The 243,793-nt window shown below is 50.7% G+C and overlaps 11 protein-coding genes and 4 long non-coding RNA genes across 29 annotated transcripts; 8 read left to right on the top strand and 7 right to left on the bottom strand.

The window, feature by feature from the left end:
* The first annotated feature begins 1,714 nt into the window (after nt 1–1,714).
* Nucleotides 1,715–15,532, top strand: CD34 (CD34 molecule). 3 transcript variants are annotated; one of them, XM_054181567.1, is made up of 8 exons: nt 1,715–2,219; nt 7,123–7,251; nt 7,964–8,247; nt 8,344–8,421; nt 10,924–11,071; nt 11,390–11,430; nt 12,175–12,339; nt 12,621–13,955. In XM_054181567.1, exons 1-8 carry the CDS (start codon nt 2,141–2,143, stop codon nt 12,624–12,626), a joined length of 930 nt encoding a protein of 309 aa, XP_054037542.1. In that variant the 5' UTR covers nt 1,715–2,140; the 3' UTR covers nt 12,627–13,955. The 3 variants fall into 3 exon arrangements, with proteins under 3 accessions (XP_054037542.1, XP_054037543.1, XP_054037540.1); XM_054181568.1 differs by having other exon boundaries at nt 1,717–2,219; nt 12,624–13,955; XM_054181565.1 differs by lacking the exon at nt 12,621–13,955 and adding an exon at nt 13,964–15,532 and having other exon boundaries at nt 1,767–2,219.
* An 8,249-nt stretch (nt 15,533–23,781) lies between these two features.
* On the top strand, nt 23,782–26,036 carry LOC128900182 (uncharacterized). The gene is made up of 3 exons (XR_008463224.1): nt 23,782–23,888; nt 23,997–24,128; nt 24,504–26,036. It is a non-coding gene; the product is annotated as an uncharacterized LOC128900182 (long non-coding RNA).
* A 1,714-nt stretch (nt 26,037–27,750) lies between these two features.
* Nucleotides 27,751–30,603, top strand: LOC128900184 (uncharacterized). Its single transcript, XR_008463225.1, has 3 exons — nt 27,751–27,891; nt 28,439–28,597; nt 30,304–30,603. It is a non-coding gene; the product is annotated as an uncharacterized LOC128900184 (long non-coding RNA).
* Nucleotides 27,875–63,231, bottom strand: LOC128900178 (membrane cofactor protein-like). Of its 4 annotated transcripts, none has more exons than XR_008463220.1 (18): nt 62,907–63,231; nt 61,669–61,860; nt 61,364–61,460; nt 60,579–60,664; nt 59,976–60,182; nt 58,982–59,164; nt 57,806–57,997; nt 57,032–57,223; nt 56,672–56,698; nt 55,895–55,961; nt 40,525–40,691; nt 39,886–39,974; nt 39,446–39,581; nt 39,022–39,145; nt 35,248–35,403; nt 31,541–34,572; nt 29,673–29,976; nt 27,875–29,237 (listed from the first exon to the last, which is right to left on the bottom strand). XR_008463220.1 is itself a non-coding variant. In XM_054180979.1 (11 exons), the coding sequence occupies exons 1-11, from the start codon at nt 63,124–63,126 to the stop codon at nt 51,975–51,977; spliced, it is 1,515 nt and encodes a 504-aa protein (XP_054036954.1). In that variant the 5' UTR covers nt 63,127–63,224; the 3' UTR covers nt 51,390–51,974. The 4 variants fall into 4 exon arrangements, 1 of the variants encoding a protein (XP_054036954.1); XR_008463222.1 differs by having other exon boundaries at nt 40,525–40,675; nt 62,907–63,227; XR_008463221.1 differs by lacking the exons at nt 27,875–29,237; nt 29,673–29,976; nt 31,541–34,572; ... (3 more) ...; nt 39,886–39,974; nt 40,525–40,691 and adding exons at nt 51,390–52,026; nt 53,962–54,109 and having other exon boundaries at nt 62,907–63,230.
* Nucleotides 63,232–63,639: 408 nt separating this feature from the next.
* On the bottom strand, nt 63,640–143,684 carry CR1 (complement C3b/C4b receptor 1 (Knops blood group)). The gene is made up of 93 exons (XM_054181602.1): nt 143,618–143,684; nt 138,499–138,661; nt 137,191–137,349; nt 136,516–136,707; nt 135,879–135,978; nt 135,245–135,330; nt 134,631–134,843; nt 133,893–134,075; nt 132,532–132,720; nt 131,851–132,045; nt 130,797–130,979; nt 130,240–130,428; nt 129,713–129,892; nt 122,176–122,375; nt 121,762–121,922; nt 120,789–120,891; nt 119,186–119,915; nt 118,508–118,699; nt 117,743–117,842; nt 116,651–116,733; nt 115,963–116,157; nt 115,688–115,747; nt 115,441–115,569; nt 115,135–115,329; nt 114,719–114,808; nt 108,849–109,040; nt 107,666–107,762; nt 107,398–107,483; nt 106,787–106,981; nt 103,993–104,053; nt 103,702–103,812; nt 103,241–103,432; nt 102,281–102,376; nt 101,463–101,579; nt 100,379–100,590; nt 99,471–99,533; nt 99,173–99,231; nt 98,257–98,413; nt 97,863–98,048; nt 97,047–97,143; nt 96,220–96,302; nt 95,248–95,439; nt 94,638–94,820; nt 93,887–94,078; nt 93,657–93,750; nt 93,239–93,324; nt 92,449–92,655; nt 92,031–92,054; nt 91,748–91,788; nt 88,468–88,795; nt 86,431–86,613; nt 85,539–85,721; nt 85,243–85,422; nt 84,866–85,048; nt 84,050–84,232; nt 83,754–83,933; nt 83,377–83,559; nt 82,869–83,093; nt 82,400–82,591; nt 82,049–82,148; nt 81,626–81,711; nt 80,583–80,777; nt 80,054–80,233; nt 79,758–79,949; nt 79,493–79,592; nt 79,241–79,326; nt 78,500–78,694; nt 78,029–78,211; nt 77,517–77,696; nt 76,805–76,987; nt 76,471–76,653; nt 76,114–76,296; nt 75,314–75,505; nt 75,039–75,138; nt 74,807–74,898; nt 74,380–74,574; nt 73,404–73,586; nt 72,940–73,122; nt 72,606–72,788; nt 72,249–72,431; nt 71,803–71,985; nt 71,380–71,571; nt 71,032–71,128; nt 70,396–70,757; nt 69,479–69,658; nt 69,010–69,057; nt 67,612–67,794; nt 67,134–67,316; nt 65,626–65,805; nt 65,359–65,388; nt 65,129–65,204; nt 64,774–64,858; nt 63,640–64,104 (listed from the first exon to the last, which is right to left on the bottom strand). Exons 3-92 carry the CDS (start codon nt 137,276–137,278, stop codon nt 64,777–64,779), a joined length of 14,232 nt encoding a protein of 4,743 aa, XP_054037577.1. The 5' UTR covers nt 137,279–137,349; nt 138,499–138,661; nt 143,618–143,684; the 3' UTR covers nt 63,640–64,104; nt 64,774–64,776.
* Nucleotides 108,907–111,449, bottom strand: LOC128900181 (uncharacterized). Its single transcript, XR_008463223.1, has 3 exons — nt 110,824–111,449; nt 110,124–110,272; nt 108,907–109,040 (listed from the first exon to the last, which is right to left on the bottom strand). It is a non-coding gene; the product is annotated as an uncharacterized LOC128900181 (long non-coding RNA).
* On the bottom strand, nt 122,851–128,135 carry LOC128900179 (complement decay-accelerating factor-like). Its single transcript, XM_054180980.1, has 5 exons — nt 127,709–128,135; nt 125,819–125,995; nt 124,803–124,982; nt 124,131–124,313; nt 122,851–123,560 (listed from the first exon to the last, which is right to left on the bottom strand). The coding sequence occupies exons 1-5, from the start codon at nt 127,806–127,808 to the stop codon at nt 122,983–122,985; spliced, it is 1,218 nt and encodes a 405-aa protein (XP_054036955.1). The 5' UTR covers nt 127,809–128,135; the 3' UTR covers nt 122,851–122,982.
* Nucleotides 140,880–157,590, bottom strand: PFKFB2 (6-phosphofructo-2-kinase/fructose-2,6-biphosphatase 2). 10 transcript variants are annotated; one of them, XR_008463218.1, is made up of 16 exons: nt 157,421–157,587; nt 156,591–156,716; nt 156,381–156,477; nt 155,918–155,984; nt 155,690–155,764; nt 155,497–155,553; nt 154,908–155,032; nt 154,328–154,535; nt 153,995–154,141; nt 153,347–153,451; nt 152,565–152,694; nt 151,883–151,945; nt 151,272–151,345; nt 148,373–148,564; nt 146,896–147,744; nt 144,068–146,260 (listed from the first exon to the last, which is right to left on the bottom strand). XR_008463218.1 is itself a non-coding variant. In XM_054180973.1 (16 exons), exons 1-16 carry the CDS (start codon nt 157,494–157,496, stop codon nt 146,203–146,205), a joined length of 1,623 nt encoding a protein of 540 aa, XP_054036948.1. In that variant the 5' UTR covers nt 157,497–157,587; the 3' UTR covers nt 144,068–146,202. The 10 variants fall into 10 exon arrangements, 8 of the variants coding, with proteins under 8 accessions (XP_054036951.1, XP_054036952.1, XP_054036948.1 ...); XR_008463219.1 differs by having other exon boundaries at nt 146,941–147,744; XM_054180973.1 differs by having other exon boundaries at nt 146,941–146,963.
* Nucleotides 157,591–157,709: 119 nt separating this feature from the next.
* YOD1 (YOD1 deubiquitinase) lies at nt 157,710–162,645 on the top strand. The gene is made up of 2 exons (XM_054180981.1): nt 157,710–157,981; nt 158,450–162,645. Exons 1-2 carry the CDS (start codon nt 157,774–157,776, stop codon nt 159,154–159,156), a joined length of 915 nt encoding a protein of 304 aa, XP_054036956.1. The 5' UTR covers nt 157,710–157,773; the 3' UTR covers nt 159,157–162,645.
* Nucleotides 162,646–166,411: 3,766 nt separating this feature from the next.
* Nucleotides 166,412–174,631, top strand: C21H1orf116 (chromosome 21 C1orf116 homolog). Its single transcript, XM_054181579.1, has 5 exons — nt 166,412–166,745; nt 166,867–166,943; nt 169,894–170,025; nt 171,382–171,559; nt 172,051–174,631. The coding sequence occupies exons 3-5, from the start codon at nt 169,939–169,941 to the stop codon at nt 173,250–173,252; spliced, it is 1,467 nt and encodes a 488-aa protein (XP_054037554.1). The 5' UTR covers nt 166,412–166,745; nt 166,867–166,943; nt 169,894–169,938; the 3' UTR covers nt 173,253–174,631.
* A 10,857-nt stretch (nt 174,632–185,488) lies between these two features.
* LOC128900352 (polymeric immunoglobulin receptor-like) lies at nt 185,489–196,249 on the top strand. The gene is made up of 9 exons (XM_054181393.1): nt 185,489–185,726; nt 189,195–189,302; nt 189,973–190,314; nt 190,582–190,911; nt 190,995–191,324; nt 191,986–192,193; nt 193,499–193,611; nt 194,322–194,459; nt 196,008–196,249. Exons 2-9 carry the CDS (start codon nt 189,266–189,268, stop codon nt 196,040–196,042), a joined length of 1,533 nt encoding a protein of 510 aa, XP_054037368.1. The 5' UTR covers nt 185,489–185,726; nt 189,195–189,265; the 3' UTR covers nt 196,043–196,249.
* Nucleotides 196,250–198,625: 2,376 nt separating this feature from the next.
* Nucleotides 198,626–213,342, top strand: LOC128900442 (polymeric immunoglobulin receptor-like). The gene is made up of 11 exons (XM_054181580.1): nt 198,626–198,776; nt 205,094–205,189; nt 205,432–205,764; nt 206,466–206,795; nt 207,475–207,792; nt 208,249–208,563; nt 209,519–209,720; nt 210,271–210,389; nt 210,674–210,799; nt 210,952–211,010; nt 212,216–213,342. The coding sequence occupies exons 2-11, from the start codon at nt 205,108–205,110 to the stop codon at nt 212,345–212,347; spliced, it is 2,016 nt and encodes a 671-aa protein (XP_054037555.1). The 5' UTR covers nt 198,626–198,776; nt 205,094–205,107; the 3' UTR covers nt 212,348–213,342.
* Nucleotides 213,343–217,399: 4,057 nt separating this feature from the next.
* On the bottom strand, nt 217,400–219,561 carry LOC128900440 (interleukin-20-like). Its single transcript, XM_054181578.1, has 5 exons — nt 219,394–219,561; nt 219,218–219,283; nt 218,099–218,251; nt 217,645–217,719; nt 217,400–217,537 (listed from the first exon to the last, which is right to left on the bottom strand). The coding sequence occupies exons 1-5, from the start codon at nt 219,550–219,552 to the stop codon at nt 217,460–217,462; spliced, it is 531 nt and encodes a 176-aa protein (XP_054037553.1). The 5' UTR covers nt 219,553–219,561; the 3' UTR covers nt 217,400–217,459.
* Nucleotides 219,562–229,857: 10,296 nt separating this feature from the next.
* Nucleotides 229,858–232,579, bottom strand: LOC128900464 (uncharacterized). Its single transcript, XR_008463289.1, has 3 exons — nt 232,361–232,579; nt 231,505–231,620; nt 229,858–230,252 (listed from the first exon to the last, which is right to left on the bottom strand). It is a non-coding gene; the product is annotated as an uncharacterized LOC128900464 (long non-coding RNA).
* Nucleotides 232,580–235,964: 3,385 nt separating this feature from the next.
* On the top strand, nt 235,965–240,632 carry IL10 (interleukin 10). Its single transcript, XM_054181605.1, has 5 exons — nt 235,965–236,472; nt 237,840–237,902; nt 238,211–238,363; nt 239,034–239,099; nt 239,400–240,632. Exons 1-5 carry the CDS (start codon nt 236,308–236,310, stop codon nt 239,490–239,492), a joined length of 540 nt encoding a protein of 179 aa, XP_054037580.1. The 5' UTR covers nt 235,965–236,307; the 3' UTR covers nt 239,493–240,632.
* Nucleotides 240,633–243,793: the final 3,161 nt, after the last annotated feature.

Below are 243,793 nucleotides of genomic sequence, written 5' to 3'. Positions count from 1 at the left end.
GATGCTTTCCAGCGTGATGGGATGTTGGGCATCACCAGAGGGTCTTCTGTCTTCCTGGGGGCGGATGCTTTGGAATTTCAACTTTTTATTTTTAGTTGTGTTAGTCAACCCAAATTCTCACTTTAATAGAAAAAAAAACCCCTACAACTGTTATTTAAATAGGACCTTTCTCTCACGCTGCTTTTCTCATTTCATCTTTTGAACAGATTTTTTCAACTGATACGCCTGCAAACCTGTGTCCTGTACTGAGGCAGGCGTTTCCCTGTGCGCGTGTGTGTGTTTGAGGGAGGAAAAAAGGGAAAATGCTCGGTGGGAGCTGCTGGAGGCAGCCGGGCTGTGTCCACACTCAGGTTTTATACCGTGTTACAGACCATATTTTACTGGTCTTTTGGTCTTTAGTGGAGCTGTGTAGCTCTGTCATTCCCTCATAGGTTACTGAAATAATAGAAATCTTTATATAGCTGTTGGAGCACATTTCTTAGCTACAGATGTTTCCTTCCAAGAGATATTTTCCTGTCATACAATCACAGACTGGTTTGAGTTGGAAGGGACTGTTAAACATCATCTCGTCCAACCCCTGTCCTATGCTGAAAACAAAAGCTACTGGAATTTTGTTATACCAATGCATGTGTATACTGGAAATGCCGCTTGGGGATTTCTTTGTAATACTACCTTATCTTTTTTTCTGCCTTTCAGTCCTTTCGCTGCCTGTAGCCGTATGACCGTAGAAGTGTAATGGGGGCACCCACGTACAGATACCACATTGAGCAACCGCTTCGTTGTCTTTCCTTCCACAGCTATTTTCCTGCCCACCTCATTTTTGAGTTCCTGTTAGCAGTGACTCCTTTAGCGACTGCAGCATTTAGTGGTAAAAGAAAAGGAAGAATTTGGACTTAACTAGAGTTTAGTTTCCCAAATGATCATCTCTCTTTTTTTTTTTTTTTTTTTTTTTCAATCCGCAAAGGCCAAAATGATCGCTGAGGCATTTCTGCTGTCTTTGGTGTCCCCCCCAAAAAAAATCAAGAAATGGAAACATCAACATTAAATTAAAAAAAAAATACATTTTTTAAAGTGATTTTTTTTAAAAAAAGCAATGATTTTGGAGATACTCATCTCTTTTAAGGCCCCATTGGGCCGTATTCACTCAGCTGTGTTCGCTGCCCGCTGCGGAGCATCCCTGGTCCTGCCGGATCCAGAGCTGGTCCTGCGCGCCCGCGGTGCCACCACGGGAGAACCGGGAGCCCCGGCCAACCGTTTCCACTTGGGCAGGTTCAGCCTGGTAATAAAACTGAAGTCAGTATTTCTATACTGGTTTTAATGTTTCTGTAATGCGTTATTAATGGAAATGAGCTCCAGGAAGTTATTTATTAGTCTCGCGTCCCTCTTCTGCTCCAGGTTTTATGCAGAAGTTTGTGCCTGTGGGTTTTGGTCTCCCCCAGACCTTCGCTGAACCGTTTCAGTCGTGCTCGCTGTTTGACCCAAGTCAATTTAGTGAAGCTAATGGAGCTACTTCTCTTCAGGTCAGTGATGATTTCGCATCCTTGAGTTCCTTGCTTAATTTGCTAGAGAAAATTTCCACTTCTGAAGTCAGTTTTCTGAGTTTCCCCCCGATCCACAGCGCTGGGACCGTCACGGGGCTGGATGCCAGTGGCTGGACCTGGGGTTTCTCCACTTCTCTGTTCCCATCAGATTGTGTTTACTTTGCTTTGAGGGAAGTTTAGCAGCAGGCTCCACTGTAATCCCTCCTTCCAGCTGGAGCACGTTGTATCCCTGCCTTCGCTTTACCGGGGAAGCAAGCAGCTCTCAGGAAAGAGTTAAGCCCGGCGAGGCTTTGGGCTCCTTTGCTGGGGAGAGGGTTGCTCTTTTGTTTGTTTTGAAGCACTGGCAGGAAAGCGGGGAGGAGAAAATTACCTAAGTGATAGTGAGGTTGCCACGAACTATATAAAACTGTGGAATCAAATCGGAGAAACTCCACCTCGCAGTCTTGAACCATAAGCACAACCCCTGAAGAGAAGCCCACCCCACAACCGAGTCATCTCAAAGGCTTGAACTGAACCCAAGCTGCTCAGAGCTGCCGCGGGACGGGGAACCCACGAGCTGTCCCAGCCACATCCAGTTTCAGTGGGAGCTGCGAGCAGGAATGCTGTTCTTGGGAAGTTTAAAAATAATGAAGTGGAGGCAGCTTTTCTGGATCGCGTTCTGCGTTGCGGAGTTGTCTGGTGAGTATGGACTGCAGCGAATCCCAGGGCTGAGCAGCAGAGCAAGGAGAGGCGAGTGCATGGGGCAGCTTCTTTAGAACTCCTGAAACTGCAGCCCGGGGGGATGCGTTCGACTGAGTGTGGAGTGGAAACTGCCATTTCCCAGTGCAGGGACGTTGTACAGACCAGCACCGGGTCGGGCATCCCGGCCAACACAGGCACAGCGATGCGCTGCCAGCAGAAAATGCTGCTGGGTTGAAACGGAGGGGAATCGAGGTCTAAGAGCTCCCAGGAATATTACAGATAACACGAGGGGATGCAAATGCAGCACGCAAAGCTGTGGAGTGCAGCCACAGTTCAAGTCGTTTCTCAGTCTGCATTGGTGTAAATTAGCCTTACTTTTGTTTTGTGGTAGGAACTAAACATTTTCTGGAAATCAAATGAATCTCCATAAATATTAAAATCTCCTATTCCAGCTCTTCAAATATTCATCATATGAAAAAGTGAATGAGAATGCAGAGATTTTCTCTAGGTAATACTTTTGAAAGGGTTGTATAGGAGGGAAATATTATCAGTTTTGTCCCAAACCCAACAACCATGAAGTAATAAAAAGGGACTAAAAAAAGTGCGGCAGCGCTCTGTGCGCTGCCTAGTGTGCTGGGACAGGAGCCAAGAACCTGCGGTGTTGCCTCAAATGTAATTTTTCCTTACTCACACGAACGTGAGCGACTAGATCCAGGGAAGGAATTTGCTGTATTTTGTTCTTCTGTTTCACGGTGCTCCTTTCATGTTCCCTTTGCTGCCAAGGTGTATTGCCCAGCCCAGCCGTTGTGCCCGACCCCCCCAGTCTACGCTGATTTTACAGGAAGGAAAAAACCCAAAAGCTCCTCAATTAAAATTCAAGTCTCTCTGGTCGGGCTGAAGTGAGCAGCGCGGGAGGGTGTAAGACAAAAGTGTTTACCTGAAACGCGCAACTTGAGTTCCTTGTAGTACAAAGCAAGAGTGATACAAAAGTGATAAAAAGCTTTGCCTTTGTAAAGACAAAGCTACCGGGCGACGGGGGGTTTAATGCTGAAAAATGTCTTTTTTTTTTTTTCTGCGGGCACAGCCAATGCTCCGCGTTTCTGCGGGATATTATGGGTCTTTGCTGGAAGTAGAGATTTATTTCTGTTCAGAGCAGAGAAAAGCTTGTGAGCTCATCCCTGGGGCTCCGCGTGTTCTTCACCTCTTTGGGGAGTCGAGTGGATTAAGCGAAGGTTTCAGCTGTGCAATTCCCGATGGAAATCCCAGTTCAGGGAGTCTGTGCTCAGGTTGGCTCCTGGAGGCGCTGCCGAGGGTGGGACGACCGGCCTCCGCGCCCCCAGGGCAGCTTCAGCTAAAACTACGCGTTTTACAGGGGAAAACCCCGGTCCCACGCGGGGCCAGGTGCCACTTTGCAAGTGCCACGTGTGGCCGCGGCGTGGGGGGGACAGTGGCCGGGTACCGAATAGCTGCGGTCGGACCCCAGAGCAACGGGCGGCTCTGTCCGGCCTCGCGGGGGGCGGACGGCACGTGAAACGCTCCGTTCTGGGCTTTGCCGCATCCTTTGGGGAACCGCTGAGTTCCCATGAGCGAGGGAGAGGTTTGCGCCCGTCCCTGGTCCGCGGAGCGGGTGATGCTGTGGGGCCGCTCGGGAACCCTCTGCAAACGGCCCGCGGTGCCAAAATCGGGTATTGATAAACCACGTGGAGAGCCGGCCCGTGCTTGTCTCAAAGCTTACATGGAAAAGAGAGTATATATTCTATTTGTACCTAATGTAAGCACTTTCCTTTTTTTAATCTTTTATCTTTTTTTTTATTATTTTTTTTATTAATCTCTGCCGAACTTGATTTTTCTTTTTTAAAAAAATCTTTTCTGGTCATTTTAAAGCACTCTCTCTTTCCATCGTTCCTTTTGCAAGATGTAGAAAAGCTCTAAAAATCGGGGAAGGAAAAAGGAGCTTTTCGAACTCTCAGCCGCTTGATTTTAACGCCCTTTCGAGGGCTGCACGTCGCAACAGCGCAGGGCAGGAGCGACCTCAGTGCCGGGGGGTGCGGGGCTCCCAGCAGCCCCCAGCCCAGGCCGCCCCTTGGTGCCGGGGCTGGACGCAGGGGGGTCCCCGCAGCCCCCGGCCCTGGGCGCCCTGCGTGACCGCGGCCCCACACCCATATCCTGCCTGGGAGGAGGAAAAGGGGGAGGGAAGGGATTTTTTTTTTTTTATCAGATATTTCCAGAGGGAAGAGGGCTCCACCCGCTTGAATTCCTGCCACATGGCTGAGCGTAGGGAAGCTGGGAAGGCTGAGTAATGCCGGCTGGAGCCCTCGCAGCAGCTCCGGCTCCGTGTCCCGCGGCTCCTCGCCTTCCTCTCCTGCGGCCGCTGGAACCCGCGGTACCGCTCACCGGTGGCGCTTTGCTGGAGTTCGGCCCGGCAGCTTCTAGAGCATGAGCTGAACTTGGAAAAAATTTATGTTAAACACAGAAAAGTTCGCAAAACTCTCCTGGCACAGGGTTCCTGGGTGAGAGCATTGAGGTGGGCACCCAGTTAGCAAAAGGTTCTCCAAGGTTGGGTTACTGTCTGCACCTTCCACCCTGCAGGGACGGAGGCGCAGGGCAGAAACCCCCGTGTTTAATGCGCCGCGGGTGCGGGGTAGGGCACAAATTACGGAAAGTTTTCTCCTGTTTGCTGAGCCTTTGCCACTGCAGAGTTTTGCCATCTGTGGTCCTGGTCTGGGGCTCGGGGGTGAGTGTTAGACCAAGTCAAGGACTTCAACATTTGCATTGTTGCTTGTTTTAATTTCATTTGAACTGAGATGCTTCCTAAGCCCCATTAGGAAAATATCTTCAAAAATCACAGGCATTTACTTTGTAAAAGCTAGAGAGGTGAATACAACAGGTACCGCGAAGTACAGTTTTCTTTCACATATCTACATGCTTTTCCTCCTACATGTGCTTAGCGCTACCAGGTGAAGATTTCTCCGAGGTTAATAAATGGCTTGGTTTAAACTCTCAAACCTTTAATACTAACAAATTGACAAAGTTCAGCAAAGCTAGTAAAAATGTATGGTGCAATAAATGACTCACTTTAGCTGAGCACCATGTGGATTATCCAGCTCACATCTGGATCATTATTTATCTCATGAGTCCTAAGCTTTCAAAAAACTTAGCCATGTTTTCAATAAAAGTGCCTGCACACGCTACAATAAAGGGAAGAAAAAGTGAAATACTATGTGACAAGTCTTCTTGTGAATTACACTGAGCAATAATCCAGGCTTCAATTTATGACATTCAGTGGTGAAAAGACTTTGATTAGAAATACCTCTGGTGCTTTACAAACATCTGGAATAGTTCAGAGGTGCTTGGGTGGCTGTGGCACTTGGGGAGGTCAAGTCCAGGCGCTGCATTGTTCTAGCGATGTAAAGTTTCCTGCTCGTGTCCATGCAAACACAAAGCCGTACGCAAAGCCTGGATTTAACTTTGTGCTACTCATTTTTCTGGGCACGCAGTCCTGCCTCCTGCTTCTGATTTGTTAAAATTCATCAGAAAAAAACTTGGTGATTTAACCGGCTGGAACTGAATTGTCTTGGAGAGAAGAAACTTCTCCCTTCAATAAAAGCGGTGCCAGAACCTAAATCCCAGCTCCAGACACCTGCACTGAGCCCTTGCAGGGCCCCCGCCTCCCCCACTGCTCCCGCACCCAGAGCAGCTGCGGGATGGATGGGATGGGATGGATGGGATAGGGATAGATGGGATGGATGGGATGGGTTGGGATGGGATGGGTTGGGATGGGATGGAGATGGATGGGGTGGGTTGGATGGGGTGGATAGGATGGGTTGGGATGGGATGGGTTGGATGGGATGGATAGGATGGGTTGGGATGGGATGGATAGGATGGGTTGGGATGGGATGGGATGGGTTGGATGGGATGGATAGGATGGGTTGGGATGGGATGGATAGGATGGGTTGGGATGGGATGGGATGGGTTGGGATGGGACGGATGGGATGGGTTGGGCCGCTGCCCTGACACCAGCGCCGGGCGGCTGATCAGGACCTGTCGGTGCTGCTCCATCTCAAAGGGTTGTTTAGAAAGATGAAGTAACTCTTCTTGGAGCTCAGGTTCCCCTGGGCAGAAATACAAATGAAACAACGTATTTTGAATGATTTTGTCTTTAGTGTCTGGATAAGAATCTTAAACAGCAACAGCCCTGGAGTAGAGACTGAAGCTGTTTGTTAAAAGTGGAAATAGATCTTAAGAATAGGAAAAAAATGGGAAAAAATGCATTTTCACTGACTCATGTAGTTCATTTCAGAAGGAAAAGCTGGAAGTGTCATCTTCGTAACGTATCAGGAAGCAATATATAAACTTTAAGTTAGAACAGCAAACCGTTCTCCAAACATTCTGTTTTACCTCCAAAGATGTTTTTGCTCATGAGTCAGAGCTGATCCCAGGCCAATGGGAATGTTTCTATTTACTTTGAGATTGTGCCTGCAACTGCAAATCCAACTTATTTTTCCTGAGGCGCACGAGTGATCTCTTCCAAGGCCTCAGTCTTTCCTCCCAGGATTATAAACCCAAACTACGATGAAACGCAGCTTTGTGCAGAGCGTTGCGCGTCCCTGGCTGAGCCCGAGGATAGGGCGGGAGGAGGGCAGGCACCAGCCCCCTCCTCCCGCAGGAGCCCCGGAGCCTCCGCAAGGGCTGCACCAAAGCCTGGGACCTGCCCAGCCGAAATGTTCGGGCTCTGAGCTTCTCCCACGCGAGCTCCGAGGCAGCCTGCCATTGTGGGGCAAGAAGAAAGTAAATTTGTGAAAGCAGCTAAACTCCTCCCTGCCCTGCCCGCAGGGACCCTCGGGGACAGGCAGGGCTGGGGTGGGGGGACAGCAGCCCTTGACACCTCCTCTGCCCCCAGGCAACGCGTCTGGGAGCCCAACGGACACCCCCGTGGTCACGGCCATGGCCACGGAGGGCGGCAGAAGCGCAGCAGCCACCGGAGCCACCGCAGCCGCCAGCAGTGCCAAGCCAACGCCAGAGATAACCGGTAATCGCCCCCCTCGCCCCCCCTGTGATTCCCAGTAGTATTGGCATTAATCATCAGATTTATTATGTGCACAGGCTTGCACAGTTGGTGCATGGGTTGTGCTCTCAAAGAAGACCCTGAGTATGGTCAAAAGCTTTAATTCTGCCCAGAAAATCCCACCTGGGGCAGCTTAACACTGCCGGCTTCAGGACAGGCCCCTGAGACCCATCCTTTTCCAAACACCCAAGAGATGATGGGACAAAATGCTCGCTGATCTTTTATCTCAACATATACCCATTCCTCGCTCAGCACACGGCACCCGTAAGAGGTCTGCCAGCCTTTCTGAGCTCTGAAGGGCTGTGAAGCAGGGAGCCTCGCACAGATGTACGCTGCCCTTCTTTTCTGCTGTTTGAGATCGGTACAGCGCTTTGGAGGCTCTGGGTCCAGGGGGAGACGAGGGCGATGCGGGGGAGGTCGGGCAATGGCATCCTTGCTGTGGTGCCGCGTATGCCCAGGAAATTAGCCCATTGTAAACAGATTATGAAGCGCATGTAACAATTAGGCAAGTGAAGCAAGTCTAATGCGCGTTTCTTATACAGCCAGTAACACGTTCTGGTACTGCTGGCTATGACAAATCAATATTGTACTTCAGTCAGCGCAATGCCACGCATTGATTTTAGAGGACTTAAGCTTTCTCACGTATCCTTTTCACTACATTTCTTCCAAACCGAAGCTGCGACCGGGTCCCTGGCAGCCAGCGCCAGCTCCCCGGGGCTGGGCCGTGAGCAGCCGAGCCCCCAGCCCAGCCGAGCCCCCACGCAGCCGCTGGGCACCTCCTCGGAGCCAAACCACACCAGCTGGGGGGTCCCCGCAACCGGGAGCCCCGCGACGCGACCCAGCACGGTGGCAGAAACCCCAGGGCCCACGTCGGCTCTGATGAGCTCCTCTGCCACCTCGGAGCATCCTGGCATCTCGGCTGCCACCACGCCGCCGCACACAGGCAGGGACAGCCCGAAGGTGAGGATGCGGCTGGGCACCACGGGCTGTGGGACCGCCAGGAGGCTGGACTTGTCTCATGGATTTTTTTTCATGCATTTTTTTTTTCCCTTCCAGCTCATCACGTGCCACAATGTCAAAGAAGTGAGCGACACTGGAGCCATCTGCTTGCAGCTCAACGAGTCCAACACTTGCGTGAGTTGTTGCCTGGGGTGGCCGCGCATCTTCTGATGGGGGGGGACATGCAGGAGGAGGGGGCTGCAAGCAAACAGCCGAGGGCAGGTTCCTGCAGCACCCTCAGGCTCGCAGCGATGGGGACACCCACCGTACCTGGGGGGTCAGTTTGGGGTGAGAGTGCACACCGTTATCCCTGGGGCAGAGCATCTGAGCTGTGCCAAACTGACGGAGGTGGGGATGATCACGGCAGTCCCAGGAGGATCCCGAAGGGATGATCACGGCAGTCCCAGGAGGATCCCAAAGGGATGATCACAGCAGCCCCAGGGGAAATGCATCCTCCTGGTTGCATAAAACCTGCCTTTTCATGATTAAGCTCTGGGGTCAGATTAGCTTCTAAAGGATCTCCCACCACGTTTAACAGGAAATTGCCTTTGTTCTTCTTCTTCCTCTTCCCTGTTGGGAAGGCGAGCGCCTTTTTTAGTCTTGCCAACTGCCCTAGCAAAGAAATCACTGCATGTGAGTGAGCACGGGCCGATCAGTGTCCCCATCTGCACCAACTCCTGCGGGAATCCCAGGCTCGCCCTTGGCCTTGTGCACCAACAATGCAGCAGTAATTAAAAGCAGGAGAGGTTGCAGCTGAGACACTATTGTGGGTGGGAGGAAAGAAACCTTTCACTCGGGAGCTACAACCTGCAACAGAGGCCAGAGGTGTTGGACCTGGTGGGAGAGCTGGTCTGGCAATGCTCTGGATATAAGGGCATATATACATACATACATATATATATATGTATGAGACAATGATTAATTTTACTTCTGCTGGTCAGCCATACTGCCACCACTTAGGATGAGTGAATTCTTACTTGGCTTCTCTTTGCAAATTGGCGATTCAATGGCGTTTAGACTCGCTCCTGTTTACAGGGACCGCGCTTGAGCAAGAATTCACATGGGAACTCCTCCGGGAGCGGGTGATCCCGATCACAGATGCCATCTAGTGGGCATCGGCCCCTCCTGGCCACAGGGCTTATGCGCACCGTGCTCACATTGCGTACCCGCACACAGACGAACGGGTGCATATATAACATACAGAGCATCCTACGGAGCCGTATCGAATTGCAGAGACTCTTAACCCTCCCTCCATGTGAAACCAGCCAAACGGCCCCGCTTCCAGCCGTGTTTTTCTGGGAGCTCTGGCCCCGCAGCAGACCTCCTCCCTGCCTCCACCTCAACTAATCATCCAGTGGGAAAAACCAGCTCTGGCTCCGCAGCCGCTGGACCTGGGAACCAGATAAGAGTGTCTGCGAGGAGAGCAGATAGGAGGGACCGTGCCGTGTCTCGCTTTCCTGCTGGCCTTTCCCAAAGCAAGTGAGCAATACGCTGGCGCCGCGCGGTGCTAATTGCAAAGGGAAATTCTGACACTCCGATGAGTTCTTTCCACAGCAGAGAAAGGAAAATACACACTTGGGTCTCTTGTTCCATCTTGGCCTTTCTCGCCCCAAGCCAAGCTCTATAGAAACAGCTGAAAATGATTTGTTTGTTGTTCTCCCATGGATAAGTTTCTGCATTTTTGGATGCTAAGAGGATGTGGCGATCCGAGCACAATAGTGAGGCAATTTTATGGCAAGGAGAGGACGGCACTGAGCTGCCTGGCTCCGCACAAGGCTGCGAGACCAGAGGGCTTTCTCCTCTTTGGTGGATGCCTCCAGGGCGCGAGCGGAGGGCAGGGGCAGGAGACGGGACTGGGCTGGAGCCCGTCTCTGTCCCCAGGGGGTGGGCACAGCTCGGATGATGTCCCCAGCTGGGAGGATGTTCGGGAAGCTGATAACGTCTTTCAGCAACTGTGGGCTCTGTCTCCAAGCCTGACCGTGGCTGAAAATAGACCCAAGGAGAAAGCCTATCCTGTCCGACAGAGAAACTGGCCCGCAGAAGGGAAAGGCAGCAGCTCCTCACTCCTCTTCCTCTTCCACCCAAGAGTCGCTTCAGCTCTAAAATGTGAGAAATTTGTGGTTTTTTGCCTAGCCTTTGATCAGCAACCTAGCAAAAACATTGAAGACATTTCCTAAACAGGAAGGCTCAATGCTTCTTTGTTATTTCCCTCCTTTCCCAGTCCCTGCCTGGGACTCTGAAACAATAGGGCTGTTCAGGCGCCTGTTTCAGTCCAAAAATCGGAGAGACTTGCCATACAATCCAGATCCTAAATTTAGCTTCGTTTAAATGCCATTTGCGAGAGTTGCTAAGGATATCTTCATTTAATTTAATCTCATTAAGTTAAGACACAAGAAAGAAGCATCTCCATTTTCTAGGTGTTGGCACTGGGGCCCAAAGCAGTGGTGACGTGGGAGACGAAGGGCTGACACCCAGCCCAGCGCCGATCCTCACTTGTTGCTTCTGCTCAGCTTTGCACAGCGGAGACAAGCCACCAAAACACAAGGGGCGAACGTGCAACACTACGAGCAGTATCGCCAGTCGCAGAGCTAAGTCGGTTTGGTTGGCTCAGGGGCTGTTTCTTTGACAATTTTGCAGAAACATTTTTTAGAGATGAAGGGGTCGGACTTATGGAGCGCGATCTGCGAAGGGAGCGCCCACCGCCTTCCCTCCCCCTGCCAGATCAAGCTGGCTAAATCCGAGGTGGACCGCGACTGCATGCTCCTCATCCTCGTCGGCGAGAGAGGTCAGTTCAGCCAATTCCTTGGGCTGTCGTTGATCCCGCTGGAGAAGGACCTCCATGTGGGCAATGGGAGAGGGAGCTGCTTGTGGGGAGAGGCTGGGGGACACAAATCCTCAGTTACAGCCTGGGAGGAGACCTCCCTGCAACCACTGCTCCTTCTTCTGGGGTCTTGCTAGATCTGCGGAGCCGTGGTGTTGCCTCCAGAGCAGTGAAGGGCCTCACGGCTCCTCTGTGTCCAGCAATGGCCAGGTCCTTCAGAGCCGGCATGAGCCGCAGCGTGACCCTCTATGTAACGTGCCTCTCCTCTTTTAAACCCTACAGATCCTGCCACAGACATGCTCCAGGAGTCTCACTGGGAAAAGGTAATTCCTTAAGCAAATTCAGCTGCAAAAAAAATGGGTGGCCTGAGTGGCTGGAGAAAGGGGATTTTTAGATGGTCAGCTGAGGCTGGGGCAGGCGGCTGAGACCTGAACCGGCCTCCACCTCGGAGATGTTTTTTGAGCGTTGGCACATGGGATGGTTGGAGCCAACCACCAGACGTGCGGCGGTGCACCCTCAGAGAACTAATACAACCACCGAAGGCAGAAACGCTTGAAATAATAGTTGTGTTAAAATTCGGTAGTATTATCTTTAGGAGGCCTAGATCCCAACAATAACTCCTAGGATGTAACTGGCACTCTGCCGCTTTGAAGCCACGCTGGCATTAATTAATTCCTCCTCCCAGCGCTCCAGTCAGGCTGCCATGGCCTTGCGGAGCTGAGCGCCGAGTGCCCGTATAAATGGCAGCGGCAGCACACGGAGATGTTTCAGCCCTGCAGATGCAAACTCTAAATCTCAGGCCCTGGGCGCTTCTCTCTGGTCCGAGAGAGAAAATATCCTCGTGCCCCAGAAGACGTGCGGAGGGAGATGAGGCGGTGAGGATGGGAGAGCTCACGGAGCAAGCGCAAAGCTCTGGGGTTGGGTAGCAAAGCCCGGCTTTGTTTACGCGGAGTTTAACGCGGAGGTGAAGAGCAGCATTGTTTTAAGCCCGGTGCCTGTTCAGCAGATGCACATGTTTCCTGTTTGTCAGACTCCCGGCTCTCTTTGGTGTTTTTTTTTTTTCCCAGTTTGGAATAAAATCCCTTAAACGGGGGAGCGTGAGGAACCATCAGGACTTTTCTCAGAAGACCCTGATCGCCTTGGTCACATCTGGCCTGCTGCTGGCGTTCCTGGGCTTGGCTGGCTATTTCCTGATGAAGCGGCGGAGCTGGAGCCCCGCGGGAGAGAGACTGGTCAGTGCTTATCAATGGCAGAGCCCCCGGGGGGGCCCGGGAGGGAGAGGAGGGGGCTGCTCCGCCGTACCCTCGGCCGCTCCGTGTGTCCCCAGCCCCACGGGACGTTGTGACGCGGGGCTGGGCCAGCCTGGGCAAGGCGAAGGGCAGGAGCGGGGAGGCCGGACCCTACAGGGTGCAGGGAAACCTCCCTCGGCTTCTAAAATTAACTGATGGCTCCTGCGGGAAAAAACACCCCTTTCTTGCTCCTACTTCTGGGTCTAACACTTATTTTTGCTCAGCAGTAAGAACTCATCCAGCAAGACCCCTCCAGAGACACCGAAACCTTATGAATTTGTCATTAAAAGTGTCACACTTTAACTCCCCATTTGATGCGTTTTGAGTTATATTTCTGTCTTGTACCGACGCTGTAATAAAGGCTCTATCTCCCCTCACTTAACAAGCGATGGTAATAAAATACCTCAAGAAAGAAAGAGAAAGAAATTTCCTATTTCCGTTTTCCCCTTTCCAGGCAGGAGACCGCTGAGGACTCTTCCCTACCAGTGAGTTTCGGGGACGTGAGCCCTCTGTAAAGTGAGGACGGGCCGTGCTTTTTGTGCTCGTGGGCAGGTGAACGGTTGTGTCCTGGGAAGCCATGAGGTTACTTCATTGCCGGAAGGGATGCTCTCCAAACATGCAGATGGGAAGTCGGAGGCAGGGACTGCCCCCGGGTACCATCCCCGGGCTGCTGGCGAGGGACAGGCAATGTCACTGCGTGGCGAGGAGCTGCCCGTGTAAATGATGGCTGTGTCAATCCAGTGTCCAGGGGCGATGTGTCCAGCACACCCACCTCACTGCCACAGACGAGGGTGTCACGACGGGGCGGGCGGGAAGCCCAGCAGCCTGCCGTGGGTGCTGGATGCCGCTGAGCAAACAGAGCGCGGCTATCTGCTACCAGCTGGCAGTGGCCACCCGCAGCCCAGGACCACCAGCGCCCATTGCATTGCTGTCAGACCTGCCACGGTCCGACTCCTGGGGAGTCATCGTGGTGGGGACAGAGGTGGCTCTGGATCCTCCATAGGCATCTGCTCCTTACAGCAATATCCCCACAACGTGTCTTTGCATTTACAGCCCCACACACCTCTCCGGGCTGATGTTGCTGGAGCGCAGGCCTGCGCCTCTGCTAGCACCTTGATGCGAGCTGGGTATCTATTTATAGGCCAAAAGAAAGAAGGCCGGGGAAAGAAAGAGGGAATTTCCATAGCTTTCATTCTTTTGGTGAATGGGTGTTTTTTTTACTTGGCCAAAGTGGAAAGCGGAGGTGGTCTGCCACGGCGTAGCTTTGCAAACCCGAGGCAGGGTCAGCTCCAAAACCTGGTCATGAGAAAACAACAAAACCTGATGGCTTCTCTTTTCAGGTCCAGGAGAAAAAAAACCAAACCTGCGGTTCCTGGCTGGTTTTCTTGCTTCGTCTTGCCACGGCGTGGTTCAGGCCCTCTGTTCCCCTTCCCATGCCTGCGGTTGTTTGTAGCTCCTGTCCAGGAAGCGCCGGCCGCCGGCCAAGCCGCTGCCTGCCATCAAAGCCCATTGCCGTCAGCCCTTTCCTTTCCCTAACTCTGCCTTTGTTATTTATGTACCTGTTTAGGCTGAAGACCCGTATTACGCGGAAAACGGTAGCCAGGCAAACACGATGTTGATGATGCCCCCCCAAGAGCAACCTGAGCTGCAGGAGAAGCCAAACCTCAACGGTGGGACTCAGGAGAACGGGACTGGCCAAGCCTCCTCCAAAAACGGCCACTCGGGCAGGCAGCACAGCCCCGCCGACACCCAGATGTGAAGCGGCCGGAGAAACGCAGCCTTAGCGCGAACTGAGAGGGGACAAGGGAGGGCGAGAGTTTTCCGTGGACAGTAAGGGAATTACCTTTTTTTTTTTTTTTCTAGTATAATTTCTGTGAAGGACTTCAAAATCAGCCGAAAGCACATCAAGCTGCCAAAGACCTGCTTCTCTGCCTCCTCCTGTTGACCACACAAGAAACCTTTCCGCAGCTGTTCTCTGCTTTTGTTGTTAGAAGAACATAATGAGAAACACAAGTGCCCTTAGCCCCGAACAGCTTTTCAGCAGAGGCAGAGTGAAGCTGCAGACGCCTCGAGCCAGACCCCACGAAGTTTTGGTGGCGGCGTGTTAGGCTGATTAAAATAGTTAAATTGGGATTTCAGTGACAAAAAACCTCTCAGGTTTCAGATAATTTTGGATAGAGTTGGGTTTTTTTATCTCATCTTTGTGTTTAAGTGCAGGATTTCTTCCTCTTTTAAGAACACCAGGCATGTAATCCCCCTTCTTGCGCTTTACGTCTTCTTTAGTATTTCCTACTCCAGCAGAATTTGCTGAAGCTCTGTGTAAAAACTTTCCACGTGGAATTGAAGGCTGAAATGTGAATAGACCTCGAGCTTTTTTTCTTTGTTAACCCCACCAGTACGCAGGTAGTTGTTTTAGGGTAAAAATCTTCCCCAGTCTCATGCCAGGGACTGGAGGGGGGTGTTTGACAGGGCAGAGCCAGTAATCGATCCCTCCAGCGATGGAGAACCTTCGCTACGGCTGTAGGCGGCTCCGCAGTCCATCGCCCTCCCTCCGACATGGGGGGCAGTGCCCCGGGTAGGACCTTGGGAATAACAGCTGCCAAAGGGCTCCCGGTGGGGCAAGACAGAAACCTGGCTCCGTGATGGGTGGTTCTCCTCTGCATCAGCAGTGGCTACAGGAACAAAAAGAAGTATTTTTCGCATCGGTAAGTGAAGGCCAATGCCAAAATCCCAACAGCCGGAGAAGGTCCCCCCAGCCCTGATCCTGCTCCCGAGGCAGGCGGTGCTGCCGCGTTGCTGGGGCCGAGCCACCTGCAGCTCGGTGGGTCCAAAATAAGGACAAAAATGGCCCTTGAAGCTGATCTACCCTCTCAGTAGTGAGTTTATGGCAACCTTTTCTCAGTGCTGAACACCTGAGGGGAAGGCTTTTTTTTGGTACAGTGCTTAAAGGAACGACAGCGACATCCATCATTATCTGGATGTCGTGGTGTTTGCGTGGGTGCGAGAGTCATTTAAACACGGTTTAAAATATTTCCGGTTTTGTTTCTTTTCTTTCGGTGTGAATTGCTTCTCCCAGATCGCATTGTAAATAATCCCGGTTGAACCAAAAAAAAAGAAAAAAAAGGATTATTAAAAATCAACTTCTCCGTTGTGTCCTTGGAACAGCAGCGTGTTTATCCCGGCGGGACGCGTGGCTCTGGCCGCGGTGAGAGGCCAACGCCTCGCGGAGAGGTTGTTTCCCAGCAGAAACGCGGTGACTAAGGGCTGGGGCTGGTTCCGCGCGTGTTTTCCATGTCTTTCAACAGGCGCATTTGCAGGACGAGTGACGCACAGCTCACTGCTAAACCTCCTCTCTTTGATTTGCTGGTGCTTTAAGATGCCCAGCTAATTCCTGGGTAAATAAATGAGACTCTCATGGAGTGATCTGCAGGGCTGGGGGCTGACCTGACGTCAGGGATGGGGGGGGGTGTGTATGTATGCATGAAGATGAAGATGATGAAGATGAAGGGTTCCTCACTGTGTGCGCTGTGCACTAACCAGCAACGGGCAGGGCGATGAATTTGCAGGGCGATGCACGGGAGTCCTTTAATTCTTGGGGAGATGCTGGAGCTCCACGGGAAGCAGGAGGTTTGGGGCTGGGTATTTTTACCCACCCGGCCCCCTCCCCTCTGGGCTGCCCGACCCGTCCTTGTGCATGGGCTCACGGACAGAGACGCACCGGGTACGTCTTGGGGGGTACCGAATATGGCTAGAGGCCAGTTTTCTTGTAGTGCGGGGTAATTTGACCTCCACCGCCTGGCTGCAAGGGGAACGGATGCAGGAAAATTAAATTACTTTCTCTCCCGAGAGCCCCGGCTGCCGTGGGGCGTGGGGGACGCTCTCCCGGAGGCTGGATGTGCACTGTGGGGTGGGACAGGGGGCTGGGGTTGCCTTTTTTTTTTTTTTAATTATTATTATTATTTGGCAATTGTTTATCTAATCAGCAATACTCGCTCTATCAAAAGTAGGCGATCTAATCAAACGTCAGGTGCATTTTTCACAGCTCAGGATACGTCCTACAGCCAAGCCGAGACAATAAAGTTACAGTCAATTGCTTTGGCAAAACAAAAGCTTTCTCTAAAACACCCCGATGGAGGGAAAGGCGGGGAGCAGCGGGGGCCAAGAGGAAGAGGCTGCGCTTCCAGCTCAGGAAGTTTTTTCCCTGTGTGTAAACACCGGCAGGCTCAGCTCTGGCCTTGCCGAAAAGGTTGTTGTTGTTATTCCTTCCTTATCAAACCCCTTGCATTCCTTCCTCGCCGGCCCCACCGTCTGCCTCCTCCTCTCGCCAGCCCCCGCTGCCGCTCGCAGCTGCTTTTGGGCCACTTCGGGGGGCTTTCGGGGAGCTAAATCCATCCCAGCTTCCACCAGCCACCTGCTTCCCATAAACGCGGCTCAAGGCTGAAGCAAGTGCTCTTGGCTGGCCCGTGCTCCCACCTCCGGCTCCTGCACACAGCGCGTATACGGTGTGTTTGGCTTCTGCCGGCGCAAAATGCCCTGATGAAAATAACTGGCATGAACGCATCCTCTGGGGAAGAATGGTGGCAAATAAATATACAAGGTATATAAATATATTTAAATAGAAATAAATATAAATATAAATATAAATATAAATATAAATATAAATATAAATATAAATATAAATATAAATATATAAATATAAATATAAATGTGACCCAGCCATTACATGACACGTCCATGTCCCAGCCTGGAACAGAAGCAGGAGCTCCGACACCCGTCCAGGCAGCCCTGGATCCTTCTGCAAGTTGAAATCAAGGACTTTCTCGGAAATGAAGGAACGCTTTTCCTATCTGAACTGCCAGAAAATGCTACTGTCAGTTGAGGGTGGCTTGCTCTGTGCGTTGCTGAAACCAGTCAGATTTAGCTGAGCAAACAAGTTTTAATTAAGCCTCATTAACTATGTCCCTTCCCTTCCCTTTCATAACAAAACCAGCAGAACCCTCCCAGGTGAGAAAACTCCTGCCCTGCGCTATCACAGCAAAGCAACGCGTCCCAGGTCAGAGAAAAAATAGCTCCTTTCTCTGTTCACCGGTTGTTAATGTCTTTTTCATCGATTTAGCGCTGGGAAGAGCTGCCCCAATTCCCGAAGGTCCCTCAGCAGCAGGACCAGTCCTGCACTAGCAGCAAGACGCCCAACTCCTACTTGTGGCCCTTCCAAGATACCGGCGTTTTGCCTTGGAGGCCCCCAGAGACAGACGAGCTTTGCTGCTGCTCTCCGCGCTCCAGATCTGCCGGGGCAGAGTTGCTTGAGAATTGCGCTAAAATTTCGGTTTAAGGGTAGGCGCCTGGCGTGGCTTGTCGTGCTGTGACGTGCTCACACACACACCCCCCCCCAATGAAATTTTGCTCACTGCAGTTTAGCTTAGAGGCTACAGAAATTCTGCTTCTCTCTAATGACAAGAGATAGGTGTTGGCCCCGCAGCCCAGCAGAGCTCGGTGCCGGACCCACCGCCCCGCTGGAGGGGGGTCATGGCCTCGGACTTCAGTGCGCCAAGGTTTCTGCATGACTTCTTTGAAACCGCAGCAGAAGTAGCCCAGGGTATATTATATATACAGCAATGCTGCTATCTGCTGGCTGTGCTCTGCTAAAACATGGACTGCTTCGCTCCAGGGGGAAGCTGGGTGGTGGTGCCCAGGCAGAAGCTGCACCTGAAGAAGACCCTGCTCCATCACCGTCCCCCGCTGCACCCCGGGGCGCTGGCAACGCAGCCACGGGGCCAACAAATTAACAATAGGAGATTACAAAAGAAGTGATACATACAGTGGGCTTTGAAGCTCATGTGCAAGGAATGGGGGACATCGAAAATGGAATTTCCAAACTGAGTATTTCCCATCTGCTTGTTCCATGCCTGATCCCGCAAACCTCGTGTGGGAGGTCTGCGATGTCTGCGGCACCATCTGCTGCCAGGCCAGCCGGGCTTTTCCATCCATCCCAGCGCAGGGACCGCGGAAACTCGGGCAGGATTTGCGAATGCGCCGCGTTACACTTCAGGTGTTGCTGGAGAAGCGGCGCTGGCGGAGCCAGGGCACACCCAGTGCCCTTGCACCGGTTGGGGACCAGCGCAGCACCAGTTCTGGGCCAGCCAAAAGCTCAGTCATCATTGTGTGGCCGTAAAGACGTCTCCCAGCATTGCTAAAGGATGATATTCAAGCTTTTTTTCTTTTTCTCTCCTTTTCTAACCATAGAAAAGAGACTGGCGTCACGTAACGCCCGTGTGTCTCGGCTGTCTGCACCGACGCGATGTTTCTGCCTTTGCTTTCAAGGTAAAGGGAACAGCATCTGTGTGGGGCTCTTCCATCCCTCAGAAAAAAAATTATATTTACAACTGTTTGCATTACAGGCACTTTGCAGGTGTTTTAATTCTAAGTCTTTAATCTTAGCCTTCAGATCCATTTAATTTGCCGGTGTTTTGATTTGTAGTAACAGGCGTAAATGAGATTATCTATCCCCTGAGATAAACTGTCAAAGGCAAACGCTGAAGAACTGGGCTCTAAAAACATTTTAATACGCTGGTGTTGCAAACCCAGAGATGGAGCCATAGATGAAGGTAGTTTCCTGCGAGCCAGGACGCTGGTCAAACGCAACACCCTGAGCGAGAAGGCCCTTTGGGTGCTGCACGGAGCCGCGCGCAGGCTCCCTCCTCTCGCCATTGCTTAAGGTCCCATGAGGACCTTCAAGTTTTCATTTTTTTAACCTTAAAAAAACCCAGGTGGGCCAAGACCGGGTAAGGCTGGGACACTGTTTCTGGGGCAGAGGGTTGGTTTGGAGGCGATGGCATCCAGTCAGATGGAGTCAGACGTGGGAATTGCGCTGCGTTATGATTTTCCTATTGAAAACTGTTCATGTTTTTCTTCTGGAGAAAAAAAAAACAAAACAAAACACAAAACACAACAATTTTGAACAGTTTTTCTGTTAGTTTTCTAATGGAAAGTTATTTGTTTGGGGGGGAAAAGGAGTCTAGTTCCAGTTTCTCACTCTAACTGTATAAATAAAGGCCTGAAACCAGTTGTGTCTCTTTTTGTCTCGCGTAAGGCACAGAAGATGCCCCAAGGGCCTCTACCAGAAAGTTCATTTTCGGGTATGTATTTTTTTTTTTATTCCTGTAAATTAAACAATACATTATGCTACCAACTCTTGGCTATTTATTTGCTATTTCTGGTACTTTTACTTGAGATTTTTTTTTTTCTTCATTTTTTTTTAATCTTTGTGTTTGCATCTTCCTTCTTTCCTTATCTTCTGCCTGCCCCAGAGGCTTACTGCTGCTTTGGCAACATGCTAACGTGTTTAGGAACGATAAGACGTCTAATTAATAGTTTAATTAGCAGTACAAGGTCTTAATAGCTTATTAAAGGAAATACATTCAGAAAATTCTTTTCCTTTTCTTGCGTTGGTACAATATAATTTACCAGCAGTTTTGAATGGCGTTCAGACTTTTAGTAAGGAAAGTGGCGCTGGATTCGTGATTTCACGGGGGATTTTGCACCACTAATACTATTATTTTTGTTGTTGTTGTTGTTTAAAAACAATTTAATTACCAAAAGCAATTGCGAAGGAACAATGTGACGGGGGTGTGGAGGCAAGAGGCTGAAAGCGGAGTGAAGTCCAACCACCGTCTCTCCTTCTGCACAGAAACAAGCCCTGGGGAAGGGAAACTTGCTCTTTACAGGGCTGAAATGTCAGGTTGTGCCAGAGCCGCCGTCAGGCTGCGATCCCCCACGCTCCTTTTCCGCTCATGTTTGTTAAAACTGATTATTTTTATATGAAGGCATCCTTGACAGAGTGACGACCACCTCTAAACCCTCTGGATCCCTCCTGCTCGGCGTTAAATCCCGGCAGCGAGCGGAGCCGCCGGAGGGAAACCAAAGCGCGGGGCTGCAGCTCGGATTCCCCAGGCCGCCGTGTTTTTCCTCTGACCCACACAAAGATTTCTTTCTAAATTTATCGCAGCAGTTCATCGGCAGTCCCACTTAGTGGCAGATTACCAGGCCGGGCAGGCAGGGCCCATTTAAATGAGGGCAGGGGAGCCTGGAAAAGCCAAGCTGGGGCTACCGCAGGCGGCGAGGGGGCAAGCGGGGCTCCCAGCAGCCTCCCTGCTCCGGAGGAGCCTTCCCCCGAGCTGGCTGCGGTGGGAATGCCGCACCGAGATGGCAGCCTCCCAGCTCCTGGCTGGGTCCAGGGAGGTTTTTGCCGGTCCCTGGAGGCCCCCCCTCCCCCGCCCCCCCGCTCCCCGGTGCTGGCACCGCTGGGGAATTTCCACTGGGCTGCGGAAGGAGCCTCTGCGCCGGTGGCAGGGGCGAAGCAGCGCTTGGCTGCAGCGGGGCATGGCGGAGCGGGGGGCCATGCAGCATCCCCCCCCCTGCAGCTGGGCATCCCGAGACCCTCCGTATCCCCCCCCCCCCCCCCAACTCATACCTGCACATCCTGGACTCCTGCCCACCCGGGTCCGGATGCTTTTGCCCGCCCCCCCCCCCCCCGCAAGCTGTAGAAGCAGAGAGATGCTCTGTGCCCTGCGGACCCCCCGAGGCCGAGCGCACAGACGGGGGTCACCCCTCCTGCCGTGGGTGCGGGGTGGTGCCAGCTGCGCGCTCGGCACAGACGAAGCCCCAGAGCAGGGAGGATGCGCCGCGTTCGGAACCGCAGAGGGAAATCCCGCAGCTCCGAGGATGGCACGATTGAGAGACTGCTCGGGCAGCGCCATCGCCTTACGCGGCTGTCAGCAAATCACTTCATCTGCGCTGTGCCGAGTTCCCCACGCGTTACACGGGGAACGATTATCCCCCTGCTCCCTAAGAGGGAGCGAGAGTAACACCCCCTGACGACCGGGGGGTACTGGAAGGTGGCCACGGAGATGCGCAGTGACACACGGAGCGGCTGCAGACCTGGAAGGAACACGCAGCATTTTAAAACCAACCTTTAGAGATTAATTTCTCCTCCTGCTGCCTTTTTTTTTTTGTTTTTTGTTTTTTTTTTTTTTTTAAACTGTAGAAAATCCCGAAATAGGTTTCTCTCTCCCGTGCAGGATTTTAAAAGATTTCTTTGCCGTCCTCTGCGGCCGGGACAGAAGAGGAAAATGCCGCCATGGGTCGGGGAAAGCACCTGGGGGGGAGCCCGGACTCCCCCCTTACCCAGGTCCCCCCCCCTCGGGGACACACGCCGCCTCCTGGGAGTTGTAGTCGGCGCGGGGTGACCTTGGCTCGGCCGGGGGGGGCCCCGCCGCATCACCGCCCCCGCTCCGCCCCGGGCCATGGCCGCCCCCCCGGGGATGCTGCGCGCCAGGCAGGTACCGCGGCGGGGGGGGGGCGGGGGGAGCGGAGCCCCGGGGCCGCGGGGACGGGCTCATCCCGTGGGCATCGCAGGAGCATCCCGGCCACATCCCAGCCGCATCCCGCGCACATCCCGGTCACATCCCTGCCGCTGCCCCCCCCCGGCCCTCCCCGCGGGGGGCGACGCGGGTGGCCACCCCCCGGGCGCTCCTCGCCCCCGGGTCCGGGCACGCAGCCGTGGGGAGAAGCGAGCCGGGGTCCAGCGGGCACCCGGGGCTGGGGGGGCACACGCTGAGGGGGGGGCTGAGAGCTTTGAATGGTCCCCCCGGGGCTGGTCTGCTTCCCCAGAGTGATGACGGTGCTTTAAAATAACAAAAATAATAACAATAATAACAATAACAATAATAATAATAATAATAATAATAATAGCAGCAACAGGCCCCCTCTCCCCAGACTGGCCTGCTTCCCCAGAGTGAAGATGCTTTATAATAACAGTAGTAGTAGTAGTAATAATAATAATAATAATAATAAATAATAATAATAATAATAATAGCAGCAGCCCCCTTCTCCCTGGACTGGCCTGCTTCCCCAGAATGAGGAGGATGTTTTAAAAAAAAAAAAAATCACCAATAAAAATAATATAATACTATAACAACAATAATAAAAATAATGAGAAGCAGCAGCTAATTCTGTTACACTTCAACAAAAAGGGTTCACACGGATAAAATCTTGGGCAACCGTGCCCAGGCTCACTCCTTCCTGGCGGCTAAGTGGGAATGTCTGTCCTAGGCCAAATGGGAAGAACGGGGGGAATTTAAGGGCTCCCTGGCTTATTTCTATTTTAACACAAGGCCGCGGGGGTTGAAAGTGGCCGCTTCACAGCTTCATGTTTTCTCTCTTTTTATATTTCGGGATGATTGCTCCATATAGCATTGTAACTTCCATGCGATAGCTTGTTATGTTCTTGCTCCTTCTTTTTTTTATTTCTCCTCTCATGGAATATATGATGCAGTTTCTGTTTGTGGACTGTTTTAATAGCGAGGTGGCTGAGACAAAGTTTACTCAATAAACTTGCCTTTCCCCTCGAGCAGCTTTAGCTTAGATAAACGGGCTTTAAAGTCCCGGTTTAGTGTGGGACTAGGACTGTTTACCATTCATCATTGTTAGTTAATTGCTATTTGGTTAAATATTTAGCTTGGATTGAGTTCTTTTGTGCGCTTTTCGTAAAAAATAATAAATAAAGGTGTGTTTAGTAATGCGGTAAAAGGCTTTCTAGAAGGCTTTTTAAAGACGTTCTGCAGTAGGGAAGCTCCATAGAGTTATTTCCTATATTCCCTGTGTAAATGTTCTTAGTCGTAGTTTGCTGAGGTGGTATTTGTAATTAGCCAGCCTAAAGCAGCGGGGACGCCTGTGTTCTGCAGCAGTGACCCACGCGTTATATAAACAAGGCTTTAATTTTGGAACCTTAATATCTAAGAGGCTAAAGTTTCTTTCGCTCAGGCATGTTTTCGTACGCTGCCCCTTTGACACAAAATACTTCTTCCCTACATTATGGGTTGCTACCGAAGTCTCCTGCGGCTGCGTTCATGGTCCATTTGCCGAGTGTTTGTACTTGGGATAATTCCCTTTGGTAGCATCGCTCCGGCCAACCGCAGCAGGGTTTTAAGAGCTGGCATCGCCCTGGCTGGCCCTTCTGAGCCCCACACTGGCCAGCTTGGAGATGAATGGGGAAGCCAAAAGGCATGAAAGGATGGATGGATGGATGGATGGATGGATGCCCAGAGAAGCAAAGGGAGAGGCCGGAGCAGTGCTGATCCTCTCCTGCTCTCTTCTGCAGAGAATTTCCCTTTGGCTTTTTCCTGCGGTCAGTGATCATTCCGCACATACTCAGTTTAGTGACACTAACACAGGGATCTCCTTGGAGGGGACAGAAGCTCAGCTCGTCACTTGCTGTCAGAGACAGACATAGAATCACAGAATGGTTCGGGTTGGAAGGGACCTTAAAGATCAGCTAGTTCCAAAGAGAGACATGGTTTCTCATCTGTTGTCCTGCTGTAGGTGTGTTACCAGCCTCGACTGCTCTCTTCTGAAGCCATTAAAGAAGTTAGAGCAACAGGAAGCAAACTGCATGAAAAGTGCTTTGGAGGAAGGCGTTACCGTGGACATGGAAGGTCGGGTGGCTTTTTTCCCCCATTAGAAGGCAGCAAGTCCTTCTCAAACAAACTGGTGCGGTCTTGATAACATGACTTCTGTCTCTCTTTCTTTGCGATGGTCCGAAGCTGTAGGGCATCTGCGTGTTGGGTTTAGTGGTTTCCATCACTGCCGCTCTCTCCGGTCACTAAACCTCCAGCATTGAAGCTCCCAGATACACCAGCCCTGGGCCACCCAGAGCAGCTCCCTTCCGATGCTAGGTACCTAAGCGTGACAGGCTTCCCCATCTTGTCCTCTCTGTGAAACAGATTTACAGAAGGCAGCTTTTGTTCTTCGTGCTGTAGGAATTACAGTAGTATTCTGGAAAAAAAATACCTGCCTTTAAAGTATGATACGGCATTTCCGTTAGAGCCCTATACTTGCTTACCTGGGTCCACTTCCATGTGGTGGCCCTTCCACAGCACACCAGTCAGCTGCCCGTTTTTGTAAAGCACTGAGAGAAGGGATGGTGTAGGCTTTGCAGCCTCTAAAAACGTTTTAATGGTGCGGTTTTCAGTGCTGGCTACACTGGGCTGCGAAATGAGTAGGAGCCGTGGTTAGATACAGGATAAAACCTCTCCCCTGGCACCCTACAGTTTCACAGCGACTGTGGGCCGTCCCGCTGCCTGCCCGGTACGGTCTGTCACTTCAACGGACCGATGCAAACGGAAGAATCGCCCTGCCCTGCCGGGACTGCGCCGCCGCCTCCTGCCAGGGACCTGCCTGCAGGGAGCACCCAGGGACGGAGCGTGTGGGCTCGGCAGGGCCCTGCGTCCTTCCCATGGCCTGCACCCAGCTCCCGGGAACTCCTCACCAACACCACAGCCATCACTGGATCACTGGAGTATGTTCAGTTACCGTTTTGTTTGGGATTTTTTTTTGTTTTTTTTTTTTTTTTTTTTTAGACCCATCACTTTGAACCTACAAACTCTGAATTTAATCAGAGTTAATTTTTTCCCCCGCCATTGCACATCACGAGATCCTTCCTCCACTCCTCACTCTTCTGCCATGGATGCGCCTCGCTGATTCTGTATCACCTCCAAACGTCGCCAGCTCACTACGTACCCGTTTCCCAGAGCATCTGCAAACACTCCTTTCATGGTACCAGCCTCTTCCCTCTCCAGATGAGAAAATCCCCCACAGGCAGAGGGTCACTATAGGCAACTTTCTTCCTCTTGACCACAATTAAACTAAATGCCATTGTATGAAAAATATTTTATAAAAATGGGCAGCACAGGACCTCCTGCTGCTGTGTAACGCGCTCAGTGGGAGGCTGTTTCCAGCTGTTATTTTATTCTCTCTTTTCAAGTGCTCCACGGCAGAATGAGACGAGCCCTGTCAGTGGTGATGCTGCCGGAGCTGGGGCTGGACCCGGCGTTTGTGTCCCATCCGCCCTGAGACACCTTCCTCCCGTTGCCAAGGAGCCGTGCCTGGACCGCTCCGGCATCCCCGCTCTTCCTCTGCCTCCTCCCCACCTCCCACTCGGCCTCCGCCACAGCGGCGTTAGAAACGCTGATCCTGCCACCACCTCGCTTTTGGGCGGGTTTTTTGGCAGTTTCAGGCAACTGGGCTGTGCACATGGACAATGCCGGTGGCGGGACTGTAGGTTGGGCTGTGACAAGCTGGGTGTTACTACCACGGGGTGACAGGCACCTCTGCAAGATGCCTCAGGTTGCCATGGTTACAGATGGAAAATAGGGCTACGGGTTAACTCAGGCCAGTGTCGCATGAAGCACAACATCCCACGTCATTTTGCACACACCTGGGACGGTGAGAGCCGGGGGGGACGGCCACCACGAAGCCCCGCGTCCCCACCCAGCCCCGAGCGGGTAGGTTAAACTTCCTGAAACTTCCCGAAACGTAATCAACTTGTGCAACAGCCTCAGGGATGGAACTGGGGTTGGGGGGAATCAGCCTCCGGCCAAACCCCAGCAGAGGAGCCCGGCTCAGCCTCGTCACCGGCTGTTTATTACTTATTGGTGCACCCCAAATTGTAAGGCCTTAGGGAAGCGCTGATTTTTTTTGAGTTTTCACGCTCTGAATATTTAAGGGGAATTCTCAGCCAGGCACGTGCCTCACCTCTAGGCTGCGGTTGCATCTCGGAGGCAAAGCGGGTGCCTTTGGCCGGACCGGAGGGCAGGAGCCAGCGACGCAGCCGCTGATGGAGCAGCCAGCGATGCAGCCATGCCACCGTCCCGGCAGTCCTGAGTGTCCCCAGGACGTCATCATCTTCAGGGCTTGGGGAAAAACCTCCCAAATGAAGCCTGGAGTGAAAAAAAAAAAGAAAAAAAGTTCCCAGGTATCAGTGAAGAGGAGGTAAAGGGCTTGCTGGAAACAGCACTCTTGTCTTTGGAAATGCCGCATCCCTCATTTTGATGGTCCAGCCCTAAGGAATGACAAGCGACAGCGTGGGAACGGCTCGAAAGAGCAGGGGCTTGTGCCCAGTGCAGTCAATGGGCAGTTAAATAGTGTTTACACTAGTCATCTCTTAATAATGTAGCTGATCTTCAGTGTGCTGTTCAAAATATATAGTTAAAGAAGTCCTAAAAGTTTGTACCTTCCTCACAATATATTCTTATTGCCTTGGCTTTTTTGGGAGGAACAGTATCAGAAGCTGGTTTAGAGGTTTAACACCATCCTTGCCTTTTCTGAGGTGCTGGCCCTTCCCGCAGCTGATCCTCAGGCTCCTGCCCCCGCAAGGCGTAAAGCCACACAGTCACGGCCCTGAGGAGGAGCTGGTTTGTGTGTTGTTTTTTTAAAAAAAAAAGGAGAATAGCTGGCAGGAACATGAGCAAAACTGAAAGTATTTTCATCTGTTTTGTTTTGTAATGTTTAACGTTTTGGTTTCTACTTTACGAATTCTACAAAGGAATCACTCAAAACAAAGGTCTCCCATTCTGGAAAGAGGGAAAAAAAAAATCTACAGTGCGACTAATGTGACTAATCAGAATTGGCTAGGTAAGAAAAAACCCCACAATATCTTGAAAAATGACAATATCTATTTTTTCTTAGGAAAAAAAAAATAGAAAAGCTCAACCTCTAATTGAGATTTATTTGCAAAATAATTCCACGCTGGGAAAAGTAATCAACTCATGCACAAAAATATTTTTTGAGATTCATTTTTGTTATTCGCTTGGATTTTAGAACTTAGTTGTGGTTTTCAAATGATTCTTGCTATGTAAATGCAAAACACCTGTCCTAAGTTTTAATCTGTTGTGTACCCTTGTTTTATGAAAGGCTGCAGAACAGAGCTGGCCAAAAAGACACAGTTTAAAAGAAATAATCTTGGCAGTTTGAGGAGAAAACAGCCGGGAAAGGAGTCTCTCTTTGCTCCCTCTTTTTCCCAAGTATTTTAAAAAGATAATAGTTTATAATGACTTATTTTTAGAACCGTCTAGAAGGCTCAGCTGAGGCCCGGAGGCTGGTGTGGCTCAGCGCTGTACGAGCAAAGACAGTTTATCCCCAGCCTAAATAACTGACAACCCCCGTTTCAGGGCTGAGACTGGGGGCAGAGCTAAACCTCTGCCGGCACTGAACCCGGCACCGAACCCGGCACCGAACCCAGCGCCGAACCCAGCACCGAACCCGGCACCAAACACGGCGCCAGACCTGGCACCAAACGCGGCACCAAACCCAGCACCGAACGTGACACCAAACGCGGCACCGAACCCGGCACCAAAACCGGCACTGAACCCAGCACCAAACCCAGCACCAAACCCATCACCAAAACCCGGCACCAAACCCATCACCAAAACCCATCACCAAACCCCAGCACCAAACCCCAGCACCAAACCCATCACCAAACCCCATCACCGAACCCTGCACTGAACCCTGCACTGAACCCAGCACCAAACCCGTCACCGAAACCCGCACCAAACGCATCACCAAACCCAGCACCGATCCTGGCACTGAACCCAGCACCAGCAGCAAAACGCCTCGGGTGGTGACGGGCTGGGTTTATCCCGCTGAGCTGCTGAAGCCACGGTGAGTATGATAATGGTCGGTAATAAAAATAAAAAGCATTTCAGGAATTTTTCCGATAAGCACAAATAATTCATAGCATCGAGTTTTAAATACCCGGGGAGCGTCCCGGCAGCCCACGCTGGATGCTGCGGCGGGCGCGGAGCTCGCCCTGTGTCTGGCAGCCCCCGGGCGCCCGTGGGTGCTGCTGGGGCGGCAGTGGGGACCGAGCCAGTCGGATGAATCACTGCACATTTCCCACCCTCTCCCCAGGGTTATAAAAGCAGGCACGGCCAGAGACGGGCATTTTGAGATGTGCCCGGTATCCAGAGGTGTCTCCAAGCCCGGCTGCAGCCCCTTGCTGTAGGTGCCCCCCCGCAAAACTGTGGGCAAAGCGGGGGTCTGCTCCCCCCGTGGGCTGCTGGAGGCACAGCCGTGCTAAGAAAGCTGCTTAGGAACAGCTAATCAATTCCCACCCCCCCCGTTAATTCATTTCCCAGTTGGAAAATATTGCTTTGTCATATTCAGGTTGGTGAAACTTTTAATGGGGGATTTTTTTTCCTGTCCCCAGGGTGTGACGGCGGGAGCTGGGAGGTGACGGCGGGACTGAGAGCTGGGATGGTGGGACAGGCAGAACCTCTGCTGCGCCGTCCGCCGGGACCCAGGAGCTGCGGGACTGGATAATGCGGGGTCCCAGCAGGGACGTGCAGGCGAATCTCTGGCCGCCCAGGTGAGCGCCCGTCAGCCCCCCGGTACCCGCTGCTCTGCAGCGCGTCTTTCTCATGTAATTAAAAATACAAAAAGCCCCAAATCCTGCCTTTCGCCTGGGAATCTCAAAGCACATAAAAGGAAATCTCTTCTGCTCAGCTGCAAGTGAAAATACTGTTTACTGAAGCGACAGCCCTGCTCAAAACCACCAAGGTGTTTTCCAGACAGACACCCTCCTCCTACCACTGCTCCCCTCCCCGAGGCGCCCACCGGGCCCTCAGTGTCCGTGTCCCGGGGGGGGGGGGACGACAGCCGACCCCCACCCTGCCCCCACCTCGCGCTGCAGCCCCGGGTGTGACGCTGCCCGATGGCTGTGTCCCGACATTCATTGTGACTGGTTTTATTTTTTTCTAAAACACACAAACAGGCTCAGTCAGAGACGTGAAACCAAATTCCTGCTGTTCCCCCTGTACTTGCGGGAGAGCTGCTCCTCTGCCGGGTAAATCGAAGATACTGAAAGAGTCCTCGATTAATTTTTCCTTTGTTTTACCGGCCAGAAGCTCTTTCGGTCGCTGGCTGTTTCTCACCGCAGCAGCAACGTGTGTGGACCGAGCTCCATCTCGAGCTGGGGGGGGCCCTGGTGCTTCACCTACCGACTACTGCTGCAGAAACGAGAAGAAAAACCATATAATTAACCCCTCATTTCTGATAGAACGAAGTTGTTATAGCTGAAGTGACACATTTTCTGGCTAAATATTTAAATTGGTAATTAATATACATCCTTTAGGGCGGGAAAACAGTTGTTTCCCATAGTTTCATAGGCTTTATGGGAGAAATAAACTACCGTAGTTTGGAAAGTGGAGGCTTAAATATGTTTATTTCATACTAAACATTGTGTAATTCTGCTTATGAGATACTAAGTCAGCTCCCTGTGTGGATGTTGTCCGGGAGGAAGTAAAACCAACAGGGATTTATGGCAGCTCCTAGGGGAGGCACCGCTCCAGGGTTTAACCGGCAGCTCTGGCGCAGGACGGCAGCTCAGGGAGGGCAGGAGGGTGGAGATGTTTTAAATCTTTCCCCAGCGAAGCAGGCGTTACCTGAAGCCCCGTTTTCCAGCGGTTTGGTCTGGTTTTGCTAACGGGGGAGAGCGGATTCCCAGGGCCAGGCGCTGCGTTGAGCCTGTGCCGATGCCCGGAGCCGGGCAGGCAGAGGCTGGCGAGGCAGGACGCTGCCATCGCTCCCGTCGCTCCATCATCGTCCCGTCGCTGCCGCTGGAGGACGGCGTGTCCCCGGGGTGACACACTAACGGGGGACAGGCCACCCCCGGCCCCTCCGCCGCCGCGACAGCACCGCTCCCCCACTCCGTTCCCAGCCGCTGCGTCCCCACGTGAAACGGGAAACCTTGAAAAAGCAGAAGTGTGGCTGTAATTAGGATTAATCTATTTTTAGCAAGCTGTCTGGTGCCCTGTCCGTGCTCCAGCTGAGATGTTTAATTCTATCTAGCTTGACTCTTTCTGCGGTTGCACCCAGGAATGGTAGAAAAATTTTGCTTTAAACCTTGAATTTGTTGCTTTTTTTGTTTTTGTTTTGGTTGGGTTATGGCAGAGTTTTCATTTTTTCCCCCCATGTAAAATAGCTGGAAGATCCAGCATTAAAGTAATCCAAAGGTTGCTGTATAAAAAAAGTTGTACAACTTTTACTATCATTATTATTCATTTTACTTGGCAGTTTGGAAACCCGGTCAGGGATGAGGAATGTGCCGTACCCGGAGCTGCACAAACAGCCCGGAAGGAAAAGTGCCTCTTCCCAGCTATAGTGAGTAAAACCGTGTCGTGAGACCAATATGATTTTTGCTAAATAGCCTCAGGACAAGGTGCTAAAGCCCCCTCTGCCCAGCCGGCTGAGCGCCTCGGCACCTGCTGAGCCCGCGTTTAAATAGCTGCCGTTCCTATCTTTAACCTTTTGTAATGTGTTTATAAAGGGAACTTCAAGTAAGATTAGCAGTTAGGAAAACACCGTGAAACGCAGTCGGATGGAGATCAGTACATCCCTCCCTCCCACTGCCCCCCCCCTGCTTTCCCCCGGGAATGTTTGGCTTTTCCCAACACTGGTGCCCCCGTGAGCGTGGCTGGAGCTGGGGGAAGGATGGTCCCGGTGCCCCCCCAGCGCCGTGTCCCTCCCTGGGCAGGGGCTCGGGACCTTCAGGCAGCATAGGGGCATTAAGGCTCTTCGATGTTTTTCAGGTCTATTTGAAGTTTTTCAGGCCTATTTGATGTTCTGCTCGCGACAGCCACACTCTCCGAGGGGCGGGAAGCAGGAGGGTGGTCCCTGGTGCCTGGGACGATGCTCTCCTCAGGGACAAATGGGCTCCTCAGCATCATCCCCTTCTCTCCCAGAAAATCCCGCAGTGAGCCCAGGGGCCCCTTCTGCCTCACACCTAGGGGCAGGCTCTGTTTTTCTCTACACTCCGCCTGTCCCCATTGTACCCCCTCCCCGTGTATTTCGGTGACTCATGAAGCTTCGAAATGCTGAGGGTGGAGAAGGGCTATTTCTGTGCTCCTGCTGCCATCCCCACTTCCCTCCGGCTGCGCTGGCGGGGCACCCCAGAACGCACAGCACCCCCACCATGCACCGCATCCCAGAACACAGAGCATCCCAGAACGCACAGCACCCCCGCCACGCACCGCATCCCAGAACACACAGCATCCCAGAACGCACAGCACCCCCGCCACGCACCGCATCCCTGCCGCCTCTATTCTTAGCAGCTAATAGCTGAAGTAATGACTTTTGTCTCAGCGCTGTTGGCTCCTTAGGTTCAGAAGGGAGGAAACCTGCAGCTGGGGGAGCTCGGCTGTCCCCGGTCCCTCTCCCACAGTGGGGGGGTCCCGTCCCTGTGCCGCCCGGGGATGCCGTGGGACGGCCAGCAGAGCCCACAGAGCCAGCAGAAGCTGAGGACGCAAAATACCTTGGATCCGGCCGCAGCTCAGGGCAGCAGCTCCGCTTTGAAGCAGCTCAGATGCTAATGCGGTGCCAGCTCTTTGGAAAGGATCTCGGCGCTTCCAGCTGAGATTTTTCTTAGACTTCACAGGGTAAATTCCAGGTTTTCAAAGCAGGGGGGGCAGGTTTTCACCCGCAGGTTTCCATTTCCGTGCCTGCTTTATTGTGCGGGCTGGGTTTGCAGGAAGAATGTAAGTGTTTTATGCAGATGTGACTGCCCAGCACCGACACATCCCCAAGAGGTCTCAGGAAGGAACCCCCACCTCGGCCCTCCCAGTCCTTCCATCTCAACACCAGCTACTCCAGCCAGTTCCCTTGAGCCACCCCCCAAAGAAGACTGAGTAAAACCCAGCCCGATCTTTGTGCAGTCAGTTGTGCACACCCACTGTGCACAGAATCAACCTTAAAGCTGTTTCAGAAGGGTTTTTATTGTTATTTATATGCCTGCCTGTCCTTCCTCCTGTTGGTTGGGACCCCAGTGAGAATAACAGCGTGTGGACGCGCTGGGCTGGCAAAGAACTGGGAGTGCTGGCCATTCCTCTGGCGTTCACTAATGAAACTTGGCTGGAAAACAATAAACCTTTCGGAAAAAACCCTAAACCTAACTGTTTGTTGTGACTCTGTAACTTTTCCATTGTTGTCACAGCGGAACAAAACCTGATGCGCAGTACACCGTGTAGAATATCCCTTCATGGTCTTTGGGAACCGTTGTAGCAAATATTCCCATTTTGGAGCTGCAAGTCTCCAGTTTCCTGGAAATTGGCATGTCCCGGTGACAGGCAGGATGGCACTCTGAGACCGTGACTTGTCTGTTGTTGTCCATGTACGTGTGAAAATATAAGGAAGACTTCGAAGTCTTATTTCTGCTTTTCTTTGAAAAATGAAAGAAAGTATCTCCTTTAAATAATTTCCTATCGGTTTCCTCTAAAAGCCACACTGTTCTGGCAGCTTCTGGTTCAGACCACAGTTCAGTCCCACTAATTGCCTGGGGGCTTTCTGTGCAATAAGGACTATAATTAAGCAAGAGGCACAACTTGAGTAAAATCTGGGAGCAAGGAACTCCCGAATTTCCCTGTCAGCTTTGACCCTGATTCTGCATGCAATGTGGGTCAAATTATTTAATGTCTATTTAATTCAGCCTTCCCATATGCAGAATTATATTAATTTTAAATAAGCAAACATTAAAAACTTGCCAGTTTCCGTAAGTAACAACTAACTTTACTTCTTTATTTGCGGTCAATGTAGACAATTATTTTACCGTAACATAGAGTTAAGTAAGTTTTTTTTTTAAAGGATGATTTTGTATTACAGCATTCAGATTAAAAGAAAATTTTAAGAATTAACCACCCTCTGACTGGTGAGGGGAAACAGCCCTGGCAGATGGGCTACCGTGTTACTGTCCCTGCTGGAATCCCTTGAGCGGAGCTGGCTGGGAATTCTGTGCCGAAATAAGATTTTTGTTGGAAAACCTCACTTTGCTGAGGTTGTGAGTGTTTTGAAGAGTCAGCATTTGAAAAACGTGTACTATTTGGCTTTTTAAAGCAACTTCCAGGGCTTTGGCTGGTAAGCTGAAGCAGGCTGTGCTAAGCGTGATTACTGTTTGACACTCCCCTGCCCACCTCTGCCTGACTCCTTGCTCCTTCCGTGCCTCCCCAGGGTGACGCGCCGAGACGTCACTTACGTGGCTATTGAGGCCGAGGGGTTATAGATTTACAGCTGCTACGTCTCGGGCAGGAATTTGTTTGGCATAGTCCAGGCCTTCGGATTATTTTGATCTCAGCCTTTTAGTTAAACAGGAACATGCCCCGATTTTAACAATCGCTGTTTCCTGCAGCGGGAGGAAGGTGTGGCCCGTGGCAGTTGCACCGAAAGGCGAGCCAAGGCTTCCCCAGCAGGGAGCTGGAAGCGCGGGCAGCACCACCGGGGTTTCGTTCCTCACTAAAAAGACCAAGGGCCTTCCTCAGTGGATGGCTGAGGTTATTTTCTCCCCCACAATCCCAATAATGACGTGCAGGAGGGTTAGATTTGTGTAGCATCAGACCTCGTATGTTATTGCTGTTAAGGTCATTGTAGCACGAGAGCAGGAGACGGAGGTGCCAGAGAGCCGAGGATGCACCTTTCCATAGTTTGGCATGGAAGCAGTGGCAAGCCCACACTTCCTCTGCTCGCTGAGGAATTGCTCCCTCATCCTTCCATGATGCCGAGGGAAACTGCCAACTGACGGCAGAGTTGGCAGCGGCGGCTGGGGGCTCAATCCCGCACACCCTCCTGAAGAAATTTCTGTTTTTTCCCCCCTAACAACCAGCCTGAACCGTTCCACATCCAAGTCCCGATATCTTCTTACATTGCCTAGCACTATCAAAACTATTTTTCTTTTTAATCAACACATAAGCACCCATGGCACAGTGGTCGTCAGCCATTAGGTCCCCCCTCCCTCGGGAAGGGACACTTTGCTGCCATTTGCACGGTGAGACTGAGCTCCCTCCCTCCCACCGCGGCCGTGGATTATTTCCATTTACCAAGCTTTCTACTGAGGGACTTTGCTCCTTGTAGCCAGTTCTTATAAAACCAAAGTGCTGCCTCCTGCTTTCAGACACAGTTTGGAGGTAAAAAAAAAAGGAAAAAAAAGAGCCAGTAATAAAACATGTACATGGGCTCCAACTGAAACAGAAAAGCAGTCTAGATTTCTCTCATGGAATCACGGCCTCTATTTCCTTACTTCAGCTCACAGAAAATGCCAAAGTCTGCCCAACATTTAACTGACTCAACTGTGTAATAGGACGGGCCTCATTATTCAGTTCCGAGTACCGGAGCTTTCCAGTGTGCCGTGTTCCCTCACCTGCACACCTGAGTGTTTCCCAGTGCAGTGCGGCTTTCAGCCTTCCTGGGAGCCCAAGTGCCACCACAAAGTAAATACTTACAGTCAGGGGAAGGTAGAAATGTTCCACGGCTGGTCATTTTCAAATGAAAGTAAACCATAAAATAAATGCCGCCTTTCCTCTGAAAGCAAGCAAAAAGATATAATTTGAAATAAATCAAAGCTCCATTTTACTTTCTTAATATACCACAAGGCTGGCAAAATCACTGTGAGCTAAAAGCACCAGTCAACTCTCCCATTTTGGAGCCTCCGAGTCTTTTATCTTGCTACAGCGCTGTACGCAATTGTGTTCCGGGCTCTGCGGGGTCCCGCGGGTCCAGCGAGATGCCTCTGCCTCGTCCGGGGTGTTGTAAATCAGCTGCACGCTGACGGGAAAACGGGGAATGCGGAAAATCCGCCCTGACCCCGCGTGCTGGTGATAACTCAGGGTAACCGAAACCAGCCCAGGCGGCTTAACATCGCACCCGCCACTGGCCTACTTGGGCGAGCATCGCTGCTGGGTGACTCATTTAAGTAGCCGTAGCGCTCTTACAATTTTACCCTGGTTAACTGAAGCAGTTAATGCTTGCAGCTCTGGCCACAAAGCCTACGCGTAAGGCTCGAAGTCCCATGGGTTTGATTGCATAAGAAACCAAGTCTTGTGGCATTCAGTTGATCAAGCACTACTTCTTTTGGTCACACGGAGGTTTGATTTCCCCTTGCATCAGCTACAACAGACCTTTTACTTTTTTTCTACTGGTGTTCAATTCGCAAGGCTCATCCCCTCCACCCCGCTGTGCTGCTCCCCCAGGCCCTACCTCATAGGAACTTTTTTCTTTTTTTTTTTTTTTGGTGGTAGAATCATATCTGAGAAACCGGGAGCTTGCAATTCTTCTCATTTGTGTCTGTGCGTAACAGGTGTCATTTTCAGTGTAGTACAGACAAATCCCAAAATAGCTCAGGCTCTTCAGACGCTGCGAAGAGAGAAAAATAGTGGTTACTTCAGCTTTGGTTGTAGTGAAAAACCCAAAGCTCGCAGCCAGCTCTGAAGTCTGGAATTAAAATGGCAGATGTAGCTGTGTAGTAGTTGATCTCTCCCTTGATTTGGGGTTTTTCAAATGGACTGCTGGCGCTCTCGCTTGCTCTTTTGTATATGCAGACTGACGCACGGACTCCCTCACACAGTGCTGCCTCTCCATTAGCTTCTCTTTGATTCCCAGACGCTGTATCTACCACTCATCCTCCTCCACATTTTCTGGTTTTGAGGCTAGAAGATGGAGAGCGCTGCTGCCGGGTGCTGAAGCTGCCGAAGGCACCAGAGTCAGTGCGAGGGGTAGTTGTGGGGGCAGGGGCAGGGAGAGCGCGTCCGTCTGCAAAGTTTTTCTTGCCTGGTGATTCCTGCCGTGCTGAAATACATCGCTGTTTGTGGACTTTCTTTGACGGAGATTAGTGGATTCTGGTGACTCCAGGAATGCTGTTATTAGTTCCCCTGCCCACGCTGAGCATTGTGAATCTGTGTGTGTGATAACACTTATTAATCCTGTTCCGATTAAGAAGAGCCTATAGCTTTCTAGCTCTTTCAGTACCTTATTTTACACCATGCCTCTGCCCGGTGGATGAACCACATTCAGATCAATGTATTGCGTCTAGCACAGCAGGGTCCGTGGGTCCAGCAGCAGCCTCGTGCTTTTATGCCCAGAAGACCTGCGTTGGCTCACAGGAGCAGTTCCTTTTAAGTTGTTTTGTGCTTTAGGGTAACTGCCTGCTGAGCATTTGCAAGACGTGGGCCTAAAATATTTTATTTTAGGAAGTCAAGCAGTGGTTCCTGTCACCGAAACAGTTAATCAAAAAGCACTAACTCTCTACTGGAACGTGTCTGTGTGTGCGTGTGTGTGTTTTTGTTTTTTAGAGCCAAGAAGATTTGCTTTGGTTTTTTTAAAGCAGAAACCACCACAAAGTTGGCTGTGGTTTCAGCTGTGCTTGTTCGAGATTTGTATTGCTGACTACCAATCCTAAAAGAGTTAACCTAGTAAGTATGACTCAGAAGCAGAGAAGGAGATGCGAGGCTGAGAGCCTCGGAGGAAGCACAGAAAGAGAGGTGAGGAACATAATAATTACCAAAAAAAGGTGCAGAGTCCAGGAGCGACGTTCCCCTCGGTTTGCCTGGCCCTGGCACCGCTGGCACGGGCTCCCTGGAAAGCTGCAGTTCCGCTCTTATAACACAGGGAGCAGGCTGGAGAATTTAGAGCTGCGTCACAGAGCTCAGCGAGAGAGTGAGAGAGCAAGCTCCGTCGATAGGTCTACCAGCAACAGCCCTGCTGCAGCAAGAGGGGAGAGAGGCAGCAAGAGAGGCAGAGAGGGCTCCAGAGAGAGAAGTGACACCAACACCAGGGACTGGGCTCCTGCTACCATCCAGTCTCATTTAAAGATCGTATTCGGGCTCGGTTGGCGTAGGAGGCTTCGCCCATTGACGATGCTGGAGACCCGGCGCGCTTAATCCCGCGGGGAGGGAGAGTGGGCAGACACCGAAAGGGTTAACGGAAAGGAAATTTCTGGAACCTTCTATTCTGCGGCGCTACACAGTGAGCGGAGGGCTGAGGACTGCGCAGATGGTGCACGGGCAGAGCTCTTCGGTCCGGTTCGTCTTTCCCACGTACGTACCCTTTGATCAGGATGGGGCTTGAGCTGCATCTACGTATTTTAATTATTTGCAGGGCGCCCCTTTCCCCCGGCGTCCCTAAGTTCGGATCCCGAAGTGCCTGTATTATTATTTTGGCTGGGTATGATTGCTCTGTTCTGCGTCAGAGCTGTTTTCTCAATGGAACGACGGCACAGGTTGTACTAATGTCACTCTTGTCGGCATTGCTGTACTGCAGAGGAGGGTAGTAGTCGTGGGGGAGAGATGACAACTTTGCAAAGACTGCTGTTTTCGTGTTTTGTTTGGGCTTTTTATTCCCCTCTGTCTCTCTAGAGGCTGGCGTGTTGGCGAGGGTTTGGTGGAGGGGTTAACAGGCGCTCTGCGTTTCAGAGCTTGGAGGTTTGTCACTGCGTAGTTCGGAAAGTGGTAAACGGTGACGCAGTGATCATTGCAGGGCATGTCGGCCAGTTTTTAAAAGCACTGGGGACAGGTAGACGGCGCCTTCCAGACGCTTCCACACCAGCTGAAAGGGGTTAAGGATGAGTCGAGACGGGAAGCTAGCATTTAGGGATTAAATGTCATCATTTTGGCGTTGGAAAGTTGTTTACCTTGCTCTCTCCGTGTCTCCATGCTGGCAGCCGTCCAGCTCACATGTGATAGTCTTCCCTGTACTGCTGCATCATTAACTAAGTGGCGGAGCCGGCTCCCCATTGGCCGGGGAGGGCTCAGGGCCCAGAGGCGCCCTCCCATTGGCGGAGGAGGTGATGGCAGGTGAAAAGCCCTCCCGGATTGGCCGAGGGCTGGGTGTCAAATCTCGACGTTGATTTCACTTGCTTCAAAGTGCCGGCAGCTCCCTGCCCGCTCCCTGCCCATTCCCTTCCTGCTCCCTGCCCGCTCCCTGCCCATTCCCTTCCTGCTCCCTGCCTTCTCCGTGCCCGCTGCCTGCTCTCTGCTGGTTCCCTACCTTCTCCCTGCCTGCTCCTTGCCCACCGCCTTCTCCCTGCCTGTTCCCTGCCTTCTCCTTGCCTGCTGCGTGCCCTCTCCCTGCCCGCTGCCTGTTCCCTGCCCATTCTCTGCCTTCTCCCTGCCCGCTCTCTGCCCGCTCCCTACCTTCTCCCTGCCTGTTCCCTACCTTCTCCCTGCCTGTTCCCTGCCCACCCAGCTCCCAGCAGCAGGCAGGACAACGGCAGTTCCCCCCTGGGACCGGCGGGTGCCAGACCCCGCACCCCGGGTGCCGGGGAGGTTTCGTTTTGCCCTGCTGTCGTGAGGATGACGTGTCAGAGCTGCAAACCACGGGGAAGGGGAAAGGCCTGGCGTCTGGGGCTTTTCTCCTCGTTCCTTTGCTTTCCTGCTACTCCTTTGTAAGGCAGTTAAGTGTTAGCAGGGCTGTAAACTGCTCAGGGCAGGGATTGCACCTGGAAATTATGTCGTGGGAATGACTGAAGAAGCAAAAAAGACTCTTGCCCAAACTCAGCTTTTGTTTGCATAAGTGTGAGTTTGCCAGAGGCTCGGTGAGGGCTGAAGACAGTCCCAAGTGACAGGGCTGTAAAGGTTTGCAAAAGAAGTAACAGTGTTAGAAAGCAGGGACTGAAGGAGGATTGGGAAGGACTAGGTAAGGATGAATGGGAGACTGAGGGCAGAGGGCAGCTCCAGAGAGAGGATGAGGACATGAAGGGGAGAACATTTTTCTCTCTTAACCATTTACTATACTATTTTTTCACCTCTCTTCTTAAAGCGACCAGCAATGAAGATGGCAACTCTGCCTGGAAGTGCTGAGGACACAACCAGCTTTGAGCTTGGTCCTTCTGGCTGAGGAAGTCTCCTGATTATGCAGTGGAGCGGTAACTTTGCTTTCTCGTACAGCAGGGAACATTATTCCATAGCCTTTCATCATACCGAGGCTTAAACAAGTTTAAGGATATGGTAGCATAAGCATTTAATCGACATTACTCACTTGCTGACATCTCCGGCGTCAGGTCCGGTTGTTTAGCAACAACCGCTGGGCTCAGAACCGGCTCAGACGTACCGCGTCCGCCGTCTCCATCGCTTCGGCAACAGCCTGTCCTCTGACCGGCAGCCTGAGGGAGAGGGAGAGAGAAGGGCTGTGTTTACACACGTACACCCACCCCGACTGAATTTTGGTGGTTTGGTTACAAAGGGCGCACGCGCTGCGGTTTTATCCCCGACTCCATTCCTTTGCGCAGTGCCGTAGAGGGGAGGACGCCATTTCCAACGGCAGTGCGGTGGTAGGAACAGCGAGGGAAGCAGAAAAACAGGCAGTAGGTGCCACTCCCCACTTCTTTTCCTCTTTCCCATCTCCACCTTTCTTGCCTCCCCTCCTTTTCTCCCAGATTCCATAGGGAATTTCAGACTCTTACCGCAGTCGTCACAACCCCTCCTGACTCACTGAGCCTTCGCTGGCTGTAGCTGGCTCCCTTGGAGCATCCTTGCCTCCTGCAGCGCCAGTTCCGCAGAGCAGGGGAACAACAGGAATAGCAGCAACGATGGTGGTCCCTGCAGCAAGACGGACAGGCATAAATACACACACATATAGAACGGTCCAAGGCAGCCGCGGAGGTAATGCTTAGCTGAGGAGCGGGGCTAAGAAACGATGCTTGGTTGCGTGGAAGACGGGTGGGTTGAGTCTGTTTTACCGAGTGCTGTCTGAATGGAAAACCCTTTGCATTTCTCCCCATGGCAGTTGTGGGGCGGAGGACCCCATTAATTTGCAAAGCTAGTGCTTCCTAATGGCATTTCTCAGTCCTTTGGAAGAAGGTGCAAACGGCAGCCGGTTATACTTGCGCAGGCATATACGTACTTTTTGAGTATCTGTGTTCAGCATAGGGATGCATTTGTTTTTATTCCTTTCGCCACCATCTTTTTGCCACAGCGATAGTTTAATTGTGACTAAATGCAGGGAGGGTAAAGAGACAGAGATAAAAGAGGAGTTATTTCAATGTTAAACTTCAGCTGTAAATCTCATTACTTGGGAATTGAGGTTACTGTCAGCAGGTAAATCTGTGGGACTGGCAAGAAACAAGGCTAAGAAGGGGACACGGCATATTTCTGTAGGACAGTAGCGATTTTGCGCATAGGGCTGGTATTGGTACTGTATGTTAGCTGTACGTGGCTAACTGTTCCATAATGGTTTTCTGCGCATTGCCGCAAAAGGACTTGAGAAAGCTGCGATTTCTTCCTCCCTCTGACACTTGTGTGTGTGTGACATTGTGTAAGCTGATTCATTTTTCTGTATTCTGGTTTCCTTCCTTTGTAAAGTGGGCTTTATTATATCTCTCAGCCTTAGTGCGGCATTATGACGCAGCGTTCGTTAATGCGTTGGGTCTGTTGGCAAAATACGTGCAATTTGCTTGGGAGTTTTGACTGTTCAAGAATTGCAAAATTTGGTAAAGAAAGTTAAGGATTGCAAATGCTCACGACATAAATTTAAAAGCGTTACCATCTGATTCTTCTTTGATATCGAAGGAGGGCTCTCTGACTGACGAGACAGCCATGATCTCTTCCTGCACTTGTTTTGCCGATGGTCATGTTACATCTGTGACGCAGTCCGATTTTGCTGTTGGGTCCAGTCTGTGCTTTACGGAGTTGAGCTGATGAGGGCACAAGCTTGAATACGGTTAGAAACATTAATGTAATATTGATGTTAAAGGTCGCAACCATACCTGAAGCGGCAGGAATATCAGCATCCACCTATTTCACCACCCCCAAACGGCGAAGGAATTGGAATGAACACAGCAGCACCCCTAGCCATTTTGTTGCTCACAGAGTAGACTCTAAGCCTGCAGCGCTGCTGCTGCTGCTGCTGTTCATTTCCATGTCATACAAATACAGCGTTGGGCTCTGTGTCAGGAGCTTTACTGATGCTGTGAGAAGCTTAAAGTCTACAAGCAAATGTTTCTCTTTTCTTATTTGGGAAAATTGATTAAAATGTCCAAATGCTAAATATTCTACCGCCATTCCTTTTACAAATCACTTCCAGGCCTATCCAGAAAATTCACTGCTGCCATGTATTTTTTTTCTAGAGCTTGTTCACCATGTTTTCTTACAGTTTAATACGGGTGTGGCTGGGGAAGGGTAAGATTTTAGTTGGTTAAGTATCCGTATCGCTGCTGCTAATGGGCAGAGATGTAGGCAAGAGATATGAGCTGCCCATATCCTCTATGTATCTGTACGTAGATATAGGTAGTCCCACGCCTGGGTTGCGAAGATGCCCGTGTTCTGGAATGAGAAGGGAGTACTCCATTCTGTTCTCACCCACCCAAAAGTCTTGGTGCAAAGGCGGCAGTAGACACGGCCAACGCGGGAATCTCACAAAATGGTTTCAACGGCATTCAGAGATGGCAGTGCCGTTTATACTGGCACGGCTCCGAGAGAGGTACCGTGAGCCGCCTGCTGCAAGGTCATTCCCCTGACTCATTGTCAGCAACCAGTTGGTTCAGGAACTCCCAATCCACATTTCTTGCAAGACTGGCAGTGCTCGAGTCCTGAACCTGGGGAGGAGGCTCGAAAATTAATGCTACTGCAGTAGTGGGCCACTGAGTGCAAAAGCATAGATCCAAAAAAATTCTGCGTCTCAGAAGTGTTTTAAAATCCTTATCTATAATTTCTTTCTTGAGCTAAGTACAAAAACTTAGCACTAGTTCCCTCATCCCCTTTCCCCCAAGACTTCCTCTGGACTGCTGGGAATCGGGCAGGTATTTAAGAATTAGGCATCAACTAATATTGTGTTCCAGGAAAAAAAAAAATCTGTATATATTTGCATTTCTGTCCCTGTAGTCTTTATCAGGCGGACTCCACAGGCTGCTCTGAGTTCACCAGTGTCTGTCAAGCCAGCGTTGTCTCACGTGCTTTCAGTTTCAGGTACCTCAGCTCAATAGCTGTCTCGTCCCCTCCTGGGTTTCCACATTTTTCTCCAGTGTTCCTATTTGTCCATGTCACCAGTATTTTCAGTTGACTCAGGGCAACCAACCATGGCTGTGCTAGGGCTGGCTCTAGTCTCCCCAGCATCACAGGCAGAGTGGAGTGGTTAACGTCCTGAGGATCTTGAGCTAAATAGCTTATTTTGTCCCCGTCTTTGCAATAACGAAGCTCAATTTGAGGGAATGTTACCTGGCTCCTTTCAAACAGAGAGGAACATGGGGGCCAGTGCAGGACAAGCACGGATGCGAGCGGACCCTTCCTGCTCCCAGTTTTGCCAGCCCACCTCCCCAAGCCCTGGGGCCGCCTCCTGCCCTGACCGTGCTTAAAGTCAGCCTTAGCCTTCAGCATCATTATTCTCCAGCATCATTATTCTCTAGTTTTCAAAGGGAAAGAACCTGGCTGCTAATCCTGATGCCAGTGACGACTCTTCGCCTACAGGGAGGCATATGTGATAGCTTGTCTGCTAAAAACTGAGCCAACACAGTGTGATTCAGACCTTAAGCTTTCCAAGGAAGAGAGCTATTTCTGAGTTAAGCACATCTCTTCAGCTCCCCACACAAACACTCTTTATCCAGTGCAAATGGTGCATAGTAGGTGTCCAACAGCAGCCACTGGTTTTGTATTTGGATATACAGCTCAAATGCTTCTGAAACATTTGACGATGGCTCTCAAACATACAGTGGAGTTGCAGTGATAGACAGAATGATGGAACCAAACAGCTCACGTGCGCAGGGGACTCAGACGGAGTTTGGTCAGTGCTTTTCTCCACCTTTTTTGCCAGGTCCTTCTACTGCGGACAGTCTTAAGATACGGCAGGGTACTGAAGGCATGTTTCAAATGTGTGGTTTCAGGGCAGGTTATACTTCAGTAAACAGCTGGCAGTATTTGTTTCCTTATTCTCTTCACTGGCACAGGACATTCTTTTGTCTCTTGAACGACACAAAGAAAAATACGACTTCCCTTGACATTACCTGAGGTAGCTGGAACGGTGGCGTTGGGGGAACACCATGTTCCTGAACTGACTATACAAATCACAACAATCATCTCCCTGTGACTGCTTTCAAGACCTGCAATCAATACTTTATATTCTAAGGTGATGCTTAGGTACAGAAGTTAGCAATAGAAAATTACTTTTCTGGTCTCAGCTACTTTGGGGGATAATATTTTTTACTGTAGCTAGTTTTGTAATGTGCTGTTCAGTCAGGCTGTGTATGGCTACATTTGATGAGATTTCAGTGCTGCACCTTCCTACTGCTCTTCCACGACCCAGGTCATGTAAGTCCAATGCTTTTTTTCCCCTGTGTAAGTTTGCCCAGTTTCACCTCATCGTGCCTTGTAAAACCTGAAATCCTCAATAGGATTCACCAGTTCAGTAGTTCCTGTGCCCTCCAAACAGGCTGTGGTTTTTGCCTAGGAACTCTCATGAAAGCAAAGGCAGCAGAAAACTGTCTGACTCTGGGCAGGTCAAAGCAATTTCAGATGAGCAGCTGGGAAGCAGAAGATTAGAAACCATAGCCCTAATATCTAGCACTCCTAGAATGGTAACCGTGCTCCCTTTAGTTCAGAATAGCTTTGGGGCAAGCAATAACAAATAGCAAATAAGTGTTATATTTTACTTAGCAGTCTGAAACAAAGTTCTGGGATTTAAAAAAAAAAAAAAACAAACAGGTCTTGTGAATAAATCCTAACTATTTTAGTGATATTTTGCTGTTGTGAAAGGTCCCTTCCACCATAGACGGTTCTATGATTCTATCTCCAAGTTTCTCCAAAAGGTCTGTAATCTGGAAATTAAAGGTCTCTTGCACTTTTTTTAGCCTCCTTTGTTAGACCTAAGCACCACAGAAAATGTGGATCAGCGCGGCAGAATCACAAAAAGGCGGCTGGTATGGCCCATCACATCCTCCGGTGTGCCTGGGTCAACGCTAGTGTTGAACTCTCTTGCCCTCAAAATGAGGTTTGCTGCATCCGAACCACCAATATCTGTTTGCCAGCACTGACGACGCGCTCTCTCAAAGCTCACCCAAAGCAGCAAGAGTTACCACACGGCAGTGTGCCGTCAGGGAGGCCACCACACAGAGAGAAAAGGCCACCATGTGCCTCTCAGACCTCATCACAAGCCAAATTTCAGCCATCGCAGACACGACCTGTCACCTGGCCTGCCCTAAATTATCTGGAAAAGCTGCTTCTCCCTACATCAAACAAACAAGCAAACAAAAACCTGGCCGCCTTCTCATCCCCAAACCCTGGAACAATTGCACCATTTTAAAAAATGGGTTAGAATGACAGGCAGCTCGTTGACAGTTCAGCACAGTTAGACAAACACTAGTGAGTGCTCTGACAGATTACCCTTAACAGGAATTGAAATTAGTGACTCCAAACGTCAAGCAGGCCTGACTGTCCCATTGCTCAAATAGAGCTAAATGGGACAAAAAGCTCTCTGGGCTTTTACCCGCAGGATGCCACAGGCCAGTGTTCAGCCACCTTGGGGTTTTGGGGCGGGGAGGCAGATAGCACACGGTTTGCAGACCCAGAGTGCCTGGCTTTTATCTTCACTCTTTATACTGCAATTGTAAGGCTACAATGGTAAGACTAACGGAATAAGCTATGCTCACTCAGGAACACAGTCTGGAGGGTTTATTTTGATCCTCATCAAGGAAAAAAAATGTTTCCATTACGCTTTTAAACTCAGGAGGGAAGTCCATGTTTTCGCTGCCCATAATAGCAGTAGCATCTCTAGAGCCATCTTCTTGTCCCAGTCACCAACCTCACGAAGCAATGCAGCATCTCCCCTGCCTTCGCCCAGCCCGGGTCAGTGCTGCTGCCGCACAGAACACCCTACACACCGCCGACAGGCTCAGCCTGCAAGTTAGGGCACATTTGTCCATACCTGACCTATGCAACACCACACAGTAACAGAGCTGCACAACAAACAGATGCAGTTACACGCTCCCCGGGGCGGAGGAAGCTTTTTTTGAAACCTTAGAAGTTCACTCATTTCAATTCCCCTTACAGGTCACCACTTGCACTGTCACACCCCTCTGTCCTGCACCTGGCCCTGCTCTGACTCATTCCCTGACTGCGAGGATGATGCACTGAGCTCACATTTTCTGCATGTCAAACGGGAGTATTTTCTCCAGGGCAGACCAGAGCCTGACAAACCATGAGTTTGACTCTGTGACTGGAAAATGGAGGAAAAAAAAAGTCTATGATGCACACAGGATCATGCAGAGATCTGTTCTGCTTACTGTGGAAGCCCCAGAAATGCCTTAATTTATAAGTTGCATGTTGTGAAAAATCAGGTCTGTGACATCCAGGCTTGCCTTGTTCCTGCAGCCTAGATTAAAGGTCTTAGGCTAGGGAGGAAGTTCCCTTTCATGGGGGAGGCAGGGATTTCTTCCCTTTCTGCCTTTGTCGCGTGTGCAAAGCATAAAGCAGTGTGAAGTCCGTGAAAGGCTTTGAGATGTTCCTCTGAAAGAAGGTACAGAACAGTACTGCTACTAAAATGTGTCTGGAAAAGGAGGAAAAAACCAGAATGATGATATTGTACTTTTTCTGCTATTACTTCGTGAAAACTCCAGAACACTTTGACAAAGCCAACTATAGCTGACAGCATTTGCTTGTCTCCACACACACACACGTATGTGTCCATATGTACACATCCAGCATGCAGGAAATGCTTGGGACAAGCAGTGGTTTATTTTTCCGCATGTGTGCATATTAATAGCTGAATGCTGTGTATGACAGCATCTTGAATTGCTTTCTTTTTTCTCCTCCCCTCTGCATGCTGCCTGCCCAAGCATGCTATTAGGTTTGGAAAGATCTGTCACAGACGTACCCTACATAAAAGGGTGTACCTGCAGTTCAGCCGAAAAGGCTGCTCGGAGGGAAGGGAAGCTTGTTAAAGCATAGAATGATCTTTGGGTAGCCTGGACGAGGGGCAGCAGCATCTTAATTATGCTGAAGTGAAACCTGGTTTTATCAAACTACACAGAATGGATGAGCCATTGGGCTTTAAGGGCTGCATGGTATTTCTGGGAAGGTTAGTCTGCATAGATGTTCAGACCCAGTTCAGACTCTGGAAGTCTCCCACCTCTAGGGAAGCTCTGCTTTTCAGCAGCACAAACAGAAGTGACATTTCCACCAACTGTTTTTGAAAACCCTAATGGAGATTTCTTTTTACTGTTAAGGCACATGCTTAATATTGAGACAAGAAAAAAAACAAAGCAACCCTCGCTCTTAGCCTGTTTCTGAAAGATGCTGCTGCGGTACTTCATCTGTGCTGCAACTGACCTCTCAGTCCAGCTTTTCAGTAGTAAACCTTACGCTGATAATACAGGGTGCCTCATGAATAACTGTGCCAGCAAGACAGACACTGGGGAGGGAACCTGCTTTCCACTTGTCTTTCACCCTGTTGCCCCAGATAATGGATTTAGAAACTACAGTAAATATCCAGACACAGTAATCTAGTACAGTCTTTCCCCTTCCTCCACCCCCCTTTCTTAGAAGGACATGCTCTTTTTCTCTGAGCTTTTCCTCTGCTGCCTGTGGGTGCGCATTAGGATATCGGCACTGAAACAGATTCTTTGATCCGGTTACAAAACTAATGCAAAGAGTTGCCAAAAACCCAGGGCATGAATAACTCCTACTCCCAACTCCACTTCTGTTGCACTTTATTCCACTTTACATCAGCTTCTGCATCAGCACAGGTTAGCCATGGTGGCCAGGGTTTGGAAGTTACCAGATAATGCATGTGTGTAGTCATTCACCGGCTTCAAGAGGCCACATCTATCCCCGCTGTACTGAGACACATACACTGAAGGTAACGACCACGGCTGAGCTGCACCACAGCACTGCCCAGATGTAGTCCATTGCCAGTAGCCATCAGCCACTCACCCACACGCTCTCCTACTTCCTTGACAACCTTCGTTAAACCATTTACAGTTAGATTCGCAAACGCTCCCTTTTTAGCTTTCGTTCTGACCCACACTCAAAGTAGTTTCCATGCAATTTATTTTCATTGCTCCTACAGAGTTTAAAACTTGTCTCACAAAGATCTGCAACTCCTTGCTGATGAAAAGCCTGCTATTTGCAGCCCATGTGACACCGCTGAAAAGGAAGTTCCATCATGATAGTCACATTTCCTGTCCCTCTCACAAAAAGCACCTGACCTGTCCTCTCTGATGAATCCGAGATCAGTACGTGATGAAAACCCACAACACTCTCTGCCTTGGACAGAATGAGGGTTATAGCCTGGCTCTATCTGCAATGGCATAAAAAAGCGTTCCTGTACAACGCAAACTTCCTCCCCACTGCAAGGCACATCACGCTCTGCACTGCAAAGAAGTCAGACCTTTTTCACTCCTTGCTGGTAAGAGCTTCAGTATATTGCACCCAGCTATGAAAGGAAATTAGTCATTGCCAGAGCAGCGGGTTTCTTCATCAGGTATTTCACTTCTGCTACATCAGCCTCAACTATTCACAAGACGCAAAAAAAAAAAAAAAAAAGTGTGTCAATAAAGTAACTAACCCGAAGTTAACTGTCTTACTTTCTAATAAAATTAAACAAATGACTTTTTCTCTAGGTACGGTGGAGATGAAGGATTTTCTCTCTCAGCCTGCAGCCAAGCACGAGATGTGTCTTCCTCTGGAAGCTGGTTTCACATGGTGGCTTAGATTTTCCCACTTTGTATCTAGCACCATTTGAAATCAGTGTTCTAGGAGCAAGAATTACAGCGTGGGAGGAGATCAAGCAGCTGCTAACTTCACCGACGGCCTCTGCTCCTTAAAACCGCACTTTTTCCAATGGTTATTTTTTTGCCAGCCATCCACTTTGTAACATCATCTGATTTCTAGACACTTAAACAATCACTGTATACACCCTCTCAAGCTAGGGCCACAACAGGAACAGCTTCCTTCAACTGTATTTCTACTTAATAAACAATGGATATTGAGTTAAAGTTGTCCAGAGTAAAGTGATACGAAAATTGCATGAAAACCAACGTAGTACTTCTCGCATCCTGACAGGCAGAGTACGTTTCCTTTATTATATGATCGCTAGGACCCTAACATTTAATTTACTAACTTAGAGGAAATGAATTTCCACGCAGTGCTTGGGGACTCCATCACCATGGAATTATCATTCCACAGCTCCCAGAGACTCGCTCTGCAAACACAGATATTCTCTACAACAATTTGATCTCAGCAGTTAAACACAAAAGTGCCTTCAGCAATCACGATGATGTCACACTGGTGCACACAGAATCCACTCCTTTTTCTAGAATTATTTTTTTTTATTGCTGGTACTTCTAATAAAGTTTCAGAGGACTTCTATTCCCTTGCATCCAAACCACTGAAATGAAGCTAAACTATTTTTGCTTGACCTCACTATTGTCAAACACGACACAGAAAAGACGATCGCTGTGTGGACGAAGCATTTGATCAGACCACTTTAAAGAATGCGTAGCTGTCGTCTACAAGAGGATTCTTCTCTGAGCCAGGAAAATGTCTCTTACACAGGCTGACCGATTTCTCTTGGTGTTCAGAGTCTCAGTTTTTGTCTAGCACCATTTGAAATCGGTTATGATGTAGGGGGAAAAGCAACAATAATGGAAAACTTCATTCCCCCGCCCCCCAAAGTCCTTTTAAATAAACACCATCAAAAGCACGCTCTTGCTTCACAAACACGTACGGTATTGCTTTTCTGTTCTCTGACCTGAAGTTACACCTACAGGCTGAACATCCTGCACTAAAGGAGGACAGTCAGCATCAGGCTCAACTAGGAGGGATGCTGAACGAGAAAGCGAAGCATCTGTTCAAACACCTAACTAAGATTCTTCATCTCCAGCAAGCCAGGGCCCATGTGTGAGAGCACAGCCACCTTCTGACCACTTCTATTCCATGTGCTATTTGTTTGCCTTAACCTGTTATTTACTCAGATTTTTTTTTTTTCCTTTTAAATAAAATTGTGTGCTACTTGGTATTGGGCTCTGTCTCAGGTAGACAGATTGCATCTTTCCCTGCTGGAAAATACCTAATTGCTGCAAGTCTCTTCATTTCAGGCCCCAGCTCCATTTCCCCCACCCCACGTGAACCATGCTCAAAAATGAGCATTTGCACTGATTTTAAGTATAACTCTGAGAAACCTGCCCGTTACTGACACCTCACCCAACATAATATCAAACCAGGTAACGCTGTACCTCTGTTTTGTTACTCCCACTGTGAGAACATCACTTATTTTACCAGTAGATGGCAACAACACATTTTTACTACATGCAGCCTTTTTCTTAGCACAAAGTTCATGTGTTCATGACTCTTAATTATCAGTTCCAGATTCTAAAATGAAATAATTCACATGGGACTGAGTTTTAGAAAAATGGTGCAGAACTCATGACAATTAGGGCAAATTAATTTGTAATGTTTAAGTCAAATTGCCTAGTAGCTGCCTATCCCATCGATGCTCACTGCAATACCAAAACTTAACAAAAGCTGTGTAGTTTACATACTGTCATCATTTGCAGTCCACACCAACTGATTTTGGGTATCACAACCACAAATGTAAAAAAATACGGCATATTAGTTATTTTTCTATTCCACCTTCTGAAAGGCTTCATTCTATAAGGCAGCTGACTCCATACATTTCTTTGCAAAGAATGTTAAGTGCATTTTGAGTGTGAGCCTCAGACATTAAAAATAATCACATTCTACTCAACATTTTACTTAAAACCGCCTAAACTCTCTTCCCTAAGGATTACATCTGTCACACACTGGACAGAAGTGCCAGAACGCACTATGGGATTCGCTCTTTGACTTAGTGTTACATCAGAACAGCCCTGTGATAAATCCGCCTCTTCTCCATCAAGTTTTTACCAAATTTCTCAGGAGTGAACACTGTAAGGTTTTGGAGGTTCTATGAAACTCTCTGCAATTCCAAAGGAAAACCAAAAGGCCACTCAGCAAATTAGAACGCATTCTCTACACTACCATTAAGCAATTCTGTGCACAAACTGCAAACTTAAATCTCAACAGTTACCACCTAATGCAAGTTTGGTACATGAAAAATCATCTTAAGAATCTGCTTACGTGACGAATGAAAGACAAACACTTACTGCTACGTAATTTAACATTTTTATTTGTAATATTACAAGTCATCACTCGTCTTTACATCTGGAAAAAAGCGTAAAAATAAGGCCATTTTTTACAGTTATTTCACTTCAGCATTAAGTGCATTTCAGCATATTTTAAAACATTAAAGATGCCACACATAATCAAGCTGTCTAGTGACCACCACACTGAATTCCCAGTATATTATCATAGTATTTACAAACAATTATCAAACTAGGTATTGGCTAGCCAATGAGCAGCAAGTCATTCTGTGCAGCCAAAACTCCTTTTTAATAACCAGAGACTATTATGAACTCTTAACAATACAACTGCTGGGATTGTCCCAAAAAGCCCTAGAAAGTCCTAAATAGCGTTATTCAAACAATCTGTTCCCGACGGCGGAGAGCACTGCCAATCCACCACAGACAAGAAAGAATAGTTTAAATGCTGCCTCAGCCATCTGAAGTGAGGCCATTTGGTTTTTCTGGGAAAATTGGTTCTTATGTTGACAGCAAACTCAGAGATTCACAAAGCCACAACCTGCCCTAATTAAGCTTTTGGTTTTAATAAGGAATTAGGAAGAGCAAGTGTGCATTTGAAGTAACAGCTATCAATGGACGACTGAGTCTCAATCCATGGCAAACGCTGTGATGGGAGCTCCTGGAGCCACAGGCTCGACTAAAACACATCCCGAAGCGATAGCAAGCAGCTACATACAGAGACCACAACCACTGCCACCACCAGCACACCCGCTCCTCCACTCCCCCAACTAACCCGCTTTGGTCTTCCTTGAACGTGAAAAGAGAAGGGAGTCAGACAGGGAAAGGCTTCTGTTTCCCAGCAGATACCAGACGCCAAATCTAGCATTGCAGAGATAGATTTAGCATCATAATCTGTATACAGAGATTTAAAATGCCGTATGTGAAATACATGATTTCAAATAAAAAAAGCAAGGAAGCTCGATGCATATAGCGCCCTTTCTACCCCAAAAAGCAACAAAATTATCTCCAAAACTAACATCAAGGCTCAAGAAAAATCAAGCGTCCTAAGGAACTTCTACTGTGCTCCTGGTAGGAGATGGCTACCACCGGTTTCTCTGCAGTTCCTTTAATTAGTATCTTCTGTCAATAGGCCAACAAATTCAAAGGCAGAGGATACCTTTGCTACAAAACTGTCAATTTTCCATTCCAACAAATGCACTGTAGTCTTTCTAGGACTATATTAAAGACCCAGAAATATATATGGCTTTTTTCCTTCATAAAGGCAATGGAAAAGCTATGCAACTCTGATTTAAAGGCACATTTTAATTCATTAGATATACAGAAACCAACTTTGGCAAACAAGGAGGTAGTATATATAAGATCTAAACTGTGATAAAAAAAGACATAGCCTTAAAAGGCACCAATCTCTTAAAGAAATGAATAATAAAACATTTCAGAATACAAGAGACAACATAATCATTTATATCACCTCAACCACAAAAATGAACATGAAACACATTCGGATTTTAGCGAGCAGAACTAATACCGGATAGTCTTCTGTAAGAAAAGAGGCAGCACTGAAGGCAGCAGGCAGCAGCTGGCACTGTGACAGTGACAACGTCCAGTACTCCCGCCGACACAGCCACTCTTGCATGCTATGGGTACGGGCCTTTAAGTCCGTTTCATGTACACAGAAAAGACAATATGAATGGCCCATAAGGAAAAGCATATATGTATGCCTAGTAATGATCTCCTACTCCAGTTAATCAGTAGTGTAAGACATAGTACAAGATATTTGTCTACAGAAACTCAATGCAAGTGCAATCATTTTCCATTTCTGATTGGCATATTCAACTGTGAATTCCCTCCCACACCCAAAAAAGGTCAGTCATGGTTTACAGATCTTATATTCGGCAGTATATGGAGTGCTGTCACGTTTCCTACAAACAAAAAAACAGGTCAAATCAGAGATTTTACATTTAAATAGTTTTAACATTTATTCTGAAAGCACGTCCTTACTTTTATCATTAAATCAACAGTTAAAGTCATGAAACTACACCATTATTTGTCCTCATCTTACAAGGCAACTGTTAGACTGAGGAGATATTTTCTTCATTTCATCTACCAGACTGCTAAGAATGACCCACGGAGTAGAAGAGCATTTGATCCAACAGGATTATTTCAAGTTATGAACAGACCATGCCCGAGTATTACCAAAAACTGAACACAGACAGAACAGCTACAGGATTCCTAACTAATTTGGAGACTACATCAGGAGCATTCCTTATAATTTAAGTACAGTATGTTGTTTAGTACACATTTTATAACCAGAAGCTGAATATTAGTTTGTGGGAATTTTGATTTTGTAGTCCACTAACAGCATATTTACAATACTTAAACATAGTAGGATTAAAATTCATAATTACATCCATATACACGTATTTTCAAGTTCTTGAATAACTCCTGTTTTGCTTTACAGAAAAAAAAAACACCAAACCTCTGCACTATTACTCTAGGTCTCTAAGGAGTTCTAGATACCGTAAGAAAAACTCAGTTGTTAATAGTGTGTACACGTACCAGACCATTCATTTTTCTTATCATTGTCACGTGCAAAAGGTTGAGATTGGACATAAGAACTCTTAATTCCTTTTTTTTCCTCTCTCCAAAAATAAGCCCAGCTAAAGCAGAAAACTAATCCTATCTCAGTTAGAAACATCTTACTTCAGAGATAAAGATGGTATTACTTAATCCATACACTATTTCGGAATAAACTCCAAGCTGAATTTTCCTATATGCCATCTCAAACTTATCAAAAGTACCGAAAAGTCACTTGTTCTTTCAAAGTAAGTAAAATCAAGACTATGCATTTGAAAAGAACCTTTACATCCAGTTAGAATAAGAGACAGAACATTTCAACCATTACCTTCTCAGAACTGTGCAGTGGAGAAAAGTGACACAAATGAAATACCAGTCTACGAAAGTATTTGTAGTGCAAACTCTAACTGTTAAGGTAGTAATTGCAAAATACTGAAAAACAAACAGTCAAACTAAGCTGTCCTGTCTTAACTCTGTCCTGTTGGAACACGGTTTGAAGAGTCAGATTTTTGAAAGAGCTAATTTGACCCTACACAAGTGCAGGAGCAATCCTAACTATCATCAAACGCATTCAACTACTCGACTAAGCACTAGTTTTAAATATAGTAGAGGAAATCAGTTCCAAACAAACAACTATATTTTGATGCTTTTTAGGGCTACAGAACTCTGAATTTGAAAAAGAAATCACCTTTTTATAAAAAGATTTAAAAAGAAGACCTTGTTTGCACCTTATTTATTTTATTTTTCTTCTACAAAGCTGAATACGAAGATGAATCAGTAATTCTGAGACATATAATCTGGTTTTCTCTAAAAGCATGCACGCTATCTTTATAATTCTAGCATCCATGTAATGCCGCAAAGCTGGTTTCCAGCTCCAACAGTCTTGTAGTTATAGGGAATTATACTATTAGCTAACAAAACTAACACACCACTAGAACCCATTTCACATTACTGGAACAGGTGCAAACGTTCTACTTAGTAGCTATACAGTTTCTGTCTTACAGAAAAATATGTTACTCATTCTTTAAAGACAACCCAAAACTAAGATATGTGATACGCAATCACTGGAAGCTATCATTTACGACACTAAATGATAATTCTTTATGTAACGTATTCTGTTCTCCCAAAATGAATGAATGGTTATAAAAGTCTTTCCTATAGGAAACTGAGGTTCACAGCTAGCTAGATTCCATGCTCCTCCTGAAATTCAGAGTAAACTATAACAAAAAAAGACACTTAAGCTTCATTGCAAAAGTCCAAATTAAGTGGAAAGTGTATACCTTTTTTTCAATTAATTCTTTTGTGCAGTTTCTTCCATCTCAGCTGGGACATTAGTTTTTAAAAGACATGTTTCCTTGCAACTCTCATCAACTGTATACGAGCTGAACAGCAGAAGGGGAAAAAGGTCTAATTGAATGTCCTAGAGAACTGTCAGTTTAAACACAAGAAAGAGAGGGCAAGAAGAGATTTTTGCTGTCATATGAACGTTACAACCCAGCAAGTACAAGCTGCTGGAGGCACAACAGTTCACACAGGCTCAGCTGCATCAGGAATCCAGAAAACTAAATAGGGAGATCGAGGCCTTAATAAAAGAAGATTAGATCGGGCTTTTCAGACAAGAAAGAAGTTTAATAGTCAGATGTTCACAGCAATGAAGCTTAAGGAAAGTACTGGGCACAATAAGACTTTTCACGTTGTCAAATTTTCAGGAATATAACATTCCTTAATTTTTGATGATGTTCCTTTAGATGCCTCCTCCTTTCTACACCCTGAGAAGTCTCTCCACAGATGTAGGCAGAAAGTGCTGCCCTAATACTATTAACTCCCACGTACTCTTATTTGGACCTTCCAAGATTGCATATTATCCAAGTCATGGACGAAAAGCAATTGCTCAAAGGCATTAAATTCCTTAGCAGCACACAGGTACAAGTACTCTGCTTACAGGGCCACTCTGGCCCTTGTAATGGTACTGTACGGCCTAAGTGGAAGATACTACAGCTAAAACATCACTGGATATAAGCCAGCTTCAGGGTTCTCCCAAGTAGGACTGCATGTACTTCATTACAAATAGGAACCACAGGAATATTCCACCTGGTTTACTTTATTTAAAGCATCCCTTCCATTGCTTCACATACCCTTTTAACAGATTTTGTTAAAAGGTAAATCAATTTTGATGAGATGCTTATTGTAACATTCTATGCATACCACCTAACTTGCTCTGAATTTTCAGTATTTTGCATATTACAAAGTATTTCTCCAACAAAACAGGCTTTTTTCAAGAAGTTAAAACATGACATTACTGCAAGAAGCAATGTACAAAGAGGCATTTAAATCTCCTGCCACCCCTCCATGAAAAGCATACGTAACAATCAGTTGGTTTGAAGATAAAGTTCAAAAGGCTCTATATGTCTCTTAAAAACAGAAGAACACACTACTACTTATGCATCTAATATTCTACAGTTGATTTTGCAAGTCTTTAACATAGGGACACCAATCATTGCTGCTGCAGGAGAAAAAAAAAACTGAAGTGGATTCACACATTAAACATTCTAGTAGCAAAGCTGACTATTTACTTTTTCAAACAGCATAGGAGCCAAATTTTTTTTCACCTTTTCCTTGTAACTAAGCCTGTATTGTTTTATTCAAGGTCCTTCTGATCCAAAACACAAAACACAGTAGTTCTCCAATTACCCTCCACTACCATTGGTACATCTTACATAGAAGAGAGGAAGCTCCTTAGTTCATCTCCAAGGCTTCCAGTTCATGTAAACCGCCCAGGCCTGTAAAGCCTGTGAGACCTGGCGATGCCAGAGGGTATCCAAGCAATAAAATAACACAAGCCCACACAAGCCACTACTACCACTGGTTTTAAGAAGTAAACTGACATGTTTTAGAGCAGATGCAAACAGTACTTTCCTCGGCAAGGGTACCTATGCTAAATACAAGCTTCAGAACAGGGTTCTTCCTTCCTCGAAATTAGTGCAGGCATTAATTAGCAGCTTATCTGAATAGCAGACACAAAAACAAAGCCGAATACATTGTTAGGCACTTCAGCTTCACATCAGCTGCTGTGATAAGCTCATACATAATCGTCAGGCATTTGAAAAAGAAAGGGCAGATAAAGCTCAAGAAACTTGCATACACATTAGCACTGCTTTTGCTCAGTCATTTAGAAATTTGCAATAATAATAATAAAAAAGTAGGCTTACTCACCCGTTTTGTGAACAGCATTTCTTATAGATGCAGAAGGCTGCCAGGCCCACCACAAGTGCCACAACCACTTTAGAAAGAATTAAAAAAAAAAAAAAAAGCCTTAGAGGGGTAAAGATCACCTCTAGGTCACAAAAGAGCCTCAAAGATTTTTAGCAGAAATAGCACTGTCTTCATCCACAGCCCTACAGACCCCACCCCCAAAAATACTTAAAATTTGCATGGCTGGTTTCACAAATATGTATTTGATGCTTTCGTCAAGGCTGTTCAAGATAGTTCAGCTCAAGAACAGTGACCACCAAGATGGCAAAACCTCAGCAGCTCAGTATCATTAAAACAGATATGTCAACATCCTAACATTATTTTTTACAACAAGTTTATAAAAAAGCAGTAGGCTTATAACAGCCGGTAACAAATGCAAGGACAGAAAATGGACTAAGCACTTTTGTTCCCTGGCACGGTTGTTCATTCACACTTCCAGTAAGCCCAAGCTCTGAAGAGTTTACGAAAATGACCAAGTTGTGGAAGACTGCCTTTGAAATCTGATGCCTCGCATACATGAAAAAATACACATTTTACATGAAATTCATCTATGATTGCTAAGCAACCTTAACTCTTCTCGAACTATGCAGTCTTAGGAGCCAACAAGCGGTTTTAAAATAACCAAAACTCCAGAATCGTGTTATATTACTGCAGTCACAGCTGATGACCAGAATATCAATTCCACACAAAAAAATACAATCCACATTGTATCTTGTTCATGTTTTATAAGATACTTACCACAGATGATGACTGTAATATACACACCTAAAAAGAGAGTGAATCAGTATCACAAGAGGAACACGTGTGCTTCTTATTCAAACATTATTATTAAAATATTCACAAAGTTATTTCAAATAGATCAAGCCCTTCTGTCAACACAATCCTTGTAGCAGGACAGTTTATATTGAAGTATTTATTTAACTTAAAATATTCCTATTTTTAAATGGATTTTACTAAAACCTTTTTTTCTTATGCCAAAATAAAGAAGGAAGTTTGCATTATATGATTTCTCCTGAATATAAAAGAATGTCCCCAAGAAGTAAAGCGTCTGTTACACGTATTTTCATTCTAGTGGAAATTCTTGCAGTTCATACTTACTTAACTGGCAAGTTGGCATTCCAGGATGCCATTGGTTTTCTCCAACATACTGAATACGAGGTTCACCATGCAACGTGTAGCCTGTGTAACACTCAATTGTAATGAAATCCCCGACAGAATACGAAGGTTTCTGTCCCTCAATTATTCTACCATGATTTATGTATGGAGTGAAACCAGGACGTTCAGAGCCACCTGGAAAGAGATCACGGTGAGGGGGAAGAAAACGAAATTAAGTTCAAGAACAGAACTGCTACATGAAGCAGATTCAAGAAGTTGCCATCAAACACATTTGGGTAAATACCAGAAGCTCAATCAATTCTTAAGTCAATATCTTTATATGCAAAGGCTTCCTGCTTCCTAGAGGCTGCAGATACTTCTGCTGACAGACATGGCTCAGACACATCAACAGAAATACACGTCTCAGCTTCATTAGGGCAAACATTTGCATCAAAGAAAGACAATCTCTGTTTCCATCATAACAAGTGATTGCGTGGTGCAAAGGGCGACAAGAATAAAGTCTGCCATCATCAAAAGAAGAATCTTCAGAAAACACTCCCCAAACACATCTTTCACAGCAGCTTTTGAACCTTAGCAATTTCCATAAGCAGAACTAAGACTGAACAAGGACTCCCACTCTGCTGAAAACTGTCCTCAGTTGCTGAAAACTCCCCCCCCATGACCCTCCCAACCCTACTAACATTGCCTGTCGGTGCCCTGCTGACGGACTTAACGGACAGGGTCTGCACATTACTATGTCGGATCGCTGGAACTTACCGCATACACAGTTTTGTAAAGAACTCCACGTATCCCGTCCTTGACAAGTTACTGTCATCTCTTCAGCGCCATCAGGAAAAGCACAATCAGCATTGCACTTTATCTGAACAGACTCTCCTTCTCTATATACAGGTTTTGCATGAATCGTTACTCCATCTGTGATTTTTGGGGCACCGCATACACCTTGAGTAACTGATATATGAATTTAAAAGTAAGTTTCGTGATAACAAAGTTTTAATATTCCATAATTCATTAACTCACTCCATAAATACACATTGCTTTTGTATGAGAAAAATAGATCAGCATATCTGAAAAGTTTAACTTCACCACAATTTTAAGTATAAATGTTTCTTTTAGAAAACATAAAATAAACATTACCGTAGATATTCAGTAAGGCAATATGATGGTATGATGTGGTAGCTAAAAAATTCGTATTTGTTCACTAATTATTTTTGTAAGCTCTAGAATTATTTCCAGGTGCCTTACCAGACTCATTCATTACGGAACCCCCAAACATACTCTTTGTAGAAGTGGTTCTTGGGAACTCGTTATTAGAGCATGCAGGGAAAAAAATTCTCTCATTTTGATCTACAACAACATTCCCTCTCCCTCTAGCACAAAGAGGAAGGAGAAAGGTTACAGAAAGACCTCTGCAATGTCCCCAGCCCTGCAAATTAGTCCTGACTTAATAACGTGCCTGATCAAAATCTAACATTCTAACCATACAAGATGCCTGGAAAGTAAGAGTTGAACAGCTGCATAAGAGAACACAAGACACGTAACGATTTTGGTTACTCAAGAAGGACACTACAGGTTTCATTATGCATACTCCTAGTTCTTTCTATCAGAATTCAGAAGCACATATTTTCTCCTGTATTTCCACATGAAATCACTAGAAAGACCACCATGATGCTATTAGGATGCAGCAGCACCACAGTATGTCCACCCCACAACTTCTATATGCATGTCTGTAACTGAATTCGCTCTCATCCAAAAACTCCTTGGAGTTAAAAGTCACTCCAACACCTAAAACAGCTGCCCACAGATGAGGCTGCATGTCAACTTCCTTAGCTTCTGATTTCCAACTACAGTGTTATGATTTTAAATTTTAGCTAAGACGGATGTACAACATTCTCAACATACAAGAGAAGTCGGATTCTTTATTTAAAGACTTACTTTTTTGGCAAGTTGGTTTTGGGGGAGACCAGTTGTTATCTTCTCCACAGGTAATTACGTCCGGTCCGACCATGAAATAGCCTGGATCACACTCAAACATGACTGAGTCCCTATAGCTATAGGAAGGTCCCAATCCAGTTATTTTTCTCCCGTTTTCAACTTTCGGGTTATCACATTTGACCACTGAAATCAGTGAAAGAAAAACAGCTTGGAAACATGTGTTAACAGTATCTGTGCAACAGAGACAGCATCCTCTTACTGCTTGTACGTTTCCTTCTCTAATTCCTCAAACTGTTTTGGAGGAGCTTCATAAAAAGGTTATCCTCTTGAAGGTGGAGAAGGTCCTTGCCTTAAGCTATTGAGTTTTAACGGTACCAGTCAAATAAGAAATTGTAGTAATTGATATAAACATGTTCCACTTCCAATTCTGAAATTCTGCCACTTCCTGTACCGTGGCAGAATTTCAGAAAACAATGTGATATTGAGTTGGGTTCAAATGACAACACACAAGCATCTGGTACTTCTCCCTATGTCTGCAAAGCAAGACTTTGTCCTTGCTAGACTTTACATTTATTTCTGCATTTGCATAGTAGCTGTGTTTAGAAAAAGAGTTCTTCCTTACCTTTTTACTGTTCATAATCTAGCTTTCACATTCTTGCTCTTTACACAATTTTTCTTCAGCTACCCAGGCTTTATGGTCTCTCAGTTACTTCACTTTGTCCTTGTCACTTCTACCAACAGCATGCTCATACATATATTTTTAAATTTTTAACTAAAACTTTAGTCATATTATGTGTCATAATCACTCAATATCCATAACGCAGCTGGATCTAATCTCCACTGGAACTATATCAAATTTAGTACCAGAGGATCTGTTTCTTCTTTTCTACAGGGAAGTCCATCACCCCTTGCCCCCTTCCAAAAAAGGGACAGATACTGAAGTTTTGGAGTCACATAGGCTATAATAAAGAAGTACATTAAAAATCCCAACAACCTCTGCATTGTGGAGGTGCTTCACTCCAAACTCCATTTGAGTGCGCATCGTACGTGCAGAAAATAGTATCTGGGCCAATCAGCGAGAAGGGATCGGCGCCTCTCGGTACCTCATCGCACGAGTAGGTTACTGACGTTTGATAAACGTAGCTAGTGGCTTCCGTGTAGCGCCCGTTGGCTATGCTTGGAGGTGGTTTACATGGAATTACTAGGAATAAATCACACAAATTAGTCGACAGAAATTTGCTGTTATCTTGTTCATCTCAGAAACAGCAAGCCTTGATTTTCAAGTTATTTCATTTAAAATCCAACATATAGCTATTTCTAAGACAAGTTACAGTTATAACTAAGTTACCGATGGTCATCTATTATAGCGAGTCTCAATCTCAAGAAGAGGTTGACTTTAACTAATATGAGCTAATTACCACAATAACTGATATTTTTCAGTGATCATTCCTCAGGGACATCCCAAGTAGCTCCAAAAAACTAAAAATTAGTCCTACTTTACCATCATTTCTTGTACTTGAAAGCTTATGGCACAGCTGTTTTTAAATGAACTACCACTATCTGAATATAAACTTAAACACAGTAGTAATTTACTTACTTTCACATAAAGGAAGATCTCTATTCCAGTCAACGCCATTATTCTTAATTACACAGGAAATTTCATCAGGTCCAGTTAATCTGAATCTAGAAAGGTAAAAAATATTTAAAGTGAAACTTAAGGAAGCTCTCATTTCTCCAACGAGCAGCTAGAAACTTTGTTTACACAATTCTGTCGTGTGATTAGGGGTCCATGACATGCCAAGTTTTTGTTGTAATGAGAATGGTATCTTAAATTTTATTTATTTATTAACAGCCTCAACTTTGAAAACAAAAGAGAAGGAAATGAGACATCACTAAAGGAAGTGATGGAAGTCTTGCCATTTTAAGATGCGTACCCTCTAACACTAATGCTCAAAGTTACTAATACTAAAAAAATAAACTGTTAAAAGGAAAGGGAGGAAAAAACCTTGTGAGGTTAGCACTTTTGACTTCATTTGCTATACACTGACAGATGAGACATTATTCAATATAATAATGAAGGGCGATAAATATATAAATTTATTCTCTCTGCCACAGAAGCATTAAAAGAAGTCATTAGAGGTAACACTCTAGTTTTCACTCTGCAGAATCTCACTGAAAAGCTTAAGCCTTGGTTGATGCAAACAGCAAGTAAAATCAGGGAATCAAAAGTCAAATTTAACTGTAATTTCATTTGCTCCAGGTAGAACTTGGAGACACTTCAAGTCAGAACTGGAATGGAACCTGCATAAGAAAATTTGGGTTTGGTTCTAATCTGGTCTAAACAGAAAAAACAAAAGAGGATTCATTCACCAAAATACTTACCCGTCTTCACAAGATAAAGTAGCTTTTGAACCAAATGTAAGATCTGTCACGGTAATAAAACCATGTTCTAATTCTCCTGGATGTTTACATTTTCTCTCTAGGGGGAGGGGGAAAGAAAAAAAAAATAAATCTATATCTTTGTAGTTATATCCAAAGACTAAGTCTTTGGCACATACTGTTCTTACCATCATTAACATTTTTCAAGCTTTGTTTAAATTATTACAGAATACAAATTCTCACTTGAAAAACAACTAAAATTGTTAAATATCAAAGGGAAAACACAAAAGAGGTCATATGCACATTACCTGTACAGAACTGCTCTATGGGCGACCACTGAAAGTCTTCACCACATGTACGAGTTACTGATTTTCCAGGGATTCTCATATACCCTGGCCGGCAAATGTACGACACCGTGGTTCCAACAGGAAAGCTCTGCTGTGTGCTGAAACTCTCTCCGAGCTCTGCATATTGCAGCCTGTCTGGAGGCAGACACGTACCTGTCAAAGGAAGGAAAAAGCAATACACAATCTTGTCAACAAAAAGAGATACAAGTTGAGGCATAATGGCACAGATGCCAGGCTCATTCAGTAGGTTTTAAGGACCCATCCATAAATCAAAGAGGTGACATTCTTAAGGGCCAAGGCTATTTGTATATTTCACTAGGTTTCAGTTTTTTAATTTATATTTTAATTGCACCCAATGTCCAACCATACGCTAGTACAAGTTACTTATTTGCTGGTTTTCTCAAATTCTTCTTTAACATTCTACCCAGACAATGCGTTTCCTTTCCAGTTCATATTTTCTGTCTGTTTGCCTTACTCTTGTACTTAAAATATATGACAATTCATTGTACACCCATCCGCAGTGAAATGCCTATTTAGGTTGCTGCGGGAGAAACAAACCAGCCACACTCGCACAGCTCACTTCCCTTCCTGAGACAAAGGGCCAGGCAGATCACAAAGGGGAGTTTAAAACACTATCCCACGGGGACCTACAGACCCAGGGACATTTTGAGGTGCGGTTAATGTAAATGTAATGTAAAAACTCCTCCACGCTGGAGGACCTGGAACACATTCCAGGCCTTGTGGCCCAGGCACAAATGTCAGACCCGCCCAGCCTTTGCAAGACTTACCCACGGCAGAGGCCACCACCTCTATGACCATACCTATTTATTTCCTTTCCTTTACATTATCGCTTAGAGATCTACCAAACCATACAAGAAATTTAAACCCCCAGCTCAGGGTGAGAACCAGGCACCCATCAGCACCTAAAGCCAGCCAGCACGTCCCTTTTTGCAACACCTCCTTTCTCTCGCCTTTTCGCCCCAAACCCCACCGAAGCCGCCCGCAGAGACCGCCTAAAGTTACTTCCTTCTCCCTCCCCACCGCCTCCCCGAGCGGCCCATCAGCCCCCTCAGCCCCGGGGGAGGACGAGCTCCTTGCCTCCTCCCGGTTGCTCTCGGGGCCGGGAGGCCGCGGGGGCTCGGCCGTACCCCACCAGCCCCCTCAGCTCGCTCCCCCCGCCCAGGACGCCCGTTCCTCACCCTGAGCCCGCGCTCCACCTAGCCACGACAGCGCCATTATCGCCAGCAGGAGGCCCGGGCGGCGGGCGAGCAGCTCCATGGCAGCGGCAGCCCCGGCGGGAACGGCCGCTGCGCTTCCCTCGCTCGGACGACCGCGGAGACGCAGCGCGGGGCTGAGGCGCATGCGCGCTGCACCACCCGCCTCTGCCCTCAGCAGCCGCCGCCCCGCCCTCCGCAACATGGCGGCGGCGGGGCCGACGCCTCTCGCGGTAGCAGCCGCCCTGAGGCGAGGCGTGCCGCGCCCCGGGCTGAGGGGACCGACGGTGGGGAGAGGCCCCGGCTCCGGCCCGAGGAGACCGGATGCTGGGAGAAGCTGCGGCCTTGGCGGGGGGGCAGGGGTGGGGAGAGGCCCCAGCCTGAGGAGAAGACCCGGCCTAGGGAGAGGCCCCGGCCGGAAGAGACTAGGCCCTTTCCTGGGCAGGGGCCCCTGAGGGCCGCCCACGTCCCCGGCAAAGAGGAAAAGCTTCAAAGCGTGTTTAGTTACCCAGCTCCTGCGCTGTGAACGCCAACAAGAGCTGATGAAAAATAAATGCTCCTGGCTGCCAGGCCAGGATGAACCACTCTATGTGGGGCTGCCGCTGCTTTTAACGACAAACTGTGTGTTGCAGAGCTGTACTAAAAAAAAACCAAACAACCAACATAAAAAATAAAGACTTAAAACTCGAGATGGACACTAAAGTAGAGACAAAATCTAAGCAATTTTTGTCCCGCGTTCAGCTTTTATTAGGTGAAGCATTCGTAGAGAAACACTGCAAATAAGCATTTCTGGAAGAAAATGCAGAGCAGCATCTGGTGATGCTGCAGACGTGAATAGAGTTGTTATTAAGACAATCTTTGGTTTAACAAATGGTGACTTCCACACATGCAGGACTGCTTTCCTGGGTCTTGCTTATCACAGGGGTTGCAATTAGAGAAATGTTCTTTGTCAGATGGCAGCAGGACACAGACATCCCTCTGAAACAGCAGCTGTACTGTGTGCAGTCTGAACTTCGTTAGATCCTTACAGTAATTAATGGGAGCAGAAGGAGCATTAACATTGATTCCACAGTAAAGTGCCTATTTTGCCACAGAATTTCAGTCTCAACGTGAGCGATGCTTCCATGCAACCTGCACGGAGATCAGGTTGGATGCCTGGTTAGCGGCAGCAGGAGTGCCCAGCCTAGGGAAAAGATGACATGCTGGTGTTAAAATTAGACTTTTCCTGTTTCCACACTGATGTCTACACATTGTAATGTGTTACACAACATGATCACATTGTAACTCAGGACGGGGTGGGGGGGCAGGGGGTGGGGAGGAGAGAATTTCTGGGAAGTGCATTGTTTCAAAGAAGGAATTCCTGAAAACCAGCCTTTACAGAAATAAAAATAAACAAAAAAGAGCTGTTTACAGGTGCCATTTTGTAGTCAAAGCTGATTATGTTCAGAATGCTGCTAACAGTGAAAATTCATTGTTATCTGCAATAGGTTCGGCACAGAAAGGAGATGCAGCTGGAAGTGAAAACGGCGTTGCAGCAAGCGTAAAAGCAAGCAAAAATCCCCAAAGGCCCAGTTCGGTGCCCTGTTCTGACGCTGCTGCTGCTCAGGCAGTATTTTAGAGAGCAAGCTCTCCCATAATCCTCCCAAACAAACCAACGTTATGTCGGAAGCAAGGCACAGTCTGGGAGCCTGACCCGTGAACACCATCTATTCAGGTTATGGAAAAGGAAACACACACATCAAGGGTGGTGTCAGAAAGAAAAATAGGATTTTTCCACTTGAATGACTATATCGGAACAATTTAAGTTTGCAGCTATGACTGATATTTTATGTTGAGGAGTATAAATCCATACCATCTATGGAAGACATGAGCGTTTCTGTTCAGCTGCCTGGTTCAGAGGGGTTTGGTAACTGTCATTTTCATATGTATGATAGTAGCTAAGTGAAAAAGAAGAAGAGAGTGAACTGTATTGGTTTGTAAAAGAACAGTCGGGTTGGTTTCCTCTTAGGAAGAGTCTTGAAATAAAACAACATAACCACACCGTCGATTCCAAGTTGCTGTGCCTTGTACAGTTTGCAAGCATGAGCTGAAGAAACAAAAATACAAGACCCGGGCACACTCAGGCAATTATTTCAAGTGTCTAAAGCATATAAAACTTGGGACTTAGCAACAAAGGACATGAATGCGCATCCAGAAGACCGCCTTACCCTTGCTTCTGCTTAGAAATAATTTTCCAGACAATGCCTGTGCCCAGGAGAAGCAGGACTCCCGCAGCCGCGACTCCTGAGAGAGAAGAACACATATTATTCTCACTGTATTTTTTAAAGCGTATCAGCACAAAAGATGCATCTTCAAAGTAAGCAGAGGGGACCGGTGCCACTGAGGCCACTGCATAAAGCTAAAGACCTGGCCACAGAGATGTCTCCGAGCTGCTTACCTAGGCCTACTGAGCCAGACTTCTGTGATGCTGAAGTGAAGAGAAAAAGAAAAATCAGCAACTTATTCCAACAAAACACAGTGTTTCTCAATTGTAGTTAACCACTTTATCAATAAAACTTTTACTGCTAAGGCCTACAATACGGGATTTCTTAAAACCCACACCATTAGATACTTTTTTTTTTTTAATATACAAAAAGACATGTGCGCGTTTCAAATGCATTTGCACGTTTCTGTGTGGTCTTTGCCTCATTCGCAGTTCACTCACTCAGTTTGCAGGCTGGGACAGGAGGGTCCCAGCTGAAATCCTCTTGGCACTGAATCTGACTGATGCCTTCCAACGTGTAACCGTCATCGCATTCAAGAGTGATGTTACTCCCAGAGCGATACGTATTTCCTTTTATGCCTTTCTTAACACCTTGAACTTCTGGGAATACACATCTGATCTCTGAAAATAGAAGTAACCAAAAAAAAAAAGGGATTTTTAATGAGAGGGAACTGAAATACAAGAAATACAGCTGTGGGTTATATATGACGTTGTTCTTGAATTCTTTCTGAATGTAACGAGGAATTAATTCTTGTTCAAGAGGGCAGTTTCTTTCTTTGTGGCTGCATAAGAGGACTGGTGTCTCACTCCCACGTGTGCGTATTTGTACAGATCAGCTCCTCCACACTGACATGACAGCTGGAAAATCGGGTGTAGTAGGGGGACCTTGGGAGCAGACTGATGGAGAAGGAGATTTTTCTGATACTGAGCTACCAAAACATTTGGAGGAGAAAGGCGTAGCAGGGGAGAATTCTGTGGGAGCTTTAGAGCCAACTGCCTGTAACCCGCTTCTAGTCTGTAGAAGTCCCTTGCCCTTTGAAGATGTCACCAGCCGTATTATTTATCAATAATTAATTTATTAATTAGTCCAGCCATCTAAGCTATTTATACCACTAATTTCAATTGAGTGAGTTGGTTGCTTCAATTCAAGTGTCTAATCACCTTTGAGAGTCCAAGCCCAAGAATTCTGCAGGAGGAGGGTCTCAGTGGAGACCAAAGGGGTAACATCAACGTGTAACTTTCAACCTTTGTTTCACGTCTTTTTTTTTTTTAATATTTATTTTTACTTTCACACGTAATAGTTACTAAGGACACTTCAAAATGACAAGAACATGGAATGGCAGGGAGAAATCTTCTGAGACTGCTTCCTTAAAAAGCCTCTGACTTATTTACGTAAGCATTTGGTACGTTATTTCCTCTCATTGTTATCCCAGCATGTTTCAACTCTTGAGTCACTGAGGTAGGGCCAGCTCCACCAAGGAAGCACCCTGTGTGGGGAATGAATTTACTCTAGTAAATGTCCAGTTTTCTGTGCAGGAACACCCCCGATAGGAATCTTGTAACATTCATGAAATTCCCTTTAGTGAAGTTTGCCCGATGAAGTTTGAGGGGCCAACTCACAGATACAGAGGCATTTTCCGAGAGGGGAATAGTCGGGCTCAGGTGTAATCTATAGACCGTCCATCAGAGACAACTTCTCTGATATAATCAACTCCTTTGTTTCTTGTTAGTGGTAACTGCGGAGTGAGAGGCACAAAAAGGGAAGGGAGAAAGTTTCTACTCTTCTACTTAAAGTAAAAAGGCTTTAACGGGAGAAAGTTACTATACAACTCATTCATAGTAACAAGAGCAGAGATGGAAAACATGCAAGAATTAAAATTGTCTTCCAGAATTTGTGGTTCTGCCACCACAGTTTCCAAACAACATGAACAAACTAAGCACTAACACACCTTTGCACTGAGGAGGAGGCTGGTTCCAGCTTCCCGACAAGGTGCAGTTAATGAAAGCATTCCCAACGAGTGAATAACCAGGATTGCAGCTGTAGGATACAGATGCTCCATAAGAAAAAGTGTCAGAGATGTTGCCGTTGAGCTTCCCATTGGTGATGCTTGGAGGATGGAGACACTTCACAACTGGAAAGTCAGGGAGAGACAAACAACAGTGTAGACATGAGGATCCTGATGGACTTCCAGAGAGTAGCTAAGGCACCCTATCTTCACAGCCTTGATTGTTCCTTTTTAATTTCTGTAGGCTCAGCAACTGATTTTGTAACACTGTAACTCCATCAGGCTTTGGAAATGGGTATAAACTTATTCTTATCACTCATTTTGTAGTAAAAGACTCAGATTTAGTCCTTATATGAACCTTTCCCTAAGGCAACTCATGTTAAAAGTCCTCTCTTCTTTGTCCTCTGCAACAAAAACACACCTTGACAGACCGGAGGAGGATGGCTCCAGGCTCCAGACTGTGTGCAATAAATGGATGCTGCCCCAATGAGAGAGAAGCCGGGCTCACAGATGTAGCTTACAGATGTTCCAGCAGTGAAAAATGCTTTTCCTGTGCCACTGTGAGACCCGTGGGTGATGTCCGCAGGCTTGGAACAGAGCAGCGCTAAAAAGAGAGAAGCGCAGATCAAAACAGAGCTCATAGAGGCAAGAGGGGAAACTTTTGAGCACCTGTGGAGGGCTGTACGCTCACTCCCACAGCACTGAATCCCACGCACGGAGCCAGCCCTGCCCAACCCTCAGCACTTGCTTTGCCCCAAATCATCCCTAAAGCATATGAAATTGCACACATTCCCTCTTGCTCAAAGGAACATTGCCCAGCATCATCTTCCCTGGGTGATTAGTTCAGATCTACAAAGGGAATTCCACACTTATAAGACCATCTTATTACAACATCTGTCCAGGTTCCTTACAGCTGGCAAAGCTGGCCTAAGCTCATTTTTAAGGTCTTCATACTGAGAAACCAAGGCACAAGATACAGAGGCAGTAAGAATGGGAAAAATTAGGATAAATGGGTCTTCAGATCTAAACACTAGGCTCTGGATTCCTCTCGCCTCCTAAACATCTTACAACATGCTACCAAGAGTGACAAGGTCAAAAAGGATGGCCAGCTAAGGACAGATGGCACATGCTTTCCTCTTTCATAGACCAGGAACAGAGGATCCCGCGTGCCCCCAGGCTGGCACTGGGGCTTGTGGAGGTCTTTTGGGACATTATCGGTGTTGCATTCAGTTGTAATGATGTCTCCAGGCCTATAGAGGGACTCCAATCTGATTGCTTTTCCATTCCCAGCTCGCGCAGCCAGCTGTGGACAGTGAGGGTAGAGGGAACCCTTCACATTGTAAAACATGTGCGGGAGAGAGGAGCGTTTGGCCACAGAGCCCTCGTTCTTTCTTTTGTCGTGGAGTTTGTTGAAGCAACAGCTCGTTTCAGCAAGTCCTTAGCCAAACATCACTACATGTTTAATGCATTTAGAAAGTTGAGAAGATAAGGAAGGGGATGGCTCCAGACTCCGTATGTTGTACAACAGAGTTATTCCCAATGAGGGAGAAGCTGTGTTTGCAGCATTGGCGTACAAGTGCTGCTGCATTAAAAGTGTCTGAGAAATGACTGACGTCTTCCCCGTTATTAATCCTTAGAGGAGGCAGACACTTCACTAGTGAAAGAGGAGAGGGAGAAGGTGAGAAGGTGACATTAAATTGTGACAAAAGGGATAACAAGAGAGTAAAAAAGTGCAATTAACCCTCTTCACTGCAAAAAGTGGGACAGGTTGGGAGGAAGAGTTAGCATTTAGTAAATCTTGCCTTTATAATGAACCTACCTGGCTTCATTGTGGTATCAGGATGATGATAATGTTCTGCCACTCCATCTAGAGACAGCATTAAGAGTTTAAAATACATATTTGGTTGAGCAAACACAATGCACAAATTTACCTTCATTTTTCATCATCCTGCCTTTATATTTCCAGCAAAAATTTCACTCCTCTCTGGTAGTGTCCTGCCATGATGCTACCAAATTTCTCACTTTCGGGAACTGAAAAGTACATGGATTATGGATTGCAACAAGCAAGGTGACAAAAACGCAAATCATGCTTATACTTACAGCATTACCCAAAACCTGGCTCATCTCCTGTGTGAGAAGAGGGGCATAAATAAAAGCAACAATTTCTGGTTTCTCCTTAAAGTAGTCGGAGCAAACAGGAAAAATAAAGCCACTTTTGGCTTCAGTGATGGGTAGGAGCCGTCGGGGAGGAATCTGCAACGCTAACGAGTCAGAGCGCTGACACTTACCCTGCTCACAGATGGGCACGGGTGGCTTCCATGTCCTGTCAGCTTGGCACTGGGCTGTGCCGTGGCCTCGCAAGGTGAAACCTTCGTGGCACTTAAAGCTGACAGTATCCTTGTATGTGTAGCGATATTTGAGAACAAATACACTCCCATTCTGGATCTGTGGGACTGGACATACCACCTCTGCAAAATAAATTCATTATCTCAAAGAGGGAGCCATAGGTATGCTGTAATCGCTGCATATCTAAGGTCCATTCTTAACGTGCCACTGCTCAGAGAAGTTTCGCAGGTAGCACTTGGAGACTCACAGAAGAATAATTTCAAGAATTGAGGGCTTTTTAGTTCCTTTAGGTACCCTAGGGTTACCACATTATTGTATGTATAAATATAGTTTTGTGCCTGTAACCAGAATAATGCAAATACATTCCAATAAATACATTAAATGGTGTAGAAATCCATAAGCGCTGCCAGTTGTTCTCACGACTGCGTTACTATGCCAAGCTCATGCCTTCCAAAGCAATTCCATTTGGAGGAATGATGAATTGCAATGCTCAACCCCTGCAAAACAACCTTGTGGTTTGGATAACAGTACAGTATTTGGAAGATCCCAGTTCAGTTTTACTCAATATCCCACTCTTCTACTGCAAGACACATTTCTTCCTTAATTTATTATTTATGTTTGTGAAACAAAAGGGACAAATCCCTGCAGGCATCTCACAACTTCATTCTACGTAACTCTGAAAGATAAAAAGCTAGCATGTGGAAGGTTTTTAGAAGAAACCAAACGAGTAAGCAAACCAGAACAATCCTAGAGGAATATTATGTTTAAAAAGTCTTAGTCCTCAAGGTTCTATTTATTTTAAGGAAATGCCACTTTTTAATTTTAAGGACTTAATTTGGCAATTCTGTGACCTACTTACTCCGACACACGGGAAGAGCACCACTCCATGCGACATCTGCTCCAAAAACCTCACACCGCCTATGAGACTGCCCAACCAGTCGGTGCCTGGAGTTACACGGAAAGAAATACCAGTTGATACCAGGATTTCGCACTCCCACTCTGAGACTGCCCCCAGAGGTTTCCTTCTGCAGCCTCCTGATTCCGGCTGGTCCCTGAGGTGTTTCTGTTGGTTTGACACATGGGGACGAAGGACACCAAGTTCCTCCTTCCCAGATCCAAGAGGAACACAAATGATCCAATTGCTGTGGATTAGATTGGTCAGGTGCTAACTGAGGGCTCAGATCCAAGTGATGTCCAAGCTGGTGGAGCCTCCTCGCAGCACAGGCTCACTTGCGCTCCCAGCTCCTGCTGGGTGCCCATCTGAGAAGGCAGCCTGAAACTGAAGCTTGCAAAGTAATATATTGAGCACAGGCAGGGAACAATGAGAGATGCTTCTCCCACAGCCGGCAACTGTGGCATAACTGGAACTAAAATACAAATTCTGGCTTGCTCTGGGAGAACGACCCGCGCAGAGGAGGGGGCTCAGAGCCTTCACTATAAGTTGCCCAACACTGAGCTCAGAAAATTAAGTCAGGAAAGGCAACGTGGGACTCACCCTTCATCACACATGTAGCTCATGGTTGACCCAAAAAGGAGATCTATCAGAATAACTCTGCCATTCTTTGGTGCTTCTGGGTATTTACACTGTTTCCCTGGGAAAGAACAAGGCTGAGTTTACACTCCTCTCTCGCAGTTTTGTAATGCGCTACGAGAAGCTATCTTAAGGATCTGTCCACATTCAGGCACCAATAAAGATGTGATTTTTAAAAGGCCAATAGCTGCCCAAACTATGTGACTAGTGAAGCCATGTATGAATCATTTTTTAAAGAATTGTTTTAAGAAACCCACAAATGTAGCTTAGACAATTTTCAACAACCAACACCAAACTGATGGAGCTATTCACTTTTACAGAACGCTAGCGCTTCAGACCACGTGTGGTTTTTGAGGCATGTCAGAGTTGGGGACATTCCAGGGTGTCTCATATATCCTGGCTGGCAGCTGTATCGCACGGTGTCCCCAACAGGAAACTCCGTCAGATTTTTGAATTCCTCAGTTAACTGAGCAAAGGTTAAGTTTGGAGGGGCTCCACAGCCACCTATCAGGAAAGAAAACACAGGGACAAATAGGGAGATCAAAACCACAAAGTCATTTTGAAATGTGTATTGAGTATGCATAGATAAAAGTTTACAAGCAAAAGAGAAAACAAAGGGGAAGGAGTGAAGGACTCAAATTTTGGAAAGAGTAAAGGAAAGGATGCATCCTACAGGCTTTCAATGGCAGAAATTCCCAGACTATCCCTAAATCCCACCTTGGAACCCCAGTGTACCTGCACACCGAGGGAGAGGGAGGCTCCAGTTTCCAGAGTCGGTGCAGTAAATGGATGCCTCTCCCAGGAGGCTGTAGCCAGGGTCACAGCTGTAATTTACGACCATCCCAGTAGTGAAAACTTCCAAGTCCTGGCTGTTGTGATTCCCTTTGTCAATGTTTGGAGGTGAAGGACATTGCAGCACTAAAGAGAGAAGACAAAACAGAATGAAAAAAGGGCATGCAGAGGGTAACATGCAGGAAGGATGGACGCATAAAGATGAACACAGCATCCCGTGTGTGCTGGAAGGACACTTAGACCCGAGGGTGTCACTGGACATGCCGTCGCCCCTCCCCACGTGCCAGTTCTGGGGGTTGGAGCTTTGCCGGCTCCAGGATGAGCCGAGCACGGGAGGGATGCTCGGCCAGCCCTGGGTGGCCGGGGACCGTGGCAGCAGCCATCCCCACCTGTGCAGCGTGGGTACGGGAGGCTCCAGTTCCCCGAGGCCGTGCAGGAGACAGAGGGGTCTCCGAGGAGGGAGAAGCCGGGCTGGCAGCTGTAGCTCACGGACATGCCGCTGGTGAAGTTTTCCCCGAGCTCGGCGCTGTGCGTGGCGTGGGCGATGACGGGAGGAGGAGGACAAGGCAGCACTAATGGGGCAGGAGCAAAGAACGGTGTTTTAGTGATTTTGCCAAGGGAGGAGCACGTCTAACACAGCAAAAGACCGTCAAACCTGACGTGACACGAGGGAGGCGGAGAGCAGCACCTCAGCGCAAGGATGGCCCTAAGCATCCTCTTTCTCCACGCCGCTGTGCCCCACTCACCTGGCTCGCAAGTGGGGAGAGCGGGTGACCAGCGGCCATCGGGCTGGCACTTGACTTCTGGGCTGCCCCACAGCATGTGGCCCGGGCGACACTGGAAGGTGACGTTGGCCCCGGGCCGGTACACAGCGCTCCGTCCTTCAGCCACATCTCCATTCCGGATGTCGGGGCTTGTGCAGGTGATCTCTGGAAGGGAAAAGCAGCAGAGGATGGGCTGGGGAAGCGGCTGCCAGAGCTGGGGGTTCCCCTGTTGTTTTTGTGAGGTCAAAATTTGGGGAGGGCCATGCAATCACGATGGTCTCCCTTTTCACTGTGGGTACCGGCATTCCCAGCTCACCTTCACACCGGGGGTAAGGGATGCTCCAGGTTCCATTGATCGTACAGTATAGAGTTGTTTTTCCGATAAGAGAATAGCCGGGGTCACAGCTGTAATTTACAGACTTTCCAGGGGTGAAGATCTTCACATCCTCACCATCGTGCTGGCCATGGGCAATCGCTGACGGGGAGGGACAGAGCCGTCCTGCAGGGAAGGAAATCTTCAGTGAGAACAGGATGGGCTTTGTGATTTTCTGCTTTGTTTTCCCATTTAGCTCTAGAGAACTGAGTCTCTCCGGGTAAAAGTGTGTGGATTTTCAATTTTCTCCCCTTCCTTCCTTCCTTCCTTCCTTCCTTCCTTCCTTCCTTCCTTCCTTCCTTCCTTCCTTCCTTCCTTCCTTCCTTCCTTCCTTCCTTCCTTCCTTCCTCCTGTACTCTCTTTGTATCACTGCCATACCCAGAAGTGATAGAGGCAGGTGAACGCACCTTCACACCGAGGGGCAGGGATGCTCCAGGCTCCAGAAGAAGTACAATTAAGCTGTGCCTCTCCGACAAGAACGTAGCCAGGATCGCAGGCGTAGCTCACGGACATGCCGCTGATGAAAACTGCCGTGGCTTGGCCACTGTGCTTTCCATTGGCAATGGCTGGGGGGTCAGAGCACTGCGACACTGGGGGAAAAGGGCAAAACCATGCTCACGTCAGTACTGACAAAAAGGAGGAATATGGAAAAATGGGTGACTTGGTGCAAAGGAACATTGCAGCTGAGCTGCCAGCCTGTAAGAGACGGGGATGTCTGAGGCCGGTGTCCCTCAGCTGCTACTCACTGCCAGGGTCAATCCAGATATTTCCACTATCTGGACTTGGCAGCATTTATTTCTGAGGTCTCATCCCCAGTGAATGTCAAAAGGCTCTTGCAGCAGGAGCTCCAGCCCCTCCTGCCTTGTGAATGGCCGCTGCTTCGCAGATCATCCCTGTGTGCAGCCTGCCCCAGACGCAGCCTCACCAGAGGGGACGGACACCTCAGAGCCCTACCTGCACACCGCGGGGACGGGGATGGACACCCCGCACTGCAGAGCCTTACCTCCACACCATGGGGACAGGGATGGAGACCCTGCACTGCAGAGCCCTACCTCCGCACCACGGGGATGGACACCCCACACTACAGAGCCCTACCTCTGCACCATGGGGACGGAGATGGACACCCTGCGATGCAGAGCCCTACCTCTGCACCATGGGGACGGACACCTTGCACTACAGAGCCCTACCTCTGCACCATGGGGACAGACACGGACACCCTGCACCGCAGAGCCCTACCTCTGCACCATGGGGACAGGGACAGACACTGAACACCGCAGAGCCCTACCTCCACACCATGGGGACGGACACAGACATCCCGCACCGCAGAGCCCTACCTCCGCACCATGGGGATGGACACGGACACCCCACACCACAGAGCCCTACCTCCGCACCGCGGCGGCGGCCCGCTCCACACTCCGTGCTCCCCGTCCACCGTGGTGCAGAAGATGGAGGGCTCTCCAGCCAGCGGGTGGCCAGGGTTGCAGGTGTAGGTGACCACGTCCGCGTAGGAGAAGGTGTCCGTCGAGTGCCCGCTGTGTCTCCCGTGGGGGATGTCTGGAGGCGGATCGCAGACGATACCTGTGGGCACGTACGAGGTGGTTTTAGCATCAGTGTTTTGCAGTGGCACCCGGGTTCTGCAGGACACACAAGGTTCCCAGGAAGGGAACTGACGGGGATGGACCCATCTCAGTGGTGATGCTCTCTGTCTTTGCCTTGGAAGACCTTTCCCAAGGAGAGCACTGATCTGAATTTCTCTGTGCTGTGTTTGGTTTCTTCTCAGTCTGTTCAGCTCCTGCCACAATGTACTTACTCTGGCAGACGGGAACATCACTGCTCCACGTCACTCGCCTCCCAGAGCCTGAAGTGACACAGTGCCGCTGGGACGCTCCAACCAGCCTGTACCTGGGGTAAAATAAAGTCACTCCTGTCACTATAGGACTGTTTTTGGGGGTCGCATGTCCCACAACCCACTGGGTGGCAGGGAGAGCAGAAGCATTGCTGGTTCCATCTCCACGAGGAGGAGCAGCTTGGCTGGGACTCACCCTTCGTTGCAGGTGTAATTCACTGCTGACCCGAAGAAGAGATCTGTGATAACGATAACTCTGCCGTTCTCTGGTTCTCCTGGATGATCACACCTTCTCCCTGGGCAGAAGAAGACCTGGTTTTAAGCTTCTTTAACTCAGTGCCATAGGAAAATGGACACTAATTCTGGGAGTCTGCCCAAACCCCATGGAGAAAGGAACTGAAAGGGAGAAACCACAAGGCTTCAGTTGTCACACGATGATTTAAACAAACTAGAAGCATCTGCAAAACATACGTTTGCAAAACTCCTGGGCTTCAGACCACGTTTGATTTTCAAGGCACGTAATAGTTGGTGATATCTGGGGACGTTTCAGGTATCCAGGCCGACAAGTGTACTTCACAGTCTTCCCAACAGGAAACTCAGTCTGATTTTTAAACTCGTTGTTTAGCTCAGCAAACAGCAGCGTTGTCGGTGTCCTGCAGCCAGCTGCCAGGAAACAAAACGCACATAGGGAATACGTGCTGGCTGTGAAACACAGGCGAAGAGAAACAAGTGCATCGGCAGGCACTCTTACAAGTCTCAGGAGTATTAATCTCTTCTACGAATTCTGACATTTGTGCACATAAATTAACATTTAGCATGTAAGGACACATGCGCCCAATTTATATGTTCTTTAAAAAATGTAATGAAACACCCTCCCCCCTAAAAAAATGAAACAGTTTAGCCAGTTCGGTGTTTCCACTCTGCACATCCTACAACACTGCGCTGCCACCGCACAGCGTGTCGTCTTTGGGCTGTAGAGTGCAGGAATCTGCAATTTCAGAAATTAGAACACCCCATATTGTCTCCTTGTGGGAAACCACGGGCTTTAGCAATGCTGCTACCGGTTATTCCTGGTGCCACAAAATGAACACAGCATCCCGCGTGTGCCGGAAGGACGCTTAGACCCGAGGGTGTCACTGGACATGCCGTCGCCCCTCCCCACGTGCCAGTTCTGGGGGTTGGAGCTTTGCTGGCTCCAGGATGAGCCGAGCACGGGAGGGATGCTCAACCAGCCCTGGGTGGCCGGGGACCGTGGCAGCAGCCATCCCCACCTGTGCAGCGCGGGTACGGGAGGCTCCAGTTCCCCGAGGCCGTGCAGGAGACAGAGGGGTCTCCGAGGAGGGAGAAGCCGGGCTGGCAGCTGTAGCTCACGGACATGCCGCTGGTGAAGTTTTCCCCGAGCTCGGCACTGTGCGTGGCGTGGGCGATGACGGGAGGAGGAGGACAAGGCAGCACTAACGGGGCAGGAGCAAAGAACGGTGTTTTAGTGATTTTGCCAAGGGAGGAGCACGTCTAACACAGCAAAAGACCGTCAAACCTGACGTGACACGAGGGAGGCGGAGAGCAGCACCTCAGCGCAAGGATGGCCCTAAGCATCCTCTTTCTCCACGCCGCTGTGCCCCACTCACCTGGCTCGCAAGTGGGGAGAGCGGGTGACCAGCGGCCATCGGGTTGGCACTTGACTTCTGGGCTGCCCCACAGCACGTGGCCCGGGCGACACTGGAAGGTGACGTTGGCCCCGGGCCGGTACACAGCGCTCTGTCCTTCATCCACATCTCCATTCCGGATGACGGGGCTTGTGCAGGTGATCTCTGGAAGGGAAAAGCAGCAGAGGATGGGCTGGGGAAGCGGCTGCCAGGGCTGGGGGTTCCCCCGTTGTTTTTGTGAGGTCAAAATTTGGGGAGGGCCATGCAATCACGATGGTCTCCCTTTCCACTGTGGGTACCGGCATTCCCAGCTCACCTTCACACCGAGGGTAAGGGATGCTCCAGCTTCCAGATGTCAAACAAGAAACCATTGTTTTCCCAGTGAGGACGTACCCAGGGTCACAGTAGTACTTCACTGATGTTCCAGGGAAGAACACTTTCACATCCTTGCTCTCATGCTGGCCATTTTTGATATTTGGAGGGGAAGGACACTGTAGCACTACAAGGAGGGGAAAAAAAGTCATAACTGGAGAAGGGCAGGTCCCAGAACCACCCACTGTAGGGTTAGGCAGCCTTTTCACTTCTCGCTTTCCCATTAACTTTTCCCAAATAGCTAGGGATGGCAATGTATGCATTATGTTTCCATCCTACCCTCACCTATCTTCCAGCCTTTATGTTTTTTTTGAGCTTATTGACATCGAGAATGGTCTCTTCTCAGTATTTAGGCATTTGCAGTGGCTATTTTTCACCTGTGGCCCTAACAGCTTGCTCTGGGCTTTCTGTGGCTGTGTACAAGATCAGACACCAGCCTGGCTCTCTCCCTCTGGATTTATTTAAGGAGATGAAAACCCTACGTAACAGGGGTCTGATTGGGGATTATGAAGATGGGAGGACATTCGCATGTTTTTCCTTTCCCATCCTGACCAGTGGCCCCTTTACCTCCAAGGTGAGGTGGTTGCCCCCTGCCAGGTGCCCTCACAGTGGGTCAGAAGAAATCAGCTACTACCCACCGCCTCATCGGCACTTACTCTTTTCACAGATGGGGACAGGAGGGTCCCATGTGCCCCCAAACTGGCACTGAGACTCTTGAGAGCCCTTCAAGGCGTAACCAAAATCACATTCAAAGACAATGGTGTCTGTGAGTTTGTACACGGTCTCCAGCCCAGTCGTTCTCCCGTTCTCGATCTCTGGTCTCTTGCAGCCAGTTGCTGGAAGTGAAGAGCACAAGGCGCTGCTGAGACGTGATGCCCAGCCTGGTGCGGAGCGGCACTGACCAGGGGCAGGACCTGCTGCGGAACCTGGCCATCACCGTCATCGGCACATCAACGTTATTGACTCTTATTCTTACACAAAATATCATTATTTTACTGCTCCTGAGAGTCTGTCCTTACTGGGGGACAGAAAGGGAAATCCACAGAGGCACGTGGAGCTCCTCCTGCCCATGGGACCTTTGGTCTCTACCTCTCACTGGAGATCAGACCGAGAGCCAAGAAGGAAGAAAGTGCCCAGGGAAAGGTAAAAGAAGCCAACACAAACACACCTTCACATCGGGGTCGGGGACGGCTCCACGTTCCGGCGGCGGTGCAGCTAATGGAGGCGTTCCCGACAAGGGAGTAGCCGTCCCTGCAGCTGTACCACACAGCCGAGCCCAGGAGGAAGGTGGCCGAGGGCTGGCCACTGTGGTTCCCGTTGGCGATGCCTGGAGGGGGAAGACACTTCACCTCTGCAACAGAAAAGGAAAGACAGATAAGAAATATGGACAGAGCAAGAGAAAAAATTTTAAAAAATCCAACCTTCAAAAAACATAGGAGGAAGATAATTAGTTCCATTAACCCCTTTGAATAAATATCTGTCATATTAGCTGTCTTCCTATGCAGGTGCAGTCCCCACTGCAGCCGTTGTCATTCCTTCTGCCACTCACAGCCAGCCTCGCCGGCGGGGACAGACACCGCAGAGCCCTACCTCCGCACCATGGGGATGGACACGGACACCCCACACCACAGAGCCCTACCTCCGCACCGCGGCGGCGGCCCGCTCCACACTCCGTGCTCCCCGTCCACCGTGGTGCAGAAGATGGAGGGCTCTCCAGCCAGCGGGTGGCCAGGGTTGCAGGTGTAGGTGACCACGTCCGCGTAGGAGAAGGTGTCCGTCGAGTGCCCGCTGTGTCTCCCGTGGGGGATGTCTGGAGGCGGATCGCAGACGATACCTGTGGGCACGTACGAGGTGGTTTTAGCATCAGTGCTTTGCAGCAGCACCCGGGGTCTGCAGGACACACACGGTTCCCAGGAAGGGAACTGACGGGGATGGACCCATCTCAGCAGTGATGCTCTCTGGCTACAATGACCCAAATTATCCAGAGACAAACCTTTTATGGAAAAAATCACATGTGGAAAGGAAAACCTGCACCCTCCTGTGAGTGACTTCCTTGCTCTCCTTGTCTGGAGGTGGTGGGACAATTCTTACCTCCCTTTTCATAACCATTGGTGACACATGCAGAGAGAGATGAGTGAGAAATACTCACCCCAGTAATACAGAGTTTAAAATATTAATGGTTTTCCCAGTTTGGATAAATAAAAGACCTTTGGAATAATTTTCAGAAACATTGTAAACAAAACAAAATTAAAAGAAAAATGGAAGGTTTTACACATACAGTGACTTGAGAAATCTTTGGCAATAAAAATCTTTGTCTTCAAAGATGTGCCACTTTCTCTTGCAAGCCATCTCCAAGGACCTTTTGTTGTGGCCTACTTACGCTGGCAGACAGGAGCATCCCCACTCCACGAGACATGTGTGCCAGAGACCTCGCATGTTCTCTGGGAGCCTCCAACCAACTTGTACCTGGAGTCACACAGAAGGATTTATTAATTTACATTAAGAGACTTGAGATTTCTTTACAACCCTTGTAAGTGGCAGCCACGACTTGTGACTGGGGAACTCGGTTCCTTCATGTAAAGCTGAAAACCTGCTTTGCTCTCAGCTGAACTCAGCTAGTCCCAAGACTCACCCCGTCTCACAAGTGTAATTCACTTTGGACCCGAAGAGGAGGTCTGTGAGGACAAGAGCTCTGCCATTCTCCGGATCCCCTGGGTTAGCACATTGTTTTCCTGGAAGGGAACGTGAGCCACCATTACCCTCAGCTGCTCACCCGCATCCCGCCCAGGGATGCTGACACAGAGAGTGGACTGCGTAAAGAAACCCATAAAGCTTGAAAAATGTGAAAATCCAGCCGAGCCTGACACTTTAGGTTTTTCAGCACTGTCAGGACGTACTTTTACAGAACTCCAATGCTACAGACCACGTCCGATTCCCGAGGCAAGTGATGGCCGGTGGCATCCCCAGGTGCTGGGTGTACCCGGGCCGGCACATGTATTCCACCGTCCTCCCCACGGGAAAGACGGTCAGGTTCCTGTACGGCTCCTTCAGCTCAGCAAACGCCAGGCTGGTGGGTGCGTTGCAGCCAGCTGCCAAGAAAGAGAAGCCAGCCCAGTTGTCAAAAGAGTCAGGAAAAAGCAGGTTTGGGGGAGCAGGGGGGAGTGAACATTCAGAGCACTGTTTGAACACTTGCCCTGCTCGCAGACCGGCACGGGTGGCTCCCAGGTGTTATTGAGTTGGCATTGTACCACTCTGTGCCCATGTAGAACGTAGCCTGGCTCGCACTCAAAGGTGACAGTGTCCTTGTGTCTGTAGGTTGTCCTAGGAGACACTATTCTCCCATTCTGGACCCGTGGGACAGGACATCTTGCCTCTGGAATAGAAATGCAGGTCCTCAAAACAGGCACTTACGCAGCGTGCAGGGCTGTGCCGCTGCGAAGCCACTTAGGGTTGCAATCCCTTTTAAGACGCAAGTCTGAAAATAATTTTCCCATAGATGACGCACTGCCCGCATCCAATGATGTCAAGTGTGGAGGGGAGAGAGCCAAGCTGAAAGGTGGGGCTGGGGATGCTGGAGGCAGTGGGCTGGTACAAACAGCCCCTGCAAACCGGCACTCGGGCACGGGGTGCAATTGTCTGGAGGTTTCCCAGTCTTTCCGAATGTGAAGCAGTAGGGTGGGAGGATTGCACCCCGGTGTTTGCCCCCGCACACCCAGCCCTACCTCCGCACCGCGGCGGGGGCCCGCTCCACACGCCGTTTTTCCCGTCCCGGCTGGTGCAGTAGATGGAGGGCTCTCCGTGCAGCGGGTACCCGGGGTCACAAGTGTACGTTATGGATGTGCCGAAGTGGAATTCATCCAGCAGCCTGCCCGTGTGCTTCCCATTGGGAATGTCCGGAGGCGGCTCACAAGGGATACCTGCAGAGGTGCAGAACAGGGCTTCTAAATTCAAGAGCAGCACCAAACACTTGTCCTCGAGATGGAGTAACTGCAATGAAGTGACCTCCTAGCTGAGGCAACTGGATCCCTTCTCCCTGGCCAGCTATTTCTATGACAGTTAGAAAACAGACCAGTAAGACAAACCTCTGTGGAGGAAACACCTACATGCTTTATCTTTTCTGCTGTTTAAGAAATAAAAACCCAAATATTTATTTTGTATCACCTGTGTAAAATCCCGATTTTTCGGCTGCACACAGTGCAAAGGCACGCACAGGCAGAAATTTGAATGTCACCTTAGGTTAATGTGTACCTGGAGAATGTGTAGAATGTTTTAAAATCCCAGAATGTACCAGTAAATGTTCCTTTCTTCATGTGAAACTGTCACCCAGTCAGCGACAATACTCAGTCAGCAGAGAAACACCCAGGTGCAATTGCTGAGGTGCGGCACGGCAGCTCTTTGGGTACGTAACAGTGCCTGGGTCTCTTGGTGTCTAACAACAACAGCCCTTAAGGTGAAGATAGTATTTTTCTTTCCTCTTTTCTAATGGGCTTGTGATGTTAGTCAGAGAGAGGGTACCCATGTACTGCTGATAAAAGCTCCAGCTGAGACTTTGCTTTCTGTAATCTTTGCTTTCTATAATCATTGCTTTGAGATCTTGTACCTTTTCCCAAAACACTTTCCTATGACATCAAAACCTTATGATATTTTTCATGCCCACAGAGCAGAGAAATTCCCCCGTGAAAGCTTTGATTGGAAAGATTTGGCAGTTTCTGCTGGAAAGTATTTACCGAATCCATGCAGAGCCCCGGAGCGGTAAGCTACTTACGCTGACAAGTGGGAATGTCGCCACTCCATGCAACGCGTCCACCAGAAATCTCACACCGCCTGCTGGATTGTCCAATTAACCTGTGCCTGGTGTTAAAAGGATTGAGCGTTCAGCCCAAGTCATGTCAGTTTGAGTTCCCACCTCCTCCTGAGCGCCTGGGACGGCGCCATCGGCCCTGCTGGCAGCAAAGCTGTGGCCCTGAAGGAGAAGTTCCCTTCCTAGCTCTGCCTGACCAATTTCACGGGATGTACACGTACACATAAGGTAGGGAGCACCTTATGCGTTATATAGGTACAGAACTCTACATAGCGGCCTCTGCAGAGAATCCATTTATTGGGAGTGAATGAATAGGAAGCAAAAAGGGAGACTTACCTAACAGATCCCTCCTTGCTCTGCTAAGCAGTAGCCAAACCCAGGACTTACCCCTCTTCACAGCTGTAGACCACTGTTGACCCAAACAGGAGATCTGTTAGGGAAATAATTTTCCCATTCACAGGCTCACCAGGATGACTGCATTTTTTCCCTGGGGAAGGAAAAAACCCTCGTTTTAGGGTTCTGCCTGTACCACTGTACAACAGATGCAACTATTACTCCAGTAATCCATCCCCATTTCCAGTTACCCCCAAAACGGGTTTCGAACAGCATAAGGTTACATGGCTTTACTAGTCACATACTATTTGAACACCAGAATAACGTTAAGGTTTTTGCAGCATGGACAGAACCCAGCACCTATTCCTTCTTGAACAACGGACACCAAATCAAGGAGCTATTCACTTTTACAGAATTCTAGTGCTTCTGACCACACTCCGCTCTCAAGGCATGTAATAGTAGGTGACATTCCTGGGTGTTTAGAGTATCCAGGTCGGCAAGTGTATTTCACAGTCTTCCCAACAGAAAACTCAAGCTCATTTTTATGCTCCTCACTTAGCTCAGCAAAGTGTAACCTTGTAGGAGCACCACAACCACCTATTGAGAAAGAAAACAGACACGAGAATCAGGCAGGACAGGTACAAGCGCAGAAAGAACACTGTTACAAGGAAAGGTGTTTGGTTTGCCTTGCAAAATAGTTTATTTTGAATATAGCCATCATTAAGCAAATACAACATATTTTCCCAAAGGATTCCAGAGGATCAGGTTCTTATTCCCAGGATACACTTAAACCTTCCACTCACTGGGTTTAACCACACTTTTTTACTGGGGTTAGGGGGACATAGGTACCCATGGCAGCTATGTCACCGTTTACCTGTGGTCTTAGGCCTGTTTGAGAACTCCTGGTAAGGGTAGAGTCTGTCGCAGACGGGAACAGAGGGGTACCAGTTGCCGTCCTCCTGGCAGAGGACTTTAGCACTGCCTTGCAGTCTGTAACCATCGTGACACTGAAATGTCACCTTTTGCCCAGGTGTGGAGATAAGTCCTTGACCATCAATTAGCCTTCCGTTCTCTATATCTGGGTTCATGCAGACGATCTCTGGAAATGATGGCGTGCCAAAGCGATGTGCAAAAGGAGTTGGAACAAAACAAAACAAAAAGGCCACAGGCTGTTAATACTGCAACAACAAAATCCGTGTGACATCTACATAAACCTCCCCAGACCCACCTTCCCAATAGAAGGGCTTGAAATTAATTTGTACCATGCAACGCTTTACATGGGATTAGCCTTCTCTGAGGATGTGATTGCAATGGTCAGGTTCTCCCCTGTCCCAGAGACACACCACGAGCCTCTCGCCCGCGGGGACGGAGCACAGACCCACCTTCACAGCGAGCGCCGGGGCGGCTCCAGTTCCCAGACACTCTGCAAAACACAACGGCATTTCCAACCAGGTAGTAGCCGGGATCGCAGCTGTATGTTACAAACATTCCCAGGGTAAAAAATGCTTTGCCCTGACCGTTGTGATATCCATTAGTGATCGCTGGAGGCATGGGGCACGGTCGGACTGCAGGATGGAGACAGAAAGTCTAAGTCAGTGAGAGAACGGGGTGCAAGGGGCCAGGAGTCGGCGTGGAGCTGCGTTGATGTGTTAAAGCCCATGGCGGGAAGGGCTCCCTCCCCCGCAGACGCCGTTCCTGTCTGCAGGGAGCACCCTCTGGGCAGGGCTGCCCTCCGGGAAGCAGCGGGCACCGCACTCACCCCTCTCGCAGATGGGCACCGGCGGGTCCCAGGCTCCCCCCGGCTGGCACCGAGTCTCGTAGCTGTCGTCTGTGGCGTACCCGGCGTCACAGTCAAAGTGAAGGGTCTCTCCAGCTTTGTAGGTGCTCTGAGGGTTGTAGACCTTCCCGTTCCGCACCTCGGGTATCTCACATCCGATTGCTGCAGGGAACATGGAGAGCATCCTTTAAACTTCCATGCACGGGCCAGATCCTCCAGCCAGGACACGCGGCATCCTTTCTGCCAGCCCCACACCCAGCGGTGCCACAGCCACCCACCTTCGCAGCGGGGCAGGGGCCGGCTCCACAGCCCGCTCTCCGTGCAGCTGATGGTCACGTTCCCGACCAGCTTGTAGCCGTTCTTGCAGCTGTAGTACACGACTGTTCCCCGGGCAAACTTGCTCAGGGACTGCTCGCTGTGCAGCCCGTTGGCGATGTTTGGTGGCCGAGGACACATCACCTCTGGAGAGGGAGGGAAAAAGCCCATGAGAGCGTCTGGGAGAGGTGATGCCTGAGAGACAGCTCATCTCAAACCGCCTCCATGTCAGACATGGGGGGAGGCAAAGGGGGAGGGCAGAGGGCTTGCACCCCAGGCACTGCTGGGGCTGTCCTGACAGCCAGCCTTTGGATGCCCCATCTTTCCTCTAAATTTTCTGGACAAAGAAGGTTGACTCAATTCATAAAAATCCGTCCGGTCTGGCCCTGCAGGCTGTATCAGACCCCATGTCCCTGCCTGGTCCCCAGCCCCGTCACTGGCCAGCTGTCTGTGCTGCCACTGGAGCACCAGGAGGAGGACAGTGGCTCTGGAGACCCCTGTGCACTTGGCCTCACGTTAAGTGACATGCCAGCTCCTGGACAGACACTGGAGGGTCACCAGCGCCCAGCCTCAGCGCTGCACGTGCAGCCACAGGTATAGAAATACCTAGCTCCAGATTCATAGATGTAAGCTCATTCTTTACCTATTATAAAACTGCATACTTCATTAAAGGATAATTTAATCCCTCACTGAAGGGTTCAGTGACAATGGTCAGGGTCTCCCCTGTCCCAGAGACACACCACGAGCCTCTCGCCTGCGGGGACGGAGCACAGACCCACCTTCACAGCGAGGGCCGGGGCGGCTCCAGTTCCCAGACACTCTGCAAAACACAACGGCATTTCCAACCAGGTAGTAGCCGGGATCGCAGCTGTATTTTACAGACATTCCCATGGAAAAAACTGCTTTGCCCTGACCGTTGTGATATCCATTAGTGATCGCTGGAGGCATGGGGCACGGTCGGACTGCAGGATGGAGACAGAAAGTCTAAGTCAGTGAGAGAACGGGGTGCAAGGGGCCAGGAGTCGGCGTGGAGCTGCGTTGATGTGTTAAAGCCCATGGCGGGAAGGGCTCCCTCCCCCACAGACGCCGTTCCTGCCTGCAGGGAGCACCCTCTGGGCAGGGCTGCCCTCCGGGAAGCAGCGGGCACCGCACTCACCCCTCTCGCAGATGGGCACCGGCGGGTCCCAGGCTCCCCCCGGCTGGCAGCGAGTCTCGTAGCTGTCGTCTGTGGCGTACCCGGCGTCACAGTCAAAGTGAAGGGTCTCTCCAGCTTTGTAGGTGCTCTGAGGGTTGTAGACCTTCCCGTTCCGCACCTCGGGTATCTCACATCCGATTGCTGCAGGGAACATGGAGAGCATCCTTTAAACTTCCATGCACGGGCCAGATCCTCCAGCCAGGACACGCGGCATCCTTTCTGCCAGCCCCACACCCAGCGGTGCCACAGCCACCCACCTTCGCAGCGGGGCAGGGGCCGGCTCCACAGCCCGCTCTCCGTGCAGCTGATGGTCACGTTCCCGACCAGCTTGTAGCCGTTCTTGCAGCTGTAGTACACGACTGTTCCCCGGGCAAACTTGCTCAGGGACTGCTCGCTGTGCAGCCCGTTGGCGATGTTTGGTGGCCGAGGACACATCACCTCTGGAGAGGGAAAAGAAATTGCCCTTTGGGTCAGCTGGGTGCCATTTTTTGTGCTACTAGAGCCGTTTGGGTTAATATCAGGGTAATATCCTGAATTCTGCTCAGCCTTTTTTCCACTTGCTCTGCCAAAGTATTAGTTAACAAGAGGTACAGCAGCACCAAGATTACAATCGCACGGCAGTTGGAGGCAATTGCTAATGATAAGGACAGTCCCAAGAGGAGAACTGACAGGCAGATCATGGGATTTGGCAGAAGATGCACGTGGACAAGGAAGCAGGAAAAGAAGTGAGAAGTTGTGATTACTTCCCGTTCCAGGAGGAAGGTGAAAACATCCCACATCTGACCAGAAGCAGAGTCACAGAAATCCCCATGGGGCAGCAGATCCTGCCATCCCCGCAGCTGGCCCAGGGCTCCTGAGCGTCTGGGGAGGTCACAGCCCCCTGTGACGCAGCAGCTCGGCCCCAGCGTTAACATCTCCCCATCCCTCTCGCAGCCCAAGACAGGGCAGGCTGAGGCCAGCCCCGTCTCCCACCCCAGCTCCTTTCTTCTGCGCTGTTCTTGCCTCTCTGAGAGCCAAGGTGGCAGCACTTTGGTTTGGGAAGAGAAGCGGGAAGGGCAGATGCAGCCCGGCTTTGCTTTCCCACCGAATTTGGGAGGACGCGGGAGGGAGCTTTCCCCCGCGGCTGTCACCGCACGCTGGGACACTTGCCCTTTTTGCACTGTGGCAGAGGTGGGCTCCATCTGAAGTCAGCTCGGCACGTGCTCGTGCGGGAGCCCTGCAAGGTGTACCCTGCGTTGCACACGAAGCTCACGGTGTCCCCGATCCTGTAGGAATTGTGAGCAGCGGGCACTCTCTTCCCATGCTGGATGTGTGGGAACGGGCATAGGGCATCTGGAAAAGGGGGAGAAGTAAAACCTTGCTCACCTTCACAGCTCTCAAGCTGTTCCTGCCCGTGATGGTGTCCACGCAGCCCGTTGATCCCTGAGCAATGGGATGCGGTGGAGGGTGCAGCTGGGGTGGGCGCCCCTGGGGCTGCAGGACTCCCCCCCGCGCTGCCAGCGGACCCCGCTGCTCCCTTGGCCGGCAAGAACTGGGGGTCCAGGATTTCATGTGGTGTGGTCAAGAGCCTTTCACGGCCTTTCTGCATGGTTCTGACCCCCGGGCTGGGGAGCACGTCCCCTGGGGCCATCCAACCAGGGAAACATGGGCAGGACCCTCCAGGACCGACTGCGGTGCAGGGCTCTGTGCTGTGGGGGACGCAGCCGGGTGAGAGAGCCGGGCAGGGGGTGCCGTGCCACACTGCCCGTGGCACCGCTGTGACGGTGGGGGATGGACCCGCGCCAGCGAGGACAAAACCTCCGCTGCACCTTACAAGGGACCCGGCTGGGAACCTGCTGGTGCGTGTCCAGGGGTACCTGGGGGCTGTTTGCATTGAACCCTCAGAGAGAGAAAGAGACGGGAGGCAGACATGCAGAGAGGCGGGCGGGCAGGCAGATGGCCAGAATCAAAACCGCGAAGAAATAGCTTTTTGCTCACTAGGCAAATATTTGCACTAGATACGGGAATGTAGAAAGAAGGTAAAAGGCCTTTTGCTGGTAATATCCTTTAGGTTACTGAATAAAGGGCCACAGCTCTGTTCCTCTGAGCTGTCGAGGTGCAGCCTGTCCCCGCTGCACCTGTCGGCGCAGCCCCGAGGTTTGGCTTTGCTGGCAACGGCAGCTCTGCGGCACCACGCAGCACACGCGAGCAACAGCAGGTACTGCCACAAGGCTGGCGAACCGAATGCACGCACAGCAGCTGAACACATGGAAAACCAAGTATAACAGAAGAAAGTAGGACTTAACCTTTTTGCAAAGTGTTACCTTCATGATTTTTTTTTTTTTTTTTTTTTTTTAAAACCCCATAGCCCAACCCTTTGCAGTGACTGATGCTCGGCCCCCAGCCTGCCACTGAGCCCCCGCAGCCAGCTAAGGCAGAAGGATCAGCCTTTGCTCCCTTAAGATGCCAGTGAACAATTAACACGATGGAGGACACAGGCAGAAGTCTTCTCCACACAGTACCAAAACACACCTCAAACCTTGCCGGGGCAGCCAGGCTGCAGCACCTACGCTGGCAAGACGGAGAGGGTTGAACAAAACCATACGCAGAGACGGAGCCGAGTTTCTGTGGGTTTAGGCTACCCGGTCCCAAACAAAAGGGCACCTCGGGCTGCCTGCCAGGCTTTCATGCCCTCTGGGCTTTCAGACTGAACACGTCTTGTTTGTTATTTTACTCTCCTGCCTCATCCCAATGCATTTCTATTTATCACAGCAAGTTTCAACTTGACAGAGCTCAAATGCAATCTGTTATTGGAACGGGCTCCTCGTCTTACTGCTTTAAGATGCTGTACCCGTAACCGGCGTTACTTTGGCAGTTCACATAGGTCGAGCCCCTTGTTACGAGAAGCTGGGCAGGTTGTGAAAGACTCTCCATAACCTCCCGTGGCGAGGCTGTAACTCCCTTTCTCCTGGCTGCTGAAGGGCAGGGGGTGGCCCCGGTGCTATCCCAGAGGGTCTTGTTCATTAGCGCAGGAGCTCAGAGGCTCTGTGATGTCAGGGTCCACCTGGGACCAGCACAGGGCTCCTATCTGCCCCCGCAGGGAAAAGCAAAAGGATCAGCGAGGAGAGGAGAGGATCAGCAAGGAGGAGGAGGAGGAGGGCCGTGGGAGGAAGGCCCCAGAGGCGCAGACCGGACGGTCTCCCTTACCTCGAGCCCCAGCTGCGGTGGCCAAGAGGAAAGCCGAGCTGCCCAGGAGGCGGAGGGCGAAGGCGAGCACCATGCTCCAGTCCCCGGCGCAGACTGGGGCTGCCAGGGAGCTGCGGGAAGATATGGGCACCCCAGTTCCCCCCGTTGCCCCCCGCACGCGGAAGGAGCCGCAGCTGCGGGGCTTCCCGGGGCCACGGGACAGGAACCTGTGGGGTCCCCAGCGCAGGGCGGGCGCAGCCACCACCCCCAGGAGGCTGCAGGTCCCACATGATGCTTCTGCTGCTACTTTTGGCTCCCGGTGCAGGGGAGGCCGGGCCCCTGGGACCCACTGGCATCCGTGGAAGAGGGGAGGGCACAAACACAGAGGCGCCATTAGTCAAACTGTGCCCTCGGTGGAGAGCATCCTCGGTCAGAAGCAGCCTGGGCTCTGCCCCACGTCCCCAGGCGGTGACAGCAGCTCTTCCCGCGAGCCAGCTCGCCTGCCCGGGTACGGGAAGGGCAGAGCGGGGCATTCCCTCCTCCCGCACACGTGGGACTGGCGGCAGCTGGGGACACGTCTGTCCCTCGGGGCCGTGGGCGCAGCCCAGCCCCACACACCGCCCCGCAGCCGCAGACCCCGACCCTCCCGACCCGACCGCTCCAGCACCCATCCAGGCCGGCCTCACCCCTTGCCGCCGGCTGGGGGAATAAGAACCCACAGACAGGACTTTTTGACGTAGGTGCAGCCGCAGCAGCCTCCAGCTCCCCACGCGGCACAGCAGAGGATGCTTTCTGAGCCTAAAACAAGCAGCAAGACGTGCGTCACACAAGTCTCTTTTACCCCTTTTATTGACAGAGAGCTTCCAATATTTATGTACCCAACATTTATACTTCAGAATTGCACTTGGCTGTTTACACTCAGATTAGAAAGTAAAATTACGTACAACGCAATTACAAACACAGTAGATAAGCTCTCTTCAACAGTAAATTTTGGCGACCGTACCCATAAACTATGTCACAGCATTGCAGCATTCATAATTCCTTCCACTGGGTTGGGGAGAGATCATTTCAAGCTGATCCCCTAAATCGGGTGTTAAATCATTTGGAAAAACCACTCTGGACTATGGGGTAGGACCAATTGTGCTGGGATTTAAATAACAAACCACACCGCCAAGCTACGAAGCTCTACCTTCGTGTTTTTTTTCATCTACGCACTCGCATAGCTTACGGTAAAACATATATAAAAATAACCAACAATCTGCAAGTGCTTGTTCTGCAAGACTGGCTTCCGAAAAGGGTATCTGGCAGTGCCCAAGTGACAGCTGCCCGAGTGAGGAGAGTGCTCTGCTGGGAAGGGAGAACTTTGCGGGTCTGTTTGAAACAAGACTAATGTGTTGATGGAAGTGTCTATTTGCGGTTTTCCCCTCTAATTAGATGCGTGTTCCTGCTTAGCAGGAAAGCACTGGAGAAAACACAGAAACAAGAAGTTTGTCGTAGACACTTTTCGAATACTTCCCGTTCCCAACTGGGCGTCATGAGAAGCTCAGGCAGGTCATTTACCTCTGCGTCAGCCAAAACTCCGAACCTCAAAATCTTGCTTCACCAGCAGCTAAAAGTCCTACTGTCTCAAGCTGGATTCAGGCGCCAGCTGAATACAAGTTTAAATCCAATCACAGTTTTGTTTCCCTTATAAATAGGATTCCCAGGAAACCTTCACATCTTTACTCCATTTTACGAGATGCTACATACCTCTTTAGCTTATTAAACAACACAGCGATGCTGAGTTAGAGCCAAGAGAGGACACCAACACCACAACTGGGCTTTCTATCAGCCAAACCAACCAAGGGCATTTTTCCCCGTGTCTTTGGTTTAGACAAGGCGAGTGAGGCCCCACCACCCGAGCTGTCCTCGTGGCACTGCTAAGGCCAACTCGAGCTGGGGACGTCAACGCCGCCTCACTCACCCCTCTCCTCCCTCGCAAACCGTCCTCACCGCAGCCATGAGAGGTTAGACAGGATGAAAAAGTGCACAAAAGATGTGGGGTTTGTGTCCTGTCCCCCACGGAGGAGTAAATTAAGGCTTGATGTGCGTCTGCATCTACTTTGGGTGCAGCATCAGGGCACCAGTGGCCAAAAACCCACTTTTTCTCCCCAGCATCACAGCAGCCCCGCGATGTCCCGGAGCTGAGCAGGGACCCGGCCGAAGCAGACTCGCCGTGGGGGTGCACGGCACCACCCGAAAAAGCCTTTTAAGTGCAAATTCACGCAGCGATTCCCTGCATCAGGGTTGCCCCGGGCAGGCAGCATTCAAGCAGAGAAGTGAGAAGGTTCCCATGCAGCAACTTTTTGAGGTTTGGTGGCATCTGCCGAGACACCTGCAAGTTCCGCATTCGTCCCGGACACCACCTGCCCGCGGTCGAGCTCCGCTGCCCCCGAGCGCCCACCAGCTGGGCTCCTGCCGGGGCTGGCAGCCCACGGAGAGCTGCAGCGCTTCCTGAGAAGCGTTGAGTCACGGGAAGGGTGTTTCCGCAAGGCATCCGGAGAAAAAGATGCTGCCAGGGCAGAGACCTTCAGCTGAACTTCAAAACACCTTTTAGCACACACAGGATGAATCAGATCGGTAGTTCTTCAAAATAAGGCGTTTAAATTTTTTTCTCTCTGGTAAAAATTACTGGTGTGTGAGGATTGCTGTGTGCACAACAGCTCAGACTTGCCTTGAAGTAACGGCTACAACTGCGCTTTTACAGGAACGTTTTCAACGCTTTCAGTACCCACAGACAATACCCAACTTATGCATCCTATTTGTACCAAACTTAATTGTTTTGAGTGAATATCACTCACACAAAGACATTCACCGTTAATCCCGTTGGCAGGGGCAGCGCTTTCCACCTCAGGACACTTAAGAAACCCCTGAATCCTGCTCAGGACCAGGCAGAACACGACCTTAGTGGGGCAGAGAAGCTGAGCGTGCGGAGGTACCTAAAGCGCAGGATTTTCTGGAGCGTGCTCTATTGCAGCGCGAAGGTCTTCGGCATCGTTGGGACTTAACACGGGGATAACAGCACTTGGTTTCTGAAGAGCATCCTCCCCCGGGCGGCCGAGAGCCGCCCAGCCCCGTGCACGGGCCGCTGTGTCCAAGGCAAGGCGCAGCTCGAAGCGCGAGCGCTTTGTCATCCGAGGTGGGTGGGTTGCTGCTTTCACGGCCAATTTCACAAGAGGGGAAAAAGCAGAGCACTGGGATCAGCGTGATCAAATCCAACATGTCTACAGGTGCCTCCCCGCTGTGCCCGTTCGCTAACTTAGATGTTCATAACCAGCATCGCCAGGAGGAGGGGGAAGATTCCTACAAGAGACAAATATGAAGCTGAAGTCTTCACTCCAAACAACATCCTCTCCCTCCCTGGTCCCCTTTACCGCCCCCACCCCCCCTTTTCACAGCATAATCTTAAAGCAACAGAAATATAAATCTGACAACAGACTGTGGTGGAAGGTTTTTAAGCTTATTTCAAGCGGAACACACGGAAGACAATAACATAAAGATAGACAAGAGAGCGGTACCGGGGTTCAGGAATACGTGTCACTTACCCACAATGATGATGTTCGCTCCACCTGGAAAGGAAGTGAGGAAAAACGTGAAACTGGGCACTCGGCACGGTAATTCATCGAACTACACAACACGCAGCACCTCAGCTCCGAGCCGATGAGCACGGAAAGACAATTCCGGCAACACACAGAGCGGGATCCCTGCTCAGCCCAACTCCACGGAGGTTTCCCTGTTAAAGCCCAGCTGTATTTACCAGGATACATTTCCACCCGCCCGCGAGTCTGTGCCGCAACCTAATGATGCTCTTTTGGCACTAGATTTTAACTGAAGCTGTTCCAGGAAGCATGAACGGCTTATTCCTTAGCAGAATTATCTCATTTGAGGATTCATAGAGGAAGGAAAAAATAGGTATTTTGAAGACAGAGAGGAAGCAGCAGGACAGAGACAGGAGAGAGTCACCTCTGCATTCAGGAGCAGGCTTGCTCCAGACTCCCTGGGACTGTTCTCCTGCCGTACACTGAAGAAAGGCGGCTCCAGCAAGGGTGAAGCCATCCTTGCATTTATAAGCCACAACGGAGCCGTAGACAAAGCCGGTACCCTTGGTGCCGTTGTGCATCCCATTGTCAATCGTGGGGGGCTCTTCACAGACACCCTCTGGGAGCCGTTCTGCAGGAGGAACACAGCAGGAGCGGCTGAGGGCTTCTCCCAGCTGAAAAGGTGAACGGGTGTACGGGGAGGGGGAGGTACAGCCAAACCCCACGCCTCTACCAGCAACGGAAAATCCTTAGAGCTCTCTTGCTCAGTACTGGACCTCAGGTACTGCCCGTTAGCCACAACTCCAGCATCTCACCCACCAAAGTGCCTGATCAGGCTAGAAGAAATGTTTCAGCCATTTCTAGCTTCACATAACACTATACACTGACTTCATTACACCAGCTTTCAGCATTATACTAAACTGAGAGGACCATCTTTCACTGGTAACTGCAAAAAAAAAAAAACAAACCAAAAAGCTTTCCTCCTGTGACTGGTTTTTTTTTTCCCCTGTAATTTCTACTCTTCCCTTGCTTCTTCCACTTTCTCAGCATAATTTCTGAATTGTATGAGAATATCATGCCTACAGCCTCACAGCATGAGTCGGTATTGAAATAACGAATTTTACAGTTGATTGAATTAAGATACGCGAGTAAGAGCAGCCTGAGCCCACCAGGCCGTTATCTTAATGGCTCTGCGCAGAGATTTTCCCTCTTACTTTTACAGTATGGAGCTGCTGTATCCCAATCGACTCCATTTCCTGACACCACACATTTGGCAGAAGACGAACCCTTTAATTCATACCTAAAGAAAGAGAAGTTGTTTAGTACTTTCCAAAAGACAACCCAGAAAGGGTTCTTCCCTCCCCCCACCACCGCACACAAGTAGAAGTCGTCCCCGCTATGAAACGGCGTCTGGCCACATCAAAGCCACTAAATAAGGGCACTAATAAGAGCCGAACCGAAGCAGTTCGCTGCATTACTGAGCCCACGCGTGTCGCCACACGCTCATCTCACTGGAGACATAACACATGGTTTCACTGGAGATCGCACTGGGAAACCCGGGGGTGGTGGATGTTACTGCCTATGATCCCCGTCTCCTGACCCCCGAGTCGGTCCCGGCAGGAATCCACTCACCCGGAATGACAGATGAATGTCACAACTGCCTCAAACACGAATTCGTCTGCAACCACGTCCCCGTTCTCTATCGTGGGAGGAGTACAATGCTGTCCTGGAGGAAAAGAAAGCAGCACGGGAATCACTTCAAACCCAGACATGGGCATGACCCAAATTCCAGAGTAACATCTCACGCGTGTACAGACCACCCGCGCAGCCCCTCAAGGCAGGAGAGGAACAGAGATACTCACGTATGCAGAAATCTGGGTCTGCAGACCAAGTTGAAGTACTCAGACAAGTGACAACAGAGGACTTCCCCGTTGCTGCGGTGTAGCCCGGTTTACACTGATACCTCAGCGTAGTTCCAGCAGGAGAGCTGTCACCCACAGCCGTCGTTAACTCAGCGAACGGGAAGCGCGGGGCAGGACCGCAGCTGGCTAACACTTGGAGACAAAAGCAGGGTCAGTTACGGAAGAGGACCCAAAGGGTCTGCAATAACGCGAGCAAACCGCATGCTTTGGGCCACACAGCGTTTTAACCTGTCTGAATGTCAGTGTCTGGGATCCAGTTTGCATCCACCCCATTTAGCAAACAGAAGCATGTATCACGGTTTGCTTAACCGGAGAAGAGATGGAGGTTGGGTACCACCTCTGCCTCGGAGATGCTCCATCACTGGCCACCAACCCAACCTGCAGGGCCCCGATTCCGCTCAGCTCAGAAGCCAAACATCCCCAACAGGGCTGGAAGCTGGTGAAGCAATCCCCTCGGGGGTGGGGGAGGGCAGTTTTGTCTCCCCCTTCAGTGCACTTTTGGATTGTTCACAAATAAATAGCTTCAGCTGTACATATCTAGCCGTCCTGGGCTGCCACGCTGAGGACCCAAGCCAGCACGCCCTGCAACGGCACGGCTACCAGTGCACAAGCTTCGGATGCTGATCGGCCCAAGAGCTCTTAGACCTCCTTCAGTAGAATTGCTCAAGGAATTAAATTTATTTGTACTCACTTGGGTCACATGTTGGCAGAGGTGGCTTCCAGGTACTGTCTGCTTCACAAGTAACTACGCTACTACCATTCAACACGTGGCCAGGATTACACTCAAAGGTCACTGTATCTTTATATGTGTGCTTAGTGCCAAAGCCGGATACCTTTTTCCCATTTTTCACGTCTGGATTTTCACATTTGACCACTGGAAGTGAAGATCAGACAACGAGAATATTTATTACAAGAGGGAAAAGCCGTGCAGTGACACCAGAGGCATTAGGCGAGAAGGTTACAAAGAAAGCTGCCGTGATGAGAGGCTGGTCCCCAGCGGGGTGCGAGCGCTCCGTGAACACAGACGGCATTAAGAAACTGCACACGGAGAGCTTCAGGTGTCATCTGCAGGACACCCTGGGCACGGGCAGGGAGAGGGAGGCTTCCAGGGGGGCTGAAGAGTCCATTACACCAAGCCCTGTCTCTGCCCACCACCTGGGAGATCGCTGCATTAAGCTTTCTGGGAATCATTTTAGACTCAAATCAACCTTCCCATGTTCGGCTGCCCATCGGGAAAGTACAGATCGGGAGAGGGATGAGGAACAAAGTCCAAAGAACGCGGAGATAAAGAAAGCATTTACCTTTGCATTCAGGGGCTGGCCCGCTCCATATTCCATCGAGGTTATTATTCATCATACAGTGAATTTTATCATCTCCAATAAGACTAAAACCCTCGTTACAGCTGTAAGTTGCAACCATGCCATAGACGAAGTCATTGTGCCCATTCATAACCTGCCCATTCTTGATCCCAGGAGGGGGTGAACAGGGAATAACTGCATGGGAAAACAGCAGCAAGAAAATGCAAGAACATTTTCATCAAATATGAAACCAAAGCCTAGCTACTAAAAAAAAACCCCAAAAGCAACCACAGACAAACAAAAGACCAACCCAAACAAAACATGTAATGAAAGCGAAAGAAAAATCTGGGAAGCAGCCCTAAAGCAATCATCTCAACCTAAAGTCTTGAATGCATTTTTAAATTCTGGATGTTTTCCAGGTTTGGGTTGTTTGTTTTTTTTTAAATGGATAAATGGTAAACCAGCAAAACAGCATCTATTGTCCAAGAGGAGACACTGCAGAAGAGGCCCCCTGGAGGCAATACACATGGTCTCACCGGGCAGTTTGGGACCTTCACCCACCAGTGATGTGATGGCATTTCCCACCTTCGTTATGCTAACAAGGCCAAGGCCAGAATGCCTTTTACGGCAGTAAACCATCTCAACTATCAGCAGCTGGTTGTCAGGCCCATCCCACGGGATGCTAAAAAAGCCCAAATAGCACCAACAAAACTCTTAGACTCCTCGGGAGCCGCTTTTCTCCCAGATCTGAGGACAGAACTGCTGCCAACATCCTCCTTAGCATTTAATTCTCGTTCCCAGCTCCAGCGAGAGCGCTTGTTTGGGGGAGAGGGAAGGAGTCAGTCTCATTAAAGGCTAACGTAATTTGCATTAGGTGCCTAGAAGAGAGTGTCCACCTGCCATTCCCCAGACTACCAGATATACGGTAATAGCTTCGAGAAAGAGATGTGCACAAAACATTTAAGATCTGCTTACTGTCACAGTGGGGAATTTTATTCCAATAAACATCATCGCCTTTAAGTATACATTGTGAAGTTGGCTCCCCAACTAGTCGGTACCTAAGAAAAGAAAAGGTTGAATCTCTTTGAAAAAAGCAAAAAACAAAAACAAACAAACAAAAGAACCACCAACTTGGGAAATTCAGAGAGTTGTCCAGTTTCTAATGGTACTCGCTGGAGGAGCTGAACCCTAGGGGAAAAACAGCTAGCCCTCCTATAAAATACAATTTTCTCAATACCTAAAAAATGCAATATACGATGCAGTTCGAGGAAACTTCATACTTGCAGAGGGCAGGTACGAGCTCACAGGGGCGCGAGCTGGACGGCGTCCCCACCCCGAGGCTGTTCGGGCCCGGGCTGGGCAGTGGTCGGTCCAAATAGCAGGTTATTTTCCGAGGAGAGGTAGGTGTGACTGACATACCTGAGCTGCTCCCTCAGTCACCCCGCTCCCGGCACTCCCAGGACGCCACAGCCCGAGACCCCTTGGCTGAGACACGGAGAGCCAAACCCATGGCAAAAACGCTCAATTACTAATGAGCACCAACACCAAAGGAGCAAAATTCTTTGCAAAGCAGCTGAAAATCAGTCTGCAAAGACGGCGCTCTGAAGCCCGGGAGATAATCTGTTTCAACAGCAAGGGCAGGAGATGGCCTGAGCCCGTGGCTCCCCGCTCCAAACACCCCCGGCCGTGCCTCTGCCTGCCAAGGAAACGGCCCCTAGACATTAAATGCCTCCGAGTCCCCCACGGGCGCCATCTCCCAGCCCCAACTCCGACAATCACCAGGAGCCTGGGCCAACGCTTACCCCTCGTCACAGGTGTAGTTCACTGTCGCCCCGAACCGGAGGTCGGTCGTGTAGTGAACCTTGCCATTCGGGATTTCTGGTTCACCGCAGGACTTTCCTGGAAGGGCAAGTGATCAGCATTAGCTTTATTTCACAGCATGATAATGAAATGCATGCGACAGTGCTGTTCAGTGTCATTACAGACTTCCTGATCATTATTGGGCATCTAATTTCCCTCAAGAGCAAGGGCCAGCACTTTCAGAAAAGAGACAAGTTCCACATTAACTTCTGAGAAAGTGAAAGTTAAAACAGAGATAAAAAGTAAATAAAACCACAAATAAAGCTAAGGAAAAAATTAAAAAGCCGAAGTTTATAACTTACTGAGAAAGAAAACTGATAAAGAGCCCAGCGGGCTCAGGGTGGAGGTCTTGGTCTGTAGGGACACAGCAGGAAGGAGAAGGGGACGGGGAGGGACCCACTGACACCCCCGACACCCCCCCGGGGCCAGTACAGCTGCATTACATGGGGAGAACAGGCTCGCACAGCTTTTCCCACACTGTACCTTGTTTCTGCGTGAATATATTACAGCATTTACGCGATGCCACCAGATGGTGAAGTAGTTAAGGAGGGCAGAGATTAACGTGTCTCTGAGATTAACGTTCCTAAGCAGAAAGGGGAACCCCGGGCAGGCCCGTAGGCCGAGCGCTTGTTCTCAGCCGCCCTAAAACCAGCAACCCCGGGGCGCATCCTGCTCAGGGGGGCTGAACCAGGAGCAGGGTCTGGGGTGCAGCAGGGGATGCCCCCAATTCCCAGGGGCCTGCGATCTGGGGAACCCACCGATGCAGAAGTCGGAGTTCTGTGACCAGCGGGAGCCATCCTTGCAGACGACCACGGGGGCCATGCCCCCAGCCATCACGTACCCCGGGCGGCACCGGTACCTCACCCTGTCCCCCACGGCGTAGGAGTCCTTCAGGGCCTCGGCCGGCTCCGCAGAGGCAAACCTTGGCGGCTGCTGGCAGTCACCTGCGGGCAGGGGGGAGGAGGGTGGTGAAAGGGGGGAGGAGATGATGAGAGGGGGAGAAGATCATGAGAGAGGGGGAGAAGATGATGAGAGAGGGGGACTCGCCCTATCCCTTCCCCACACCTCCCAGCCCCACTTCCCCACGCCGCCCCATCCCCGCGGAGCCCCTCTCCCCCCGCGGAGCCCCTCTCCCCCCGCGGCCCCGCTCACCCCAGGTGCCGGGCAGAGCCAGCAGCACCGCGCAGAGCCACCGCAGCCCCATGGCCGCTCCCGGTGCCGCTCCGGCTGCCGGCTCCGCGGGGACGGATGCGCAGAGCAGCGGCTCGGCCCCTTCCGGGGCGGGCGGCCACCGGGCTGTTCCTGGACTCTAGTCACCGAGGCAGCACGACGTGGGTGGGTTGTTTTTTCCCCGTCCGGTTATTGAGGGAATCCGCGGGGAGGGGGGTGTCGGCTCCGCTGAGCCCCGCGGAGCTGCAGGACGGGAGCCCCGCGGCCGTTCCCACGGCGCGGCCGCTTTCTCCTCTCTCCGGTACGAAACGGTGCTGCTCCGCAACCGGGAAACGGCCAGAGCCGGGCGCCTGTCGCGGGGTCAGGGCTCTGACACGTATTTCCCCACCGGCCGCTCCTGCCCGGCCGGTTTCCCCGGGAGGTGAGTAACGCGGGCCGCAACCTGCGTGATTTATCCGTGGGAGCGTTTGCCTGGCGGCGGACGACGGGCCGTGGTTGGTCCATGCCATCGCCCTGCCTTTGGTCCTCCAGTCAAGGACGTTTCCTGCGAAGAGCACTTTGTCCTGCGGCCACACCTGGGTGGCACCATGCCCGCGGCTTCTGCTCATTGCACCCCTCCCTCTGCGTCAGCTGGGGGAGGTTTGGGGCGTGCCGGGGGTGCCTTGGCCCCCCTGGAACAGCCCGCGCTGCCTCCAGCCCCGTGCTCGAAGGGATGACCAAAAGGGGACGTTGAGGGACGGCAGCCAGGGCACGGGGCAGCTCAGGCGTTCAGACGGGCATTGCCTCTCCCTCCTCAAAGCATTATCAGGATTGCACCCGTCAGCACAAACCCATGGAAACATGCTGTGTCCCAGTTCGATAACAAATACAATGGCAGAATCATGGAACTGCGTGGCACCTTTGTGTCCTGCCGGTAGCACTGCCCGTCTCTTGCCAGAACACCAGTGAACTCAATCTCTTGCCAAACACCAATAAACCAGAAAGGCAATTTTTACAGCTTCTGTGTTATCACTGTTCATTTTGTCCCCGTGTCAACACAAAAGAAGGAGTACAACCAGCAAACGCCAAGCAGGGAGCAAGTTAGTTTAATCCTGCTGGAGCTGCAGCCCAGTTTTTGGGGTAGAGCACACGACTGGTGCAGGAATACTCGGGGTCGGCCAAGGGAAGGAAGGTTGTACCTGCAGAGGAGCACTCACCTTCCCCGATACTGCCCGGGGTGGAGATGGGCTCCGCTCCAGCAGCCTCCACCGTCGCAGTTCCTAGGAAAGGCCAGCCACGCTGTTACGGCCAACAGTGTGACACAACAGCGGCAATTAGCTGAGCAGCAGCAATTACCTGAGCAGCAGATTACATCCGGCAAAGAATGAGACTGCAAAATCATTTAAAGTGCTCTGTGAGAAGGTTTGATTAGTAAATATGAAAAAAAAAACCAACCCCCAAGCCAGGATACTAGTATTACTTATTTGATATTCCTTTTATTTACAAAACAGGTTCGCTATAAAAACTGTCATTCTCGCACTTGTATCTACACACTAGTAAATGAACCTCAGTAAAAAAGTAGTTTAAAAAATACAAGTAAATCTTGCAAGAATGTGCACAAATAGGGTGTTTACTGTGAAATGACTTTCCTAGTGGAAAGAAACATTTACTTAATTTTAAAAGCTTCACTTTAAGAGCTGCAGAAATAGTTTTTTCCTACTAAAATAAGCAAACAAAAAAGTAGGCGTTAAACCAACATGGAGCTGACTTTGAAGTACGTTTGATTTTCCTGCTTCTTTACAAAGAAATGCTTGGTTGTGAAGTCAGACGCTTGACTCCAGGTTGCCTTATTGCACTTGAAACTTCCTTCCCGACAGCGTCAGGAGTTAGTGTAGCAACTCCCCCTTCTCCCCAGCCACCCTCGTGTGGCTTCGGACGCTGCAGCCATCGGCATTTATCCTGCAACAGGGAAACGAGCAGCTAATTAGGGTTAGATGCTGCGTGCTGCAGCCCTGGGCTTCGGGAGGAATGCCCTTTGCAGCCGAAGCTTTGTGGCACCCCGGTCCCCAGGGTCACCTCGGTCACCCGAAGGGCGTTTTGGGGTCTTCCCCGCGCCAGTCCCTACCATCGTGTGCCTGGCGCCGGGGCTGGCAGAGGTGCGCGTGGGTGGGTGCCGCGCAGACGGGGCAGAGGTGGCAGCCGGGGGTGCGGCGGGGGATGAGGTGAGCCGGGGTCCCCTCCCTGGCCAGGGGACAGACGGGGCAGCGCGCCGTGTCGCTGTGGACAAGGGAGAGGTGCAGGCGGTCGGCGCAGGGAGTGCAGACGGGACGCTGGGGGCTGCGGGGAGAGAGCCAGGGGTGAGCCCCGAAGGGTTCATGTCGGGAACCACTCCTCGCCAAGCCACACCACACAGGCTCTGGCACCCACAAAAGCTAGTTTCATTAACAATTTCAAAGATAATTAACTTTTTAAACCCAAACAAGTAGCGATTCATGAGTGCAGAACTGAAACGGCTCCTCCAGGGTTAGGGCTAACAGCAGGCAAAACAAGCACTCGCAGGAACAGCATGAAATAAATAACGGGTAAAAAGAAGTTCCTACTTAAAAAGCTAAAGCAGGCGGAAGCGCACCTCAGACTATGTTTATTTTAACCAGATATTTATTTGAATTTGCCTCTGTCAATGACGACTCTGTTAAGGAAGCTTTGTGGGCAAGCGTCAGAAGATGAATGAGAGCATACAGCAGCACTTTGCTCACCTTGTCCCTGCTCTATCCCAAACAAACCAATGCCAAGAAGTGGGAAAAGCACTTGGCAGCGACATGAAGAGAAGGCCCACGCTGCGGGGGCTCTTACAGCACCGGGGCTCTTTGCCGCGTAACTATAACCAGAGCTCCATTGGGCCAAAGAAGACGGGAGGCTGCGCCGAGGGAGGACGGCCGAGGAGCACAAGCTGCTTCAGAGACGCCCAGGGAAACCACACAAGCGTTGTCCAAAGAACCCTCCCACCAGTTCCCCCGCTCTCTGCTTGCGAGCGGGCACCGCGCTTTACCCCGATACTGAGCTAAGAGCAAGTGCAACCAACATTTACACCCACCCCCCTATCATTATTATTTTTTTTAAGTTAAGTGGTTAACTCCCGCCTTTGAGAACGCGGGGCTGTGGTGCCCGCTGCCGCAGGGAGCTGCCTGCCCCGGCCGCACCGCACTCACCCCTCGTCCCGCCGGCGGGGCCCCCCCGGCCGCTCCCCGGGCGCTGCTGGACCCCCTCCCCGCGGGCCGAGGTGGGCGCGCAGCCAGTCCTCGCAGACGGGGCAGACGTGGCGGTTGCTGCGGGGAAGCACCATTGAAGACGTGCGTTGAGTCCTTCCAGGGAGACTCAAAAATCAAGTCGGGCCCCTCCAGCCTCCCCGGTACAGAGGAACCGTCCCAGGCGGGATGGAAACCTGCCTCGGGCTGCAGAGCCAGCGGGGAACGAGATCAACCCCCCCTGGCTTTGCTGGAACCTGTGAGATGGTTCTGCGCCTCTCCTGAACCGCTTCGTAAATCCCTACTCTCCTCCTGGCTGGGCCCCCAGTTCCCAACCCCACCTCATCAACCCTGCAAACCCAATTAGCGCCAGTTCCGTGGGGCAGAGGGGGGGCAGAGAGGGCAGCTCCGTATCGGCCCCGAGCGCCGCGGGGAGCGACCGGGCATTGCAGCGTACAGGGCAAGTGCCGGGGAGCAAGACGAGTAAGGAAACAGGAGAAACACGGGCACGTGCTGAATGCTTTTTTTAAAAAAGAATAAAGACAAAAATTGTCCAGAGTGTCTTTCAGGGGAAAAAACAGCAGAGAGACTAGTGTTTTAAAATTAAATGCAGTAATACTCAGCACAGTATCAAGACAGGAAAGAGGCTGGAATAAACAAGGAGGTGCAGAATACCCTCATTTTCTACTCAAATAAAATCAGTTCTACTCTACTCTAAAATGATTTTTATTCAAGCCCACCGTGGCATCTGTGTATTTTTAAGTGGAAGACAGAAGACAGACCTTTCACGGTCCATGGGCTGCTCTGCATCGCTCCGCTCCGGAACAGCTTCTGCTGCACCCTCACCCCTCAGCACATCTGCCGTTTGGGGAGGAGAGCTGAAGGCAGAGAAAGAGAGAGAGAATGGCCTGAATCCACCAAACACATGGCTTTCCAAGAATGACTCCTCCCTACGGAACCACTTTATTCTAAATAGCAAATACTTTCTACTGCTAAAACTGGATTTAAAGGAACCAAAGGAATTCAAGCTACAAAATCTGCTCTATCCATGTAAAGATCATAGAATCATCATCATAGAATCACAGCATGGTTTGGGTTGGAAGGGGCCTTAAAGCCCACCCAGTGCCACCCCCTGCCCTGGGCAGGGACACCTCCCACCAGCCCAGGTTGCTCCAAGCCCCGTCCAACCTGGCCTTGAACCCCTCCAGGGATGGGGCAGCCACAGCTTCTCTGGGCAACCTGGGCCAGGGGCTCACCACCCTCACAGCAAACAATTTCTCCCTGAGATCTCATCTAAATCCCCCCTCTTTCAGTGTAAAACCATTTTCCCCCCTCCCATGGCTCCCCTCCCTGATCCCGAGTCCCTCCCCAGCTTTCCTGGAGCCCCTTTAGGGACTGGAAGGGGCTGGAAGGTCTCCCCGGAGCCTTCTCTTCTCCAGGCTGAACCCCCCCAGCTCTCTCAGCCTGTCCCCACAGCAGAGGGGCTCCAGCCCTCCCTGCATCTCCGGGGCCTCCTCTGGCCCCGCGCCAACAGCTCCGTGTCCTTCTGCTGTTGGTGCCCCAGCGCTGGAGGCAGCACTGCAGGGGGGTCTCCCCAGAGCGGAGCAGAGGGGCAGAATCCCCCCGCCTCGCCCTGCTGGCCGGATGCTTTTCCCCCACAAGAAGTGCCCCTTTCCCCCTCTTTTCCTTTCCAAGGACCCGTGGGAGGGCAGCAGGAGCAGTTCCTTGGGTGACGGCGGTACCTTGTGCCCGCAGGGCTCCGGCTCTCCCCGCTGCCGATGCTGGAGACGGAGTAGGAGCGCGGCGCGTGGGGCTGGGCGCGCAGCCACTCCTCGCAGGTGGCACAGCCGCGGGGCGCGGGCTCGGCGCGGGGGGCCAGGGCGGCGTGCAGCCCCTCTTCGCAGCCGGGACACACGTGGCAACTCGTCGTGTGGCTGCGGATGAGAGAGAGAACAGGGGGAATCCCTCCTGCCGAGCCCCGCGCGCAGCCGGCGAACGCCAAGCCCTCCCGTGAAGCAGCTGTCGCCTCTTCGGCAAGCGGCGTGTTCATCGCGGAGGCAGAGTCAGACACTGCACAAGGATGCGCAGCACTGGCCACGTGGAGGCTCGGCAAGGTTTGGAGCTAGAAATCACACTGGTGAGCTCCGTGGGTATAGTCAGAAGAGTGGCACACGCTTCTGGGCAGGCGAACAAGCAAACGTACCAAAAATAGGAATGCCACGGCACCAGCTGCTTCTCGTCACCCGCTATCTTTGGGTGCATCGGCAGATCCCTTCCCTTTGTCTTGTGCTTTCGTAAAGACACATTAAAAGAGCTGAAGAGAAGGAAAGGAGAAAATTCAGAGAATAAAAAGCAACTTAGCAACACGGAACGACAGGGTTAACCGTGCAAATATCTACTGCGTGTAACTGCTATCACTCAGAGCTTAAAAGGAAATACCCAATTATCCTTAGGGAAGGTTATGACTGGAGAGGGGCAGCTTACGCTCACTTACTGCGTTTTATTGTCTTTCCATTTCCTGATGATCACAGCTAGAATCCCAAGGACCAGGAGACCTAACAAACAGAGAAGCAAAATTTTAAAAATAAGGAACAAATTTGGTATGTAACCGAAGCGAAATGCTGCATTTTGGTAAAAGATTGGCAGGAAAATTCTCTGCTGTGGGGCTGTCTGTCCCCCCCCCCGCCCCCAGAATAACGCAAATTCCCCCTCGTGCCTCTGAACGCAGCTCAGAAACCGCTAAGTGCGGTGCCGTGCTGATCTTCTTAAGGGTGGGATCCTCATTTATCTGCTGCTTTTATGGGCCGTGCCTGTTTACTTTGTATTTTAAACACGCTCCGCATTTTCAGTGCTTCATCTCTTTTGCAACAGGGATGTTCCAAGCTTCACTAATCTCCTCTCTTTCAGTGCCTGCCAAGGCCTTTTAGAGCAACTTTATCAATTAAAGGGTGACAGAGTGTGCAGTTTTTGGTTGGCTTCTTACACTGGCTTCTTTGGCTTCTTGCATGTCATCCCCCGTCATTCTTGCATTCATCAATTACAGCTGATGTAATGTTTTATCCTGAGAGGCAGAGGGTCCGTGCGCTGCTCGCTGTGCTGCTGCGGTACCCAGCAGAGACCCCCGAGTCCTGGCACTCAGTACGAGGGGCAGTTAAGTGAATAAACCAAAACCGCCGACTCCGGCTATTTAACAGCAAGTAACAGCTTTGCATTAGGAAAGTATATTTTCAATATCAAACTACTTACCAATGCAAGTAGGGATGAGGATCCTTGCTAGAGAAGAAAATAAGGAAACTGGTGTTAATAAAATGAAGCCAACAGTGCTGATAACTAAACGGGGAAGTTCCTGGATCTATGCCCACAGAAAAATGTTATTCAAACTCAGATAACCATAACGCTGCTGAGAAGGCAAAACCCTATAAAACAGTGTGTCATGAACCGCTACACACATCATTATGCTCCTCTCGAGTCCCTCAGCCCATCGCTCTCCACTGAGAGCGCTGAGGTCCGTAGCTCCAAGCTACCTCCATCCTCAGCAACGTCCAAATACAGCCGGGATAACGCCACTGGTTTCTACCGAGATGCTGGGCTGCAGGGAGGGAGATTCAAGCGTTAAAAATCCTCCCCCGTGTCGTGCCAGCTAAGGAGTCACTCAGCCGGGAGCAGAGACAAGGGCTTACACCAGGGAATAAGCCTGTGTGAACCCCTCGGAAACTGGAAGACAGACTCACCAAAAGAAATGAAGAGCACAAGGACAGCAGAAATCCAGCGTCACGTGGAGTCACAGGTGCCCAACGTGGGTGCAATTAGAGCGATTAACAACCCAGAGACAGAACGCCTCTCCTGAGCTCTTACCTAGCCAGTTGGGATTCTCTGCTGCGTTATCTTCCAAGGGTTCTGTTTGGTTTGTCGCTGCTGTAGTGCTAACTATCGAGAGAAAAAAAAAATAAAGGAATGTCCTGGTTTGAGGTAAAACAGAACCAATTTTCTGACTTGTAATTTTACTTTTTAGCTGGGCCTCTTCTAACTGACTAACATCTGAAATTAACAGCGTATCGTTCAGAAACTGTTCGCTCTCAGAGTGATAAGACCTGATTGTACCAAGGAATGGTGTGCACAGAGGCTCTTGCTTAGACTTATTGCGATGACAACCAAGGTCAGCTAACCTCGCCTTTTGCCCCGTTGGAGGGTGGGAAGCGGAGAAGCGCAGAGGGGTCCCACCTGCAGGGAGGAGCAGACGGGACAGGGGACCCCAAACTGCCCAACAGGGTATTCCAGCCCATCTGCATCACGCTCAGTGTAAAAGCTGAGGGATCAAAGGGGCAAAGGGGGCTCTGGCTCGTGTTTTCTTCAATGGCCGACGTCTGAGGAGGACCCTGTCTGTTCGTCTGCCTTTGATCCTGATCCGAGCATTCCTGACTCTAGTTCCGGAATTCAGCTCCTGTCCATCGCTGACTCCAGTCTGGGACTTTCCCTGTGTCTGCTGGTGACGCGATCGTCATCCTGGGAGCTGGATACAGTTTTGTACATACCGTATACTTTTTTTTTTTTACATTATTATTCTATTATTATTTACTATTTCCTTATTTATTATTATTTTCATTAAAGTAGTTTAGTTCTTTTTCTAAACTTGTAAATCTCCTTATCTCTTCCTCTCCTCTCTGAGGAGGGAGGGGGAGGGCCATCTGTCGTTCTGATTGGCCAATCCAGCCAAAACCACGACACGGAAAACCACACAAAATTATATTTTTAGATAATTCTCCTTTATACATAATATATAAAAGCCTTCAGTAAGGAGTAAACGTAGCATGGGCAGGCGGGCTCTGACCTGGGCATCTGTGGCTACGACAGCGAGAGCTGCGGAAGAGTCACCCAGGGACCTCTTGGTGACACTCCAAGCCTCATGGACAGAGGGGCTCTGCTGTCCCACTGGGCTTTATTGCCTGGGACACTAGATATAAATCCATTCTGAGGTTTAGCCCATCAGCTTTGCAGTTCCTGAAACACTTCACGCATGGTTTATTAAAATTCTGCCTCTTCCTCTTGAAGGGAAAAACGTAGAGCTGTGTACGACTGTGCTCAGGTTGTTCTTCAGCTGAGCTTGGCACCCGGCGAAGCAGAGACCTGGTGGCCATCCCTGCTGCGCGCAGACGCTGCTGCCCTGGAGCCCAGCCCTACAGGAACGCCTGTCCAGACTGGGGCCCTAACTCCAGAAGGGAATTAGGACTAATTAACCGCACAGCAAGAAAAACTCCTCAAGAACAGGATAATTATCCAGCAACGCTCACCCCTGCATTCGGGAGGAGGCCCACTCCAGACGCCGACGAGGCTGTTCTCCGTCATACAACGAAGAGTTTCGTTTCCCACCAGCTGGAGCCCAGGGTCACACGTGTACGTCACAACCGAGTCGTACACGAACTCCTCCGTACCGTTACCGGTGTGCTTCCCGTCGCGAATAGCTGGAGGTGGAGGACAAGAAATAGCTGGGGGAGAAAAAGCAAAGAGCTCAGGAGGTGGCACCTGGGATGCTCTTCTCCACGACGGGAAGAGAGGAAAACCCAAGGGCTGCGCGCACACAGGCTGGCATTGCACCAGTCGCAGGGGCTGAAATGGGAGCACTGGGCACCCTCTCGGCACACAATTGCTTTTAGGTGCCTCCGTTTCAGGGCCAGCGGCAGCCCACAGGGACACCAAGGCCACTGGGTTGCTCCTTTACGTCAGTCTTTCCCGTGCAGAAGGCAGCAGTGACGCTAGTGGCTCGTCCCTGCATTTGTCACGCCCGCTGTCTCCTTCCCAGAGATACCGACCTGACTCAGTTCAGCAAAACGGGCGCACGATTCGCTGTTTCTGAGTTGGAGTATTTGCTATTTCCCGTCAAGCGCTGGACAACCCCACTTACCCTGACAAGCTGGAATTTGACTCCAGGCAACTTCACTTCCCCGTAGGGAGCACCAGACGAGACGCGACGCTCCCTTTAACACGTACCTGCAGGGGGAAAAGCCACATCAACAAATCAGTTTGTTCTCACCCACCAAGAACACGTCACCCCAGAGAGGTGCCGAGGACTCGACAGGCAGAGCCCCTTGTTCCAACTCACGCACCAGCGCATCCCAGTCACACTCCGGCCAGGCGACTGGGATGCACTGGGCAGCTGGCTTCACACTCACCCGCGGTTACAAACCACATCTGCTTTTGCACCGAACAGATAATCATTTGTAATAACTTTGCCGTGTTCTGGATTTGCTGGAATACCGCAAGATTTCCCTAAAAAGGAATAAGATTATCCTTAGGACGCTACAAGGACAGGGAAAAAACTCACAAACATACTTTTTGTGACAGTGTGGCAATGACAAACCAGGCATCTGATGGTACGTCACGCTAAACGGCATTAAAGAAAAGCAATCCTAAACTAGAAATCAGAGGTGGCGCCGGAACACAGCGCCACGGATGCAGCTGTGGGAGGACGTCAGAGAAAATGAAACGATGCAGGACACTCACTCTGACATAGCTTGGGAACTTCTGACCATGTTAAATTGTCACGACAAGTGCTGGTGGGGAGCTGGTCTGTGATATTCTCAAAGCCTCGGCGACAGATATACCTCACCGTGACACCAATGGTATAAAAATTCTGTGTTTCATCTTCTGCTGATATTCTAGCAAAAACCACACGTGGCGGGCTGAGACAGGTACCTAGCAACAATGAAGACAACCAAAAGTGTACAAAGCAAAAAAAAAACCACAAAAAAGCAAAAAGTTCCAAAGCAAAAATAACAATGTTTTGCATTCAACTACATATAAACATAAATCCAAGTGATAATGCACAAGCCTCCCTAAGAACGTGGATACCATGAATATTTTTAAGAAGGTGATTGGTAGTTTGTGCAATTCAAAAATATCCCTAGATGACTATTTAATAGAAAAAGATTTTAAATGTTTAAATTTGCTCTCTTTCACGAGCACAGTGCCCACCTCCCCTGCCAATTCCACTGGCGAAGCGTTTGAGGTGGGGAAGTGCAGCCAGTTCTCACCGCGGAGGTTTGCGAATCCCCAGTGCCAAACCTTCCCCCTCGGCTACCTCTCGCGTCGGCGTCCGGCTGCACCAGCGCCTGGCCGCGACAGTCTGCCCCTCTCTCCTCTGCTTCCCCCAGCTACCTGTCTACCTTTATACGGCTCCAAGGGACTAAGCAGAGTTACGAAAAAGGAACAATAAGAGATTCTCTGAGCAACAACTTGGTCGTGTGTCGCTTTGGATGAAGAAACCCTTAAACCAGCGATTGCTAAAGCAGCAAATGCTTTCACAAGCAGCGTGCATCTCTAAGCAACTCGTTTCAGAGAAGGTGAAATACTTACGACCACAGAACTCCGTGAGGTTGGACCACTGGGAGTTTGCAAGGCACTGTATGGTGTCCGACAGCAAGGGGCGTTTAATGTAGCCCGCGGCGCATCTGTACGTAACTTTAGAGCCGACGCTGAAGCTCTCCAGGTGTTTGGTGTCCTGCGGGGGCTCCGCGTGGTTTATATCTGGCAACGGCCCGCAGTCACCTATAGGAAAATAAACCCGGCTTTAGTGGGGCTTCTGCCGAAGCTCCCTGCGCGGGGCACAGCACGGACGCCCACACGGTGCCCGCAGGAGAGCGCGGCACACGCACCCACGGCCCGCCCACGCAGCGGAGCAGGCGTGGGGCACACGGAGCCCACCCGGCACGTCCCCCCCCTTCACCCCCAGCCCTCCCCGTGGGCTCACCCCACGCCGCGGGCAGCAGGAGCAGGAGCAGCAGCAGCGGCGGCGGCGGCAGCAGCGATCGGCGGCTCCCGGAGCCCATCGCTGCCGCGGGGCGCCCGCAGCGGCGCCGGGAGCGGAGGGGACCCGGAGCGGAGCGGGCACCGATCACCGCCCGCGCCGGGTGCGCAGCCGGGGGCTCCCTGCCTCCGCCGCCGCCGCCCCCGGGGAGCGCGGCCCCTCCCGCAGCCCTTCCCAGGGCTTGCTCAAGAGCAGGCGGGGGAGCTGCTGCCACGCGTGGGCAGCGGGGGCGGGGGGGCGGCTGCCGGCTGTGTCCTCCACCCCGCGGCCCGCCGTTGGGACCCGCAGCCAAAAGCACCGTACCCCTGTCCCCCCCCCCCCTCCCGCCCTCTCCCCGCGGGCGCAGCTCGGGGGCGCTCCGTGGTGAAGGTCCTTGTGTGCGGCTGGACGCGGGGGTGGGCTCGGAGCGCTCGGTTCCCCCCCTGCCTGCTCCCAGCAGCACGCCTGGCACGGAGAGGGGGGTGCCCTCCGCGGGGCCCTCCCCGCACCCGCTGCCTCAGCCTCCCCTTCAAATCATCCTCTGCGCCTTCCGGTAAAGACACCCCTATCTCCAAGGCCATCAAGTCGCAAAGGAAAAGAAGAAAAAAAAAAAAAAATATCCCCAAAGGGCAGCCTGTGGGTCTTGCCAGCTCTGGCTGCAAGCCGTGCAGCATGCCCCAAAGAGAAGGTCCCGTTCATCCCCAGCACCGGCTCTGCTCTGTGCGGGGACAGGAGCTGCATCTCCATCAGTGCCTCCTGCCCTCTCCACCAGCACCTGGCCCAGGGAGCCCAGCAGAGCCCAGCTCAGTGGCACCAGCTCCCCAAAAACCGCCTTCAAACGTCACCTGCGCGTCCCTAGGATGAGACGTCTGTGAAGAGAGGTGATTCTGCAAGAAGAGAGGGCTTTCCTTCAGCCCAAGGGGTGCACTGGAGACCAGAGGGCTGTAAATCATCCCCACATTGAAGCTGCTAATTGAGCTGCTTCTGTTAACACCTGTGCACAAAACAACACAGCAGGGATACCGGCATTTCCACTGTAACTCTCTCAATTAGACACAAAACTCTTTGAATGAGATGCAGCGCTGCCCGTGGAGGCTCAGGGACGTCCTTGGGCCCAAACAGGAGCCGTTTGCCTGGGCTCCTTGCCCGCCTGGGAAAGCTGAGCTGCTCCGGGATCCCTGCCCCCAGGGCCTGCGGGAAGAGCCAAGGGAACGGCTGTGGCCGTATTTGCTGCCCCGTCCCGCTCTGCTGAGCAGCGCTGCCAGTAAGGGACATGTGTCACCCTGCCCCGAGGAAAGGGCAGCCCGCAGCAGCCTGCCCTGCCTCCCTCTGTCTGCCTTTGTTAGCCAGAAAACAGTCATGTTTCCACCGAGAAACTCTTAAGTTATCTTTTTTACTTCCCCCTCCCCCCCTCACTTTATTTCCCTTTCCAGCACAATTTAAGCTCCAAGGATATGTGACGAAAACATTTGCAATGAGGCCAAGAGGTGTTTTCTTAAGGGAGGAGTCAAGCAGCCTCAATAACATATACTTTTAAATACTTACTTGTGAACGTGTTGACAAATTACACGGAGATGTCTTGGCCACATATTTTTACAGGTGACCGGTCACCCGAGGTCTGAATTGGGATAGTGGCTGCATAATACAAAAGGAAGTTGCTAATAGGAAAAAAAAAATGCTTTAAATGCTGGGGAATTCTCTTGCAAAGGCTTAGAGCAGTGACATCAGCGTGGGATGGCAAGAGGTTGAGAAGTATTTGGCAAAGACCTCTTGTAATGTCGAGTCTCTGCAGGGAGCGGCTCTGTTCACGGACATCAGAAGAACCAGCCGCTGGAGTTTCGACTCAGTGGAACGCCACTGCTCTCGGAGTCCCCATTAACCCCTTGAACCAGGCTGCTGCTTTCCTACCTGCGGCCACACAGGAGACATCTGGACCTGCTGAGACCATCAGGCTCAGACCAGCGTGTCCCTCTGCCTCTGCCACCCGCGTTTGCTGGCCCGTTTTGCCCATGATTGCCCCAGTAACCGGCTGAGCACCGACTGCCGCAGCAGCTGAGCCCTGCGATAGCGGGTCTGTGCCTGCTCCGCTGCAGCGGCCACAGGCGACTGCTTTATCTTGCTCCCACATCCCTTCCCTGCGCAGCAGCAATCGGGCCGAGCAGATGGCAACGGCAGAAGGGAAGGGATGTAGGGAGGGAGCCCAACCCGGGCTGCTCGGGGCACCAGCGCTGCCAGGCTCAGACTGGCACAATATGAGGTTTCCAGCAAAAATGGGGGTTTTGTTGCTGGGGTTGCTCTTGGCTTTTCACAGAAATCCACCCTCGGCTCCTTGCCCGGTCCCACACGCTGCTGCCACCCCTGGGCAGGGCGGCAGCCTGGGACGTCACCCACAGCCCCCAAAGCCTTTCGGGACTGACCCCCGGCTCTGCCCGGGCTGAGGGGGCGGCCGCAGCAGAGGGGCTACATAGGATGAAGGCAGGCATGCGTCGCTCCAGCTTTCTTTTTCAGACCACTTAGGAGAAACACTCACATTCCCAAACATTACTGCATGGATTTGCATTCCTTTCCTTCTTTCCTGTTTTTTGTTTTTTTTTGTTTTTTTTTTTTAACCAAGTTAAACTTGCATAGGAGGCCATTTAGGAAATAAATAAGAGTGCAGCTAAAGACCTGATTGAACCTTTGCTCAGCAAATCTGAGCACTGCCAAGATATCTCTAAAAATGGATACATTCCTGAAAAGAGCATAAAATATGAAAAGGGAATTCATTCAGCAGGCAGCTGAATTCACAGGCTAGCCTTTATAAGCAATTACCATTTATTACTAAATGTAAACAAAATACCAGAAAGGCTTTGGGAGCTTTAGCCTTCTGTAGAGGACAAAGATGGTAAGCAACCGACAACGTAAGCCATTTCCAGCTTCTCTCCTGCCGTCCGGCAGCGCTGCGGAGTGTATTCAGCAGCCACTTCTCCGTCTGCGCGGGGTCGACGTGCTCAGAGACTGCAGCCTCCCAGAGCTGCCTTCCTCCCGCTGGAAGGCAGAAGTAGCTCTTTTACAGTGTGAGATGAGCAGACTCCCAGGCCCCTCCTGGCTGTTATCTTTCACGTATTCTGAACAGAAACACAAACTGCAAAGAACTTACGTCTCATACAAAAAAAGCTTCTGCTGAAGAAAGTGCTTAAAGTACCGAAGATATGAAGATCAACATTCAATTTAGCATGCAAAGTGCTAGGACTTCCTAACAGAAATGACCTCGTAACTTCGCAAGACAGTCATTTCGCTTTCAGCACAACCCCGCTGGCAGCCCGCATGGGTGTATCTGCAGCTGAACCGTGCCGCAGCCAGAAATTCCTGGTAAGTCGGGGGAGCAGCTCAGCCCAGCAGAGATTTGGGTCTTTTACAGCCTTTCCTGCCAGCCTGTGTTTACGGGGATTGTTATGGCAGCAGGTCGGCATTGCTAGGGAAGCACGGAAACGTGCGGTTGTGGAAACACCGAGTCAAAGGGGTTGTGACGTGACCGAGGTTGGCCAGAAATTATGCAGAAGGGCTGGGGGGTTTCGGAGAAACTGCAGCTCCCCACCCCCAGCCTGGAAAAGGCTGGTCGGATCAATAGGGAATCGTAACTGGATTGGGGACGTTTGGAGGAAATTGCTGAAAGAGAGAAAAACTGAGATGGGAGGAGCAGCTGTGGGGATTGGCCAGCTCTTGGATAAATAATTTTCAATCCATTTCTTGAAACATTAAAACATATCAAAATAAATGAAAAAACAAATATTTGTATGTGCGCATGGGACAGACCTGATCTAGCTTATTCTTTGTTTTAAAGCAAAGTGTAGGGGTCCTCACAAGCGCAACCATTGCGTGGTTGCACCTTCAGGAAGCGAACACGGCGAAGGGCTTGCATGCGGCGTGCCCAAAGTGCTATTTTTGCTTGAAAAGATAGCAATATATCTAGGTTAGGTGGGACCCCATTTAACTGTGAGCCTCATCTACATCTGCAGTGAGATGGCAGGAAGAGCAGCGCGCGATAGTTGCCTTTGAATCACACAAGGGCGAACGCCTCCTCCCGGGGTTCCTTCCGCGGGGCGGTCCCTTCGTCACGGTGTCGCTGGAGGAGAGCAGACCCATCCCAAATAAACTGCTTCAAAGCTACAGATAAATCTTTCCGTGCACTTGCCATCGCTCTTCCCAAGAGCCGTACGTGCAGCCTGGGGGAAGGAAACATTCACACGGAAACTGTACTTTCAAGGAGAGTTAAGCTTTCTGCCCAGATTATTAAAACCCCACACACTTTGGGGATGAATTTTAGCATCTTTAAGCACCTTTAGAAAGGCCCAAACCAACTCCTCCTTCAAACACTAGAGGCTGTTTTCCGTCATGGTTCCGCTCTCCCCTGGCTCATCCCTTGCCTCTGGCACCGAGGGGCCGCTTTTACCTTGTTTTGGGGCAGTGGAGCCAACTTCCTGAAGTACGACGCAAAGCGGCGTTTCTCAGGCGTTAGATCGTGTGTCAAGCTGCTGCTTTGACACGATCTCCTGAAGAGGCGCCAAAAATGACAAAATAGTAAAAAAGAGAAAAACCAACAGGAAGGGATTTTTAAATCAAACGTCGTTCTGAAGTTACATAACAAAGTAGAAACTTTTAGGAAAAAAAAAAAAGGACAAAGTTTTCTCACTTCCTTCCACATTGTATGATCCAGGATGCTTCTAGCCTTCATTTCATCCTACCTAGGGCCCAACATCAAGAAATTTCATCTCCTTTAAGGCCTGCAAAGCCCTGCTTGTAGCCCTTTTCCTACACCGATACCACCGCAACGTCTTTCCTACACACGCTTCCACAAGCGGCCAACCATGCAGCCCGGTTACCCTGCCATTAACCCTGCAAGTGGGATTCTTTAAACCCTTGTTTATCAGTCCAGACAAACACCTTGGCGTTTCGGTCCCGGCCGTCAGCCTGGCGATGGTGACGGGTTGGAACAAACCCCACCTTTGAGAAATGATGCAGAAATGGGAAAAATCCCTCCTGGCCACGCTGCACCTCCACAGGGACATTTCTGGACCTGGCCTTAAGCACCAGCCTCATCTCATTCCTGGAACAGCCCCGGGCTGTACGGGTTCACACACAAAGTCCATCACAACAGGGGTGGCAGATTTTCTGGTTTTGACCCAAGAGACGCAGCTCAGGGATGGGCAAGCTCAGCTTGATCCTGACACCAGCGAAATGCTTTTCATCCGGCCTCCAGTTGGGTGGTGAGACCCTCCAGTGGGTGTTTTGTCTTCATTACTTACAATAACACGCTTATAGAATCATAGAATGGTTTAGGTCGGGAGGGAACTTAAAGACCATCCAGTTCGAACCCTCCCTGCCATGGGCAGGGACACCTCCCACTAGACCAGGTTGCATCCAGAGGCTGTTTCCAGCACAACTGACACTCACCCTTCTTACGGGTAAAATAATCCTTTGCAGCGCATGGGGAACCTGTTGTAGCAGCATTTCTGCCATGTTCGGCTTCTCCTGGCTGCCCACGACCTCACTGGTGGAACAAGGTTAGCGTTAGTGCGTTGCGTCTCGCCGTCGGAACAAGGACAAAAGCCCTCCCTCTTAAGGCTACGTGGTATAAAGTTATCTCTTGCTTTTCAGCGTGGCAAAAAATTAGTTAAATGAAAGCTGTAATAAGATGAGGGCAAGGAAACAACTGATAAACGAAAATACATGTCATACAAAGATAAGCTTTTATAAGAGGAGATGGTCAGTGCAGTAAAACTTGAGCTTTGAACCAAATGCCCAACCAGTGGAAAACATAAGTTATACAGAGGAAACTTATAGAAGAAAAGAACATGACCAAAAAAAATCACTCACTTCCACAAAATGATGCAACTTTAGACCATTTTAAGTTTTCAAAGCAGCCAGCTTGGGGGAGGATGCCAGAGATCCCCATGTACTTTGGAGGACACGCTTTGGAGGATCCTTGGCCGATCCCAGGAGAATAGTAGTTTTGGGTTTTGTACAAAGGTACAACAAATCTGAATGCTGAGGTAGCACATCCCCGTGACACTGAAGAGAAACATGTGAAAAAATGAAAGCTCCAGGTATATGGGACTGGGAGTAACCAGGGAGTCCCATTGATGAATTCCCCTGAACTCCAAATGGGCCTCCAGGACTGACCTGGTGTCCTGGAGAAAGAAGAAGAATGGGAGAAGGAGATGGTATTTTGGAGTGACTTTTTATAAAGGTTGAGCTTCATTTCCCACGTGGAAACCTTCTTAGACACTTGGATGGCATTTCCACGGGAATCTGAAAAGAAAGAAAATCACGGTGTGAAGTTCATTGAATGGCTTTTTCACAGAAATGTGATAAAGAAGCAAATTAAGTTGGGGAAGGTGAGACTTAGCGTGCAATCATTTCAACTCACTTTGGGGAGGAGGACTCCTTTCCATTTCTTTTGCTTCAAGTTTGAGAGCTGCTCTTTTCTCTAGGGCATAAAGAGCAAGTATTGCTAGGAGCACTGCGCCTTTCTTGCGCGGCCCCGTCATTCCTTACTCGCTTTAGCAGCACTGCATTTTTGCTCTTTAAAATTGCAATATGACATAACGCCTGACGTGTCCTGTACTAAGCAATCGCAGTCTGTTAAGCTGGTGCATGCTAAACACCGACCTCGCCATAAATACTAAACTCAAATGAAAGCACCTTTGCATTCAGGCGCAGCTCCGCTCCAGACGCCGTTTGTTTTATCCCTAATGGTACAGCGGATGCTGGCATTTCCAACAAGATGAAAGCCAGAGTCGCAGCGGTAAGTCACGGTGGAGTTATACGCAAACCTTTCCACACCTTCGCCATCATGCTTTCCGTTGCTAATTTGAGGAGGTGAAGAGCAGGTAATTACTGCAGGAAAGAAGGTCAACACGAGCGTTACGAAAAACTTCAGTAATAATGAAAAAGCAAAATGTTTCTTGAGTCCACCTAAGGTTCTTGAAGAGAATGGACTTTTTGGACAACTGGAGCTGGGCGACTAGCACAGCCTTCTGTCTCCACCACCTCCCTTTTGTTTCTGACGACTTTCTGTTTTCTCCTGGCTTTCTCCCTCTCACTCCAAGGCTCACAAAAATAAACAGGCAACTTGCCATGCCCTGGCTTGTGATTCCTGGAAATCTCATCCCATCCGCTTCACCCCTACCTTAGGTCATGAGAAAATACGTTGACCTTGTGGGAACAAAACTGCTGAAATACAGTGTCAGCAGCAAAATGGGTGTTTCTCAGCTGCGGTGTTGGTGACAGATCCGCCACATAAAATCAACAAGAGCAGTGCATGAGGACTAGACCTTAGGATGCAGGATCTATTGGAGTGAAGTCAAAAGTAAGGTTGGATTAATCTCACATTCGCAAGTTGGAAGTTTACTCCATTCAACATCGTTTCCTTTAAGCTGGCAGTAGATGAAATGTCTCCCGTTTAATTTGTACCTAAGTGAAAATACACAAGAAAAGAAAAATTTGTGTAACTGTCCAGAAACTAAGAACAAATATTCAAATTTATCCCGTACATACAGCGGGGACAGTGAGGGGCAACAGGGATCTACATTTCATTAAAGCACCATTTGGATCAGCTTACTGGAAGCTAATACTTCTTGTGCTGACAGCACTGACACCTTCATCAATCTCTGAATTATATCCTCCTGCTCAAAAAAATTCATCACTTGGACATGATTGGTACTATCTGATCTTGGTTAGATGGATAACATTATCCCTCCGCCCTGATGTGTATTTCCAGAGATTAGCTGAACCCCAGAAGGGTGGGACATTGCTGTCATTTCCCCAAAGTCCATCCTAAGGGAGTATCTGGAGGAAAAACCCTTCTGTTTCATTTGAAGCAGCTGCAAAGACTGGCAGAAGGAGCCCGCTGATGCCAGCCAGCCCCTGCTGGGGAGGGAGGAATGCTGGCTGCGGCCCTAAGAGCTTCATTTTGCAAGTCAGTCCGCTGCGTATGTGCCCTGATTGAAAGCAGGCAGAAAGCGTGAGTCAGCTCACTGCCCGATGCCAAGTGTGCTTCGTTGCAGTTTTCTAGCAGAACATCATAGATTTTTAAAATTCAAACATATTGTATTCAATTTCTCTCAAACACGTTAACTTGAAATATTTTAAGTAACCTGCTTTGAAGTCTATAGTTATAAACCCGTGGTCCACCCAGCCATGGGATAGATAACCTGGGGCAGTTAAATTTCTTCTGGATGACACTTGGAGGAAAAGGCAGCCGTAAATTCAGGCCCCGGGCCCTTCCCTCCAGCTGTGTCTTATTCCTTCCCGGCCCAAAGCTGTAATTCAAGTGGAAAAGCAGCCTCACGCTCTGCACTCGGAGCCACACCACAGGAGCGGTGAAATCGCAGCCCAGCCCGTGTCCACAAGTTGATTGCACCGGACCGGAGTTTGTGTCCCAGCACCGGCACCGGAGCTCGGGCACTGCCCCGCGACTCACCCGTCCTCGCAGAACACCATCACTCTTGCGCCGAACTGGAGGTCGGTGAGCACCAGCGTCCTGCCCCCGGGCAGCGCTCCCGGCTCGCCGCAGGACCTCCCTGCCAGGGAGCGAGGCCAGCGTTAGCGGTGACACACGGCGATGGAGACATCAAAAAGGAGAACTAAGGCACAGGCTTAGAGGGTTATACCCAAAGGGACCAAAGCATTTTACTTCCCAGGAGTCACAGCCGGGCTGGCAGGAGCCAGAACCAGCTGCGTGGATCCCCGTAAGGGCTCCGCACTGGCAGCCGGGAGCATCTCGCAGGAGGGCAGGGGAGAGGACGTGCAGAGGCGTTTCCATCTCAATGGACTGGCAGTAAGCTACTCGTCTGTGACAAATGTATTGCTGCCACCTCATCAGTCTTAATATTACATGGATTCCCCCAAGAAATGTGTTTTGTCTTCATTTTGAAGCTGGCTAGAATTGCAAATTGGCGTTTGTCCTGTGCAAAAAGTGTCCTTTTGTGAACATATTTATTAACATGAAAATCAAAACATATCTGTTCATGCCAGCAGGAAAATTAAAAAAAACAAAACTATTGATAGTCCTGCTAAGTATTAGTTGTTATGGTAATACCTACTAAGTATTAATGTCAAGGAATATCCACCTAATTTTGTATTAAGCATGTAGCTGTTGGGGTGATAACGACCCGGCTGCATTTTAGCTACCTGACCTGCTCCCAACTCCACGGCTGCTTTTGGACAAGGGGAAGGAGACACTCACTCCGGCACAGCTCCGCAGCTTCCGACCACGTCAGGTTTTCAAGGCAAGTGCTGGTGGGGGAACTTTCCGAGGTGTTCTCGTAGCCGGGGCGGCAGACGTAGCTCACGTTGGTCCCAACGGGAAAGAAATTAATCCTCTCGTCCTCCTTGGTCAGGGCAGCAAACCGCAGCCTTGTCGGGGCAGCGCAGCTCCCTGGCAGTCAAGGAAAGCGGGCCTGAAAGAGCCGCCCGCCAGAGGCACGCAAAATAAACATTGGAGTTACAGAAATGGTCTCATACAGAGCTTTTGCCAAGCTCCTCGCGTTCATCGCGGGTGAATTCTGTGTTCGTACCAGGCTGCTGCCCCGCTGAATGCATCTTTTGGAAAATGGAGATGGAGGTGCGTTAAATGCACGGGCAAAGCTGTTAGTGGGAAATAAGAATTCTCATGCACGTGCAGCCGGGGCTCGGGAGATGCACGAGCATCCTGAGCTCCAGCCACCGTCCGACTGACCCCCTCGACGACAAGCACGGATCCTGCGCCATCAGCAGCTCTGACCAGCGGCAGCCAAGGGAAGGGGGTCTGGACCTGGCCGGGAGGGGTGATGCCACGGCAGAGCAGTCGCCGTAAGGGGCAGAAGTTTTAAGTCAAGCGAGAGAGAGGGGATGGAGCCGTGTTTCAGAGAAAAGAGGTATTTACGGCCGCAGGGCTCGGGCAGCTTTGACCAGCGCTCGCCGGGCAGGCACTCCACCGTGTCCGACCTCCCAGGGATTTTGACGGCGCCTTCGATGCACGTGTACGTCACCCTGGCTCCAACGGGGAAGCTGCTGTCGCTGGACGGTCTGGAGTGGGTCATGCGAGGTGGGGGCCCACAGTCACCTGTGGCAGGAGACCTCCTTGGGTGAGGACCCCATGCCCTGGCCCCTTCCCCAGCCCCAGTGAGCATCCCAGGAGCGCGGCTGGGCTCGCCCAGGCTTCCCCTCCAGGCAAAGGCGCCAGGCGGGGCTGCATCCATGACAGCATCCCTGAGAGCATCAAGCACTGGGTCCCCAGGTTTGGGGGGGTGGTGGCACCACCCTCCCCAGTGCCTGAGCAGCAAGGTGGGACCTAGGCAGGTCTCGCTGGTCTTCCCCACGCATCCCGCATCCCCATACTCACCGCGAGCCACAGGCATGCCTAGGAGCCCCAGCAGGGCCAGGAGCAGCGCGCGGTGGCCAGACCCCTGTGCCACAGGGGGTGCCCCCCAGCTCAGGGTGCCTGGGTGCTTCCCCTGCCCTGCTTCTCCAGACCTCATCGCAGCAATTCCCGTGCTCCGCTGTCGAGCACCGTCGGCTCCAAGGGGCTGTTTCTGGAGCTGGGAGGAGATGCAGCGCAGCAGACTCTTACAAGCCTCTAGAGCAGTGTAAACCTTTCCAGAACACCCGCGGAGCTAAACCCTCCAGCAGGGACATGGAAAGCAGCCAGGGGTGGGGACAACTGTCATCCACAGCCTCGGGTAAAGCCTCCCGGTCCTCCTGCCCCACCATAAGGGCTGGGGAAATAACACAACCCTCTTGTTTGACCTGCGGCTGGAGGTGAGTGCTGACCAGCGCGGCTTTATCAAACGCAGATGCTACCAGAGCACAAGAGACCCCCCCACAGCCCCAGGCTGCATCCAGGGTAGGAAAATGCCTACTTAGTCATTTGCTGGCAGGTAACGCAGCACTGATCTTCCATAAACACAGTTAACGGAAAAAAAAAAAAAAAAAAAGCATTATCCTTTTTGTTTGTTAATTTTTTTTCTTGCTCGCCTGACTCATTTGTAGTTAGGAATGGGTGTGAGCGAATGCATCTGTGCACTGACTAACACTCTGAAATATCCCGTCTGACATCAGTCACGACGACTCAAACGCACCCTGAGACACGTGTGGGATGTAACACCCAGTTCTTATTCATGCTTATGGGTTTCGAGCCTTGCACGGGGAGATAAGACACCTTGTGTTTGCAGTCCCAGGGGAGCTCAACGCGGAGGGGCGCGAGGTGTCCCACCAGGAGGGTGCAGTCCTGCTCTCCCTGCGGCACAGGGAGAACCGCAGTGCCTCCGAGAATGCCTCTCCTTGCGGAGCTCACCGCGACGTGGTGAAGCACAGGATGCATTATCACGAGCATCTCTCTGCCTGAAGATGTGAGACACCACCTCCTCCCTGCCTTTTGTGCCTTAGGCTCTAGTAACGTTTTAAGCAACTCTAATAGCTCACAAAAGCCCGCATCTGGCAATGATATACCGCTGCAAACTGCAGATGAGTGCTCCCCCTGCTCCCACCCAGCAGCGCGCTGCTGTGCTGGCTGCGGCTCCCAAGAACCCCGAGGACCTGCCAGGGCTCTCTGTCAGAGCCACCGTGGGACCACTGTAAGTCAGTGACAGACTACAAGACACCCATGGTTACACCTGCATCTTTATTGTAATCCTGAAGGGAAGGGGTAATTGCTGCATCGCAGAGCTCTGATCACCGCTGATTGAGTAGTAAGAGCACTTCGATTCTCTACCCTTAAAATTGCAATGTCTATTCTTAGCCTTTGCTTGCCAGAAATAGGGACATGGAAGATGACACCCCGCAGACCTCTGTCGAGTACAGTCCTGGGCCAGAAACCTGTTGCCTGCTTTAAATCCAGGGATAAGAGAATAGAAGCCTTTGCAAACGCACTTCTTATATGTAACTGCCCTTAACTTGAGGAATAGAAATCATGAGCTAGATTAACAGAAAATCAGGTAGTTAAACGCTCACTTCACTGCTATTTCTGGACAGAAGCAGCTCGCTAATGCTGTGACAGCCTGAGTTCGGTACGGCACGGGCAGGGGATCTGTTGTTGCCCAAACCACCGGCCAAAAGATCGCGGCAAAAGCACCTTTAGAGCCCCAGGAACTCATCTCCGCTAGAACTTTACTTCCCTGGACCTCAGTCCCCCTTCTCTCAGCTTAGTGCAGTTTATTCAGTGACTTGAAGGAGCTCAATTTAATTTCTTACTATGCTTCCTAAAATAAACTGTGAAAAAACACGTTTGCTAAGTATGGAATCGAGCTTGTCAGATTTAAGGACAAGAGCTAAAATCTCTCTAAGCTCTAGCATCTAGCGTGGAAAAAGCAGTCTCCCATACACCGGTTATTATTCCTCTGGCTAGACGCATGCAAGCATGAACGATAGTGTCACCGAGAGCCTTCGTATAGACATTGTCACTACAGAAACCGTGTGGTCACCAAAGGAAAGGTGATCATTACAGTGCATTACGGGACTCACTTGTTCAAGTTTTCTAGTTCCAGCTCTAGTTTTTTAATCTCCAGAAACAGTTTTTGTATTTCCAATAGAGTTTTCAGTTCTGCTGTGGGCACACCGCATTCAAAGAGCGCTCTGATGTGATGAACCTCTTCACATACATCAGCATCATCTTCTTTTGTCTGCTAAAAAGTAAAGTAAAACAAACCAAACCCTGGGAAAAAAGCATGCAATGTTGCAGTGCAGCAGATGGAGAGCCACCCACTGCCCCGCTCTGGGCCCGAATGTCTGTCCCGTTTGCCATGCTCTGCCCCGGTGCAGTCTGCATCCCCCACTGGCACCGTAAAGCAAAAGCTTTTAAGACGTTCAAGCGGATATTTATCATATTAGACGCCAGGCAGCATCCACCCAGGGACTCAGCCAGACTATGGTACTTACACACTTGGGCAGCGGTGTCCAGCTGCCATCAGGCAAGCACGTGGCCGTCCAAGAATCTTCTGAAGCCGTGACTGCATCCTCTGGAAAGTAGTATCCATCAAGGCATTCAAAAGTGACAGTCGCATTTGTTTGGTACCACGTTTTAACTTCCGAAGTGCTTTTCAGCCTTCCCTTGGCCACTTGTGGTTGTGGACACAGAACTGAAAGGAAAACCCACAGCAAGAGGCGGCTCAGCAAGAGCTGAAGTAGAAAAAAACAGAAATCTGTGAAGACTGAGCCAGTGCAGGTGACCTTAAATCTGTGGAACTGTGAAACCAAGCCTTAAAGCACAGTTACTTCCCCAGGCCCTTCAAGAGGGGAGGGTGAAGGTCAGAACAGCCCCTGGGAGATGTTACACATTTGCTGTTTTCTGTCAGTGTCTCAACCCAAGCATCCCTACGCAGGAGTCTGCAGATCAACGTTTGTCAGTACGAATGTGCACTGAGGAGAAAATCAGTAACGATGGTGTCTCCTGCCCTGTCTCAGCGCCTGCTTTATACAAGACTGCCAAGGAAAACGCAGCTATTGCCTGGTAAACGTCAGCTGTTTCTTCTGCGAAGAGGGAAGGCAGTAGGGGGGGCCCCGAGGGCAGACACAGATGCGCAACACGCGCCCCCGGCCGGTACCCACCTGGCTGGCAGGAGGGCAGGGGCGGGTGCCAGGCGCCGTCGGCCAGGCACCGGCTCTCGGCATCACCGCGCAGCACGAAGCCTTCCTCACAGGAGAACCGCACGCCTGCCCCGTAGGGAAACGTCAGCCTCTGCGGAGTCATCCTGGCCCTCTCCACTGCGGGCTTGGGGCACCGGACCACTGCGGGGACAGAGCAGGGGGGGCTTTGGCCGCTGCCCTTCCCCGGGGACAACGCGGGACCAGGTCAGGCGGCGCAGAGCCGCTCTTCCCCATGCTCTCTGCGTCACTTTTACACTCCAGAGAACTGATCCTCAGCTGCCTGCAGCCGCCCCCAGGGAGACCCCACCAGTCCCTGGGGTTACTGAGCAGCTCGTGGTGCTGAGACCTTCGCGCAGGAGCCGGAGGAGCCGCCTGGGCATTGGGTTTGGAGCTCCTGGACCAGGGCAGGTAACGGGGCTGGGGCTTAGCCCCAGCATCGTACCCAGCTCCTGGCTCCAGTCTCAGCCCGTCGGGGAGAAACGACTCACGCCTGCACTCCGGGGCCGGTCCGCTCCACGTCAGGTTCACCCCGTCGTCAGAGGTGCAGTAGACGGACTCGTCCCCAACGAGGGACAGACCCTCCACACAGCTGTACTTCACTTCTGTGCCGTAGGGAAACTGCTCCATTCTCAAGCCAGTGTGCTGCCCGTTGGTGATTTTTGGAGGGGGGCCACAAACTACGAGAGAATAGAGAAAGGAAAAATGATGATTTTCTTCATTCGTGCAGGGCGACAGAGCAGTGCAGGGAAGCAGCAGGAGAAGCCGGTTCCCGATGCTCATACTTAGGGCTGCTCTCCTCAAAGTCCTCCTCGCTAGGTTTGGCCCTGGCTCTGCCAGCGTTCCCAGACTGACCCAGCTACTGACCACCCCCGCACGGCACGGCCCCAGGACCTCAGCATGGGCTCCGTCCCCCCTCCTTCAGCCAACCTTCCCTTGTCCCCATCCCTTTTCCATGAAAAATTATCCTGCTCATCAGCAGGGTCAGGGAATTGCAAGTGTCATAAACCCCTTGAACAGTCTCTGAGAAATGGCTGCGAGTCCCTTTACGCAAAACATTTAATCAATTACAGTTTTGATAGAAGATGAAAACCTTAAAGCCATGTAATGCTGTGGACTTGGACCCCTTCTCCCAACACCGCCTTCTCCGAGAACTGATGCTCAGGTTACGTGATTTTCTCCCTGCTGTTCCTACCCGCTGCAGAGATGCGACTCCCGGCACCCGCCGCGCTGCCCGCATCCGCGCTCACCCTTGTCGCAGTACGGCACCGGGGGTCTCCACGTCCCGTCGGCCCAGCACTGGATCCTCTGGCTGCCCCTCAGCACGTACCTGGGGTCGCACTGAAATTCCACCTGGTGCCCAACGGTGTATTCGGCTTTCCTGGGGCTGGTCTCCCTCCCGTGGAGGATGGTCGGGCTGGGACACTGCACCCCTGAGGAACACCCGGGTCAGAAGGAGCTCCCATGGTTTGGCTCGGGAGGGGAGAGCAGGAGACATTTGCACGCGGGTGTTTTCCCCCGGTGGCGGTTGCTGACCCAGAGAACCTGCCAGGCGGCCTGTTAATGCTGACAGACTTCTCTCACCAGGCCCAGCATGCTCAGGGACGGTAATTATGTGATAACAACCGTTTCTCTTGGAAGGCAGAATGATCTGAGCCCTGTGATTAACTATAAATTGTGCTGAAGGGATGGCATGTCACTAGCTGCATCACTCCATCCTTGTTTGAACAGCTAAATAATCAGCGTGAGTTGCAGCTATTTCTTTTCAGCCACGCTACCCTTTGAAAAGCAAAATTATTATTAGTGAAGCCAAAGCACGGCTCAATAAAGTCTTTATGGCTCAGCATCACTTGAAAATTTTGTTATTTCCACATCATTACATTGATGCTTTGTTGGAAAAGCGAAGGGAATGGCGTACTTACTCTGGCAAAGCTTTGGGATCACAGACCACGTGAAATTTTCAAGGCAAGTAGTTACTGGGGAGACGTTGGGGAGCAGAGTGTATCCATATCTGCAGGAGTAGGTCACGGTTGTCCCGACTGGAAAGGTGTGTTGAGGGCTTCGGTCCGCGTAATCGATGGCAGGAGGGTAGGGGCAGCGACCTGGCGCCAGAGCAGGGGACAACAGGGACCCTGAGAGCTGGGCGGTCTCCCCACAGCCCCGCCGGGCACGGAGTCGAGCCCTGCCTTTGGGGGGGCCCAGCCTGCCCCCGCGCAAGGGCACAAACCCCGGAGGGAAGCGAGGGGCAGCAGCGACACTCAGCATCGCTGTGGGGGAGGGGGGCAAACTGAAAGGGGAAAAAATAATGGTGACAAGTCCACCAAGGGACGTGGTGAATCTAATGAGTCTTTATTCTTGGGCATTTTTGCATCTCGCTGGATGCACCTTGCAGCAGGGCAGGACAGCCTGCCACCATACCCGGGGCGGTGAAAGAGCAGAGGGGAATCAGAATTGTTTTGGTTGGAAGAGACCTTTAAGATCATCAAGTCCAACCGTGAACCCAGCACGGCCAAGTTACCACTAAATCATGTCCATCAGCGCCACATCTCCACCCCTTTTAAATACCTCCAGGGATGGCGACTCCACCGCTTCCCTGGGCAGCCTGTTCCAATGCTTGACAACCCTTTTGGTGAAGAAATTTTTCCTAATATCCAATCTAAACCTCCCGTGGTGCAACTTGAGGCCATTTCCTCTTGTTCTATTGCTTGATACCTGGGAGAAGAGACTGACCCCCCCCGCGCTAAACCCTCCTCTCAGGTCGTTGTAGAGACTGATGAGGTCTCCCCTGCATCCTGCTGCCAAACATCAGGCAGCACAGCTGGCGGTGGTGCCCGTCCTCCAACCCCTCTCCTGCCAACACCGCACGTGCTTTTAGTGAAATACAAGCAGGCAATTACACATGGGAGGCAAGGTACGGAGAAAAGAGATCTGAGCATACCTAGGACGCAGGTGGGCATCCGTGAGTGCCATCTGCCATTGCTCAGGCACTGCAGGGTGGTGGCACCCGTGGGGACGTAGCCGGCATCACACTTGAGCGTGGCCGTGCTGCCGTAGGTGAAGTTCTGTGCAGGTTTCAGCTGCCCGTGTGCGATGGCTGGGACAGGACACTGACCCTCTGTGGATCACCAAACAGGGCTTTTCAGGGTTATTCTCACTGAATACAGCTACGGTGACCAGCGGTCACTGCTCCTCCCTCTGGTCAGAGAAGACAAATCAGTTTAACAAAAGCAGCAACTGAGGCAGAGAGGTTAGGGGTCAAACAAGCGTGCTTGAGCAGTCATCGCCGGTAGACTCCAACGTGTAGCGTTTCCATTGCACACAATCAAACATGGTCTCTCCATCGCACACAATCAAACACGATCTCTGCCCTCGCCTGACGGTACTTGCTCTAGCAGGTTGCAGAACGACTCCCCTGTGCACTCAGGAGTGGGGTGACGCCAGGGTGCCGGCACCCCATCTCCAGATTTACAACAAACAAGAGGTTCTCCAACAAGTGTGTAACCTCTACCACACACACACGTCACTCATGTCCCAACAAGACACTTTTTTGTCCAGCTACTGTATATCCCATGAGAAATATTTTGGGGCTGGTCACAAACTACAGTATGAGAGAACATTAAACCAAGGCAGCTATAACCGGCATTCCCTCACGCCTTACAAGAGGTGCTGGCAGGTCACCAAGCCACAGTGTGCCTGTGTTAGTGTCATACCTGGTTCACAGCCTGGTAGAGCATCCCAGGCGCCGCCACACCCGCACCGTGTCGGGGCAGCGCCGGCAATGCTCCTTGAATACCGATACCCATGGGAAGAGCATCTCTGAACACCGCTGTGTTTTCCCCAGGCCCCAGCTTAGGTATCGGCGCTCTGTTGGTTATGTTTGGAAAATGGACCAAGCACCGTGAATTTAAAAAAAAAATAAGTAAATTTAAAAAAAAAATAAGTAAATTTAAAAAAAAACCTTGCAAAGGCGGTGCTGGCAGCTGGGGGGCAGCAGATGCCTCTGCAGGGAGGGCTGGGGATGCTGCACACACTGGAGAAGTTTCTGAAAAGGCCCATTTTTAAAGGAACTTTCGACTTCGCTGTCAGAAACTGAGTTATTCCCCTTCCTAGAAACATTAGTCAGCAAATCCCCACTTCTCCTGTCCTGAAGCCAGTCTGCGGGATGCGTGAGAATGCACCAGCTACCTTCGAGATGTCTACAGGCTGCCTCAGCGCTCGAGCATCGACCTTGGTATCAACCTGATACCACTCAAATTGCTAACTATGAGCCTTTTAATTAAACAGTAAAAGCTATTGCCTGTCTAATTGAGTCCCCCCATCCCACCACCATCCTCATCTTTGAGCCCAAACCGTAGCGACATCCTCTGACCCTGGGAGCCACTTGTCAGCTACCGCACGGATGGTCGAGGCGAAGGGTGACATACTGCCTGCGACACAAGCTCTGAACCCCAGAGCAGGAGCAGTTCTACAAAGAGACCTGGCCCCAGGCTGTCCCAGGGACAAGCACGTAGCCTCCGAGCCAGCCGCACTTAACACCGCTCCCAGGGGGTCTGTACCCCAACGTGAGACTTCTGAGAAGCATTGGGAATTTTGGGTGGCTCTTTGCGAGTATCTAGACGTGCAGCAGAAGAGGAGAAACGGGCGATTAGCAGCACCACCGAGCTCAGATTGTCCTTACAGGAACACCAGGCACAGAAAGGGATCAGCAGCGGCTGCAGCCAGAGGAAGGGCTCCCGCTGAATTTTCCTAACCTGATCCTTACGTGTTTGATTCGCAAGCAAAGATGAGCCACAGAAGCAAAGAAAATGAGCAGGGGAGTGACACTCACCGAGACTCCCAGCCGGCTGCAGCACGAGCACCACCACTGCCAGGAGCTGCCCCAGCCCATGGAGAAACGCCGGCATGGTGTGGAGGAGAGACGCCGGCATGATGCAGGAGCTGTCGGGCAAGCGCCGTGGGCAGGCGAGAGCCTGTCCCTGCTGAGAGCCCGCTGCAGCGTGCCGGGGAAGGGGAAGCAGCCGTGGGAAGTTGGGGACAGGCCAGACGAGCCCCGCTGACACTGCCACCCCCCGGCCCTTCTGACCTGCCCGAGGCGAGGGCTGCCCTCCCTGAGCTCCCCAGGGAGGATGTACCGTGGGAGAGAGAGAACACTGCTCTGCCTTCTGCCCTGCTGGGGACAGCGGGAATAAAGGTATTTCAGAGCTGGAATGGCTCTGCAGCACCCTGGCCTCGTGTCCAAAGCGCAGGGAGCCGCTGCTGGGTGGTGCAGATTCACCTTGCCGCACACCCCCGCACTCTGCCCAGGGAACAGCAGCCCTCCGAGCCTAATCCAGCACTGATTGCTGAAGCACCTCCTCTTTCCTTTCCAGTAGATAGGACAGAATTATTAAAAGCCAGACACAGCTGTCATTGCAATTGCAGCTTTATTGTAATCTGGTGGTGAAGGAGTATTGGTCCGATCACAAGATGCATGCTAACAGAGCGCTTCCCCTTTACTGGACATTGCAGAAAAAAAATTCAGCTGCTTCTTCCTTTACGCTTTTATTCCCAACAACCGCTCTTGGTTGCGGTGAGTGGCACTGCCGTGGCCCCAGCTACGTCTGTCCTGCCTGGGAAGAAAACCTGGCATTTTTTGTTATGCTAGAAGACAGGCTTTGAAGTTTTCTTCATTGCGCCTGCTCTGAAGGTCACCGCTAATTAGGCAGTTAAGTGCTTGTTCACAATAATGAATGCGAGATAAATGAACAGAGCAGCAATGGGCTGTGCTGAATTGCGGCTGAAGGAGGTGCAGCAGTTGTGGGCAAGTGTGGGTCGGTGGCTCTTGCCATGGTCGTGCCTGTCTGTACAGCGTCTGCTCGGCTCCGACAAAAGTTTACTCTCCACTCGGTTCCTTTCTAACCACGCACTTGTCAGTATAACAAACGCATCTAAATGGAAAGCTTTGAAATGCAGAAAGTGATGGGCAAACCCAACCCAGCGAGCTCTAACAGAACGAGCCAGAAAAAGTCACTTTCTGACTTCCCCATATGACCAAATCTGTTCCTTGACTGATTGGTAGATTTTGTTCTGGCTACTTAAGTATTAGCACAAATTAAGAAGTCATAAAAAAATGCTCAGTCAGCATGATTATCCAACACGCAAAGAGGACGGGTCTTATGATACCAGTGACGACAGTCAGCCATATGCTGTGATTCTTAGATCCTTTTCAAGTTTCTGGATCTCCAGGTACAGTTTCTGGACTTCCAGCAGAGTTTTCAGTTCTGTCAGAGGAATTCCACACTGGAAAGCTTCCCTGCGTCGAAGAATCTTCTCACATGTATCCCGTTTTTTCTTTAAAAGAACCCAAACAAAGGCAGAGGGCATGAGACTCCGCTGCAGGGACCGACGTGCGGAGCATCCCCCTCCCGCTGCAGCCCCTCGCCCAGCGCTGCTGTAACGGAGCAGCCACCTGAGGTCAGACAGAGCTATTCCAGCTCTAAATGGGGCGAGATACAGGCAAAGCCTGGGCAGATGGTGGTACTTACACACGTGGGCGGTGGTATCCAAGTGCCGTTAACTGAGCAGGTAGATTGTGTATTTACTTGTTGATTGCCATTGCGTCTGCAGTAGAACGACAGGGTTTCATTCACCTCGTACCGTAATTTAAGAGTGCGAAGCGTCATGTCCTCCTCTATCAAGGGCGGGGGACAATGAACTGAAAGGAAAATGCATGCCAAAAAAATAATGTAATGGGAGGAGGTGGAGGAGAAAACTCCCTGCGAATCCCACCTGCGTCTGGGGATTCAAAGGAGCAGCCTGTGCAGACCAGCACCTGCCGGGGGCCGGTACCCACCTGGCTGGCAGGAGGGCAGGGGCGGGTGCCAGGCGCCGTCGGCCAGGCACCGGCTCTCGGCATCGCCGCGCAGCACGAAGCCTTCCTCACAGGAGAACCGCACGCCTGCCCCGTAGGGAAACGTCAGCCTCTGCGGAGTCATCCTGGCCCTCTCCACTGCGGGCTTGGGGCACCGGACCACTGCGGGGACAGAGCAGGGGGGGCTTTGGCCGCTGCCCTTCCCCGGGGACAACGCGGGACCAGGTCAGGCGGCGCAGAGCCGCTCTTCCCCATGCTCTCTGCGTCACTTTTACACTCCAGAGAACTGATCCTCAGCTGCCTGCAGCCGCCCCCAGGGAGACCCCACCAGTCCCTGGGGTTACTGAGCAGCTCGTGGTGCTGAGACCTTCGCGCAGGAGCCGGAGGAGCCGCCTGGGCATTGGGTTTGGAGCTCCTGGACCAGGGCAGGTAACGGGGCTGGGGCTTAGCCCCAGCATCGTACCCAGCTCCTGGCTCCAGTCTCAGCCCGTCGGGGAGAAACGACTCACGCCTGCACTCCGGGGCCGGTCCGCTCCACGTCAGGTTCACCCCGTCGTCAGAGGTGCAGTAGATGGAGGTGTCCCCAATGAGGGACAGACCCTCCACACAGCTGTACTTCACTTCTGTGCCGTAGGGAAACTGCTCCTGCCCCAGGCCAGAGCTCTGCCCGTTGGTGATTTTTGGAGGGGGGCCACAGACTGTGGAATAAAGGGAATTGATTAATAAATAAATAAATAAATAAATGCCGATTATCATATTCAGGTGAGACTCAAAATCACTTGAGGGAAGTCAGTACAAGAGTTAACTTCATGTTTGTAGTGTGGCAGATCCACATGAAGTTGCTGCCTGGCTTCTAGCCTCTTACACCGGCTCAAGGCTCCCACTCCTCGCTCGGCTCCCACCTGGGTCACATCTCCAGGGAGAAGCCACCTCAGTGCCATCAGCCCAGGAGCCACTGATCGTCGTCCTGCTCCCCAGAAGCAGATGCTGAAGGCAGGTCTGTCTCTGACTGCTCTTTCTGAATACTGATGCATGAGATTTCTTCTCAGCGCGGTGTTACACATACCTGTATCACAAAACGGTAACGGGGGAGACCAGCTCGTGTCGGCCTGACACACCGTCAAGTCCTGGCCCCTGAGGAGATAGCCCGAATCACACGCCAGCCTCAGCTGGGTCCCAACTGTGTAGTCATTTTTGCTATTATAGACCTCTGTTCCATGAGTAATATCTGGCTTTGGGCAACGAGGTACTAGAAACAACAGAAAATAAAGGATGTCATGTATTTTCAGAACAAACTCAGTGAAGATGGTTTCTGTGGAGAAGACAGTTATTAAGAACATTTGAACCCTGGAAAAAAAGGTGGCTATCATCCAGATGCAGGTCTCAGTGCTTCCTTTGCAACACTAGAGGAGTTTCTGCTTCCACAGTCAGGTTTTTCTGAGGCTGCTGGGAAAGGCACGTGCTGCAGAGCTGGGTCCATGCCCAACCGAGCCTCTGAAGCGGAGCAGGCTCCTTCCTCCTGGCAAGCTTTTCCTGAGATTTTGGGCTCAGGCAGCTTACAGCAGCTCACCTATATCGCTGTGGTGCCCCCATCGTTAGGGGATTTTTAGTTTCAGCAGCGTCACTTATTTATGCTGTTGCATTTTCTTCCGAGAGGGGAAATGCATTGGGAACGTCCTCTGCTCCCAAGCCTCACGTCAGCAAAGCAGCCCAGCTGTCGTCCGCAGCACAAACCACATCCCCTTCCAGCCGGGTAAGTGTCTCCCAGGCTTCTCAGGAGCCTGTAAGAGCTACCAACACCCACCTTCCCATCCCACCCCCCAGACACCAGCTCAGCCCCCTGCCCAAACCCCGGACTTTTCCAACAGCAATCCCCAGGCAATATAATTAATCTGGATCTTTTGCTGCCTCCTTCTTCCAAGTTAACACAGGAGGACTACATCTGGAGATACACTGCAGCGGAGCAAAACTCTCCTTGGCTACTACCACCACCACCTAATGCCCCCTGTAGATCTTTCTGTGGATGTCAGCAGACAGCTCCGCTGGATACAGTGACCCCAGCCTTTGCAGTCGAAAACAAGCAGTCGCCAAGCCAACGTGCTTCGCCAGCTCTCGCCTACCTGGTGTGCACTCCGGTACTGCTGGATCCCATCTACCGTCAATGGTACACTGAAGCACAATGCTACTGCTACGGCCTCTGAAAGCAAAGCCATCATTGCACGTAACTTCCAGTGTGTCTCCATACACGTAATCGTCTTTCACCCATACATGTAAGGGCCTTCCATTCCTGATGTCTGGATTTGAGCAACGAACTCCTGAGAAATGCCAAACATTGGTGAGTGTGGAACCACGGCAAAACCATCTGGCCGACAGCAGGTTGATTGTACACAGGAGGGCGAATGCTTTGTAAGACACAGACACATCACAACACTAAATCTGCCCCACCACCATCCCTGGGCGCTCCTGGGGGACGGGATGTTTGTTTGCAAGGGATTCTGCAGCCCCAGCCTCCCCTGGGATGGCACGAGGGGCCCTCGACACTGCAATGACTTTTTCCACAGGTTGAAGGGACTAGAAAGCATACTGGTAAATAAAGGAGAGAAAACCCTGGGGCTGGGGAGCAAATCAAAGGAGTTCAAGAGTCCCAAGCAAAGACCAGAGATGCCAAACATCACCCGGAGCATCCCCTCGCTCTCCCCCACCCTGCCATCTGCACAGCAGCGGACCACGTACAGTCTCGTCGTTTGGTAATAATTTTGCCAAATCAGAAGGGCAAGCAAGCCGAAGGAACGTACACTTACTTTCGCAAGAATGCGGAGTTTCAGTCCACGTGAAATCCGGCAGACACTTAATGTGCCGTGTGGTTTCTCCCGGGCTGAACTGGTGGCCCTCCCTGCACTCGTAGGTGATGACAGTCTCCACAGGAAACAAATTGCCAGCAAGTCTTGCTTTAACAGCATTAGGCACATCTGGGGGGTCGTCACAGCTACCTAGGAGTGAAAGAGCCATTTAGGGACATCGCCAGCGATAAACCAGCAAGGCCCATAATGGTGTGTAAAGAGAAAGAATTTGGGTAAAAATCAGGGGCTCACGTTGTTCTGAGGTGCACTTAATCGTTTGAGTTCAATAACACTAACGACTGAACGCAAAGGAGACCAATGAAAACATATGCATAATTTCAGACTGCATGGTAATTTTCCCTGTTAGAACGAGATGTAATTTCTAATAAAATTTATGCTATCTGAGGCTCCCAACAAACTTCAAAATAAAGTGTAGTGAGGTTAATTTAGTCCCTTTGAATTCTCCTGAGAAATGCTCACCAGCTGGAATGGGACAAGGCTTTAGCCTTTATGGCCCCAAGTCATAAATTCCTGAAGTCACCTTAGTGCTACAGAGACATCAGGAAAAAAAAAAAATCAAAAATCAAAAAGTTCAATCTTGGAGCCATCACTTTTATGACCTAATGCTTTCTGAGATGTGCCCTCGTGGCCAAAAAGGCCAATGGCATTCTGGGAGACATCAAGAAGAGTGTGGCCAGCAGGTGGAGGGAGGTCATCCTCCCCCTCTGCTCTGCCCTGGGGAGGCCACAGCTGGAGCACTGGGGCCAGTTCTGGGCTCCCCGGGTCAAGAGGGACAGGGAACTGCTGGAGAGGGGACAGCAAAGGCCCACCAAGATAATGAGAGGACTGGAACATCTCTCTGATGAAGAAAGGCTGAGCGATTTGGGTATTTTTAGTCTGGAAAAAAAGAAGACTGAGGGGGGATCTCATCGATGCTGATCAATAGCTAAAGGGCAGGTGGCAAGAGGATGGGGCCAGGCTCTTCTCGGTGGTGCCTGGGGACAGGACAAGAGGTAACGGGCACAAACTTGACCATGGGAAGTTCCATCTCAACATGAGGAGGAACTTCTTTGCTGTGAGGGTGGCAGAGCCCTGGCACAGGCTGCCCAGAGAGGTGGGGGAGTCTCCGTCTCTGGAGACATCCCAACCCCCCCTGGACGCGTTCCTGTGCCACCTGCTCTGGGTGACCCCGCTCTGGCAGGGGGTTGGAGGGGACGATCTCCAGAGGGCCCTTCCCACCCCCACCACTCAGATTCTGTGCGATGGGTGGGAACCGCAGGGAAGCAGAGCTGCCGGAGCAGCGCTGGGCGCAGCACACTCACTGCGCTGGCAGAGGGGCAGCGGCGGGTCCCAGAGCCCGTTTTCGCTGCAGGTGCAGGTGTCGCTGCCGTTCATGGCGTAGCGGAAGTTGCAGTCGAAGATGACGGTGTCTCTGTAGGTGTACTCAGCCCGGTACCCGCTCAGCAGCTTCCCGTTCTCCACGCTGGGATGCTCACAGCCCACCACTGCGGCAGGGAAACGCCACCACTTAGGAAATGATGCTCGACAGGGGAGATTAGGAGACTAAAAACATTCTCACAGCATAACATGCGTTCACCAAAAGGGCTGAAAACGGACATGACAAGGTAGCAGGCTGATGTGATGCTTTTGAACACCTTACAATATTCATTATTGTTATTATTTTATACTTTTTATTAAGGCAAAGCATAAAATGAACATAGGAAAGGGCAGCAGGTATCACAGCAGCTTTCTGAATTCTTTGCAGGCATTATGTTTTACACAGGCCGGCAGGCAAGACGCACCGTCTGGGCTGCGAACGCTACTGAAATCCCACTCCGTGTCCCCTGCTGAGTCAGTGACCACGAGCAGCCACGGTCCCCGCCAGGGGAGACCCTAAATCCTGTTGCTGCTGCCAAAATGAGAGGGGCTCGTCTGCAAGAGGCGATTCCACCAGGTAAAGGAGAGAGACGGCTCCGAGAAGAAAACAGCTTTAGCTGTAGGGAGCGGAGAAGGGGCTACGGGTGATGCCACCCCGACGAGCCTGCAATCGCCCACCTCACCTTTGCACTCCGGGGCTGGCTTGTTCCAGACACCGTTTATGTTGTCTGTGGTCGTACAGAAAATAGAGGCATCTCCCACCAACGAGAAAGGTTTCTCCCCCCTTCTGACGGCGTGACACCGGTATGTGACAGATGTTCCATATTCAAAGTGCTCTTTGTCAGCTCCGCTGTGCTCTCCGTTAGCTATTTTTGGAGGGGGTGAACATGGAATTGCTGGGGAGGGAGGAGGGAGAAATGGCAGAGGGAGGGAAGAACAAGAGAGAAAGAACTTAATTTGTTTTGAACCAAAGGGCTGGTAAGAAAAAAACCGAAACACAAGGTGCCAGAAGGGTCAGAAATTAAGGGCAGGTCTCAGGGGAGCTGCACGCCAGCCCCCAGACAGCAGAGCTCTGACCTGGGCACCGAGTGGTTTGGGGATGTACCAGTCTTACATGAAGCTGCCTTACTCCCAGACAGCGAATAAATATTTCTGCCGGATGATGCAGGAAGAAAAACACAAAAGGAAAAATGTCTTTCCAGGCTCCCCTGAAATCCTCAGCAGGGCAACCCAGCTGCTTCCGTATCCACCCCCAGTAGCATTTCAACTGTAAGTCCATTAAGGAACTCGTACTTACCCTCACAGAAGGGAATATCTCTGTCCCATGTAACAACCCCGTTTTTAATCACACATCGAATTTGAGAATTTCCAACCAGTCTGAACCTGTGTGAAAGAGGGGAGAGGGAATCACTCGACAAACTCAGTTTTGATGTATTACCTATAACATCACCACCAGGATGGTTCTGGCTTCTTTATCGTAATTACAGCTGATCAGAAATTTGCCATCAACGTCATTTTTTCAAAGACACACTGGCTTTTGACAAAAGCACTTTTTAAATTAAAAAAAAAAAAACCACACATGACTTTTAAGGAAAAACATCGACTGTATCAGCCAGCTATAGCTGTCACTGCAGCTCTGAGTTCAGTATTGATATATTTTCTTCAAGACAACACTGAAACATTGGAAATGGTTTAGAAAGGGCCAGGAGAGTAAGCTTGAGTTCGGGAAGAACTGCCTCAAAGTATGAGATTAAGAAAACTCTGACAGTCTTGAAGTTCTCAGAGGAAAGCTTACGAGATATTTCAATCACAGTCTGCAATTACCTACACTGGTAAGGCTTCTGCCAGGACAGCCTTTAATCTAGAGGAAAAAACTTCAAGAAAATCGCCGGGGAAGAAGACGACCCGTGCCCTGAGTGCCGCCGGCTTACCCAGTGTTGCAGGTGAAGTTCACTGCCGCACCAAAAGTGAACCTTCCTTCGAGGATGAGTCTGCCGTTGGCCAGCTCTCCAGGGTAGACACACAGCTTTGCTGGGGGACAACAGGACTGGAGTTAGCTCTTATTTCACGTTCTTGAAGAATCAGGAAATGGCAGCAGGAAAGCAGAAGACTCCTCCAATACTGAGCAAGGGGCTGGGGACCAGAGACATCCAGATTTCCCCTCCAACCCTAAATTACTCCATCATTCACGATGCATCATGACCTGCAGCCAGGGTTACTGCAGTCGAAGCGGGGTTTTGCAGTAACCCTGGCAAGTGCGACAGTGTTTCTTCCCAGCTAAAGCATTCTCCTACTGCAAGCTTGAAATACTCGGTTTTTTTGAACCAAGAGTTACGAAGTGCCTGAGCAGAAGAACATCCTTTGAGTGGGCAATCAAACACAGTCAACATCAAAACAGATTCCAGCTTTTGCCATCCTTGCCAGTACTTTGCGGAACACAACCAGGGCTTCGTGTCAGGTCACTCGTGTCCCACCATCCCATGAGGTCCCTTTGGGTGTCCAACACAATGAGCTGACGGCATCACCGAATAAAGAACAAAATCAAAAGTCAACCAAATACATACTCACGTGTACACATGTCCAGTGATCCATGCCACCTATTGTTCCTTCCACAAACAAGACTGGTTCGGGCATTGACATTTCTTATATAACCTGGACGACAGACGTACTCCACTCTGGAATTCACGGGAAACATAGCAATGCCCTGATGCTCCTCTTTGAGTTCTGCAGACGGGATACGCGGCGGAGCATCGCAGACGCCTACCGAAAGAAACTCCATCAGAGGGAGGAAAAGCGGTGGGAGTTCGGGCCTGATTTACTCTGATGGTCCAGGCGAGGACGTTTTGGTGGCCTTAAAACTCCTTAAAGCTAGAAACAAAGAACAGAAGCACAGTCTGCAACTGGGGGTGGCCGAGGCTGGGGGGCATCACCCCACGAGGTCCTGTGCTCCTCGCACCTCATCCAGCAGTTTCAAAGGCTGGAGACAAACTCCAGATTAACCGTTTCCTCTCCCCCATTAGCATAAGTCATTGCACCTTTTTCAGCTGGAATAATTTTACATCTGTTTTACACAGAAAGGAAAAAAAGGCAAAGGAAGATAGATTCTGATCACAAAGATTTACGATGTTCTCAAAATGCAAAGGCAACATGGAAAAAAAAAAAGGGATCCAAGTCTTGTAAACCCCGGGAGAAGGTTTCCCTTTGAGGGATCTCAGATTACCCCCGACGGACTCATTCACTTACTCTGGACAGCCACGACAAGAGCAGCAGCAAGGAATAACCCAAGGAGAGCGGCACGATCCCTCTGCCTCCTCGGCTCCGAAGCTGGCATCTTTCTTTATTCCAGCCTCCCCGTCCGGAGACCCCACAGAAGTTACCACATTCTTTTTCTAGGCCAAATACCTGTAAAAAGAGCAGGGGGGTTATTTACACTCAGGAGAACCATAGCTCATAGGGATGGGTCTCATATCTCCATCCCTCAGCAGTTCCCACAGTGGTGGCCGTGGACCGGGAGCTGCAGGAGCTATTGCAACACTCCGGGAGAGCGGAGCGGCTCCGCTGCTGGCTCCTCTCCGGCCGACGGGACCCAGAGCCGGGACGGAGGAGCTGGGGCAGAGCTGGGTTTGGGTGAGGGAGGCTGGGTCCAGCTGAGCAGACCCAGAGACGGGAAAATACAACGTAAACAGCACAACTAACTGTAGCCATTAAGCGATTCCCACAGGCTTTATTGCACTAGTCTCATCCATTCGCATTTTTGACAAGTTTTGATTAAAATTTGAAAATAAACTTTTTAAAAAGAAAGACTGAACAGCTCCGCTCCAACCATAATATAAATACTTATATAGCTTGTCAGCTTCGACTTAAAAACACTGTATCCCCAACATAGCGTTCTTCCCAGCCGACCGGCCAAATCGGTACCTGCAGGGCCATGAGTTTATCTGTGCCTTCTGGAAAAAGTCCCCTGAAAATTATCTTACAGGTAAAACACCTTGTTTTAGTAATAAATCTCTTGGAAGCAAATTCTTAGTCAGATGAAGTCCCGCTGGAGTCAGTACAGCCCCCTACCAATAAATTACATGCAGAAAGAGAGAGATCGGGCAGCGTCTAACCAAAAAGATACATCAGTTCTCTGCTAATAACGTTAACTGATTAAAGCTACAAAGCAGACAAGTCCTTCAGGAGGACAATTACTTTACAAAACAGAATTCAAGTGCAATTTGGACTAACCTGGCACCCCCAGACGTCAGCAAGGGCCCTCTCTGACTTTGTTATCCAGGATCATCACTTATGACCCTAAACCCTCCCAAAGTTATGTTACGCTCCACGTGCCTACCTTCCTCCTGGGAACGAGAGTCTCGATGCTTTCTGCCCTAAACCTACCGCTTCTCGTGGCTGTTTCATTCCTCTGGCTTTCCTTCAATCCTTGTTACAGCTCTTGGTTTAATTTGATTTATCTTACTCATCTTTGCGCCCGATAGAGTTGCAAGAAAGCTCCAACCTAGTTCCCAGGAGAAACGTCGCCTAAAGCCGTATTGCTCGAAGTGGTGTTACCTGGAGGTCTGGCAGCAGGAGATGGAGAGACCCGGCGTGTTCGGCTCACGCAAGACGAAGTGATGGCTGCCCTTGTCCTTGTCCAGTCCCCCAGCCCCACGGCGCTGAAGGAGGAGTTACGCCTGCATGCTCAGATATGGCTCCATCCAGAAAAGTTTGAATTCTGCAGAAACCGGAGAGTTATGCCAGTTGACCCATAAATCATTAACTCCTCCTCTAAGCAAGAAGGAAGTTGTATATTCAACCCACAAAGCGAAACACTAGAAAACTGAATGCGACCCAAGCAGATGTTGAAATTGTTTGTTTTCTGTGTGGAGCTGCCAACTCTTTGTTGAAACGATCCTTGCTGAGCAGGACGCTGCCCATTCCGCCCCGCAGCAACGGCACCTGGCCAGTGGCAGTCCCCAGCACAATGAGGATCTCCTCGAGAGGAACGCTTCACCTGGGGCATGTCAACCACGAGCGCATCCCTTCTGACCCTGAAAGCCTACAGCCAGTGTTCAAAACATGGTTTCTTCAAACAGCTCCACCTAATCCCATTAAAGCAACACCAGCTGGAGCTCAGCAGCACACAAGGTCCCGGGGAGCATCACTCAGAGCTGACCACCCAGGCCCGTGATGGGAACCCAGCTGCCTTTCGTCTCTGTGAAAGCTCTTCCCCGATCCGGCTGTCACTGGCGGGTCATTTTCCAGGAACAAGAGTTTTGGCAGAAGTCGTAACCATTTGTTCCTTTTGCACTTCAGCTGCGCGCGGCTTCATCCAGGCTTGAATCCCCATCAAGAATCTGGCAACGGCCTTATTGCCCTGGGCTGTGCTTCTCGCAAGTAGTGCTTCGTTCTGCCAAATCAGGGGTTTTTTGGCCAGAAAAATTTACCACATCCCTGCATTGAATGGGATATATTTTACCTTTCTGAAGTTCACCTGAGTCCATGCCAGAACGCAATGAAAGAGGTTTAGTTCCTGCTCTGCAAAACACAGCAAAGGGCCGCCTGCCCTCGCCCCACGAGCCGGGGCTCGCTCACAATGGGCCCCTCGTTACTCCCGACCAGGCACTGACCTCCACTAAACAGGTACAAGAATCCAGTTAATCGCAAAGACAAACACAGGATTTCTAGATTTCTTTTTTCCCCCCAGATGACTCGGAACAAGCTGATTTATGCGCCCAAAAAATCAGCAGCTTCCCCACGGGCACCGGGAGGTCGTTTAGCACCTGCACGGGGTGCGCAGGGCTGCCAGCATCAGCCAGGGCACAGCCGTGCCAAAAGCCATCTCCTGCTCCGACAGCTGCTAAACACCCCTAGCACCTCCTCAACCCACCACTTCTAGCGGGATAAAGAGGGTAAAAGAGGTTTTCCTTGACCACGTCTCTCCCGGCTGCAGCTGGTGAGTCCCTTCGGGACCAGCCGGTTCCCCTGCAGATGCTGGAGTCACAGTTCGAGTCACACCAGTTGCTCCTCTTGACTTTCTTTTTTTTCCTGGAAAGAGATGTGCTTTAAAAAAAAAAAAAAAGTGTTCCTACCCTAACAGCTCCATGGAAAACCTGAAAATCTGAATTCCAACAGCTCCAATAAAAATACCCTTACACCCGGTGAGGGAAGGGAAGGGCAGCCGTAGCTCTGGGGTGCAGGATTCACCATTTCCAGCCCAACTCCCAGAAGCCAGGGATGCGTGCCCTCCCCTGCAGACACCCGTCCTCCAAACACTTCCCTGAATTCATAGAATCGTTTTGGTTGGAAGAGACCTTTAAGATCATCGAGTCCAACCGTGAACCCGGCACAGCCAAGTTACCACTAACCCACGTCCCCCAGCGCCACGTCTGCATTTTTAAATACCTCCAGGGATGGTGACTCCTTACCTCACAAAACCAGCACACAACAGATCGTTATTGAAAACAATAATGGAAAGCAACAGAGGAAACTAAATCTATTTTCATTTAAAATCTCTTTATTGTAAATAAATGCTCATGGGATATTTATGCACAAAGTACACAACACACAGCACAAGTTTACGTACAGCGCATTTTTCCTTAAAACCTAAAAAAAGACATTAGAAAGCAGTAACGTGGCAAAATTGAAAGCAGACGTGTAACATCCATCTCAGTAAACACTGAACAGAGAGCTGCAGTTGGCAAACGGCGTTCGGAGACAGAGGAGCAGGGGAGAGGTGGCGGTGACACCGGCAGCGCTCGGAGGAGCCGGGGTGAGGGTCTGGGAGGCACCAGGGCAGGTGGCTCCGGGAGCGCGGCCAGCGACGCCCCCACTCCCAAGGCTCCGCCGTCACCCGCTGCCGGGAAGGGGACGCCTGACAGAGGTGGCAGCTCTAACGTCACCGCCAGTGTACACAAACTCAAGCTACCCGGCCTGGTTTTAAGCTTTTTCCCCCCCCCCCATCACTTTCCAGTTTTCCCCATCGCTGGCAGCAGAGATGGAACAGGTTTTGCCCAAGCGATCGTTTCTCTCTAAAACGACCCATAACGCCGATGAGGCAGGCAGCCCCTGGACCAGCGATGCAGGTCCCGGCGGTGGCCCTGCCACCGCTCATGGAAGGTGTCAGCAGCCACCACCGCCTCTGCTGATAGAAACGGGTGGAAAGTCAAGGAATATAGAAAAAAAAAAAAAACCCCACTCAGGGGGACATCAAGCCCACCCAGACCTCCACACCCACCACCTCCGCCTGCCCAGCCCAAGACGTCGGCTCCGGCACGACTGACAGCACAAGCCTCTGCTAATCCTCAGCTCAGGTACATTGTGCAACTGGTGTTTACTCTCGGGTATTTGCCCGCACGGTGCCAAGGCGATCAGGTGATTTCAAGGAAATACCTGGCACAGGGACCCGCCAGCCCAGCCGCGGCTGGGGGGACGCGTGGGCTCGCTGGCATCCCCCCAGCACGGCCACCCCCAGGGCTCAGCAGGACCCCGGGACCTGTCACGTCAGGTATCGTTCACCCGTGGGGCAACAATGATCATCACAAATCTGCTGCTGCTGCTACGCTCTAGACGCCTGTATTTACACCTTTAAAGAGTTGAAACGCAGGAGGAACAGGCTATAGTTAGGCTGTAATTAAAGCACCGAGGCACAAGTGCTGCCGTCTGCAGAGGCTCCATCCCAAGGACCCGCTCGATAGGAATAAGGGACCCCCTGTCAGCGATCCAGAACTGCAGACCTGATCTTTGGCAGCGATTAAAAAAGTTACGACTGCCAATATACCAGCAGCTACATTCACAAATCCTGGCAGGTAAATATATATATATTTTGTCTCCTTACAGCCATTAACTACTCAACGATACAAATATCATTAACTCCTTAGCAAGTTATTACAGCATATTGTGCGCAAACATCCTACAGTACATTCCTACTCTCTCTTCCCCCCCGCAGAGCCGGACGTCTCTCGGTAGGAGCAGCCGGCATTTCCATTTTGTGCGTTTTGAGCGTTATTGGAGAACGACAGCAAGTCTTACTGTGCAAAAGGCTATAAATCTCTTCCTTCAACAGAATTTTTTTTCCCCCCCTGGCTTATTTATAGGCACCACAAGATTTAAAACCAAAGAACAGGCGGTACTGCTCTTGCAGACGGCTGCAGCAAACCCGCTCCCCGCCGGGAACAGCCCGAGGAACAAAACTAATAAAACTCCGTTTCTCACCCACTGAATTTCCTCCCTCCGCGGGGCAATTGCTTCAGATCGACACAGCCTTCTGCTCCTCAGAAGTCCTGATGGGTCAGGATTAGCGTCCAGGCCCTCGCTGTGGCCCAATCTATCTCAGCCTTTATCGAATTAAAGCTCTGGGAGTGTTTAAAACAACCAGGTTTGAGCCCAAAATCCCCAGGTAAACCTCAGGCTTCCAGGCTGCTGAGCTCCTGCACAGCCAGGGCCCGAGCACCGACAGTTCTCAAGCACAGATCCCTACTGTGGGAACGGCCAACGTTTATTTATACATTTAAAATAAGCAACCCGGGTCCCAGAACTTGCTCGTATAAATCCCGGAGTCACTGGGAGCAGCAGGTCCAGAACAGCCTCCTGCTTCCTACCGAAACGCTCCTTCTTCCACCCAACCTGAGGATTTTGCCCGTAGCGCAAGAACGGGAGGAGTGCGGCAAAATGGAGTTTGGCAAAACACAAATCAAGATTCGGGGGAGAAAACCGTAAATTCAGGGTTTTGGGGGGGATTTAAGGAAGACGCAGCCATCGCAGGAGCTGCGCCGCAGGGGAGCTTCACCATCTACACACTGAATACTAAAGCAGCTTAGACCCTATTGAAGGCAGCATTATGCATCAGTAACGTTCACAGCTCATTTACAGGCAAGTTTAAAACCTTGCCGTGGGCCTAAAATTTGGTACGTTAAAAAGACAACTGAGAACAATCCTGTGCTGCTCGCAGACCCTGTATGCACGGCCCCGCTGCTCCCAGACACCGAGCAAAGCCACGCTCCCGCTTTCTGCTGAAATAGAGAAAAGCGCCCACAAAACCCAGGGAAAAACGAGAGGACGAGGCTTAGATCAGGCTGCGAGGCTAAAACAGGACTTGAGCTCAGACTGAACAGCCCCGGTAGCTGTTCCCAGCCTTGGAGCTGTAATTCCCTTTGGTCCCTGGCAGGAGACGTGGGGTCAGCAAATCCTGCGGGACAAGTGCCCTCTTACACCCTGGGCCAAAAGCCCTCCCGAGCAAAGGGACGGGCTCCGGCCGGGGGACGCAGCTCAGCAGCCGTGAAAGAAACATCAAACCAGACCCGGGGCTCTTTGGATGGTTAAACACCACAACGACAGCATTTGAACTTGGAAAGGGTAAGAGCTAAATAAAAACTTGGGGATTTGGTCTGGTAACACATCTTCCAAAGAAAAGCTGCTTCAGCGAATAAGGATATAACCATTTTGTCCTCGCATACTGCAGTTAATTTTGCCATCTAACCAGGAGGAAAGACGGGGGACACTATTTTAATAGCTCAGAAAGCCCCGGGATACATTAGCTCACATGTAGTAAAAGCAGGTTGAAAAATCTCCGTAATAAATATTCTCCCATCTCATTGACAGACGTTGTCAGCATTCAGAAAGAAAAAGACGCAGACAGACGCTAAAAAACACATTTCAGAGGAGAGTACTGGCCGAAGCGCGCGCGGCTCACTGTGCTCCGGGGATGCTCGAGGCCCGGCCGCAGGGCTCTTCCCAGCCACGGAAATCCCAGCTGAATCCCAGATGAGAGTGCAGCCCTCTACATCGTTAAACCAGCCATCCTCTAGAAATAAGAGAGAAAAAGCACAGGTTACGCCGAGGGTAAGCCAGGAGAGCACGGCACAGCGGAGCTCAGCCCGGCGCTGGGGACGGCCGGACAGGCGCTGCGGCAGGAGGGTCCAACCAGCTCCACGGAGTTGCTCTACAGGACAGTCACCGTCTGAGGATTTACTCATTTACTCCTCCCTGAGCAAATAACGGGCTGCTTCGCGTTTTGCATCGGCCTTTAACCCCTTGCAAAGCTCGGCACAAAGGGTTTCCCAGTCTCGCCCGAGACGGCGCAAGCTCAGCATTACCGGAGCATCCTGTGGGACGGGCAGCAATAACGAAGCAGGCTGGTTACTCAGGGTTACTCGCTTTTATTTATCTTCTCCATAGGAAAATACACTTCCAGGACAAACATAAAAAACCCATTACAGTAACCATTTTGCGTATTAACCACAATAAAAACTTAGAGCTTTGATAGAACTCCTTCCATTGCCTCCCCGAGAGTCCGACAGAAACACACGCGGGTCAGTACAAGCGAATTGTGTATTTACAAATGCACAAATGACACAAGTTGAAATCTGGCGGCCAGGATTTCCTACACAGCTGCTGCTCATGCAATGTTCTCAGAGCACGGAAAATGCTCGGAAAGGCTCCGTTCGGTGCCCGCTCGGCTCAGCTGCGGCGCCTCGACACCGCGAGCCCACCTGTAAATCGATAAGGGCAATTTGTCTTGTTTCCCAACCAGCACGGTTTTGCAATAAAAAAAAGTGGCACAGATATCAAGCCGATTTGCTGCCAATTAACAGTAGGCATCAACACTTAATATCAGTCAGGAAATCCAGACCCTACATATTTTCTATTTGCAATTAAAAAAAAAAAAATAGAATTAATATCTAAAGAGCTTTCCCAACAATGACCCTTAGGAAGTAACCATCACGTGATCCGTAACAGCTGCACACACGCTACTTTCTCAAGCAAAGCACCAACGCTGAGAAGGAAGACGGTTTTTACTGGAATCAAGGATGTTGAACCAAATTCCCTTCACTTATCTGCAAACCTTCCTAGGAAGTCTGTGTTTGTTTAAACATAAGGGAAAAAAGCACTTGAAGTGCAGCGTTTGAAAAGTCATTTTGCCAAGCTGGCATATACATTCATTTTCTAAACACACAGCTCCTTTCGGCTCAGAGCAAAGGCAAATCCAAAGGGGAGAGGCTTTGATTTTTAGCCTATGGATAATTCTAAATTAATATCACTCAGTAGAGGAGCAACGATTTACCAGACTTATGACAAGCTCTCCCAGCTCAGGTTCTTTCCCCTTTTCCCCTCACCTTCAACATTAAGGCCTCTGAAACGCAGGGAGACAGGCAATTTTAGGAGAAATGCGCCTTTTTTGCATCGCTACTGGTTGGACCGTTCCCAAGTCGGCCATTCCCAGCGTGGGAGATGCTCTACAGCAACAGCGGAGCTTGGTGCTTTGTGCGCTTCCGCAGCTTTGGCAGCACAGTCGGTAAGAAAACTCGGCAGCGTTATTAAAAACGCCGTCGCAAATTAGAGAACAGGAGACAGAGGCGCGCGCCTCCAGCATCAACCCCACACCTTTGTGTCCTACAACATGTGCGTCAACGCCCGTGATGGAGAAAGACAGAGCAGTCGCGTTGAGAAAACTGTTGGAGAAGCTTCACTTCAAAGGTCAAAGTGCGATTAAAGGGAAAAGCCGCCCATCCAAACGGCGGCGTACGTTCAGGCAGGAGTTCCTCGCCCTGGAGGAAGGTGGGCAGAGGCAGGAGCTGAGCCGTGTCCTGTGGCGGCGAGACCTGCGCCCCGTCACCGCGGGGACCACCCTGCCGCAGCGGAACGGGGCAGCTCCCCACAAACCCGCATCCCCTCGTAACACCCGGCATCTGGGAGCCGAACCAGCCGTCGCTGCACCTCCTTTGCCCTGAGCCCAGCTCTCCCTCTGACGCCAGAGCAGCAGGAGCAGAGGCGAGGAGGGAGCAGAGCTTTCCGGGAGCAGGTCAGCAACAACCCCGGCAGCCCAGGCACAGGCACCCAAAGCCTCCGAGGACACGGCTCGTGCCACCTCTGAGCCCACCCTTCCGCATGGCACTGTGGGTGCTCCCATGGCAGAGACCCCCCCCACAAAGGTGTGGGTCACCCCAGCGCACGGGGACAAGCACGGCACCGCGCCGAGGATGCGATACGGGACCGTCCCACAGCCCCACACAGGGACGTGCCGCGCAATACAGCCGGGCCCCTGGAGAGAGCACCTAAATGGCAAAAAACATTTACAAGACAAAAAAACCCCCATCAGCGGGGGATGTACTGCATGAGGCGAAACACCCGGTCAGCCAAGCGAGGGGTTGCAGCGGGGTCTGGGGTCTGCCACGGCCACCAGCAGAGCGGGGGCACGGGGCCGGCGGGAGCGGGGCGAAGCGAGGGCGTCTCTGGCCTTTCTACGCGGGGTGGTGGCCACGGTCCCATCCCTGCCCCTTACTCGGCAGCTGAGAGGGAAGCCAAGGTCTCATGGGTGACGCTGGCTGGTGGCTCCCTGGAGAAGGGGGACAGACAAGGACATGTTCTCCCCTTAGGGTGGGAGAAAGACAGCCCTGCTCTCTTCACCCCCATTCAAAGATGCTTCCAAAGGGAGGTGGCGGTGTGGACTCGGTGACAACTGCCACCGGCACAGGTTTATCCACGCGGCCGCTTCCCAAACACACGCTAAACCCGCCCAGCTCCGAGCCATGGGGAGCTGGGGCCGCGCGGCTCCGCTCCCCCCCCAAGGCTGCGACCCAACATCTCCTGCAAAGTCCCTGCGAGAAGAACGGCCACCGTGTCCCGTCCCAGGCGGGGAGGAGACACGAGTGGGACCCGCTCAGGACGAGCGACATGGCTCAGCCCAGCAGCGCCAGCACAGAGCGCTCCCACATCGGGACCCGCTCCAGGGACGGAGCAGGCTCGGGGTGACACACACTTTTTCGGGCAGCCAGCACAAGCACAATCCACCAGTAAGTCCAGCCAGAGCCCCCAGACCAGCAGGCTCAGCCCCAGTAACATATTCCTCCCCCACTGAGGTCCCCCTTAACAACAGGTTATTACACAGCAAAAGACTTCCCTCTGCTCCACGCGTTTGTCTTTCCCCAAAGTAGTTTCCATGCAACATTAATCAAGAGAAGTCCTACTTACTAAACCACAAGAGAGTACATACAAGCTGCTTTCAGTGGTACTCACAGGCAAGCATTTCCCCCTTGAGGCTGCAAAGGAAAAAGAAACAGCACAGGATAGCTCAGAGTGCATTTTTAAAGGAGATACTTTAAAATAATAGTAAAAGCAGCAAAGCAAATGAGGAAAGAAGTGAAGCAACCCCAAAGGTTTCATGTCAGGGAGCTGAGGGCAGGCCTGTACGACAGCAGAGCTGATACAAGGACATCGCGCCCGGCCACCTCCTCCACAGCCGGGCATCTCCAGGGCTCCATCAGGCCAGGGACAGTGCGGTCCCCCCCCCAGCACCCAGGGTTTCCCAATGCTCCTCCGTCCCCGAGCTGCCGCTGCTCCAACACCAGGGTTACGGAGGGTACAACCGCCAACGGGCAGCAGTCAGGGTGGGGGTGCCCGTCCCAGGGCTGCCCTGCTGGAGGCACCCGCAAATCGAGCCCTCGGGGTCCCCTCCAGCGGAGACCCTTCACCCAGGGCCGCGGCGGGGAAAGCCCCGGCTGGCTCAGTTCCCAGCGGAGCCCCGGGACACGGCGGCTGTCTCAGCCTCATGCTCTCCACCGAGCACGGGAACACCAGCAACGGTCACCTGTGCTGCATCGCCCTTCTTTTACTCCATCGCCCTTTTCCTCTCTGGCCACTCGCTCTGCTGACGGGGAGGAGGAGAACAAGAACTGGGCTCACTGAATACCATTAACCTCTAAATTACCCAAGTTTATTTTATTCTTAGACAGCTTTAGTAACGATGGCTGTGTCTGCACAAGGACCTCCTCGAAGGGTGCAGCCCGCTCTGCCTGTGGTCTCCCAGGCACAGAAAAACTCCTAATTTAGTAGAGAAACAATTTTACATGAGCAAAGAAACAAACGGGGCTTCAGCATCCAACACCGATGAGGACCTACGTGCTCCTAAGCTGAACGAAACGCCAAGCACCAAAACCCAAGCTGCTTTAATTCGGGCACCCAAAAGAGCCCAAACTTTGCTCAACAAGCTGATGACGTTGGGATCTGCAGGGAAACGGGCACCGAAAAAAGTCACGGACGCAAAGATTTCCTACCCAGTCACTCTGGGGCTAAAGCAACGCTTGGCTGCAGCATGGAATGAGGACAGAGAGGGCATTTCTAACTCCTTCCAACCAGGTTTTTGCTGGAAAGTGAGATGTTGCCCAGAATTAACCGCCCGACCAAAACCCTACTGCACTGATAGAAACTCGCCTGCGTGGAGCCTGATTTTTTGAAGTCTCTGGCATCAAAATTCTAGTTTAATGGGGTGACTTTTGGGTTTTGGGGTGGTTTTTGGTGGACTACTATTTTTTTTTTTTTTTAAAGGGAACCTAACCCAGAATGATTTTCATGCGTGAACACAGATAGTGATTAAGACCTGGGGAAGGGTCTGTATTTCAGGGGGGGCCATGGGCGAGGGCGGGGAGGGGGAGCATAGGGAAGGTACCACCTGGACACCAACTTGTAGCTGCGGCCGCTCGGCCCCATCTCGAGCTTCCAGGGAGGGGAGAGGCCCCAGCAGGTCGAGAGGTTTGCTCCCAACGCTGTAATGTCGTGGGCGCTTTACCGTGTCCGCACTGGCCCGCGGCGTAAAGCTGTTTCTTCTCATCCTTACAGGGGTTTGGCTGGCGGGAAGGCTGCTCTGATCCCAGACGGAGGGTATCGCAAGGAATGAAAAGGGGAACCACAGTTTAAAACCACGTCGCAGACCAGCACGTACCTCCGGCATCTCCACCCGCAGGCACCCCAAGCTCCCGGCAGCCGGGACTGCGGCTCGGTCAACCCAACGGTAAAAAAATTTGGCCCCCATAGTGAAAAAAATTAAATAAATACAATTATTTGGAAGCTTCTGGCAGATACGCAGAGGGATCCCAACCCTGCCTGGGTCCTGCTTCTCCCCAAACCCTGGCACAGCCCCCCCAAAACACGGTGGCATCAACAGCAGCAAAGGGATGTGTCCCCATCCCAGAGCATCACTTGGGGGGTCAGCCCGAACTGTGGGTCACCCCCTTGGTCTCAGCCCCGGCTGGGGGTTCGGACCCCGCTGCCCAGGAGGGGGAGGATGGGGTTCCACCACAGACTGGCTGATTTCCAGCTCATCTCTCAATTTGAAGTATGGGGGTTATACCCACCACACCTCCAGAAATTCATAAAACAAAACAGTTTTTAATTACTCAAAAACAGAGCCATTTGCTGATATTTTAATTTATAGAGTGCAACTGGACTTGGTTGTAAGGCTGGAGGGGCAAATTTCTCACACCATCCCACGTTTTGTTCCTGCTCCTGTTTAACTCTGCCTGGCTGCGTTTCCCAACTAAAATACAATTTCATGAGGTGTCTTCGGGGTGTGCAGTGGAGCTGCTGGAGCCCCTCTGCTGTGGGACAGGCTGAGAGAGCTGGGGGGGTTCAGCCTGGAGAAGAGAAGGCTCCGGGGAGACCTTCCAGCCCCTTCCAGTCCCTAAAGGGGCTCCAGGAAAGCTGGGGAGGGACTCGGGATCAGGGAGGGGAGCCATGGGACGAGGGGGAACGGGTTTTACACTGAAAGAGGGGAGATTGGGATGAGATCTGGGGAAGAAAGTCTTTGCTGTGGGGGCAGTGAGCCCCTGGCCCAGGGTGCCCAGAGAAGCTGTGGCTGCCCCATCCCTGGAGGGGTTCAAGGCCAGGTTGGACGGGGCTTGGAGCAACCTGGGCTGGTGGGAGGTGTCCCTGCCCAGGGCAGGGGGTGGCACTGGGCGGGCTTTAAAGGTCCCTTCCAACCCCAGCCATTCTCTCATTCTACGAGCCCCACATCGGTCTGTGCCAGCATGACCACTCCGTGCCTTCCCCAGCTGAGCATCAGCGGTGGGAAACGACCCGCTCTGTTGGTTAATCTGGCTCAGAGCCTACTGAAAGAGTCCACTTTTTCAGCACTTTTACTTCCCTTCAGGATTTTTTTGCTTAAGTGTCTTTTTTTTTTTGTTTTATTTTTTTTATTCTTTTTTTTCCCCCTGCAATCAACTTGGGGAGGGGAAAAAATCAAATAGAAAACTTTCCCTTCTTTGCGTTTCTTCTCCCCCAAAGCAGCTGCATTGTCCAAAAGATGCAAAGAAGAACAGAAACAGCCTCTGACTTCCCGGAGTGGGCAGCAACGATTCCAACGTGGGCATCGCACAGAATCGCAAAGCGATAAATGCCCGACTGGAGACCACCAGAACGGGACCGGCCACAAAAATCTTGCCAAATATCTCGAGTTTAGCACTTCGCAATCAGCTGGATTTAGCTCCGCAAACCTTCCGGCCACAGAGGCAGGTTCCTGTTTCTCCACCCCCTGTTCCTGGTCCCTCAGCACAGGGACACAAAAATAACCATATTCAATCAGCCAACAGCTCTTTACAAAATACAATGACAAGAGGCAGGTAAAAGCCTAAATGCACCAAAAGAACTTAAAATGCGATGCGCTTAGATTAGGAAAGTGGAGAGTTGGTTCCTGCTCTTTAATTGGGGGATTTAATTGCAGGCAATGGCTATTCACCGTTCCCCGACAGATGCGTCCCTCTGCAGAACAGCGTTTGCAACAGGTAACAACTGAAATAGCAGCAGCTTCCACAGCTTTAGCAGTTCTGTGCTTTGGAGAACGAGGTGGATGGCCAGTTAGCTCAGCCACGGCAGAGATTTATTTATTTCATAAATAAAGCCAGGCAAAGCCTGCGGCGTTCCCACTGCTGCCGCCAGCAGGTGCCCAGTGCGAGGGGGGCAAACTGGACCCATCTCCTCCCGCGCTGATGTCTACAAAGTTTAGGAACGCCCTGGTCTTGCCCTGCACCGAATACTTGTAAGACACACACAAAATCTGCGGAGACAAGGGAAAAGCCTCCCCTTCTCCCAGCCACCAGCAGCAAACGCTGCCCCGAGCCACCGCGAACCACCCCAGAGCCCAGCCTGAGCCCATCGGCAGCTGCGGGGAGAGAAAACTCATCCACACACTGAGGAAAAAAAAAAATAAAAAAAAAAAATCACTAAATCACTTTAAACATTTTGGCAAGTCTTTTCGCAATTATTGCAATGAATGCAAACGAGCACCAACAACAAATACTTCAACAAAAACTGAGACCGAGACCCGGAATGTAAAATCTATGTCATAAATTTGCCCATTTCTGCTTCTTAGAACAGCTCTGAAAAATACCTCCCCCCGGCCTGGGAAGCACGTTAATTCAGCCTACAATTAATTCTGCTTTTGGGGATTATTGCTGAAGCAAGTCTTCCTGGTCGCTGAAAGCAAACGGCCATTTCTAGCAAATATTTAAGAGTGTTTCGGTTCGGGTGTTCCTTTTCAAAAAGGGAAAAAGCCGGAGCTGCGCGGCGAGACTTACTGCGTTCAGCGAGGGTTTGTCGCGGTGGGTGTTCACTGCTTCCACGTTCAGGGTGATCGTCTCCACCTTACAGCCTTTACCGAAAAGAGGAGTTTGTATAAGGAAGGGTAATTTATTAAATAAACAATTTTTTTTTTAAAACACTGAAAACAGGATGGAAAGCGAGTCGTAATAAATTTGTTATTTTTTTTTTTACTTTTCAAAAATGAACGAGCTCATAAACAAGCAGCTTTGTGTTAACACAATTTTACACTTTTAACTACTTTCTGGCTTTGACCGTCGCTGCAGAAACGCGGCCCTGGGTTACGTGGGCTACGGGTCTACCCAGAAAAGCCTTTTTTAACTCACCGCACCCCAGAGCCAAATCCAAGTCTGGGGGCATCAAACGTTGAAATCCACAATCGTCACGTGTTTCAGGGGCCACGGGAGAGCACCCCCGCACCCACACACCTCTCCCACTGCCCCCCAAGCCCTTCCCCCTCTCCACTACTCTATTTTAATGTACATTAAAAATATTTACAGCAAGTCGCACACGGATACAAACTGGCAGCAGGTTTGTACCCACTCACACAAACCCGGGACGGGGGGGGCAAAATAAAGACAATATTTACCGTAGGCAACGGGCGTCAGCTTGAGGATGGTGTGGAGGGGGCAGCGCAGGTAGGGCAGCTCGTCTAGGATGGAGAGAGGTGTCGCGGGGGGCTTACGGCTCTGCCACCCCCCTCGTCCCAGGGTGGGACACGGCAAATATCAAACACCAGCCCCGCAAGTGCCTGGTGCCCTCCCGACCCCCGACAGCCCCCCGGTCCACCACGGACCCAAGCAAGTTTTATTTCAAACTTCAATAGAACTTGTAATAAAGTCAGTAAAACTTCCAATAAAGTCCAGTATGGCTCACTGGAGTTTAATAAAGCCGCTTGCAGCAGACTGGAACCAGCTCCCAGGCCAGCACGCCAGGGATCAGTGTTACCGCCAGTCCTCCCCCAGCTACCAATGCATCAGAAAACTTTTTCTTTATATTAAAACAAATAATCCCCTAGAGAGGATGTCAATGCTACTGGTGGAAAAAAACAGCATCTGTATTTCTCACAAAAAGAGCCTCTTGCCAAGCTCCGCGCACTGCTGAAAGGCAATGGTTAAAGAGCTTCAGAAGTGTTTTCTTTTTTTCTTTTTTTAAGCGGCTCTTCCGTTGTGAAAAATCAAAACAGTAATTACAAGCCACCCCCCCAAAAAGCTCTGCAAAGGAAGCAGTGAGAGAAGCCAGCCCCCACCACCACACGTTTATTTTTGTACCTGCGCTCTTGTCAAGAAAATAAGCCACCAGGCACCTCATAACCGCCTGGTGGGAGATAACGAGGACGTTGCCTTGCCGTTCTAGCTCCATAATTACCGGCTCCAGGCGCTGGACCAAGTCCTGGTAGGACTGAAAAAACAAAACAGGAATTTTTCGAGGGGTTTTGTAAACAGAGGCTTAAAGCAGAAGTAGCAATTAACACAGCTTCGCGCTCAGGAAAGCATCGGTTAAAATATCGCAATGCAGAAGTTATGGATGAGCCGGTAAATACAGGGGGGGAAAAAGCAAACAGCAGAAGGTGAAATTTAATGTCAACCATCCTCAGATTACAGGAGGAATCAGAAAACCGGTAACTCTTAACGAGTGCAGTAAGAAAAACAAATAAAATAGGAAATTATACATTTTAACAGGGCTGTGAAGTAAAACCAGAAATGACTTCATACCACACCCACAATCGTTTTCTTTCCACGACGGTTTTTCACAGGGACAGTTCAGGCCCCAGCCCAAGGAGCGGGATGCAGAAACCCCCCGTGCCAGAGGGGAGCATCCAGGGACTCGGCAAGTGGCCCAAATAATATTATCGAAAAGCATCATTTGCACACCACAAGGAAGGAAATCAACAAACCTTTCCTCTAAGAGAGAGCTGGGGATCCTAATGTTTTCAGTTTCTCATAGAAATATTGGCAGGAAAAGTTAAAATGAAGTAAAGTCTTTCAATTCTACACATACGTATTCATTTTACGTATGCTGCATCGTATTGTTATTTCCGAAGGGTCCTCACCTCTCCTCCAGGGTAGCGATACAGATATTTCTCCTGATCCCTCAAGGCAAACTCATCTGGATACTTGGCTTCGATTTCCGCGTAGGTCATTTCTTCACAAACCCCCTGAGGGAAGCAGAACCTGTTACTCCACGCTCCCTTTCAACAGAGGTACAACAACGCAAAACCAGCAAGGGGCCGAGATCAGAAATCCCTTTATGTGGCGAAAATTTTAGGTACCATAACTGACACGGCATTTGGGCGCCGCACGTCCAGGGTGGTTCGCAAAGGGTGGGCTTTTGGTTTTATTTCAAAGGCCTTGTTTGCCAGGGATGGAACGGAGCATTCGTTTCCACCGCAACAACCCTGCCGTTTCTTTTGCCTGACAGAATTAGAGCGGGAGCAGCGACCTTTGTCCACCCAGGACAGTGCGACAAACGCCCGCGATGTTCAGTGTTATTTTCTCTCCCCACACCAGCTGGAGACGTTCACAGCAGCTCCAGCATTGCCAGCCCTGCACCAAACCACCCTAACCCTCACCACGGTGGCTGGAGCATGGACGTGGTTATAAACGAACAGGAAATAGTCAAGTTTACCGTGATGAATTTGTTTTCCAAGGTTATTTTTCCACCTAGAAAAGCTGAAGGCTCCAGTCGGCATTTCACTCACAGCATCGATCTCGTTGAGAATCTTCCACTGCTCGTACGTGACCCCCAGGGACTCGGCCGTCTGGATCGTCCTTTTCAGCTGGCTGGTCCACACCTTCAGATCAACAATTTCCTGCTCCTCGATGAACTTCTTCAGCGCCTGAGAGAACTGGAAGAGGAGCCAGGGGAGGTCAGGAGGGAGCAGGGGCCGCTGCCGCCGTTAAAAGCATCGTTTCAAGGGCTGTGGCTGTCGCGGCAAGATCCAGCTGCGGGGCTGCCCCTCGCCGAGCCCGGCGCTGGCCCTGGGCACACAACACGGACAAACGCGGCCACCCGGCTGCTGCCAAACACATACCTGCTTCCCGCGCGGCGACAGACCAGAATCCCCACCAATCTTGCCAACAAGATTATATTCACTCTCACCATGTCGGCAAAGGTAGATGGTACGCGGCTGGACATGAATGTTCATTAGGTAATAGACGATTTTACTCTGGATGTAATCCTGGACTCTGTTTACTAGGAACCGCTGTCCCACATTGATCACTTTAATGAAGGAAAGATCTCTGGAGTCAACATAAAATAAGAACACCCACACGACCGGTTTTAAAAATGAAGCACGTGCACCTGCGGGTGTAATCCAGCTATTTCTCCGCTAGTAAAGGCATCAGCGCTACCACTGGCTCGCTCCAGCGGACAGAAGAGACCCTGAACTGCCGCGATTAACCACGGAACTGCATTACGCTGCAGTACACTAGAGAAAAATCCTTTCAACATCACTTGGGACCCGAAGGTATCATCTCCACCCGAGCAACCGCGCGCCGGGGGAGCAGCGGCTGCAGCAGGCGCGTCGCAGCCTCCCCGGCCACAGAAGAGCAGCCACAAAGCAAAGCAGCTCGTGTCTGCGAGGACAAAACACCCCCCAGGGCTCCGCTTACTTGTCATACGCATCGGGATCAAGGGGCTGGTAAGTGACCTTGTAGCACTCAATCCTCTTCAGGAAATCATCCATCACGTTCTCCCTGTCCCTCTCCGGGTAGTCGGGGCTGGAAACTTTCACCTCCTGCTCAACAGACAGCGGCGCTTTGTGAGAGTTAAGCAAACTTGACACGGAGCTGAATAACATTATTCTTCCCTTTCGAAACAAATAAGCGTTGTTCGACACTGCCCTGCGGAAAAACCTGCTCCCGCAGAGGAAACAAAGGGGGACTCTGAAGGCGCAGGGGCGCCTGGCCCCACGACAGGCACAGCTGGCTCGTGGCTTGCTCCCCCCACGAGCCCCTCGCCAGCCGCCTCCCCCCGGCAAGGAGACCCGCCTCAAGGTCAAACACCTCCCAGCCTCATTTCATTTCCACGTTCTCACATAACTAACTGCATCTTCAGCTTTTGTAAACCCACGAACGATAGCTGCTTATTTCCAAGATGAAATGTAATAGCAAAGGCATTCGCAGGCGCTGCCGTGGCGGGTGACCTTGCACCGAGCTCTGGCAAGCGCTGCCAGCCGAGCCCGGACGACGCGGCACGCACCAGGATGTTGGCAGCGATGACTTCTGGATCGTCACAGACAGACTCCACAAAAAACACCTAGGAAGAAGTCAGGGAAGCACGGTTCAGACTCAGGAACTCCACCCTGAACCACAAGTCGGGAGCTCCTGCCCCGGGGAGCAGTGATGCCCTCGGTGCAGCGATCCCTACACCACGTTAAATGCAGAAGCACTACCTTGAAAGCGTTTTCTTTAGCAAAATTTAAAATCAGGTCCCGTCTTTCTCGAGTTGTGTTGGTTGCATCAAACACCTACCAGAAAATGCAAAAGCAGCAATGAGCAAGTCTATCTAAAGCTTTCAAACCAGTCCCAAATCCTTTGGGATTATAATCAGGTCCCCAGACGCCCTGGGCAGCACAGAACAACCCAGATGCAAAGCTGTGTTTAGCCAAGAAAAGTCTTACAGCTATTTGCCCGCACTCCTCCAAGAGGTAAGCCTTCACATCTTCTAGAGCCACTAAGGCACATCGTCTGCGGGAGAGAAACGGGTACTTTCAGAGACGATGGAAGCGTTCGGACATCCAGGCTTCCCACCCACTGGGGAGAGGTTTAAGTACCTGCCCATGGAGCACCCACCCCTGCGTCTTTCTAAGAGCCCCGCAGGCTCTGCGGAGATCAGGAGGCATCTGTATCTACAACCTACTTTAGATTTCATCCATCGCCGGGCGTTCGCAGCCCTGCTCTTTGTGCCAGCCCCAAGTCAACGACAGGGCTACCTCTGGTAGGGTCCCCGCAGGGGCTGCGCTACCTCCTCCCCTGCTTCTCGGGCGTTAAATGCTGGTTTGTGCTCCTCAAAGGCAGAGCCTGCCGAGCCCCGAGACTAACCAGACTGCCACGGGTGGGCTCAGCCCCCCGACAGCAACTCACTTGCGGATTTCCATGGCTTCTTTGTTATCGTGCCTGAAGAAGTCATAGGACTTGTAAGACTTCACCGCTTCCCGGCGATACACTCCTAAATTAAACACTTCAGACAGAAAAGACGAGCACGTGAGACTGACGGCACTTCACAGACAGATCTCACCGCGCTTTCGGCCAAGGGCAGAGCCAACCCCATGGTGGAGGCCCCCCTACACGTACCTTTGGTGGGCACCCCAATCCAGTTGAGGTAGCGGGTGAGCTTCTTGGAGACGTAGGTCTTGCCGCGGGCGGGGAGGCCGATCATCACGATCAGTGTCGGGGAGTTGGTCATGTAGGACGCCCATGCTGCAAAGGAACCCCCACCCCGGGAGCATCAGCAGCACCGGAGAGCTTGGGGCCCGGAGCCAGCCCAATGCCAAGGGCATCCATAACAGGCTCGCTGGCCTGTCCTTCCAGCTAATTAACCCCAGGACCATCAGCAGCACTGGAGAGCAGCAGGGCCAGGAGCCAGGCCAACACCAAGGGCATCCATAACGGGCTCGTTCACGCGTTCTCCCAGCTAATTAACCGCTGCGAGCGGCGGCTGGACCACTCTGCGGTCTCCCGGGTGCTAGCTAATGAGGCGGATTAGCAACGGTGCACCCGCTGCGTCTAATGGGGCTAATATATGTCTTTTAGCTTTAAAAATATTTACCGATCGGGCAGGAGCTGCCAAGGGCATCAGAAAGGTGCTTTTAACAAAACGGTCACGTTCTCCGGAGAAAGAGCCGAGCCGAGCTCAGCCGGCGCCCGGCGGTTTGGGGGGAAAAACAGCCGGGGGGGGGGTTGCGATGACGGTACCCGGGAGTTACAAAAACGAGGGGCTGGGGGCGAGCAGCGCCGTGCACCGGGACGGGATGGAAACGCGGCGTAAGGAAGACGCGCGCTTTTTTAAGCGGCACGAGCAGCACCATCCCCCTAATTACATATTCCCCCCCCCACCCACCCCTTAAAGACGTTAAATGCGCATCCCCCGCTTCCTCCCCGTCCCCGGGGCCGGGGTTACTCACAGCACTTCTTCTCGCCGCCGCGCAGGGCCCCGCTCCTGCCCCGCCGGGGGCCGCCGTGCCGGGGCGCCGCCGACATGGCTCCGCGCCGCCGCACCGCATGCAAATCAGATGCTAATCAGATGCTAATCACATGCAAACCGCACCGCCCGTGAACGGCGCTGCGTCACACGCGCCGGCGCGCTCCGCTATGCAAATGAGACCGGCGTCCGCCGGCCGGGCGGCTCTCTGATTGGCCACTCCACCGACCAATGACGGGGCGCGGCGGGAGGTCTCGCGAGAGTGGGCGGGGCGGAAGCGGAAGCGGCGGTCGGTCGGTGGGGCGGCGGCGGCGGCGCGGGGCAGCCCCGCCGAGGATGCTGCGGCTGCGCTGCAAGGCCCGGAGCGGCACCCACCCCCTGCCCGGCCTCACGGCCCACTCCCGCCTCCGGGACATGCAGGCCGCGCTGGCCGCCCTCACCGGCGTCCCCGCCCCGGCCCAGCGCCTCCTGCTCGGTTTCCCGCCGCGGAGCCTGGACCTCAGCGACGGCGAGCGCCGGCTCGGCGACCTCGGCATCCACTCGGGTAAGGGCCGGGCCGGGCCTGCGCGGGGGGGCGGGCACCGGCGCTTTATGGCCTCTGCTGTCCGGCCGGCTGCAATTACCGTAATTAAAGGAGGCTGCGGCCCAGCCCGCCCCTCGCCAGCCGGCTGCCGGGCCGGTTCCTCCTCCTGGGGGGAGCTGTCACAGCCGGCTCGGGAGGGAAGGACTCCTCGGTGGTGGTTTCACCCGCGTCCCTGGGGGGCAGAGGCAAAAGCGCAGGGCTGTGGGGACGGGGACCCAGGAGACATCAGGTGAGTCCACTGGAACCCACCACGGAGTTGCGGTCCTACGGGCTGTGTTGGCTGAGGCTGTTTTCCATCAGAATACCGTGCTGCTGGGGAAAACGAGGGTGATCCTTAGTAATAACAACAACGCAGTAGTGTTTAACAGCTTCATCTTTAACTCCCATCAGCTTATTTCTCTCAATTCTTCCTCCTCCTGTGTTTGACAGGTGATACTCTGATTGTCGAAGAGGATACATCCAAACCCAAGACTGACTCACCTGTTGTTGCAAAAAGAACAATGTCAAACTCCATGAGGGAAGTGGCACCGGTGCTTGTGAGGAGGGTTGTCCCGGCGGATAACTCCTGTCTCTTCACCAGCGTGTACTACGTGGTGGAGGGAGGTGTTTACGACCCGGGTTGTGCCCCAGAGATGCGCAGCCTTATAGCCCAGATAGTAGCAAGTGATCCTGATTCTTACTGTGAGGCAGTTCTAGGGAAAACTAACAGGGAGTATTGCGACTGGATCAGACGAGAAGAGACTTGGGGAGGAGCCATCGAAGTGTCCATTTTATCCAAATTTTACCAGTGCGAAATCTGTGTGGTGGACACACAGACGGTCAGAATCGACCGTTTTGGGGAAGATGCCAGTTACACTAAGCGGGTCCTTTTAATTTACGATGGAATTCATTACGATCCACTTGAGCGTAAAATCCCCGACTCGGACATTCCTCCCCAGACCATTTTCTCCACAACTGATGATATTGTTCTTGCGCAAGCGTTGGAGTTGGCGGATGAAGCCAGACGGAAGAGGCAGTTTACCGACGTGAATCGCTTTACGCTGAGGTGCATGGTGTGCCAGAAGGGACTAACTGGACAAGTGGAAGCCAGAGAACACGCCAAGGAGACTGGACACACCAACTTCGGAGAAGTGTGACATCTACATGAGGAGGGTTACATCGACTACCTCACCAATCCAGAATAAAATTCTGGATTTCCAGATAAGCTGTATGTAATCACAAAATTCCGTTCACAAAGCTTGAAAAGCGTATTAACTTAATGATGGCCAAGACGCACAGGTTTGTTATGGTTAGTGACTTTTCCAATGGGTTTGGAGTAGGTATCTTCTCGCATGCTAATTTATAGTACTTTGGCGGTGGTATACACTGGCAGCTAAAACTTGATTTCTGATATAATCTCTTTGTGTATGCGATCTGAGCGGACATACAAAATCAGGCTCGTTCAACACTAGCATAAAATCTAGCCTCTGAGTTGCTGAATGAATCTCCCTGTATTATGTTTTCAGAGTGATTTAATTAATGTAAGGGTTTGGGAAATACACGTATCAGCATTACTTATACTGAGAATTAGACTCCGCACATACAAGCGGTTCTTGCAAGGGAAACTGCTCATTTGGTGCACAATTTTTAATGGAAGGAGTGTCTCCAAAGCTGCCCTATACTCTGTTACTATCAGAAGTAGACTGTATTGTTTGTGTGAAGTCATGGCTTTAGAGAAAGAAATGGCCTCTAAGCTTTAAGATAGCCTTCTTTAAATTAATAAGTAGATGGTTAAGTGTTGAATAAACTTATTAATCCTCCGTAGGTAGTTTTTAGTTGCTTGAAAAATAACTTATCAACCCCCTGGTGTTTACACTGCATCAGAACATAGGCATGTTTCTTGGGATACTTTGGATTCTTCTTCATAATAGTATCTGGCAGGAGGGAAATACAGTAGTTAGGGAAGTGACTTAATTTGCATCTGTTAAATACACTTAAGCAGACTTTACTTGGGTATAGCCGCATGGCCACAGTGTTACTAAGCTGCACCAGATTCCAAATACTGTAAATTAGCACTTTAAGGTATAGTTCTCACTCTGCCGGCAAAAAGTTTTGCCCTTTTTCGAAGGACAGAGTGCTAACCCAGAAGGGAGGCTCGAAGTGTCTTCATCTGCATTCTGCCTTAATGTGTTTCATTTGTCACCGATGACTGTTCAGTAGCAAGACTTTAATTCTGATAATGAAGGGTGCAGTTTAATTTTCGGAACAAAATAAGCTGAGTAAACTGCCCTACTTCTCGTACTGTTCAGAATCAGGGAAGCTGAAGTTGGTTTAAAGTATCTTACCTCACAGCGGGGTCGTGAGGCTTAACGCAAGTGCTTTTGAGGTCTTTTAAAAGGTGCTGTAAAGGTGCACATTACTGAAAGGGATTTTTCTTTGAAATGCCTGCAACACATACTTGTTTTATTGAATTTTAAAGTACTCTTAGCCTGCTATTCTTCTGTTACTCTGTTTAGAGTTACCTTCCTTGCACTTGTACAAATGGGGATCAAGAACGTGCCTCTTCGGACTAAGGCAGAAATAAACCCACTTTCCAAGTGGAACCTAAGATCTAGTTTTAAAGGCCTCCGTTCTTTAAGGCATCTGGCTAAACGCCTGCTGCAGCAAAAACTTATTTTCTGTAAAAAGTATGTTTCACTGAAGTTCTCAGCAGAGGCTCCCAGTTGGACCTTGAAATACAGGAGGGTCTCATTGAAAATGGAACATAATTACGTAAGCGCGTGCTTTGCTGAACTGAGGCATGAATAATTAAGTAAAAAGAATAGAATCACCAAGAGCACTATGGACCAGGCTTCTTTTAAATTCAATATTAAAATACACATTAGCGCTGTTGGGAGTTTCCTAGAGAAAGCCACTTAGCTTCCGGTGTTAAACCCCACTTTGATTTAGCCTACCATTAGAAAAAAAGCCAAAACACAACAAAACCCAACATTAAAACCAGCCCTCTAGAAGCTGACGCTTATAAACCTGAAGAAATACCTGAGAGTTCAAAGGAACTTGAAGATTACACTGTGTTTTAACTACTTGAGATGAAATACTGTCTAGGAATGAGACCAAGAGACTGTCCATCCTAAGTCGTATTGGCAGCTCTCACACTGGAGCGGTGAGACGCCTTGGACAAGGAGCTGATCCTCACCATTTGCCATCTGTAAAATGGACATAATACCTACCTCAGAGAGGTGTAAAGGTCTTTGGGTGGCTTTGAAACAGAAGGGGAAGATACATATTTGTTGTCTGCCACGTTTGCAAATGCATTGACTTTGGGGAGCAACACTTAGATTTGAGCTTTGTATCCTGGGTGGATTTCTGAAGGTGTGTAAAAAAATATTTTTTTTTTGGTATTTCTCAGTTGCAGTATTTTTAAAATTAGCTTGTTTAATCCAGAGTGTTTAGCTTTGCTATATCATGGTTGCATTGGAAATCTGCTAACGGAGAATCCGTTCCTTTTGAGGGGGATGTGTCAATATCACTGCTTGGATGTTTTCTTTCATTGCCCAGAAAATAAAATCTCTTTGGTTAAAAAAAAAAGTCAACTGAACTGCTGTAATTCATCTTTGTAAAAGCTGATGCTGTTACACGCTGACAAACTCTTTCAAGGAGCGAGTGACCTGTGGGACTGACCTTGAGTCGGAAAGCCTTATGTGATTCCCCTAAACTCTCCCAAACAGAAAGTATCTACGTTATTTAAAATGTAAGATATGGATATATTTAAAGTACAACTCCCTTTCTTTTATAAATGTTAGGGGTTTTTTTTACTATCTTTTATCAGCATTTGCCTGCCCTTAATGATACAATTACGGAATTATCACAAAAACGGCATCCTGGTACTAGTGGTATAAACTACTGAACATCAGTGATATGTTTGCACTGGACTGTTAGTAATTACACAGCAAATTAATGACGGGTATTTTAGAGTAGAGGTGTGGAACGTAGGCCCAAGTACTGGCAGGGAATAGTGTCACCTGCCCAGACCAATCCAGAAAGCCTGTAAGAAATTAAAATAATGTGTGTCCTTACCATTACTCTTGTTGCCATTCCCATTTAAACTGAGCGCTCATTTCCTTGCCGAGTACGTCAGCACGGGGGTCAGTAACTAAACGGCCCCTGGAAACTGCGGTTTTTGCCTCGAAGCTGCGCCTGCTCAAAGCTTGGTCGTGTTCCACCCATCTGCGCAGTTCTGGATCTTCAGTTAAAGAATTCTGGTTTCCTGGTGCCAGTCTGGCCCTTCCACCAGCACCAAATTCCTTCTTTATTCAAAGAAGAGCCTCACACGCTCTGATCACGTGGCCTTTCACAGACGTGTTGTGTTGTACGAAGAGATACATGCCGTGGTTATAACAGCACCTTAAAAGCTTGTCCGAGTTTACACGTTGAGCAAGGACTTTCACCGCGGCAGACAGCGCGTGTTCCCATCGCAGTAAAAACGTTTCTAAACGTCTTAGTTACCAATGTAATTCGGCAGTACATCGTTCCGGTTTGTGTATCGTCAGTACGGATCAGTTGCTATAACATATTTCCTTAAACACGTGCCCTGAATTGCAAAATTGTTGATGCACCAATAAACGTGAGTGATGCATGCTTGTTCAGCCTAGTCTCTGCCTCAGTTCTTGAATTTCAGGTTTGGGCCCCGTTGGCTGCTGCTCCCCAGTGTGTTTTCCGGGTCTTCACATAAAGGAAGTGCAGCCTTGGAGGCGTTTCCATCTGCTTTCCCTCCACCTCATTCCCTTTTTCCCTTGGCACTGAGGCAGTCACAGCGAGAGGGACGCAGCCTCCCAACCTGGTCAGGATGAAGCTTCTTCACTTCCAACTTGTTCGACAATAACTTTTTTCTTTTTTTTAGTAGTAAACTATTTTGTCTGTATAAGTAGCGCCAGGTACGAAGAGAAAAAAAGCGTAAAGAGTTTCACATACCTCCAGAATCTTTTATGCATTCAAATACATAAATTGTTAGGTAGACAGACTTAGAGAGGAAGGTTTGGGTTCAGTAGCGTACGTATGTACGTCATGGATGCCACTGCCTGAAAGACTGGTCTCGGTAGTAAGTCAGTAATATTCCAAAGTTTCTGAAGGATAAACTTAATTCCTTAGTTCTGGATAAACTTATGTAAAAAGAGCAATTTCTGGGGAGAGTGCTGAGAAAAGGAACATCTCGTTACACGGTATAAAATCAGCATCTGAAATCTGCACCTTTTTGTGTGCACGGTCACAGCAGAGGCCACTTGTGACGGTTTGGGACCAGCGCCTCCTGCACCCATCCTGCTTCTTCTAGAGCCCTGTTCCAGACCGTCACAGCCCTGCAGTCGTCACCCGCCCCGGGGCAACAAAGCCACCGTGAGACTGCGCTGGCGGCGCAGGAGCACCCGTCATTTTTATAAACATTTTTGACCTCAGCAGCGTTATCTATTTGCCCTTCTCAACTTTGAGGGAGCAGGAGGAGGGGACAGGATAAATGAAGACAATGCCGAACGAGTGCCCTGAACACAGAAATCCCCGTATCGATGGGGATTTTTGAGAAACCAAGGAAGGATCAGGGCTGGGCAGCACCGGGGGCTCCTGCCCCGCGCAGCCCCCGTGTCTGAGCCCCGCAAACCTCTCCCTGCCAGGGAAACCCTTTAATAAGAGGAGGGGAAAAAAAAAAAATTAAAAACTTTCAGCTTGCTATTTTGAAAATTACAACTCTTTATCCTACAGATGAAACGCCTGCCTGTATTTTAAATCCAACTGCACCCAGCTGTGGAACTGCCATAGGGTTTTGCTCTGCTCAGGACTGGGCAGAATAAAATGACTTCAAATTGGCTGAAATCAATATTGCTTTTTCACTCCCGTGAGCGTGAGCACCTGGATGCTTTCTGTTACAAAAGAATGCAACAGGGGAGTTAACAAAATTAGGTTGTCCGAGATTGCAGTGTCCTTGTCTATTATTTTTAATTAAAGCGTTGTGGAACTGTGTTATACCCTGAGAGCTGACTCCTCCTTTCTGATGCAGAGTTAATGCTAACCAAGGTATGGAAACAGATCACCTCAGTTCTCTACCTCTTTTCTGTAAAACAGGCATCATAAATAGGGTTGCTTGCTCGGTTCCCAGCCTTATGAAGATTTAATTATTTCCCTAAACTGCTGTGTAATAGTAGGTATTAACTACCTAGTATTTTTCATAATTGATTCGTCAGCATACCTACTGTACGGACAATTTGGTCTAAGGAAAGTGTCCAACAGTCTTACAGAGTCAAATAAATGTCATTACGTTAACAGGTATCTTATCGGTGACGCCGTGTGGATGCGTTTCCTTCAGGGCCGGGACTGAATCATTTGTCTTCGTTTGTTTATGAAGAGGGTGAGGCACAACGGGTCTGTTAACATGCCAACGTCCTTTCACAGCATTGTGGAGTTTTCTCTGCATCATTTGACTACTTACATGTACTTCATGCCACCTATATGAAATCACGCTTTATTTTGGGTTGTAGCTATTTATATTCATTGGAGGAAGAGGAAAGGGGGAAAAGAACAGGTTCTTTCTGGGCACCCGATTCAGAGAAGCTCAAGACTTTTCTTGATGGATCATGACATTTTCCTGACCCGCTCGCAGCCCTGCAGGCAGCAAGCTCTATTTATGTTACGGCACAGATTTAAGCCCTTGTGCTGGCAGCACGGAGCTCTCGGGACACACTCGCCCTGTCCCGGAGTGGTCGCTCAGGCACACCGTGTTTGCACGCGCAATAAGAAAATAGCCCTGGGTTTAGATTTGCTCCCTCTCTTAAAGCAGGCTCAGAACTAAGCGCAACCCGGCAAACCCAGTGTGAATCTGACCCTGTGCACGTCGCTGCACCACCCAGCACAACACCAGCCAACGCTTCCAGAAGTGCCGGCACCAAGTCCCGCACTCGGTTCTGTGACCACCGGCTGCGGCGATGCCCCAACATGCCGCGCTCGCACCCCTCACCTTTGCTGCAGGCTGGGGGAGACACGACCGGACGGGCTCCCACAGCCTCTGCCTTCTGGATTTGCTTGTCAGCACACACCTTCCATTCCCCTTCCATTTCCCCTTCCATTTCCATTTCCACTTCCATTTCCATTTCCATTTCCCTTTCCCTTTCCCTTCCCCTTCCCCTTCCCCTTCCTCCTACCCTTCCCCTTCCCCTTACCTTGCTAACTGGGCACAGCTGTAGCTGATGGGAACCTCTGCTTTCTCTCCATCCTACCATGGCTTTAAATAACAGATGTTTCCACTTCCCTGTTCTGTGCAGCAGGGAACTCGCATTGCAACACAGCCTGTTTCTAAAGCAAAAAACAGCAACCCAATAAAAATGAAATCACCGAAGCACAAAAACTTGAATGGATCTGGTGGCTATATCGATTCGGCAAGTTTGCTGCAGGGTTTCTGCTTGGATGTTGATTGATAGTTATTCAGTGAGGAGTGCCCTGCAGAGCAGATGCTCCGCTGGGAGGGGGAAGCATTGCCCTAAGCATTGCTTATCAGAGGGAAAAGCTGTAATTTTACTAGGAGAGGCCAAAGTCGGGGTAATCACAAGTCACGGCAGCTCTTCCAGCTGTTTCTGCAGCACCACCCGGCAGATCGGGTACTGGAGGTCGGCGTCACCCAGTGCTGCAGATGGAATAACTGGGCTCTTCTTTACCTCCCCCCAGAGAGTGGCAGCAGCGGTGGTACCCCTGTCTCCAGAGGAGGGGACGCTGCCAAAGGACGTGCCCCGGCAGCAGTTTCTGAGCAGGTGTTGGTGTGAGTGAGGAGGGCGACGGGTGTCCCGGGGGCTTTAGCTTTACCCAGGCTCGAGGACTCAGGCAGCCCAGTGAAGAGAAGAGCTTCCAGCATTAGGGAGAGAGGGAATGAACATGCGGAGGGGCTCAGCGCCTGCAGGGAACGATGCCAGGAGGGGCAAAGGGGAGCCGCAGCCGGGCAGGAGGTGCAGAACAAGCCCCAGAGCATACATGACTGCAGCACCCCCTTCTCTAACACATAAATAAAGCTTAGTGGTGAAGCTTCCCTTCTAAAATGGCTTTTTACCTGTCGTTACAAGAATCGTACACTGTACAGCAGCAGACAGCAAACTTTTGGTCTCTGCCAAAGTTCTGGTGATACGCAAGTACGTACTTGTTCTAGTAACGATCTGTGTTTTTAGAGCTGAGAAGGAGCCGGGTCCTACCCTGAGCAGAGGGACCTCATGCACAAAACCACCCAAGAGAATAAACCAGTTGTGGGGTAATGCCTTCAGCAGCGCAGGGCGCAAAGGACTTAATTATTATGTACAAAAGCGCTTTGGTCAGGGCTGCGCATTGGGCTCCTCCGCGTGTCAGCGAGCAGCTATGCGGCAGAACAGGCTGCCGGATTAAGGAGTCTCCGGCGAAACCCGCGCTGAGGACATCAGAGGACACCAGCCAAGCCGGGAAGTGAGTGAGCTGGGTGGTACCGCGCAGAGCTGCCCGCAGCCTCCCGGGCACGGGCTGCCTGCGCTGCCTGCGCTGCCTGCACCTCTGCCTGCGCTGCCTGGGATCAGAGCCTCTCTGGCAGGGCTGCGAGCGATCACGGCGTGCAGGGACCCGGCTGCGTCAGGGCAGCACATGAAGGTGTTTTAGGGGCTCGGCGGTGCTGGGACCCCAGCCCGCAGCACCACAAACCCGCCCTGCACGGCTGCCGGATGAGTTTCTCTCGCCCCGGTGCCGCAGGCTGCAGGTGAGGGGCCGGGGGCTCGCCGCCGAGCACCCACCCGCCCAGCACCCACCCACCCAGCACCGCACAGCCTTATCTCGGCCGGGCAGGTGAGTTAATGTGTAACCCGGCTCTGTTTGGTTAGCCCAGAAAAGCAAAGAAGTCCTGGGATAGGCACGGCTGGGACAAGGAGCCGGGCAGCGTGGAGCGACGGACGTCCTGGTAAAAAAAAGAAAATAATATAATAATCTCTCTTCCTTCTCGGCTTTTGCTTTCTGTCCTTTTCCTGCTGCGTGGGCTGCGGGCGAGGGGCTGAGTGTCTCTGCCCGGGGAGGACACGGGGCTCGGGCACCCATGGGGGTACGGACACGCATTGCTTTGGAAGGGGAAAGTGGTGGAGGTGTCACGGGAGGTGGCACCAGGGAAGATGGACGAGGTGGGTTGAAGGTGGTGGCGGGAGGAAAGCCGGGGAGACCAGCAGCTGCCGGCGGGGAGAGGCTGGGAAAACTCGTGCTGAGGACAGCAAAGAGCTCGGGCAGCTGCTGCGTGCACTTGATTTTCTTGTTTAAATAGACCTGCCGCCATCGCCTCCCTTCGCCCCGAGGTGGGATCCATCCCGCTGTGCCGCTGCGGAGCAGCAGCCGCTGGGACGGTACCTGCAAATGGCGTTTTGCTTCGTTTTCTCTTTCGAGCTGGCCGGGTCAAAGCCCTTTGCCAGCAGCTGTAAGGCAGGGGGATCCGGCTGCTGTGCCTCAGACAGCCAAAATACCGAGGTTCTTTACCTTTGCTGGAGAGCCGGGATAGAATACTTGCAGTAGTACTGGCCTTAAAAGAAAGTAGCCTCTTCCTATAAAGCAATTAGCATTAATTGCTATCCAGCGCCTCTTTGAAGTTTGAGGGCTCAGGGAGCTTTGCAAAGGACAGTTACAGCAGCTGTCACAGAAGCTGCGCAAACTGGACTTTTATTTTAGATAAAAAATAGCTTCCTCTAAAAGCATTTTTAGTGGGGGAAGATATACACACCATTGAAAAACAGCTGTTCACGTGCCATGTCTTTTAATTTAAATGCTCACTCATATTTTCAGTTTGTGGCTGAACTTGGCGAAGTAACACAGGCTGAACCGTGTTACTCAGCGAAAGGAAGGAACAAGCAAAATCCTTCCGAATCATAAAAACCGGGATCTTTCAGCACTGATTTTTTTTCCCCTTTCCCGAGTCGGATGAAGGCGTTAGAGCCACAATTGCACCCGAGAACTCGTGGGCAGGAAAACGAACTTCTCCTTTTCTGCCTAGATCCTCCCTGGCCTCCGACGAGCGCTGGGTGAACTTTGCCTCCCAGCAAGGGGGGGCTCGGCGGGTGCCAAACCCCGGGCACCCGCTTTGTGTTTGCAAACGCCGTTTGAACCAGGGCAACTTATTTTTTCCAGTGGGCCGATGGCATTGGGCATTCCGACGGTGGAATTCTCTCCGTCGAACGCCCTGGTTAGAGGGGGGCCATGCTGCTGCTCCCGGGGGGGACAGGGGACGCTGGCACCGACCGGCTGCTCCGACTGCAGGGGTCAAGCTGGAGCAAGACTTTCGCTTCCCCCGAGGGTTTTGCTCTCTCGGACGCGTGCGGGAGGCGGTGAGCAGCGTTGCAGCAATCCCCGCCGCGCAGGCGGTCGTCTCCTGCTGCTTGGAAACAGATTCGTATTTCACGTTGCAAATCTTCAGGTGCACAGCAAAACCCTGTGGCTTGCAGAAGCCTAAACCCCCCCCCAAACTGGGTTTCCCCCCACACCCAGTTTCTCTGCTTCCCAACAGCTAAAAGCTCTGGCTATGAAGTTATCCAAATTCCAAAGAATCACGGCTATTGCTGTTCCAAAAGCACCTCTTACTCAAACGTAATTTAAGCAGCAAATAATGCAAAGCTGAGACCAAAACACTAAACTCCTGCGCGGAAGGATCGGATCTGTCAGGGTGTGGGTGTTGAAATGTAATTTTTGCGGCATGTCCCAATTACAAAGGAATTCTTTTAGGGTCTAACGCTCGGAACAAGCAGCCAGTTCTGCTCGCTTATCGCTCCGTCTAATTCCCTGATCCTGCTACAAGGGGGAAAAAAAAAATGCGGCAGCGTGTTCCGGGCAGGTCACGGCACAAAGAGCTCCTCTGTCCTCTGACGAGCAAATCCTCTCGCGTGGGCCCGTGTGTGTTGTAGGGGGCGTTTGTTTTGCCGCTCTCCCCAGCCCAGTTCTCTCCCCAAGAATGGGCGGCGCGGGCGGAGAAAACACATAATTGGTGGTGGCAGTGAATTTTGGAAGGTTAATGCTTTACATCCAGAAGTAATTACGCCTTTTGTAGGCTGCTCAGCCTCTCCCCGCAGGCAGCAGAGCTCTCTCTCGGCCAGGCACCCTCTGAGCATAACTGTCCCCTCCGCCGCCGGGGACGGTCTCGCTGTTGGGAACCCTGATGTCAGGTTGTTTGTCAGCAGACGTTACGGTGTTTGGGCGTAACAGGCTGCATCCAGGAGAGCAGCAAAGGTGCATCACCGCGAGCAGGGGGGGGACCTTGGGGTGCTGCTTGCGACACCCCCGGGGTGGCTGGAGACACGGCCCATGGGGGCAGCCCGGGCACAGCTCCCAGCACTGCCCTGCTCCGAGCGAACCATGCCAGGCGTGTGCCCCAACGCTCCCCGGTGTGCCCCGAAGGACCAGGGCACCTCCCTGTGGCCACGACACCTCGGTGATCCCCGGGGAAGGTCCTCGCCGGGAGGAAGGTCCCAGCAGAGCGTCACTGGGAAGGGTGGGTGTGGAGGAGGGCAGAGGTCCGGTGTGTCAGAGCTGGGATTGGGCTTGCCTTGGGATGGGATCGCTGCTGCCGAGCTTACAGCTTCTTCCTTCGCTTGGGAACCACCTTGTCCGCACCTCTGGGATGATTAGAGAACCCCCACGGTGAGATGGCCGTGGGTAGGCGGTCCAGAGCTCGCTCTATTTCCTATTCTTTTGGGGAAAACTTCAGTTCCAAGGATGCTTTAAAAAAGCCCAGCCGAACCTTCTCCTGGAGAACAGCAGCCTCATGTGCAGCTTCCGTCGTACTTTCCATCCATCCAGCAGCTCCACAGCCCGCCTGCCCAGCGTGCCTGCACCCCCCGGGGGGTCCCGCAGCTTAACGCCTCTCCTTTCTTCTGCTTCAGCCGGGATATTGCCCCCCCACACCGGACGCCGCGGCAGCCTGTGCTATGCCTAGGAAGGAGCTGGGGATGGCTGGCTGCAACTCTGACAGCTGCGACAGCATGGTCAGCACGGCCTCCAACCACTCGCAGCGTGTAAGTAACCCTGTGCTGCCCACCCGGGCACAGCGGGGGCTCAACTCGCCCCTCTCGGCGGCTGAGGAAGGATTTCGGTCAGATCTCTGCTCAAAACCACTCTCTGTCAGTGCTTTGGAAGCACCTGGGGGCCCTGACACAGCATCACGCCAAGGGCAACGCAAGAACCAAATTAATTCCTGCCCCAAAGCACTCCCAGCCTTTCCGTCCTGCCAGGCGCGTGGCAGCGATCGGGAGCCGGAGCTCCTGCAAGGTCTCCTCGGGGACGTGGCACCGAGTGCCCGGGGCTCCTGCCTTGCCCGCAGATGCAGATAGTGCAGGCGCTGGGCAGGAGGAGCCGGGCGCGCTCCCCAGTGAGGGATTAGACCAGTTGGATAACTGGGTCAGACCGGCTCCAGCCAGGGTGACTTCACCTGGAAAAGACAGCGAGCTGTACTCCTCCCAGCTGACAAGAGATTAATTTCCTAGTTAAGGCAGGGGTGAGTTTGGACCATGGGTGTAGATGTGTAATTTTTCACTATCTGTCCATTAAAGCTTGTTTGTCTCCGAACACCGATTCCAAGATTGATGGATGGACTAATTACATCCTGTCTGACTTGGAGCATAATTGATATGTGCAAGTGCAACGCTCAGTCCTGAACAGGCTTTCCATTTGATGTATTGCAAACCAGAACCAAACCCTCTGAAATTTATTAGGGATGGAAAAACTGGTTGCAACATCGCATGGTAAAAGGTTTGGATAGGTGTCTCTGCAAAACAACCCCACGTGGGACAATTTCTCCTCCCCGCTCGCTGATCTCCATCCTTTCCTGCCCTTCAGTTTTTTCATGATATATTGCATGTATCGCCTTGTAACTTGGCACTTCCACTGCAATCACGTCTCATGGTACTTGAAATACAACAAAAATTAAACAGAATCTTGCTGGGATATGAATGGGAGAACAAGGAGAGGGACCACCACCCACAGATAAGCCTTCAGTGTTTACGATATTTAGACAAGCTTCTAAGATTCGGCACTGCTGATCAGTACAGGTGTCTGTACCTATAGACCACCCGCGTTACCCATCTGCTCATATTTCGAAGTAAACTAAAGAACTCAAAGGTAGAGGCCAAGTTTCCAAGTGAGAAATAGCCCATCTTCTGATGCTTATAGGGGGGTAATATAAAAATGGCCTTAAGTGTATGTATATGTTTTTATAGGAAGTTGTTTAGTTTTCTGTAGCTGTCAGTACCAATTTTTGAAGTCACTGGCCAAGTCTCCCAGCCAGGAGCCGTCACAGGTCTCTCCTTACCTGTCAGGGCTGTGACTAGTAATACACCCGCGTCTCCTACCTGTGCTGCTTTTTTCTTTTTCAGAGCGATAACAGTTACGACTACTTATCTGTGGAAGAGAAAGAGTGTCTGATGTTCTTAGAAGAAACTATTGGCTCGCTGGATGCAGAAGCAGACAGCGGGGTCTCTACTGATGAGACCGACCACGTGGAGCCCTCCAAGCTGCCCAGGACGTGGCCCAAGCGAGACTCCGTTCCCCGGGGTGAGCTGCAGACCGCGCTCCAGCCTTGTTTGCAAAGGGACTTTCACGCAGGGTGCGTTCCCTTGGCAGGCAGGGAAGGAGCATTGCCCCGGTTTTATTCACGTGGTAAGCTAAAGCCAGCTTGCTTTCGTCACTCCGTGGCGAGCGGTGGCTGTAGGCAGCGAGGTCAGTAGGGCACCGACTGCATTTTCCCAGTTCTCACATGCAGGAGCTGCGTGGCGAGGTTGGCAGAACCGCGGGGCAGAGCATCTTTGCTCACGCTCTGAGCTTACACAGGTTACACAGGTTAACGAGGCTCCTCATTCACCGTGTGCTCTGCCAAATCCACAGTATCTGACTTTCTTAGCTGTGGTCAGGGTAAGCTCTCTGGGTGAACTCTGCCACGGCTGCGCTGGTTCGTCAGGTGTGGAGAAGCTGCTTTTGCCCACAGGACAGTGTCCTGTGTCCGTCTGCAGAATGGTGCGTGACTTCACATCTCTCTCTTTGCCTAGATTTGGAAAATGGGGCTCCCCGTCTGAGCGTGGGTCACCAGCGTGCAGCTGACCAGAAGAGTGGTAAGAGCATCTCCACCTTCTCAAGCTCAGCTCCAGCAGCGGTTCCAAGCCCAGGCTATTACAGTCTTCCAAGGAACATCACCGTAGCAAACGCACAGAGAGCAAACGGAGCTTTGGACAGCAAAGTGACTGTCCGCACAGTGGAGGAACCAGTGCCAGTAGGTAAATCTTCACAGGAGATGGCCAAGAAGGATGGGCTTGACCAAGCCAATACAAGAAGCCAGGTGAAGTCCCTGGAATCTTTGATTATCCAGCCTCCAGATCCCTTCCAGGATGACCTGGTGAGCCACGAGTGGTCACGGAGCAATTGCTCAGCCAAGGAGACCAAGGCTTGGACTTCATGGGGCCAGCCAGAGAAATCCATGTTGGAAGAGGTCCCTCAGGACCCAGATGCCAAGCGCGGGCCTCCAACTGCCCCCAAGCCACGGAAACTGCCACCAAATATTATCCTGAAAACCAGCAAAAACAGCCCAGTGCCACTCGCCACAGAGCCTGGCCAGAAGGTAAAAGCACCACCGCCGTCCTCGGCCGGCTTTGCCAGCAACGCTGCTGCTGAAAAGGTGAATTCGGGGCATCTCGACCCCAAGGAGAGGGAGAAAGCCCGACGGGAGGCGTTGGAGAAGCTTGGACTGTCACAGGACAGGAGGGAGGTCAGCACCCACCTTCAACCTACCACACAACCCCAACCAAGGGAGATGCCATTCCATGTCACCGGAGAGCCCGAGGCACACCGTGGGGCGGCGGAGAGGTTGGTGCCAGGTATCCGGCAGATGAACTTCAAATCCAACACCCTGGAGCGCTCCGGTGTGGGGCTGAGCAGCTACATGAGCAGCGTCAAGGAGCAGAGCGTCAAGACCAGCAGCTCCCTGGGCAAGATGTCCTTCATCGAGCGGCTCGCCCCGAGCTTCCTGAGGAGCAGCCGCCCCCGGCCGACGTCCCTCGTGGCAGGGAAGGACTTTGCTGGGCTGAAGGAGTCCGGGCAGATGGAGCCGGAGAAGAGCAACAAGCGGCGATCCCACCTGCTGCAGAGCTTCCCCAAGCCTCCCCGCTCCAGCGTCAGCGTGAAGATTTCCCCCAAGGGGGCAACCGATGAGAACCGGCGAGAGGCACTGAAGAAGCTGGGTCTGCTGAAGGAATAGCCCACCGAGCCACGGGGCTGCTGGAAAAGGGGCTTTTCACCCTGGATCCAGGTGCCTTCGCTGCTTGTCCTCAGGCAGCACAACCATAAGCATCTTCTGCTGTGATCTCCTGCCCCAGCATCTTGGGAGCGGCACCACGAGAGGTATTCAGAGCTTCACACCAAATAAAGTAACGCCCCATGTACATAATATTTTGTATATAGCAAGTGCATATGAGCTATTTATAGAAAGCATCACTCAGCACGCGGATGGGGCATATTCTCCTACAAGGTCTTTAATGCATTTGGGGCTTCGTCGCAGCAGGGAAGCCATGGAATTGGGGGTTGGCTTATTTTAAAAGGGGTCGCCTGTGGCTAAAGCCTCTCTGGGAAGAACTGCTGGACTCCGCTGCTCCTTTAGGATTTTGTGGGGTTTTAACTTTCTCAAAGCCTCCGAGGCCGGAGCACTCCCCTGCCCCGTGCAAGTGCCTCCCAAAAGCCACCACTGCCACCTACAGAACTGTGGGACCGAGGGGCAAGGGAGGGGGTTCAGCAATGCTCCCCTGCGCACGAGTGCTCCTTGTACAGCGCCCGCGGGCGAGGGGCTGCAGAGGCATCCCGCACCTCCTCTGACCACCTCTCACCTCCAGCCCCGACAGCCCGGGTTAGAAGACGCGTGAACAGCCGCGTTCAGCATGAAGTGACAGTTAAGGACGGACAGACTGTGTTTCAGTGGCAAAACAAGAAACACTGCCCAAAACGAGAGAGATGCAAGTCTGAGGCAGCGCCTTTTCATTCCCTTTCAAACTCTCCTCGCATCTTTCAGACCCAGCCGATGCTGTCAACGTTTATGCTGAACACCTTTTATAATGAAGGTGGTTTATTTCTGTAATAAACTTGTATATGATCAGAAAATGACAGTGTAGTGTAGATTTATGTTGCAGTTACAGCTCTGGTAAAGCTAAATAATAAGTTTTAAACTTCATGATTGAGGGACTGGAGCATCTCCCTTATGAGGAAAGGCTGAGAGAGCTGGGACTCTTTAGCCTGGAGAAGAGAAGGCCGAGGGGAGACCTTATTAACATTTACAAGTATCTAAAGGGTGGGTTCAAGGAGGATGGAGCCAGACTCTCTTCAGTGGTTCCCAGTAACAGGACGAGGGGTAACGGGCACAAGCTGGAACATAGGAAGTTCCGATCAAATATGAGAAAAAACTTCTTTACGGCGAGGGTGACAGAGCCCCGGAACAGGCTGCCCAGGGAGGGTGTGGAGTCCCCTTCTCTGGAGACCTTCAAGACCTGCCTGGATGCAGCCCTGAGTGATGTGCTCTGGGCAATCCTGCTTTAGCAGGGGAGTGGGACTAGGTGATCTCGAGAGGTCCCTTCCAACTCTGAAAAATTCCGTGATTCTGTATGTCTTGACTCGGGGAGCGTGAGGGACCCAGACAGCAGCCGGGCGTTGCAAATGATGAGGTCTGGACCAGAGACCCGGGGCTCCTGCACTCCCAGGACCCACACGATGTGGGGTTTTGTGTAAGTGCTTCCAGTACAATAAGCAAAGTCTTCCACGGCACTGCTGGGCTGGGACGGGTGACATGGGACCTGCCGCTGCTCTGGTCCATCCCTTCCCACCTGCACCATCTCCGGCGTCTGTGGGGGCATCTCCCACAGCAGCCCTCTTAGTTGAAAAGCTGCACTAACGGCTGGGCTTGAAAGGATCATTTCATTTCCTTCACCAAAAAAATCCTTCACGCAATCCTGGCTTTCAGTGTTGGACATCTAGAGAGAGATTCCACTAATAAAGCGAGCGCTTTTGTTCCTAACAGCCAATTTAATTCCAAACCAATGCAGGCTTTCTTTAGGGAGAGGGGCTGACCCGTGGAGGCAATTGCACTACACAATTTACTGACGTTAATTAACTGCTCGCAGCATTAAGATAAAGTTGCACTCAATCGTTTTCATTGCTGACCTTGCAGCACAATCAGCTTTTCAGGGCAGCGTTGTGAATACTAAACAGGCTCCCACGGGCAGAACCAGAGCCAGGCTTCTCCTTCCTCTCCGAACAGGCATCGGCAGAGCTTTGGTTTCGCACGGACAGAAGGGGAGGGCATCCTTCTGCAAAAGCTGCATCATTTCCCAAACCCCCACGTAATAAAGGTGTGCACAAGTGGAGGGAATAGCACCGACCTGCGAAAAGAATCCAAGGAACGCGAGAAAATGATGCCTGATTAGCTACACTTCATGAAAGCGGGGAAATGCTTGTTTGTAAGTTAAGCAATTAACTAAATTAGTTCTGGGCTGGCCAGCAGTAATGCAAACCGGCACATCAGGGAGGAAACCAGGAGAAGCTGCACGGGCTGAGGTCTGACCGAAAACCCAACAGGTTTCTCAGGCAACACGGTGCCGCCTGTACATTGGCTCCGGAAGGGAGAAGGAGCCCGGAAGGTCGTTACTGAGCCCAGTCCGAGCCCAGCGCCTCATTTCAAGCCTGGCAGTGGCCGGGCAGGACTGGGGAGCCGCTGCGTGGCTGCCCGCCGTGGGGACAACGACAGCCCGCAGTCCCTTGGCCACCAGGCGGGGGTGGCTCAAAGCCCAGCGCGGCCGGGGAGGCAGCTCTGCCACGTGCCAGGGGCTTCGCCAGCGGTTTGAGGGGTTTGAGCAGGATTAAGGTGGTTTGCAGCGAAAGCTGAGCGGGGCACAGGCACGGCCCTACGCACAGTGCCACGGGTGCGAGCCTGTCCCCATATGAGCCGGTCACGTTAAACACGGCCAGAGCTGAGATCCCCCCTGTGCCACCTGGTCCAGGTGGCCGTGGGAAGGTGCCTCTGGGCTAACGCATGGCCAGCGAGCGAGGGGGCTGCTCTGCGCTCACAAACCGGGTGCTCCCCTCCACGCCGTCCCGCTCCCTCCTCCCCGGCTGCCTGCCTGCACCCAGCGCTGCGGCCACCCCGGCAGAAGCAGGAGGCAGAAAGAGCAGCTTGGCTGGTAGGAAACCCCTCCCAGGCGCTGTAAAAAGCTCCGCGGAGCCGAGAGGCGGCTGTGCTCCCCTGGGAGGGCAGGACCCGTCCCTCAGCATCAGGGCTGGACTCGGGTGGCACCGAGCAGAGTCCTGTGTCTGCACTTGCGTAAGGTGCCAGCCCAGGAGTCACATAGCCCGCGGGGATAAACACCTTCATTTCACCGGCTGCAAACATATCTAGCCTGTAAAATGTCATCTTTTGCTTGCTGGATTAAACAGCAACGCCTGCTTTTGCAGCAGGGCTTGCCCATGGTGAGTGATTCACGCCAGGGGACCCAGCGGCAGCAGAAGGTCTTCGCCCCGTGGAAAAGCAGAGATCGGGAGCTCATTCCCAGAGGAATGGCCCCGATCTCCTGTGGCTGTTGCTTTAATTTATTCTCGTTTGTTGCCATTTCGTACCAACCAGGCCACGTGCACAACTCCTGTTAATGAACATCGTTCTGCCCCATAGCAGCTTAATAAGCAATCTTTGGAAGTGAGATTTCTGCTAGGAAATCTAATCAAAACTTAGCTTTCCTGCTTGACACGTATGTTACACTGTAGTACTCCCTGGTTTTGACTAAATAAGCCAAGGATTGGAAGAGAATCCTTTGTTTCCAAAACAATCTGGTTTAAAGAGAAGTTAAGGTTCTGTTTCAGGCCAAAAATGCCTTGAGAGAGACCTTGATGCCCTCGTCCTTTCTCATTAGATAAACAAGGTGAGATTACCTTTGAGGCTGCAACAGTCACGTAACCGCATTACGCAAGTGATGTGCAGCAAGACAGAGCATTAAGTAGCACGATGCTGGAATCCACAGTAGGTAAAGAGGAGAGGTCAGAGGAGAGGAGCGTGTATGAAAATGCACCATCAAACCACACTCATTTTCATTATACAAGGACGGACGAGGGATAAAAGGCAAATAAACTGCCCACATATTGCTATTCCTGCTAAAACGGCAAAGTCCACACAGGTTTGGGAGAGAATAGAAAGCCCAGTCCTGACAAACTTACCCATGGGTGCCAGCTAAGTTTGCTGTCTCTGTGATGTTTCTACATGGTGTTAGCGGATGGGACAGGGAATACAGAGCCCGGCTCTCCCAGGAGGAGCTGGCAGCCCTGAAAGAAAAAGCTTCTATCTCAGAACAGAGAAATTTGTCCTAGGAAGGGCCCGACAAAAGATGGAGCTACCAGATATCTTGCAGGAGCTGGCTTCAGAGGGCTGACCCCTTCACTCAGAGCTTAATCTCGCCTTTCCCTGTCCTCTTCCATTTACACTGGGCTGTCCCTGCCTTTAGAGTCGATCATTTGCACTTGAAAGCCCGCAGCCGGAGGAGCTCCTGGCTGGGTGGGAGCCTCTCCTGCTCCTGTCTGTGCATCGCCCGGGTTGCAGCCTGCAGGTTCCCACGGGCAGCGCCAGATTTTCCCCTTTTTGTTGGCGGGAGGAGCAGGGAAGCAGCATCTCTCTCGGCAGCCCTGCATTTAGTCACCCAGATGATTGCTCCCCAACACCGGTGCCAGGCAGGAGGACCACAGGGAGCGAAGCAATCCTGCTCTGCTCGGTGTAACCCATAATCCACAGACTCAACGGGAGAGCTTTACCTTCGCTCTAGCCCAGTCCGCATCCCTCCACAGCGGCGTCTCCAGCAACGAGCCGCTCCTCGGCCGAGCGCCCGTGGGATCCCCACGACCACCCGATGCAGGAGCAGCCCAACCGGCCCCAGTTTGCAGACTGGCAGGAGCCTGGGCAGGGTGATGAGCTTTTCTTTTATAAGGGGGGAAAAAGCTGGTGAGCAATCAGAGGAGCTATGGGCTGTGCTCCGCCGGCCCCCCAGCACAGCTGATGCTAGGAGCTGCAGCGACGCTGCTCGTCTCACAGACAGGCAAGGGAAAGGCTGCTCCTGCCTATTAATGCCTGTTAATTTCTATTAATTCCATTTGGGGATGCCTGGGAAGTGGACAAGAGAAAAGCAAGAACAGAAACAAAAATCTACCTCCAGGTTCAGCCCCACTCCAGCCGAGTTCCCGGGCTCTTGTCTGGGTCCCTCTGAAAGCAGACTTCGTACTACTTAATTCTGGGCATAATTTGCTTGATTTGGGCCTGGAAGGCAAAAATCACAGCAGACCCCAGCCAAGAAAACAGCCACAAAGAGAGATCATAATATTTCAGAAGTAACCTGAAGAGTTGGTAAATGCACCCTCGGTGCCTTGATGCAGATTATACGGACTGTGTTTATGTGGTGCAACAATGTTAGAAAAGACCTAAAGAAAACACTCGGCTTTGCATTTTGCATGGGGTATTCATCTCCTCCTTAACTATCAGTCCCGTACCAGCTCAGACGTATCATTTCCATGTCTGCATGAGCCTGTCAAGACCTACTATCCCAATTAAAATCATCCTTGCGCACATCTTTCATTATAAAGACAGAATTCAGGAGAAGTGGTTTGCTAAACTCCGGCGGTATCAAAGCATGTCAGCTGTACTGGGCCACAGTCTCCGGGAGAAATTGGTCGTCTTAATAATTGACTTTATCACTGTGCAGCAGCTTCAGTGCAGGTGCCAGCAGGGAGCCCTGGGGCTGGTGTCCCATGGGAGGTCGGGGGGGTGGGTTGGCTCCTGCTGGCCCGACCCGTCTCCAGCCGGAGAACATCACCCCTGGGCTCCGAGACCCAGGGTCATGCTGGAGCCACTCCAGCTCTGCGGGACGGGACTGTAGAGGTCCAAGGGTGTTTAACCACATCCCAGCGGGGTTTGGGCAACAACCGGTAGCTGAGACTCTGCCCTTTCCCTGCGCACCTGCAGACGGAGAGAAGGTCTGTCTCCGCCTCCAACTACACGGACATGAAGGAGGGATAAATTACCCCTATTCCAAGGAATATTGCATCTCTCTCCTTCATCAGAAAGGCACCAGGATAATCCCCATGCTTTGCCTGATCTACCCAGGGCCCCTTTCTCTTCCATTCGGTTTTTCCTGGGTTGTTTGTTGTCTTTACTCGCCAGCGATGCAAATTTACCTGGTATCTGAAAACCAAACTAGACCCGATGTTCCTCATTCCTACCCTTAAAAACTCACGCTCCGGGTCTGCCACGGCAGCCACCGGTTGGGGCTCGGTGAGCCACCGGCTGCACTCAGCAGGGCAGGGGGTGAGCCCGCTCCTGCTGCCCCGGCATCTCGCCTGCTCTTTGTTTCCAAATTTGCTTTAACTTCAAAGCCCAGCAAGAGCCAGAAAGGGTCACTGTTGCTCCTCGGACAGGGGTTTATGCGCAGTGATAACGCATCTCCAAGAACGCCGCCCTCGCTAGAGTTTAATCATTAACTCCTACGGGCGCTGCAGAGCATGCAGGGGTTGTTACGAATTGTTAATAACCGCTCCGACTGCAGAGAAGCCGTGCTGAGGTGCTGACAGCAACCTCCACAACCGTGCATTGGTGAAACATACGGGTCGAGAGCGCCGCCGCCATGCCCGCCGCTGCCCGGTGCCCGCCGTGCTGCTCGCTTGGGCTGGCCACAGGGGAGAGATTCACCAGCCAGCACGGGCTCATTACAGGAAGGAAGAGAAATTTCTGTAATAAACATAGCCCAGAAAAACAAACGCTGTAACTTGTCTGAAAGTTACGTCTCCTTTAGCAGTAGAAGAAGGGGCAAAGCAGCAGCACTCCCCCAGGAGGGGTCATTTCCACATGCTCCTTCCCTGCCGAAGCCATCCTCCTCCCTGCTAGCCGCTTTCTGCTCCCAGCTGAGCATCCGTCTCTTCTCCCAAGGAACAGGCGATAGGACAAGAGGAAATGGCCTCAAGTTGCACCAGGGGAGGTTTAGACTGGATATTAGGAAAAATTTTTACACTGAAAGGGTTATCAAGCATTGGAACAGGCTGCCCAGGGAAGTGGAGGAATCGTCATCCCTGGAGGGATTTAAAAAGACGGGCAGACGTAGTGCTGAAGGCCGTGGTTTAGTGATGGGTTTTGTCAGCGTTAGGTTGATGGTTGGACTCTGTGATCTAAAAAAATCCCTTCCAACCCAGGCGATTCTATGATTCCAAATGATGCTGAGAAAATGGCTCTTGTTGCTTCCAGTGTTGCTGCCCCTGATGAATTTATTTGCTTTTCTTTTTTTTTGTTTAAAGGAGGCGGGGTCCCCAGTTGTCCCTGCTCCAAAACCTGGGGTCAGCTTGGGACACCCAGGGACCTTCTGCAAGAGACAAAGACGGGTGTTCTTGCCCCGGATGGGTGAGGAAGCAGCACACGGTGCTGCTGCGGGTACAGCTGCTTGTTCCTACCCCTCCAAATCAGCTCTGTCAAAGGCCATCTGCCTCCACCCAAAACATCTTGCCACCTCATGCTCTTCAGAGCAACTCGGGACATTGTACCTGGCCCGACTGGCTCCTGTCGGGAGAGCTCGTTTGACAGCAATCCCACTGCGCCTGACGCTGCCTTTGATCTCTCCCTGCTGGGGCAGGAGGTCCCGTCCTAAAACATGTCGCTTCATGGCATGGCTTGCCTGTTTCTCCCAATTCTTCAGTGATTCCGCTCCTTTCTATCTGCACATGGGCATTTGCTGGGGGAAGCAGTGTTACAAAAGCGTATCCCTGAAGTGTTATTAGTAACTAGTGTTGAAAGGCCTTATGTGTATTCCAACAAACAATGAGGATTCCATCCTTGAATTTATGAAGCATGAGCTAACGAACAGAACTCCTAATCAAGGGAGGCAAGTGTATCATTTTCGAGGAAGCACATCGAGCATAAGGACCTTGAGGATGGTACTAATCTACACATTTTGAGAAGTTTAGCCAACTTGGCAGGAAAGTGAAAATTCTTAATGCCCTTAGATGAACTACCTTCATTATAATACTAAAAATCGCACCCGTAGGTCAAGAAGACCCTTGCCCAGGTGAAGACCCTTCCCTTGCGCACGCGTGGTAGCTATAACTTGATGCTGTAATCGTATATAAATTACTGACCAATGAAACATAGGCAGGAGGTACTAAGATTATAACGATACTGTAAAATGCGTATAAACATGGCGCGGGGAGTTCTGATGGGTATGCACAATAGGAGGAACCATCCCCCGTGCATCCAGCGCCGCAACAAAGAATGCCTGCCTTCTAAAACTCAACACAAGTCTTAGAGGCTTTCCCTTTAACCGGATTTTATGGTAACCGTAGCAAGGAGCCCAGGGGATGCCAGACCCCAGTGGCTCGCTGCCTGGGGGCAGCGGGTTTTGTGCGCCCGTGAGATGTCCTTCGGACATCTCACGGGCGCACAAAACCCGCTGCCCCCAGGCAGCGAGCCTCAGACGGGTCCAGCATACCCCCCCCCACCCCCAGCAAGGAACACGCTGGCAGAAGTGGAACAGTGATGGGCAAGGGGACAGTTAGCCCCAGAAGTGACACTCCACGAGACCGTATGCTCCTCGTGCCCGTCAGCCAGCAGCGCGATGCTGCCTTCAAGCCCTCCTGCCCCCCCGACTGGGATTCCCTGGTGTCCTTCCCTCCCTTCCAGATGTGCTCATTATTTTCCCCTTTTCTTCCAGCTGCTGGCTGAGCGATGGCTTGTGCCCCTTTCAGTAAGGAAATCACAGAATCACATCGTTGGAAGGGCCCTCTGGAGATCATCCCCTCCAACCCCCTGCCAGAGCAGGGTCACCCAGAGCAGGTGGCACAGGAACGCGTCCAGGCGGGGTTGGGATGTGTCCAGAGACGGAGACTCCCCCACCTCTCTGGGCAGCCTGTGCCAGGGCTCTGCCACCCTCACAGCAAAGAAGTTCCTCCTCGTGTTGAGATGGAACTTCCCATGGTCAGGTTTGTGCCCGTTACGCCTTGTCCTGTCCCTGGGCACCACTGAGAAGAGCCTGGCCCCATCCTCCTGACACCCCCCTTTGAAGTATTTATAAGCGTTGATAAGATCCCCCTGAGTCGTCTTTTTTCCAGACTAAAAATACCCAAATCCCTCAGCCTTTCTTCATTAGAGAGGTGTTCCAGTCCCCTCATCGTCTTTGTAGCCCTTTGATGGGCATGCAGAACCTAAGCCAGGTCCCGTCCTGTACCCAGAGAGGTCTGGAATCTGGCAAAAACACGGAAATCCGAAAAGCAGCAAAAATAACTTGCTAAAAGAGCCGTTTTTCCAGCCGTGGCCCGGGGACTGCCGGGTGTCCCCCCGCTGACAGAGCCACAAGGCGACTAGCAGAGGGCAGCCCAGCCTGCTCCTTCGTGCGAGCGGCACCTCCGTGTCACCAGCTGGGGATGCGACGGCGACACGGACGCGGGGTGGCAGTGCGCGCCCGGAGCTCCGCACCCGCGGCTCGGTCCCTTCGCGGCGGACACCGGGGACGGGGCGAGCGGGGGGGATCCCACCCCAGGAGCCTGTAGATGCACGGGGGGGTTGCTGCTGGCGCTCTCCCTCGGGGTGCGGCGGGGTCAGGCACCCCCTCACCCACACGATAAATCGCAATTAACGCCCAGGGATGGTCCTTGCCCTGCCCGCCCCCCCCCCGGCTCAGACCCGCACCCGGGGGCTGACGGCAACAGGGATGGGGACAAGGCACAGCTGCCCACGCTCACCCAGAGGAGGGGACTTCACCTTTCCCAGTACTAAAGTCGTAAAAATAGTTTAGGAAAAGCAAAGCAGGATATGTGCTAATTAACCCAGTACCACAGTTAAAATGAATTATTAACATTGCTACGGAGGTAGCGAGGCTTTGCCTTATCGGAAGCAATAAAACAATTATGAGAACAACCTTTGAGTGCACAGAACGCTCCCCAAACCCGGAGCACAAATTTGCCCCCAGACCCTTTGGTGTGTCTCCAGAGCCGAGGTCTCCCCGCAGGGGCTACATGTCCCCACAGCGCCGCATCTGCCCGTGCTCCCCACGACTGCCTGTCCTCCCCATCCCACCACAAGCGTCACCTTTACCCCTGCGGCAGCATGTGAGGTGACACTGCTGCTGAGCTTCACCAGTTGTCACCCAGGCGAGGAGAGCTGGGGCGACCAGGCTGTTGGAGACCCCTCTTGCCCCAGGCTGAGGTTTTCCTGCAGGACAAGGCGCAGCAGCTCAGCTCTGGTCCTCAGCTCGCCCCTGCAAACCCCTCTCTCTGCCTCACAGAAGTGGCATCAGCTCTGCTGCTCCTTCGGGCCCTCGACTGCAGATGTGCAGGGGCATCTCTGAGCACTGAGGGAAGGAACTGCACCCCAAACCATCAGCTTACCCCTCAGCATCGCTCAGTGGGGTCTCCCCAGAGAGGGGCCTTGTCGGGGGTTCAGACTGAGCATTTCAGCTGCGTTTGCAGCACGGAGAAATGACACCGAGCAGTCTTAGGGGTTTCCCACCATCAGTTTTGTGTATCGCATTTTATTGCTAATACAAGGGCAATCCTATTGCCTTGCTACTGATGTGGCAATAAATGTCCTTAGATTAATTCTGCTGAAGCCTAATCACTATCAAGAAGTTTATTGCACAGGCTTAGTACGAAACAATTACTGCAATATAAGCAATCGTATCATGTCAAAGAAAGCAAAACTGCTTAACAGAGATTTATCTTCATCCAGGGAGATTCCAAAGTGCTTCGATGATTGACTTACACAAAACACAACCTATCTTCAAAGCACGCCTGCACACAAGGAGGGGAAGAGCAGGACCTTTGGACCCCCCCAGGTCGCAACAAAGTCATTTCTATCAAGTCTCCCGTGAGCACGCTCACACCACCCCTCACACCATCAGCGTTACCCTGCAAACCTCGGGGAGAGGCAGAGCGCTGGGACCAGCCCAGCACCTTCTCAGACGTGCCACAGGTAGATTTCCTTCAATCAAACATTTTTTATTTGGAGGAAAAACCAGACCAAAGTCCCTCGCAATAACCCAACTATTACTGCGCCGACATAGTTTTGAAATCGCTATCACCATATCTGCACTTCTCTCAATTAAAATTATTTGGTTAGTGCAAAGGGGAATGGTGTGTGTGCATGAACAAACTGCCCTTAGTTACACCTTCGGATCCTGAGAGGCAGCGAGCAGGATTATCGTGGAGCCAACTGGAATTGCTCATGATGAACGAGCCTCAAACGTACCTGGGTTTTGGTTGTACCTGGGCAGAGCCCTGGGTTTGGTGGCGGGCGATGGTGCCTTTCCTCTGGCAACACAATTTCCTCCGGCAACACAACCCACCAGCTGACAGATTTTAAGCGTGCGATGGTTAAAATGCAGCAAGATTAAATTTAGCGAGAAATTAATCACCACAAAATGGCAGCTTCCTGAGTGAGCTTAAAGAGATTGTCACGTAAAGGCCATGTGCCTCGGCCATACACCGATTTGATTTCTCAGCTTTGTTCTGCTCAGCTGGTTGGCAGTTTGGTTCAGGGTCAGGCCACGCTGGAAGGATCTGATTCGGTCCTTCTAATGGGAGAAATCGATAACCGAACCGGTCTTCCTGGGAAGTGCAGCAGGAACCCGTGCAAGTACTTATCGCTCTGGAGCTGGGCTGGTTTGTGCTTCTTGGACAACACTCAAGCCACAGCGGCCACCAGTGCCCTCAGCTTCCCAGTACCAGTTCCTTCCACTTCCAGACCTCGCAGGGGACTGTCACACTGGAGGTGACAATTGCAGTGAGGGTCACAAGATGATCTGTGGGCTGAAGCCCTACTGGCAGGGCAAGAAAACGAACAGACAAATAAACCAACCCTAAGCAGGAGCCTAAACATTCGTTTTGTAGAACTGTGAAGGGCTACCAGAGCTTTGCTGGGTGGGAAGGAGATGGCCTTCTGGAAGAGGCAAAGCAGGTATTACAGGAAAAAGAAAGACCAGACTGAAAAAAAACCCAACTATGTTTGTTGGTTAAGCAGCACCTGTACCAGCATCGGCACATTGCAGGGATTGGTTTATAACAGACTTTGAAGCAGAAACCATCTTTTTGTCCTGTATTCATAAAAAACGTGGGCCCAAGAGACAAGCATGAGCTAGATGAAGCGTTCAGGTCCATTCAAACCACAGAAGTTTGAGGAAACTTGCACCAAGTTCTTCCTTTATGTGAAGTTCTGCCTGGAAGTGGTTCACAGCAAAGAGCATTTTGCTACTATTGCTTAGAAACAGTCACTTTGCGTTAAAACTTTGCAGGTTGTCTGTAGAGCAGGGTAATTCCTCTCAAACTCTTGCAATTTCTGCTCTTGGTCTCTTCACTTCCCCCCCCCCTTCCATGATGTCACCCGCATCATTAGGTGGCTAAAAACGACCATTTTGGGGTTCCGTAGCCAGTACGTTTGTGGCACCTCTGCTATTCCTGTAAGTGTTTTGACCATCTCCAATTAGCTGAGCTACGCACAGCTAGACCTAAGAAAACTTTTAGTGCATCCGTTCTTAAACTCTGGACATCAATATGTTAAAAAAAGAATTAAATGTCAAGAGTCGAACAAAAACCAACTGAACTGCAAGCAGCAAAACCCGACTTTATTCGACTAAATCCAAACCAGAGACAGAGGAGAACGTTTCTAGCAGCAGAAGCACCACAATCTAAGGTAGGTGACCCTCAATTTGCTCTTAAAATACTATTGTTTGGAGGACAGCGCTCCTGTGCAGCAATTACACGAGCTACTTTGATGGATTTCCCCTACGATACGCAACATCTGGAATTTAAAATCGTTATTTCTATAGCAATTAATGTATTATAACCCATGCTGAAATCCCTTCTTTTCTTTTTGAAGCTATAAATTAAATTGCTGACTTTTTTTGCAAACACACACAAAAAGGATGTGGATGAGGTGGATCCTTGCGCAGATTCGTGCAGAGAGACTCTGCCCAGTTATGCGGCAGCGGCTGCCTCACTTCAGATGGTGGCAGGACGATGGTTTCATCAGACAGGCGCAAAAAATTGATCATATATAGAATTTTTCACAACAAAAAATTGAAATGAAGACAGGAAAAAAGCCCAGCCATACATGGTTTACTTCTAAGTAAAGCCTGCACTTCTGGGATTTATAATTCCAGCTCTTTCTTTCAATCTTTTAACTTTGTGTCTTTTTTTTTTTTTATGCCCTTTTTGGTGGTTAAAAACAGCAATACAAAACACCTCCTTGCCTAAAGCCTAAGATTAAATGAGATTAAAATGTAGCTGGCAGCTCTGTCCTGCAGATAGGAAACCAAATTCCGTCTCCTACATCAGCGCTCACTCCATACAGGCTTTTTCACGTAGACCCACGGAGAGCTCGGATAACACAGCTCAATAACCCAACAACGCTGCAAGAGCGGACACGTGGTGAGAAAGACCCAACTGAACCTAATCCACAAATTTTTTGCAATGTGGGTCACCCACCTGCTCCCAGACCCTCCTGCACGTCACCATCCCGTACCTGCAAATCCCACGTCGTCCAACACCAGCAGCTGCTGTGGGTGCCCCAGGAGAGGCTGGTTTAGTGCTGGAGGAGCCGGGCTAGGGCTCAGCTGGAGTGACCCAAGACAAATGGAGTAGTTTTTCCTCCCGGAAAAAGCGAGATCTCCTTGTTAGCGGCTTGAAAGCCCTTCATAGCGATCGTGGCAGGCACAGCTCTTGCTCTCCAAGGCTCTTTGCTAACACGCTGCTTGTTGCCACAGGGTGGGAAAAGGAGCAAACAAGGGGGGTGTGAACTATTTGTAAGTGATCTTAAAAGACAGCAGCTGTGTAAGCCTGGCACCCATCTCCTAACGAGGCAAGGAAGCACCCATCTCCTAATGAGGCAAGGAGGCACCCATCTCCTAACGAGGCAAGGAGCTTGTAGACACCTCATGTCTCTGTTAAGGGACTGATGCTGGGGAGAATTTAGCATGTTTGGTCGGACACTGGAATAGGCTGCCCAGGGAGGTGGTGGAGTCACCATCCCTGGATGTGTTTCAGAGTCGTTTAGATGTGGTGTTGGGGGATACGGTGTAGGGGAGAACTTTGTAGAGTGGGGCTGATGCTTGGACTTGATGATCCCAAGGGTCTTTTCCAACCGAAATGATGCTATGATTCTATCTTAATGCCAGCCCAGAATACATCTACTTGGGAAAAGAGCCTCATTCATTCAGGTGCTAACCTGGACGTCGGGACCACATCAGCTGGGCCAGCACACAATTAAATTTTGGCCTCCAGCTGGCAAACTGGCAACTGCTTCATTACCTTCAGCATGCCAGGACTTTTCCCCATGTCCCTAGCCCAAAAATGAGGAAAAGAGGGAGTGCACTGGTTCAGCTGTAGTGGTGTATGCCAGAAAAGATGAAAAGGGATAATATTTTTCCTGATTTCTGGATGTAAATAAGGACTTCCAGCTCATAAGGACTTTAGCTCTTCCAGGGCATATTTTGTTAACTCCTCTTTGCTTCAATTCCTCCAGATTGGTGGGCAATATGGCATCGCCTAAAACTCGCCATTTTTTAACTGGCCACCTGCCCAACAAAGAAATTTTGCACAATTTCAAGTCATTTGTCCCATCTCTGCCCAGCTGCAAGGAGGAAACTACCAAGGCTCTGCTGAAGCCACAAAACAGCGTCGAGCTGCACAGGGCTGGGGTGACCCGAGCGTCTTCCTCGCTGTTTGCTGAGGATGCAGAGAGCTGTTTTGCGCAGACGTGGTCGGCCAGCCGTGCAAAGACACACACGTCTGCACGGCAGAGCTGCCTCCACGGCCTTGGACAGGGGGAAAAACCCCGAATGGGAACCTGCCCGGAGGGGATGCTGTGCCAGCCGCACTGCTGCAGGAACGGGAAGAGCGCGTTTCCGCAGCCCCGTCCCACGCTTCCCACCGGCCCAGCAGCCCCACGGGCAGAGCTGGGGGGAGCCGAGTCTGCAGCGGGGGGAGATGCACGTCGTCCCCAGCACAGGGCGTGCAAGCGCCCGGTGCAAGGGCTGAGCCCGTCTCCCCTCCTCTGCGGCACGCGGGGGTGCGGAACGGGCAAGCAGGGGGCTCCCGTGGGCAACCAGCCCAGCAGTGGCTGGCAGGACTCAGCTCAGCACCATGGCGGGCGGGAATAAGGCTCACTATGGCACTGAGCTCCTGTCGTTTCCTTGTTTGCATTCCCCGAGAGCTTTGAAGTGATTCCGATGCACTGACAAGTATGAAATACCGCACGTGATTTGCGCCTACCGTGGCTTTAACTGCAGTGGGTGTTAGGCAAATCTCAAACAAAGAATTTTAGTAGAGGCTCTTTAGGATAAAACACTGCAGTAACCAACAGTCAATTTTTAACTCAAAGGAGGAAGTCATTCCAATCTGTAATAGAGACACCCAAACACTGTTTCTGTTCAGATCTGAGAACAGATAACAATACCCTGTGCAAAGATAAATTGCAGGGAAGAAAAATTAAAAAGGAAGAAAGACAACGTTGGGTGTGGCAGGAAAAGTTGAAGGATGTTGGCATTCCTGAGACCCGCAGCATTGCCTATTGTTTCTTGAGCTGAAAAAAAAAAAAGGGAAGAAAAGAAAAGAAAAGACTTGATGCCACAGGTCCGCCTGCAGACGTCTGGCCGGGTGGTGGGGCAGGACCAAGTGCCACGTCTCATGGCTGCTGCCAGTTGCCCGTTGCAGGGTTTGGCAGCCACCGCAGCAATCTGTGAATGGCGCTGCCGGTGCCGCTGTCGGTGTATGCACTCATGGGGGTCACATCCCGGCCCGACAGACCGCAGTAGCCCAGTGGGGGCTGTGGCTTGGCCACTGCCATGCCCTGGCTCGGCTGCCACACCGTGACCAGCCCCTTGCCAGCCCGACTGACCCCCGGCTTTCGGCTGCCCAGGACTGTCATCACCAGCAATGCCTTTAGTACCCACACAACAGGGGATTTAAGGCAGGAGTGTGAGAGCTGCAGAGCACTATTAGCACTTTTTTCCTTGTGAAAATTCCCTTATCTTTGGGCTAGGCCATGCCACAGGCTGGGAGCCACCAGGGACGCTCTGCTCCAAACGGCCGTTGGAGCGATGGGGGTGGTTTACCTTGGCAGATCCCCACCACAATCTCTCTCTTCTGTTCGATAACACAGACATCAGCAAAATCCCGTACCCAACGCGAGATTTTTGAAGTTTGCCCAGCAACCGTTCGGGAAGGCTGGCCATGGCGGTTCTCTTTCTCTTGGCAGCTTTGCTGCAAGGTGAGTCGTCAAGACACCGAGTCTCCAAGACACCGAGTCTCCAGCCTGTTCAGTGAGGAGAACGGGCAAAGCTAGAGCTGGGGACACAGGTATATCCCTGGCTAAATCCTCACTTGGGCACTAGTCACCTCCACCTGCAAAACAGAGACTGGTCAAACCTCCCTGCCCACTGGGATCTGCAGAGGGCCAGCAAAGGCATGGCCAGAGCTGGAGGAGGATCCCAGCTCTCCCTTGCTCGGCACTGCGGAGGAGCCACTTGTGCCCGTGCAGGGAGAAGAAAGTTGCCAGACCAGGCAGAGTTACCAAATGCCAAAGGTCATTCTTAGATGTTTGCTGTTAACTGCCGCCCTTGACATTTAGCTCCAGGCAGGACTGTCAGGGCTGATGAGGGTTTGTGGCGTCATGGAAGGGGCATCGAGGACTTTTCCCATCTGTGCCGTGGCACAGGGCAGTGGCTCTGCACCATCAGTTATCCTCAAGTGGATAACGTGGCACTCAAGGATAGTAACACACCATAGCCAAAATAAACTCTGAACTTTCTGAGCCAGATATCCCACTGGTGCCCCTCGGAATCACACCCCCGTCTCCAAGGAGCTATGCTGGTTTTTGCCAGGCGAGGAGCTGGCTGTCTGAGTAACCAGCTACTTCTGTTTCTTTCTTTCCCCAAAAGAGCCAGTCTCAAGTACCTTGTACGGACCCAGGTTTCTGATGGGTGAGGTTGGAGGATCGGTCACCCATCAGTGCTTCTACTCCATCACGCCAGCCAACAAACACGACCGAAAATATTGGTGCAAAATAGCAAGAAGCGGCATTTGCTACACCGTCATTTCTACAACCGGCTACACCTCGAAGAGCCACGTGGGCCGAGTGTCTCTCGAGGACACCCCCCAGAATGGCACCTTCGCAGTGACGATGACAGAGCTGAAGAAGAACGACACGGGCACCTACCGATGTGGCATCGGCACCACCAACAGAGACCTGTACGTCAGCCTGACCCTGACGGTTTTGGCAGGTAGGACACTGGCAGGGGAGAGGGGAGGCTCCGCTCTGCCGGCAGCCTGGATCACAGGCAGCGGTGTGGGGACAGATGCTGGAGCATCAGCGCACAGCGGGCATGTTGACTTTTTCTACCCTGTGCTATTAACCAAATATCTATAATGATGGGGTATAAAAGTACCCAGATTTGGCCAAATCAGCTGTTCATATATGTAAAAGGAACCTCTCTCCTGCCTGGCTGGGGTCTGTGCCGGACGGTGCCTGCCATGCTCTCTCCCTACAGATGCCAGTGATTTGGGGCCGACTGAGCTCATCCATGGGGAGCTCCATGGCTCCGTCACCATCCTGTGCCCACCTGGGGACACCCACAGCATCGAGAAGAGGTTCTGGTGCAAACTGGGGAGAAACGGCTGCGCTCTCATCGCCGACACCAATGGCTATGTGGGGAAGAGTTACCAAGGGCGAATCTTTATCACCCCTCAGGAGAGCTCTGGAGCTTTCAAAATCTTGATAAACGACTTAAAAAAGGAAGACTCGGGGCTGTACAGGTGTGGGACGGGAAGGCTTAGCGGCCCGGACAGCCGGCGGGTGGTGGCTCTGCAGGTGACGGCAGGTAGGACGGGGCGCTGGGGGCTGGGGGTTCCTTGCCGCCCCAGACGAGGAGCATGGAGCTAACGCATCCTCTCCAACTTGCAGCCTCCACCCTCCCCAAGAGACCCAAATTTCTGAGCGGCACGGTCGGAGGCTCGCTGTCCTTCAAGTGCCACCACGATCCCAAGGGGAACTACGAGAAGAAGTATCTGTGCAGGTGGAAGGCAGCTCGCTGCGCGCTGCTCGCGGATGCGGACGGGTTTGTGCACGAGTCGTACAAAGGGCGAATACAAATAGCCAGCAGCAACCAGGAAAATGGGAGCTACACGGTGGTGATGAGGCACCTGAGAGAGGAGGATGCGGGATGGTACTGGTGCGGGGCTAAAAACGGGCACACAGAGCACACATCCTCCGTGAAGCTGCACATCCACAAGGGTAGGTGATGGCACGGCTTGGAACACAGTAAATCCTTTCTCTTTTTATAAGTCGCTCTTTCCCCTACGCCTTCGTGGGCATGAGGGGAATAAACTCTCCTTTGTACTGCGCATAAACATAAAAACGTTATAAGAAACATCAGCTGTACGTTTTACCTTACAGTTATTGGCAAGTAACTGAGGTGATGGGAAAGGTTTCCAGAGGTAGGGATGTAAGCTGAGCTTTCAAGGGAAATTTGGTTTGTTTGAATGATATTATTGATTATTTATGATGCAAACCCCTAGCATACGACACCCTGATCCTAGCAAGTACAGCGCGGAGACATGCGCTCTGCTCTGAAGATAAGCTGAAGGTTATCTTGCAGTTTTAGAAAGTGCAGCCTGTAAATACACAGATCCATGTAACTGTTCATCTGGCAAAGACAGAAATAGTGGGGTTAAAGCACGAACGTTTGCAAAGTATTAGTGGGTTTTCATTAGTGCTCCCAAGCTGCTTTCTACAAGACTCAAAGGAAAGTAGAAATGCTTTGGGTTTGGTCATATCATGCTGCAAATTTTTTCATGCCGAGACGCAAGGTGAAACGCGTAAATCTTTGGTAAATCTAACACGTTGTCTCTGCAAAAAGATGGATATCCAAGCCTCAAAACAATTTTCTCCGTAGAAGCCTGCACTTCACAAGACCCAGAAACATCCACTCTTGTGAAACCCACTTTATCATCAAGCCCGGCCGCCTACAGCACGCCCGCGCAGAGGAGCATCACGGGCCTGACGTACACCGCGGGCACCGTCACCGAGAGCACCAGCACCCTGCTGCCCGCTGCCACCCCCGGCACCTCTGTAACCTCCCCCGGCAAAATCTATCATGAGAGGTAAGGTCACGGCCATGCTTCTCGTTGGCACCACGCTGATGGTCTAAGACCTGTCTGCCCTTTCTCCCATACAGGTTGTGCACGGGTTGCAAGTTGAAAACACCAGTAGGAGACGTCAGTAATTAGAAAAGCAGAAGGCAAGATTATCTCGTATCCATCTGTGGCATCTTTGAACTTGTCGCTAAATTTTCTGGTGCTGGTCGGTCCTGTAGATCAGACGCCAGAGTCAATAGATGCGCTCCTGTCTGTTTTCCTTTGCTCAGGACATTAGGAAACATTAGGCTTGAGCAATAGCGCTGGTGAATCAGTAGCCGCTGCATACTTCACTGCACACATTATCCCAGTCCTTATAGGCAGGCAGCAACCAGGGCGGTGTTTGGGTACTCGGTGTTGCATAGGGAGCTATCTTTGGCGAGATTAATCAAAAGGCTGTGAGCTATTTTGGCCAGTAATTATTCTGCGGTACGTCTCTATAGCAAGCCCTGTGGCTCACCCCAGTGCAAGTGGTTTTCCCGGTGAATTCACCTTCCGTGCTTCCTGTTGGGAGGATGCTGCGAGCGGCTCGTGCACCTTTCACCCCAGCTACGGCCACCGTCCCGCGCCGGGCGAAGGGGTTTGCATAGCTGGTGCAGGTGCATCAGCTACCGCAGCGTCAGTCGCAACTGAAGACAAACCACACAAAGTCCACAAATCCGGTTCAATATCCCGACCTGTGCCCCCGGCCCCCGCACCTCGGCGCTCGCGTTTGCCGCAGTGATGCCCAGCGCGAGAAGCACCGACCACTCCATCCCCACTCCTCCCATCCCCAGCTGCCTTCAAGCCGTACCCTCTTCCACCCAGCCAGACAGAGGAGGGGGAACATGTTACCAATCACAAATTGTGCTCATAAAGGGTCAGATTTTGCACCGTTCCGGGCAGAACTCCGTCTGCCTGTGGAGCTCTGAGAACATTTATGTCATTTTTGCAAGGAGACAGCATGTAGACACCCTCCAACAGCATGAGAGTCTTCAACAACTCACAAAGAAAGAGTGTGAACTTGTGAATTGAGCTCGTTTTCATTTTGGAGGGGATAATTCGTCTGGCAGCATAAACCCCACACAGTAGAGCAGAGGCAGCTGTAGAAATGAATTCCTCAGAAGCCAAGCTCCAGATCCAGTTTCATCTCTGCTGGACTTTGCTGACCGTTCCCCTTTGATTCTGACAGAGTTTACAACTCCTTTATGGTGTAAAAACTGCATTAAGGCACTTCAGCCACCCCATAGCTGAACCAAAACCCAATTTAATTCTGATGGTTCATCTTTCCAGCTCATCAGGTGAATCACGTCTGCTCCCAGTTGTGTTACCAGCTCTCATTTTACTGATTTTCATCACTATCACAATTCCCGCCCTGACGAAAATAAAGCTTCAAAAGGAGACAGGTAAGTTGGCCAGGCAACACCTTGCGGGTTGCGGTTGTTGTTTTGCAATGGCTTTGCTCGTGATTTCCAAGCGCAGGAGTCTGACCCACGGCAGATTTCCATCTCTGGGGAGACGGAAAAGCGCTGCCAGCGCAGCCTGAAAGCGCAACTGCACTCGCAAGCAAGCAATGTCCGAGAGAAGTTGCTGCCTTTTCTTCTTTATTTATTTATTTTGTTTTTAAATGTGCTTAAACAAAAAGCAGATGAAGGAAATGGAAATTCTGAAGTCCTGCTGAAAGCAAAGTTGAGTTTTTGTGTATAGAAGATTTACAACTCTGCGAGTGCTCGGAAATCCTGAAGTATAAAGGGCAGGGACCTGCGTGGCACCGGCGGCTACGTGCCAGGCGGCTTCTCGGGCCGAATCCGGCCCACTCGGCGAAAAGCTGACAAAGACTTGCCTGAAAAAATCCTTGCTAACAACTGATTTTCAGAAATATATGCGTATATCTTATTCTATAACATACCGTTCTCATTCTATACCATACCGTATCCCTAGAGATAAATTTAGGGACAAAAACCTTCAGCGAGGACAGTGGTGAGTGGAAATGCCTTTTCCACAAGAGTGAAAATGGGAAACAATCCTAATCCTGTGTCTGGTAGGAGATGCTCGTCTATTTAAATAGGATTTAGAGGTGTTCCCCCCCATTGCCTGCATGGTTTTTGGTTTTAAGGAGAAGGAAGAATCGCCGCGGGAAACCTGGAAGCGGCACCAATTCCGTCTGCCCTGAACCCTGTGAAAGAGCAAACGATGGAGGAGACCCCGAGCCCAGAGAAGGTGCAGGGCGCAGGACAGCCCCTGGCAAACGTAGGTGGGTGATTTCTGCAGCTGGCACCGCAAGGGTCGTCTCCCTTGGTAGGGGAGAATAAAAGCAATTTTTAAGCAGAGGATTTGTGGCTTCATACGTAAAATACCTCCACAGGGTAGACACCAGGTTTGCAGTCCAGGAATTATGATCCCACAGTCCAGGATTTATGCTCTGATGCCAAACTATTGTCTTTATTCCTTACCAAGAGACGTTGAACCACAGGTTTCAAAAGACTTGGATTAAATCCTATATTGAGGTTTATAAATTTATTACAGGGTTGATTATAATTTTTGCTTACGCTTAGTAAACACGTTATTGCTCTTCCTGCTTGCTTGTTTCAATAAAGCCTGATTGCTTATGACCTCTTGCAGTATTACACAGAAGCAATTCTTGTTCACCGTGTCGCAATCACATCAACTCTCTTTTGTCCTACTTGTGCAGGATAATCTATGCTATCCTTGGAAGATTTAGGATGACCAATTTGTGTGTGAGAGTCCATGTCTTCTGGCAAAATATAGAAATAGTGGACTCCAAGACTAAAAATAGTCTTGGAGTATTAGCACTTCAGAGAGAAGCTCTTGTAGAAAACATCTGAGCAAATATTTTAAAGTATATCCGATTTATGGAACTCCTATCAGCAAAACATACTCTTCTCCCTTAAAAAGAAATAAAAATCAAACTTAGTGGAATAGTGGTTCAAAAAATTATGTGATGGTATTTCTTATTCTCATTACAATGCACTTAGATCCAAGCCCTCCGATCATATAAGCACGGGATAATATTTTAAAGTCAGGTTGCTGCAGAGGGAAATAAGTGATTGTGACAATTTGCACCCTCTGGAATGAACGACCACCTCTGTGCTCACTACTGCTTGTACTGCTTTTTCTCTTTGAAACACCCCCTGGCTTGATCAGAACGCACATCTACAGACATGGCATTTTTCAAAGCTATTTAGAGAATATACCATAGACATCAAACGAAGCCTTCAGAGCGGCTTTAAAACCAAGGCCATTAAGGTCGAAATCCAGAATATTTTGTGGAGAGTGAGACAACCTGCTACAACTATACAAGTTCCCGTGCTGTTTGAGATTTTACTTTACAAGAAAGGAGCTGTACGAAGGGTTCTTGCAGTCCTCGATGTAAGGAATTTAGAGAAAAAAAAGTACACACCCCGCCTTAAAACCTTGAAAATAAAGAATCGACATTCTGTGACAAAACTTCTAAAAATGAGAACGTAAACCAGAAGTTGTTAGTTGTGCCTTTTGTTTCTCCGTGCCTGGTTCGGGGTAAAGCCCGGGATAACGCTCAGCCGAAGCTGAGCGGGAGGTTGACTCCGGCAGTTCCCTCCGACCCGGGTTGCTCCAGCTCTCTGTCCACAGGACTCCCTGAAACACCGGTCCCATTTGAAATACCAGATTTGGCATGAAACCAGAAAAACCCACAAAATCACTTGTAAAAATATTGTAGAGAGGCAATGCCAGATCACAGCTTTTCTTCTATTTTTTGGTTTGTTTTTTTATTTGTTTGGTTTTGTTTTTTTTTTTTTTACAGCAAGCCTATGGGGAAAAAAATACTTTTCAAGATGACTGATGAAGTCTTGAGGCACAACCCCCTTCCTCCAAAGCCCCCGTGTACACAAGCTTGGAATTTTCCCTACGGAACGCCAAGGCACAGCTATAAACTGCCAAGCGCCCGGCACCACTTGTTGCTCAGAAGCCAAGCGCCCTGTGTCCGGAGCCAAATCCCTGTGGGTTGCCCAAATGCCGCTCGCTACGTGGTTTGTAGAAGAGAAAATAAACTAACGCGCCTGTAATAGAGCTATTTGTGTGCAACCCTGACCATCTCTTGTGGAGACAGAGCACCCCGAGGGAAAGGCAAAGCTGGGGAGGGGGTGGGAAGGGAGGACCCTCGTGGCTGCAGGCTTGCTCAGTGCTAGGAAAAAAAAATGAGGATTTTCTGATATTTTAAAAAGTCCTTATCCACTGGGTCATTTTACAACGTGTAAACTGCATCTGACCTCAGTCTATCAAAGACACCCAAATTCTCAAGTGCTGTTTTTCCTCCATCTCTTCTGCAGAACTATCCTCGGCTTCAAAAAATCAAATCATTTCTGCCCAAACGCAGCCCAGACCCAAAGAGCAGCTTTGGTTTGAATGCTCAGATTTTATGTCATGCCGCAAGCCGTGCTTCGGCCTGAAGAAAAAGCAAGTTCAGGGTTGTTTGTTTTCTGGAGATGCCAAAGTGCTTTGGAACCTGTGACTTGGCAGGAGGACACTTCCTCCTCTGTTAAAGCAAGTAAATAGATTTGCATGAGGCAACAGATCGGTTTTACCAGAAATCTTAAGGGCGAAGACAGTGGTTTGATTAAATAAACTGTTCATCCACCCTGAACTAACTTTTCTTCCCCAAGACGCACCAGCGGTTGCAGGCCCCCATGGCTGGTTCCTACCAGGACTTCCCCCGCCTGCGACCATGCCACCGTCCTCCTGAGTGTCCTCTGCCAGCCCAGGCTCTTTGAAACTCCTCTCCGGGCCAACCGCAGGATTGAGACGAGGCAAGCGGCAAAGCCGACGCGCTGACACCCGTCAGGAAAAGTGCCTGGGAGAGCGGGAGGTCTGGGAAAGCAAACACACCTGTGCCTATTGTGGCCAAGCAAGCACAACTCCATGGCCAAGAATAAAAAGCCATGCCAAGAGCAGCCAGAGAAGCAGCACTGGTGGGAAGGACATGGCTTGCAGGGGATCAGCGTTTGTTCCCATTTAGGAGATCTCAGCTCAAGATCCCCACTAGATCACCCTGTGCAAGCACAGCGACAGCCTTCCTCGCCTCAAAAGCTCCTTCCTCACCACAAAAGCTGCACATACATGGAAAGAAAAGAGCTCGGCACCCTTAGCTAGCGGAAAGGTACTTCCAAGGCTGGCTTTAAGATCTGACAAATTTGCTAAACATCCTGACTTCAGGTCAGGATTTCTCTGCTCTCAGGCACGGCAGGAGCACCTGGAGCTGCCACCCTGTTTAAGCTCAACAGCTTTCACTGAGAGCGGATGAGAAAAGCTTTGTGTGACCCCCCAGCTAGAAGAAATTACTGCTTTTGCATCATTAGTACAAGGTAAAGCCAGTTAATGATTCATCCCACATAATACAAATACTTTCATCTTCATTAATTTTACTTTCTCGTACGGTTCCATTTCTGACAACCCCACACTTCACAGGGAATTTGTGTTTGGGCCCCTCTCACGCCTACAGCAGGAGCGCAAAGAAATGAGGTTGAAGATGTCGGCAAAGCTCGTGTTAATTATTTTTCGTTTTAAAGAGCCTACAATGTTCTTGGTCCACACAAACAAGACCAACCCTTGCCCACCCGAGGCAAACCCTTGCCCGCCCAGACTGCTGCTCTTCCCACGAGGCTGAGGGGAGGCAGAGGGCCTGGAGAGAGCCAGGACAGGAGACAGACCTGCTCTACCAGGATAGCCAACCAGGGTCGTCTTAGGGACACTTGGGTTCCAAGAAATGCGCAACAGCTTAAAAGAAACCCAACCAAACCACACCTGGTTTCACCCTACAAAGCTATTCCACTGTTGGTGGGGGGTATCATAAGATCAGAAGCCAGCTCAGTCCTCGCAGGAAGGGGCCGTTCTGCCCGGGACGGTGGGAAACACTGTCACCACTCAAGGGTGATGCAGCAATGCCAACAGAGAGGAGGGGGCTGGCTGGACCCTCGGGTACTCGGTGAGACTCAGACCCCATAAGGCGCCCCAGTGTCTTTGTGCCGGGTGTAGGCAACCCATGTGCAACCCGAGGACTCACAGCTGCCCAAGCTGTCCAGGGCTGTCCATGCAGAGAGCTGTCTCACAGGTACCCCGCTCCCAGCAGAGCAGAAGACCTTCCGTGGACCTGACCCCAAGCAGCCACCCTTCCCAAAGGAGACAGGGGTGCCCACGGCCATGTCGGGGAGCCCACCCTTGAGGCGGCTGTTGTGCAAGGTGCAATCAGGAGGTAAACAAGCGCCTGCATCCTCAAAATGACACAGAGCTGGGATGGGCATTGCCTTCCCTGCTCTCATGCGGGGCGGTGCTCACCTGCCCGAGTTTTTGGATGCTATTCCTTTAAGGCACAACAGGTGGAAATGCAGGGCTAGAGGTACCAGGAGTATTTAAAACAGCCTGGCACTGCCAGAGCCCAGTGTCCAGCTGCGGGAGGGAGGTAGGACACTCGCGGGAGGTCCTCGGGTCAGCCACCGGGACGCCAGCAAACCTGGGAGCCGTCAGTCTCAGAGAACAAGCAAGAAGTACAAAATAGTCTGCAGAAGTAACTCGGAGTGTAAGTAACGCTTCTTCGTTGTCATTCTGAAACGCAAAAAATCTTTTGTGCTACCGCTTTGAGATGGGGAAGGAGAAGAATACAAGTCTTGAGACACTTCTAAGGACTCTTCCTCACACGTGTGTGAAGGGAAGCAGCAGTTGGGGAACTGCAGTGAATAGGGGTGCCAGTCTTGCTGGTGGGGGGACTCATTTCTTTAAAAGAAGGTCCAAAGCACAGGATCAGGCTTATGATGTTTATGTTTTCCTATCTGCAGTAGATTTTTAGTCTTTCTGGGGAAAAAAAAAAAAAAAAGCTAATTATCACTGCAATATTTGCATTAAGTTTTAACATAGAAAATAAATATTACTGTGGTAATCTGAACTCTTGCAAACTAGTCTATGGTCATTACAGCCTTTGAATCGCACCACAGAGATAGTCGTAGGGATGCGGATTTTGAAATTTAAGAAGGGAATTGTATAGTTATGTCCTAAGTGAGCTCTGAAGAGCTCTCAAGTTTGACTAAGGCATAAGTGAACGGGATGTACATGGTATCCTAAAACCGAAACAAGAGAAAGCTGTCAGGTTCTTGTCACATTTATACCAACGGCAAAGGGATGGGTTTCTGCACACCTGAATTCTCACTCTGCAAAGGAAACGTTCTTATAGGACTTTTAATTCGTTTCGTCCAAAGTACAGAGAAATACCAGCTCCTAGTTGTGCTGCTGCTACCAATACACACGCTGGCGCCATCCACCCGTCCAGCAATTGTCACGGTACAGACGGGGGCTGTACAGTAAGTGCTTTTGGATCATTGCAAGTTCCTGCTCCTCGCATATACGGGCAGTATTGAACTAGAAGAACAGTTTAGTAGTGTTGAAGTTGGTTTCACTTTCGAGCCCGAGAGACAAGAGAAAAAAAAAAAAGTAAGAAACAAATGAACTGTGATACTCTTATCTGAAAAGTAAGAAGTTGGTGCGTGGGGTACCTAACACCTTAAAAGAACATAAAAATAGGTCACAAGTTAGCGTGTGTTAGTGTATGGTATACCTAACAGCTTAAAGGAACATAAAATTAGGCCAGCAGCACAACCTCGTCAGGAATTGCAGTCAGTGCCATGGAGCGCTGGCCGGTTATCCTTTTTCATTTGTTTCCCAGAATACGTTCCTCACACAGGACAGCATTTAAGTGGCACTTACAAGCATTCGTAGCTAGGAGGGTCGCTAGCACTGCAGAATTTCCTGAAAACTGATTTCTTAGTAACTCCTGACAATCTTCAATAAGATCTGCCGAGCCGGTTCTGCTCGCTGCGTTGCGAGGTTAGCCCCTCCTGCACATTGTAAAGGCGGCATCAGTTTGGAACGCGAAACATTTCTTTTCTGTGCGGGTTTAGGTCAGCCTGATCTTTTATCTTAAAGTCGATTGCTTATTCATAACGCCACAAAAATGTTCTATCCAAGTCAATTGGTGGCTTTTCTCCATCCCACTCCAGCAAATAAAACTCACAATAAGGCCATCTGTGCAGCGATCTTGGGCAGTGTAAAGATGTAGATAGTCCCAGTGCTGTGCAGCACGGAGTCCGCTGCTGTGCCCATGGTGTTAGTGGGTCTCGCTTTAAAGGCATCTGAGGGGAAAAAAAACCCTATTTACTCCATTCTGTATGTTACTATTTCTCATAGATTTGAATCACGGTAAACATTCTACAAAACAGGACTCCTAGGCTAGAATTACAAATGTGGCAATTAAGTATTCACGTTTCATTGGTCCCACAGCACGTCCTTGACACTGGTCATCGTTAAGAGCAATAGTTAATAGCTAATGGATTGGACTGTGCTGATCCCTGGCAAGCTGCGGGAGGAGTGTACTGGTTTCTCAGAGCTCAACTTCGCAGCTGAGTCAGCAGCATTTGGGAACTGAACTGTGGCATTTCATACCCAGCGAGAGCAGCCGCTTGCTCGGGTTTGCGCAACTCCGGGGTCAGGTTCTGATCTCTTTCAAATCATTTTAAACACGAAGATATTGCTCCATAGGACTGAAAGAGTCACAAAAGCACCATAGAAACACAGAGACGGTCTCAATGAATGACATTTAGAAGAGCTAACCTGCTCCGAGAGCGCTTTCTGCTGGAAACCTGAAAGCGCTATTTCAAAGTTTAGGCATACAAGAGCGCTGGAGGGGAAGGTGAGGTTCCCAACCCAGGCCAGTACCGTAGTGCTTTCGGCACTGGTGGAGCCAGGGAAGAATCCACACGCAGTAGACTGGGAATCCCAGCCCAGGGAGGTCTCACACCATAGCTCCTCCAGAGCAACCTCCCACTGCCCTGCAAAAGCACCATGAACCACTTTCCTAGAATCACAGAATTGCTTGGTTGGAAGAGATCTTTAAGATCGAGTCCAGTTGCTAACGCAGCACCACCAAGTTACCACTAACCCGTGTCCCTCGGCACCATGGCTACCCGTCTTTTAAATACCTCCAGGGATGGCGACTCCACCACTTCCCTGGGCAGCCTCTTCCAACACTTGACAACCCTTTCAGGGAAGAAATTTTTCCTTATATTGAATTTAAACCTCCCCTGGTGCAACTTGAGGCCATTTCCTCTTGTCCGATCGCTTGTTACGTGGGAGTTACTTGTTACTTTCTATGGATGGAGACACTGAAGACATGGCCATGTCAGCAAGGGAGACTATGGGGTTTGAGGGGGTCTAACCTCCCCAGAGCTTTATACACAGCATTCAGATTTCATTGTCACTCAGTGGACGTGTGATGCAGTGAGGTTTAAGAGCACAGCAACATATCAAATCAAAACAGATAGTTATTCATTCTCAAGATTATACCGAGATGACAGAAACATTTAGTTGGCCTGAGTCGGAAAGCAAGAAAAAAAGGCTGCTATGTTGTGAAGGACCCTTGTAATTTTTCCATTTGCGTGGCTTTTCGCGCTGAGCCCACATTGCAGCACATCCACGTCTCACTCGGCACCAACCAGCGAAGCCCCTTCGGTGCAGCACGTGCACGCACCAAGCTCTAATGCTCTTCCGTGGTAGGAAGAAACGCGACAAAATCCAAATTAGGGAAACATGTTACAAGTTGTATTGAGTTTTTACCTGTCATTATGGTATAGGTGTATAGTTGGGCTTTATTAATGCTCCGACACTTTCCAGGTCTCATGCACAGTCGTGCTCTGTGGGGATTTCAGCGGCGGTTCCCAAGCTCTCGGTCATGAATGTGGCAACTCAAGCCGGGCATGGAAATAGGTGCCTCGGAAAAAGTTAATGCCATTCACCTGGTAATGGCTAGATCTTCTGTTTTAAAGCATATTACAAGTAGATGTTTTGATTTGTTGGTACTAATCTTGCTAACTATTAGCCTATCCTCTTCTGGTTTTGTACAACATAATTCTTTGAAATCGCTGTTGCGTTATACACACACACACCAGCACACTGCAAACAGCTGGAGAGCATGGAGCCGCCCCCGCCCGGCAAAGCACCCCAGACAAGACAACACCATCACCCTGGTCTTGGTGACGTTGGTGTCCAGAGGCCTGGGTCGAGTGGAAAGCTCGTGCACCAACATGCCAGCTCTGCTGAGTTCAGCACTTCCCTCTGGTTCCAAGCCTTTTGACTCTTCTATAGCCCCCTACAAGATTCTGCTGTCCCATCTCCTCTCTCCTTCCGACTCCCCCTCCACCTGCAGAAGCACCAACACCAAGCACTTGCACAGCCACTTACCTGCACTCCCTTTCATATGGGCTTGGTGGCCTTTTCTCTCCCCTGGAGCTCTGAGGCTTAGACCTTGTGCTCTGACTAGAGATGGCAAATCCAGCAGCAAATCTTCTTTGAAAGCAAGAAGGAACTAGAGCTCTTTTACCAACAGCTTGAAGAAGTTCTCCCCCAGCATCTCAAACAGCGCTTGCTCGTTGCAGAGCGACCAGCAAAGCTCATTTCTGTGGGCTTGGAGGTGTCACTCTCGCAGTGCGACATGGCGCTGGCAGCAGAGAGGGGGTTTCCAGCCACCCAGCTCAGTGGATCCGCATGGAAATACAGCACAGATTTTTTACGTAACCAGTGGCTGTGCTTGCTCGGACTTGCTATACACGGGAGTTCTGTCCATTCATGCAGTGAGTGAGGGAAGGCTTTAACCACATCTGAGAAAACAGGACTAGAGGCAGCTCAGAGCTGCAGAAGTTGGTCACACAAGCACATGGGAGCCGTTGTTCTTGTGCAGGCACAAGTGCACACACCTCCTCAGAGACAGAGATGCAAAAATTCTGTCCTGCTTTAACATGCACATGGAGGACACGATGCCACCATTCTTGCACACAGTTTTCTGGACACAGCTATACCTTTGTTTCACAAAAGAGGCCTTGGCAACCCTTCCCCACCTGACAAAACAATATTGCCTGTAACCCTGAACTCACCGATGACTTTGGGAAGAAATTAGACTAAGAGACTATTCAAATTTTGCCAAGAAAGGGAAAGCGGAGCTGGGATCCTACTTGCCCTGCAGAGAGAGGGGTGGGAGAGCAGCGAGGTGACCATCATCCAGAAGAACTGCTGTTAGCAAGGGGCAAATATCAAGGCCCTTTTTGTGCCATATTGTTTGCTCTCTGCTGAATATGTTATGTTTATCTTGTTGGCTACTTCTGGGATATGTATGAAAGAGCATTTTTCATGCTCAGTGAGTTAATTATTAGCTGTGGACAAGTGGCCACTGAGCAATTAGAAATCACAATACAAGGAAGAAAGGACAACAGAACACCTTTCATCTTAACACGGAAATAAAAGCTTTTTTCTTCTACCGGGAATTACCCTTAATAAAATTGTGTCACTTGACACCCTGAAATCAAATTCCTCAGAATGTTTATAAAGTCTTGGCACATATCATCTCCTCTAGAACTTTGAGTACGCAGGTAGATCAACAGCCATGCTCAGGAAATGCACATTCCCACCACTGCACCATGCCGTGTCCAGCAGCGCACTCGGCTCAGGCCAAAGGCAACAGTTCAGAGAAATAAGAGCCTTAGCTTCCTCTGAGCCATCACCAGTCCTAAACAAGGGGATGGTGGGAAATATTCATCTTGAAGACTATGAACACATTTCAAGAGACCCGCAGTTTGGTTTGACATTCCCCAACAGCCATCATTTTGCGTCCTGGACAAGGTGCAGTAGGTTTGTTGGAAATGGAGGTGGGACGGTGCTTTATCGGTTTAATTCTGGTTCTTGGAGGGGTGGGTGTGAGGGGGATAACCCTGCATCTCACTAACTTTACCAGCAGCTGAGGAAAGAAAAAAAAAAAATTGAGGTGAAAAATATTACTTTCTCTCTTGAGTGTCCTTGAAGAGATCAGAGAAACAAAGAGCAGTAATTAAACACTGGCTTCAGGTGGGAATTCTGCGCTATGACATAGGGAAGAAATTTGGACATATGGAAGACATTTTTACAGTAAGGGTGGTAAGACACTGGCACAGGTTGCCCAGAGAAGTTGTAGGTGTCCCATCAGTGGAAGTGTTCAAGGTCAGGTTGAACGGGGTTTGAGCAACACGACCTAGTGAAAGACGTCCCTGCCCTTAGCAGGGGGGCTGGAGTGGATGATCTTCAAAGCTGGACTGGATCTCCTTTCCAAACCAAACCATTCTGTGGGCACAGGTTTGCCTAAGGAGTGGCTTTGGCACCCGGGCTTACAAATGAACAAGCCTTCCTTTCACTGCATGAACAATATCAAAAGAAAATATGACCCCAGCTATTAAATTATTAGAAGTAGCATTATCTCCTGGCAAGGGTCAAGTGAGCAGTTGAGCTCCAGGTTGCCACCCGACTCCCATGGCTGCCAGAGCTCAGCGGCTTTTCCACCATTTCTGGACTTCAGCCTTGTGGTGGGCTCTTCCCATTTACAAGTGTAAAATGAGAAATCATTTCTGATTTTGAATCAAGTCTCTTCTGGTTTGGCCAAAATGGCTTTTTATGCTGTGCACGCCAACGCTGTTGCCTGCCCAAGGGACACTCTGCTCTAATGGACACGTTGGTGGCTTGTAGACATTGCATTAACTGAGTTTGTCGTAAGATCAACTCCCCTCATTTTACAGAAGGGAAGATCAAGGTGCTGGGATGAGACGCACAGGCAGTCACAACACCATGCAGCAGCACAGGCAAGAACAGAGTTATCAGCTCCCTCTTTCCCACTCAATTGCTTGACAGAAGCGATTAAACACTATATTTCTCTCTAGCTCGAGTAGCCACAACTCTCATATCCTTCAGGCATAAGGATTATTAGATCACTTGATGGTTTAACTTAATCATTTTGCAAATGTGATGATACACCAACTTTTGTGCTTTTTCCAGGGAATGCAAGAAAAATGACTTTACTAGCATTCATCTTCCTGCTCGCCTTCCTCCCAGCCGAATCTGCAAGCAGCAGATACCTCCCCAAGGCAGCAAGTAAGTGTAACCTGTCTGGGACACAGGTCTTGTGGGTGGCCTAAGACCGGAGGTGGCATTGCAGAGGGGGCAGCAGGGTTCAGGGAGCGTCTCTACCCCATCGGTGCCCATCACTGCCATGGGACCTGTCAGACCCATGATGCTGCGCAGCCCGGGCTCCGCGCTTGTCCCGGTACACCCGCCCTGCGCCGCAGTGCCATCGGGCTGCTGACATTTACCGCCAACATGTTTTCCTCTTGCAGTCTCAAGCCATGTGTTTGGACCACGGCAGGTATACGGGCTGCTCAAGGGGTCAGTTACCGTGAAATGCTTCTACCCTCCCACCAGCGTGAACAGACACGACAGAAAGTATTGGTGCAAGGAATCGGCCACGGGCTGCACGACCATTGTCTCCACCAACGGCTTCACCGCTCCAGGCTACCAAGGCAGAGTCTCCATCACTGACTACCCACTGGCAAAAAACTTCCAGATTAACATGACCGGGCTCACAGAGGCAGAGGAAGGCACCTACCAGTGCGGTGTTGGTATCAATGGCAGAGGGCTCTCCCACAAAGTCAGTCTGGATGTTTCTGAAGGTAATTACAGCCTTGGGGCTCCTTAAACTATTATTTCCTTTTACTTTTCTCCCCTGTTTTTAATAAAGCTCCACAGATAGTCTGCCCAGTGTCTAAGAGCTGACAATGCTCCATGCTTTCGGGAAAAAGCAGTTTTCATTTTCCGCTCTCCTCTTACAGAATGAATTTTTTTTTTTTGACTAAAACTCTGGCATGAAAATGAGATTAAACTAACTTCATCTTAAGGTCACAGACATCACTTGGAAACTATTGACCTCCCTCAGCCACTAAAATTGAGGGAGACAGAGGGCAGAACTGCCTGTCCCTCCGATGTACCCTCCAACCCATGGCTGTGCGAGCCAAGCCTGTGCACAAGTCCAGGCGAACGCAGTGTGCAGGATGGCACCCCACCGCTGGGCAAGGCCCAGAGTGCAGAGCACGGTGCAAACTCATGGCACAGCCCCTGGCAAGAAGGCCCTGGGAGAAACCCTGCTATGGAGCGGGCAGTGAAAGAGCAGAGAGACCTCAGTCCCGAAAGGTGTGACAGACATGGGATGCAGCTGGGGAGATCGTGCCCCGATCAGGAGTGGCACATGATCGTATAATATAGCAAAGTATAGAGAAACCCTACGCTAAAAAAAGCCTTCGCAGGTATGGGGGAGTCACGCACACCTATGGTCAGGGCGGGCAGTAGGCATTGACTGGTGTCTCTGTACGCACAGGTCCACACGTACCCGAGGGAGCTGAGCTCTTCTACGTGAAGCTGCACAGCACTTTGACCGTGTCCTGCAGCTTTGGGCCCGACTATGCAGACATTAGGAAATACTTGTGCAAGATGGAGAAAAGCGGCTGCCAAAACGTCGTTGATACTTACCATCAGTTTGGTGATGATTATGTAGGGCGAGTTCTGCCCAGCATCGAGGGCACCCCAGGTTCATTCAGCGTCACGATAACTCAGATGGGCTGGGAAGACTCTGGCTTGTACGTGTGTGGGGCTGGCGTCTATGGGGAGAGCGGAGAATCGAAGGAGCTGGACGTGCATGTCTATGAGGGTGAGTAAGCGATTCCCAGTGGGTTTTTTTCCCCGCCTTGTCTGTGCTTCTCTTTAACAGTGTCACTAGCAGTCTCCCTCTAAGAAGAACTTTAATTTCCTTTCGCAGAGTGCTGTTATCCTGTCCTCTCATCTAGATATTTCTTTCTATTCATTCAGCCATCTGTAAGATACTAAACCATCACTAATAAAGCTTCTATAAAGACTTAACTTTCCCAGCAGTGGCTAGGTGTCTTCCCCTGTCTTGGTAGCCCAAAACTCCAGAAGGCAAATTCTGCCTACCAGTTTGAGACAAGCTAACGGCCTCTTCCAGGCTTAATTCCTTAAATCTCAAAATAACAGATGTAGAAAGGAGAAGACCTGCCCTCCTCCTAGCAAAGGGAGCAAAACTTTGAGACTTGTGGGTACCCACCCAACACTTGTGGGTACACAAAGTGAAATGCACAAAGTACGCAAATTCCCACCAGTGAATTTGGGAAAAAGAAAGGCCTGACAGACCCTTTAGGGTTAATTGCTGGCAGTGCCAGGGCAGTCTCCTACCGCCTGCACCCCTGAGCTTCACCTTGCCTTGCTTTAGCCAAAACAGCTTTGTTTGATCTGATAATATTTATTCTCTTGGGAGGGTGCCACATGGGCAAAAGTTAGATGCATATAGCAACTCATTTCATTTTTGTCTCCAGAGACAAAGGTTCCTCAAGGAAAGCCCACAATATTTGGAGTAAAAGGAAGTTCAGTAACTTTTGAATGCCGCTACGAGCCCCTAAGAAAGTCCTCAGTGAAGTACTGGTGCAAGTGGAGACAGAACGGGTGCGCTAAGATCATAGACAACTCCGGGTTTGTCTCCCCCTTCTATGAAGGGAGAGTGGCCATGTACCCGCATAACAACACGTACACCGTCATCCTGAACCAGCTGAAGAACAGTGACAGCGGCTATTACTGGTGCATGACAGAGGAGGAGAAGGAGCAGCAATCATCAACTGAGCTGAAGATCATAGACGGTACGAGCTCGCGCGGTGGCAGTTCTCTGCCTGCTCAGTAGGTACAAACCAACCTCCTTAAGCACCACAAAAGAGCAGATCTGGCTTTTCGGGAAGAGATGTGAGGTCTGACCCTGAACTTTTATAAGGCGAAACACTGTGCCCATCTCCCTAGACCCCAGTAGCTTTAAGATGGAAGCACAAGGCTTCGTTTTTTTGTGAAAGTGTTCATAAAAGTTTCTCGTGCAAGTATGTAAGCCTTGCAAAAAAGAAAAAAAACCAACAACCACACAACCCAGTTTTCACCCAGAGGTGCATATTCAGCACCATTAACATTAATTTAGAAATGTAAGGAGCACTTTCCCTCAAAAATACACCTCCTGGTTCACCACCTCTAGCAGCACCACTACCTGTTGATGACCATTCCCACCACTGACACCACTAACAACAGCCTCGATGTTCTGTTTGCCCTTGCAGGACAACCTGGACTGGAGGGAAAGAAGGAAGTGGAGGCACAAGTGGGTTCACGGGTCGATTTAACTTGCTCTTATCCATGCAAGTACTACTCCTACCAGAAGTACTGGTGCAAGTGGAACAACACCGGCTGCATCCTCATGCCTTCTTCTGACCAAAGGCAGCCGGGGACGGACGTTACCTGTGACACTGACAACAAGACGGTGATCCTGAGCTTTGACTCGGTGGCAAAGACAGACCAAGGGTGGTACTGGTGTGGAGTGAAGCGCAACGGCCTCTTCGGGGAAACCATGGCAGTGTACCTGGAGGTGACTGGAGGTGAGCTCCAAGACAAAGGCAGGCAGGGGCTTTCCTGCTCCTCAGGGCTGTGAATCAGGCTGCCTTCTGCTGAGAGAAAAGTCCTCTCCATATCCACTAGGTTGCAGCACCTCAAAACAGAAGTGCTCTCATCCAGGCAGCCTCCCAGAGTAGGTGCCAAGATCACCCTGATTTTGCACAACTTGTCATAGATGTCTTCATCCACTCACCAGTTTTTGCTTCCCAGTCATAAAAACCCCCACCAGCCTAAAAATCACTTCCTTCCACACCACTTTAACTTTTTAACCCAGTCCTGACTAATTGTTGCTATTACAACTTGTAGCATCCTTTAAATCAAGCGACATCTGACACCTGTCAGGTGAAGGGCTGCGCCGAGTTCAGAGAGACATCTTGCTCCAGGGAACTCGTTACCTTAATAAACAGGAAAACAGTAGGGAGAAGGGGAGGAAGGGCTGTCACCTGCTGCCCTTGGACAGCAAGGGGCTTAGTCGCAGCTTTGGTGCAGTATTTTGTTTTTCTTGGGAAGGGATATTGTTAGAAGCTGAGCAGAAAAAAGTACAGCACTAGAGATGCCACAGACAACCACCGTACGTGGATGATGGTCAAAGTTAAAACAGAGAGAAACAGCCTCATTTCGCTGCCTTTGGTGGGCAAAGAGCAAGAAATAAAAGCAAACCAGGTATTCAAAATTTGTTCAGGAAATACTAGAGGCAGAACTTAGAAACGAAAGACTTCTGAAAAGTTTGTAGGCAGAGAGAGCCTACTTGAGATTCCTGCAACAAGTTATTTGAAATAAGGTCGTTTCAGATTTCTAAACCCCATTTTAAAAAGCCTCTTATGTACAGCCAAATCCACTGCAGCTTCACGTGCAGCAAATACACCCAAGTAGTTTGTGTCACCATCTCCGTGCTGCCGCTCACGCGACTAACGGCTCCTTCTTCCCCGGGACATGTAGGGAGCGGAGCCAGCCGCAGCCTAGACCTCCTGGACGTCGCTGAGCCCCCCAGCCACGCTGACACCCCCAGCCACGTCGAGCCCCCCAGCCATGCTGACACCCCCAGCCACGTCGAGCCCCCCAGCCACGTCGAGGGTGGCTTTATTCCCAAAGGGAAATCCTACAGCGACGCTGGGGTGCGAAGTGCAGCTGCCTCGGAAAGGTTGGTTCTCTCCAAGCCTCTCTCGTTTACCATTTTTGTGAAGTTTATATTAGCCCGTGGTCAGTGCTGTGTTCGTACTCTGCGTTTGTGGTTTAGCAACAAAAAAAAAAATAACAACGTTGTCCCAGAAGAACTTAGCTCAAAACATCAGAGGAAAAGAAGCAAAAAGTTATAACAAAAGGCAAGATGTCTTGAAATTAATCTCTAGCCTAAATAAGAAAATACAGTCCCAGAAGGGAACGGGTGGAGATTCCAGGTACAGAAAGACTAATTGAAAATACTTCTGCCGAGACCGGAGAGCTTTCCTTCACGCATTTACAACCAAGCTGCTGCTGTAGCTGGTTCGGCACAAGCTCTGTCCTACGTTTTTATTTGTTCCCCTACGATGTGCTGGGATCCAGTTGATTAACTGAATCGCATCACGCTCACTCAGATTTACCATAGATTTTAGACTGATGGAAATTCATACACATTATTGCATAATGTCTTGAGTAATGAAACAAAAAATGCACTTCGCAGCTTAATGACCTATCTTTTCCCTCCATTCCAGCTCTGATCCAAGCCATGGCCCCAATAAGCTTGTTTTAATCCTGAGCCCTATTGGTGCCGTGCTCCTGGTCCTTGTGGTGGCTTTCGCCGTATTTAAATACAGGCAGATAAAGAGATCTGGTGAGTCCCTGCCTTTTCTAGTCTCTCATGAAACGTCAGCGGTATTAAGATGAAGGGGGCACTTGGTGCCTGGTGCTGGGCTGAGCTACTCCCCTGGTACCCTCCATGCCATGGGGAGACCGGGGACCCTCTTTCTCCCGCTGACCCCATCCATACGGCTCCAACACCCAACTTCAGGCGTTGCGTTGTGCGGTGTCTGCCTGCATGGAGGCGGTTGGGATACAGATGTGCTCGCGCCGGCTCTGAGAGAGCGCGTGGGGTATTTACCTCCTCCTTCTTCACAGACCTGGTGTCCGTCGGGAGCTACAGGACCAACATCAGCATGTCGGACTTCGAAAGCGTGAAGGAGTACAGCGCAAGCAATAACGCCTGCGTGCAGGAGAGCCAGGAGACGCAGATGGGAGGGGACGGTAGGTTGCTGCCTGAGGGATGCTCTCCAGCCCCGGGGGGCGAGGGGTGCTGGGACAGGGGTGGGGTTTGCAGAAGGACCCCACAAAAGCCGCAGAAATACCCACCCAGCGATGACCCCCACCCCCTAACGCCTCCCCTCCTCTCCCTGCAGAGTTCATCACCACCGCAGCCCCCCCAGAAAGCGCTGCTGAGACAAAGAAGGCAAAAAGGGTAAGAGGAGGCAGGAGAGAGCCACTGACCTGGGAGGCACCGCCACAGCCCTCCAGCCTCTGCCAAAGGAGCTGCCTCCTCCCAGGGGCCTTATTTATACCCAGGTGCTCTCCATCTTACCTGGATCCCACCACCTGCAGCAGATCAGCTTCTGCGGGGGGCACCTTAACCCTTTCCTGACCCCACGTTTTAACAGAGACAATAATACAGTACACCAAAGCGGGGTCAGGAGGGTTGGGGCTGGGTTCTTACTGTAAATATAAAAGACTGGGATAAAAAGATGGCCCGAAGCCAAGGCACATCCCACCTCCCAGCCTTTCCCCAGCACCATGTTCGCATGTCAGCAGTGATTCAGGGCAGCAGCGGGCAGGAGGGCTCTGCGAGGGCTGTGACTTGCTCCTGTGGCCATGGCGAGCCCCTGCCTCCCCCCTGCCTCTCCTCCCCTTGGGTAAGACCACGGTTGAGGACCACCACTCCGCAGGAACCGGAGGTGCCAGATGCAAGCCCTTCTTTTTAAAAGTCCCTAACCAAAGGTGATATGTAGGTGTTGTAAGTGCCAAGAGCTGAACTGGAGGAATAAAGGAAACTATCAGGAAACCAGTAAAACCCAGCAGCTTTAGGACAGGTGAGCTGGGTGCCCACACATGGGGACAGGCGTGTTGAGGAGTCCCAAACCCACAAATGTTTGGGGTCTTCCCCGAGGCTGAGTGAAGGCATGATGCTCTCGCATCGGCACCGGCGTGACCTGCCGGATAGTTAGCGATTGGAGGGGGGGACATTTAGAAGCGTATAGGCAGTGTTCTGGAATTTGATGCCACAGGAAAGTCTTAACAAACCTGCTCAGCCTTTTCGTACTGCTGTGTTAGTGTGTGGTGGAATGAGCTCCTCATGAGGCAGTTGGATGCACGTAGAAGACGCACAGTCCGTCTTTGTTCAGCTCTCTTTGTCTGGAAAATTCTTTTTAACAATATGTATGGGTGTTGGGATGTGGGTTCGGTTTAATGTTGCTAGGTTCTGCTCTTTGCTAGAGATATGTCCAACTGGACGTGTTCCAGGAGAGAACATTAATACTCCCCCAGTGTGCCCGTACCACCCCGAGATGCTCATGGCCCCACGGTGCTGCCCGTCCAAACGCCGCCCTCTCCCCTGCCATGTGCTGCTACCCGTCCCCGGCCACCTAACTGTGTCCTCTTGTCCTTCCCCAGAGCTCCAAGGAGGATGCTGACCTCGCCTACTCCGCCTTCCTCCTCACCTCCAGCGGCATCGCGCAGGGCGGCCCCGGGGGGGACAGTGCTGCCCCCGACGGGCCCCCCCCAAACTGGGAGGGCCAGATCTGAACACGAGGGACCGAGAGGTGGCGGCAACCGGGACCAGCTCTACCTTGAGGATCAGAGATGACGAGACATCAGCAAGCAGCGCTGTTTATTGCTACCGCAATTTGCTATAGCTTGACCTTTTTTTGCTTAAATTCAGCTTCGGGCGGTGATTTAGGAGGAATCGTTTGATGCCAAATGGGGTGGCTGGGCTGGAGGCACAGGTCTGAGCGAGCAGGTCGGACTGGGAACCGGCAGGGGCTGGAGTGGCTTAGCCCACCCACGGCCCCAGCCCCACCAGTGCCCTTCCAACACGGTGGGCTCTCAGAGGCACATTTAAAAAAAAACCTCATTTTCTTTTAAAGGCAGCTGGAAAACCCTCTAGAACGACAACTCGCGTATTTGATTCCTCTTAGCTTTTTCACCCAGAGGGCAGCACCTGCAGACCAGACGTGGTCTGAAGTGTTTTTACGCACAAGCAATAAAGAAAACCATTGGCTTTCAGCAGACCAGGGGGCCTGGCAGTCCGTGGGAGTAAGGATGCTTTGGGGGGGGCTTTCTGCTCCTCCTCTTACTGCAGCATTGCAGCATCACAGCTGGTGTTGCAAACGGCACAGGACGTTAGAGGAGACCCCCAATTAATTGAGATAAACGGGAAATGTTTTGAGTAATCATCTCATGTGCCTTTCCATCAACAGCAGGAATTGATCACAGAGTGATGTTAATTAGTATGAAAACCTGTCAGCAGCCTACATAGCTGATTAGCAACAGGCACCGGTGTTCACTGGCACCGTATCCATTTGCATAGCACAGACCAAACCCTCCAGAGCAGCTGAGCCAAAAATCTCCCATTTCTGACCTGGAGTCGGAACAACTGAGCCCAATCCGTGCTCCTCTGCCGCAGGGCCACCCGCTGAGGGCGGCCTTGAGAACCCACCCTTTGCTTAATAAACCCGAGCCACACATCTCTCAGACGTTTTCCCTGGCTGACTTCATGTTTATCCAGGCGGAAACAAGGATGACTGTAATTAAATGTTGTCTCTTGGTCTTATTTTCGAGAGCGGATCACTAAAGAGAGAAAAGTAATTTACTGATGCACGGATTTCCAAACCGCAGCACGACACTGCTGTCTGCCAGTTAGATGTGGGCACAGAAAGCTGAATACCCCGCAGATAAAGCAATGCAGGAAGCAGCAATGATGAAAAAAATTGCGACAAAGCGGAGAAGCGATTTTCCCTGAACACCAGGAACAGGGTGGGCTGGCGCCTGCCTGGCAATGAGAGGGGCTGCGGAGGCGTGCGACAGCGCCAGGGCTGTTTGGGAGAGAAGGGCCAGAAACTGCACAGGCAAATTCAGATTCCCCAGCCCGTGTTGGTTATTTGCATAGCGAGCCGTTGTTATAGTGCTATGATTATAGCAAGACATAAAATACCAAGAATGAGGAGTGTTACCCTGGCTAGGGTCTGACCCGACTGTGTTACAGTAACGCCATGAGTATATTTCGGTTTTAGTAAAATATTAACCAGACTTTAAAATGAAAAGAATATGGTAGCTCAGGAAGGTGCCGGGCAATGGCTCTTTGCATTAGCCTGCAGCCGCTGAGTTTTCATCAAGGATAAACCCCCGATTATTTCTGAATGGCGGACCTCCCCCCGGTACGCGCTGGGATGAGCCTGGCTCACTGTGAGCAGGAGGCAGCAGCTCCAACGGCGTTTGCGTTTCGCGGCTGCTCGTTTTATTTGCGTTTTCAGGGCTGCTCTCACACCCACATGGCAACAGTCATCGCCTCGCGGATGGCAAGGCTGGGGGCCCAAATGTCTGGTTAGAGCTCATCATCCTCCTCTCCTGCCTCCCCTCGGCAGCACGGAGGGAAGGGGCTTGGCTATCGGAAAAGGTGTGGAGGGGCCAGGACAGGTCTGCGCCCGCCCGCAGTTGCTGGAAGTGAATGAATTATTCTGGTGCAATAGGAAAGGCGTGCGCTTGGAAAGTGTCCCCGGGGTTGAGCAGTCATAAAGCTGCCGGAGAACGCTAAGGTTTGGAAATTTCGGCGAGGAGAAAACCCCTTTCGCTCTCCCTTTGCAAATCCGCTTCCTCTTCAGCCTGCCTGCTGGCATCCTTTTCTCAGCTCCGCTCATCCCGCACGGGCTGGGAGCAGCGGGAACGAGCTAGAGACGGGGGTGGGCTGAGCACCCCGCCAGCCGGCTCTGCCTGCCCCCCCAGCACCCTGCCTGCGGCTCCGGCTCCTGCCCAACCCAGGGACTTCAATCAGGCACCTCGTTTCCCAACGGGCATTCCCCGGAGCTGCTGCAGTGGGTAGGAATGTGTAAAATTAGTTTGACATGAAAGCAGGAAAACACGCATGGATTGAGGCACGCAACCCTCTGCGCAGGATACAAAATCAATGTGGTGAGCCCCTGGCCCAGGGTGCCCAGAGAAGCTGTGGCTGCCCCATCCCTGGAGGGGTTCAAGGGCAGCTTGGACGGGGCTTGGAGCAACCTGGGCTGGTGGGAGGTGTCCCTGCCCAGGGCAGGGGGTGGCACTGGGTGGCCTTTAAGGTCCCTTCCAACCCAAACCATTCTGTGATTCTATGAAATCTAATAAACAGTAATAGTTGTGACAACATAAACTGAGGATGTAGAAAAAAACCCCACACATCCCACTCAAGCTGTGATCCAGAGCTCACCACAATCAATGGACAGGTCCACAGCGACCTCACCAAGCAGCCCCATCTTCACCAGACTGTTTGCCAAAGGTGTTGACTGATTTTCTTTGGTTGGTGATGAGCTGTGGTATCTCATTGCGTCGCTGTTTCATTCCTATTGGTTTTTCTTTAGCAGAAAATCATGGTACGTGCAAGATATGTCATTCTTACATGGTTGATTTCAAGGGTGATGGTGTTGAAAGATCAGCTTCCATGAACATTGACAGAGCATGGAGGGATGTATTCACCCACTCATGCCCTGGCACCAGGACAAATAAAGTTACAGTACAAAAACTCATGAGGAAACAAACTGAGAGAACCAAAGTCCCAAGAGGCTTTCCTTTGGCGTAAGCAAATATTTGAGGGAGGATAGTGAGCAATCAAGGAGATCTTTCCTTTAAAATGAATCACCAAATCCCGCTCAGCGTGAAGCACATGCATATGAACCATAGGCAAATGCTGGTGAGCTCACCCAGCATGGTCACCAACCGGGACGTTTTGAGAAGGGACAAGGAGTCTCCTTCCCCTCTGCAGCTCTTCATTCTGCTGGTACCCGACAGAAGGTGCAGTGCCCACCGGACTGATACAACACTCCAGCAATGCTGGTTTGCTGATGGAGGTCTTCACCAGGGTCCTCTTGTAATGGGGATGAAACCAAAGTAGTAACTAGGTTCTCCTCAAGGACACAAGGACCTTATTCCATAATAGCAAAACCCTGTTAGAGAGCCTCTTCTGCCGCTTAAGTCTTCCCTGCATCACCTCTGTAGCATCATTAGAAATTGCCCAAGCTGGGAGCAGCCAGCCCTCCATCCATCCCAGCTGCTGAAGCTTGTCCATGCCCGTGGGCAGGAAAGGGAGAGATGGAGAGTGTTGGGCTGTCCCATGGGAACAGAGGTGTTGAGAAGGGGTTTGTGCAAGGCCTAGAGGCAATAACTTTGCCCTAACAGCAATAAGAGCTGCTCAGAGCTGGGGAAAGCATGCAATGTCCTGGCTCTGCTCTTGCCGCCACAGCTGGCAGGAGTTTCGGTACACCTTGCTCAGCTTAGTTGATTCTTAGAGCAAAATCCACCATGTCAGAGATCTACCCTCCAGTCTGACTCAAGCCTTAAGTCTAAAGAATGCAGCAGTAAGACTTTATCACTTGAACTATTAGGACTAGAGGGCTACCAGGGACATAAACATCCAGCTGCTCCCCAAGCATTTACCTGGGCCCTGACACCAGCAGTATGTAACACCGCCTGGCTGCTTGGAGACATGATCCGGGTCGTCTTGGTTTATTTACTAAGACATTAGTCCTCTGCCATTGTCAGATACTGCAGCGCTATGTGTATTAACACCTTGTGGGAAAACACAGTGGAAAATTAAATTAGAGCGTGCAGAACCAGAGGGTACCAGCAATGCGTGTGCAGCCACTGAGGGCTAAAAGAGCCCGAAATGGGTGAAAACAGACCAGAGCTACACATTATGCACAGTAAAAATGGTCTCGTGGACAAGCCGGGATGACTTAACATCATTCAGGTCTAAACTTTGGTCTCTCTGGTATGCCGGGAACAATGCGTCACCTCTGGGATGCTAGCATTACCAGGAGTGACAATATCTGCTATGAAAGGGCACCACGGTGAGTTCATAAAGTTTCACCAACAAGAAACATATAATTCCTCTGAATTTTGACAAACAGACTCAGCACAGTTTCAAGTGGGGTTTATTTGCAGTAATTGCAACAGATTTCCACAAAACTTACTACTGAGTGTCGGTAAATTACACAATACCTACAAGAACCTTTTTCTATTCAGCAACCACATATCTTGCATAGAAGGTTTTCTTTCACTGATAAGGCAGAAAATATCATCTCAAAAGGAAAGACAGATTTCTAAGGCCTGACATACCTGCTAGGACCTATTCTTGGAAGCATTTCTCACCCTGTGCACCTCGTTTCAGCATTTATCAACAACTCCACACCACTACCATCAATCATTCATTATCAACTACTCTACACCGTCAACTATATGAGCATTTATTATCTCTACACCAGAGCCATTCCAGCAGGCACTCAGCACTCACGAATACACATTCACAATACAAAAATTTTATAATTTAAACAATACTTTTATTAAATGATCACAGCTTATGTCTGCTAGCAAGAGGAACTCTTTCAGATTTTCCCTTGGAGAGCATCCTTTGATAGAAGCCAGCTAAGCCAGCGTTATGCTGATTTGATCAAACTTGGTATTTCCATCTTAATGCAAGACGCTGCTGATGCATTCCCCTGGGTATCCGGCTAGCGAAACACTCAAGTGTTTGATTGACCCTAGCTGCCATCGGTGAGGAACTGCACTGATACAGTACATTATTTGCCCCTTCACCGCTGGTGTGTGCAATGTCCCAGCAGCTTCCTTAGCCCCAGTCGCTGGCGGGTCGTTAATGCCTTCTGCTCTCTAAGGAGATTTCTCTATCCAGTCTAGTAGGATGTCCAGCTCACCCAGGGATTTAATTGCTGCAGATGTGACATTCAGCTGCAATGATATAAAGGAGCAAGGCATAAGCAAAGACAGCGAGTACAACCTGCCATAAAGGGAATCTGAATATCTGCGTTAATTGCTAGACGTAGTCATCAACTTACCCCTTCGTAGTTTGCAAGTATTTGCTTAAATTTCTCATCGGATTCCTGTCCACACAGGCACTTATTCTGCTCATGCTAAAAAAGTAAGATAGAATTCATTAGTTTGGGGGGTTCATTTTTAAAAATAAGAGATCGGTTTCTAATTATGCTGGAAATTACTGTATAGTCTGGAAAAGGCTACAGGTCTTTAAATCAGATTTCAGCTAAGAACACAGTTTACTTTGACAGGCAGCGGGACAGGATAAATTTCCTCCTTGAGAACTAACGTGGGAGTTGGCTGATGAGTGGCAAGTATAAAAATTTTCTAGCGGACATACGCTTCACATCTTGCTTTTTATATTCTTGTCAAAACCATTTTCATAAATAAAGATTTTGTGACTCTATAAAATGCTTAGGTTTATTTATATACCAAATACTAACATGAAACTAAGCTGTAGCAACACTCAAGACTTACACACTGCCCGAGTTTCCTCTTCACGCTGAGGAAGGAGTTGGCGATGCTGCTGATTTTCCGGTTGATGTACGAATCCTCGGTCTTGCAGTGCTTGAAGACTTTGTCCACGTAGAAGTTGAAGAGGTGATGGGTGATGCAGCATCTGTCTAACAACTTAAGGAATAAATTTCATTTTTAAAAGGTCTTCCAAAGTGCTTTAAACCTGTAGTCACCAGCCTTTCTGCCCCCTTCTAGAATAAACCATCTCTAGCCCCAAGCATGGTAGCCAAGCACAGCAGGATATTTTGACTCATATAAAGCTTTTACAGTGATGCTTGATGTAAACTGATAATATACATAGGAAGCTATTTTAGACTGATTTTCCAGGAGATCCATCCTCAGCAAGTCTCACTGAGTCGACAAAATAATAGCTGATTTTGTAGCTGGGTATTAGATGCTGAGACCTCCAGCAGTGGCCCACGTCTAGTGCTTTAGGGTGTGAGAGAGCTGGAAAATACTTGTTTATAATATATTTCACCTGCCAAGATCACATTCACCTGCTTTTGGATTCTTTAATAGCTCTCCACCCGAATCCCAATTCACCTTGCTATGCCTCCACCGACCGAGGCAGTGAGGAGCCGCAGCTAAAGCTCCTGTAACTGGAGCATCACATGCAACAACAACAAAAAGTACGTCTCTGCCCACCATTTCTGGAAAGAGAGTCAGGGTGAAAGCCCGGTGCAGGAACCGGCAGTGGGTCACCCACCTCTTTTCGCCTACGTGATCCACATCACTTTATCCTCCCTGACCTGCGCTGGCTGCCGGCGTCTGTGTTTTGCCGGAACTTAGAAGTCATGGTATTGATCAGCTTCCCCAAATGCCCAGAGCTGGTACACCCCCTGCCTGCTGTTAGGGTCCTGGCTGCTCAAAATTCGTAGAATCATAGAATGGTTCGGGTTGGAAGGGACCTTAAAGGCCACCCAGTGCCACCCCCTGCCCTGGGCAGGGACACCTCCCAGCAGCCCAGGTTGCTCCAAGCCCCATCCAAGCTGCCCTTGAACCCCTCCAGGGATGGGGCAGCCACAGCTTCTCTGGGCAAATTATTCAGAGAAACACTGGAGAGAGGGTAAGGACACCTACCTTAACCTTGTGCAGAGAATGTGGGTAAGACAAAATGCTGAGGGTCCTGATGGGGTCTCTGGCTTGCTGCACGGGAGGAGACAGAGATGGTGATGTTCCTGCTGGCTCCAGAGGGGCTTCAGGAGCAGCCCACTAAGAGCTTCCCCAGCTCCACCAGGGCCCGGAGCAATACTTACAATGTTGGCTTTAATTGCGGTGAAACCAGACCTAATCTCGGTCACGCTCATTGAAACCCTGCACAGTCCAAAGTGGAAGATTTTGTTCCCAGCTGTCGGCATCAAATTCAGGCAGCAGGACACGGAGAGGAGGCAGAGGAACAAGTGGGATCCCTTCATGCTGCTGCAGGATGCACACGCGGCCGGCTGCCTGGGAGACCTGCTCAAGGAAGACAACATCACCTCACTAAGTTTCCTAAATAACACGATTGTAATGCTTATGAAAATATATGGATTTTATATAGTACTTGTGCCTCTCCACTTGTATTAAAAAAAAACCCCACACTGACTTGTATCTCTTATTCCTTTCTTCTTGACTCCCCGTGTGCAAGAGCAAAAAATCAAATAAAACCAAATGTTTAACAGAAGATCCCAAAAGAAGCAAAAAGAAGGAAAAAAACCAACCAACAAACAATAAAAGGCTGCATGGAAATAGACAAAGTTCTTCTGAAAAATTTTCAGCAGAAAAAGACATACGGTTAAATTAAATTTTCAAAAGTCTGCTGACTCAGGAGCAGGAGGAGGTAACTGTGACCGAAAGCAGCAGATCCAAAGGGATCACAGAAGAAAATGCTTTTCCTCAGAAATAGCATACGTCAAATACAAGTTATGTTAGGACTGAAAATTAGGGTTATTAATGGAAAAAATCCTTTCAGAGACACATTATAGGAACACAAAGAAATATACACAAGTGCATAGAGTGAAAGGATAGAGTCAGTATTTTACCTTGTTCTTTGATGTGGGTTCACCCGTCTCGCTGACGTCTGACCTGAAGAGCTCCGAAGAACACGTTTTTATCCAGGTATCGGGAGGAAATAACTCTTGGATTAACTTTTGGGATTTTTCTTGCTTTTCCCAGCACGTATTTCCCTTTGTAATTGACTGAATTAATGAGCTAGTGAAAGGGACCAACTCTCTCACCCACAGGTGTTTCCCTCACCTACGGAGGCGGGAAATCCTGGCATGGCTGTATCATTCTTCGTTCGGGAAGAAGGACGCCACCAAAAGGAGGAACCATCATGGGGGTTACATCCCCCAGACGCCAAGCCTAGGGGCTACCCCTGCCACGGAGCCAGGCTGCCAAGCTCCCCCCGGAGAGGGGCCGTTCCCAGCGTTGGGATGCGGCATCACGCCCCTCCCCGGGATGCCAGTGGTCCAATCCCCCCAAGGTGGGAGGGTTGCTGGCAATCAGACATGGCGCGCCAGTAAAAGCAGCATGACTCAGGGAGTTGGCAAGACCTTTCTCCATCACTGTCCTGGCACACGGGGCCGTCGCCCGCCGGGTACCCTGCTCTAAGGATTGTTCCTCAGGGGGGTGGACCCTTGTCTCCATCGGCATGTCCCTGGTATTGGGAGACCAGAGATGCCCAGGTACGAGAGGGCAGGGCTTTGGGACACAGCACCCACCTCGGTGCCAGAAGAAGTCACTTGGTTTTCAGGAGCAGGGGTGATTGAGGTGATTATGCACAGTCCAAAGCTACCACCCTGCAGAAGGACAGAGATTTCACTCATACCTTTAGAAGTCCACCAGCCCAGCGGCAGCAGGGGAGCTTTACCTGCCAGCAAAGACTTTGACTGCAAAGTCTGTGATTACCCTGTCGCCGGCATTAGCTGCTGAGCAGAACAGATGCAGCCAAGGTCCTCCAGCAGACCAGGCACGTTCTCACACCAACATTTCAGCTCCAGACTGTCCCCAGGGACCCAGGGTTTGCCAGCTGGGCCACGCTGTCACATGAATGCGGCATCACTGCTACAAAACCCAGGCTGGGTCACCACGCTGTTGGCTCCAAGGTTAGTTTGGTTGTTTCTGTAACCCCTCTGGAGACAGCTTGGTCCAGTCTACGAACAAAAATGAGCAGTTAAAAAAACTTCTTGGGCTACCTGTACCCGGTAGGGAAGGTCTGATGGACTTAGAGGGCATGGGGGTGGCAAAGATGCCCCTCTAAACCCACAGCCGACCTCCGGAGCAGCCACGATGCTCCGGGTGAGAGCAGCAGCCTCAGCGTGTGCCTGTTGCAATGCAGGCATATCTTGGGTGCCACTGCCTGTGGGCCAGGGCTGTTCTGCAAAGTATTGCTGGGTGAGTAATTTCTTGATAACCAACCTCAATCTCCAGCATATTTCCGTCAGCAGGGAAAGGCTAGGCAAATAGATTTTATGCCCAGGCTAGTCGTAGTATTGCATACAGCTGAAACTGCCCCAAATGCACCAAACGTGCCTCCCTCTTCCCTGTAAACTGGAAAACAGCCAAAAGGCAGGTCCAAATCCGCAGCAGGTTGCATTTGCCCTTGCCGAGGTGTTGGAAGCATCCTCAGCAGCACGAGGCTGTTAATCTCTGCCTTCCTCCCCCAATTCCCAGCCGCTGCCTGCACTTGCGGCAAAAATTTCACTTGGAGCAGAGGAAGCGGCACCGGCAGCGTTCCCAGGCAGCCCTGTGCACACCCTCGGTGGGGAAACAGGGGAAGAGGCAATGAGTTCTTACTTAATTATGCAAATTGCAGATGAGAAGAAGGGATCTCTTTTCTTTTTTTTTCCTTTTGGTAACGAGCTGACGCTCGAGACAGGTCAGCCAAATGCCAGCAGGCACGAAACAGTCACAGGTTAAAATTTTCCATCCAGGACAATGGAGGAAAGATGCTGGGGGGAAAGAGGAACAGGAGGGAAATGTTGGAATGTCAGGGGCCAGGGCCTTGCTCCATCACAGACCTCTGCATGGCCCTGGGGAGGGGGCGTCCCTTGGCCTCGCTGTCCTGTCACCGACCATCGCAAAGCAGAGACAACAGCGTGACCCTCACCGCAAGGACAAGGAGGAGAATCACCACGTCAAAGTGGGGGAGACAATCAAGACACTTAAAAATTAAAAATGAAAAGCTACGTGTGCAACGATGGCGGTTGATTCCCCCAAGTGCTGGACCTGGGGGAGGTCTGAAACCCCGTTTTTTTGGAGCAGACGGGACAGCATCAGCCGGGATGGTGGCGTGCGTTGGACCGAGTCCTGATGGAAGCGAAACACCCGGGCTTGGCTTTCCCCAGGCAGCCCAAGGGAGGCTCTCAGCGACCTGCCAGCTGCAGCAACACCAAAATATCCCCAATAAAACAGCACGCCGTTTCCCATGCGCTCCGGGAAGGAAGAGGAAAAGGAGAAATAGGGATTTCTGAAACACAGCAACATAACGATGCAGATGAGCTCAGACAGAAAAATGGACACTGACTCCCGCGGGGGCTCTCAGAATAATTAAGGCTTTCGTGTGCGGCAGTGCCGGGGAGTGCGCTGGGAGCAGGGAAGCGGTCCTTTCCCCAGGAAGCCAGCCAGGCAGCTCCCAGCTAACGCAGGAGGGCTCCTCCCTCGGGATTTTGTGGTAGGCACGTTGTAACAGGGCGCACAAAAAGTAGTTACAGCCCAAACAACAAGCAAAGGCAGCGCAGAGGGCTGTTAGCCAGCTGCCACCATGCTAGGGAATTAAAAACTAAGCCCTGTGTATTATTCGCTTGTCTGAGAAATCATTTATACAAAGTCCGTGGTGAGCAGCACAGCTCCTGTGTGTCTCACATCCACAGTGATTCAACGCAAAAAGACACAAAAGGGGCCAGCAGCCCGGTGAGGCCAAAGGGAATGTCCTGGCACAGTCTGGAGAACAGCCCTCGGAGCGGCCTCTTGGACATCTCCAGCTCTCGGCAGCTCCCACCGCTGCCGGGACGATGCTCAGCCTCCCACTGCCGAGCCGGTGGCTGCATCCCCGCCGCCACACCGAGCGGGCATCACCGCGACGGCAACGGAAACGTCGCGATGACAGCAGAAAGCACCAGACTGCTGCAGACAAATGGCTTGTCGAAATGACTAACCAAGCAGACGTTCCCGGTGAGCCCGGGAGCGTGACTGGAGACGAGACACCTACTCACCGACGGCCGCTTACCTCGGGGAAACTCAGCAGCATCTCCAGGCTGCGCTCCGTGCCCTGCGCACCCCGCTAACCATGAGCTACTGCAGTCCTGCTCGGCACGATCTGCTGCTGACCCCACTATATTAATCTGAAGTAGAAAAACGCTTTTGTTTTATCCTGAAAAAAATCCCTGAAAATAAAAATAACCAAGCTGCTCTGATGCAAAGGAGCCACACAGCCAAGAACTGACCACAGGCACACACTAACACTGGGTTTCCAGTAAAGTGTTTCGGAGTGATAAGGTACCAGTTTCAATAGTGCGCTTCAATGTAGTTTCATGCTATAAGAAGATCTGATAATACTTTACAGACCATTCTTGGTTTGCCATTCTTTGTCATCACTCATATTTCACAGCAGCTTTAGGTACACCCTGATTTCAGATATGAGACTGATAATCTGCACACAGATCCCCACACAACATGAATGATAGGAATTCCTCTGGTGATTTTAATAAAAGAAAATTTGAGACTTAATGACAAAGTCCAGCAACAATATCTGAACTCAGGAACTCTTCCTGACATCCTTCGGGAAAAAAATCTGCAAAAAACAACTTGGCTACCTGAAACAAAAATGCTTGTAGGATATCACATGTCTCCTGGTGACACAGTAGCTCAGCAAAACCCCTGCCAAAGGAATGTAATTCTGTTTCCACAGGCAGAAGAAAATGGTTCCACTTGGTTTTTATGCACTAGAGTGATTTCCTACAGACTCACAGTGGTGCAAATTGTCAGACAGCCCTACCCTAATTCTAGCTGGGCGTTAACGGGAAGATTGACTGCAGCAGTGGTGCTACGCTGCAGCTCTGAGTAGTTCTCAGCGCCTTCAAAATCAGAGGTTTAATCGTCAATGACCTGGCCCTCCTATCCAGAGGCCATTTAAAATCTCGTTTGAACAAGTGCTGATCTGGCACGGGCCGCTTGAAAGCCAGGGATCCACACCAGCACCCCGATGGGTGTCACCCCCCCCTTGTCGCTCTTTCCATTAGCTTCTGCACCGACGCGCTTCGCTCCTCGCAACGGAAACCTGCTCCGCGGCTGCCAGCGCCCTCTCCCAGCCTCCGAAAATCTGGCTGCTCTTCTACCTCTTAATTAGTGCATTTCCCTATCAACAGAAACCAGGGGCCAGTTAATGAGCAGGGTCACCAGCCCTGCCACTCGCTCAGCCCCAGCTCTGCAATGCTGCTGACAAAAGTAAAAAAAAAATTGTTTTTCTCGGTAAACTCATCAAATGACTCAGAAAAAACTCTGCAAGGAGTTATTGGCTGATAGGTGTGGTACATTGTGTGCCCTCTTCTCGGTCACGTTTCTAACCATAACCACTTGAATAATTCTGAAAGTCAAACACTGAGTCCTGCCTTTTAGGGAGCAACGGGCTGAGCACGGCTCATCTTCATGAAATGCAACTTTTATTCAGCCCAGCTCAAGAGATGTCTAAAGCCATGGGAGCAAAATTCAGGCTGTTTTCCAGGATCTCTTCCTGAGTAGCTCATGGTGCACAGGGACTCTCAGCAGCTTTCAGACCTCTCCTCACGGGCAGAGCAGCTCCTTTCCCAGTGCTGAGGGACTTCGGGAGAGCCTGGGAGAGTGTTCCCAACCTTGGGATGATGTCTGAATGACCCTGATTTAGTGCATCACCCATGACTGTCTCCTCTGGGGCTGTTTCTGCTGTTTCCCGTTACCTGCAGCCCCGTCCAGCATGTCCCCTGGTGGGTGTCCCATCAGAAAGGGCACAGTGCCCCCTCCCCTGGGAGCATCACCCCATTGCTGCGGGTGGCCCCGGGCTCACCCTGTCCTCACTGGATGTCCTTGGCCAGGTCATCGTCAGCTCCCGGCTGTGCAGGGCTGCACGTCACAGAAAATGACACTGTCTCCGTCACCACCTTCACGGAGCAGATGTGACACTCATCTGCGTGACTCACCAATGGCAGTGCTGCCACCAAGCCAGGATTTCACCCAAAGAGGGTAAAGAAAAATGCAAAAGAGAGTGCTTTTTTTTTCCCCTTCCTCTAAGATTCACCTTTGTGGAAGGGGAAAAGCGTGGTGGAGGATCACCTACACCGACATAGCTGTTCTGCAGAAAACCATTAATTTAGTCACCAGGGTTGGGGGTGTTGAAGGTTAAATACTTGCTTCCCCCGTCTTGATAAAATGTGAAGTCATATTTTGGTTATCACAAATGGCATCTTCCCCAAAGGGAAATGCATATTTCAGGTCTTTACAGTTTATTAACACAGCAAAAGAGCAGCTCCTGCTCGCTTTCCTTCAACTGTCCAGCCCTTGGGTTCCAGCAGCCACCTCTGTGCCCGGGGGTTCCTCTGCAGAGCGTGTGCTCAGAAAGGGCTGAGTCCAGCCAAAGTGATGCTGTCCTCAAAATCCGTCAAGTGAACGAGCCGAGGGTGATGCTCGGGACCAACCCAAGGGAGTTTAACACGTTCCTGCTAAATTTCAGGAACTGGCTGGAGACCAAAAATTGCCCTTGGGAAATCTTCACTCCAAAACTGCAACAGCTCAGGAGTCATCCGAAAGGTCGAGCAGCCCATTGCTTGGGCACAGGTCACTCTTCTGTGAGCATTTCAGCAAGATTTCCCAGCCAGAGTGGGCATTTTGATGGTTTAGGGTTTTTCTTCTTTGCTTTTTCCCACCATGTTAAGGAAATTGGGTATTTCAGCAAAAATGGAGGTATAGTTGCCTGAAAAGCACTGCCTTGCCACTGAAGATGAGCTGAAGTGTTCACGAGAGAATAACATAAACCCCAACATCAATACTGAGATTTGCACCGATCTCCAAACATACGTATATTTCAAAGACTCAAATCTGCCAATGAGATTAAACACAGGGTTAATGAATGAGGCTTTTTCAGTTTCCAGGAGGTTTCAAGGAGCTTTTTGATGTGGGCATCTGACATATTAGCAATTGGGCTTCTCTAAGCAAACGCAATGCCAACGTGTAGAGAATGCTGAAGCACAGGCAAGATCAGGAGCTGCCCGAGAAGCGCCCTTGGTGGCCTGCAAGGCTTCGGGCTGCTGGGAGGACCAATACTGCACAGAGAAACGAAACTTTCTTGAAAGGTCTTTCCGAGGGAGAGAGGTGTGATCAGTGAATATGAAAAAATGCTCTAAGCAAATCAAACTTCCACTTTCAAAACCCACAAGAAGCCCCCATGCACGTCTTCCCTGCAGAATTTAGGTTTGTTTACTGTGCTGGCTTCTAATTTTAAACTTTTTTCTTTCTTGCAATTCTACGACCATAATTCACATTACCAGCCGTCGTGGTGCTTCCCTTGTTCCTGCAGTCCTGGGGTCTCCTGTGGGGACTGGGTTATGCTGCTGACACAGCAGGTTTGCACCATGGAGGTTGGGCAATCTAAGAGAGACATGAAACAGAGAATCAAAGAGGAGAGAAAAATAAAATTAGCCAAAATTGAAGAAAATAGTTCATTCCAAGGACTGGGATTTTCCATAGTGGGCCTGGGGAGCCTCAGCTGAAGCCCATGGATGCTCCAATCACTCACAGAAGAGCTCGTGCAGGCAGTTCTGGGGCGCTGGTCCCCACCAAGGGACTCTTCTTCGGAAGAGGCTTGTTAATGTTTAGAAAATCAAAGCTGAAGTTCTTTACATTGAAAATTCAAATGAACGGTCACAGAAAATGGCATCCGTTATAAGGCACTGCTTGCAGCACATAGAGATTTAAAAAGAAAATTAATCAGAGAATCACAGCATGGTTCGGGTTGGAAGGGACCTTAAAGGCCAGCCAGTGCCACCCCCTGCCCTGGGCAGGGACACCTCCCAGCAGCCCAGGTTGCTCCAAGCCCCGTCCAACCTGGCCTTGAACCCCTCCAGGGATGGGGCAGCCACAGCTTCTCTGGGCAACCTGGGCCAGGGGCTCACCACCCTCACAGCAAAGAATTTCTCCCTGAGATCTCATCTAAATTTACCTTCTTCCAGTTTAAAACCATTATCTCTCATCCCATTGCTATGCTACATAATAATTCACAGAATCACAGCATGGTTTGGGTTGGAAGGGACCTTAAAGGCCGCCCAGTGCCACCCCCTGCCCTGGGCAGGGACACCTCCCACCAGCCCAGGTTCCTCCAAGCCCCGTCCAACCTGGCCTTGAACCCCTCCAGGGACGGGACATTGACAAATTCCCTGGGCAACCTGTTCCGGTGCCTCACCACCCTCACAGCAAAGAATTTCTTCCTGATATCCAATCTAAACCTACCCTCTTTCAGTTTGAGGCCGTTACCCTGTGTCCTATCAATTGCACATGATAGAACAATAGCATGGGCTCAGTGTTATCAGGGGTAATTTTCTGCACCCCCAGGTAAGCAAGAGCAGACCAAAGACTTTAACATACACAAGGCAGAGCGAGCAAGGTCCCTGCTAGGCAGAGCGGCTGTTTCTTGCTGAAATATCAAACCGCTCCCACTTCTTCCTCCAAAGCTTCAGATGGAGCTTTGAAAGGCACGGCTTTTCAAATAACCACGGTGATGCCCAGGAGAGAAGAGAAACACCCATCACATTACGCTGTCGCTGCCACCAAGAGCGACGCCGACAGCAGCGCCGACAGCGCCGGGCTCCAGGCAGCGGCACGGCAGATGCCAGACCGTGGCCAGCCACCTCTCGTGTTCCTCCCGTCCTTATTTTTTTGGAAGAACTAAAAACTGATGTGATAGCAAAAGTCACGCAGGGCATTTTTGAGAAAACCGGGCCCGGGATTTGAGCGCGCGAGCGAGCCGGCTGTCCCATCCAACGCCTGGGTTTGCCCAGGAGGGTGAAATGTGCTGATGGTGCAGGCCATAAATGATGCCTCGTAGAGGAGAAACTGAGTGCTCGCTGCCATCAGCTCAATTTTTGAATTATCTGGGGAGCAAATGAATCACTCCAATAGGCAGTCAGAGCTCTCATAGATTTAGCTTTCACCAAAACTGAAACTTACGTTTCAGTAAATTCGCTGTAGCTTCTGTACACAACCCAGCTCTTAAACACGGGTTTCGGTTTTGGCTGGGCTAATATTGCCTTTAGCACATATTATCTCGGGACTTGAATCAGTCTCAATTTCACAACCATGAGGGGCCAGGGCTGGTTTCGTTGGTGCTGGTCGCACGTGAAGGTGCAGGGCGGGCAAGGACGGCAGCTCTGCTCCAGCCCTGGCTCGAGGGCAGAGAGAGACGGGGCTGAGGACAACAAAAAGAGCTCTTGCTGGCAAGTCCCAGCCACTCGGCTTCCCTGCTTCCTACCTTGTTTGATAACACACGTCCTGCAGAAACGAGAAAACACAGGGAAATCGGCACCGAATGCCCTGGCAGCAGGGATGTGGACACGCCTGCATTGGAAAGTCTCCTGTGCTGTTTTCCCATCTTCTGTTTGCAAAAATGATTTAATCCAGGCTGGCAGATGTGCATCCCTCCAGCTGCACTGCCACCCCCCTGGCTCGGGCAGGAATGGATGAAGTTATGGCTCCGCTAACGAGGAGCAAGACGGGGCTCAGACACAGCAAACAGTGTCCCAAGGAGCAAAACCATCGGGACACCAGAGGAGGGTTCAGGAGGTGAAAGTCGCCCCCCCTGAGCTGTACCTACAGGGTAAGATCACGATCTTCCCTGGACTGATGAGGATGATCCCTCCTTGGAGCTCTGCGGGGCGGTTTGAGGAGGTGGAAGGGAAGAGCCCTGCCTCCCGTTCAGTTGAAGATGGTCTCCAGGAGGTGTGTGGGCAGAGCCACCGCCGCTGCGAACACACCCTGCACCGGTCCCTGCACAGCTCCCTGTCTCCCACGGACCCGGTTTTGCCCCGGGACGAGCAGGAGCCACCGCACCGGCTGCCCTGGGGCTCTGCCAGCCCCTGAGGACACAACCCCCATTGGCAAGGTCCATACTGAGACCTGCACGTCCCCAAAGCACCAAAGGGTTTGTCCCACCCCAAGCCTTGCACCACCCTTAGCGCTGGGAGAACCACCTCCTTCGCCAGCCATCCCAGCTACCACTTGCTCCTAGGTGCAAGTTCTCGGAAAACCATGCTACGAGGCAAGGTTCATTTTTCCAGAGGTTTATCCTGTTATCACCCCCCCGTAGGGCTCTGCCCGACCCCAGAACACATGGGGAGCCCCGGCTTGGCCGCGGGACGTCATCCATCCCAGGCAGAGCCAGCCCTCTGCCACCCAAAGCATCCTCTCGGCTCAGCGGAAACCTGAAGACTCAATCGCGTTTAGCACATCTCCCCGCTGCACAACGCGACCGGCAAAACCCCTTTTAGCCATAAATATAAACCAGGGGCATTTCAAGGATTGCGGTTCTGACTTTATATTTTCTGACTTATATATATATGGCTTTATATTTTCAGCAAACTGGCTGCCAGGCTCTTCCGAGGAACAGCGATGAACTGCCCATCTCTCCTTTCCTGACAGGCAGGAGGCAGCTAGCAGAGGAAGTTCGCTCCAGATCTCTTTTTCTTCTTTTTTTTTTTTTCTTTTTTTCTTCTTTTTTTTAAAAATACCATTTTCAGTGAGAGGGGTTTTCCAGCATTCAGATTCATCTTCCACTTCCTAGTTACAGCCCTCAAAATCTACATGGAAAGCAATAACCACCAAGGGACTTCGGTGCCCGTTCCCGTTACTGAAGTAAACCTTCCTCGGCCTTCCATGAAAAGGTAAATCCCAGGGAAATTGCTGAAGAAGCACAGGCAAGACCAATGCTGAGCGGAGCAGCCACCCCGGGTCCCCCGGGGAAGCAGGTCGTACCCCTGGGAGCAATGCGATTTCAGCAACGCCTTTTCAATTGCCAACTCTGCCGCTTTCATAACTCAAGTTCACATTTTGCCTTGGGTCTCTGTCATGAAGATGCCTCGCAGGAGAAACGCCCAGGTTGGATCACCTGCTCTCTCTGCAAAAAAAGAAAAAAAAAAAAAAAAGAAAAAGAAACAAAAAAGAGAAGGGGATCAGAACACACAGATGTAAAAAGTTATAAACAAAGTATTTAAAACCCTCTGAAACCTCCGAAAAGCACATCTGGCGGATCATTTTTTAATCAAAAAAACTCTGCTCACATGGGTGAGGTGAAGCTAAGGCTGTTCTTCCTCCCCCTACCCGCAGCACAGCTGGAGGCGCACTCTGTGCTGAGGCTGTTAATTAGAAATCCCTCACCTTAAAATAAACAAATTCAATAGGAAAAAAAAAACAAAACCCTAACTAAACTTCTAGCAATTCTACTTTACTGCATTTTTCTCTGAAAGGGCAGCAGCGTCAGCAGCAGCCCCCGGGCTGATTATTCTGGGAATCCGCAGCGTGAAACTTGTTCCCTTTGCCCTGGGCTTCTCAGAGGGGCCTCGGGAACGGCAGGTTTGAGCAGAGCCGCGCGCGGCCAGCACCGGGCCTTTTCTGGTTGAGTAACAGCGCTGGGGCTTCACCCTGCACAGAGGGGCTGGCAGGGGAGCCCGGGGCCGGGCGTTGTCACACCGAGGATTTCAGAGCCCAAAGCCGTGGCAGGGGCACGTGGGAAATTCCCCGGCAGCACGGGGGACGCTGCAGCATCCCTGGCGGCACCGGGGATAACCCGCCGTCACGCGCGGCACCGCCGGCCACGGCACGTGCTCGTCTGCGTGTCACAGGGGGGTGGAAAAGAAAAACCCGGGATTTCTCAACCCCCGGCTCTGCGCCAGGCAGAAAAAACACCCCAAAACTCCACAGCGTGAGCGATGTTTGGCTTCAGGCCGAGGGCCTGGCGCTGCTGTGGAAAGGGAGTGAAGTCGCCTCCATCATTCACCCCGAGAGTCACGTTACGCTTCCGAGCAGCTGGTTTGCGCTGATTTCTCAAACCATGATAACTAGGTTTCTGTCTTATGACCATTCATAACTATAAATAGTTTGTATTTGTATTATTGGTCAGAGGGTTGATGCTAAATCGCGACACAGACAATATTCTCCGGAAGATCCATGTACCCCAGTAATACCAAAACTAGAAAAAAGAAACTCATCAGAACAGCACTTGTGAAATGACCTGTTCAAGATAGAAGTTGCTCAAAACTGCATTTGTAGGATGCTCAAAAAAAAAAAAAAAAAGGCAGTGCAAGAGATATAAGAGATATTTGGGTAAGTCAAAACGGACCATATATTCAGGGTTTTTTGCATTCTTTTACCTCCTTAACTTTCCTGCGAACTCACTCATCTGAGGAAGCCTCGTGCATCCTCCCTGCTCGCTCCGAGCACACGCTCCCCACTCCCTGGAACGCCAGGGCCGAGATCTCACCGGTTTCTATAAGGAGAGAAACGAGACATCCCTGTGAGCATCGGAAAATCCCTGCCAACAGCTTATTTCAGAAGAAAAGAGAAAGGAGGAAGGTAATGACAGCTCTGTGTGCAGCGGGAAACAGCCTCGCAGGGAGGAGGGCAGCATCGCCCACCTGGCAGACGGCCTGACGCTGCGCCAGCCGGCTCCATGGAGGACCCAGCGACAAGAGGGTTTTGCCGCAGCGCCGACCTCACCTGTAACTCCACACAACCTTCACAGAGCGGCTTGAAATGGCACAGTACGAGCAACTTGGGGGGAAAAAAAAAAAGCACAGCTCACTCTTCTGGGTCGGCAGAGGACGCCCTGCAACCCCAGGGCAGAGTATTAAATAGGGATGTTATTCTCTATCCACCTTACAGGCCACAGCAGGCTTCCAAATAGCGGGAGTTTTATGTATGCAATTAAAAAAGTGCAAGTATTTCTCAGTTAAGTTAATCACTAAAACAGGGAATTTACAAATGTGAGGAAGTGCCCGTTACTTGATGCCTTTAGGTGATGATGCCAGCTTGATTTAGATCAAATGGAAGTTCTGGCCCTGCTAAGAACTTCTTATGTAAGGCGCTCTCTATGTCATATTAGAAATCACAGTAGAGGTCACAATAACGTCGTCTATTCATCATTAGTAACCTATTTCTGGACACTTAGACGTTACAAGACAAAACAATGACATTGGTTAAATTTCCAAAGAGTCATTTGGGATTTACCTGTTGAGATTGACATGAGTCACATTGCGAAGTCCGACAAGGGTGCTAGAAAGCAGGTTTCCAGAAGTGAAAAATCAGACGTCATGCCTTGCCGGCAAAAAAAAAAAAAAAAAAGTCTTGAAAAAAAAAGCAAAAAAAAAAAAAAAACGCAGTCCACTTTGTGCTTCACCCATCAGGAACTGTTAGTCATCGGCGATGGGGCTGCTGAGAGGGCAAACGCCATTGTCTCAAACTGCTCTTCACACAAGGTGAACAAAAGGCCACCAAGTGTCCGCTTCCCCCCGAGCGTCACTGACAGCAGATCTCCCGAACCTGAAGGGATGAGAAATGGGGGATTTTTGAAAAGGAAAGAAAGAAACACACCCTTATGGTAGCCTGGAAATCTAGGGGATCCTCCAAGCTATATCTAGAATAGATAGTGCATAAAATCCACAATGTTCCTTTGTCCGAAAGTAATGACAGAGACAAAGAAGGCAAAACAAATGTAAAAATTTGCCCACGGAAAAGTGTGCTAACATGAGAAAAGCCTTGCACACAGGTGGCCCCTTTAGCAAGTGTGAATGCCACCCTGCTGCGGAGGACGGGACCTCTGGAGAGCACCGAGCCCAAGCCCAGCCTCTGCAGGGTCACCCAGCGCAGGTGGCCCAGGTCCAAGGCCAGGACAGACTTTCCCGCACCCCACGCTGCGGGGGAACAGCGTTTGCCTAAATGCCTCTGTTTTACTGCAGAAACGCAATTCTGCTGTCCTGCTGAGTATTTCTTGCGAACGTGCAGATCTTAGAAGTTTGTGGGAGGTGGGGTAAAAGTGCACGGATGGCTTTTGAGTAACACACTTCCCTTCCTGAAACGATCTTCTTGGCAAACATGAAAGCTGTTTCCTAAAGGTTTAGAAATACACCCACATCCCCCGGACACTCTTTAGGAAAAGGTGCTTTATTCATTCATGCAACCGCCCCGTAGTACTGCAGAGTCAATGCGTTTCCACGGCAGTAAGCAAGAGTGAGTCAGAGCGAAACTGCACTGTCAAGATCTCTGACACGGCAAAGGAAATACAGGTAAACACAGCCGAGTAGCATCCGTGCGCAGGCCACAGTTTCCTTTGTGGAATGGACGCATCTGGCTTACGCTCATACCAAATAAAAATACAAACCGGGTTCCAAAACAGGGAGGAGGGAATTGCACAAGAGCACGCGCCGGGTGTCAAACGGCGATGACTTCATGGAGACCCGCAGATTGCTCAAAATAAGAGAAGTTTGGAAAGGAAGGCTCAGCTCCGCGGCGGGGAGGAGGGAGGGCTCCCGGCACTGTGCTGCTGCTGCGCTGGTCCCGCCAATGGCGGGGGAAATTCCCAGAGCCCCTTTTTTGCTTTGCATCCCACAAAAATACCAGCCGAGGCTGAGAGGGCCCCCCGGCTGCAGGGAACCGCCTGGGGCTGCATCCTTCACCCGAGGGAGCGGGATGTGCTCCGGGCTTCGCTCCAGGGTCAGGCTGCCCATGGACCCGCTCTGGGGCCCAGCATCGCACCCACTGGCCTTACCACATCGATTTCGATGCCCTGATGAAACTCAAGCAGCCGCCCAGGTCTTGCCACCAAAGCTTTATCATGGCAGATTCAAGTTAATCCAAAATAAGCACCGAAATCTCCCAGGGCGGGCGCCTAAGGGGGAAAGTGGAGAAAGGTGGAAAAAGGTCGAGTTTAAAACTACTCAATTTGGTCCGAGCCATCGGCTGCTGCTCGCTCGTCTCCTTTCTCGTAGCTTCTGCCGGCGGCCAAGGGGAGAAACCGCACGGCTGCGTTCGAGCAGGGGAAGACAAATGGGCCACCAAATACGTGACACTTGCTCTGATGCAGCTGAAGTAGCGTGCCTGCGGTGATTCACCGGGAGCGGGCTTCCTCAGCTCCGCTGGAAGAGGCAACGTCAACAGCAAAAGGAAAACAAATCGGAACACAAAATCCCACATTGTCTCCGTCTCACACTCTTCAGCCACTAACGTTTCATCCCCTTTACTCTTACTCATACATACGTACACCAAACATTCCGCTCTTTGGCTCCTAAAATTAAAAAAAAAAATGAATCTAAACATTCGATATCAAGCGATACTTCACATTCTTACAGCATTTTTTTTTGGTTTTTTGCATCAAGTTCCTTCACAGAGGTTTGCAAATCCAACTTAAAAGAAGTTCAGTGCAGTGAAGGAAATAAGAATGGAAGTGATTTGTCCAAAGCAATGTGTTGGAGGCAGGCTGGGAAGAACGGACTATTTAAATATAAAATGGGAGCTTTCAAAGAAAACCCTGTGACTTTAGGAAAGCCAAATTCACCTCCACTTTCTCTTTCTTGGACAACAGATTCCAAATTTGCCAGTGAAATCTTTATCACAAGGAAGCAGGGGGGTGTGTGCTAATATATATAGAATGAGAAAATGAAAGAGGGGAAAGCGGAAAACAGGAGAGACGTCAGAGGAATTATCTTCAGCTCTGAAACGATAATTTTATCAGAGCTGGGACATTAAGTCTCAGTGAACACAGTACACCCCGTTCATAGAGACAGCACTGGGTTGCTCGGATGAGGCTCGTGTTCATTTCTAGGAAAAGAAACTGGATTAAAGAGCCAGAACACAAATAGTCATGACCTGCTTATGCACTTTGACACCACACACCCATGTTAGAACAGCGGCTCCCGTGGCACAACCCCTCTGTGGTGGGCAAGCAGCTGGGCAGCCGTGCCGCTGCCCACGGGGACCAGAGCATCGCTGCATCCCGGCCGGGCAGGGCTCCTCCACCGCATCCCAGCCAGGATGAGCTCCTTCACCGCATCCCAGCATAGCCCGGGCTCCTCCACCACATCCCAGCCAGGATGAGCTCCTCCACCACATCCCAGCATAGCGCGGGCTCCTCCACCGCATCCCAGCCAGGATGAGCTCCTCCACCACATCCCAGCATAGCGCGGGCTCCTCCACCGCATCCCAGCCAGGATGAGCTCCTTCACCGCATCCCAGCATAGCCCGGGCTCCTCCACCACATCCCAGCCAGGATGAGCTCCTCCACCACATCCCAGCATAGCGCGGGCTCCTCCACCGCATCCCAGCCAGGATGAGCTCCTCCACCACATCCCAGCCGGGATGAGCTCCTCCACTGCATCCCAGCATAGCCCGGGCTCCTCCACCACATCCCGGCCGGGATGAGCTCCTCCACCACATCCCAGCACGGCCTGTTTCCAGCCCGGCACAACACCAGCAAAGATTTGGGATCACAGCCTTTGAGCTTGCTGAAGGCAGGTAAAACTGACATCGATTTTGGCAGACATATGCATTAACTGGAAAAAAAAATATATTTAAAAATTAAAAATTAAGATTTTTCTGTGTATTTGCAGTATAGCATTAGAACGCCAAAGGAGGTGACAGTGTATTTGTGCAGGTTCATTAAAAGCAATGCTGCTGAGTTGCGCATGGTGCTGGGGCTCCTAAGAGCAGGTTTGATATGGAGACTTAAAAATAGAAACACTTTTCCCCCCCCTAACAATAGGGCATTCAGCTAAAAATAAAAAGTAACTGTGAGAATGCAGAAGTAACCTAACACAGCACCTTTTCTTCTTCACATTATATCTGAAGCTTTCCTCCTCAGCCACATTTAAATTTACAAGAAGCAAGCAACGAAAAAAAAAATTGCAGAGTCTAAGCACAAAAGATTTGATGGGGTGTGAGGAGAGGAGGGGGGTCAAGAGAACAGGAAACCCAAGTTGACGGGAAACCCAAGTGACATTTGGTTTTAATGAATGACTTAAAACCCCAATATTGCTCGCCAGGAAATGGGGAGAGGAAATTGAGCGATGTTTTGAGAGTATAAATTAGGGGCTCCATCAAGGTGAAGGCTGCAGATTGGCTTTTTTTACCCTCCTGTGATAATTGAGCCTGGACCGAGGGCAGAGCGTCTCCTTGCCCGCAGCATGCAAACCTGCCCAGCCCTGCTGCTCCTGCTGCTGGCCGCCGGCACCCTGCCCGCCCGCTGCTCGCCCTCCGCTGCTCAGCCCTCCTGCCTCCACTTCCCCCAGCTCCTGCCCGCCAAGCTCAGGGAGCTGAGGAGCAAGTTTGAGGAAATCAAGGATTATTTTGTAAGTATAACCCCCCCCCTACTATAGCCTCTCCTCCTTCTCCTTTCGCTGCCTTTGCAAAGTTCGGTGATTTGGACGAGGGAGAAAACAGCTTCCTCCCGGCAGAAATGATTTGGCCGCCTGTTGCGCTATGGGCTGACGGGGGTGAGCAAGAGAAGTTCAGTTTCACTGCTCGCCGAGAGCCAACACGCGAGGGGGTTCTTCCTAGTTTTAGTTACAATGAGCCCAAGAGATTTCATAATGAATCTCCGTGAACCTTCCCAGACAGACCTCCCCCTCAGTGCTGCGGTGCGAATTCTGCGCTGAATTAACAGCAAAGAAATAGTCCCTTCCTCAGGGCAAGGAGGTCCAGCCTCGCTGAAGTCCACACTAGATGGAAAGGGAAATCTTTTGCTACAGACTTTTTCTTTGAAAGAACCACAAAAGCCTGAACAGGGTATTTTATGACTGGAGAAATGCTACAGTCACCAGCGCTCGCTGCGGTGCCTGTTAGAGGTCACTGCTCTGCATCGCGGCGAAGGGGAGCATCGGGGCTGCTGAGGGAGCAGCGCGAGATACACTCAGAGCACTTGTCATTGCATCAGAACTGATAGAGATGGCTGATCGCATCTGCGTTACTATTTTAATTAATCTCACTATGTTCTAGCAATAAGACAAGATAGTTCCCCAGATTAAATCTCAAGCTAATGTCATGGTTTGCATTTGTTATCAAATGAACACAGCCAAGACTTTAGATTTAAAGCTTGCTGTACATCTCCCAGTTAATGTTGGGAAGGAATATTTTTAACCTCTTGGGAAAGCTCTGCAGCACCTTGGTCCCACGGGGTGATGCTTTGGGTGGTGCCAGACGCCCACCGCTGCAGCTCCGGGGTCTTCCAGAGCTGACGGCGCAACTGGGGCACCACAAGAACAAACACCCTCTGCAGATGGGAGACTTACAGAGACAACAAACCCGAGGGGATTAGCCCCTCCTGGGCAGCCCGGCCGGGGGGCACCGCGCTCCCTGGGGCTGCAGTGGCTTCGACACCTCTTTGGGGAGCAGAGCGGTTGGCAGCAGCCGCAGCCCCAGCGAGCGTGCCGCGCCGGCGGGAGGAGTTTCACATTAGGGACGTCGATGGTACTGAAGTTTGTGATTTCTTTATCTTGCTGTCCTCGCCTGCGCTGCAAGGTTGTTGGACCAAAGGCTGGGTGCCGCCTGCCTCCGGCGTTACTGTGCTACGCACACAGGGGTGCCGGGTGCTCTTTGCCTTTGCTCCGGAGGGACATAAATGCAAAGAATGAAAATGATCCTTTGGTGGGGCAAAGGGGAAAAAAGCGTTGACTGCCTGCCTAAGTAAAGCCCACGTTTCCCTTGTACCCTTCTACAGCAATCCAAAGACGATGAACTTAGCATCCAGTTGCTCAGCTCCGAACTGCTGGATGAATTCAAGGTAAGAATTACAATTTTTATCTAAGAAGTCCCTTATCCTTCTTTGTCCTTTGGTCAGCATTTTATAAGAGAGGAAGCAGTTTGTAAATCGGGGCATTTCCTCACATCACCCAAGGACGGTTCTCCAGCCGAGCAGCAGCACGCGTGTCTGCGGCAGGGCTGACGCCTGGTCCCCTCCCTCGCAGCCGCAGCGAGTGGTGCTAACGTGCTGTGGGCGCTCTGACCACCGCCGCGATTTTGATTTCTAAAACCACCCACGCACGCGGTGCCGGTGGCCGGCCCCAACACGGTTACCTCCTCTCGCCCCAGGGGAGCTTCGGCTGCCAGTCGGTGTCAGAGATGATGCGGTTCTACACGGAGGAGGTGCTGCCCAGCGCCAGGAGGACGAGCGCGCACCACCAGCAGAGCATGGACGACCTGGGCAACCTGCTGCTGAGCCTGAAGGCAACGATGAGGCGCTGTGTGAGTGGGGCTCAGCATCACGGGGGGGTAGGGGGATGCTGCGGGGAGGCAGAGCCAGTCGCAGGGCAGCAGCAAGGTGGGGAGCGGGCGCTGGGTCTCCCCAGGAGCAGGATGGGTGTCGGGATGGTGCGGAGGAGCAGGGCTCTGGGCAGGCAGACCCTCGTAAGGATGGGGTTTCTCCTACCCCTGGTTCTCCAGGCTTTCAGCAGCTGCAAACCAACGATCCGGAGACCCTGTTCCGCTTATTTACAGCCAGCCCCTCCCAACAGGGTCTGGCTGAAGAGATAAGGGGAGGGAGGGCGGGGGGGTGTCCGTCCCTTACCTGGGTGCGGGAGCAGCGTGGCTCTGCGACGACACCTCCCGAAACGGCGCCTGGTGCAGCCGTGACCCCATCGCCTGCCGCAGGCTGAGTCAGCCGGGAGCAGCCCGGCACCGCGGGGCTGCCATCACCCAGCCAGGGCCGGCAGCGAGGGGCACTGGGCTGGGAAAGGGCTCGGGGACCGTGCCCGGGTCCTGCCGTGCTCCTTTCACGGGCGTAGGGTGCAAAGCAGCCACAGTCGCAGCGGGGAGGGGAAGGTGGAGCGCGGCGGCGAGGAGGGGGGAGCCGCTGCGGCGCAGCCCGGGGAAGGAAACCCGTGTGGTTGAAGCCGTTGCTCTTGTCCCCTTGCAGCACCGATTCTTCACGTGCGAGAAGAGGAGCAAAGCCATAAAGCACATCAAGGAGACGTTCGATAAGGTAAGGTCCCCGCCGGCGCGGCTGCGCTGAGGTTGGGAGGAAGCTGCCGTCCCGGGCAGTGGATTTTACTGCTGGCTTCAACTTAGGACAGGGAACAGAATCCAAAAAGAGTCTTTAATTATATAAATGCCTAAAGCAGAGAAATCCAGAGGGCGATGCTCAGAGGAGCAGCCGGTGGGTGCTCCGGAGGGGTCGGGCAGAGAAGCTGGAGATGTCGGTGGAAGGAGGATGTGCGTAGGGATTGTACATCGCCTAAAATCGCCACATTCGGGCTTAAACGGACTTTGCTTTCACCTGCAGATGGACGAGAATGGAATCTACAAGGCCATGGGAGAGTTTGACATTTTCATCAACTACATTGAAGAGTACTTGATGATGAAGAGACAGAAGTGAAGACGCCCCCCGGGCAACACCTTTCACACAAAATCCTGCTATTTTTTTCAGAAACCACTTTAGGCTGCAAGAGCACAGGAGAGATTAAGTTATCTCAGGGTTCAAGTCAAGAATTACAAGTCAATAACTCTGAGTTTAGTATTGTATTTAGAAGTTATTTTTTTAACAACTGAATTTAATATTTATTACTTTTAATACCTCAGTGTTTATGTTTACAGTACGTTTCAAAGGAAATGGTGAGGAGCTTGTAAAATACTATTTATTGTTTGATATTTTAATACTGTTTATGATAGTGCTATTTTATTCATAGCTTCAAAACACAGCGTTCTTCCGGGGAGCAGACGAGGCGCAGGGCTTATCCCGAGAGCAAGTTCACTGAGCACGGGCGCCTGATCAGGAGCAATTAGAATCACAGAACGTGTCGGGGTGGAAGGCACCTTTAAAGGTCACCTAGTCCAACCCCCCCCGCAGGGAGCAGGGACATCTTCAACTAGATCAGATTGCTCCGAGTTCAGGAAAGTTTAATTTTAAGCAAATGAGCACTCTCCTCCTGTTCTGTCCCTCTATCTATTTACGCCATCCAATGTTTTTTATGCATAACCGTGTCACTCTCTCTGATTCTGCCGCTGGAATTAGGCACTGAAATATTCAAAATTATTCCATGGCCTCTCACTGAGCAAAATAACCATAAACACAACCAAGGGCAATTTTCTGTCCTGTGCATGGACAGCAACGTGGAGGAGGAGGCGCTGCACTCCGGTGAACACGCGACCATGCCACAGCAGTAGATCAGTTAACCCCAGATACCTCTAGACTTCAGCCTTTATATTAGTCCAGATGAAAGACAAAAAAAATAGTAGTAGGTAGGAATGAAATGTTTGGTTCTAATAGAACTTGACTTAAATGTTGCTAACGGCTGACTTCCAGAGCTGCTGGGTCGTTCACTCTGCACTTTCAAAAGTTAATCTTAATATTTTCCAGTCTTTGATTGGGTTTTACTCGCTGTTTTGCCGTGTTGGTTTTTTTTTTTTTCTTTTAAAAGTTAGAGGATATTTAATTAACCACCATTTTAGGGTGGCTTGGGTAATTTGCATTCAAATTCATAAAGCTGCACGCAACACTGACAATATTCGGGTTTGTGTCATTTCTAATCCTGCGCACGAGGCGGGGGCTGTCACGAGAGTGGCGTCAGTGCCGCCGAGAGCGGCTGATTTTCGGGCTCCCCTTCTCCCTGCCCGGCCTCCTCCGTGCCCCCATGAGCACCACAGGACGCTGAGCCAGAGAAAAACACCATGACCCACAGGCATTTACTTCTAATATTTAGAAGTACCAGGGCACCGACATGACGAAACACTGTCAGTCTGTTGTTTGCTTTCTAAGTTACCATTGAAGAGAGGCTATTTATACTTGATTAATTCTATTTGGACATTTACGGTGACGGAAGGGCATTCCTGCTGGCGGCCTGCCCGCATGGGAAGGGGTTATCCCAGAGCATGGGCCGCCCCGAGCAGGAACGCCGTGCCGTGGGTCGCTCCTTCTGCAGGAAGCAAGCGGGTGGCATCGGCTCAAGGGCAGCATGGGAGCCAAAAGCCGTAAAACTTAATTTAAGCTTCTTACCAGGACACATTAAGCTCCCGTTGAGCCAACTCTGTACTTGTTTTTCCGCCAAACGCCTTGACTTCGGCGCTGTAGGAGAAACAAGGACGGCCCCAGACCTTCGGGCAAGAGCCAAGAGCATCCGCGGCTCCATTCCGGGGTGGTTCGCTTTGGCGGGGGGCACCTTGGCCACGGCTTCTGGCACCGTGTGAACTTTGGCATGTTTGTCTGTATGAAAAGAAATCCTTTATTTTTGCTAATAAAGACCTCTTACTGAGTAAAGCCTCTGTTCTGTTCTTGCAAGCTGTTAACGGGGCCGTAAATCAGCAGCACACAGACGCTGTGCCCAGAGTCACCCTGCTGGGGAAGAGCCCAGCGGGCAGGGAGCCAGGCGAGGATGCGCCGAGGACGCCCTGCATGCATTAATGACCAGGGAAGGGAGAAGACCCGAGGCCCTCACATTTAGATGCAAATTTCTGACAAAATTGGCTGGAACAAAATACCTGCCAGTGATTCTTACTGGCCCCGACGTGCTCCATGGGTCAACTCCAGCCTCTAACTCCAGCAAGTGTTTCAGCCATTGCCCTTTTCAGAGCAACATTTACAGTTAAATAACTGGTTACGTGCCCAAATGGCATTGACAATCAGCCGGGGTTTAGCATCCCCGCCCTCCCCTGATTCACAGGAGACAGCACTGCTGCCTCCATCTACCGAGATGTTTTTAACTTCACACTTGCTCTCAGCCAGGATGAGCCCTTGATCCTAGATCAGATAGCAGATACTAGTTAAAAACTAGACTAATACGAATTAACAGCAGAACCACTCGCTTTTTCTCAGGCTGTGAATTATGCATCTATGCACATGGATCCATACGCACGGCAGCTGGATCCTGCACAAAACTGAGCGGGGATGCACGCGGGAATTTACATCTCTGTTACCAATAAACCCAGAATTCCACCAGTATAACCATTTCCAAACTCCAGCTCACGCCTCCCGCCCGGGGCGGCCACCGGCAGGTACTCGCCTGGCCACCTTTCTCTTTCGCTTTCGAGCCTCTTTCATTTTCGCCGCTCTGAGCCCCGTACCTGCAAGTCCAGCAGACTCCAGGTGTTTGTTGGCACCTGCGGTTTCTTTCCTCACTGCATTAGAAACAAAAACATTTTCAGTTAACGCAACAATTTCTGTTTCTGCCCAGGCTTCAGCCTGGTGTTGGTCGGTGGAATTGATGAATTAGCCCATGAGATTATTCTCAGTTAAACCTGCACTAAGCACTGCGTGAAGCTTCACCCCAGGCAGATCTGCGTGCTCCCCAACCCCTCGGCATGTATTTTCATCCCTTTTATATAACTTTTCTCCCGTGGGGAGGTAGGAAACAGCTCGGGGCAGGAGCCCGAGGACCCTCATGAGCGAAACCCGTGCCTGGGCTCTGCCCTGCATGGAGAAAAGGGCAGTGTCAGCTCAGCTGTGGTGAGTTTTTCAGTAAAGCTCAGTCACTCTGGTTAAAATAACCACAGGAAGGAAGCAGATGGGATGCCTCTTGCTGTACGGAGAATGAAGGTTTCCAGTTACGTGATGCTACAGGAGTGGTCTGATTCCGAAGAAAATATAGGCAGAGCAAGTCAGCGATCTGGATGGGACGGCTGCCGGCTCATCAGTGCGGGAGGAGCTGGCACAGGCGGGAGATGCAGGTCCGCTCCTCCCAAACTGGGTTGGGAAACTGGAGGGACTGGGAAAAGATGCTGGAAGGACTGGGGAAAGGTGCTGGAGGACTCCCTGGCAGGGGCACGTGTTGACTTCAGGGAGAGAGAAACAAGAATCAGGGGACATTAAGTGCTGGATCACCATGCAAGCTACATGCAAAGAAGTCTGTGCCATTTGTCACCAAAACACGGGGACGTTTGCATCATGACACAGTTCTGGTGGGCAAATGCACACAAACATACCTCTGACTAAACACATGTATCATCTCCAAGAAGTTATAGGAAGGGAAGTCCCAGCAGAAGCCATGCGGACAACCAAAGGCAGCATCTACCATGGAGAAATGACATTTCCAGTGGAGGAGCAACCACCATGACTCATTTCTGGCCATGTCCTCAAGTAATCTTTTTCCCATTGCCAGGTCAGCCCCCTCCACAGCAGTCCCTTCCTGCCAGGACGTACTGCCTAAAAAAAGGCAAAAAAAAAAAGGGAAAAAAACCGCAAAGGGCAGCCTGCAGAGCTGAGAGACCCAAGGCACCGTTACAAGTCATCCAAGTGACTCATGACACCTACCTCAAACCCAAATCACAGCACCAGCATCACCCAGCTCCTGCTCGTGGCATCGCACCAGGCTGTGCCCTGACCTGATGCCCGCTGCACGTGTGGGGTGCGGGCAGCAGCTCTGCAGACCCCCCTTCGGTTCCCATGTCAAGTAACACGTGCCAAAAACATCAGCATGTGGGAAAAAAAAACGTGCTGTGAGGACAGGCTGAGAGAGCTGGGGGGGTTCAGCCTGGAGAAGAGAAGGCTCCGGGGAGACCTTCCAGCCCCTTCCAGTCCCTAAAGGGGCTCCAGGAAAGCTGGGGAGGGACTCGGGATCAGGGAGGGGAGCCATGGGATGAGGGGGAAGGGTTTTACACTGAAAGAGGGGAGATTGAGATGAGATCTGGGGAAGAAATTGTTTGCTGTGAGGGCGGTGAGCCCCTGGCCCAGGTTGCCCAGAGAAG

The sequence above is a fragment of the Rissa tridactyla genome, chromosome 21 (genome assembly GCF_028500815.1).
Source record: "Rissa tridactyla isolate bRisTri1 chromosome 21, bRisTri1.patW.cur.20221130, whole genome shotgun sequence".
NCBI lineage: Eukaryota > Metazoa > Chordata > Aves > Charadriiformes > Laridae > Rissa > Rissa tridactyla.
This window is presented reverse-complemented; position numbering and strand designations above follow the sequence as displayed.

What these genes read in the sequence shown, in the direction of transcription:
- CR1 (XM_054181602.1), bottom strand. Translation starts at nt 137,278, where the DNA reads ATGCCAGCTTCGGAGCCGAGGAGGCAGAGGGATCGTGCCGCTCTCCTT. An exon ending in TCAAATTCCAGCTTGTCAGG is followed by an intron (nt 106,982 to 107,397) that starts GTAAGTGGGGTT and finishes TTTCTCCCCCAG; the next exon opens with CTATTTCTTGTCCTCCACCT. An exon ending in TCTGCCAACATGTGACCCAA is followed by an intron (nt 94,079 to 94,637) that starts GTGAGTACAAAT and finishes TTTGTCTCCAAG; the next exon opens with TGTTAGCCAGCTGCGGTCCT.
- PFKFB2 (XM_054180971.1), bottom strand. Translation starts at nt 157,496, where the DNA reads ATGTCGGCGGCGCCCCGGCACGGCGGCCCCCGGCGGGGCAGGAGCGGG. An exon ending in TCATCGCTGCCAACATCCTG is followed by an intron (nt 155,033 to 155,496) that starts GTGCGTGCCGCG and finishes TCTGTTGAGCAG; the next exon opens with GAGGTGAAAGTTTCCAGCCC. An exon ending in GATCCCGATGCGTATGACAA is followed by an intron (nt 154,536 to 154,907) that starts GTAAGCGGAGCC and finishes TGTTGACTCCAG; the next exon opens with AGATCTTTCCTTCATTAAAG.
- LOC128900440 (XM_054181578.1), bottom strand. Translation starts at nt 219,552, where the DNA reads ATGAAGGGATCCCACTTGTTCCTCTGCCTCCTCTCCGTGTCCTGCTGC. An exon ending in CCGCAATTAAAGCCAACATT is followed by an intron (nt 219,284 to 219,393) that starts GTAAGTATTGCT and finishes CCTCCCGTGCAG; the next exon opens with CAAGCCAGAGACCCCATCAG. An exon ending in TACTTGCAAACTACGAAGGG is followed by an intron (nt 217,538 to 217,644) that starts GTAAGTTGATGA and finishes ATATCATTGCAG; the next exon opens with CTGAATGTCACATCTGCAGC.
- C21H1orf116 (XM_054181579.1), top strand. Translation starts at nt 169,939, where the DNA reads ATGCCTAGGAAGGAGCTGGGGATGGCTGGCTGCAACTCTGACAGCTGC. An exon ending in CCTCCAACCACTCGCAGCGT is followed by an intron (nt 170,026 to 171,381) that starts GTAAGTAACCCT and finishes TTTCTTTTTCAG; the next exon opens with AGCGATAACAGTTACGACTA. An exon ending in GCGAGACTCCGTTCCCCGGG is followed by an intron (nt 171,560 to 172,050) that starts GTGAGCTGCAGA and finishes CTCTTTGCCTAG; the next exon opens with ATTTGGAAAATGGGGCTCCC.
- CD34 (XM_054181565.1), top strand. Translation starts at nt 2,141, where the DNA reads ATGCTGTTCTTGGGAAGTTTAAAAATAATGAAGTGGAGGCAGCTTTTC. An exon ending in CATCCTCGTCGGCGAGAGAG is followed by an intron (nt 11,072 to 11,389) that starts GTCAGTTCAGCC and finishes TAAACCCTACAG; the next exon opens with ATCCTGCCACAGACATGCTC. An exon ending in AGGAGTCTCACTGGGAAAAG is followed by an intron (nt 11,431 to 12,174) that starts GTAATTCCTTAA and finishes TTTTTTTCCCAG; the next exon opens with TTTGGAATAAAATCCCTTAA.
- LOC128900179 (XM_054180980.1), bottom strand. Translation starts at nt 127,808, where the DNA reads ATGCCGGCGTCTCTCCTCCACACCATGCCGGCGTTTCTCCATGGGCTG. An exon ending in GCAGCCGGCTGGGAGTCTCG is followed by an intron (nt 125,996 to 127,708) that starts GTGAGTGTCACT and finishes GGTGATCCACAG; the next exon opens with AGGGTCAGTGTCCTGTCCCA. An exon ending in GATCCCAAAGCTTTGCCAGA is followed by an intron (nt 124,314 to 124,802) that starts GTAAGTACGCCA and finishes GGTGTTCCTCAG; the next exon opens with GGGTGCAGTGTCCCAGCCCG.
- IL10 (XM_054181605.1), top strand. Translation starts at nt 236,308, where the DNA reads ATGCAAACCTGCCCAGCCCTGCTGCTCCTGCTGCTGGCCGCCGGCACC. An exon ending in AGGAAATCAAGGATTATTTT is followed by an intron (nt 236,473 to 237,839) that starts GTAAGTATAACC and finishes ACCCTTCTACAG; the next exon opens with CAATCCAAAGACGATGAACT. An exon ending in TCAAGGAGACGTTCGATAAG is followed by an intron (nt 239,100 to 239,399) that starts GTAAGGTCCCCG and finishes TTTCACCTGCAG; the next exon opens with ATGGACGAGAATGGAATCTA.
- LOC128900442 (XM_054181580.1), top strand. Translation starts at nt 205,108, where the DNA reads ATGACTTTACTAGCATTCATCTTCCTGCTCGCCTTCCTCCCAGCCGAA. An exon ending in TGAGCTGAAGATCATAGACG is followed by an intron (nt 207,793 to 208,248) that starts GTACGAGCTCGC and finishes TTGCCCTTGCAG; the next exon opens with GACAACCTGGACTGGAGGGA. An exon ending in AGTGCAGCTGCCTCGGAAAG is followed by an intron (nt 209,721 to 210,270) that starts GTTGGTTCTCTC and finishes CCTCCATTCCAG; the next exon opens with CTCTGATCCAAGCCATGGCC.
- LOC128900352 (XM_054181393.1), top strand. Translation starts at nt 189,266, where the DNA reads ATGGCGGTTCTCTTTCTCTTGGCAGCTTTGCTGCAAG. An exon ending in GGCTCTGCAGGTGACGGCAG is followed by an intron (nt 190,912 to 190,994) that starts GTAGGACGGGGC and finishes TCCAACTTGCAG; the next exon opens with CCTCCACCCTCCCCAAGAGA. An exon ending in GAAGCTGCACATCCACAAGG is followed by an intron (nt 191,325 to 191,985) that starts GTAGGTGATGGC and finishes TTTTCTCCGTAG; the next exon opens with AAGCCTGCACTTCACAAGAC.
- LOC128900178 (XM_054180979.1), bottom strand. Translation starts at nt 63,126, where the DNA reads ATGTTGCGGAGGGCGGGGCGGCGGCTGCTGAGGGCAGAGGCGGGTGGT. An exon ending in ACTTTATCTTGTGAAGACGG is followed by an intron (nt 60,665 to 61,363) that starts GTAAGTATTTTG and finishes TTACCTTTCTAG; the next exon opens with ATTCAGATTAACTGGACCTG. An exon ending in AAATGCTGTTCACAAAACGG is followed by an intron (nt 52,027 to 55,894) that starts GTGAGTAAGCCT and finishes TTTTGTTTGTAG; the next exon opens with GAAACGTGACAGCACTCCAT.
- YOD1 (XM_054180981.1), top strand. Translation starts at nt 157,774, where the DNA reads ATGCTGCGGCTGCGCTGCAAGGCCCGGAGCGGCACCCACCCCCTGCCC. An exon ending in CGACCTCGGCATCCACTCGG is followed by an intron (nt 157,982 to 158,449) that starts GTAAGGGCCGGG and finishes TGTGTTTGACAG; the next exon opens with GTGATACTCTGATTGTCGAA.